At 37.3% G+C, this 288,358-nt stretch overlaps 17 protein-coding genes and 3 pseudogenes across 35 annotated transcripts; 12 read left to right on the top strand and 8 right to left on the bottom strand.

Moving 5' to 3' along the window:
• The first annotated feature begins 41,504 nt into the window (after positions 1–41,504).
• Positions 41,505–85,230, top strand: LOC306852547 (extracellular serine/threonine protein kinase FAM20C-like). Of its 3 annotated transcripts, XR_013782627.1 has the most exons (11): positions 41,505–42,752; positions 43,085–43,260; positions 44,396–44,474; positions 75,242–75,334; positions 78,495–78,610; positions 79,647–79,827; positions 81,116–81,225; positions 81,335–81,416; positions 81,569–81,628; positions 82,544–83,011; positions 83,532–85,230. XR_013782627.1 is itself a non-coding variant. In XM_079389455.1 (10 exons), exons 1-10 carry the CDS (start codon positions 42,235–42,237, stop codon positions 82,800–82,802), a joined length of 1,560 nt encoding a protein of 519 aa, XP_079245581.1. In that variant the 5' UTR covers positions 41,505–42,234; the 3' UTR covers positions 82,803–85,230. The 3 variants fall into 3 exon arrangements, 2 of the variants coding, with proteins under 2 accessions (XP_079245581.1, XP_079245580.1); XM_079389455.1 differs by having other exon boundaries at positions 82,658–85,230; XM_079389454.1 differs by having other exon boundaries at positions 82,544–85,230.
• A 2,693-nt stretch (positions 85,231–87,923) lies between these two features.
• LOC306852198 (forkhead box protein L3-like) lies at positions 87,924–89,647 on the top strand (the record flags this gene model as incomplete). Its single annotated transcript, XM_079388881.1, has 3 exons — positions 87,924–88,033; positions 88,819–88,987; positions 89,234–89,647. The coding sequence occupies 3 exons, from the start codon at positions 87,924–87,926 to the stop codon at positions 89,645–89,647; spliced, it is 693 nt and encodes a 230-aa protein (XP_079245007.1).
• Positions 89,648–101,411: 11,764 nt separating this feature from the next.
• On the bottom strand, positions 101,412–111,588 carry LOC306851895 (TOM1-like protein 2). 2 transcript variants are annotated; one of them, XM_079388387.1, is made up of 15 exons: positions 111,503–111,588; positions 110,826–110,910; positions 110,380–110,458; positions 110,119–110,268; positions 108,602–108,736; positions 108,275–108,442; positions 108,064–108,180; positions 107,788–107,921; positions 106,763–106,811; positions 104,572–104,737; positions 104,356–104,470; positions 103,544–103,616; positions 102,871–102,930; positions 102,395–102,428; positions 101,412–101,921 (listed from the first exon to the last, which is right to left on the bottom strand). In XM_079388387.1, the coding sequence occupies exons 1-15, from the start codon at positions 111,552–111,554 to the stop codon at positions 101,767–101,769; spliced, it is 1,572 nt and encodes a 523-aa protein (XP_079244513.1). In that variant the 5' UTR covers positions 111,555–111,588; the 3' UTR covers positions 101,412–101,766. The 2 variants fall into 2 exon arrangements, with proteins under 2 accessions (XP_079244513.1, XP_079244514.1); XM_079388388.1 differs by lacking the exons at positions 101,412–101,921; positions 102,395–102,428; positions 102,871–102,930 and adding an exon at positions 103,185–103,364.
• Positions 111,589–111,896: 308 nt separating this feature from the next.
• Positions 111,897–114,259, bottom strand: LOC306852780 (ATP synthase mitochondrial F1 complex assembly factor 2-like). The gene is made up of 8 exons (XM_079389855.1): positions 113,988–114,259; positions 113,854–113,898; positions 113,582–113,730; positions 113,133–113,230; positions 112,897–112,977; positions 112,652–112,764; positions 112,424–112,539; positions 111,897–112,329 (listed from the first exon to the last, which is right to left on the bottom strand). Exons 1-8 carry the CDS (start codon positions 114,121–114,123, stop codon positions 112,192–112,194), a joined length of 876 nt encoding a protein of 291 aa, XP_079245981.1. The 5' UTR covers positions 114,124–114,259; the 3' UTR covers positions 111,897–112,191.
• A 22,309-nt stretch (positions 114,260–136,568) lies between these two features.
• LOC306852200 (NADPH oxidase organizer 1-like) lies at positions 136,569–139,690 on the top strand (the record flags this gene model as incomplete). The annotated part of the gene is made up of 8 exons (XM_079388883.1): positions 136,569–136,634; positions 136,712–136,792; positions 136,878–136,950; positions 137,332–137,515; positions 137,686–137,894; positions 137,987–138,106; positions 138,193–138,310; positions 138,747–139,690. The coding sequence occupies 8 exons, from the start codon at positions 136,569–136,571 to the stop codon at positions 139,312–139,314; spliced, it is 1,419 nt and encodes a 472-aa protein (XP_079245009.1). The 3' UTR covers positions 139,315–139,690.
• Positions 139,691–140,101: 411 nt separating this feature from the next.
• Positions 140,102–150,084, top strand: LOC306852355 (RING finger protein 151-like; annotated as a pseudogene). Its single transcript has 6 exons — positions 140,102–140,107; positions 146,130–146,275; positions 146,869–146,965; positions 148,962–149,439; positions 149,865–149,938; positions 150,006–150,084. The product of its transcript is annotated as an RING finger protein 151-like (transcript).
• A 1,024-nt stretch (positions 150,085–151,108) lies between these two features.
• On the bottom strand, positions 151,109–163,140 carry LOC306852249 (testis-expressed protein 2-like; the record flags this gene model as incomplete). Its single annotated transcript, XM_079388960.1, has 11 exons — positions 151,109–151,273; positions 151,509–151,629; positions 152,738–152,950; positions 153,731–153,865; positions 154,447–154,579; positions 155,846–155,945; positions 156,125–156,265; positions 157,645–157,871; positions 160,275–160,563; positions 160,735–160,935; positions 161,845–163,140. 11 exons carry the CDS (start codon positions 163,138–163,140, stop codon positions 151,109–151,111), a joined length of 3,021 nt encoding a protein of 1,006 aa, XP_079245086.1.
• A 3,554-nt stretch (positions 163,141–166,694) lies between these two features.
• LOC306852441 (neuralized-like protein 2) lies at positions 166,695–168,913 on the top strand. The gene is made up of 3 exons (XM_079389253.1): positions 166,695–166,870; positions 166,980–167,703; positions 167,809–168,913. Exons 2-3 carry the CDS (start codon positions 166,992–166,994, stop codon positions 167,922–167,924), a joined length of 828 nt encoding a protein of 275 aa, XP_079245379.1. The 5' UTR covers positions 166,695–166,870; positions 166,980–166,991; the 3' UTR covers positions 167,925–168,913.
• A 304-nt stretch (positions 168,914–169,217) lies between these two features.
• On the top strand, positions 169,218–170,522 carry LOC306852440 (methionine-R-sulfoxide reductase B1-A-like; annotated as a pseudogene). Its single transcript, XR_013786045.1, has 4 exons — positions 169,218–169,355; positions 169,547–169,689; positions 169,768–169,882; positions 169,992–170,522. The product of XR_013786045.1 is annotated as a methionine-R-sulfoxide reductase B1-A-like (transcript).
• A 1,201-nt stretch (positions 170,523–171,723) lies between these two features.
• Positions 171,724–175,979, top strand: LOC306852681 (meiosis-specific with OB domain-containing protein-like). Its single transcript, XM_079389707.1, has 14 exons — positions 171,724–171,835; positions 172,093–172,166; positions 172,406–172,463; positions 172,579–172,710; positions 172,825–172,897; positions 172,994–173,189; positions 173,323–173,423; positions 173,534–173,586; positions 173,668–173,763; positions 173,887–173,985; positions 174,927–175,071; positions 175,153–175,339; positions 175,423–175,509; positions 175,591–175,979. Exons 2-14 carry the CDS (start codon positions 172,101–172,103, stop codon positions 175,696–175,698), a joined length of 1,401 nt encoding a protein of 466 aa, XP_079245833.1. The 5' UTR covers positions 171,724–171,835; positions 172,093–172,100; the 3' UTR covers positions 175,699–175,979.
• LOC306852682 (target of rapamycin complex subunit lst8-like) lies at positions 175,977–185,261 on the top strand. Of its 8 annotated transcripts, none has more exons than XR_013782661.1 (10): positions 175,999–176,120; positions 176,253–176,494; positions 177,274–177,325; positions 177,420–177,582; positions 177,656–177,731; positions 177,825–177,977; positions 178,105–178,229; positions 178,342–178,505; positions 181,898–182,082; positions 182,401–185,261. XR_013782661.1 is itself a non-coding variant. In XM_079389712.1 (9 exons), exons 4-9 carry the CDS (start codon positions 177,437–177,439, stop codon positions 182,014–182,016), a joined length of 783 nt encoding a protein of 260 aa, XP_079245838.1. In that variant the 5' UTR covers positions 175,977–176,120; positions 176,382–176,494; positions 177,274–177,325; positions 177,420–177,436; the 3' UTR covers positions 182,017–182,282. The 8 variants fall into 8 exon arrangements, 5 of the variants coding, with proteins under 5 accessions (XP_079245838.1, XP_079245837.1, XP_079245836.1 ...); XR_013782662.1 differs by having other exon boundaries at positions 176,005–176,120; positions 176,382–176,494; XR_013782663.1 differs by having other exon boundaries at positions 176,023–176,120; positions 176,348–176,494.
• LOC306852354 (BRICHOS domain-containing protein 5-like) lies at positions 182,640–186,857 on the bottom strand (the record flags this gene model as incomplete). The annotated part of the gene is made up of 6 exons (XM_079389099.1): positions 182,640–182,734; positions 183,889–184,042; positions 185,618–185,725; positions 185,802–185,948; positions 186,487–186,615; positions 186,804–186,857. The coding sequence occupies 6 exons, from the start codon at positions 186,855–186,857 to the stop codon at positions 182,640–182,642; spliced, it is 687 nt and encodes a 228-aa protein (XP_079245225.1).
• A 607-nt stretch (positions 186,858–187,464) lies between these two features.
• On the bottom strand, positions 187,465–189,225 carry LOC306852684 (glycerol-3-phosphate phosphatase-like). Its single transcript, XM_079389717.1, has 2 exons — positions 188,413–189,225; positions 187,465–188,319 (listed from the first exon to the last, which is right to left on the bottom strand). The coding sequence occupies exons 1-2, from the start codon at positions 189,005–189,007 to the stop codon at positions 187,994–187,996; spliced, it is 921 nt and encodes a 306-aa protein (XP_079245843.1). The 5' UTR covers positions 189,008–189,225; the 3' UTR covers positions 187,465–187,993.
• Positions 189,226–194,665: 5,440 nt separating this feature from the next.
• Positions 194,666–199,056, bottom strand: LOC306852224 (palmitoyltransferase ZDHHC4-like). 3 transcript variants are annotated; one of them, XM_079388927.1, is made up of 7 exons: positions 198,785–199,056; positions 198,413–198,545; positions 198,262–198,335; positions 197,590–197,768; positions 197,384–197,509; positions 196,220–196,464; positions 195,728–196,123 (listed from the first exon to the last, which is right to left on the bottom strand). In XM_079388927.1, exons 2-7 carry the CDS (start codon positions 198,533–198,535, stop codon positions 195,833–195,835), a joined length of 1,038 nt encoding a protein of 345 aa, XP_079245053.1. In that variant the 5' UTR covers positions 198,536–198,545; positions 198,785–199,056; the 3' UTR covers positions 195,728–195,832. The 3 variants fall into 3 exon arrangements, with proteins under 3 accessions (XP_079245051.1, XP_079245053.1, XP_079245052.1); XM_079388926.1 differs by having other exon boundaries at positions 195,733–196,123; positions 198,803–199,056; XM_079388925.1 differs by having other exon boundaries at positions 194,666–196,123; positions 198,413–199,056.
• A 1,770-nt stretch (positions 199,057–200,826) lies between these two features.
• LOC306851950 (delphilin) lies at positions 200,827–228,645 on the top strand (the record flags this gene model as incomplete). Of its 2 annotated transcripts, XM_079388490.1 has the most annotated exons (23): positions 200,827–200,911; positions 201,575–201,828; positions 203,268–203,600; positions 203,680–203,834; positions 210,347–210,616; positions 213,631–213,716; positions 214,509–214,578; positions 215,761–216,054; positions 217,684–217,835; positions 217,916–218,041; positions 219,096–219,178; positions 219,277–219,421; positions 220,425–220,738; positions 221,175–221,948; positions 222,039–222,126; positions 223,350–223,607; positions 223,796–223,992; positions 224,083–224,238; positions 224,371–224,457; positions 224,803–224,932; positions 225,365–225,483; positions 225,582–225,746; positions 225,828–228,645. In XM_079388490.1, the coding sequence occupies 23 exons, from the start codon at positions 200,827–200,829 to the stop codon at positions 225,897–225,899; spliced, it is 4,413 nt and encodes a 1,470-aa protein (XP_079244616.1). In that variant the 3' UTR covers positions 225,900–228,645. The 2 variants fall into 2 exon arrangements, with proteins under 2 accessions (XP_079244616.1, XP_079244617.1); XM_079388491.1 differs by lacking the exons at positions 200,827–200,911; positions 201,575–201,828; positions 203,268–203,600; positions 203,680–203,834 and having other exon boundaries at positions 210,336–210,616; positions 223,530–223,607.
• Positions 228,646–228,871: 226 nt separating this feature from the next.
• Positions 228,872–257,187, bottom strand: LOC306851969 (rho GTPase-activating protein 17-like). Of its 2 annotated transcripts, XM_079388517.1 has the most exons (20): positions 256,572–257,154; positions 246,966–247,005; positions 240,704–240,808; positions 240,514–240,590; positions 239,646–239,757; positions 239,392–239,468; positions 239,198–239,315; positions 238,108–238,176; positions 237,889–237,970; positions 236,520–236,647; positions 236,086–236,197; positions 235,918–235,999; positions 235,749–235,829; positions 234,726–234,839; positions 234,551–234,642; positions 234,299–234,455; positions 233,683–233,946; positions 232,294–232,421; positions 231,607–232,140; positions 228,872–230,266 (listed from the first exon to the last, which is right to left on the bottom strand). In XM_079388517.1, exons 1-20 carry the CDS (start codon positions 256,622–256,624, stop codon positions 230,151–230,153), a joined length of 2,541 nt encoding a protein of 846 aa, XP_079244643.1. In that variant the 5' UTR covers positions 256,625–257,154; the 3' UTR covers positions 228,872–230,150. The 2 variants fall into 2 exon arrangements, with proteins under 2 accessions (XP_079244643.1, XP_079244642.1); XM_079388516.1 differs by lacking the exon at positions 233,683–233,946 and having other exon boundaries at positions 256,572–257,187.
• A 575-nt stretch (positions 257,188–257,762) lies between these two features.
• LOC306851968 (leucine carboxyl methyltransferase 1-like) lies at positions 257,763–265,674 on the top strand. Of its 2 annotated transcripts, none has more exons than XM_079388515.1 (11): positions 257,763–257,803; positions 258,446–258,537; positions 258,631–258,752; positions 258,938–259,014; positions 262,403–262,464; positions 262,555–262,657; positions 263,920–264,040; positions 264,122–264,223; positions 264,956–265,047; positions 265,169–265,266; positions 265,359–265,538. In XM_079388515.1, coding segments are annotated over exons 1-11 (894 nt in total). In that variant the 5' UTR covers positions 257,763–257,801; the 3' UTR covers positions 265,382–265,538. The 2 variants fall into 2 exon arrangements, with proteins under 2 accessions (XP_079244641.1, XP_079244640.1); XM_079388514.1 differs by having other exon boundaries at positions 257,772–258,122; positions 265,359–265,674.
• A 2,572-nt stretch (positions 265,675–268,246) lies between these two features.
• LOC306852474 (aquaporin-8-like) lies at positions 268,247–274,034 on the top strand. The gene is made up of 5 exons (XM_079389337.1): positions 268,247–268,557; positions 269,677–269,803; positions 269,967–270,181; positions 273,391–273,525; positions 273,757–274,034. Exons 1-5 carry the CDS (start codon positions 268,295–268,297, stop codon positions 273,797–273,799), a joined length of 783 nt encoding a protein of 260 aa, XP_079245463.1. The 5' UTR covers positions 268,247–268,294; the 3' UTR covers positions 273,800–274,034.
• A 3,716-nt stretch (positions 274,035–277,750) lies between these two features.
• Positions 277,751–278,560, bottom strand: LOC306852353 (hemoglobin embryonic subunit alpha-like; the record flags this gene model as incomplete). The annotated part of the gene is made up of 4 exons (XM_079389098.1): positions 277,751–277,879; positions 277,997–278,204; positions 278,306–278,409; positions 278,546–278,560. 4 exons carry the CDS (start codon positions 278,558–278,560, stop codon positions 277,751–277,753), a joined length of 456 nt encoding a protein of 151 aa, XP_079245224.1.
• A 2,802-nt stretch (positions 278,561–281,362) lies between these two features.
• LOC306852179 (hemoglobin subunit beta-2-like) lies at positions 281,363–282,029 on the top strand (annotated as a pseudogene). Its single transcript has 3 exons — positions 281,363–281,454; positions 281,558–281,785; positions 281,901–282,029. The product of its transcript is annotated as a hemoglobin subunit beta-2-like (transcript).
• Positions 282,030–288,358: the final 6,329 nt, after the last annotated feature.

The raw sequence follows: 288,358 nt of genomic DNA, 5'->3' as shown, positions 1-288,358 counted from the left end.
TATTTGGCTGTCTTTATTACCTTTATTCAGTCTTTTCCATTATATTTATAGTTATTGTATTCATAATAAAATCATAACATAGCTATTTTGTGAACAATCTGTATAATCGGAATGCACATTATTAAAAACATTCTTCATGTCTGCATCCCTTTATTATTGTCAAGTTATACTGTAGAGTAAACACTAATGTGTTTATTTCTGTCAAATTTGTTTTTAGCTACCAAGTAGTGTAGTATTCTCAGTTTCATTTAACACATTTTCCTTTTTTTTTTAATTATTCATACCAATAACCCCCCCCCCCACACACACACCTGTGGTGAAAAAAAGCCATCTTGGCCTGCTTTAAATTTTTGCTGTATGAATTTAGTTTGATCTTCAATTCTTATATTGTTCAGAATGGCTGATCTTTTGTATGTTGTTTCCAAAAAAGTGATTTAATTTGGTTAAGCTATGATGAAATCCTGGTCTATTCTCTCTTAATGTTTTATGCTAAACACTGGAGCAGCTCTGGATGGGGCCAAATGGCTCTTTTCTGGCTTCCTGCTGTATCAGCAGCACAGCAGCGTGTCGTCACCCGACCGACTGACGCTTACGTATCCTGGGATTACAGTCTTAATGAAACATTCCCTGCACCATTTCTCTTTATGGCCTATAATGATTATTAAACAGGGCCGTGGCACTATCAGGAAAGAACAATAAAAGCTAATGATGTAGCCAATGCTTTAGCCAAGCTTCATCAAAATACCTGATATTTCCGCATTGGGGATCCCTGATTAAATATTTAATTACAGATTTCATACTCCAGTGCACTGAGGACTATTCATGTAGATTAGTTTTTCTTTGGGTGTTTGTACAAATTCTCTGGTGAGGTTATTTATAGTATTCCAGAGATCTATGGGGTCAGTGTAGATGGTTACATTCAGTGCTCAAATTGGGTATTTATTTTTCTATGTATGTAATTAAGTAAGTAAAATATTTCAAAGGCCTGCCTAGTTTTATCTGTATAAACAATTTTGTCGTGCAGAGAAATGATCCAAATGATAGAACAATGCACAGCTGTATTGTGTGTTCTGGTTGAATGTTGGTGTCTATGCATGAAGACTTCGATTTATCCTACTATTTAATTTCCATAAAACAAACATCACACTATATCATAGCAGCACTTGCTGATTTCTCCATATGCATAAACCATTAGCTTCCATTACAAGCAATGTGTTCAAGCTAATGAGCAAAGCATCTCTCCTCAGAGAGAAAAACAAACAACAAGAAAATCAACTAAATCTAGTTTACAAAGCAAATCCTCCTCTTCACATAGACCGGCTGCGTTTTACAAACTAGCAGACGTGGCTCTAGACTACCAACGTTTGTATGTAATGGGATCATGAGTTCAGCGGTCTCAGATGTGTCTTAGAGGCTTTTACATCTAAAAATACTATTTAAAAGCTTACTGTTCGATATTTGATACATGAATTTCTAAGGCCTCTAAATTACCAACATGATCAAAACTCAATCATCGTTGTATTATACTGTGTATGTTTTGTATCAGTGCTGGGTAGTAACTGATTACATGTAATCTGGATTACATAATCAGATTCCTTAAATGAAATGCTTGTAATTAGATTATATTACATTTACTAATTTACAGCATTTGAATATCTTCTTAAGACATATTTTTGGGAGACATACAGTAGAGTGACAACTGATATTTACACTCATTTTTTGTAAGTAGTCTGCTATACTGTAATAAAAATCTCATTGATTTACATTACAATCTACCAGAATTTAATCTTAGTCAATACAAATAACAACATTTGCACCAAACTGCATATTTCGATTTGAGCTCCAGATTCTCACTTTATCATATTATAAATCTGATGTATCAAATATTATAAATGCCATAAAACAAACTTAGTTTCTTGTAATATATTTTGCATAAGTGTTCACTAAAAAAAAAAAAAAAGAAAGATATTTCTATTATTTCATATGTAAGCTTTAAAGGGGTAATAATTTAGGCATCTTAATATAGTGTTTATACATTCTTAAACTGTGAAATTGATAGTAAAAAGTCCTCTGTTGTTACAAAACACAATGTCATATTAAATTCTGTATTTTTTTTTATAACCATTTGCCTTGTGATTGATTAGCGCATATTGATTAGCGCATTATGTTCAATAGCGCAGAGTGGACAATGGAGTATTCATGAATGCATAAAAAATTTGGCAAATCTTGTTCCTGTGCTCCGTTTGAATTGGAAAGTACGTCTGCTTCTATTTTCATCAGCAGGCTAATGTAATGTCATGACTAATATTATCCCCATTGACATGACAGACACAATTTATTTCTTAATACTCTCAGAGGGAAGCTAGCTCAGCGGTGCTTTTCCATCTCACTGATAGCCATCAAACTGCGGCCCTCATTTCAAACAGGGTTCAGCTGTCGCACTGCTATGAGAAAAGGAGGCCTTTCATTCACACTATTTCTCTCTTCTGTCTGTCCACCCAATCGCCTGGAGAAAAGTCAAACAATACCATTTAACTTTGTTGTCCATTACAGCAGCATGACATCTATTAAAAAGAAGGCAGATGCATCCCAAAGACAAATTCCAAATGTAATAGGATTCTGACTGATCATAATCCTTTGGCCAAGTGATTACTGCACATGTTCCAACACCTTGAGCCATACATCTCATTTAACAATCACATTTTTAAGACTTACAATGACCCCCCCCCATTGTTCTTATCATTCTTTGGAAATAAATAAATTCATACATTAGGAAAGAAATCTGTAGATTCAAATAGATTTTGTGTCTTTATTGCTTAAAAAAAGCTTTTCATTGACAGAGCTTTGGTAACAATTAATTACAGACATATACATTTACGCTGTTTTTCATTTGTTTTTAATTCATTCATTTTTTTTTTTCAGCCAAAATAATAGCAATGAGGAGAAAAAGGAGAAAAGACTTTAGTTTGGGAACTATTAACAAAAACTTTTGCCTCAATAAACTAGTTGTTAAGATAGTTGTTAAGTTTAGGTATGGGGTAGGATAAAATATTTTATGGTCATGAAGAATAACACAATAATATTAATAATATATAATTATTTCCTTCACATTATTATTATTATTATAGTAGTAGTATGGAGCCAAATGAATGAATACAATGGTGGAAAATATCCTTTTATTTTATATCATTTTCCCCTTATATGAAAGGGGAAGAAATTAAAACATACAGGTTTGGAACGACCTTGTCAGTGAATACTAACAATAAAAACTCAGTCCCACACTGCTCTTCTATGCTGAGCCAGACCCTTTGAAGAATGGTAGAGCTAAATGCTTAAGAGAGATAAAGAAGCCCCATGAAGTCTGCTGTGTTCTTTCACATGGGTTGTTCTGAAACTTCATTTCTTTAAGTGTGCTGTTCTAATGCTAATTAGCCGGTATAATTGCTTTCCATTTCTTCAGCTGTGATTACCCCAACCTGAGTTGTGTTCTGACTGATTTGTCTGAGCAAACAAAAGATTACGCCTGAAATTTGCCATTCGGTTTTCATCAACAAGCAAGTAATTCAAGTCCGTAATGGTGTTCTGTATTGTTTTGTCATAGGAATGAATGGAAAAACTCGCCAGTTGTTACCAGGCACAGAATGTAATTCTCGTCTAAGGACACTTGTCAATGCTTCCTTCAGTGTGGATGTTTTTTCATAGATGGGCAACAGCATGTAAATGTCTGCAGCGTCATGGTTAATGGACTAAATGCCCTTACTGTATCCTTCACTGTGGCTACTGTACCCTCACAAGTCCTGTTCCCTGTGGAGACAACATCCTATAATTTACACATTGATTGGAAAGCACACAGGGCAGGACCATACAGCACAGGAAAATCAGAGGCAAAGTGACGATTAATGTTGGATCCCAATTGTAAATTTAAACAAAAGTGCATGTGAAGGATCTGTTTATTTGAGCATAAGCCATTAATATTCATTATGATCCAGATATGCTCCTTCTCAGACACCACAATTTGAGCATATAATAAAATAAGAGGTGCAATATATATTAACCATAAACTATTCTATAGAAAAAAAAGTTAAAAATAAAGTTAAACAAAAGGCTGTCAGTCCTCTGTCGTGTGTCATGTGTTCCCACCTCTTGTTTCTTTATTTGGTTTGTTTCTTGTCCTCGTCTAGTGTGATCATTAGTTCATTCTTGTCCAGCCGTGTACGTCTAATTATCTATGATTATCCTGTGTATTTATAGTCCTGTCTGTTCAGTTTGATTTCATCTGGTCTACTCGTTACTCCCTGGTGTTCCTGTCTGTGCCAGCCTTGCCTTGCCTTGCCGTGATCGCTTCATTAAAGATTGTTATTTTGAGTTATATCCTCGTCTCCGTGTTCCTCGTTCCTCCCTGCTGTGTGCACTGTGACACTAACCTAGTTACGCTACAGCCTACATGGAAAAGGTACAGTATCTTGGTACATTTACACTACTTTTTTTTTTTTTTTCAATTGTGATATATTAATATATATATATAGCTTTTACTATAGTAGTATACAAAAATATATAGTAATATAGTATGCAGATTTTTTTTTAAATGGGATAGTAAAGTGTTCCTACTGTTTTATTAATACTATAAATCTTTTCACATACTGTTTTTTTTTATCTACTATATATGCAAATGCAGGGTACGACTTCACTGATTCAGACTGGTGGAAATAAACCGATTCAAAGTTATTTATTTGCGAAACTGACACCACTTTCTAAATGGCCAACAGAGGAAAAATTGAATAATTATCATGTTTAAAGGACCGTCAAGCTCTGACTTCAAAGAGCTTGATGATTTAAAGCTGCAGATGGCGTAATCACAGCGTACGCTCATAATAAACCGAATATTATTGTGAACTTGTGTGGATGCTGACATAGTTATCGTTATAGTAATTTTTCTTGATTTGAACAGGCCTTAATGGCTATGTAAATCTATTAGGCAAGAGGCAAGATACAAACTGTTTGGCTAAACACATTCATCAAGAAAGATAACGAAGCATATTTGTCTAATGTTCTAGATGTTGTACATCACACTGTGATCCTACCTGCTCATATATCCTACAGGATGTGCTCTTCACGTACTTCACAAAGGTCAGGCTTATTGTGACAAGGAGTGAAGATTAAGAGGAGAGATTGAAGCTCTTAATATGTACAGTATGCTCTTGCCTCAAAGGGTCAGAGCCATATAATCATCCGCAATAACATTCTTATCTACCTCGAACTGTAGTTACACTAGACACTGGGAACAATTGTCAAATTAATCAAGGTGTCAGGTTATGGTAGAACAAATAACCTTATTTGCCGTGTCTGTGATTGGTAGATCGTACCTGGACTCTATACTGTATCTATAATTAAAAGCAGTAATACAGTTGTCAATGTCAGTAAATCAATTCTCCCTCTCTGCGGGAAACAAGAGGAATGGCCTTGTCCCTGACTTTTAGTAGTAAACATATATTTTCATGCAGTCCTCATAGTAGATCTGCCCTTAACATAACCTGATCTAAAATGGCTGGAAAAATGTTTCTAATTGCTAAATATCCTGGTTTTTTTTTCGGTCATGCCAGCACATGTTTTGGCTGACCTTAGTTTAGCCTTGATGTTTGTGGCTAAAAACTCTCTCGTACTGTTGATTTTTATGCTCTATTTACTATACCGCAAAAGTTTAGCATTCACAGAGGCTGGTCTGTTTGCTGTATAATCTCATATAGAGCAAAAACCGAGATATCTGAAACTCTCCTCCCTGCAAATTTGGCAAAAAAAAAAATGATGTTAGCATCATTTTTGGATGCCTGAATTTGCCGAGGTAAGCCATGAATTTTCCATCTGCTTCTGCTGTTGCAGTGTCTCATTTAAATGAGCATACATGACACCCGGGCAATTGAGACAAATGAACAGCGTGAACGTTGAAAGTATGCAAGTCTGTTTGTGAAATGCACGAGTACAGATGGAGAGAGTTTCAGTACTGTTCTGCCCAGGTCTTCCGTGAGTGGGTGGTAAATTGACAGCCAGTAGTAATTACTGATCATGGCAGTGATAGCCCTGTAGATTAAATCCCAGATTGTTTTCAATCAGCTATTTGCGAATACGCCTTGTCTCATGGGATCTGGTAGCATGCCAGATAATTGGAATTAGAGCTTTGGAGGTGTGTTGCGCCATTAAACGGCAGCATCAATCATTGGGATTGGGACACTCGACTCCCACTTCAGTTGTTCACATGAGTCATGTTTCATGGATTAAAAATGAGAGCGGCTTTCATAACATCGTTGGCAAGAAAAAATATTTTTTGCGGTGCTTGGAAATGACTTCTTTACAGTGTTTTATATTGTCTGCTCGTTATCTCTTTTATTATATGGCTTGCTCATTATCTTTATCCTGTTTTATCACACAGCTTCATTACAGTCAGAAATCTCAGCTGGAAAGGTACTGAGCAGGGGTGCTCTGTTTGCTCATGCTGTCTTGGCCCCAGACATAGTTGTATCAGGTTAGTGTTAAACAGGAAGAGTGATGAGGTTTTACTGAGAGACAGCATCTCTATCACACCAAGAAAGTGTCATGGGCTCCCAGTCTACATCAGTGTCAGCGAGAAAAGGAGCACACCGTCAGGGAAACGGGATGCCTGACAGATGAGCCCTGACTACACCTAGCTCACATTAATGGGTCTGACTCTGTACTGCATTAACTGAGGTTAAGGAAACTGTTTTTCATTTAAGAAATAATTTTGATGTGTTAATGGTATTCAGTGTGGACACATTATGGAGGGGAAGAAACTCAAGAAGAGGTTTCTTTTATCTAGCATACATTTGCATAAATTACAACCACTCCAGTCAAATTATTAGGAAACAATGCAAACCTTTTTGATTTATTTTATTTGTTTGTTTATTGTTCATTCATACTTTCATTCATCCGTTCCCAAGTGAAAATATATTTGAAATGTATTTCATGATAAATATACTACAAATACATTTAAATATTTATGTACTTAATAAAAATACCCTGCAATTTAATGCACTTTAATTTTGCGGAAGTAGTGCTGAACTCCAACTAAAATTATACTGAAATATAGTTCAGACAGGACCACTCTGTTTGACTAAGAATATTGTAGAGGCCCGACTTTATATTTGGTGGCAGGCTTCACTCTAAAGGGTTCAGTTCTGATATATGACCTTGGTTTTGAACCCAACCCCCCTAAGCAATTGCCAGATATTTTATATGCAACAGTTGTATATTCCAAGTAGAGTAATACAGTACTGTAAATAAATTTGTACAATATAGCAATGAGCTGGACAGATTATATATCTCTGTGGCAAGCAGTTAAGTGATCATATCTGCATAAGGAGGAGTTGGGGATGGAGGAGGGTAAGTGCATGTCTGTACGACAGACTACTTTCTTCTTACAGAAGAATCCAATTGGAGTTATTAAATTATCCTGGCCCCTCCAGGATAATTTATTCAGGGCTCCAGAATAAAGGCCTCCTGTAATGAATCCATGCGTTTTTGTAAGATAAATATCCATATTTCAAATGTAGTAATTTTTTCTCTGCAAAAATGCATGGATTTGCTACAGGAGGCCTTTATTCACGTAGGGCCAGGTAGGTTTGTACAGCTTTTTTCCCTTATTAAATGAAATCATCATTTAAAATTAACTAAATTTTGCATTTACTTGCATTATCTTTGTGAAATATTAAATATTATTTTTTATGTTATTAAATTATTTGTTTGATCTGAATCTAAGTGACAAATATGCAAAAAAAAAAAAAACAGGAAGGGGGCAAAAATCTTTTCACGGCACTTTTCACGGCACTGCAAATTATAGAAAATTATAGGATTTACTACTGTCTTTAACTTTATTTATTTATTTTTTATTTATTTTTTTAAATGGGATTATATTATATTATTTAAGATACTATTAGAGTTATTGTCTTTAACAATGTTCTTTCAAACTGAAGCTGGCCAATGCCAATGGTATTCTCTGAAGATTGAAGCAGAGCCAAGAATGCATAATAACACCATAATAACAAACTTCTAAAAGTCTAAAGATGTAGAAGATGCGAATTAAAGGGAAAGTGATAAAACAAGATCATCAAACATAAAACTAGTTTGGTTACTTGAAGGTAATTCTATTGTGCTAGTGCTAATGCTAATGGCGTTCTAAAGACCAGCTTATCAATTGTGGTTTCTTATAATATTAACAATAAAACACTTTATTTCAAATGACTAATTTGATAATCATTGATAACACAATCAATAATCAATGATTTATTAGTTCCTTTCTAGTTGTTGTTGTAACAAATTTTAAAGAAATGTAGGCATGGTGAGGGCATTGAAAAGATTTAGCCGTGTAAAAAAAAAAAGTACAGTGCTTTGACATGCTGACCATGGTTATTAATACTTCAGTACGCATGTTGATAGAGTTGAGAGATTTTCAAATGAATTAGCTTTGCCTCAGTGCCCTGTAAATGTGCCTAATATTGTAATGAACTTGATTTTATAAAACACTTCACTGCACCGATCCCAAAGCCTGGGGCGCTAATTAAAACATTGAGCAATTAGCAAGAATTCAAAAAGCAAGTTAAAAACAGATGAAAGCTTATGCAGAGAGGTTTAATAAAACATGTTAGCTTAAGAAATGTTCAATTATGTTGAAGTGAGCTGTCAAAAATACTAAAGGGGCTACTGGGCGTGATATATGGTTTATATTTACAAAATGATTCAGTTGCAGTTTGGCTTTAGGCTGTAGAGAAACAATGACATGAAAGTGACTTTCACTATCAACTAAGGAACCAGTCTAATTGTGGTTGTCACACTTTAATGACAGTCTAATTGTCCGAAATAACAAACACTGATGCCTTTTGTGGGGAGTGTTATTAATTTTGTGTTTTTAATTTGTTTTCTCCATGTTCACAACTCATTTCCTACTTCAAAATCTTTGTATTTTGCAATACTTGTGTTGGAGAGGGGCTACAATATGTGAATCTAATAATACATCATCTCAAAGAGGAAATTAAAATGTGGTTAAAGAGTGACGTGACATATGGTCATGTGTACACTTGATACTTCTGAAACATAATTAGCAGACAAAATTATAATCTTGTGTATTAAATCTAAATATACTGTACTAGTTAGTACTGCTGTTGAACACGTGTAGTTTTCCATATGCTTACAGCTGTCCCATGTCAGCAGCACTTCATTAAAGGATACAATTTAATAAACTTTTAGCAACTACACATTTTAGGATATTTTGAGGATCAGAAAGGGGTCGCATGTCATTCTCCGAGCGTTGGCTAATCTGTTTGTGTACGTAAAATGGTGTTACTATGGGCTAATGGCCCAGCAGTCTAGTGCCAAATATCAGCTTTCATAGCTCTTATGAATTTTATATTTCGAAATGAGCTCCAGCAGTCATATGAGTGCTATCTATTTCATCTGTTTCACAAGCGGTATCCGTTTCATAGGAACGGCTCAGCATTCTTCTTTTGATGTCAGTTCCCAGCGGTTTTCTGATTACAATTTGATTATTTTCTGGTTTTCATTCGCTGTGTGGATGCTCCATTGTTTATTGATTAGGTGTTCATAAATTGTGAAAGTATATCGCAATGATGAAGTTGTTAAAAACATTTTTAAATCGATTACTGTTGGCAAGTGGGAAAGCGCTAAAGCGGCGAAGAACTTGAAAATGAGTGAGGGCTTACTGCAAACCCCAGAATCACACTGAGAGATTACAGGCAGAGCAGCGCTGGAGCAGTCAGGATTTATTTCCTGTCCCCTTCGGTTGCAATATTGTGTTTTTAAATTGAATATGGTTATGGTAATGTTTTTGATCAAGGATGGTGGGGCTACAGATAATTGAGTTGTTTCGATTAGAAAAAGCATTTCTCCACGCCATTACTGACATGACTGCCTGAACAGCTAGCACACGCCGTGGCTCGGTCGGCTGTTGCTAGCTGTATAGAAAATGTTTGAATTGAAATGCTGTTCCCGTGAGTCAGAGTCATTTGTCTTTGTTCTGTGCGCTTGTGTCTCGCTGTGTATCACAGGAAAGATGAATGCGGCTAATAGACTGTGACACAACCATTAACTACAGCTGTAATGAAAGTGTAATAGAATCAAACAGTCATTTCTCTGCAGAGCCCTATCAGATACAGGTAAACGTCTGAAGACCGGACACAAAGGCCTGCGCTTCCCCGCCACATTCCGCCCTTGAACTCCCATCAGCCTGAGCTGGAAACATCAAACACCTAGGAGGAAAAAAGTGGCTGACTGATCATCTTCTTTACATATTAAACAAATCCACTGACTGCATTATTCTTTCAGTCTTCAACAAAGGACTGAGGTGTTCTTTCATGTGTGATCTCCGCTTTATGAGCTACTGTCCTTGCTCTGTAGGATATATTGACTGTAGATGTTACGCTCGAGTGTCAAGATCATAAGGGACCATAATAAGCTCTTGTGGTTAAAGGCTGCTGGCCCTCTTCTTTGGACCTGCAATAATGGAGGCACGAGTTTGTCTGGTGAGCAATTGTCTTGTAAATAGGGAAATAATTCCCAGAACTAATTTAAAAAAAATTTTCATATCATTTACATAATATCAATATTTGTAATTACCCCTGGGTCATATCTATGTTTAATGAGTTAAAATAAAACAGCATAAACAGTGCCTTCTGTGTTAAACCGTAATAGTGAAGTGATTTTAACATTGACTGGACTGAGATACAAATGCTTATCAAATTAGTAAATTATTATTATTAACGTCTTAAAGTGATCCTCACACTTTAATCAAATACAAATCTGATAAGTAATTTATTAAAGATACTTCACCAGTTACGATTCAGCCTTCAGAGGTGTTGCAAGTCTATATCTAAACTACATTATATAATTTATAATATATTATTATATTACCTATTACAATTGCTTCTGATTGGTCAGTCGTGGCTGTCAGCAGTCTGACATTTCCTAATATTTACTTTCATCCAAAGCATGGAATATCTGGTGGACTGGGAGGGCTACGGCCCCCAGGGACCGCTCATGGGTCCTCAGGGATGATGTTCTGGATCCCGCTCTACTGGAGGAGTTTCATGCCACCCATCCAAACCATCCTGCTCTGCGAAACCGAGGTAGACCACCACGACGCCGGGGTCGGCCCTCAGGAGCAGGCCGTGGAGAGGGGGGTACTGTCACAGAACGGCCAGGCTCATCACAAAACCAATTACCACGATCCGCCTCACCTGAGTTCTGATCACCTTCACCTGCACCTCATCACCGCTACTATCACCACCCTCAATAAGAGCACCGTCCTCAGTTCACACAGTTGTCTGATCTTGTTGTGACTACAAGGAGAGACCGCTTACGAAGCTACTAGGCTGAGTATACTTCCTGTACTTCCCTACCTGTCGTACTTACCTTCTGCCTTGTTCCTCTTCATCCACCCCGCTCTCAGGAACCAGCTCCTCACCTGAGTTCTGATCACCTTCACCTGCACCTCATCACCAACTATATCATTAGCAATGGTGGCATTCGCATGGACAAGAGGAAGGTGGAAGCTATCTCATCCTGGCCACGTCCCACTACCATAAAGGAACTTCAACGGTTCCTAGGATTTTCCAATTTCTATCGCCGCTTCATTGCCAACTATAGTTCAATCACCAGTCCACTCACTGACCTTCTTCGGGGAAAAAACAAATCCCTTACCTGGGACCTCAACGCTACGGAGGCTTTCAATCACCTTAAGAAGGCCTTCTCTACCGCACCACTCCTCATCCATCCCAATCCAGACCTACCCTTCATTGTGGAAGTAGACGCTTCCACCACCGGAGTTGGTGCGGTACTTTCTCAGCAGCAGGGGAAGCCTCCCAAGCTCCATCCATGTGCCTTCTTTTCCAAAAAATTCAGCCCGGCGGAGAGAAATTACGACATCGGAGATCGCGAGTTGCTAGCTATCAAGCTCGTTGGAGGAATGGAGACACTGGTTGGAGGGGGCATCTCATCCTTTCTTGGTACTCACCGACCACAGAAACCTTGAATACCTGCGAGAGGCTAAACGGCTCAACCCTCGCCAGGCTCGATGGGCATTGTTCTTCGCAAGGTTTGATTTTAAGATCTCCTATCGCCCCGGCTCTCGCAATATCAAGGCGGATGCCCTATCACGCATGTATTCCTCCGAAGAAATACTCGAGGAACCCGAAGGGATTCTTCCTGCTGGCATTATCACAAGCCCCATCATTTGGACCTCTCCACCAGTCGTCTCCGAGGCACCTCCAGCGAATCCGCCGGGCTGTCCTCCCAATCACCAGTATGTTCCACGGACTCAGTGCACACCCCTCATCCACTCCACACACTCTTCACTTGGTACTGGCCACCCAGGGGCCAACGCCACTCTCTCGCTGCTAAAGGATCGCTTCTGGTGGCCCAACATGGCAAGGGACGTGAGAAGGTTCGTTCAGGGCTGCCCAGATTGCACCATTTCAAAAAGTTCCCGTCATCTTCCTTCAGGCAAACTGGTACCGTTACCCATACCCAACCGTCCTTGGTCACACCTGGGAGTCGACTTTATCACCGACCTGCCACCATCCGATAGCAATACCTGCATTCTAGTCATAGTCGACCGATTCTCTAAATTCTGCCGACTTCTTCCCTTACCAGGACTACCCACAGCCATGAGGACGGCTGAGTTACTCTTCAATCATGTGTTCCGATATTATGGAATCCCTGAAGACATTGTTTCCGATAGGGGACCTCAATTTATCTCTCGGGTTTGGAAAGCCTTCTTCACTCTCCTGGGTGTGACCATCAGTTTAACCTCCGGATATCATCCCCAATCAAACGGGCAGACTGAACGCAAAATCCAGGAAATAGGACGTTTCCTGAGAACCTTCTGCCACAGTCGCCAGAACTCCTGGAACCAGTTCATAGGCTGGGCCGAGTACGCCCAGAATTCTCTCCGGCAAGGATCCACTGGACTCACTCCCTTCCAGTGCGTACTCTGTTTCCAGCCTCCCCTCTTCCCTTGGTCAGGTGAGCCTTCCGACGTGCCCGCCGTAGATCACTGGTTCCGGGAGAGCGAGGGAGTCTGGGACTCGGCACACCACCATCTACAACAGGCAGTGCGCAGACAGAAGATCTCCGCTGACGCCCGTCGCTCTGCTACACCGACTTACCTACCTGGTCAAAAGGTATGGCTGTCAACACGGGACGTCAGGCTGCGCCTGCCTTGCCGCAAATTAAGTCCCAGATTCATTGGTCCCTTCACCATTCTGGAACAGGTCAACCCGGTCACTTACAAATTACAACTACCTTCACATTATAGGATACATCCCACATTCCACGTGTCACTTCTCAAACCTCATGTTCCTTCTGTTTCCCCAGAGCCTGGTCCGGTCGAGGAACCCCCTCTCCCTCTCATCATCGACGACGGCGCCATTTACAAGGTCAATGAGATCCTGAATTCCCGGCGCCGTGGTGGGAGTTTGGAATATCTGGTGGACTGGGAGGGCTACGGCCCCAAGGAACGCTCATGGGTCCTCAGGGATGATGTTCTGGATCCCGCTCTACTGGAGGAGTTTCATGCAAGTTAAGAAAGGGACGGTTAGAATCCTGACGATCGATCACCAAACTCACGGAGAATCACCACTCACCTGTTCTCACATCATCCACCGGTGCTGGGAAATCACCAAGACTGTTAATAAATATTATCACTTGAAATACTTACCTTTGTGTCCGACAGTTCCATATCAAAGCAATTGTGTATGAAACAGTCACAGAATTTTTGCTTCACTGACAACCATTCATATGTATACAAACATAGTGCATGCACTGAAATTTGCATGTTTTTGCGCTTGAAAGTTCAAGTTAGCTGAACTCTGACCTGCAAATTTGCATGATGTGAAGACGTATGACTAATACATGACCTTTTAGTGCAGTACAAATAACACCAACTTTAAACCTGCAGGTGTGTGGTTTTGCAGGGAATTGGAGTAGCCTAGATGGCTTCGTATTTTGAATGCAGTGTTATTTGTTGTATTCTTTATTAAAAACACAAGCCTTAGAGCATGACATCAGGCTTGTTTGAGATAAGTACAATTTTTTTTCTCTCGAGAGTGTGAATGGGATAGATTATTGTTGTCATATTTCAAAAAAATCTAAATTGCATGTTTTTATCCAACAAAAAATTGATGGAAAACACCTCTGGGGGGGGGTTAAATGAAATAACCAGGTGCCTTGTTCATATTTATTTTCATGCAAAAGCCACCAAATTTAAATATGTAAAATTTATTAGCAATAAAAGCACATGAGGGTGAATCATGCGATATCTGCTTTGGATCTCATAGGTACAGCACCTGTTCCTTTATGAGAAGTGAACTGTCCGTCTTGAGTGACTGTTCTTTTTTCATTCCTCCACCGACTACAGCGGTCTACTCTTTTATTTTCAGGCGACATGTCCGGCATCTTAAATGAGCCGTCTCTGTAGTTTTATACAAAGGCAATTGGCACCATCACAGTTATCGAGTGTATTGACAATGACCTGCTCTAAAGTTATCATCACATTTTAATCAAACAAAATCTAAATACTTACGTAATGTCTAATAATCTAATGATTTAAAAGATAAGATGATATGACTGGAATACATTTTTAAACTACTGTATATTATTATCTTGGATGAAAATAATGACTTGTCATATTTTCCATCTGATTGCATTTAATAATTGTAGAGGGGGGAAAAACATTTTCCTGCATGATCACCTTTCCAATGTTTTGGACTGCTCAGTTGACATGCATTCGTGTGACACATGCAAATGAAGACGCATGAGTCACGATTAGCATGAAAGAGGAGTGACTTGTCACTCATGAAGTCGTGATACACTCGAGTGGCTGTTAGAGAAAAGTGACATTTTTTTCTGGTGCTATGAGAGCATTAGACGGCAAATTACAAATATACAGCATATTAATGTCATGCAACACTCATTGAATTGCACTGAATCCTCATGACAGACAAGTTATAATAAACCTTCAAATGATTATCTCTCTGCTTGAACACACAAACAGGCAATTGGATAGATCCAGTAATATATCAAAGAGGGGTCTGGTGATGAAATTTCAGCTCGATGATGAATCTCTCATGGTTGTATGTCTGGGGAAATAATATAACCGAATTTAGTCTGCGGAAGAAGCTGGTTACACTCCACAATCTAATGATTTAATAACAAAGGAATTATAATGTGCAAACGCAAGTCTTAAAGCTCAGATTCATTTCCTTTGTTTAAAATGCTGGAGGATGCACCATTAAAACAAAACCACAGCAGGTGACTAATTAATCATGAAGCTTCATTACAACCGCATGAGAAATTCCACTGAGTGATATAGTCCTCATACTGTATGAATCAAGCATAACACATGAAAACAGAAAAGCCTGATAATACCCAAACCAAGTGTATCAGTTTTGTTGAAGCAAACCAAAATTGAAGTGAAGGACCATGTTTCACGTATCATTAAAAACATATGGTTCAGTCCAGTATGTAGCAATTTTCAGTTTATGGAGCTGTAAGATAAATGTGTCACATCTTTTCAAGTATTGTGGGGTCTGCTCGTCGATACCAAGCCAATGTGCCAAAAATGGCAGGATTAGAGAATCTTTCTCTGGTTCTTCAAAGGTATTCAAACAATTTTCAAGACCAGCAGCTTTAAAGTCTATAACAACTTATTTGTTTGGCATGGGAGCAGACCCATTTAGACTCTTTGGCGCGTGAAATCTTTGTGAGGAATGGGTGTATATATCAGAAACATGAAGAGATAGAAAGAAATAGAGTGTGGTTTGAGTTTAATATAGACATTGTTTGATGTACCGAATCACTGCGGTATAAAACAAAGAAAAGAAATACAACTCCACAGAGGTAGTAGACTGTCCTTCACCACGCTTATGAAATCCAGCAGCTGGGTTAATTATTAGAAGCCATTCTGGCGTGGAATGCACTTTTACTACATCTAAAATAAGATTTGGAAATGTTTTCATTAAAGTATGACTTTTTTAAAATAAGCATTTAAAAAAGACATCCCGAGGACACATGCTCGCTATTGTCGAACAAGTAGAAAAAAATGACACGTCAGGTTCTGCCATCCCTATGACCCGGAGCTCTGAATTCTCATTCCATCCATCAAGTTAAAAAACAAATAGAAAGAATGATGAAGAGATAGCATACCGCAAACAACTGAAGCTGAAAATATAATTATATTTTATTGTCTTGCTATTTATAACTGCTTTCAATTGTGAATGTAAAAAAACAAAACAATATTTTGATCACCGTGTCCTATAGGGTGTTGTTGAGGTGGCATTTACAGTATAAGAGGTTACACTGTGAATATATTTTTGCGATCTTAATCAGAGTGACAATATCAAATTTGAACCGGTACATTTATACTATATTTAAAAAAAATACATAACCAAGTTGAATCAGTGAAGCCTTTTTATGAATCTGTTAATTTCCATGAACCGTCTAAACAAACCACACATCTCATGAGAGGTCGCATGAGAAAACAGAATGGTCCCACTTTATATGTGATCCTGGACCACAAAAGCAGTCTTAAGTCGCTGGGCTATATTTGTAGCAATAGCCAAAAATACATTGTATGGGTCAAAATTATCCATTTTTCTTTTATGCCAAAAATCATTAGGATATTAAGTAAAGATCATGTTCCATGAAGATATTTTGTAAATATCTTACCGTAAATATATCAACTTAATTTTTGATTAGTAATATGCATTGCTAAGTAGTAAGAACTTCATTTGGACAACTTTAAACGTGATTTTCTCAATATTTCGATTTTTTTATTTTTTTTTATTTTTTTTGCAACCTCAGATTTCAGATTTTCAAATAGTGGTATCTCGGTCAAATATTGTCTGATCCTAACAAACCATACATCAATGGAAATCTTATTTATTCAGCTTTCAGATGTATAAATCTCAATTTGACTTAATTTTCGACTTAAGACTGGTTTTGTGGTGCAGGGTCACATATTAGGTGACCTTTTGTACTTACATTTAAATTAATAATTTGATACAATGCACTACTGTGTACATGTTTTTATATTTAAAAAAATACCTACATGTAATTACATCTATAATTCATTTCTGTAATTACATTTATAATTACACTGTTGACCTATCCTTACACCTTAACCCACCCTTAAACCTACCAAACCTGTCTCTAACCTTATCTGTATCCCATCTCAATAGCAGCAAAAGTGTTTTGTGATGCAATATGAACACAATAAGTACGTTGTACTTATTTATTACTATAGTAAATAATAGTTAAGGCTACCTAATATAAAGTGGGACAAATTTTTTGGCAAATTCATATAAATTTGTATGATTTGTATAAAACATGCAATTTTTGAGGGAAAAAAAGAAGCATAAGGGTCCACCCATAAATCTAACCCTCAGTGGGGCATAAGTAGATTATACAAAAAAAAAAAACATACAAGGGAGATCATATGAATTTGCCACCAGTTCGTAATATATAAAATAGTTATGAATTGCCATGAGAGTCTGTTGGAAAGAACCAATTCATTATGATTAGACTTTCCAATGAAATCGGACCTTCTAATCCTATAAGAGACAGGAAGGACCATTTAGAGTTCACTAAAAACATAATTTAGAGTTTGGTCATTCTACCACTAATTGTTGAATAAAGTAGCTTGTTACTGGAAAAGTTGAACTAAACTACTAGCTGAACTACTCTCATGTTACCAAAAAATTCTATAGCTGGAGCTGTCTGTTTCACAATATATATTTATCCGTCATAAAACATTAATACATACAACAAATAAGAATTTCCACTCAGGCAAGTTAATCAGCTATGAACATAGGAATAGCACGGTTGAATAGCATCAGTGCTCGGTGGGTTCTCAGACAAGCCAAATCTCTGAACGCTCCAGTGTGTTGTGGAGGTGGGGGTTGCCAAAGCGATTTGATGAATCACATGTCATCATTTTCCGTCTTTAATTTCAACCCATAAATCTTCTGATCTCTGTCATCAGTAATTGTTGCTTCATACCAGTGTCCCAAACCTCAGCCCCTGAACTAAAAACCCAATTACTCTTGCATGAAAGCCAGAGTAATTAGCCTTGACTGATAGGTTACCATAACATTATGCTCCTAATTAGGTCCCTATCAGACCCAATAATATATAATATTGTACTTCAGACTCTACATAATCAACCCAGATGACATAACTCAGCGCATAATCATCTGTCTGCGGTAGAGATAAAGCTGTTAACTGATGCTAATGTACTTTTTAAGCAGCTTGGTGTTGACAGGGATTTCCTGTACTGTAAAAAGGCAACAATTTACGGATATATTTGATGTGCGACTGACGTGCCAAAGCACCAAATATTGTTGCGCCTGTATCAAAGGGCAAAGAGGACAGTGGTGCGAGCAACCAGTTCTACACTTGCTAACAGCATTGTGTGCTTTGGGAGCACTTAGCAAAATGAGCCCAGGGTGATGTATCTCAAACGTACCCATCTGGGACACACAAAGTCACTGTCAGACAGATAGCTTTATTAGCACAAAATTGCAGAAAGGAGAAAATTGATTTAAATTAGGGTTAATAGAACTTGCAGAGAAATCTAAAGCAGTATCCATTAAGTGTCTTTAATTCTCCTTTCATTTTCTCTCTAATCCACCTCCTGGCCTCCAGCCTCTACCCACTGACATGGAGGATAATGAGTACTGGCAGGCGTTAAATGCACCGTCCATTTTACAAAAACCTCATCCTCCAGCCTTGACCATTAGCTCCTCTCTATGAGTGCGAGATAAGGCCTGACTGACTGCAGTTGGAGCTGACGACATGTTGGCCACGGAGAACACAGGATTCTGTCTTTCATGTATCCCTCAGGGTTTGTTTACATGGCAGATTTCAGGCTAATTAATATAATTACTGAGCCATTGACCATAAGTAAGACACAAGACTCCCCTCTGTTCATGAAATGCACATGCTGTGTGGATGTTGAGGAGTCGGACCCGGAGTGCTGACATTTTATCCTACCCGTCAGATTTTCCTACCAGAGCTTACTGTGCATGCGCACATCAATATTGTGTCCTTTTTCTCACGCTTAACAACAATATTTAATGTATCTCCATTACTGTATGGGTAGGTTTAGGGTTGGGGTAGGTGTAGACGTTAATAAAACAATCTAATAGGTAGAAAAAATTATTTATTGTTGGTTTCCGGTAGATGTATCCACAATTGCGAATATAACACATACTTACTGTATTTGCATTACTGTAAGGGTAGGTTTAGGGTTGTGGTAGGTGTAGACATTAATAAATAATAATTTATTGTGATTTATAAAATAAATGCAGGTAGCATTTTTCGTTGTCGAATTAAACAACATTTACTACCTACCGTTTTAATGGGAGGTAGCAAAATCTGACAGGGTAGCACAAATCGACAGAACACCGGGAACCCTGCTGCAGGAAGATGCTGCTGATGTGATTTTCTTTTTCTTTTTTTCCCACATGGCACAGCATTCTGTTTGGAGTGTTCTTAAACGTCATCACCATCTGTTTTCAAATGGAAAAGAGTTGAGTTGCAGATTATATGCTACCGTTCAAAAGTTTGTGGTCAGAAAGATGTGCCAAACTGTTTTCAACATTAATAATAATAATAATAATAATAATAAGAAATGTTTATTGAGCACCAAATCAGCATATTTGTTTGATTTATGAAGGATCGTGTGACACTAAAGACTGCAGTAAAGCTTTGCATTCACAGGAAAAAAATAGCACAGGAACAATAACACAATTCTCTCAAAGGTCTTGAGGAAGCTCTCCACCATCTGCTTCAACCATATGGCTGTACTATATAGATATTTGTTTCAAAAGCAACATCTCATTTGATGCTGTTTCTTAACTAATCCTATTTGGCTTTGCAGCTCTATACCATTACCACAGACTTTACACAGCGCAACACCAAAGTGGCTAATCTGGAAAGTCAAGACAATTCCCAGTGGCCCATGCATCACTTGGGCCAGTCGAAAGCGAAGGTGATGTAATGTGATAATCAGCTATGACAATACAATAAAAACTATTGTCAACAGTATACAATAAGTACAATATAACAAAAGAAAAAACTTGATTTTATTATTATATGAGCTTTGCCCAAATTGTTATAGTTATTGCTGTGCATGTTTTGCAGGAGTTTCTTGAAAAATTAAAAGTATTGTTTTAATAGACATTGTGTATATGATGAATGAATAAGAAATGGTTCTGTTTTTACTCTCAATTTTTTTTCCTGGTGTTTGCTTGTCTTCAGTATAGTTAATTTCCTCATTAAGTATATTTTTGCATACTTTATTTATGCTTCAAATAATTGTTTTTTTTATTGTGTTCGACATCGGAACAGGCCAACTTATTTTGCGAAGAAAATAATTTAATTAATGTATTGTCAAGTCAAGTCACCTTTATTTATATAGCGCTTTTTACAATGCAAATTGTGTCAAAGCAACTGCACAATATCAAAAAAGGAAAATAATGTGTCAATAAGTTTAAATAGTGTCTTTGCAATCAGGTCGACGATATCGCTGGAAATGAAGCGTCCCCAACTAAGCAAGCCAGAGGCGACAGTGGCAAGGAACGAAAACTCCATCGGTGACAGAATGGAGAAAAAACCTTGGGAGAAACCAGGCTCAGTCGGGGGGCCAATTCTCCTCTGGCCAAACAAACCAGCAGTTCAATTCCAAACTGCAGCAAGTCAGATTGTAAGGGCTCAGCTGGTTCCAGTGGTCTTTTCCGATGGCTGTCTAAGTGGCGGGGTCCTCAATGGGGATCTGTCTCTGGCGCTCATCCAGGTGTCTGGCCTCCGCCTACGATTAGGGCCACATACGTCATCTCCCGGCGCTGATCCTCCATCTCAGGTGTTCGGTCATCTCAGATCATGTAATGGTTGGATCCAGACTGAAGTTCTAGTATTAGAATGCCCATTTATCCAAAGCAACTCATATCTCATGCATGTATCAGTTTACACACTACAGTACGTAAAACTATGCTGCAATGCTGGACTGGGCAAATCTGGTCATTGAGAGATAGGGACAACTCTGTCCCTAAGATCCACTGTCCTGTTGAGTTTAGTTCTCAAACTCATTGGCCTATAGCTTTCTAGTAGACCTTGATTAGCTTGTTCAGATGAGATTGATCAGGGTTGGAGCTAGACTTTGCAGGAAAATGGATGAGTTGTTGAGCCCTGCTCTATGTTTGAGCCACAGGAAAACTGGTGGACTGGTGCGTCCCCATAGCCCCTGCTGGTAGATACTGTAACTACACTATTAAAACAGCAAAACACGTAAATAAATACAATTTGCAAGTATTTCTTTTTGGCTATAAGTTTTACATTTTTGGAGGCCTTGAAGCGTAAAATGGGCTTACATATTTCCCTGTATAATGCCATTTGTCATGTGATCAGTCACATGACAAATATTCCCGTAATGCAGTGCCCATAAGGAAAAATGGTAGCCTCCACAGTTCAAGAGAACCCTGTGCCAACTGACTTTCAGTGAGATGAATGACAATGCTTACAGATATTACTTTTTCTCCAGATATTATAGATCTCTTTGGTAATATTTCACCAGGAATTCTGAACAATTTTGCTCGTCAAAATGACTTGACTTCAAGTGTGATTACAGAATGTAAGATCATGTAAAAATCTTGTCAGGTCGAATGGTAGGTCTGATTTTAAGTTTACTTTTTATACATTTATTGTCTGTTTATACAATTTAGTCAAAAGGCCCTATTGTTTTGGAAATAAAATTAAAATCACTCTGGGATTTAGATAATGCTGCCAGCTGATTTAGCTGATTTAGACTTAAAGTAAATGTTCAATGAGGTAACACTTTATTTCTTTATTTTATTTCCACTTTAGACATTCTACTAACTATACTGTAACTTTGCAACTACATGTCAACTAACTCTCATTAGAGATAAGTGTCACAGACTGGTCAAGGAGGAAGACAGGAGGATAACGTTAACAAAGGATATTTATTAACAGTAACCAAGGTTGGGCTTCCAACAGAGGTGAGATAACAAAGGAGGCACTGGAAGCAGAATGCACAGATATCACTGAACGTAACCTGGCGATCCCACAGGCTGGGTGAGATCCTGGAAGGATGGGCAGACAGGGAACCGTTGACCAGCCTAGAGTAGCTTGCGACCTTGAGACCAGCCGACGAGTGACTGAGGTGAGTGAGCTTTTGAATAGTAGTGGGAAGTGGTTGCAGGTGTTCATGATTAGTACTCTGGTGATTGAGAACGGGTGTAGGAGACTGATTCAGCTGGTGAGGCAGGTGATTCCGTGACAATAAGACTGTTAGATTAGGGTTAGTAGAACAAGTTTACATGTTCTTGCAAAGTAACGTAAAGTTAGTAGAATGTCTAAACTATCAAAATAAAGTGTGACCCTTATTAAAAACTGAAGCCTATCAACAGTGATTAATGTTGGCTGAAACATTATGAAACTCCAGATCTTGGAGTCTGAAAGGAGTCATTGTGAAATATGTCAGATAAGAATATTTAGCACCTATCAGCCGTGTTGGACATCCTTCAAATGAGACTTCTTATCACGATGAGCTTCCCACTCAAATTTCTGTCCTCTGCTCAGTCTGTTAGATTGAAATTCATTTGCTGATGTGGCTTCTTTTGAATCTCATCTCGATTTGAATTTCATGTCTAAATCTTGCAGTCTTAATCAAAGCTGTGCTTTATAAGACACATCAGTGGTTTGAGAGAGCAGGAATCAGTGGCCGGCAGTTAATGTTCAAGTCTCTTCTGATCCCCTCAAAGGTCAGTCAAAATAACAAACCCCAGGCTTTCAAATCTTATAAAAGCAACCTGTTGTTTAATATTAAGATGAGAATGCATGCTGCCATTACTGACAGTGATTTTTAATAACCTCTAAATGATGGATATTTTGGTTGCAACATTTGGTTGTTTAGTGATTTGTCTCTCCTTTCTTGATCAAGAAATTGTGGATTACTTGTTTATACATTTATTGTTTTGACGTTCATATTGTATATCTCATCTCAATCATGGGTCCTTTATGACTAAAGTAAACATAGAAATTACTTCACTAGTCATCTAGGGACCCAAAAAGATGATATCAAAACAAACAAAGGACATTTCCTATTACGAGCGCATCATCTTTGACAGTAATCTATCCCCTTTTCCTTGGCTACTAAGAAACCAAGGCCCGCTGTGGCCTCATTGACAGTAGTGTAAATGAGTTATAGATCCATTTCCTCTCTCTACACAAGATCACTGCCAGTTAATTGGGAGGCCAGATCATAAAGAAAGAAAGAAAGAAAAATCATTGGCTCTTGCAAACCGGACAGCTCTGTCCCTTCCCCCCTCGTCTCTGAGAGTAATATAGATATTATTTCAGCCTCTGCCCCATTTTCCTTTCAATGAAATTATGATGTCCTCCACCCAGTGATACAGTGTAAAGGGGAGAATTGGATGCAGTATGAAAGCTTTATTGATGTAGATCATTACTGTTTGGGAGCTACTAGGTCAGGTGAAGAAGGGCTGGGGAGCGTCTTTGTGACTCAAAGCAACCTGGGACCAGGAGGGGAAAGATAAATATGGTATGTAATATCTGATGGATGCTCAACAGAGATATCTCCAAGGCCTATACACATCCTTTACAATAGTGTGTAACAGTACACAGCCATATTTTTAACAGGAATGGCAGCGTGTGTTTAAACAATGCTTGGGCGTTTCTTCTGTTATGGGCATTTTTGTCTCTGTGCACTTGTCAAGCATAAACTCTCTTAAAACACTATTTTCTTACTCTCACTAGTTTATTTGAACAGAATTCTGTTATTTTTATTCTTTTAAGTAATAAAAATCCCCTCCAAATTAATGTTTCCATGTCATAAGTGATTAAGATTACATTGGCCTTTTTTTCTCTTTTTTTTTTTTTACAAGAAAGTAAATCATACACTGTAAAATAAATTCCGTAAAATTTACGGTAAAAAAACTGGCAGCTGTGGTTACCAGAATTCTACCGTAAAAAATATGGTAGCAATGTTTTAGGTTTTACGGTTTTAACTTAAATTTACAGTTAAATACCGTAATTTCTTTAACTGATATAATCTTAATATACCAACCTATTAAAGTACTGAAATCTGTTTTGTTCCTTTGAAATACACTGATAACCACCAAATGCAGGTGATGATGAGAATATCACATGATGAGTCAAAGCCCATCACAAGCAACTTTTAAACAATAGAATATACAGAAGGTGCACAGTGTCATTCACACAAGCACTAAACACCATCATAGTGAGACTCATTAAACTGAAATATGCTATAAACATTAATTTAACAACATTAGATGTAACATACAACCCTAATAAACATAACTGATAAGAAACAACTAAGAAGAAACATAGTTATTTCAAAGAAAAAACGTCAAATTCAAACAGAATTTGAAATGGAACGCAGGGAATTCTGGGAACGTCAGTTTACGGTTTTTCCCTGTAAATTTTACAGGAACTTTCCGTTAACCATGTAACAGGTTTTTACCGTAGCATTTTCACAGTTTTTTACCGTTAAAATCACGATCATTTTTTACAGTGTACAATGTCCTTTTTCTTGAAAAGGCTCAATTCAGCATTTAATTACATTTATTTTTTTAATTCATTTATTTGCATTTTTTGACAAAAAATTCGCGAATGCGAATCTGCTCAAAAGTGATATTTTTTTATTTTCATATTTCATAATATCCGGGTTTTGTGATTCATTTTAAGCTCTTCACTGACACTGCTGGGTCGTTGGTAAACCAATATGAAAAAAAGCTTTATGAAGCAAAATTGTGTAGTGAAAATCATATTTAAAAAAATTACTATAAAGCATTTTTACACACAAAAAACTGAAATGGTATGTTTATTTCACTCCTAAAATACTAGAGATTAAGATTTATAGATCCTAAGATTTAAAATTTAAACATTTTAACTTAAACCATTTGAACAATTTAATTTAAACACAACAAATAAATTATATTTTTTAAAAGATAGATCTTCATATTTAAGATTGAACTGATAAAATCTATGCATAAAAGGCATTTAAACTGTAGCAATTTCAATTTTAAATGTGATTTTCATAGAACAAAAAAAACTTTATTCTGTTAGATTTAATCTAATTTTAGTAGTTTATTAGTAAGTGAAAACATTTAATGTTGTCATTACTCAAAACTATCCTTAAAATGCACACTAACCTCGAATGTGTTGATTAGCTTATACAAGATCATTCACATAAAATGCATTTTATGGAGGTGTGGAAAACGAAAATGTATGCTGGAAGCCATTATTCCGTGTTTTCATCTTACATATATTTCTCTGAAATGAGCTCCATGGCATTTGCCTGTGAACGTGTTGAAGGGCCCATGCTGCATTCTCTGATGGCTGATCTAATATTGTAAGGGGAAAGTGAGCCTGCAGGGCCAGAACTAACAGACGGAGGTTCAGCTCCCACGTGTAATGAGAAGAGACCAATGTGTGTGTGGGTATCTGTTACAACGCTCTAATTGGATGTTTGAAATACCGAGACCCCCTGACAAAGCACACCTCTGCAGGTGAAGAGCACAGGAGGTGCTGCAGCAACATGCTAGACTAAAGTTAAAGGTCTTGTTGAACAAAGCTGGAGATGTTGGACCATTTTTTTTTTTCTGGTTGCCACAAAATTCCGCTCTCAGATTGCTGCCTCAGTGTGACCTTAGTAAAATAATAGTAATATCCGATGTGAATACTAATACCGTAATTATACACTTAATTCCAAACCTCAAAAACGCAGACAGACTGTTAATGTAGTATTAGTTGTGGGGATTTTCCAGTGACCTTTCTGCAGGTTATATCATTTGAGTCATTAAATAATTTACTCAATTGATTTGTTCAGAACACTGAATCATTCAGGAGCGAATCACTGCTGCTTAAGGTGATGATACACAGGGAAACTTTTTTGAGCAATGTTGCTTGGGAACTTTCTCATTGAGAATGGGCAAAAAATTTCAATCTGGAGAATTTAGATCGGTCGTTGGCCCTGTGTCTCATCTGGTTGCCCAGCAACATTTGTGTTCCAAAGATGAATGAAGGTCTTACGGATTTGGAAAGACATGAGGATGAGTAATTAATGACAGAATTTTCATTTTTGGGTGAACTATCCCTTTAAGTGTTACACAAAATACATGCGCATCAATTTGAGGCTTTTGTAGTATTTAAAGAACATCATTAGAGTATTCAAATAATTCAGAATTGAAGGTCCAGGTATTTCAGATAAATAAAAATAAAATCTGAATTCTTCCTGCACAGCTAAATAAATAGATGAATCATCCTCTGTGTTAATGAGTGTTTAGAAAAATCAATGCTTAAAGGAATTGGTTATGCCAGCTGTACATAATGTTCTGACAAATCCTGATTTTTTGTATATTATCTGGATGGTATCTTCCAAACAGCAGGTTTCTAAAAAGTTATCACGCTTTGTTCACGAGAATCCTGCCAATTTTAAAGGAATAGTTTACATATATGACTTCTGTGGAACATTTTTAGGATGGTGCCAGTCATTTTTATTTATATTTTATATTTACATAATGTAAGATTTCATATTTATGTAATATTATATTTACTATTTAAAATACAGAACTTTTTTCTACTACAAATGCCTTTTATATCCATATGTCAGCAGCGACAAAGCAAAAGGACACAACATGACATTGGGTTTCTCGTGACACTTGATAAGGCAACGTGAGGACACAGAATCACAATCGCTCTTCAATAAAGCTTTTGTTCTGTTGGAGACTAGCAATGCTCGTGTTTACCCTCAGGGAAAGCCCCTCACACTCCACCAGAGAGGTCAATCTACGTTACACTGAAGGAAAGCTCAACCTTCACGAAATCTAGCTCTGTCCTCTATGTCATGACAGACTGGACCTACCCATTACAGTTAAGCATGTAACTCGCACGCATTTACATACTACTTTCATTGTGCCTTCAGCATGCTCAGATTTTTAGGCCCTGTCTCTTTTTGAGACTTATAAAAGATACGGCACTCACATTAGACTTCCAGCCCTCACAGTGCCAAAATTAGCATTTTGTCTTCAGACTTCTACAAGAAACTATTTTTAAGCTGCTAATTGACAAACGCACAAAACCACTTAAATACTTGTGAGACTATTAGGATCCTGTTTAGAACCTTATAACGTAGCTTCTCAAGCAAGACATTTCACACCCATTTAAACATAATAACAGACTCGCTATATATAGAGAGTTAAATAAATACACGGCTCTCATTTAGCAGAATCTTTTTTTCTGAAATGAAGTATGTGCTGTGAAATATGTTAAAAATAATGCTATAGCAAGGAAAAAGGTAATCAAGATCTGCCGAGCACAGCCGTTTAAGCATACGGCAGCTGCACGCTGAGGGTGTAAGTATTTCACTGGTTTTCTGTTGCTGTGTCTGCCACACCGTGATGTACTTCATGTAGTGATGTACTAAATAACTGAACTATGAGTTAAGTCACCATGACCTGATAGCTTCCTTGGCCTAGCTCAGGCAGAACAGCTCTGCCAATGCTCTGTAACCTCATGTTTATGCAGGTGTTTGAATCTCGCCTCCTAACAATACACTATGGTGACATTTTGCAGGGAGACAGCCCTGGCAATAAAGGTCTTAGCAAGCACTGCTACCTGCCACAGCCAAGTGTCTACTAACTTATAACTGCTAGAAGATAACCTGCCGAGTCAGCACTCACATAATCGCCATGTAGGGGAGCTGTGAGTGGTATGATTGTGGAGAAAAGGAAACAGTCAAGACAGCAGAGAGAAAGTTCGCCTTTTGGGAAGTTTGGGAAAAACTTTGAGTTCATACAGCTAATTATAATGGCAAAACATCAATACAGCTGTACATTCAAAGCCTATACAAATATTAATGAGAGGAGTCAGACATGCAAGTCGAGGGTTTGAAATTGTTGTGATGAATATTATACACCGCACTTTTTAAATGAATTATTTCTCAATAGCTTTGACTTCTAACAGTGAGATGACAGAAGAATTCATATTAATCCATATGAATAATATGGTTTGTGTTATTTTAGTATTATTTATATATGAGTACAATATTTATTGATATTTCAAATTAGCAATTATTTATTTAACTAAGTTTTTGTGTAACACTTTACGGTAAGGGTACACAAATTACCATGAATTCATGCATAAATTCATGCATGAATTATACATTACTTCATGCATTAATATCTCATGAATTATCAGGAACTAACAAGAATTCAAAGTATTTCTATCATGACTTCATCGATGAACAACACATTAATTAAGACATTAACTAAGATGGGTACATCACCATGATTTATGATTTATTACGCATGATCATGATGTTTTCTTTGTTCACAAAAAAAAAGGCCTTTACTACACTCTAAAAAGAGACAAGCATAGTGTGTGTGTAATGAACCATGCTGAATGCTGATAAGACTCTTGCCAGAGCTAGGCCACCTCGAACAGAAGATATGTGTTGTCTGTGTATGTGTGTGCCGGCATCTTTTCCTGAGTAAGTGGAAAAGTTCATCATTGGATGCTTTTTGTTCGTATCTCTGACTCCTGGTCTTCATTCAACACCTGGTCCTCAGGTTTTAACAGTCAATTCCCTTACAATGCATAGAAACATAGCATTATTTTGTGCATGTAAAACTACTTACCTCATGCATGCATGCATACAGGCTAGAACAGTATGTCAATTAATGTGAGAACTAATGTTTTTCATTAATTATGAGTTTTCAAGCATGTTCATGTCATCCTCATATAGCCTGCAGTAAATGGACAGACCCCAACATTGGCCAATCACAGCACATAGCTTGTAAATTCTGTTGACATCCAAATACAGTACACAGCTTCAGCTATCTTAAAGAAAAAAGATGATGGATCCTTACTGGATATTTACAAGTAGTTTGTATATGTTCTGTGTGCCATTTGTTTATTTTATTTTAGGTCAGCATTAAATATTTCATGAGGAGTCCACATTAGTATCTTGCTACATTAAAAGGTGGCTCCTTAACTTTTATAAAAGACCAAGCTGTTTGTGAAACCTTTTTTCAACTTTTTTTTATTTTTATTTTTGTAAATCCTTTAACAGCTTTATGGTTTTGTTAAGTGTTTTCAGATAACGGCACTAAAAGTTCATGGTATATATACTGAATTCGTTCTCAGCTCTTCCCAGGCACACTGTAAAAAAATTCAACTTGCAAATTGTTAACTCAGTTTAAAATTATAAGTTAGGTGGACAACGTTTTGAGCACAGTGTTGAGTTTACTTATAAAAAAGATTTAACCATGTTTACTACTATTTGTCTAATGAAAATAAACAATTAAGTAGGGAAAACGTAAGATTTTGATTTCTTCATTGGAGCGTTCACTTCCGTCATTGCGCATGCGCAGTCTGTTTCCGCGGGGTTTCCCGTCATCAACTGCATTTAGAAGAGGCTGACTGTTCTCTGCTTCAGGTAAGTGTTCTTATCGAAAATAACTTAAATAAATTACACAAATGCTTAACGTAAAATGTAACGTTGTGTTTTGGAAAGACTATTCTAAGGAATGCAATGATATTTTCCAACGAGCTCAGACAGTTATTTAGCCATCTTCATAACCATAACCATACGGAGCAGTCATACGCCTAATGCGAATTACAAATGCTGAATTGAGAATTATATATATATATATATATATATATATATATATATATATATATATATACTTTGCTTGATTTGCGTTAGAGGAAGACCAAACAGAATCAGTTTTGGCTAACATTAATGCAAAAAACATGATTATTGTTCATCCAGCCTCGCTCAGATTAATCTTCCTGAGTGAATAACGTTACACAAGCAACAAGGAAAGTCGTCACTATTGTAGGTTAGTAGTGTTTAAATAGAGGGGGAAAACAGCATTTTACATTTAAGTTATTCTTAACCTTGTTAACCATGTGGTTGTTTCTGATCTTAGACGTACTTCATAACGTGCTTTACATAACATCCAGTCTAAAACACCAAAAAAAAATATAATGTTGAATTATCAGCAAATGTCTAGTATTTCCGGAGCTTAGGTTTTTTTCTGTTTTATATATATATATATATATATATATATATATATATATATATATATATATATATATATATATATATATTGCCCTGCATATATATAAGCATAGCTCTTCTTAGCACCATTTAGTTAAATGTAATTTGCCATTATTATTTTGCATTGAATGTGATTCATCTAATATTCTCCTTTTTTTGTATGTAATATTTATGTTGTGTTTTAAACAATTAATGTCAATTTAGTTGGAATGTAACACTGCACATGTCAAACTGTTTTTATTTTTATTTTCATAGGTTTGGAATGCAGTGTAAGCTTTGCAAATTTTCCCACAGTAGCAGAGAGGTCAAGGGCGATCCTGGCAGCATCCTTGTATACTGACTGCGTCTGCACTTTTAAATCTGTAGGTGCGTTAAAAACACATTTGATAAGATCGCACACTTGAAAACAATTCTTCAAGAGAGGCTTGAAATCAAGGATGATTTTCTGATTCAGTTTGAGGATCCTGGATTTGGAAATGAACTCTGTAACTTGATCAATATAACAGAGCTTCCACCAGAAAGAGCAGTGCTGAAGATACTCCAGAAAGTACCTGAAGAATCAGAACCAGAGACCTCCATTTCTTCTTTAGACACTGCCAGTGTGTCCTCCCCATCTGATAGCTCAAACCAGCGTTTCCCCTTTGTGTCTGTGAGACAGCGTGAAAATTCTCAGTGGCCACCTCCTTTCCCGATTCCCAAGTTCTCTTATGATGTTGAGTTGCTGCTTGAGAAACGGAATTTTAAAGAAGATGGAACACTGCTCACAGTACCAAGAGAAATGAAAGTGGACATCCTGGATAGCATAGCTCAAGCAATTTTTTCATTCAAGGCTTAACCAAACAGTCAAGAGTTGGAGTCTGTGTCTGCTGCACTGATTGGAAAGTATCTATGTCTGAAGGACCCGGGCTCAGGAACAGGCTATCACAGCTGGACTATGAGCATCAAATATAAGGTTGGGAACTACCGTCAGAAACTATGAACGGCAGGTTGCTCTGAAGTCACTGTGAACCAAAAAAGCAAAGAGATGCGAGATGAACTTTCTCCCAGACAACCCAGTAGGGCAGACAGATCGTTCCTTACAGAAGGAAAAAGATGCACTACAGGAGGAAAGGAAGAAGAAACATTTCAACATGGCAATTGTTGACTCCAAAATGGAACTGACATTCTCTCTGAGAAGGAAGGAGATAGTTGATGAAGAACCTCTTGTGGCTGATGTCCTAAAACAATGGCCAGCATTGTTTTTGGAAGATCAGGTGAGTTTATGTATTTGAGATTATTTATTTATTTAAAGATTAATTAACTTGTGTAGTCTTAATTCTTACTGTTCGCTGTGTGTGTGTGTGTTTTAAGGTCTGTGCCGAGTTTTACAGAATTACACAATCCAACCTGAAGAGTGCTTTTTTTGTCTTCTTTGCATCAAAGATGATCATGTTGTACCGATCACGTGGTGGAGCCTATGGAGATGAAATGAAGACCCTCCTAGACCAACTTGATCAAGTAATTATTTAGCAACTTAAGTAATTACTTGGTGTCAAATCATGTAAACATATTGTAAAATGTGTAACCTGTGAATGAGCATAATAGCACAATTGGTTGAATATAACATGCATATAACTTTTTCTGTGTATTTCAGGCTTCTGATGTGCTTGCTCAAAGGAAAGCTACAGCTCTCAAAGGTCTACCTTTGTTTATGAGGGAAAAGTCTGGAAACTTCCTGAAGTCTTGCCTGGTAAGTGTGTGTTATCAGTCTGTTATCAGCATATGCTTTTGTCTGGTGTCCGAAACTAATCTGCTAACTGTTCTATAAGCCAAACGGCAGGGGAAAGAGTAGAATGAAGGAGACAAAGTGTTGGCAAAAAAGTATTTATTGAATAATCCTAGTCGCATCCTTCTGTGTGATGTGTCTGACAGCACAAATTAAAGTGTTATATCCAAGCAAACACAATGGAAAATTACGGCATGTGTGATTTTTGGGTGACCTATCTCAAACGATATAAAAAGCTCTTTGTGGTCCAGCAGAATTCAATCAATTAAAAAATGGGTTTTAATTCTGTCTTTATGCTGCTTTTTACTGCAGGACACAGACCCAGAAGACACTTGCACAAAAGGGATGAAGATGGGGGTCTTAACTGTCGTTGAAGATGACGTTGCCACCATCCATTCAAACCCAAATATAAGGTGCCTGTCTGTAGTTCTAGAGGAGCAAGTTGTGCTGGATAATGTGCAAGACCTCCCAACAGCTGTTGCTCTCATATTTGGCTTGATTTATGCCCTCAACATTAGCTATCCTAAAGAACTAAAATACACCTTTGAAACAATTCAGAAAGTGTTTATTGGCCTTGACCCCCAGTACTCTGCAAGAGTCCAGTCCTTCAAAAACAAATAGTTAAAGTTTAAGTAGCTGCAGTTCACATGGCTAATCAAAGGTGCAAGTACTGATTTGTTCCTGTTTGTTCAGTAGCTGTATAACAGTGCAACATATGCCAAAGAAAGTTTTGAGTTTTAATGTAAGGTTTTATGACTTTCAAGTTTTCTTTCAGTTGTAATACTTGATTGCCGTAGTGCATGTTGAAACTCTGAAGTCTTGTTTATTGCTGCAGCATTTTAAGATTGTTATTCTGGCACTTTGAGAACAATTTTGTTGCTCCAGCACTTTAAAGGCATTACAACATTTAAAGAATTAAGATTTTTGCCACTCTTTTTGCCTTTCATTTTATTTAAATTTTATTTTATATATATTTTTTGAATTATTATGATGAGTGGCGTAGAACTATATCTGAGTCCAATTTTTGCATTGCATGCTGACAGAAAATGTGTCGCTTGGCAGAATTGTCAAATAAATATTTTTCTGTGAAAGTGACAGTCTTTTTTTATTGTGTTTACAGTATGGTTTGCAATCTGTGTTTGATTTTTAAAATGAAGGCCATACAGGAAGAAGTTTGAATGCAAGATTTACAGCTGTAAACTAAAAGAAGAAAATTAAGTTGAACCAACTTAAAAAATTAAGGTGATTTGCTGCAAAGCTTTTTTTGAGTTTACTGAGCTTCAGGTCTGTAGTTCTCCCTACTCGTTTCTTAAAGTTCACTCAACCCCCTTTTTAACTTTAAACAAACTCATGATGACTAGTTAGATGTGCTTACTGAAGAAGGTATACCTAACTTAAACTAGCAGTTTCAATCAATGATTTGGCATAACTTTAACTACGGAAGTTGAGTAAACTCAAGATTGCGTTGCAGCAAATTACCTTCATTTTTTAAGTTAACTCAACTTTTTATTTTTTACAGTGCATTTCTGTTTATTTAACTGTGTTAAGAACTGGGTTGCTGTTCAAGAATAAAGCAGAAAGTTGAGATCAATGTATTTTTGTGTCCACAGTGCATTGTGTGCAAAAGCTTAAACTTTCATGTTCATATTCATGTCATTTCACAATTATGCCATCATTAATAACACACCATTTATCCATATTTAAAAGGACCAAGTCACCACTTTAGTTGAGGGGCCACACGCATGATGAATTCATGAGAAGTTAATGCTTAGTTAATGATGAGTACTGTATTTGGATGTCAACAGAATTTACAAGCTATGTGCTGTGATTGGCCAATGTTGGGGTCTGTCCATTTACTGCAGGCTATATGAGGATGACATGAACATGCTTGAAAACTCATAATTAATGAAAAACATTAGTTCTCACGTTAATTGACATACTGTTCTAGCCTGTATGCATGCATGAGGTAAGTAGTTTTACATGCACAAAATAATGCTATGTTTCTATGCATTGTAAGGGAATTGACAGTTAAAACCTGAGGACCAGGTGTTGAATGAAGACCAGGAGTCAGAGATGCAAACAAAATGCATCCAATGACGAACTTCTCCGCTTACTCAAGAAAAGATGCCGGCACACACATACACAGACAACACATATCTTCTGTTCGAGGTGGCCTAGCTCTGGCAAGAGTCTTATCAGCATTCAGCATGGTTCATTACACACACACTATGCTTGTCTCTTTTTAGAGTGTAAAAATACAGAATAACGCAGCATTATTTAATATCTATTATGCAAATACCAGTTAAATTGCTCAGTAAGCAATTAAACAATATCATAAAACAGCAGAACACAAATGTCACAGCTGTCCCAATCACTGTTGCTCATGTAGATGGGAGGTCACCCTGACCTAATCATGGCACTGTGACCCTATGAACAGAATAGACTTCAGTATGGAACCAAGTCAATCATCAAATAATCTAGGAGGTTAAATACTGATCAATAACTTGATTAATAAACACAAGAAATAATATTATTGTGAAGGGTATGGTAGATCGGCATCCACTCCTTCAGCATGAATTCATGATGATTCATGTACCAAAAGTATAGATTTATCCACAGTGGATAGTAAAGGCCTTTTTTTTTGTGAACAAAGAAAACATGATCATGCGTAATAAATCATAAATCATGGTGATGTACCCATCTTAGTTAATGTCTTAATTAATGTGTTGTTCATCCATGAAGTCATGATAGAAATACTTTGAATTCTTGTTCGTTCCTGATAATTCATGAGATATTAATGCATGAAGTAATGTATAATTCATGCATGAATTTATGCATGAATTCATGGTAATTTGTGTACCCTTACCGTAAAGTGTTACCAGTTTTTGTTAACAATAACAACAATAATCTCTGTATCCCTGCCTTAACAATTATCACGGTTTGAAATGCAGAATGACACACCTGCACAAAAACTGCCCACACCTCCCGGCTCTCTAACCATTGACCGGGCGCTCTGTCTGTCTCCAGCCGACGTAAGGAAGACCCTATCTAGGATTAACCCACGCAAGGCTGCGGGTCCTGCCAACATACCTGGCCGTGTTCTGAGAGACTGTGCTGCACAGCTGACAGATGTGCTTACAGATATCTTCAACACCTCGTTGAGCCAGGCAGTTGTCCCCATATGTCTCAAATCCACAACAATCATACCGGTACCAAAGAAATCACCTGTGTCCTGTCTCAATGACTACCGTCCCATAGCACTGACTCCAATCATGATGAAGTGCTTTGAGAGGCTAGTCACGCACAACATCAAAACCAGCCTCCCCAACACACTCGACCCGCTTCAGTTTGCATACCGTCCAAACCGCTCTACGGACGATGCAATTTCCTCCACCCTCCACCTGGCTCTTACCCACCTAGAAAATAAAGACTCCTATGTTAGAATGCTGTTCATTGACTTCAGCTCGGCATTCAACACAATAACCCCACAACAGCTCATAAATAAACTAAACCTGCTGGGCCGTAGCAATTCCCTGTGTAATTGGATCCTGGACTTTCTAACTGGAAGACCTCAGTCAGTCCGTGTCGGCCACAACACCTCGAGCACTACCACACTGAGCACAGGTGCCCCACAAGGCTGTGTGCTCTGCCCGCTGCTCTTCACACTGCTGACCCACGACTGCACTGCCAAGTTCAGCTCCAACCACATCATCAAGTTTGCTGATGACACAACAGTGGTAGGTCTCATCAGCAACAACGATGAAACGCACTGCAGAGAGGAAGTGGCACAGCTGGCTGAATGGTGTGGCACTAACAATCTGTCCCTCAATGTGAAGAAGACAAAGGAGGTTGTGATGGACTTCAGAAGAAACTCCGTTGACCACCCCCCACTGACCATCGACAGCTCGACTGTGGAGAGAGTCAGCAGCACTAAATTCCTGGGGGTTCACATCACCGAGGATCTTACCTGGACGACCAACACCATGTCACGCTCCAAAAAGGAACAACAGCGCCTACACTTTCTCCGCCGGCTGAAAAGAGCAAGTCTCCCTCCACCCATCCTCACCACATTCTACAGAGGCACCATTGAGAGTGTGCTGACCAGCTGCATCACTGTCTGGTACGGGAACTGCAGTGCTGCTGACCGCAAGACCCTCCAGCAGACAGTGAACACGGCTGCAAAGATCATCGGTGCCCCTCTCCCCTCCATCCTGGACATTTTCTTTACACGATGCTCCAGCAAAACCAACAGCATAGTGAAGGACTCCACCCATCCCTCCCACAGTCTCTTCCAGCTCCTACCATCAGGAAGACGGTACCGGAGCATCAGAGCCCGCTCCGCCAGACTGCTCAACAGCTTTTTCCTCCAGGCTGTGAGAGCCCTGAACTCAAATCACCCCGCCCTCTTCTGAAACCCCATGCAAACCCCTACCTCCTGAAACATGGACCACCCCCCACCCCAAACACCCAAATCGCCACCCCCCCCCCCCCCCAACCTTACCACACCAAAGAAAAAACCGTATGGAACTTTTTTGGGCAATTCAAAGTGTGCTACACACAGGTGAGTGGGCCTGTCCAAACCACCTGTAGTAACACACTCTCCTCCTCTATGTGCACTAGACACTTTACACACACTGCTGCGTGTACACAATCCCGCAAAAGACTCAGCAATATATGTAGGTTTACATGCTCAAATCATCCTGCACTGTTCCCCAGCCAGCTGCTTGACTCAAAATGTCTCTCTTTGCACATGCACAGTATTTGTGAAGCATTCGTATAGTTTGTATTAATAAAATAAAAAATATTTTCTCACTAATTGCTTATTAGCATACTCATTATTAACATATTGGCTGTTTATTAGTAATTATAAAGCACATATTCTGCACGACCATATTCTACATCCCTAATCCTGCCCAATACCTAAACTTAACAACTACTTTACAAACTATTAATAAGCAGCATATTAGGAGTTTGAGGCAAAAGTTGTAGTTAATGGATTGTAAATAGAGAATTGGACCTTAAAATAAAATGTCACCAATATTTTTAATGTTTTAATTAAATTAATGTTCATTCATTTATCTTTCATTTTCAAAATAAAATATAATTAATTTAAGAAATATTTGTATCTGTGAAAAAAAAAGCTAAAATAGACCAAATGATCATACAAATATTCTAAGTTTATTCATAACTACAAACCAGCATTTGGTCCCAAACTAGCAATTACCTATTGAGTGACAGTTTAATTTAGGCTATAAATTTGTAACCCCATTACTGTAATATTTTCTTCAGTTTCAGGCCCTGTTTTGTACCCTACTCTCAGAAAGTGCTGGCTGTAGACTTAAGGGAGCAACCTTCCGACCATTAGTGATTACTGATTCATCACAAGGTTAAAATAGCAGGTGGTGGCGGATAAAAAGGTGAATGGCCTACACGCTGCAGCCACATTCAGACAGGAAGCTCTGCACTCTAATCATCTGCACCGGAACATCAAATAATTCCATTGAATAGCCTAATATATATGAATCTTCAACAGAATGATTAGCTGAAGGTAAGGTAGATCTTACCAGTCCAACCTAAGCAGATGTGTGTGATCATGTTCAAGTAGGATTTGCTAATTTATGTGCTAATGACAACAACCCTCCTTCAAATTACCATGAGATATGCAAATTAATTCTCAGATGCAACGCTAATATTCTTAATCTCAGCTGTACAGTCGGATTCATGAGTGAATAAATCTTGCATTTATTCAAATCATCCAGCTGAGTTCCTTCGTTTAGCGATACTGGTCTATGACAACAGACCAAGAATCTTTGGCTGTCATTTGCAGCTTGAATATATATATATATTCATATATAGGGGGGGGGGGGGGGGTCAATGTGAGAGTGCAGGACAGGCAGATCTTTCATAATGTTACTGCTCTGGCTTATTTTAGTCTTGTGTGTTACCACATATCTGCTGGCACCAGAGTACAATCTCCTCAATTTGGACACTGTTTACCTCTTCTGCTATCATAAAAAATCACAGTATTTCTAGCTATCATAAGGCACTGTTTGTTTACTGTAGGTGACTGTACATATGAAGGTAAAAAAAAATGGATGTGTTTTTTGTCTTTTTTCTAATTTAACTGGAATGCTATTTCAGTAAATCAATCTGAAATCTAAAATAATATACTTAATGTTTAGAAATATAGTTCTTGTAATTCATTTAAATTACTAAAAAAACACAGCCTAAATTTGCACAAGTATTCATAGTCTGCACATTCCAAGGTGTTTAATTTACACATGTATTGTGTTTATTTCTTTATAGACAAGTTTTAATTCACACCTCTGTCTTAGTCACAACCTTGGTCGATATATATGAACTGCTTGTTTCCCCTTCTAAGCGATCCCAAGCCATTCTAATTAATATTTAATATATTTTTAATATTTAAAATATTTAAATATGATTTTATTTACTTTTTTCTTAACCAGTGCAGCCTCTTTGGAAACAAGTTGACTTTAATCAAAATTATTTCTACCATTAATATGGCATCAGAATTTGCAATTAAAACTGACTTTGAATTCTATGTCATTTGAGTCATCATAATATTTATGTTTTTTTGTTTACTTTTGAGATTTTTCCGTGTGTTTTTACCTGATGTATTTTCTGCATCAGTTCAGTTCTTGCTACCTCAGCTTCATGCATTCAGTCCTTTAAAAACAGACAAAATGTGGCAATGTGCATAAGTTATATGCATAAATTATACAGAGACAATTCTATGCGTGTCTTCAGCAAAAAGCAAAAATGTTAGAATTACTTAAAAAGTACTGTGATCCATCTCATAATTCATTATCAAGTTGTTCTTTTATAAATTAAGTATGCCTTTTGGATCTATGTAATACAGTAAGCCTCGTAATATGAATAATAAATGAATGCTGTGGAAACAATTATGCTTTTGGAGAGTTTTGTGAGGTCATGTGGAAAAGTGAGCACTTTCCTTACATTGAAATGTGTCTTATTTAATGCTAATGTAAAAATGAAATCAATCCCATTACACCTCCTCACTGTTCTCTTCTGATCACAAAGGTGTCACTTAAAAAAAAAGTAAAGTAAAGTAAAGTCGTGACGTATTGTCAAGTATGGTGACCCATACTCGAAATTGGTGCTCTGCGTTTAACCCATCCAAGTGCACACACACAGCAGTGAGTAGTGAACAAATGCACACACACACACACACACACACACACCGTGAACACACACCCGGAGCAGTGGGCAGCCATGCTGCGGCGCCCGGGGAGCAATTGGGGGTTCGGTGCCTTGCTCAAGGGCACCTCAGTCGTGGTATTGAGGGTGGAGAGAGCACTGTACATTCACTCCCCCCACCTACAATCCCTGCCGGCCGGGGACTCGAACCCGCAACCTTTCGATTACGAGTCCGACTCTCTAACATTAGGCCACGACTTCCCCCCCACTTAAAGCATATTGACTACTCTAAATTAATTTCAACTTCCATCAAACCCACGCTCTCACTCTCTACCGCCATCCGAGCAAATTGTAGCATAAATCTCTGACTAAATAATGAATAGACATGTCAGCCAATGCTTTCATGCCCTAGCCCTATCTGTATCTGTATCTATATCTTCAGCATAATCCCCTATCACTGTCCACAGAACTGTATCTAATGGTCCACCCTGATACCTTGCAGAGACATACAGGAGTGGTCATAAATCTATTCAGGCTTATTTACAGCCTCTGCTGTAGTCAGCGCTTTGAAAGGAACAAATCCTCGGAGTTGCCTTTGCCATCTGTAGAGCTCTCTAGCCAGTGCCATTCTGCTGGCCTCCTCGATAGTGAGAGATGTGACAGAGTTGGACACAGTGTTAACACGAGTTGTGCATTCTGGTTTAAATGGCTTGTATTGTCATTTTTGACACCCTTGCTTTAGATACGACACAGGCGAATGACACAGAGTTATTGTTATAGGGAGAGTTATATCTATAGGCCAGATGCAGGCGGTTAACTGTTATTTTTCCCAGAACGACAAAAGTTAGAGCTCGGGTTTGTATCATAGAAAATACAGTGATGTGACTAGAGGAAAGAGGCTCTCTCGCAGCGAAATCGAACCTTGTTTGAAATCAGTGATTATTAATTAGCTCTTTCCTCAGGCAAGTATCCAACCAACAGACAATGCTCTGTTTTTGGAGTATTGTCACCAAATACCGCCAGGAATTTAAGGAAAACTCCTTCCACAGACAATCAGCCTTTCATTGCTGTCTCTGATAGTTCTCTTGTCTGAAATGTGACATTTGACCTAATAAATTATAATTATGTAATTAGTGCTGTCTACATTTCATGCAACATACTGAACCTGCCCTTTGTATTAGGATACACATCTTCATTTCATGATCAGATCAAAGTGAATTTTAACGGCATATTTTTTTCATTACCTAGATTGCTCTGTTCTGTATTGTTCCATTATTATGTCGAGGTGTGTGTCTGCCTTACACATTATTTAAATAGCTATGTGGAGCTTTACAAATTGGAATTGTGGAATTCACTCTGTTTTTGGTCATTTGGACTAAAGATGTACAGTGGTTCTCAACCAGGGGGTTAGGGCCCACAAGGTGCCCCTAAACCTCAAAGGGGGCCTCATTATATGAGGGAATTTGAATTGCCAACATTTATAAAATACATTTTTAATTATAATTATTTTAGTTAATTATTTGAATATACTGCATCTTCTAATATATCTTTCAGGGCCCCCTGAATATATTTTTTGACAGTGGGTTGGCCTTGGAGTCAAAAATGTTGAGAACCACTGATTTAAAGGTAGAGGTCAAATTAGTTAATGTCCGATTATCTTTTTATAACTCACAGGGATGTCTTAAAGTGATAGACCCATGTCACCCACAAAAAAAAATGTCATCAGGACACAAAAACACAGCAAAAGTATCTGTAGCTCAAACGACTTATGCAATATATTCCAAGGCTTCTAAAGTTCCGCAGTCGCTTTGGATTAAAAAATAAATCAATAAAAGTCTTGACATCAATAAATCAGGTGATTCATTTCAGAAAGCACCCGTCTGAATGATTTGCTCACAAATTAGTCATCTTTCTCTTTTGTGTTTCACAGCAGTCGGGTTTGGATTGACAGAAGTGTAAACAATGATAAGACAATTTTCAATTTTAGGTGAACTATTCCTTCAACGAGTGATCTTTTTTTGTTTTTTTTAGCCTTTTTCTTAACCTATGTTAGTACAACATACACAATGATGAACCCTTTGACACTTTTTAAGCTATAATCTTACCTCATTTTATAGTGCAGTATGACTCTTTGTCAACTGTTCCATGACATGTGATATGGAGAAAGAGTCCAGAAATTTTCCACCAAAATAGGTGGTTAGGGCGTGCGTGTTAAGTACATCTTAAAAAGTCATTTCAGACAATAACGGGTAGCAGTGTGTGTTCAGACGCCCTCTTCTTGCACAATTTGACGCTACAGGAAGAAGCGAGCCTGGGCTGTCTGTCCTGCTGTTTTCAAGTTTAGCCAATCCTCTATGTGCGAGGGGCTTCAGCATCATGATATTTAACACACCTACCTTGAACATCCGACAGAGGTATTTCCTCAAGCGCCTGTCAACGGGCAAGCATCACCTTCACATGAGCTGGATGTTCAGCAAGAAACGCTGAAACTTTCTCCAAAGATCACGTTTGTCGACGGAAGGAGGGTGCGATGCCACACTTTCTCGAAACCTGCCAGGGCTGCCATGCGTCTCATCGCTTTCAACGACTGAACAGCCTCGATTTGTACCGGATAAGAAGAGCGAATGAACTTGTGCAGCTGTGAAAGCGATCTCGAGCGACAGATGTTTTCTCCGTACACGGAGATGGACCGCGGCATCGCGAACACGCACTTTTGTGGATAATTTATCTGAGGAGGCTTGACTTAATTATATCTCGCAAATATCTGCAGCTATTAAATCTTAAAATAGACTATGAGTGATTGTGTCGGAGATTGTTCTCGCGTCTGACTCCACGGGAGGAATTTAATCGCGAGCGCACGTAAATAACTGGATTATTGTTTCGCATGGATGTGGATGAGCGCTTTGCTAAATAAATCCTCCTTTCTGCCCTGAAACTGACAAACGCAAACGAAAACGTTCCATGTGTTCTTCTCATAAATTTGGGAGCCCGTGTTTTATGTACTGTTGGCGATGTAGTGCGCTTGCTCACTTTTATCCCTGCCGTTCCAAACAAGTCTTTTCCCGAACAGGAGACCCTGAAGATGATCCTCTTCAGAAAATTCCGCGTCTTGATTCTGATGGTGTTTCTTATAGCCTGCTCGATGCACATTATGATAGACTTGTTACCGAAGCTGGAGAGACGGAGCAGTAGCGCGTGCTCGTGCTCACACACACCCAGCGAAGAGCCGCAGAACTGGGCTAAGCATCGAGCCAAGCCGGGATCAGAGTCCGGCTGGCCTAATAAACACACGCTCAGAATACTTCAAGATTTCAGCAACGAGCCACACTCAAACCTGTCCTCTCACTCGCTGGAAAAGATCACCGCTGGGGAGAGATCCGAGGCTTTGAAAAGGTTTGAGCAGTTGACAGGTGACGAGAAGAGGCACGCGGCACAGCACTCTACCTTGAAGAACGCAGCTGTCAAGGGTTCGAGGCTCTCTGCGCTGTTTGAGCATCCTTTATACACCAGGCCGTTACCTCCTTTAACTGACGAAGACACTTTATTCAATGTCAACACTGATATAAGATTTGACCCTAAAGCTGCAGATAACCCAGAGTGGTAGGTTGAGAATCTCAGTTTTTTTTTCTTTCTCTCAAACATTATGTACCTGCAAGACTCCTAAATTCCTATATTTTAGATTTTTTTTTCTTCACATTTTACATCATGTTTTCCCCAAGTAATATTGATTTCCTAATGATGACGATGATCGTGATGAACAAAACTAATAAAGTGAAATAAAAGTTTAATAATATGAGTTATAATATTTGTTATTATTATTAATAATAAATATGAATTATTATTTTATTATTATTATCATGTATTTGTTCAGAACAACATATCAGTCATCTATGTAATGGCTTATGCTTTGGGGACATGGTGTCTTTCTGTAGGAATGCAGAAGGTAAAGATGGGGATTATGCTCCTACGGTCGAGATGTCCTCAGACTCCTACCCAAATTGGCTCCGCTTTCACATTGGGATCAACCGGTACGAGCTTTACTCCAGGCACAACCCGGTCATAGATGCAATGCTGAAAGATCTGGTGTCGCAGAGAATTACCAGTGTTGGTAAGACAATATTTAAGATTACACAATAGAGTTAAATGTTAAACGGGAAGGTGATTTTAGGATTGCATGCAGTATATGATGCCTGATTTGAGTGCAGCATCATCTTTTAGTGCTGCTCTTCCTAACAGATTTAAATAGATTCGTTGAATAAAGTTTCTCCAAGATAATGGCTAGACTCTTCCTGCACTCTGGCTGCGGATGCATCAATAAAATTGGACTGAGATTCACTGGTAGTGGATTCCAGCTGGGTAAATGAATGAGAAGAGCATGCAATTTAGACTTAATCAAACGCCATGCTGTGGAAAAGTATCTCTTGCCAAGCACGCATATTGTCAAGTAGACTTGTGCTTAATAAGCTGCATTCATGTGAAGCCCCTAGGTCAATATCTCATCTTATTACATGGCTCTCCTGAATACTTGATTCTGATTGGACGATCGCTGTATTCTGTGGCCAGAATATTTTTGTATAATGACCACTGAATATTTGACCAGTGTGGCCACCAATCTCTCTCACATCAACACTGAGCTCTGTGTCTTCTCAGATAATAAAGTAATTCCTCAAATCAATATTTAATGTCCTTTTATATACTTATTTACTAGTAAGTGAGATGATGTACAGAAACCCAGTCATTATCACAAAATAAACCTATTCAGCATGATCCAAGACCCCTACAGTTCACGTCGGGGTCTGGGTTTATTTTGATTTATGTTGACCAGCTGACTGTACATTTATTCCTTAATTTACTGTTTAGGGTTTCTAAGAACTCTAGAAGAAAGTTGCATGTTAATCTGCAGTGAAAGCAATCTTTCAAAAAACTAGTATGGAACAGCAAGTTTCTTAAGTGACTCGAGGCAGTGTCTCCTTGTTTTCTTTCATCTGTTTGTGATTGCCTGCAAATTCATTGCAACACGCTTTTTAAAAAAAGGTCTTATCAGCTTTCCTACAAGGACAGTGTTTATGTCCAAAATACACTTCTTGTCTTTTGTTTTTTCAACCGTTTCTAATCAAATGCAAGACTAGAACCATCTCCAATGATAGGAAAAATAATTTTCTAAATTGAATTTTCACATTGTTATTGCTACTTGCACAATTTCCTGATATGAAAGTTCAGCATCACTCTTTTTCTCTCTGTAGCAATGAAATCTGGAGGCACACAGCTGAAGCTCATCATGACATTCCAGAACTATGGCCAGGCGCTCTTCAAGCCCATGAAGTAAGTGATACAGTAATAGGAAAATCTTGATGCAATTGTTCATTTCCCCATGGTTAAAACTTTATGATTGTGTAAACATCTATAATCTCGGTATCGGTGATTTTTATGTCTTTATTGGTTACTGCTACTATCGTCCAGGTTTAGAATTTGTCTGATTGTCTCATGTGAATTTCTCCTGTTCTATATAGTTGTCTATACCCTGTTATTAAATCTTCTGACGGACACCATTGTGTGGTGCTTTTAGCTCAGCTGCTCAATTCTATTTGGGTACGTCTTATTATAATCGTGTGATAATATGCTCGGATCAGAGCTATTGAAAAAGGATTTATAGTCGTCGGCGTAGTGATCCACAATGGACGGATCATATCCCATTTGAAATGTGGTTACAAAGGGAGGGAGGTTGTTTTTATGGATCTGACAACCCCTCAGCGCAAATAATAGTTGCCTCCCTGTAATTTTCCAGATCTATAAATAGCAGAAAGTAAATCTTTGGTGTCATTGTCAGATTCAGAGCAGCTGCCCCTCCATCTGCATGCGCCTTAACTATCGGTTTCACAGACACTGCTTAATATGCTTTCTCTGGCAAATTAGCATTTAATGTCTTAGTGGTCTCATTGCTATCATTGAGATTCACTCTGTTTCCTCAATGGTTTTTCATAGCACCGGTTAAAGAGTAATGTATACAGGATGTGGGCCTTGGTGACTGAATCATTACTAATGTGCCGGTTAACCGTATATCCTGCCAGCTTAGTGCCTTTATTGGCCATGAAGCTGGTGTTCAGACTGCAGACATCCTGTATTCATAAAGACACGGTTTAGCATTTACAGACTCTATGATGAGATGCTTTTCTGTGTGTGAGTATGACATCGAAGAGTTGATCAGTACTCTTGAATTTTGAACGTGTGAAGTTCTTGGTTTGTTCTTGGGGGGTATTTAAGGAGAGATGAGAACAATGGGTCTTTGGTGACAAGAAGCTGATAAATGTTATTAGAGAGAGGAGGTGTGAGCTCAGTTATAATTAGCACAGACCAAAGACACAGTTATTTCTTCTAGCCACAAGCTGAACACTTAACGCCCATCTCGCTTTTGAGATCATCTTTTCTCTTGTGTTCTCCTTTTTCACTGATAGTTTGAAACCCAGGACTTACTCGACCTTCTTTGAGGACAAGCTCTCATATGTTTGCCAGCTAGCACATTTCTAACATAATCAAAGTCACAATGAAACTTCAAACATCTGTACTTATCTCTGCCTTTGCTTGTAATTAAATTTTGTACATATTGTTTTCACAAACTGATTTGTCTACGTGCTTTCCATGCCTTCTCTGTGGAGTCAGACAAGGATGTGTTCTTGCGACATGTGTGGTTTAGCAGAACAAGTTTCTTTCGTTTGATTCATGCCTGCGTGCTCAAATATGCCCACTCTCAGACCTCGCTTTATTACTGTACAGCCTGAGGAAATTGCCTAATCCGCTTTAATGCTCTTAATCATATTAGCCGAGAAATAAAAGACAATTCTATCATCATTTACTTATCTTCAAGTCATCCATTGAGCACAAAAGAAGATGTTTTCCACACAATGAAAGTGAAAGGTGGCCAGGGCTGTCAAACTCCAAAATTAAGAGGAAAAACACCATAAAATGGTGAAGGTGAAAAATGAGAGGTCATATGGTGATTATTTTTAAATCGTGGGCTTCACAGCCCATAGTTACCATTTGCTATTATTGTATGGAAAAGAGCAGCCTCAAAACCATGCCTAACCAACATCTTTATTTTTGATCTACAGAATAAAGAAAACCAGACAGGTATGGAACAATATTAAATGTTTCCTTCACCTTTTCATTTGTAGCGTGTGTTTTTGGCAGAGGAACAGTGGGCTCCTGAAAACTAGCTAGATTGTTAGATTATTCACTATGAACATTAATAGAAGCACTTTGATTGCTCTCAGGTAATTTGGTCTGGAATTCTTATGTGGTTTGTCAGCTTAAGCATCTACTTACACAGAATTACTTAGACTATTAAACAGAATTAATGAAACTCTGTGATGAATAGGTGCGTGAGTGGATTAGTGGGTGGACAGATCAGAGGGGATGATAGGTCTTTAAGAACTTCCACAGTAGGGCTCCTCAAGGTTTAATAAAGAAAAGATACAAGAACTCAGTGTAGGAGAGGCGAGTTCTTCTAAATGCATCATTGCTCAAGCAGTATTTAAAGATAAAGGAGATTTCAATAACAAACAGATGTGTCTTAAAGGCTGCTCTCTGAGGCATGAAATGCTCCAAAATGGATCTTCCTCTGTCCTGAGACATAGAGGCAAAGGGACAACAACACAGTTGTTCTCATCTGCTTGTTTTGAGCAGTGGTTCTTAGCTGCTTTTGCTTTAGGACCCAGATTTTTTTCATTCTGAAATCAAGTATTATTTCAAGTAACAAACTTGATTCTTGTAAGAACGATAGCAGAAATATCCTTAAAATCAAATATTAAAATGTATTAATATTACTATGGCCTGTTGAAAAAAACAGCAGATGCTGGTTAGGTATGTTTTGAAGCATGCTGCTGGTTTAAGCTGGTCCCTAGCTGGTCATGATCTGGTTTAAGCTGGTCCTTAGCTGGTCATGTGGTGGTCCTAAGTGACTAGCTCCTGCTCAGGACCATGCAGTTTAGGACCAGTTTAAGACCAGCACATGACCAGCTTATGACCAGCTCAACACCAGCTTAAACCGTCTCATGACCAGCTAGGGACCAGCTTAAACCAGCAGCATGCTTCAAAACATACCTAACCAGCATATGCTGTTTTTTTCAACAGGGTGAGCTGCATAGGTCCAACATTATGCAGAATTATTCTGTTTTATAGTTATCATTTTTTGATTGTCTCCCTGCTTTGACACAAAATTAATTATGGTGGACATAAAAAAAAGTGTACTATTAGTATAGTTTAGAACTTTTTTTACTTAGTGTAGTTTTGTTCTTGGCTTTTGGGGTCTATTTGGTATATTTATTTTGTTATGGTTAAGTGAATTTTATTATATTTTGTGGGGAAGTCGTGGCCTAATGGTTAGAGAGTCGGACTTGTAATCCAAAGGTTGCGGGTTCGAGTCTCCGGCCGGCAGGAATTGTAGGTGGGGGGAGTGAATGTACAGCGCTCTCTCCACCCTCAATACCACGACTGAGGTGCCCTTGAGCAAGGCACCGAACCCCAAACTGCTCCCCGGGCGCTGCAGCATAAAATGGCTGCCCACTGCTCCGGGTGTGTGTTCATGGTGTGTGTGTGTGTTCACTGCTGTGTGTGTGCACGTTGGATGGGTTAAATGTAGCAAAGAGCACGAATTCCGAGTACGGGTCACCATACTTGGCTGAATGTCACTTCACTTCATTTTGTTTTTTTCCTATTGTCCATGCCCACCAGCTGAGAACTACTGTAAGAACATCTCACACGGCTGTTTGACTTTGAGTTTTGGAAAGATTGAATGAAATGAATCAAATAAATGAGTGTTTGCCTGTTATCTCTCACTCATGAAACCACCATTAGTGTTGATCCACCATGTAGCTGACTGCAGCCCCGCTTCCTCAGAAACACTGACATGCCTCATCCATAATTAGCTCCTCCCTGGTCACAGTAGAAGGGATTTTTGGACAAACATGCTGTCATTGATTAAACTAATCTGATGAGTCATTCCAATGCTGCTCGCTTAGCTGTTTGACAGATGAGAGATGCTAATGTAAAATTTATACTAGAGGTATGAATTTCACCACAGACGGTATAAGGAGGAAGAGATGGACCACTCATGAAAAAAATGAAATCTCACTGCTAAATGGAAATACCATCCCTCAGTTACAAGAGCCAGCTTTTTGATAGTTGTTTACTCTGGAGCATCTGTGTGTAGTATGTATATGTGTGTCTAATATAATTATTTGTGACTGACAATTAATTAATTTTGCTAATTAAAGATTTTAATGCATATGAAATTCAATGTGAATTCAATAATACATTACATGAATTACATAAATTCAAAATGAAGAAAGTTGCATTGTTTACATCACTGGATATTTCTTTCTTTGTCTATCTTTTAACATTTTAACATTTTTCTTCATGTGACCATTAAAACTGTAGAATCACACTAGAATTCACATTTGGCTTCTGTGCACAGTAAAGCCTGCCTTTTTTATTTTTTATTTGATTGGCCATCTCAATCATTTTGGCATTGATGAGCACCACTTAAGAAATAAAACTTTCAAAATTGTTTTATCATCCTAACAACAGAGTGGTGCATAATGAAGTCCATATGTTATTGGAAATTGATCTTGAAAAACACTTTTTGGAGACTTTTCTATTTCAAGTAGACAGCTGTAGATAGAATACATGTATTATATGAAATATAGTTATGAAAGGATGATAACGAGATGGCTGCCAACTTGTCTTAAAGGGAATTTGACTCCACACAGGAGTAAAAATTATAAAAAGCCCGGTGGGTATCTGAAGTAAACATCAATCTAAAAGCTTTTATTTCATAATGGCTTGCTGGAATAAATCCAACAAGTATAAAAAATGCTCCTAGCCACCTACCTGATAAATCTTATGTTGTGCAAACTTTGGAAACTTTTTAAAGTGTTTGCTATAACATTAACTAGGTCTGGACCGGCACTGAAAATAACCAATGCTTGATTAAGTCCAATGCTGGCCTATCACAACCCAAAGCAAATAATCCCACACTAAATGTATCATTTATGCATATAATACAAACTACTGTCTGCTGTACTTTCTAGTTTGTATTGATTTTGTTCTGTGTGTGAAATGCTTACATTGAAAAGGCAGCGCAATTAAATTACACAACAAATGAAAAAAATCCATAAAGCTGAAGTGTGTAATTTTTTTATGTTCAAAAATGTTCTTCCATCCCAGATTTATATAAATAAGTAAATTATAGGCTGACTTCTGACAAATTTTAACACTTGTGTCCAGTAGCGGACTGGACAAAGTGACTCAACCTATATACAGTCAGGTCCATAAATATTGGGACATCGACACAATTCTAACATTTTTGGCTCTATACACCACCACAATGAATTTCAAATGAAACGAACAAAATGTGCTTTAACTGCAGACTGTCAGCTTTAATTTGAGGGTATTTACATCCAAATCAGGTGAACGGTGTAGGAATTACAACAGTTTGCATATGTGCCTCCCACTTGTTAAGGGACCAAAAGTAATGGGACAGAATAATAATCATAAATCAAACTTTCACTTTTTAATACTTGGTTGCAAATCCTTTGCGGTCAATTACAGCCTGAAGTCTGGAACGCATAGACATCACCAGACGCTGGGTTTCATCCCTGGTGATGCTCTGCCAGGCCTCTACTGCAACCGTCTTCAGTTCCTGCTTGTTCTTGGGGCATTTTCCCTTCAGTTTTGTCTTCAGCAAGTGAAATGCATGCTCAATCAGATTCAGGTCAGGTGATTGACTTGGCCATTGCATAACAGTCCACTTCTTTCCCTTCAAAAACTCTTTGGTTGCTTTTGCAGTATGCTTTGGGTCATTGTCCATCTGTACTGTGAAGCGCCGTCCAGTGAGTTCTGAAAATTCTTCACATGATGGAGAAGAAACCCCAGGAGCTAGACCGGACTAAGGATTGAGAGTAGCATTAATAATATTAAATAATCTTTGGACTAGAGCAGTTCTTATTAATAATATCTGACAGATATCTGCATTTTGCTTTTTTCACTGCTTTCTGATATTTAAATAGAGTGTCCTTTAAAATCTCAAAAGAAACATGAAGCCTGTCCTTTTTCCATTTCCGTTCTGCTCTTCTACAACATCGCCTAAGAGAACGAATGGAATCATCAATCCAGGGTTCAGAACGAGTTTTAGACTGAAAAGTCCTAAAAGGAGCCACAGCATTTAAAACGTTTGAACAGGTGAAATTAAACCTGGAGAGGAGCTCCTCAACACTAGCATCACAGGAAAAATCGACAATAGATGGCATCACTTCATGAAAAATTGATAAAAAAAGAGTCTTTAGTAGTGGGAGTAATACACCGAGAAAGGCGGCCACAGAATGGGACTGTAGGTGCAACAGCAGAACATGAGACGGTAAATATAACAGTCTTATGGTCAGAAAAGCCATTTTCACATATTTCTAGATCAGTGATGCTAAGTCCTTGCAGAAGTACCAAGTCAAGTATATGGCCACCCTTATGAGTGGGAGCATTAACTCCGATAGAAAAATCAGTGTGAAAAAAGTATGCTTAGGATCATGAGCAGTTCCTTTCCTTCTCCATACTCTTCTCTTCCCATCACTCTGGTACAAGTTGATCTTGGTCTCATCTGTCCATAGGATGTTGTTCCAGAACTGTGAAGGCTTTTTTAGATGTCGTTTGGCAAACTCTAATCTGGCCTTCCTGTTTTTGAGGCTCACCAATGGTTTACATCTTGTGGTGAACCCTCTGTATTCACTCTGGTGAAGTCTTCTCTTGATTGTTGACTTTGACACACATACACCTACCTCCTGGAGAGTGTTCTTGATCTGGCCAACTGTTGTGAAGGGTGTTTTCTTCACCAGGGAAAGAATTCTTCGGTCATCCACCACAGTTGTTTTCCGTGCTCTTCCGGGTCTTTTGGTGTTGCTGAGCTCACCGGTGCGTTCCTTCTTTTTAAGAATGTTCCAAACAGTTGTTTTGGCCACGCCTAATGTTTTTGCTATCTCTCTGATGGGTTTGTTTTGTTTTTTCAGCCTAATGATGGCTTGCTTCACTGATAGTGACAGCTCTTTCGATCTCATCTTGACAGTTGACAGCAACAGATTCCAAATGCAAATAGCACACTTGAAATGAACTCTGGACCTTTTATCTGCTCACTGTAATTGGGATAATGAGGGAATAACACACACCTAGCCATGGAACAGCTGAGAAGCCAATTGTCCCATTACTTTTGGTCCCTTAACAAGTGGGAGGCACATATGCAAACTGTTGTAATTCCTACACCGTTCACCTGATTTGGATGTAAATACCCTCAAATTAAAGCTGACAGTCTGCAGTTAAAGCACATCTTATTCGTTTCATTTGAAATCCATTGTGGTGGTGTATAGAGCCAAAAATGTTAGAATTGTGTCGATGTCCCAATATTTATGGACCTGACTGTATCTGAAAAAGCTCTGGTGTCATTAACATGTCTTTATGCATTTTGTTGATGCCGTTTAGTAACCACAGGATCTTGTTGAAAGCATTATTCATGTGGTTTATACTGATAGATTCACAGTCACAGAAGCATGTGCTTCAGGGGTGTCTGTCATAATTTATTACTGTCTGAATGTGGTTTTAATTTATTATTGTCTGAGGTTTTGTGTATCCACAAGGTTAATGATATCTACCCTTACAGTAAAGTTTCCACAGATATGTTCCTATCCAAGATATGACTCTCATGACAAAGTCTTACAGAGTACAGAGAAGAGCTCACTTCCATTTATAATGCTTCTGCTTAGTTCTTGCCCTGTCTTTGTCAAGGCCTTTGGCAAGACTCGTAAAAAAGGAATCATATCAGCTTAATGCACCATGAAATTCCAAAACTGCTTTAAATCATTTATTTTATTAGTTTTTAGTTGTGTTTATGGTGTTAATGTACTAGAGAGAGGTAATCAATTTGACCATTATTGATATTTTATGATATTTTTCTACTTAATTGATAATTGACTCTTGAGAGTCACACATTGATATTGAGAGTCACAGATAAATGGCATCATTTAGTGGATCTCTAAAGATTTGCACAAATCAATGGCACTGTGTTTAAAAGGATGTCTTCACGTGTGAAGTAACTTAATTTCTTACAACCATTAATTGTCAAGTGAAAAACATGTAACATTTTAAACTTGGCATTAAAATAAATATAAAGGCATAAATTGTTATTGTTTTGCAGTCTAAGTTGCAGTCTTTTTTTTTTTTTTTTTTTTTTTTTTTTAATTATGTCTAATGGCTAACGTCATTGCATAGGAAACAATATCAACACCCCCTCACTATTGCATGTGAGTGTTTTATCAACATGATCAAAAATAAATCTATTTCCAGACAAATCATTATGAAATCATTTACGGTTTTTGATGCAGCTGCAGTCAGATCTAGTACTGCTTCATCTTTCAACAAATGTTTCTTTGTGAATTCTCCATGCCTCGTTTACAAAACAGAATACTGTGATCAATCCTCTGACACGATCCGGGATGCCATTAAAAATAAACTATCCACTTGTTCCTTATGATCCTTCTGATACCTGTACAAAGATGTGAACAAGCTATTTAAACCAAACACATCAAAGCGAAGGTTCTTTCACTCTATTTGTCTGATTGACAGACTCAAGCGTGTGTACTGTGTCAGAAAGTGAATGCGCATCTCTGTACTGGATCCAGTGTAGACAAGATAGCAGCAGTGATTGTAATTTCTATTTGCTTTTGACATGATGTGACACTTGCATTCAGGGTAATGAAGTGTCAGCCGTTAAAGGGATAGTTCATTAACTACTCACCCTCATGTCATTCCAAACCCGTAAGACCTTTGTTCATCTTCAGAACACAAATTACATACGTAATAAAAATACATGCGTAAACAACGTATGTACGTGGATACGTTGTTAAGTTCAGATCAAGTGTAAACAACATAAACAGCGCATCCACGTACGGTGCTGCTGACACAGAACAGCATACGTTGTTTGCATATGTGATACTCTCCAAAATGGCGCTGTAGGGTTATTTATATCGTTATTTTTGTTTTCTTTGCACACAAAAAGTATTCTCGTAGCTTTGTAAAATTACGGTTGAACCACTGATGTCACATGGATTATTTATATAACGATCTCATTTCTATGTTTCTGAGCCTTGATCATGTAAGGATCCGTGCTGTCTATGGGAGGGCTCTCGGAATTATTCAAAAATATCTTAATTTGTGTTCCGAAGATGAATGAAGGTCTTACGAGTTTGGAACAACTTGAGGGTGAATAATTACTGACAGAATTTTCATTTTTTTCATCATCATCTCTTTATGCGACTGAACGCCAGTGGGCGGGGCCTATGGTGAGAAGATGTCTATTCATCATTGTCTTGCTCTGGAGACAGTGTTTACACAAATGTTTGTGCCCAGGTGACCTCAGCTTGCACCTCAGATCCAAAACGAGCCATTTTTGGAGCTTGATTAAATAAATGCTTTGTTTATAACCCTCTTTGCTCTTGATCTATCACTATGAAAGTCTATGGAAAGGAGCAGAGAGCTCCCAATGCAGAGGCTTAAGAGGTACAATGCACTGTGCTTTTCCTGGATATAGTGAAGCGCTTATCACCACACAAACAAGTATCTGCGCTAATCCTAAAAGAGGCAGGAGGAGAAATATAAAGAATGTGAAAGAATAAGCGAGAGAGACAGAGTAAGCGGCAGGGAGTCCGCCTGCTAACACAGATTATTTGTGGGCATTTGAATCCAAGGCCAGTTACATCATTTATTTTGATAAAGATAAAATCTTGCATGTAACGCCTGTGCTTTTATAATGAAGAGTGACAATCAAGAATTTTAACAAATGTGAACACAGTATTTTATCTTGTGCCTCATTATCAGCTAATTATTCCCCGAGGTATTCAACTGACAGTAACTACAGGTTATAAAATAGATCTGCTTGTGCTGTTGTGCTCTTGGTGGTCACTTATATGCTCCTCTGCTTTTAAAACTATACCAACAGACAGACACTAAATAACAGAGATTAACTGATAGAAAAAAAGCCAACTGAAAAAAGAAACGGTTAATTATAATAATTAATTCCAAAATCTTTAGACCAAAACAACAAAATAAATAACATGCATTACAAACAGTATTTATATGTTACTAAAATTATTTGTAGTAACATATTGTACAATTTGTCAAAAGATGAAGTGCACTAGGTCTGACTGCAGCTGCATCACAAACCGTAAGTAAATGATTTCATAATGCTTTGTCTGGAAATGTTGTCAAAACACTCACATGCAATACCGAGGGGGCGTTGATACTGTTTCCTATACAATGACGTTAGCCAATTATAACAGTGGCTGATTAATGACAAGCCTTAAGTGACTCACACCTTAAAACAGGTTGTTTTGAGAGGGTCAAAATGAGGGTTGAAAATAATTTTTCCACTTTTTTTGTCTTTTTTGTGCAAAAAAACTTTATTAACAATAAGTAAACCTCAAGGAACATATTAAAATAATTTTAAAAATCCATGTCTTGGCCCCTTAAATATATTGGAACTCAGTTTTTAATTACAGAATTCATTCATAGTTTTTTTTTTTTTTTTTTTTTTTTTTTTTTGTGACGTATTGTCAAGTATGGTGACCCATACTCGAAATTGGTGCTCTGCGTTTAACCCATCCAAGTGCACACACACAGCAGTGAGTAGTGAACAAATCCACACACACACACACACACACACACACACACACACACCGTGAACACACACCCGGAGCAGTGGGCAGCCATGCTGCAGCGCCCGGGGAGCAATTGGGGGTTCGGTGCCTTGCTCAAGGGCACCTCAGTCGTGGTATTGAGGGTGGAGAGAGCGCTGTACATTCACTCCCCCCGCCTACAATTCCTGCCGGCCGGGGGCTCGAACTCGCAACCTTTCGATTACGAGTCCGACTCTCTAACCATTAGGCCACGACTTCCCCAATAGTTTTCTTTTATCACGGTATCATGGTTAAGTGAACATGGGCTGAATATTTATTAATTTCACCACTTTGCTTTGTCCCTAGGTACACTCACTTCTTTACAGTTTATTAAGAAATATTTATTTAAAAAATCAAAAGTTGAAAAAACTTAAAAGTTTAAGGCAACTAGCTTCAGGAGATCTTTGAGTTTTCTCAACTAGTTGTATTCAGTTAATACAACAACAATCTGAGAAAACTCAAAGATCTCCTGAAGCTGGTTGTCTAAAATTTTTAAGTTTTCTCAATTTTTTTTTTTTTACAGTGTTAACAGTGAATAAGAAAAATTCTATCTAGAATATATATTCTAAAATAAGAAATATCTTATAAGATTTTTTATATTTTCGGGAAAGATATCTCTTAAGCTCACCAAAGCTTACTTGTTTGAACAAAAATGCAGTAAAAATAGTAATATTATAAAATACTATTACTATTAAAATAACTGTTTTCTTTAAACTGTTTTTTTCTTGTATTCCTGTGCTGGCAAAGCTGAATTTAGTTTTGAATCAGCAGCCATTAGTTCAGTCTTTAGTGTCACATGATCCTTGCTCAATAAACATTGCTATTCTTATCAATGTGGAAAACATTGTGGAAATTTGTGGAAATGGTGATACATTTTTTTTCAGGATTTTTGATGAATAAAAATAATGCATTTAAAAAATATGCCAAAATGAACTTGGCATGACACTGTCATCTAAGCTAAGCCTCAATCCCTCACTGAGCCATGGCTAACTTTAGCTCTTTATTTCTATCCTGACAGGTCCCATTCTGTTAATTTGATCGCCAACTCAAAATGAATAATATGTTAGTGGCTGAGCTTTACCAGAGCATATTCTTTAAATGTCTGCTATACGTTTTTATAGAAATACTTCCTTAAATTACAACTCAAATATATTGAATTCTAGAAGTCAAAAAGTTCAAACATTACTGCATAAAAGGAATGACCTAACAATGGATTAACATCTGTTAACTGAAGGAGTGACATTTGTCTGCGTTTTAACCCAAGGCGTAGTTCTAATGGGCTGTTAGACTGGGAGATGTAGGCTAATGACTAAACAGCACTAGTGCAAAACAGCTTGCAGAAACCCATTGATCTGTTTACTCAGGATTGCAGAAATAGGCAATAGACCTGAGAACACATGTGACCCCATTTTATGGTGCAGCATATGCAAATATGAGCTTTGGAATCTAATTTTTGGTTGATGCACAAGGTTTTGTGTCTAATCTCAAATCATGCAAAACAGTGTGCAGTCATTATATTTGGGCATTAGAATAATGCTTTTGCTCAGTTCAAGGATTCCGAAGAAATGGCTTTGTCGTGCAGAGGAGTTATTAACATTTAGACACACCTTCACATTGGCCAACACCCAAAAAGCTCTCATTGAGAAACTGTCTCAAAGTTCTCCATAATCCCTGTCTCCATAAACACAGTCCCTTCTAAAAAGCAGCCTAACCAACCCACATTATATAAGCCTAATGAATCATACCCAGAGTAAGATGTATGAAGTTCTTTGTCGGGTCAGAAAGTCAGTGAAAACACACACCGCAAGCTTATATCACAGACAAACAGTTTTCTGTATATATGCACATATATATAGAGAGGGAGATGCAGGATATTACTCTATTGTCTACCCTTCCTCTATAATCTATATAGCCTGTAATCTACTCGCTCTTCAGAAAGCCAAAATGCCACGTACTGAACTCCACCAGTTGGACTGCTGGGGATTTCAGGGCTTGCAGCCTAGCAAATGTGTTTTTGTGTTTTTTTTTTCTTTCTTTCTTTCCCCTGTCTTTTGTGTCTATGCTCTGGGAATTATGAAGGGAATTTCTACATAGCTGGAAAATATGAACTCTTCAAACCAAACCAGCATCAAAAGTGTAGTTAATCCAAGCTTTCTCTCACAAACCTGTTTTTTTTTCTCCCTCTATAAAGCATCTCAGACTATTCCCATAAATGTTTAATGATTTTGATTCTGGCACTGCTTTCCGCAGTGTGGCCGATATGTTTCCTATTGTGCTATGAGCTACTGGATTCCATGTTCCCACCACACGGTCAATAGCATGTGATTCAAAATGAATTTAAGGATATTTTGATCCTTAGACCAAAACTATATTTCATTGTGTGAGATCTCAGAAGGACAGAAGCCTTTGTCTCTTTTAGTCTGTTTTGATTTAATTACAGTTGTCTGTCTTTCTTCACAACTATAAAAGAATCAAATAAAACTGGAATTGTCCACATTCAAAGTTAAGTTCATTTGTTTGATTATTACAAAAAATGTTCAATTGTTCAATTTGTCACTCCTTTTCTTTAAAACAAGCCAGTCTGTAAATGTTCGAATACTCACAGTTTCAAAAGTATAGTTATAAGACGTAAAAAATATGTTAACATGATTTTAGTGTGAAAAAATCACTTTCTTATACCTTATGTAAGTTTTTTATGACAACATAGCACCTAAAACCCTAAAATGACTAAAATTAACTAGCACATCTTTACAACTCAAATAATACAAAATATCAATTAATGTAAGTGCTTTTATAAATAAGCTTCCAATTTCTTTTACATCCTCCAAAATCGGCCATATTCATTTCCATTTTAAGTGTCTCACTGTTTTGCTTTTTTTTTTTTAGAAAAAAAAGCGGTGAATCTAATATTACAAATACTGTTGAATGTTCTTAACTTGTATTGAACCAGGAATATTCATTTTAAAGCATTGACACTCCTGGAGAGGTCTTGTGTTTAAGTTAGGAGTGAAAGCTATGACTGCGAACACCAGTGTTTGTTTTACGTTAGACTGTTATAACCAGGGTTGGGTCTTTTCTTGCCCTTTAATTTATAGAGCTCTGCTTATCAACTCTCATTTTACTTTTCCACCCACTAATTTACCAAATTTCATGGTGGGATGCTTACCACAGACTCAGGGAGGTTTTTTTTCCTCCCTGTTCATTGCTTACGGCTGCATTTTACCTGGGCATGATGCTTGTTATGGGGGCTGGAAGGAATACTACAATATTACTCTGGATAAAAGAACTGCAATTGTGATGTGTTCACTTTTCAAACAGAGAGTAACCTAATGTGTGTTTGTAGAGAAGAGGTTTGCATTAGTGTCAATCAGGTAGTCTGGAGCTGTACTGCAAATTATTGTTTGATCTAAAAATATGCATCAAATTAAACATAATATTGCGTTCAACCACTTTTGCCAATTTAACCTATTAAGAAGTTACATTTTAATTGTCCTTCACTGATTAAAATGCAATAAAAATTACATTTAAAATGTCAAAATATGACTCCATTTCAGTACTTTGCAATGTGACTCATAACAAATTTGAATGCATTAATATGGTATTATAGGCTATTAAACACTCATGTAACAGGGTGTCTCCAGCTGTCCACTAAAGGGGATGGTGGTCTCATAAGTTTGAAGGCCCCTGGTCTACAGTAAATGATTTAAACCTACACAACAAAGTGATGCTGCTTTTGCAATTAAGAATGAGAAAATAAGACAACATGTCGGGCACAAGTCAGGCCTTGCCAGCGCTGTTGCCACCAACAGCCATACCAGACTGCAGCAGTATAATTACTCTAATTGTCTCTGCAATAAATCTGAAGCCAGACATGAAAAAATTCAAGGAACATCTTTAATTATACGCACTGGGGACCAAATAAGCACTTAGCAACTGAAAGATGTTTTATATAGAATTTATCTAGGGAACGTTTGATTTTAAAATATCGGGAGGAATGCTTCAGAAATGGTTCTCTTTAGTTTGTTGAAGTGCCAAAGCTTACTTCAAAAGACCTGTTAAAACACTGGCAAACAAGAAGAAAGTTTTCTCATGTCTTAATCATTTCCAAGCACTCGAAAGCTGATTGATTTTGTATTTGGAGCACTTCCTGTACAATATGTTGTTGTCATGAAGAATTTCAGTGCACGACATGTCAAACAGTAATTAAGTGGGGCATCAAGAAACAGATCTTAAGGGTTTTTTCGCCCGCAGCGGGAGAGAGGAGGCTCTCTGATGCAGGTGCAATGTGCTGCTGGCTATTGTCTGCCTTCTGATTGCCCCCCCCCCCCCCCCCGGGACTGGGGAATAAGTAGGTGGGGTGGGTCTAAGGAGTGAGTTTTGACTGCCCGCCTATGGGAAATGCACACTGTAGCAGAAAAAGGAGTCAGCGGGAGACAGCAGGGGTGGAGACTGTAGTTTCGTTTCAAAACCTAGTGAGCTGCCTTGCTGTCTACAAATAGGCACCTGAAGTGGAACCTCAAATTTGACAAATTTAGACTGCTTTACTTAAGGTGCTATCACATTAGTGAATTTTCTGCACAATTTTGCAGGCAAAAAAAGAGGTCCATTGTCTTTTGACAGTAGTGTAATGATGTAGTTTTCTTGATGGTCAGCGCAGCAAATTTGCATGTCAAACTTGAACCCGTTTCGAAATCTGGAAATTCCTGATTTGCATGGATTCCTATTGAAATGACAAAATTTTGCACACGAAAATTCAATGAACAGCAGTAAAGGTGACCACACCTTTTCACTACCACTTGGGGGTTTCATGTTTTTGAAAGATGTCTCTTTATGTTCCCCAAGGCTGCATTATTTAATCACAAAACAAACTGAAATAATCTAAATAATATTATTACACTTTAAAAGAACTGTTTTCTATTTTAATATATTTTCAAATGTAATATATTTGATGCATCCTTGCTGAAATAAAGTATAATTTTTGAACATTAGTGTACTTTAAGAAGCAAATAGGTGAGTCCCATTTTTCAGTCCCAGTTTCCAGTTTCCGTACATTGCAGAAAGAGAGGGGCTAACCATGCTTGTCAGTATTTACTGTAAAATAAGAGTATTTTTAAATCCACATTTTATTTGCCTTGTTAGATCCTGTTGGGAGCACAGCTATGATGTCCTAAAATGCTGCCTCCGTAGGCAGCTCGCTAGGTTTTGGAGCATAACACAATATGACATGTAATGGTGTGATTATGTTATATTGAGAGCAAAGAAGTTTTCTTGTCATAAACACTACAACCAAGGCCCCTTGTATGAGTCTTTCACAGCAGTGACAGTTTTACCGCTGCTGCCGGAGCACCAAGGACAGGAAACAATAGAACACCTTCTACAGGCAGATGTTTCTTCCATTTTCAGCGTGGCCTCAGTAAATCCCTCTGGGCAGAGTAGCCAAGCTGTTTACAAGGAAAATAGAGAACAGCATCCCAGCAGAAGAGGAAATGCCTTTTACTCACATTTGCTCTTCTGAATTATCTCTGCATAGCTGAAACTTAAGGTTGACACCTTCCTGACCTGAGCTCTTGAGCTCAAAACTCTTGAAATGTTGATAAATGTCAAGTGCTTGAACCGAAGCCCATTGACAGGGTGTTACAGAAGGAAAACGCATTTAAACATTCTGCTGATACAGTCATGAAACCTATTTCAAACAGCTTTCACTAACTTATATTTTTATTTTTCACTAACTTGTATTTTGAAAATTATGAAACATTAATGATTATTCTTTCATTCACTCTTACATTATTTCTTCCTCTGGCTTAAGCAGTAGTTTAAGCAAAATTAGTAATTAAATAAATCAATACATTTGAAAGTAATATTTGTCACTTGATTTCTTGTCATTGATGTTATCAATTTTAAAATCTTGTATTTTGAAAATACAGTAAGTGTAAAAATACTTCCAAAGTCAAAGATTAGAGTAAGAATAGGCTGTTCTTTCTTTAATTGCTGATTATTGATTGATGTTATTGATTTTATGATGAGAATTTGTCATAGGTTTTATGACCCTTCATTCCTGTAATAACAGAAAAAAATTAAATAAATAAAAAAGTCAAGTAGTCCTTTATGATTAGTCATAATGTCAAGATGTTAATAATTTCATGAATAGTACAGTATAAATAAGTTTGTTTTACATCGTATTAAAATATGTTCCTAAAAAATCGACACATTTTTGTTGTCGAGCTCTGCGTCCCAGCAAGAGGTCTGCTCTATGTATTTTCATGTTTTGTATCTGATGCCAAATCTGGCTCTTAACAGCATCCCTCTATTCTCCACACCCGCTCTCTCTCTCTTCCCGCCCAGAGGGATATCAGTGCCTTCAGAATGGCCATCCCCTCCGGAGAGGTTTTTTCTTCTCTTTCTCTTCCGCGTCCCACTCGTCCGTGTCTCACTTTCTTTCTGCCCTCACGCTGCGCTCTGGCCTCGGATCCTGTCCATTAAGCTGTTTCCAGCAGCTCTGTAATATGAAGGAATGGAGTGCCCTCGGCACTCTGACATTCTGACTGTGTCATCATTAACCTGCCCGTCTGTGTATCTGCCCTCCGTGGTGCTTGCATTTGCTGCATGGCTGAGGCGAGCGCTGGAATGGCACAAATTATGTGCTTTTTATTAGACGCTGGGGTTATCCTATTAAAGGGAAGGTAGAGTGGGCTGGGATATGTAATTCAGTGAAAAGCGCTGAAAAGCTCTCTGAATGCTGTCTAGAGATAATCCCTACCTTCTCAATGCAGACGTGTGCTTTTCGAAGCCATTTCCCCATGCACTTATACACACACTGATCCAAGAGCACCAAACTGCTCACTGAATGTACTGTAGATAAGGAATATAATTATTGACATTATATCAGCAAAGCGTTGTAGATTTTGTCAGCTCACATATTTTAATAATGATCTAAGACTTGATATACTGGAGTTTACACGGTTAAAGAAAAAAAGATATTGGGCTGCATAGGTTATTAAGAATTGTACGCAGTGGTAAACATGGTAAAAAATATAGCCAAAATATTTAATAAATAGTTGTGATTTATGAAGCTTTTTATTTAATTTGTTTTACCTGATATAGTAAATAAAGCATGTAATTATTATTAATAAATGTCATTTTTGTTTTAACACATTTAGTTCTCAGTTTTAGAAGATAATAATAATAAATCCTTATATATAATACATTTTTATTTTACTTTAACTTGTATCTAGGATCACTATTGTATTTTATTTTTCTTTATTTTATTTAAATAACTTTTATTTTAAGATTCATTTAGTTGTCATTTTTAGTGTATAATAATAATAATAATAATAATAAGTGTCCTGAGAGCATATATATATATATATATATATATATATATTACATTTACATTTGTGTTTTATTAGCTTTTTTACCTGACATTTTAAATCAGCATTTATATGCTACTTTTCTGTCCTGTTGTATTTCCTATTGAAACAAGAAGATGAGGTGGAACTACTGAAGTGCTCATCCTTCTAAAAATAAAAATATTTAATAAATGACACAGTGATGAGGATGCATACATATTTTCCATAATTCTTTTGGAAATTTTTCTGCAGATTTCTACAGGCACAGATTTCCTGTAAGCTTAGTTATAGTAAAATGTCTATTTGATTCATCTTGTGGTGTACATAATCGACCTTTAAATGCACACATACACACAACACACACACAGCAGCTTATGACCATTAGGCCGCTGGAATGCTAGACATTCCTGGTAATGCCCCTTAAGAGAGGAGTGGGAATATGAGATATAAATTATGTAAAGCCTTCTCACAAGATTCTCTGTCATATACCGCTGTTTCGCATTTGACTGGGTTACTGTATACTCTGTGTTGTTTTCCAGTCACAAGACAACACCTAATGCTGTGGACCGATATTCGCCTCAGTAAAAGGCTTTTCCCAGAGTTCCCTCCTACTGGAAGACAAACGCTGATGAGGCAGCTTGTTTGCAGCAATAAAGCAAACGTCCTCCTGTAAAGTAAAGAGTTGGCCATCCCCAGAGCAGTGACTCTGCTGTTCCCTGGGTTCGCATTAGCATTGTTTTCCTGCGGTTGAAGAACTGCCTTTGTGTTCTCGGCTGCAGGCTTTAGTCTGAGGAGAGACAATTAAGGTGTGCTACGTGCACTGAGAGCCAAATCCAAAATGGAGGACTCAGCCTGACTAATTAGTGGTAATTGCTGTATAGGCAAAGCAATTTTCTTGTTTTCTCTACAGTACTGTAAGTCATACATCTAAAGATGTGGCTTTCCTTTTAGGGCTTTGTGAAAGATACCAGGAGAATGATAACACTTAAGATTGTTTTACAGGCAACAGTGATTAATGGGCTTTTGTATTCATAGTCTGATCATTACATTTATGTTTTAGAAATAAGAAATTTTAGATAAAGCATGTAATTACCTTCTGTTTTTCTGTCCTGTGTTGCATTTCCTATTAAAACAATTAAGAAGATGTTGTAAGACCAATGAGGTACTTATCCCCCTTTTTTAAATGCAATGTCAATGCAATGTTACAACCATGAAAGATTTTATGTTTTATTCATATTTACAAATATTAAGATTAATTATTATATTGATCATTAAAGTTAAATATAGCTATCTTTAAATATCTACACAAAGGCCATAGTATTGAAATGACGTACATATGGATATTTTATGTATACTATCACACTTTGTTTGCTTCTGTTTTAGAGCACTTGATGATTATCTAATCAAAATTACAAAATATGTTAGTAATAGGCAAAAACGCAGGGCTGCATCTAAAACAACCCACTGGTATCACACACACTGGACACATCGTGTTCAACTCGAGCGGTGGTCTAAAACAGTTAATTTAATCACCAAACAGGCAAACGTTTACTTCAAGAATGAACAATGTGGCATATATGAGTTTGAAGTTTGGTGTTTAAAAAAACAGAGCAAAGGAAAGAAAAATCGTGATCTGTATTATAGCTCAATAAATGAAGCATACTTTATTTTAGCCACAGAAAGACAAACGTTTCGCTCTTGAACTGTATAATGACAGCAGACCCTTCTCAGCCGCTCCAGCGATGCATGTAACTGGAAAAACTATTGGCATGGATTTTTGCAGATAACCGATAGTTCCAGCAATCGACTATCGGTGCCGATTAATCAGCAAAACCGATACATATAGTTGCATAGGCAGGGGCATTTTTTAGGAGTACACTAGCATATAGATGAAAACTAAAAGTTATAAAATTTTAATTTTGCTATTTCATGGAGCCTGTCAAACTGTTTATGGAACGGTTTGGATTGAGCCTTTGACTATCAAAATACAAGAAAATAAAAAAAACGTGTATTTATACTTATACCTAAGTCAACCATTAAAGTGGCTTGAAAAATGTTAAGAAGAAAATTATATTTTTATTCATGTCTGTTTGATGGGAATCACAATAACCTAAGTGAAATCTCAGGTGATGCATTTAACATTGACCCTGTCAGGGCTTTGTTCTATTTATATAACCAACGAAAAGGACATGTTTGCCTAGAAAAGCATAGTTGAGCACCGGAAATCAATGAAAAATACTCACCGCCCCCTTGGGTCAGTTGCAATTATAAATTATAATGGCAGCTGCCTTTTCTTGCAGCTGGAAAGCAGTGGCTGAGATGGAGCAGTCAATTCCAATTAAGTGGAGGTGCTTGGAACTCTGGTATTGCACAAACTTGACTTGGGGCATGGTGCGCAAATGCCACCAAATAGAACAAAAACAATGCAGTATTGCATCACTGCAGTTTTTACAATATATTTACGATATATTTAAAAATGCTCTTAAAATATGTAGCAACTGACAGCAGAAGTTTGATGCTTAAAGTTTATTGGTCATGCTGACAGATGTATTAGCATTAGCAGTGTGATTCATAGATTTGATTCTCTTGTTGTCACCTGGTTTTATGACCGTTATTCTTGGTTAACGTTCACTGTCACGTTTGATTTTAGGTCGTTACAAATCATGTGCTCCATCTCACCATTTCATCATTAACCCACCCTGAGGTTTTTACGTCCAAGCAGAAAGTGATAAAGCTTGGTAACAGACTGACAGGGTCACAGCCTTGATCGTGGATACATGGCTCTATTACAAAGTGCATGCTACCAGAATTCAGCCCTTGCATCAAAGGCATCTGAGGGCGGCATTCATGGCCGAACCGTTAATAGACCTGATCTTAAATGATATACGTTTATGTTTAAATGGCCAAAATAAATGAATAAAGGAGTGAGGGTTTTGATTCAGTGAGGTCAGCCAGCCAATGAGAGAGGCAGTCCCGTCAGCGAGAGAGGAGACGAACAGATCTGCAGGGCAGAGATAGCAGCCATTTGTCTCTGAGAGACGCAATTCGTTCTGATCAACGAATTGCAGTACGCTGCCTCTCAAGGATGATGCTAGTGTATGAAATAGGAAATTGTATTTTCAAGCCCAGTTTTTGAATCAAAGACTTTAATTAACTGGGACATCTTAAATTTGAGAAATGAAATAAGAGGGAAATTAGAACTGTCAGAGAGTATCTGAGACAAACCAATAAAACATTTAGTGTTTTCAGAGGTTTGTGATCCAGTGAGGGTCAGTTTATTGCCACAGTATTGCCAGTAGAGCCTTGTGATAAAATAAATATATAATATATAAAAAACAGCAAAAAAAAAAGCACAGTAGTAAAGTCTTATCATGAATTATAATAATACACTACTGCTGTTCATTTTTTATATATTTTGACATGTATTTAATTCTTGATTATAGTGACGAAGTATTATTAATATTATTAATGTACATTTTTTTAATTAATTTTAACTTGTATCTAGGCTATCTTTATTTTAGTTTTGATGTTATTTTATTTATTTTGCTTTATTTTATTTATTTTAATGTGCATTTAGTTCTGATTTATAGTGAATAATAAAAATTAATAATAATAATTATTATTATTATTATAATCGTGTCAACATTTTAATTTTATTTAAACATATCTAGGTTCTTTTATTTTATTTTATATTGTTTTATTTTGCATGCTTTTAGGTTTTCTTAATATGACTCATGAAAGTATTGTTGTCATATATCACTATTCGTTAATCACTAAATGTATATTTTTAGTGGTAACCAGTGGGTTTTATTTAAAATTGTATCTAGGTTCTCTATTATTTTATTTTATTTTATTCTATTTTATTATTCTATTTTATTTAATCTATTATTTTATTTTAGGTTTTCTTAATATGACCCAAACAATTGTCATATGAAAATACAAATGCCTTATTGCAGTCAAATTAAACCACATATGTGACCCTGGACCACAAAACCAGTCTTAAGTCGCTGGGGTATATTTGTAGCAATAGCCAAAAGTACATTGTATGGGTCAAAATTATAATTTTTTCTTTTATGCCAAAAATCATTAGGATATTAAGTAAAGATCATGTTTTTGCACCCTCAGATTCCAGATTTTCAAATAGTTGTATCTCAGCCAAATATTGTTCTATCCAACATTTAAAAAAATTGACACTTAAGACTGGTTTTGTGGTCCAGGGTCACATATATCACAATGCATTAATCCAACCCCCCAAAACAATCAAACAAAAAAAAAGGACAATTTCAGCTGAGGGGACGGCAATGTCTGTGCATGCCACTGGTTGTAACCCACCTGTACCATACCATTCCTCCACTTTGCTTTGAGATGTGTGACAGCAAACGACTCTGCGTCTTCAAACCCCAGTTGTGTGTAATGGCAAAATCTCAACATCTGAAAGCCCAGATCAAACCACAACAAAGATGAGCGCACCCCTCCACACACTGCACACTTGAACCTGATAGCACAGCCATCGCCTCCACTTGTCAGAGAGACAATGCGCTGTGGGTTACTTGTATGTGTGTGTGCTCGTCGGCGGTGTTATCCCAAACGTGCATACAGGGAAGCCTGTCAGCCCGGGCCAGTAAATCTTTCAGAGATTATGTGCAGATGATGGATTCCTCTTTATGGCCTGTTGATCTGGCTGGAATATTTACACGATGCCATTACAGGGATGATGCGTATGAGAGGCTGATGCTGTGGTCTCGCTTATTTAGGCCTGCCTGTCTGTCAGCTTAGTGTGTGCTCTCTTTTATTTTTCTCTTCATCTACCCCCAGCTCTCCCTCTCTGAGTCCCTCCGTTTGTGTGTGTGTGTGTGTGTGTGTGTGTTTGTTTCCTGTGAGTGCCTAGGTTTTCTTTGCATTCAAGATTTGTTAGTCCATTGTCATCTCAGAAGTCTCATGTTCAGTGATTGTGAGAGCACTCAATGGTTATCTCAGAAACACAATACATTTGCAAAGGATCTTTCATTGTTTTCAGCCTAGCCAAGTTTCCCAAAGCAATTTTTTTGCTCTGTACAAAAAGCAGCCTGTTCCTGAGGGGTATTGTATTCTTTTTCTTGTGAGTTGTAGTCTTTTTTCACATTTGTGCTTGACTTAAAGCCATTTTTCACATTTGTGCTGGACTTAAAGAAAACAGCTGGCTCACAGATCTCGGTCTCATACCCTTGAGCACAGCTGTGAAGGTGTGAAAAAAGAGAGAGAGGTGAAATACAAATATTACACTTGATTTTAAAGGTAATGTGTATTTTTTTTCAATGGATTTTTTTGTTGTTGCTATTAACCCTGTAAAGCCCAACATATGAAATAATGTTTTTAAAGTTTTTAAAATGGAACAGTTTATTGAACCATTACACAGTATATATAGTTTGGAGCTCTTGAGAAGGAAAAAGCATCTTGTCTTATTCAGAGGCCCAAACTGAGCAAAGATATGCAATTTCATGCAGTTGCTGATATTTACAGGGCCAAATATTAAGATGAAATTATAATATTCTTAAATTCTCAATAAATGTCCATTTTGAAGTATTACTAACCATATAAAAGTTATTACATAATACAAATCAATAAAGATTTTACTGCAAAAAGACCTGTGTATAACATCTTGAAGGTGGACGTTATTAGAATTATAATAGGCCTATAAAAGCCATTTTATGTGCTAAAAAGTATGAACTATCAAACAGAAGGCATGTGGTAGATTGTGTATAACAGGTTTTATAGTAAAGTTTTGATAGCGTTGATAATTTAGAGACCTTGCAAGTTTGCAAATTAAATGTGACATAAGCTTTTTAGGATTAATTAATACACATTGACAGCTACAGTATGTACAACATTTGCAGGTTGACGCCACGAGTGTCAGTCCTCTGTTGTGTGTGTCTTGTGTTTCCACGTGCTCCCTGTGTTTTCATGCCCATATTTGGTTTGTTTCCTGTCCTTGTCTGATGTAATCATTAGTTCATTCTTGTCTAGCCATGTCCGTTAATTTACCTGTGTATTTATAGTCCTGTCTGTGTAGTGCCATTTCGTCTGGTCTACTCGTTACTCCCCGGTGTTTGATGGCTGTATACGTGTGCCTTGTTCCTCCCTGCTGTGTGCACCGTGACAACGAGAAGTTTAAACACTGTGACTCTGTGTCAGTATTAAAACTGTGGCTCTACTTGTTTAGGACATCCCAACACATCAACTTCTGGCTCCAACACTGGAGGAAATTTGGGGTGAGACTGTCTGTTTGGGCAGAGTTGTGCACCATTCAGAACTAATATCAACATAATGAACAAATTTTAGAATAGCAAATTCTGTCAAAGGTTTGAATTCACTATAAAACAGGAAGTAGTGTCAGATACTTTCCTCCATGTTGTGTGATGTAGAGTGTACTGAAAAATAAAAAAAAATAAGGTGGGACTTGGTTCTTTGCAGTGGTTGTTGATTGGATTTTAAAATGTGGGCATGGCACTCAAAAATGGAGGCGGATGAACATGATTGGAGAAGTCCTGCACACATCATCAATAAGAAGTCTGACGTTTTCACAAGAAGATCCAATTATGACATTTTGTTTAAAAGTCACAAGGTCAAATTACAAGGTCAAACATATACATAGATCATTTTTTCACAATAAGATTTAACATGTATTTAGAAAATATATTGGGTGAATTTTCATTTCATGCCAACTATAAAAAGCCTTGAAGTGTGAATGTTCATAGACTTTATGGACAGAAAGAATGACAAATTAGTTTTTGCGAACCTGGATGAAAGAACACGATTCCCAGAGTGCATCACTTGTGTTGAATTTCTTTGATTTATAGTTCTTTAAAATCCTATTTCCAATTCAAATTCTCATTCAACTTTCTGTGGGTTGTGGCCAATACAATTCAAATTCACATACAGTGGGGAGTCAGTTCTTCAGTTTTTCTGAATTTTGCCCAATCCTGCTGGCATTAATGAATAGATTGCAAAAATAATGCTGAAACTGGTATCACAAACACTCCCTGAAACCTCACTCATTATTTTTTTATCTCATACGTGCCAAAACACAACTTTTGTGGAAGAAGAAAAGTGTGGAAGTGACATGAATGATGAGAGTGAGTAAATGATGACAAAATGCTCATTTTGGGGTGAACTGGTCCCTTAACGCTCACATTCAAGCACATTACAGTATATATTGTAGACTTATGTTTGGCCAGACTTATTCCATGGCAGACCTGTATGCCTGCCTTGTGCGTAAGCAAATATAGGGCCGTACCTGAATAAGCTCGTCAGAGCCTTAAAATAAAACAGAGATGCAAAAGCAGCATCCAGAGGCAGAGAAATTTTTTTTACAGCAGGTCTGAATATCCCCTCACATAAAGCAGGCTCAAGGCCTACATCAGCCTCCTCTTTCACTCTCACTGCCCATCAACAACTCTACCGCTGCTGTCAGATGCAATACTAAATACTAGACATCACCGCTGACCTGCCAGCAGAACTTCTAGGCCAGGGAGGAAGAATGGTTTGGCCTTAGTCCTAACTCAGGAGAGGTCGCCCTTCAGAGATGGAAAAGCATTATTAACCTCTTACATTTTCAAACAAAGAAAAATTACACCGCTGTTTCCTATGACAAGTTTCTAGAAACAGACTTGGCCTTCTTTGTTTCATGTCACTGGTGCAGAACAATTAAAAAAAGGATGGAAAAGAGTGGAAAGTCAATATTTATTTTCCTGGCTAAATATATACCAGCATTTCTGCTCATTTGTGGCTTTTAAAACTCAAATGTTATGCAGTGCTGTGAGAAATAGCAATTGCTGAAGTTTGTAACGTGAGCCGCCTCTTGACATTACCTGTTACCCGTTATCACAAACAAGCCACAAAATGCAGCTTTATTCCAGTCCTAGTGTCTCCTCCTCTAATATTTGCTCCCATTGCCATGACATTCGCTCCAAAGGTCATTTTTGCAGGCTTCTGCAGTTTAAACAATGCTCCGTTTGATAATCATTCACAGTCAAAAAGTCACCGAGTGGCTCTTGTGGAAAACATCTTGTGAAGTTTATCAATTACTCCAACAGCTTTTCTTTTGACATGAAAATTCACTCAGAAATGATAATTCTGTCATAATTTACTTACTCTCATGTTGTTCCAAACCTGTATGGCGTTTTGATTTTGTGGAACGCAAAAGATACTTTGAAGAATGTCCAAGTTGTTCATTTCCATACACTAAAAGTGAATGGTGACCGTTGCTGGTATGAAAAAGAGCAGCTTGGACACTCTGCTAGACATATCATTTTGTGTTCTATGCTAGAAAAGAAGTCATTCAGGATTGATGTAAGATGTAAGGATCAGTAAATAATGACTAAGCATTTTTATTTTGGGATGAACTGTCTCTTTAAGGCTCTAGAAGCATGTTTTAAGTGTCTGCTTGAACATTGCTTTTGTCTCTTTTCGTCATCACAGTCTGACCAATACAGATGAATGCTAAGAATGCTAAGGATAAGCTTTTACAAGTGCTGCAGCCATCAAGCTTTGTGAGATGAATTTGCTTTCACAGCTATTGTGAGAGTTTTCTTGGTGTTTGTCCAGTGTAAAGCCAACAAAGGGATTTGGCAGAATAAAGTGTCCTAGATACCGTATCCTGTTTGATTCATTTGTTTGCCCGTGTGTTTTCTTAATAGATCCGATTTTTCTGTGGATATCTGTACCTTTTGCACTTTGTCCATCACAATTTTCTCATCTGCTGCTGTTTTATTGTTTGCAATGCCAGCTTTTACATATACTGTAGACATGGCCTGTGTACAGTAGTGAGAAACAGATATATCTCAACCACGACAATTGGTTGGCTGATATTTGGCATATTTTATGCCTTATTTGGGATAATTAACAGTGCCTAGTGTCAGCTCTAATATTTGGTTTGTTGCTCACCCTCATATTGTCCCAGGTGTATTTGAATGTCTGCCCGAAATTTTTAATTTCAGTGCATCCCTAATAAATATAAATTTTTTATTCCAATTTTGCCATTAATTTTGCCATTATATCAGTTAAGCACTTGCATATACCAGTGTCTTTGTGAGCCTGTTTGCATGCACCAATAATCTGTCGGTCTGGCAGGAGTAAACAGTGTGTTTACCTTGAAGTACAGGATCATGGAGAGCGCTCTCTCAGCGTATTTTGATCACTAGAGACATCCTGCTCTCAGCAGAGTTGGTTTTAAGATGTCTGCACACATCCCAGAGGCCCATCTTGAGGCACATTTAAGTGTACGTTAAGAGTGGCGACCGTTCACATGGCATCTTTTATGGTGAACCACATCCACCGAGCATGCGTTTGAAGAAAATAGAATGGAAAAAAAATCACCTTGAGCTTTCAATTTCCCACACACATTTGTTTTCTTTGTTTTTATATTTAGTGCCTCATAAACTCACTTTACTAATACAGAGGGAATTTTTCCTCTCTCCGAGGTGTCGTTTGTGTCGAGTGTAGGAAACTAAGCTTTACAGAATTCTTTGCAGGGATTGTTTTGACCCTTTGACAGGATGGCCTGTGTCTGGTTACCTTTGTTATAATTTTCTGGTCCAACAGCCAGTTGAGTGTTGTTTTCCTCGTGTCTCTCTGGGGTTTTACGGAAATAAATGAGAGCTCTCAAGCTCCAGCTTAACAAGGTTGTCTGGAGTGCCAGCGTGAGAGGAGGGGGTTTAGACTTCTCCTCCCACAGAACACTCTTCAGAGGGTTTTGCCATCAGCTGCTGTCTCAACGCCTTTTAAAAAGCTTGTGTTTTTTTTTTTTCTGTTGTGTTATGGAGTTGATGGTAAGCACTGAATTTACCTTGATGGAATCCTATTTGATGAAAAGCGTACTGTAGAACAGATGTGTGCAGATGCTAAGTGCTGTCACCGCAGCGGAGGCCTTGTCTGGGTCAAGTGCTTGGGCACAGTGGTGCTCAATAAGTGCTTAGAGACTCAATACTACATTGCAGTAAATGTGAGCTGTCATAATAACTGTGATAACTGGCTGATGCAGTATCCAGGGTACTGAAATTATGAGCTAAAGCAATGTGAAATTGTGGTACATTGCCACTAGTACACAGGTGTTTTCTTCAGACACTCTTATGCCTGATCATAATTTGTATTAAAACTAGCAGATATCAGTTCTATTTTTGTTTTATGTCTTGTATGCTTTTTTTTCTTCTTTAAAAATGCAGTAAAAATGTATAAATATACACTGCTGTTTAAAAGTTTGGGATCATTTAATGATTTCAAAGACATTCAAAGACTCCAGTCTGATTCTTCAAAAATCATTCTAATGCTGATTGGTGCCCAATGGGACATATCTTATTTTTATCAGAGTTGAAAACTTAATATTTTTGTGGAAACAGCACTACATATTTATTCAGGATTCTATAATAAATATAAAGTTAAAAAACAGCATTTATTTGAAGTAGAAATCTTCTGCAACTTCATCAATTTGATCAATGTAATGCATTTTTGCTGAATAAAAGTATTAAGATCATATTGACCCCAAGCTTTTGAATGATAGTATTTTTTTGTAATCTTAAAACATGACAATCCATTGTGAACATTTTTAAAATGATTAAAGCTTTTATTTAAACCATATTTATTGAGTGAAAATGTTATGATCTGCTGCAACTACACAAATTACAACCATGGCCCTGTTGATTGACATAATTTTTTATTGCAACCAGCAGTTTTCCACTTATTAAAGCTCTTTGTAATATTGGTGTACTTGTTTACCAAGGAGACAACAGAATCAGTGAAGAGCTTGAGATGAATTATGAGTCACTGTAATGTGTGAAGAAATAGCTCTTGTGAACAGAATATTTTTATTGTGCATTTTCCAGTCAGGCTGTAATATTGTGAAAATGTTTAGTATATATTAGAAGTATTTTGGGTAAATATTTATAAATTGTAAATACACTGCCAGTTATTGTTAGTGGACAAATTAGTGAGACTGAGAGTGATAAGTGTTTTAGAGGAGTTTATTTGCTTAAAGTCCACAGGGCCAAAAGAAACACCCGTACACACTTCTCTGCCAATTAAACATCTGAGTGTCTGGGGGCAAGGGTCCAATGAGTTCATCACAAGGACGCCTCTGGTTTCGTTGCAGAAGTAGGCCTGTTTCTTCCGGCAGAAACACAAATCCATTTTAATTTTGCCTGAAAAGAGGTTCTCAGTTGGTGAGTAGAGCGATCTTATCCGGGACTCCGAGGAGCGGACTGCAGAAGAATGTGAAGTTGGAGACTCTCGTTTGGCAGGTCCCATGCTGTGTTATTTAATGATCGATGAGTGTGTCAGCCTCGCAGCTGCGCCTTGAATGACTGCCACCAGCTGAGGATGATACTGAATACCTGATTTTGCCAAGATAAGGAACTGTTTCCATTACAGAGCTGGCACTCTTCATGCCAGCTACCTTGTCTTCGGTTCTGACTGGTTCGGTTTGCCACAAAGACGTTGGGATGTGACATGATTCACTTCCCAGAAAAGTTATTGTTTTAAACCGTCTACTTGCATGATTAAGACTGTTGAGAAAAGGAGAGATCCCAGCTGGATTTAATTGTTCTGACATTCGGACAGCATTCACGGACAGAGAGAGAGAGAGAGGAAGAGAGGAGAGAGAAATCTCAAGTATGTTTGAAATGGAGTCTGCTGAAAGCATTTCAGCGAGACTGTATGAAGTCGAGCTGTTGGTTAAAAATAGTTCCTCTGGCTCTTCTCTGTAGAGAAATGTTTGCCTGGAACTTGATATGTCCTCTATTGACCTACAAGTATTGATTAAACGATATTGTTTTCATATTGTTTGGTCTGTTATTAACTGCTCATGTACAATATCATAATTTTGGATGTTCTTAAAGACCTCATAGGAGTTTTGTGGATTTAAATCCAGAATCAGAATCAGAATGAGCTTTATTGGCCAAGTATGTTTACACATACAAGGAATTTGTTGTAGTGACAGAAGCTCCACAGTGCAACAGAAAGACAGCAACAGGACAGGACACAGATAGTACAAGAATAATATACAAATATCCAAATAGGCAATGTACAAAACAGCAAAAACACAATATATAATATAGACAACTATGTATGTACAGGTCAAGTATGTGCAAATTAGAAATGAGAAAATAAAAATAAAATAAGTGAGTGTGGTGAATGGATAATATATTATAGTTGTGTGTTCCACGTTTATTGTTGAGTGTTCATGAGATGGATTGCCTGAGGGAAGAAACTGTTCCTGTGTCTGGTCGTTCTGGTGCTCAGAGCTCTGTAGCGTCGACCAGATGGTAACAGTTCAAAAAGGGACTGTGCTGGATGTGAGGGGTCCAGAGTGATTTTACCAGCCCTTTTGCTCACTCTGGATAAGTACAGTTCTTGGAGAGTGGGGAGGGTTGTACCAATGATTCGCTCAGCAGTCCGGACTACCCTCTGAGGTCTTCTGAGGTCAGATTTGGTAGCTGAGCTGAACCAGACAGAGCCAGACAGTTATTGAAGTTCAGAGTATGGATTCGATGATGGCGGAGTAGAACTGTTTCAGTAAGTCCTGTGGCAGGTTGAACTTCCTCAGCTGGCGAAGAAAGTACAACCTCTGCTGGGCCCATGTCAGTTAGCTTTATGCTAGTGTAATCCTAAATACTAACAAAACTAACCGTCTGCACTTCACAGATTTTTTGCAACTTACTAGCAATATATAGCAACTAGCAGATCATGGTTCATTGATTTTGTTTAAAAGAAAATGACAAGCTATTTGACATGTTTCATCCAAACAACCTCATTCCATAGGAAATACATCGATACAGGAAGGAAAACTGTGTTCAAGTAATTTCATGGTCTAAAAAAGTCGTTAGCATTAGGGTATTAGCATTGCAGTATTTGTCACTCACATTGCTTTTCTGTTTTCTTGGTTCCTTCAGCTGCGATTATGGCTTTGTTGATGAAAGGGACTTACAGCAGATTAACCTTTGCCTTGCAGGCAGACACGGGAGCAGGAGACACCCCCAGACTTCTTCTACTTCTCCGATTTCGAGAGGCACAATGCTGAAATCGCAGCATATCATCTAGACAGGTAACGGGCCGTAAATGTCAGCCTCTGGCATGAATAGAGTGTGTGTGAGATGTTTGTCTCCTCCCTGAATATATGTGTATGTATACATCCACCACATACCACTTGTAAAAGTGTTTGCCTGCTTGTGTATATGAACCTGTGGGGCCGCATTTATTTGCGCAGGAATGTTTTGTGTGCGTGTGAACGTGTAACACTTGTGGTGTGTCCTGCATGTTTTCAGCACGTTTGAACTTGTGTTTATATGTATGTGTGAAAGTACAGCATGTGAATGTATCTCGGGGCAGTAAGCAGCCAGAAACCTGCAGTTTAACACTCATAAACACCAAATCCAGAGAGAACATAATGACTCACTCTGAATGAGCACAAACACATCCGTCAGTATTTGATCACCAATCGAGCTCCATCCAACAATGTCTCCTTATAGGTGATTACCCTTCTGATCAATGTCAGTGATTGAGAGGCTTTAATTTGTGTCAGCCGCAATAACCCGTGTACATCTGTCCTTGTCAGCTCATTTCAGCCGAGTTTATTGGTTGTTTGCTATACGAGTCAGATTTTCCCCGATTGTGATCTGAGACTCTGGGATTTATTGCCATTATTGTTTATGTCCATTCTCATCAATGTGATCGGACGGGGGTGGACAGCCAGAAACATTGTCCCAGGCCCTGTCAAAGAGAAGGTCCAATGGACAAAAATCACAAATTGCTTGAGAAAAAGTATATAATATATTATAATATTGTTTTAGGTATAATTAATACATTTTAAAAATACATTTTTTATCTTATTGTCTTATGCAAATTTGCTTCTCACATATTTATTTTATTTAAATATTATTTAACATTATTAATATATTATTTTTAAGAATAGTTTTAAAAACAAATTGATGATTTTTTGGAGTGTAATGTCCTCTGTAATATATTCTACTCATTGTGCCTAGGAAGAGGGGGCCCAGCCATAACAATTAGTGAATTTTAGTGATGGCCTTGGTCCACTTTATAGACATCCCTCCCTTGATTGGCGTGTTGTGTTGTCCTGTGCTGCTCTCTGTCAAGCACTCCACCTCTCCTCTCCAGCAGTGTACGCATGAGTCAGAATGAACCCATTGTGGGTCTTGGGCACAATATAATCATTCAGCTGGCCCGGCCCGGCCCAGACCGGCCTGCTCTGCCCCACTTCCATCTGCACATCTGGTCGGGAGTAAAATCTAGTTGGTACACACAGGCATGTGTGTGGGTAGAAAGCGCAAACCAAGAAAGTAAAAAAACACCAGCTATTCTAAATAAAGTTCATCTGGGTTAGACAAAAGTGCAGGTTGTTATTTCTATTTTAAAGCACCATCACCCAGTGGGCCTCTCTGTCCTCGCAAGCCTACCACGGCTATATCTGACAACATACCATTAATTATCTGATTTTAGTCGATGGGAAACACTCACAGTAGCGTGGCTTTGGGGAGGAAGTCAGGATTGAAGGAGACGAGTGGTTTGTAAAGACAACTTTCCATTTGCCCCACAGTTCCCTCTGAGTTGTACATCGGATAGTGAGAGAGGAGGAAAACGCTCCTGCACACAAACTCTCTCTGTCATCTTTGTCAGCATGACTGGGCAATTAGTAGCTTCAAGTGCTTTTATCCCATTAGTTGTTTTCAGGGTGATTTTTTCTAAGTTGCCCTGTCAGCAGTATACACTTGCACGCGGGGTGAATAGGTCTTAAAACATGGATGAGCAAACCAAGCTCGCTCTCATAACTGGTTCAGTCGGAAAGAAAGCCTATGCATTTGTTCAGCAATAAATTTCATTTTGTTCAATGCCAAAGATACAATCAATTATGAATAAAAATGTATTATTATTCAGTTATGAAATATGAAATATACAGTAATTAAAAGGTTTGCGATCAAATCAAAAACTCATCTCTTAACAAGGTGCTAATTTATTATTCAAAATCTATGTATTTTATGTAGAATAGTTTGCCCGCCCTCTACTGGTTAAAGTTAGTACCGATTTTGCATACTATATAGTTTCGTCCAACAATTTGCTGGTTGAATGTGGTCATTTGATTGCAAGTTAATTTAGTTAATTCAATTTAGTTTACTAATGTTATATGTAACATTATGTATATGTATGTTAATAACATCATGCATTATGTATAATGTATTTTATGTTAATAAATTTAGTAGAGCAAATAGTTATTTAAATTGTATATATATATATATATATATATATGAATGTGAGTGTGTGTGTGTGTGTGTGTGATCTGTACACAGTATGATAAATAAAAAAATAATTATAACTAGTTTATCTAACACATGATGTTTACACTAATTTGTGTCCTGTAACTCAGCAGTGAACCTAGTATGTGATGTATGATCTGTGTAATGTATTATGAAAACAAAAAAAGTTCTCACTGATTGATCCAGATTACTGTGAAGAGGTGAAGCAGACGCCACCTTATGACAGTGGCACACGCCTGCTGGACATCATAGACATGACCATTTTTGATGCCTCAGGAGCTGCTGAAACAGTTCTACTCTGCAATCATCGAGTCTGTCCTATGTTCTTCTATAACTGTTTGGTTTGGTTCAGCTACCAAAACAGACATCAGAAGACTACAACGGACAGTTAGGACTGCTGAGAGAATTATCGGCGCCCCTCTGCCCAGCCTCCAAGAACTTTACACCTCCAGAGTGAGGAAAAGGGCTAAGAAAGTCACTCTGGACCCCTCACACCCAGCTCACTCTCTCTTTGTACTGTTGCCCTCTGGCCGGCGCTACAGATCACTGAGCACCAGAACAGCCAGACACAAGAACAGTTTTTTCCCCCAGGCCGTATCCCACCTGAACAACACATAACACACCCCGGTACTGTACATCTGTAAATAACCCATCAAACCTTCATCTGTACATAGGACACATGCACATTCACAGTTCTGTCTATGGTCATGTCTCTTTTCTGTATATTTTTATTTTTATTACTATTGTTATCCTTAATTATTGTATATTCTCTTCATTAGTGTTCTTTATCACCTTAATTATATGTTGTCTGCACTATGTTTGTACTTTCTGTACTGGAAGCTCATAACACCAAGACAAATTCCTTGTGTGTGCAAACACACTTGGCAATAAAGCTCTTCTGATTCTGATTCTGATTCTGATTCTGATCAACAGTATCCTGGATTTCCGTCGAGTGCCGCCAGCGACTGGGCGACTGGTGAATATGACCAAAGAGATACGAGATGTGACCCGTGACAAAAAACTGTGGAGAACCTTTTTTATTTCACCAGGTACTGAACACCCAGCAGTCACTTCTATTCTGTTGCCATCAATTGATAAGCACTGAATAGGTTATCAGTTAGTGTTAAGGTGAAGTTAATGAACTTATTAAAATGAAGAGTTTTGACTCATACAACCCTAATTGAGGCAAGATCAAGTCTTTTTTTATTATTATCATAGTTTGCATATTTTTTCCTCTGTGCTGTTTAACCTTATAAGAGGAGACTGATTTTCTCTTACTATTGTAAACAACCAGTAGATGGCGCTGTTGGTAAATTAATTTTCAAGCGAGACCTCATTTGAAACCAACTTCAGATTTGTGCCATGATCCCCTTTATAGGCTGAAATTGAAAAATATACACTAGCCTTCTGAAGATTTACTAAATGTTTTGTAAAAAGTCTCTTATGCAGTAAAATATACAGTAATAACGATGTGAAATATTATTGATTTAAAGTAACATTTTTCTTTTGTAATATATTTTACAGTGTAATTTATAGTGTGATATAGCAGCCATTACTCCAGTCTGCATGATTAAAAATAATCATTTAAACTCAATATGTTGATCACAACCAATACAATAATGTGACGTTTCTAGGTGAAAACAGGGTGTTCAACAAAAATGTTTTTTGATTAATTTGTGAAAAAATGTTTGTCTTATTAGTCATCCTTTTAATTATAATTTTCTCTGAAATTGTTTAAAAGTGTGATTTTCCTTTTAGAGGAACCAGACAGTGTTGTAAAGTAGACAAAAACGTTTAATGCAATAAGTAAAAGTTAAAAATCTAATCTAATCTTTCTTCTTTTTTACTAAATGCTTAAGGAGGATTAATCATATTTGCTATATTAATTACTTTTGATTAATTATATTTACATACTAAGACACTTAATTTAATGAAATTATGCACATTAAGGGCAGAACATGCCTTACTGAAGTAAATTAGGTCATTTTTAATTTAATGTTGACTTTAAAATAATTATTATAAATATGAACTGTACGTGTCATCATTTTATGGGGTTTGTTTTATTACACCCTATCATCCCTCCAGCCAATAACATCTGTTTCTACGGTGAATGTTCGTACTACTGCTCCACTGAGCATGCTCTGTGTGGGAAGCCTGACCAGATCGAGGGCTCTTTAGCAGCATTTCTGCCCGACCTGGCCTTGGCCAAGCGCAGGACCTGGAGAAACCCCTGGAGACGATCCTACCATAAACGCAAGAAAGCAGAGTGAGGACCACACAGCACACTTACATAAATTCAATTCAAGTATATATATATATATACACACTGCTGCTCAAAGGTTTAGGATCAGTAAGATGTTTTGTTTTTTAAAGCGTTTTTTTCTGCTCATCAAGGCTGTATCTATTTGATCAAAAATACAGAAAAAAAACTATTTTGTGAAATATTTATACAATTTAAAATAACAGTTTTCTAATTTAATATACTTTAAAATATAATTTATTTCTGTGACACAGCGCTGAATTTTCAGCATCATTACTCCACTCTTCAGTGTCACATGATCCTTCAGAAATCATTCTAATATACTGATTTATAATCATTGTTGGAAACCATTGTGCTGCTTCATTTTTTTGGGGGGACCTGTGATATTTTTTTTAGGATTCTCTGATTAATAAAACGTTCAAAAGATCAGCATTTATTTAAAAAAGACATTTTGTGTTACAATATACAATGCTATTAAAAGTTTGGGATCAGTATAGTTTTTCTTTCTTTTTTTCAAGAAATGAATACTTTTATTCAGGAGGGATGTGTTAAATGAATAAAAAGTCATAGTAAAGACTTATATTGTTAGAAAAGATTTCTATTTTGATCAAATGCTGCTATTTTTAACTTCATATTCATCAAAGAATAAAAAAAAGTATCACGTTCCAAAATACAATATGAAGCAGCACAACAGTTTCAACTCTATAATAAATCAGGATATTAGAATGATTTCTGAAGGATCATGTGACACTGAAGACTGGAGTAATGATGCTGGAAATTCAGCGCTGTGTCACAGAAATAAATTCTATTTTAAAGTATATTAAAAAAGGAAACCAATATTAGAAATTGCAATAATATTTGACAGTATTACTCTTTTTTCTGTATTTTTGATTGAATAAATACAGCCTTGATGAGCAGAAGAGACTTCTGCTTAAAAATCTTACTGATCCCAAACTTTTGAGCAGCAGTGTATGTATGTGTGTGTGTGTGTGTGTGTTTGTATATTTAAATGTTAAAGATTATCTGTCTTAGCATGAAACACTTTCACACAGTGCTTAAATAATTGATTTAAAGGCTGAATTACAGGATATATCCTGAATATGAGGGTATTAAACATGCAACGTTTTATCTGCTCAGTTCTAATTATCCAGTTTCTCTTCAGATACCATGATAGCCTTCTAGTGTCTTATTACAATGACCTTCATCGTGTTGTGCTGTTTTTCATCGTACAGTGTGTGTGTGTTAGTGTAAGCTAATGAGGTGTGTGTGTGTGTGTGTGTGTGTGTGTTTGTAGGTGGGAGGTGGATCCAGATTACTGTGAAGAGGTGAAGCAGACGCCACCTTATGACAGTGGCACACGCCTGCTGGACATCATAGACATGACCATTTTTGATTTCCTCATGGGTAAGAGGATTTCCCAGAAGAGCATCATTTATTTCTGAATGCAGAATTGAAGCTGAAATTCAATCAAGCAATTTAAGCTATAAACAATAATGTTTATATATCTTCAAAGGAAATATGGATCGTCATCATTATGAGACATTTGAAAAATTTGGAAATGAAACTTTCATTATTCACCTCGATAATGGAAGAGGGTAAGACATTTTATCTTGATTTCTTTAACTCTCAACTTAACTTTTAACTTCTTTAACTTCCTCAATTCATTATTTTTAAATATTAGTTTTTTATGCTATGAAGTATTGTCATAAAAAATGTATTTCTGTCTGATTTGGCTTTTCATCTCCAGCTTTGGTAAACATTCTCATGATGAGCTCTCCATACTGGTGCCTTTGAGTCAGTGCTGCAGGTTAGTATTTGCTTTATTTATTACTTATTATTCAATATTTGTCCAATCACTTCAAAAAAAAATTCAGAAAGTTTGAATCAAGGCTGTCAAATTAAGCAGCATTTAACAGGCATTTCACTATTTGTATGGTAGAAATTATCAATAAAAGTTTACCTGTTTTATAAATGTCATTTAATTATTCTATTCTACTATTATGTGATTAATTGTAATAGAGTACAACATTCAGGTTCTTGATTTTAACAACGAACTTATAAACACCTGTTGTGGACTATGAGGTTGTTAATCGATGTTTTGCTAAAGCTATTATTTTAATTAATTTGTGGTAAAAACTACATTACCCATAATGCAGTATAGATAATTCCTCCAATCAGAGTCACTTTGTATATATGTATATTTTGCAATAAACTTCATAAAATACATTGTTGTCATATATATTATCAGCAACTTTAAATGAACAGTTTTAATTTAACCATCTTTTTAATTCAGTTATGTCATTCACAATGGAATTGTTATTGTAGTTATTTCCATCTGCTGTCAAAGCACACAGTCCTGTACCTTTGTCTTTTTGCCTGATTTTTAAATACATTTTTTGCTTCAAATCAAGGTTTTGTGATGTTGTGATTCAACTCATAGCTGGTTGGAGTGATTCCTGGCTTATAACGCTTTAACAAAGACTTTTTTTTTTTTTAAATGGAAAAAAATACTCCAGTTCTGCTGAAAAAGTGGGCAAACACTTATTAACACTCATTACACTCATTTCCTAATGTCCTAATTTCATCCTAATTCATTCACTAATATCCTGAAATGTCCTAATTTCATCCTAATTCATCTCATGACAAAATGCATTGATAAATTATTACATTAATGATTGGAAATGACTTGGTGGTTTTTGGTTGGTGATTCTGTTTGACTCAGGGTGAAGAAGTCCACTCATTTACGGCTTCAGCTGTTGGCTAAGGAGGAGTTCAAACTGAGTGCTCTGATGGAGGAAAGTCTGCAGACTGATACGTTGTCGCCCATCCTTATTAGGCCTCATCTGGAGGCCATGGACCGCCGGCTGAGCCTGGTGCTCCAGGTACTGGCCGACTGCATTGAGAAGGAGGGCTACAGTAACGTTGTAGAGGATGACCTGCTCATGGAGGGCTTGAACACGGGCACAGCCCCACAAAGGTAGTGGGCACAGACTGATCAGGTGCCCCCGGCGGTGCCTTTGAAGTCCCACTACAGACCATGAACGTCTTGCAAGAGATGCTCTTGTTGATAAACTTTTCTGAATTCAGTGAATTCCAAAGACTCATTCCTCAACTAATGGACCATGTGTTAAAATAAAGACACGCAGTAGACAGAGAAAGAGACAGTGTTCTGCAGTCCTACATCCAAAATGTAAGCTGATCTTCACATGTAACAGCCAGTATTGTAAAGCAGTGCTTCTCAACTGGTGGACTGTCACCTTAAAATGGGCTTGTCTGATGTAGACAGCAAAGAAAAATCAACTCTTAAATGCAAATAATAAAATAATTATAATTTAAAAAATTATTAATAGTATTATGATTGCAGCTTATAAAATACAATGCAAATAAAACAGAAATAATAATAAATATATATTGATGGATTATTAATAATACTTTTAGTTTATTAAAGAACAATAGTAAAAACAAATGATCCTATTCAGCTTTTGTTTGTATAATTTGGAATATTATTGGGCCCAAGTAATAATAATATTATTATTATTATCATTATTACTTGATAAAAATAATGGGTTTCTTTTTCTATTTAGCCTTTGGTTCTGTGTTACCACATATTGTCTCACGTGAGATGCAAAGCAAAACCAGTTGAGAACCACTGTTATAAAGGATCTAAATAAATAGCTAACAAAAATTCATATATTTCCATGTTTTTACAGAACACCATTTAACCAGTATTTGCTGTCCCTTTGGGAAACTATTTGAACTTTAAAGTTATAGCAACTATTTCGTTTTTTCAAGAAATAAGCAAAGGACATACAATGAATGTTTGGCTGATGTTTTTGCAGCTAAAGGAGGCAACATTTCAGCTGACATTTCAGTTCAAACTTATCAGGAACTACAGTTTCACAAACTCTCTCACCGCTGTACATGACGTGTGCACCTTTGTCTGAATATATATGGACTTTCAAGCCTTCAAATACAATTCTTTATACTCTCTCCATACCAAGGAGGAATGAGAGGAACTGTGCTTTCATATAGCAATGCATTTTTCTTGACCTTATTTAGGATAAAATGCTTTGAGTGAAATGTGCGTTTTCTCCCAAAAGTGTCCCGTCTGTCATGTTCTATCTGATCAGAGGTTATTTATTGAGTTCCATATTTATTATTCCAAACATGCCATTCATAAATTCTGTTACAAATCAAAGAGGTAGATTCATCTAGTACATTAAACCAGGTCCAGTATTTGTGCTAATGTGAGTAGATAAATAGCAATGTGCAGTATATGTTTGAAAAAAGTTGATGGTTTACTGGATTTCAGAGAAATGTCCTTAAAATTTAACAACTCACATCATTTCCAGCATATCAGATCTTTTTTCAGTCATATGTCAGGCAATATCAGAAACTGAACGTTTGAATATCAATAATCAATATTGTCGAGTGTGACTGCTATTGTCCACCCACGTGACCTAAAAATGTAGCCCTTAAATTGCACAAGGATACTGATTAATAATGTAAAATCTATGAATCACTGTAGAATTTTCATGCTATTAAAGTCAAATTTTAAAAAAACAGTTTTATTGTGGAGTATGTGAATGATGTTTTGCTTTTAGATCTATATGATGGTATGATGGTCACACATCTTTAGTCCTCTGTTTCTGAATTAGCACTGTATTGCAGAATTTTGACCATAGTAAAATAAAAATGAATAATTACATTAAATTGGGATTTTAAGAAATGTTTTTAGAAACTACTCAGCTCTTAAAGAAACAGTACATGACAGTTAACTGAAGCATTATTACCGCTTGGGTTTTAGTAGCCCAAAGTCATTGGCAGAAGCATAGAGGTCATGTTAGTTTTGCTGATGGAGCTATTTTCTTAGTATAATTTTGTATATATGATATGCTTCAGCGGATGTATAGCATGTACATTGCAACATTTAGTGTCTTTTTAGTTGAGGGTGGGAAGGATGTTGGTGTTTATGTTGAGCTCTCTACAGCCCTTGTACTACGAAACACGTTTACATTTACATTTATGCATTTAGCAGACACTTTTATCCAAAGCGACTTACATTGCATTCAACTTACAGTTTTGACATTTTTCTTGCTTTCCCTGGGAATCGAACCCATGACCTTGGCGTTGCTGGCGCCATGCTCTACTATTTGAGCTACAGGAAAGCGTACCCTATCTACACGTTTCTACTTACTGCTGAAAAAGTTGTGTAAATATGTGAATTCAGTGCCTGTGCAATTAGAGATATACTTGAATACTCGGTTGTGGAGATGACAGAGTAATCAGCAGAATAAATGTGGTTTATCATACCATGGCTACACCACAGTTCTATACGTTTTGTTGTTTTCTTTATATGTACAGTTAGTATTTTCACATTTTCAAAGAAATAAAGTATGTTTTGCTGTTGCTGTCATATTTTGTCTTTTATTGGGACTTTTGTTTCAGTTCTTCTCCTTGGTTATGGTGCAATAAACAAAGATTAAGCAAATGGTCTTATACAGATGTTCTTTTTTTAATATAAAGGACAGTCATAAGGGTACATTTTTCAAAATTGAGATTTATACATCATCTGAAAGCTGAATAAATAAGTTTCCATTGATGTATGGTTTGTTAGGATAGGACAATATTTGGCTGAGATACAACTATTTGAAAATCTGGATTCTGGGGGTGCAAAAAAATCCAAATATTGAGAAAATCACCTTTACAGTTGTCCAAATGAAGTTCTTAGCAATGCATATTACTAATCAAAAATTAAGTTTTGATATATTTACAGTAGAAAATTGACTAAATATATTAATGGAATATGATCTTTATTTAATATACAATGTATTTTTGGCTATTGCTACAAATATACCCGTGCTACTAAAGACTGATTTTGTGGTCCAGGGTCACATATATGTATAATAATTTAATTTGAAAAATTATATACTTTTGAATACATCACAGGCATTATATTAACACTGCTGGTGTTTATCCAGTATAATCCACACTGATTATATGAACGCCAGCAGTGTTAATTTAACATTGGGGATGTTATTTTTTATTTTTTTGTATAGACACTGCTTTTCACTGTTTTTTTTTTGTTGTTGTTGTTGTTGTTGTTGTTTGTTTGTTTTTCATGAAAAATTAGACATTATCACTAAAAAGCATTTAGGCTACAGAAAATATCTTTGCTAAATGTGATTTTGTAGCAATTAAATAAAAGCAAAGTGATAAAATGTAGACGTTTGTTTCAATAGTTCCAATTGATCAATCATCAAGACCAGCTAATGACCAGAGGCCACGTAGAAACATTTTACGCTATAGTGGTTACAATTAAAGTGATAGGAAATGTCTGAACTGTTTTATGACATGGTTCTTTATGTATTAGCTCATAATGGTATGATAATTAAAAGCTGTCCCACTGTACTTGAAGGCCACTGTCCCAATGTATTTAATACATTAAGCTAAAATGAGACTGTATTTAAAATAGAACCTAATAATAATTAGATGATATTTTCAATAACTGAAAAAAATATATATACTTTTTCAAAATGTGGTGCAAAAGCAATGCAAACATTAATAATGTTTTAAAGTAAATTATGGCAGAGTTATTATAAAGTGTTACATGTAGTTTTTTGTTTGGTGAGCATCTAAATAGTGCTGTAAAAAAAATATGATGAAATATTTTCAGAATATTAAATCAATTTTGTTTTTCTTTAAATAGGCTACTAATAAAATCAATAAGGCTTTAATCATAACAGTTATGACTTGGTATATTATTATAAAATCAATATTAATTGAACGAACCATTATTAAATAATGTATTGTGATATAATAAAGACATTTACATTACTGTATTTTAATGTAGTTTGTATTTTTAAAATATAAAGAAAGGAAGAAAGAAAGAAAAAGAAAAGCGTTAAAAGCTTATTCTGACATCTGCAGGTCACTTCACAGGAATACATCCTAGGCATGCAAGCTATTCCTAATGAAATATATTAGCCTAAATGTTACATTCGATACAAATGGAGAAACTACAGGGTCATTTTACCCCCTATCTTTCAACTAGCCTATCTGGGGCAGTTTTGCCTGAAGCCCTGGTTAATGTCTGCCCCTGGTGCATAGTGTTTTTCTGCTGGTGCAGTAATGGTCTTGTGTGGAGTGGTCTGGTCTGGGGGGACAGGGACTGCAGCAATCAGAGCAGCCGCAGACGGTCCAGCGGAGGAAACGGCGTCATGGGAACGGAGCGGGATTCCGCAGGGACCTTTATCAGATCGCACTCTCTGTGCACTCAGACAGGAAACGCCACATGAGCGCAAATATCTGTCTGATCACGCGTTTGTAAACTTCATTTTAAACGGACAAACGAACGAACGAACGCAAAACAACGGGACGTGAATCCTTGTTCAAGCCTCACCTGCTAGAATATCAAATCAATTGCATTTTTTTGACTTAGTGTATAATTTAAAAAGAAAAACGAATGAGTTCGGTCCCAGATGTCCGAGCAGCATGTGTCCAAACAAGGAAGCGAGATCAATCTGAGGCCACACACAGATATCTCGCACCGCGGGCTGTTTGCTCGTGTTTCTCGGTCCCTCATGCCACTTATTGCTCTTTTGAACACACATCCCCTTTTTAGTCACGGAAACACAATTTATGGCTATTATGCCGCATTATAGATTGCATCTACAGAAGCCAAGAGTTGTTGCCGAGAGATTCAAGGGGCCACAACACAACCTGAAAGAGTTCAGACTAAAGACACGAGAAACATGTTTGTTAATGTTTCATTCGTCATTCAATTACAGTTAAGAGGATCAGACTATAAAAAGAAACATGACAAAACAAAACATCCAATCTCGAGTAGGACCGGACCACCCAGAATCAAAGAGTGAATGAGTGACTAGAGTTTGTTGATCACGCCCCGGGTTCAGACGTTTACAGTAGTTCCAGTCATGTACGCCCATTATATGAGCATCTGAGCAGCAGCCGGTCACTTCCCCTACACACACACACACACACTCACAAACACTTCTCATGAGAGCTGCTTCATTTGTCTTGGCCAGCTAGAGCCTTTCTCATTACTAGAAACCATAAAGGCTTGCCACCCTGGACTTCTGATGATGTTTGACAGTTCGCAATATCCTTATAACTGTTTTAACTATGATGGAGAAGGATACCCCTCATGTGGCACTGATGAAGAGAAGAAAGTGTGTCGACCAGCTTACAGGTATTTCATTATTATCATTATTATTTTAATTGTTATTATATTATATTATATTATATTATATTATATTATATTATATTATATTATATTATATTATATTATATTGTCTTTGATATAAAAAGTAGTAATAGCCTTATTTACTTATTAATTTTGTATTAATTTAATAAATGCGCATTTTTATTGAGCACTTTTGCAATAATTTTGTAAATTGGGCTAAATTAAATACTAGTTAATATTATTATTGTTATGATATTTTTTATTTATTTTATATTTCAAAATGTATTTCTAAATTTGGTACATTAACGAAGTGTCAAGCAGTACAGAGGGTAATAACATTTATAAGTAATTAATGAAAGGTTCTTATATAAAATAATTTTTGTTATGAATATATATTATGTATATATGTGAATGTGTATATGTATATATGTATATATATATATATACACACATTATAATTACAGCAATATGTATTAATAATTATAATTATAGTAAGCAATTATAAAAAGTTGTCTGCTGTTGGCTTGATCAGAGCACACTTGCAATATGGAGTCTCTTACAACATTATCAATATTAATAGAGTTTCATTTAAAGTATATTAATTATATATTTTAAGTATATTTTTACATTTAAAGTATATCATATTCGTAATATTCTATCCATTATTTCTGTGTGTTTATGAATGATTACAAATAAGCTTGTTAACCCTAAATTATGGGATACCTCTTTGAAGGGACAAATCTTTTCTTACTCTTTCTCTGACATGGGTTTTCTGTCTCTCTCTCTATCAGTTACATTGCACTAATAGCGATGGCTATACAGCAGAGCCCAGAGAATAAAGTTACTCTATCAGGAATCTACGAGTTCATCATGAAGAGATTTCCTTATTACAGATCCAACCAGAGGGCTTGGCAAAACTCAATTCGTCATAACCTCTCTCTAAACAGCTGCTTTATAAAGGTATGATGTGTATGTTAAAACGTGAACTTGAAGTACCAAAATTAAAAAAAATCCAATATATAAACATAACCAGATTTTGTTACACTGTGCACCACAGGAAGTTCTGAAATCTGTACTCAGCTACAATAAATGTTTAAGAAATAGTAAAGAAAACCCATAGTTATAATTGTAAAGGCATTATTACTAATGGTTTTCCTAACTTTAGGGGTTTGGTGTAACTGGCTGCTGATTATTTGTTTTCCTCAGGTGCCCCGTACGGAAGGTAATGAGAAAGGAAAAGGTAATTACTGGACATTTGCCACAGGCTGCGAGTCCATGCTGGACCTCTTTGAAAATGGCAACTTTCGTCGCCGCCGCCGTAGACGCAACGTAAAAATGGGTCTGAAGGAGCCAGCCGAACCCTTTGCCATGGACACTCATCAGGGCATTGCATTAAGACCCACGGATTCAGATTCTTTCTGCCCTGTGAACACTAGTCACAGACCGGCCCAAAACAACCCGCCTCTCAGCAAACCTGAGCCCGAGATCAAATTCAGCATTGACTACATTCTCTCCACGCCGGACCCTCTGCCCGGGTTCAGAGCCCCTAACAGTGAAGCTGGAGCTGTGATCCACCACCTGGAGCCACAACATCTCAGTCTACACTTCTGGACCATGTAACAAAAACCATAGGATGCAGATCAGTAAATACCCTGATGTTGAAACAGTCAAAAAACTTCAAGGCTTCTACACTGTAAAAAAAAAAAAAAAAACAGTTATTCCAACTTAAAATAATTTGTTACCCCCGCTGCCTTAAAATTTTTAGTTTAGTCAACTAAAATATTCCAGTTGTCCCTTAAATCAACATTGAGTAACTAACTAAAAACGAAAAATTTTAAGTCAGCGGGATAACAACTTATTTTAAGTTGAAACAACTTTTAGTTTTTTTTACAGTGTATAGTGCGCAAACAGTCTTTCCCACAATGCAAATCGGCTTGTCAGTAGGCACATGCAGTTTATTGTGTGCTAGTGCTCCTGTCAGTAACCTGCTGTCGCTCATGTTAGCAATGCTGTTAAATAGAAATACATATAGTGATTTAGAAGTATAATAATATTTAATGATAATAATATATATAGAATAATGCTCTTTTTGAAAAGATCCACATATCATACATTTTTGAAGGCATACCCTAGTAAAGAGTAATATGATTAAAATACATTAATTTCATACTAAGTATAGTTCAAATCTATTGACATATTTACTAACATGCTGCTTAAGACTAAAAATTATAATTAAACTTTATTTGGAGTACTACTTGTGCACAATGCACGTTTCTTAATATTAAACCTAAAATGTGTTTTAATATCACTATTGATGAGGATTGTATGATCTTTGAATAATATCAGTCTTTAAAGGCAAGATATTTAAAGTGTACCTGAAGTATTGTAATAGTTCCACTTTAGCACAATTAAATATACTTCAGTATATCTTTAGTTGGACTTCAGCACTACTAAAGTGCATTAAGTACAAAGTTAGTTGTTCTAATTTATCAGTATATGTATACCAAAAGTACAACTGCAGGGTATTTTTATTAAGCACATAAATATGTAAATGTATGTGTAGTATACTTAGCATGAAATAAATGTATTTCAAATACATTTTAGTATATATATATTTTTTTTTTCACTAGGGTAGACAGTTGATTTTGATGAAATCAATCATACTTTTAATGTCAAACATACTGCAGGCAATACTTTACAATAAGTCTCCATTTGTTAACATTAAATATTAAAAAGAATAACATTATATTATAACATTTACTAATGCATTAATAAAATCAAAAGTTGTATCTGTTCATATTTAATGGACCAGAGTTCACATGAACATATACAAATATTTTAAAGATTGATAAATGCTATAATAAATGCATTGCTTATTATCAGTAATATTAGCTAATGCATTAACTAATGAGACCTTATTGTAAAGGGTGACCCAACCATAACTCACATTTTTCATTCCGCCCCTTTAATGTAAAAAGTAAAAACTCATGCTCACCTGAGGTGTGTTGGTGTTGCAGCCACGGGTTTGTAGTCAGTGAAGTGTTTGCAAACAAATGCGCTAACATAGCTATGGGGTTGGTGTAATCAGCATTTCCTGCTTACTGCACAACTGCTGAACAACTCTATTGTTTACATATGTTGTTTATAATGTGTATCATTGGCCCTTGACAGTCTGTGATCCGTATCAATCACTGATAGACTAAGCATATGCTCCCTCGGGCAAAACCAGAGCTTTCCGTCTCTAAAGCCCTCTCCGGGGTGTTTTTGTCATTTCGTTTGGGGATCTCTGTTTATTTGAAAGTATCTTTAAACTTTAGACAAACCGGGAGAAGTGAGATGTGCTGTTCTGCTGAATCGATCACAATGTATAATAGCCCTTGTTTTGGTTTGGTCATTAGTTTTTAGTCAAAATCAAACAAGCTTAGTGACCAAGTAGTATATGAAACAATAATCACAATAACTGTTAAATTTGTAGCGTTATAAGAGAAAGCAATGCTGGGATCTATGAAATATTGTTTGACTGCCAATATAAGGCAATAAAGCAGCAATCATTGAAAATATTACTTAAAGACTCTTTCTTCCCCCGTCTACAACATTCAGGATTTGAGAAAACATTCTCTATATGTTCTAAAAGAGATTAGATATTCGGCTATTAAAATCATAAAACTGTGAACTGAAAGCTAGAATATTTGAATAGACATAACTGAATATTAGTGAACTGTCAGACAAGCGCAGTCTAACCTTCTCCAAATCTCCCTAATCTTTCTGAATGACCTTTCCCATTTATATAAGGTCTGACTAAATGTGATCCAAACACTCTATTAGAATACATATCACTCATAAAGCTGGGAGTTTAGAGCGGAGGCCTGTTAACATTTATTTTCCTTCTAAGGTGTATCAATCATGGTTTGCTTTGTGTTCAGGAGGGGACATTTTTCAATTTAACCTTTATATTACAGAGTGACTGCATCAGAAAGGTTTCAACACACTTAACATGAGTGGCATTTAATATAGCATTACACTTGCAAGGTTAGCCGGAGATGTGACCTTATTCAAATCCTGCTGCCACTACAACACCTATCCTGATGCAATTATAATTAAACGCCTAATGCCGGCTTGCAAATCCTCTGATCGATCACTGATATTAAGGTAAATATTGCACTGCCCCCAGTAAACATCTAACTCCAAAACTGTTATGGATCAGCAGGTTTCTATTAACAGCGTTGTTGATGTTGTGCGCTCTTGTGTGGATATATTTGGGTAAATTAACTTAGCATAAAGTGCTTCAAGGCATGATCTTAAAAGGCCCGAGATCGGCCCCCCCCCCCCCTCTAAAAAAATAAATAAATAAATATTCAAAGCTCCGACAGCATTCTTGCTTTAAGATAACTCTCATTTTGTTCAAATGCAAAACCAGTTCATAGTTCACCCATTAATGTGTCTCTTCTGATCTAGGAATATTGTGATAGTGTTGTTCGCTTGTCTCATCTGTCGTTGTACAAATCTTAAGATAAAAATTGTAGTTTTCCCCTCTCGTATTTGTAAATAAACCCTCTTTTTGTTCATATATTTATTGCGTTATGCTGAAGCATTATCAGCGAGGTGAAATGAGAGGCTTAGGGCTAAGTAAACAGCACTGAATGAGGAAATTGGGAAATCAGTGATGTGCAACGATAATAGCACACATATAATAAACATAAACAGCTAATTTACTCAAAATGTTTAGCTTTCATTGCCTTTCCCCCTGTTTTAAAATTGGATTTTGGCCAGGAAAGTATTATAAAAACAAGATAGTGATGAAGCCTTTAAGAAATGCTTCTTAAAAAGGGGAAAAAAGCAATCTAATAATGCAATAATGAGTCCCTGATTAGCAATCGTGATTTCCTTAAGGTGTGATTTTTAGTGGATGCTAAGATGTAGTATTCATTGAATAACTCAATTGAATGAATAAGTACTGGATGTGTATGTACGCTACTGAACAATCATAGAATCTAAAGAGAGCTCTTTAAATAACTGCGGGTTATGAGGTTTTTAAAACATGAACGATGGTGCGATTTGGACTGACACCAGTTACTAGGATTATTTTTCAAATTGAATTCAATATCTAAATTCAAAATCTATAAATGCCTGAAAATTCACAGCAGACCCCAAACTGAACAGGCCATGTCATGAAAATGTTGTGCAGCTGTTCAAAACAAGCTTTTAAACCATCAAAACGTGTTTTCTATGCAATAATTAGCCATTGATTTGAAGTATGGAGGTTATTAAATTAATTCCAGAGCCCAAAATGTGAACACATTAAAAGGCCCTTTCACTATGATTAGGAAATAATTCATTTCCATTACACCCATGATGGAAGTGATTATGCACTTGTTATTGGTGTTTACTACAGCCTTTCGAACATAGGAGATTTTATTTTGAACCCTTAGGAATGTGCCATGCGAGCCTGATTCTCATTGGTGCTTGCATCATTTCCTCTAAATTGTCAAATTTGTGCACATGCAGAGGATTCGGTCTTCAAGGGTTTTCGAGAAACAACGTCACCTCTTCACTGGCAGACAGTCACGCAATTAAAACTAATGAAGTATCTTTAAGGTGGTTATGATAAGCTCTTGAGCAGCTCTTCCTGTTCTGTTTGAAAGATTTACTTTCATCCAGGCTTTACTTTTTTAGCAGTCTGAAATTGTGTTTTCTTCCTTCTCAAGAAACAGCTCCTTCAAATTGATCCTTGGACCTTTTCTTGGTTGCTTCATTTTGAAGTAAACAACTTTTCAAAAGTTTGAGATCAGATTTTATTTTTTTAATGTTTTTGAAAGAACCGTCTTATACTCACCAAGTCAGCACTTATTTGATCAAAGATATACATTTATTCCTGTGATGAAAAAATTCCATCACTCCAGTCTTCAGTGTCACACGATCCTTCAGAAATTATTTTAATATGCTGATTTGGTGCTTAAGAAACATTTCTTATTATCATCAATGTTGAAAACACTTAATATTTTTTGTGTGGAAACGTTGATATGATTTTTTTAGGATTACTTAATGAGTAGAAAATGTATTAAATAAACAGCATTTAAAATCTTTATAGAAGAAATAAATCTTTATATAAACATTACATATAAACATGCGGACTGTGCATTTTGATCAATTCGGAGCATACTTTCAAAATAAAAAAATAAACAAATGTAAATAAAATATAAAAAACGTACCGACCTCAAACATTTTAATGGTAGTGTGTGTAGGGTTAAGTAATAATACCTGACAACCCAACAAATGCTAGTGTAATAAATAAATAAATGAATAAACAATCTGGTGGATCAGGAGTCTCCAGCATTAACAGAGGGTCATACACTGAACGTCTTTAAAATTTGACTAGATTTCTGAGTGTATACGCACATCAGCGAACCTGCTTGGCTTGACTGTTTGAAAATCCAGAATGATAGATCTGGTATGCGATGCCTGTGAGACGTTCAAGGCCCGGTGTGCAACTGAAGCTCTCGTTCTCACTTTAGGCCTTTTTTATTAGATGTCAATGGAAGACATGAATTCAGCATACTGACATCTGTCAGGAAACAGCTGATCACTTTACTCATCTTCAAAGTGTTTACCATCAAACATTTATTTCTGAGTGAGCTACATTTGGAAATAAAGGCTGAGGAAGAGAAGTCAGAGAAAAGTTTGTCTGAAAATTCAGTCTTAAAACTGAATGCCATTATTATTATCCAGAATAAGATTTTATAATAATTTTGTAATATATTTCTGATTTTGTTTTGGTAAGTAGGTGTTCTGAATGGCTGGTAACTTAAACCATTAGTGCACAAATTTGTAAATTACAGGGTTTGAAATGTGTGTGTGTTAAAATAAAACTATCACAGTGAACTACATTTTACAATGATCTGTAATTCAGTTTGAGGCGCTGAATATATTCAATATGACATATCTACAATAGACAGTCTGGTAACATCACCATCTTGGTATATTTTATTGGAGTTCAACACATGCATGAATCAAACAATACAGAGAGCAGCTTGAGGTATAACAAGAGGTAAGCACACAGACCAACACCAGTACAATCTGTAAAACCAAGATTGACCGCAGAAATGATCACCGGAAAGAGAGTACAGCTTATTCCAGCCCTTCACTCACACACATTCACACACACACTTTCACTTTTCTTTATAGAGATGTGTCATTTTAGAAAGCTAGAGTCTCTCCTTTCCGTCCCTTGGTAAATACAGAACACTGTGTCTGCAGCAGACATCAGGATATCAGGAGCTGTTGTTCACACATGTACATAGACACACACACAACTCCAAATACATATCAAAGAGAAGAAAAGTGCCGTTCCTATAAAGAAATGCTCTCAATGATACAAAAGACATTGGCATAACCTGGCCATATCCTGGGGATCATTTTTGTCTGATTGCAATAAGTCAGTCAAATATTTTCATTCCAACTACACTGGAACAAAAGTGGAAACTCCAGATCTATGATTTTTATTAATATACAGTAACCAATACTGTCTTCTGAAGAAAAAAAAAAAAGAGATACTAAATAAAATGTTCTGCTTTCTCAAACTGTACATTACTGAGACTAATTTACAGCTAAAACCATTTCAAATAAATCAAACCGTAGTGCAGCATTAAGTGATGAAATTGCACAATTGCTGAAATATTCATTCAAGGTAGATACTGATAAACTGATAAATAACTTCAATTAAATTCATGTGTTTTTATCCAAGATGAACAGTTTCAGCGATAGTGTCAAAAACAATAACAACAGCATTTAAATGGGATGGTTTACATCCATGGGAGGTAAAAGTTTAGTGTAGTTTAGTGTACATATTAGTAATGTAGAAGGAGATACAGATCTCATGGAAGAAACTAGTCAATTGTGACTACAATCCATATTCTTCAAATCTCCCAGAGAAACTGAACAGAAATAGACAGTAGCCATACAATTTTAATATTAATGCTTGTGCATAATCGAGCTGCATCCCTGCTACAGCTATCCTTGAATTTCTTCTTAGCTCTTCTCAAAAATACCAAACTAACAGACTTACGATCACTGACACCTGATCCCTAAACTGTTTCCCTCACACTGTCCTAACAGCTCCAGTTCACAAACTCAGCATAATGAACTCCCAAGAATTCTGACAAAGGCGGCGATCCTCAAAATCCCAGTTTTCAAACTGAAATTATGAGTGCAAGAGGGCCAAAGTTTAGTTACTCGATAGATCTGGGGCTCATAATACATATTGTGTGTAGTGTGACAAATCATATAAAATAATTAGCCATGCAAAAGTGCACTGTCCCTTTGATTTGTGCTCACCTAAATGAACAAATAAAATCAAATACAAACAACTAAAAGTCCTCTGGACGTTAAAAGCAATAGGTCTTAAGTTAGTTGACTATGCTTAAATTATTTGCTAGGGTTAAACATTTGGTCCGTCAAAACAGTATGTACACAACAGCGAGACACAGCACTCAAACGAAGATATTACATCGGCACATTCACCTCACTAAATCAAATCTCTGATGTGCAAACATGAGAGTACCAAACGATAAATGACCATTAGTGGATTACACCTTAAACTACCCACAACCAGTTCTTTAAGGCAGATCTATTTCATTCCCAATAATAACATTAAGCTCGACACCACTTCTGCTGCGGTTGTGCAATGTAAAATCCAATTTAAACTGCCTCGCAGTCACCATCAGTTCTCTGGAAACTCCATTTGTTTTCGGCCTCGTAATAGACAGCGCTAAAATGAACGACAGCTTAAATTTTGTATTTGAACAAAAGCTCTTTTAACACAGCCGAAAGGCGAATAATTATTTCAGTGCAAATTAAATCGAAATACATACTTTTTGTTCCTATTAATCCTTTCTAATAGGCAATGGTTTTGCCAAGTAAAATAGCATTTAAAAGTATCCAGTGAAATATTAATAATATCATTTTCCAAGTAAAATAGCATTTAAAAGTATCCAATGAAATATTAATAATATCATTTTCCCTCTGATGTGACTTCTGTAGTTTAGAGATGTGGTACAAACACATCAATTCTGTCACTTTTAAGCAAAATGTGTTAAAACTTCTCTCTCTAATAGTCGTCTCATTTAATAACTGGTACTAATTTCTGATAATATGACACAAAAATCTTAAATTTGCCAGCTGAACTGCTACCATCAGCTTTCACCTTGTCAGAGGTATTAATTGGAAATTTTATAATAAATAATCCTATGTATAACATCCCTTTAAAGCAAATCACAGGGATTAAAGTGAAAAAAATTATTCTGACTGAAATTTTTTTTCAGGCGAAGTCATATTCCTTTAACCAACACTTTATTTAAATAGTCGAGACCAATAGCGTGGAAAATGTTTTAACTTCATGCAAATGTCAACCTTACCATGAAAAAATTACGTTTTTACCAAAAGAACAAAACCTTTAAGTTGTGTGTTTAGGTCTGTATTTTACTGCATTAACGTGCTTTAATAGAAATTTGAAGGAAATCGCTATGTGTATCCACCACATATGAGGGGTGGACCTATAGGCCTAGTAAAAATACATTTTCATTCGACTGTATTTCATATTTTGAAATGAGATATCAAAGACTGCCCATTTTTTAATTTATGTCAGCAGTAAGTATTTTGTAGAAAGATGGAGGCCTGTCTGAAAAGTAAATACACTCACTTTGTCTAAACAGCAATGATTTTTGGATTTATAAGGGCTAGATTTATGACGTCAGGACCCTTCAGCGCTGGGTCACGTCCGTAACGTTTTAAAGATTAGGTTTATTTCATATAGTAATTATTAATGCAATTAACTTGAAACTTTCTGTACAAAGCCAACTTATGGCCATGCTAATTATGATCAAAAGCTCATCTCTATTATTTGCTCTTATCAAACATAATAATGCGTTACGGACGTGTTACGGACGCTTCATATTAAATCAGATGCATACTGGCATGCATGTTTACCGTTGCTCATGACTGAAAGCCTGTGCATGGCTACACTGTTGTGAACTGTTTCAGGCTTTTCATATCATAACTTTTTAGAAATTAATTATATGCACAGGCGGACTGAAGGAAAAATCGCCAAAACTATTTTAAATGTCATATAATGTTCATTGTTAATATTATTATCTTATTTAAACTTTTCATGTGTTTCAAACAAACTTGTGTCGCTATCTGCGTTGCATTCATGCAGAGCAAGATTTTGCGTGTTCGGCACGCGCATGCTGAGTGAGACGCTCAAGAGATGTGGGCTACATCATTCTTATTTGTCTAAATATTTGTTTTTTTCTTCATTACAAATCTTGTTTGATTTTATTTTGTATCATTGCATGTTAAAAACAATTCACTATGTTATGCAGATGCAAAAATTGCTAGACTGCGAATAAGATTAGCTACAGTTTCACATTTTATAAATATTTGAACAATATATTCAGCATATTTAACAACTTGTTTTGTATCTTTCTTTAATGCATAAGCGATTTATTTATAAACAAGTTCATGAGGCTATGCTCTAGAGTCTAGACTATTATTCATATGCAAGTGTTTGTGCGGAAAAGAATGCGCATGCATGACAGGGAGGTGCTCGCGATCACTTTGCAGCCGACAAGGACTCAAACATTAGTATATTAAATAATTAAAATGTCTCATTTTTTTCAGAATCATTAGGCTATCGCCTGTGCTTTGTGGCAAACTTTATGCGTGTGCTTGAACACAAAAACGAAAATTAAAATAAAATGTATATTTTATGCTTTGTGAATGACCAACCCTTCTCCATTCGGCAGATATTGTTGCTTGGTTTGTGCATTGTAAATCTATTGTAGTCTACGGATGCTTCATAGCATACCGGCGCGCATGTTTACTTCGTTGCTGATGACTAATAAAGCTATACTGCTGTTTCAGGCTTACCGTATAACATTTTATAAAGAAATCCATTTTAATAACATTTTAGAAATCGCATTCTCTGCGAAAACTTCGCGAAGATAGCCTAAGCATTTGCATATAAATATGCACAGGCGGACTGTATAGCCGATGACAAATCGCCAAAACTATTATTTTTTTTAAATATCATATAGGCCTAATTTTCATTGTCAATATTATCTTATTTAAACATTTTATGTGTTTCAAATAACACTTGTTTGCTATCTGCGCTGCATTCATGCGCAAGATTGTGTGTGTTCGGTGAGCATGCTGCGGTTAGGCCTATATCTTTTTTTATTATTATTTATTTTATTTTATTGTCTAAATTTTTTTTTTTTCATTACATATCTTGTTTGGTTCAATTTCATATCATTGCATATTAAATTAATTCACTTTATGCAGATGCAAAACGTGAATCTGCAGTTTTATTCGCAGTCTATTTCATAAATATTTGTACAGCAGGCGGGCCTATTATACGTTCAGCATATTTTAATTAACCTGTATTTTATCTTAGTTATTTAATGCATAAGCAAGTCATTAAAAAAAAATTTTTTCAGCGGCATCCTTTTAATCTTGATCAACAACTGATCAACGAATTGGACCTGCGTTGGTCTGTTAGATCATTTTAAAATGTCAAATAGCCTTCTATTTGCAGGTTAGAACTGCATCTGTTTCAGATGTAGATTGGTGAAGATTTATTTTAATGTGATTCCAAACTCTAGCTTTAACCTATATAAATGTGCTACATTTTTGGCCCATATTTAAGTGTTTGTGCGGAATATCAATGAGCATGCATGACAGGGAGGCAGGCGCCCGTGCAATCACTTGCACTTTTTCCTGATAATGAAACAAATTAAAATCAGCTCGAAACTGATTTTATTTATGTAAATTCATAATGACAAAAAAAAAACAAAAAAAAACGTGATTTTGTAAAATAATGAAAACAAACAGGATATGCTTTTTGCGGTCTGTCACTGAACTGGAGCGCGTCTCAAAAAATAATACAAAACTCTCTCACATAGGCTACAAGAGAAACAGCTATAGCTTGAAATGTATACTCTTAAATGAATCAATTAAAAACTAAATGAAATACTCCCTGATTAGGCTATATAATCTGTATGAAGGATACATTTATCTCTAAGGCACGTCCAGTAGGCTACTGTGGAGACGAACACTGTGAATTTCATCTTGCAGCCGACAAGAAAACATTAGTTTATTGATAAATAATTTAAATGTCTCATTTTTCTATACATTAATAATCATTAATTTAATCTATTGCTTGTGGAAAACTGTACGCGTGTGCTTGAGCGGAATAGCCTATGGATTATAGGTCTATTGACTTAATATAAATGTGTGATTAGTTAAATAATGACTTAAACGAACGACTAGTTAACTAGAAAAATCCTTAGTGGGGGGCAGCCCTACTAAACACCCTCTAGAAGTTTCCGTTAAAGTTTTTAAAGCATTTTATACGCGTTTCCATAGTCGGAAATAAATTAATTCCATAAATTAAGTCCGTAATGGAGAGATGTCACGTCTGTAACATTGATTTTTCCTCTGACACGCAAAAACGAAAACTTAAACAAAATTGATATTTTAGGTTTTATAAATGGCCAACCCTTCTCCATTCTGCAGATATTGTTGCTTCTGGTTTGTGCATTGTAATTCACAGAAAGTCTAAAATATGTTGTCTCCCTGAAACTCGTGTCTTTTTTTGTCACGTCCGTAACGCATGTGTATTTCCCTCATTTAAAATATAAAACAGGTTTATAGACTGATACTTTTCTGATATCTGGACTAAATTTTAAGGGGTTTAGAAAAATATAAAGAGATGGTTCAATATATTGGTAAAGAATACAATTTATGAGAATTGGAATTGGAACTGGAATTGCTCAGTTCTACCTCAGCTGTAGCCTGACATGCAAAAAATAAACACATTAGAATAACTTTTAAAATGGATTGAACACACGGAGCACTTTTTCCGTGAGCGGGAAAAGAAAACCCGGAGTGGATCCAGAGCGGAGTGATTACAGAACGCTTCGAGAGGAACATGCTTTCACTCCACTCCAGGCTTTGATCACATCCCCCTCAGCAGGCTGAATACACCTCATCTTTCCTTAATTTAAGACCTATTCAAACTGAAATTAAGACATTTATTACACTATTTGAGAAATGTAAGCCTATTTACGGCCTTAAAATTGTGAAAAGTGAATTTAAGACATTAAGGACAGGCGGAACCCTGCAATTGACGGAAATCCGTCATAGACTCGTTGCAATTAACGGAAATCCGTCGTAGCGACGGAGATCTTTAATCCCTGAAATCATCAGGTAAATAAAACAAACAAAAAAAACAATTATTAGCTCCCTTTTCAGATAATTGAGGAAAGAGAAATTGGATTATCTAGCTGTTGCATGCAGGACCACAGTGAACACAAAGTTAGACATGGATAGATCTGGTAGTAGACTTTACAAGAACCTCCTTGCTTTACACCACAAATATCAATTAAAAAAAAGACATTGAACTCTCGAACCCACAAGGAACGGTAATGCTTTTAGAGGGAGTTATGAGTGGATCTTTACCAAGTTTTCATTCCATTGAAAATACTGTACGAGTATGAAAATGTCCATTATGAAAATATCTAGATCATGAAACAGTTTTGATTACTTCAGCTGTGGTAGTGTTGATTGTGCCGGAGAAGCAGGAAGCAGGAGAGAAAGAGGAGACACCGATAAAGCTGCAAAGCGACTGACCCATCACTGCCACATGAGCAGTGCTGGGCCGCCCCAGAGGATCTGACACTTATCTACAAGGCAAAGACAGAGTCCTCGGACCTGCCTGCCTTTTTACTCGCGTTTGCAGAAGCGCCGGCGGCAGCAGAAAGCTCGTCACTCGGGGGTGTCGGCAGCATGGGCACCATCTCTGCTGCTTTGGCTCTTTCCTCCAGAAACTTGTCAAACTCTGGAAGAAAGTTTTCATGGGGCATTTAATTGCTGGGACTATGAACAGATAGACACTACCGTTCAAAAGTTTGAGGTTGGTTTTTAATGCTTTTTTAAAGAAGGCTCTTATGTTTGCTAAGGCTGCATTTATTTTATTAAAAAAATACAGTAAAACGGTAACATTGTTTAATTACAATTTCAAATTTTTATATATTTTAAAATGTAATTCCTGTTATGTCAAAGCTGAATTTTCAGTGTTGTATCATCATACAGAAAACTATTTAATATGCTAATTTGCTGCTTAAGAAACGATTTTAAGAAACGAAATTAAAGAAAATATTTTTGTGAAAGCCATGATGGAAACCGAATTCGTCCATCAGTAGTCTTTACTGTCATCTAATTTCTTTAAAAACAAAAACAACAAAACCTACCAAAAAACAAACTTGACCTCAAACTTCTGAACAGTAGCATAAATCAAATAATTCTTCATACCTTCACTTGTCACACCCTCTTCTCCATCTCCTTTCTGAAGGGTAAAAGATTTCAGTGCATGAAGGCTTGCACAAAAAGGAACGCACCATTTTTTGCAACCACATCAAACATGATAATTTTTTCTCTTCAAATGACCTATTCTTGATTTAACTAAATGACATTACCCAAAACATCCAAAAGAGTAATTAGTATAGAAAATAAAAGCGTTAAAAGCATATCAAGCAAGAGTCTATTCACTACGCACTCAGGGTATATTTTAATAAATTAAAACAATTGTAAGAATATCCCAGAAAAGTAAGAAATGCAGCAAAACCATACAAGGAGAGTCGTTAGTGACCCCAAAAAGAGGATAAAGGGCAATCCGCCAAGAACAAAAAGGCAAACAAAAAGAAATATGTGGTAACAAGGGCATATTTCTTTTCAGAAAAATGGGTTATGAAAAAAATGAAATAAAAATAAACGAAAGGAAATCTCACCACATCAGTACAGAGCCACTGCTCAATGTCATCCATGACAGAGGATTGGTCAAGAGCTGCCTATGGGCCCAAACCATGGGCCGGAGCAAAGCAAATGATAAATAAAATAATAATCCCAAGAAAACAAACAAACAAACAAATGACAAAAAAAAACAAAAAAACAATAAGACTTCAACATAAAAGTCTTAATCAAACCAATATTAGCAATCTACCCCCATATGGAGACATAGTAATAAATCAAACACTCACAGAGCGTCACCGCACATTACTGCAATTCAAGACTCTTTTGAGCTGCACCCACTGAATAATATCAGTAACTAATATATAAAAATAAAAGTATAATCTGAACTCTTACTTCCAGAATTAGTTTCTTTTAACTCAAATGTATGCGTGTCACCTTCTGAGCAAAGTTTCAAAGTCACATCTTTCTCACTTACTACTTTGGAGTTTTTGGCACACTACGTACATTGCTGTGTATGTAATCTTGGTATCCTCTGAAAAAAAACCACAATTCATATGCCTTTTCAACCACTCCAAAATAAGTACCTCAATATCCAGCTCTATGATGCCTCTTTGACATTAAAGCAATGATTCCAAATGCACATATACTGATGAAAAAGGCAAGAAACTGTCCTAAAATAAAAATACACACAGAGAGTCAAAGAAAACTCACCCCAGTGTGTTGTTGTCTGACATCCAAAGTTGGGGCCACTCCACTTGAAGCCTTTGTGTCTTCGAATGGTGCGCTGATAGTACAAAATGAGCAAGCTAATATAATACAATATCATATCAATTAAATTGCATCATAATATTAGTGAATGATGCCTCTACTACACCTTTACTGCATAATAAATATCTGCAATTTTTTTGTTTCACATAGCTTGATTTAGTATTTTACATAAAAAGGGTAAATAAAATACTTTAAAAATTTAATGTAAAACAAACAAAAATAAATAAATGAATGAATGAATGAATGAATAAACGAATGACAGACACTAATTTGGCATAAAATCTAACCCTTTTTAAATTTCTAAATGGAAACATTTGTAAATGAAAGGAATAATCACAGAGTATCCCTTTAAGAACAGTGTGCAATAACTGATACAATTTTGTCCAGTTTGGAGATAGCTTTATGTATCTTACAATGCAAGAGTACAGGGACCTCCAAAATGGATGCTTCAAAAACCACACAAAGTGAAGACGACAGGATTCCACATGGTCAAAGTTTATAAATAAATGTCTTCCAGGTGGTAGAAGTCTGCCTTATGGGTTCTAACTATAGGTGTAAAAAAAAAAAAAAAAAAAAAAAAACTAATATTTATAACTTTTTAAGCTACAAAGCATCGCTTACGGCCAACTGTCATAAACTGATGATCTGTCGGAAGTGATGGTTTATAAAAAATAAAATAAAATTTATGACACAGTGAGGCATCTTACTCTATTATACATAAGCTATTAGTTACATGAAATAGATTGGTTTCATACTTCTTCCTCTCAGGTATGGTGCCAGTCCTGGTCTGGGCAAATGTGTCAAAGTCATCTTGGGGTTGACAGGTAGTCAAAGAGCTCAAAGTGCCACTCACACTGTCAGAACCGACATCTGAAAAGCAATGGTATTCTCTCATTAGTACAAACAAGAGAGCTTCCCACTTGATATCTAAAATGTAAAAAACATTGCGGGTTCTAATGTACCAGACTCACCCAAACCAGCCAGTCTGGAGGAGAGTGTGACTGGAGAGGCGGAGCGAATCGGAGCCACAGAGGGAGGCAAGCTGGACGGAGGAGTAGCACTGATCCTGGGGCTGACCACTGCTGGTGACCCTGGACCCAGATCAATCAGGTTATCTTCTGTCGCCTCATTCAGGACCTGTGGATACGCAACACCATTTCACATAGACGCACATTGATTATGAACACTTTAGGCGATAAGATTATTTATTTGCTATGTTAGCTTTACACCATGAACATTTTCAAACTGGTTTACATGCAGTACTTTTTTTTTTTTTACATACTTTAAAAAGAGAGACTCTGCAGTCAGTTATATAAGGTTAATAGGAGTTAAGATGAATGGTTGGGATGTGGTATACACATTGTTTTCACCGGTTTCACCAACTCTTTTGTATCTGTATCTCAGGGTACACTAGAATTGATGAAAAAGGTGAAGTTTTCAGACTGTACAGGAACATCGACTATTATAGTGGGCACAAGAGGAATGGCTAATGGATATTCTCAGGCTAATTGTTATTAAATGTGTGAATGTTTCTCATAGCATTTTTAAGTGGCAAAGAAACAAAAGGTTATGTTTCTGTACTCCCTCAGATTCTCATTCAAAAGCACATTAAAACATGCTGTCAAAAATAACTATTTGTTAATGTCTTGGCACAGTTACACACACTTATGTCAAGTAATATAAAAGGGTTCAAATTCAAAAAAGCACATCAATAATAATAATACACATTGTTAAAAATGTGTTTTGTCAGAAGGAATAACACAATGATAATACACGTGGATGACCTGGACTACATGTCCTTATCCTATTCCCCCCTCTTTCCACATAACTTTCAGTTCCTTCTATACCATCTTGTGTAGGGAGAAAATGAAGGAATTCAGATTCTGTGACAGTAAATTACAGTACACTAGATTTAAAATGTATTCACGGATCTCGCTGTTCATTGTACTTTACACCACATGAGTAAATTCTAATTTAATCTAACAGTTGTAATTGAACAGAAAAAGCACAAAATACATTACCACTCAATTTTGGAAGATTTTTAAAAATGTTTTTAAAAGAAAACCAAGGCTGCATTTATTTGATCAAAAATACAGTAAAGTTATTAGTACTGTTTTTTTATTTTAATATATTTTAAAAATGTAATTTATTCCTGTGATGGCAACCTGATTTTTTGCTGAATTTTCAGCAGCCATTACACAATTATCACATGATTCTTGAGACATCATTTTAATATTCTTGATTTATCAGTACTGAATATTAACAGTTATGCTGCTTATTTTTTATTTTTTTTTGATAAATATAAAATTCAAAACAACTGCATATTTTTTGGGTAATAGTTTAAAATTCTTTACTAACACTTTTGATCAATTTAATGCATCCTTGATGAAAAAAAAGTATTCAGTTCATTTCCTTCATTCATTCATTCATTCAAAAATCGTCCTGACCCCAAACTTTTGAATGGTAATGTATGTGTCTAATGCAGTCCTGGAAATTACTACAATAGCCTAAAAAATATAGCTGTATATGTGCTGATAAGATCATATATCAATTACATGAAATGCATTGTTACTACTGTAAATACCCATGTAGCCTATTTTATTTGAAGCAGTGCATGAACTAGTCCTAGTGCAAGCAGATGGAAAGGGTGCAGGCAAAAGTCACAGACTGTGGGACAGGCATTCTACATGCTAGTGGAGGTTCATTGTCAAGACATGCCGGATGCAACACAGGAAGATGTACCAGCCAATACTGACATAACATTCTTTAGCATTTGCATGTCAAAGTAAACAATGAGATTAGATTACTTTCATACTTGCCTCCCTCAGCTAGCAATACCAAAAAATAAAAATAGGAAAAACAAAATCACAAAACCGACCAAACCACACAATAATAACACCAACATGCAATCACATCAGTTGATAACCACACAATGAAGTTTGCATCTCAAAGCAAACGTACCACGCATTCTCAGAGCATATTTTAGAGCAAAAAGCAAGCAATGAGAGGAAGAGGAAATTATATGAGTGACTCCGAGATGTGCTGTTGGTATGAACAATTTACCTTACATGTGTTTGGGGGAAAATAAACCACACACCTTGATGATGAAATTGATGCTACGACAGATAAAAGAATAACTCTCTTAACGAAGACACAACCCACCCCATTGTTTACGCCTTGAGCAGTTCGGCCAGATCGGAATCTCTCGTATCTAAAAAAAAAAAAAAAAAAAGCATGAAAAGTAAGCAACCAGAATAAATACAACTTATTACACCTTACTCTCACTTAAAACAGCCATTTTTTTTTTAAACCAAGCATTAAAGGAATAGTTGTGGTCCGTATAGTGAGGAACATGAGAAGAAACATATTTTGCTTTAAACAGGTTGTTTTTTAAAATCGGTACATGAAATAAAGCTGCTCTTAATTTTTACTGATGACTGCAGCGTTAATAATTTTAATTATAGGCCTATAATTCATTGTATAAATTAACAGACCTGTTTAAAAAACCTTTTTAAAAACCTTTTCAATAAGGAGTAAGTTAATAGCCTAATCTTTTATTATCCTCACAGCACGTCAAATTAATTGTAATTTAATAATAAAAGTAAACTAATAATAATAATAGGCCTAATAATAAGAAGAATGTAACAGGTCTACATTAATTGGAAATACCAAATCCTCTTAATATTGCCAATTTTATGTTTTTGACAATATCTCTGGCTATCGTTGATATGTGATACAATGAAACTCAGCACGGGGAGGTTATCACAGGGCCCCCCCACAGTGTGTGCCTTGCGTGCCCGTCCGCTACGCCGTTATGCAAGCCATGTGGTAGAACAAACCTCATCGGTTCTCGTGTGCTTCCGATTACCATATTTAATATGCGCTATGTACGTGTGTTGATCATTGTTTAGATGTAAAGAAAAAGCATAAATTAAAACTGTTCAATTAATTTAACTGCACTATGCATATGGATTCAGTTTAAAATGCCATTATAACCTTTCGGGACTTCTTGGAAGTTTTGGGTATCTGGCTTTCCAATGGAAGGCCAGAAATCTCTCAGGTTTCATTAAAAATCATCTTAAATTGTGCTTCAAAGATTAACATTAGGGTAAGAAAATTTGAAAATTTTCTTTTTTGTGATGAATATCTCTTTAAAGAAAAGGTCAATTCATTGTTCTTGCTCACACCTATCATATCGTAGGAAGATGTTGTTGAGGTCGTCGTTGACGTGCAGGAGCTCCTCTGTGACTTCCTCATTGGACACACGTGAGATGAGCTCAACTATCCTCTGCTGCATGGCCCTGCACGTTCTGTTTAACTCCTTAAAAACAAAGGAAGCAAAATATGTAACGTTGAATAATAAAACTGGTCAACGTGATGCACCAACACTCCCTCTAGTGGCCTTCAGTAGCTCTTTCAAGCAAGTAAACAAAAAAAAAAAAAAAAAAATCTGAATGAGAAACCTGCATAAGCTCATGATCGGATGGATCCTCTTGACCGGGAACCATCTCAGTCAACATCTCCGACATCACCTTAGTGTTCCCACGCACAATGTCGAGCTCACTGCGCAGCTTGCAAATCTAATCAATGATATTGTATTAAATCATTATGCAATCTATGAAAAATGTTGATCTATCCCATTTAAAAGAATAAAGGAAGGAGGTTCTACAGTACCTGTTCAGGGGAAGGGTTGATAGGCCCAGACATGTGCAGATTGGGCATCTGTGGGGAAGTGTGGGTCACAGGGGCAGAGAAAGGAGGAGCGGAGGCAGGGTGAGGCTGTGGCTTGGGCTGGACTGGGGCGTTATATTTCTGCTGGTCCAACTCTGGAGCACTTTGCAGCTGTTATCAACAGAGCAAGACAATGAACGAAAGTGCAGTGATAAAGAGGGAAGGTAAAGCGATAAAGTTAACTAAATGATAAGGGGCATAATATTTTAATGGGAGCTGCCATAACCTGTGTAATAAACAAAGCATAACATATCTGACGTCAACACCTACCCGTTGTGGTGTGTGAATGGGGGACAAGGTCTCCAAGTCAGATTGAGGAAACTCTATACCCTTCCTCTTCATTTCTTCGTAGACGTGGACTACTCCAGTCAAATCTGGACTACTCCTGAAGGCATCTGCCCATGCCTGATGTATAGAGTACATGCAAACTTTACGTATGCTTTGAAATCTTGTAATTTAAGATGCATTAGAATAGCTATTAAAGCACACTGCAGTACAACCTCTTAGATCTCTACTTCAACATTTAAAACCTTGTTCAAGGGATAGTTCACCCAAAAATGAAAAATCTGTCATATTTATTAACACAAAAGATATTACTTTGAATAATATGGATTAAAAAATAAAGTATGGAAAAAAATAAAAAATAAAAAATAAAATCCTACCCACATAGGTTACCCACATTCTTTAACATGTAGCACAGGTATATTTGTAACAATAGTCAAAAATACATTGTATGGATCAAAATAATCGATTTTTCTTTTATGCCAAAAATCATTATGATAATAAGTAAAGATCATGTTCCATGAAGATATTTTGTAATTTCCTACTGTAAATATACCTAAACTTCATTTTTCATTAGTAATATGCATTGCTAAGGACTTCATTTAGACAGCTTTAAAGGCGATTTTCTCAATATTTAGATTTTTTTGCACCCTCAGATTTTCAAATAGTTGTATCTTGCCCAAATACTGGCCTATCCTAACAAACCATGCATCAATGGAAAGCTTACTTATTTAGCTTTTAGATGATTTATAAATCTCAATTTGGAAAAATTGACCCTTAGACTGGTTTTGTGGTTTGTAAAAATTTGTGAAATTCGTAGAGGCTCTGAACAACATTAGGGTTAGAGCAAGATTTTAAGATAATCTGAAAGACGTCTCTCACCAAAGCTGCATTTATTTAGTCAAAAATACAGTAAAACATTAATATTGTGGAGCATTATTACGATATAAAATAACTGTTTATACGTTCATATTTTAAAATGTAATTTCTTCCTGTGATGGCAAAGCTCTTTTTTAACAGCTATTACATAATGTATCATTCTAAAACACTGCTTTGACGCTCAAGACGCATTTTGACTTTTAAAAGATAGTGTTGGTACTACAATCAGGTGACTGTTTTAAATAATGTAGTTTGAATGTCAAACAAAAATGCAAAGCACAAACTCTACTTGCCTAGTTCTCTTTGGACAAGCCATTCTAGACATGTTATTAATTTCATAATGAGAAATTTCTAGCATCACATTAGATGCAAGGTCATCTGAGCCAAACCTAGTAACCTGAGCCACTAGACTGTAATGAGCACAACTTCAGTGCCAAAGTGAAACACCCAGATCTCCTTGACTACAGAGCATCAGGTAACCAGCCTCATGATGCACCTCCTAACTCTCTCTATCATGCCCTTCTTTTTGAAACGCATCGTGTCATAAATTTCCTTCTCCCATGTTGTGTTTAAACAACAAAACAACAATATTTTCTTAATAAACAATCAAAACATCCAGTTCATACCTGTATCAAAGCTAGTACTTTGTCCTGCACTATAGCAGGTGGGTTATTTTTAGGAGATATGATTTTCACCAAAACGCCATCAATGAAGTCCCGGGTTGTGATGAGCGCATGGAAGCGGTAACCACAGTTCTTTACACATGTCTCAAGAACCTGAACACATTATGGAAAATCAAAATGAAAAGGACAATCTAAAAAAAAAAAAGTAATTATTAGATGTTAGTAAGACTGCCAAGAGAATTGTTCCCATTGCACGTCTCTCACCGTCAGTGTAAGCATCACCTCCCTGTAGTTTTTATTCCCATTAAGCCTCTTCTTCACAGCTCTTATAGCATCCTTAGGCCTATAAATAAGATAAATAACTAAATAACACATCCATACAGCTAAAAAGCAATCTATTATGAAGTTACAATGACAACAAGCAAGCTTTGCCTGGTTCCATAAATAACACATTGTGATGACTATTCAATTTATGTAACGCCCTGGACTTGCAATGGATTTGAATGGCCACAGAATGACCGATGGCATGATCATTCAGCCATACAATTAAACATTATTAACATGAAAGCATGTGCAACTATAACAATGACAGCATCTTCTGGATTTGAACAATGTTTGTAGGTTTCCTAAGGTTGGTGTAATATATCAAAACAGAGGCTACTTAATTCAACCTGTTAAATGCAATAAATCATGCATCTTTCATGTCTCACCCATCTTCTGTTTCATTGATTATGTCACATATTTCCATATTCAAGGCCCAGTCTTCACTTTGTAGTGAGCCATCTGTGGCCCTTTCTGGGAAAGATAAAAAAAAAAAAAAAAACTGATAAGAAAGTCGATTACTGCCTTTCACTAATAAGAGAATCTGATATAACATCGGCACAGATGACGTTACACTGGACTGCAAACCGCTGCGCAGTATGTGCTTGCATGCTGGTTATCTTCCAAAGCAAGCCGTCAGTTTCCTTTTATAAGTCAGTGTCCATTTATAAGAGTTGAACAATAGTATGAATCATTTACACTCATTAACGTTACCTCAAGCTTTTGCTATGAAACTGGGTGTGAGAGATAAACGCAGTGTCCACTGGCTAGCAGGCTAATACCAGCTGGTAAATGAAAGTAGTATTTCAGCTTACTTAAAAGCGCTTCGCCTCCCTTTAATCGGTTATTTAATTCATTAAGTAAATTACTATTTTAAGACGCACATATTGAGAGGAAATGTTAACTGTAAGTTAGACCAGCTAGCATGAATGAGCATTAGCTGTTAGCTAGCTAACTGATAACTTTCCATATGTTGAGTTTCTACACAGCGGCTTAGCTAAATGCATCGCTTTAGGCGTTAACTTGTTAAAACATCATATAATTTCTACAAAAAAAAAAAACATACCAATGCACAGTCCCACCGGAGTACTATATGGGTTTCCCAGCAAGAACTCCATCTTGTCAACATAACCAACGACTAACAGTCAATGTGACAGTAAACACTCAAGCCCCGCCTATGGACGACTCCCATTGGTCGCGTGATTCAGGGCAGCAAAGCTATTGGCCGAACCTGCAGTCAGTTATTGAAATGACACGCCAACTAATTAAAGGGACAGCAGTGATTCCACTGACGTGACTTTGGTTTATATATAATATTACTAATGGTTATGTATCAGATTGCCCTTTCGTACTATGCACTTAAAAACATATGTTTTTTTAAAGTGTGACTTTGGCTTTAAGGGAACCGCTTGGAAAAACATGAGACTGGATTAGTACAAATAAATGAGATGACTCAGTCAGACGTGCACATGATTACAATTTAACAATCTTTTTTTCCCCCAACATATTAGCTAAACAGTTTCAAAGCTTTGACATTAAAATACTGGTATTTTGCATTTACGGTCTTTCCATTTGGCAGCTGTTGAAACTAATAATACATATCATGACCTTAGACATCTATATTATTGCTCAAAACATAACTAAAGAGCAACAGCATTGTAACTGGTATCACTGCAACTTGCTGTAAAAAGAAAAAAGGACAGAGATAACAAAAATTATAATTTTTCAGTCTCAAACAGTGCCCTTTTGGCCTTATCAGTCCTGTAAAATTTTTCTCTTGACAGTTGTGCTTTCAGAAGACAGATGCACAAACATTACACCAGCAGCTGTTCGTGCTCGCAACTCATACAAGTCATAATCATGGACCCATTCCACATTTCCCCATTGCTGGATCTAAAACAGAACAGAACATAAAGAACAGTCATTATTAATATGGGCAAAAAGCACTAAGTACTAAACAGCTGGAACAAACTAAAAGCTACCAAACCTGGTATTCTTCCTCAAGTCTGGACAGAAGAACCGCTTGTTCCACGCTTAGGTGTCTGTCAATCAACCCAAAAGACAAGACCAGTGATTTCAGCTGAGCGATCACATACTCAAGTCCTGCAGAAACAAAAAACCTGCACTGTTCAAACAGGCCTATTCTCATAAGATGCAAAATCTTATGTAAAAATGTCAATTTACATAAGATGCATAAGCACCACAGTATCTTTACCTGTCAGAGACCAAAAATTGTAGGAATTAAGGTGTTGATGAAATGTCTCCTTAGTCTCTTCTGGGATTTGAGGGCCCATTATACTGGTGGATGAGCCAATTACTACATTGTACCTAAAATTCACAAGATGTTCATATGCGTCATTAATTTTGATGGTTATATATTATGGCTGTTACATATTCTAGCTAAAAAGTGATATTATGTGATATCACTTATATTAAGTGAATTAATCTAGCCAAAAATACCTTTGTTCTATCCAGTTCATTACAGGGTCCCATTCATTTAGCTGAAGTTCTACAAGACCTGGAGGTTCTTCTACTCTGTAACTACAACAAAGGTGATTCAGTGATTTAATGAAAACACACTATAAACAAATGTACTTAGGAAATGTAATACCATTCACCTTTACTGCCATTACAAGATAATGTTATATAAATCTTGGTTTAATTAATTAAATGCCATTAAGTGAACCTCAAAATACCAGATTGTGTCAGTCTCCAAAAACTTTAGAGCCGCTGAGATCATTTGTTCCTTCGTCCTTTGCGTTGGGTTATCAAGCGCTGTGTTGCAAAGGGTGGTCTGTATAGACAGAAATAAGTCCTATTAGCATATGCACAATCTGAGTCAAATCATGTAATTTTTTATACATATAAGGCTTTACATAAAATCAGGATGCTAATGTTTATAATATCTTAATGCTTTATAGTCACATTAAGCAGAATAGAGCTGGATGATAATATAGTTCACATTTTGTGACTGTAGAAGCAATTAAACAGTAAAGATCTGAGATATGGTAGGCATCGCATGCTGCATGTATGCAGATAATGTTGGATGCATCTATGTAGAACTTTAAAAATGCTGCTGGGTGATAACACAGTTAATATACACACAATGTAAGAACTCTAACTTTATTTAATCGTAATGGCCTACAAAGTGCATGGTGTAAAACTTCAGCGTGTCCTTCTGAAAGTCCCACTCTGTTGCAACAGCTATGGCAAGAGCTTCATTGGGCACCGTGAACAGCTTTCCCCCTGGAGTCTTCAGCTTTCGCTTGTCAAGGTTTATTTCATACAACCCCCCTGTAGACAACACAAAAAACTATTTTCAAACAGACATAACTTTTTGTTTTGTTAAATACATGTTTCTTTTTGAAGTTGCAGATGTGTGTTGCTATATGGGTATCCACACTGAATGATGCTCACCTTCACCTTGAGATATCGAGACGTTCTCGTAGAACTTCTTTCTCTCTGCGAAATGTAATATAAAGATCAAGAGATCAAGCATCAATACATTAGATTTGTCCTTCTATAACGTTACTCTTCTGTAATGATCTTACCTGTTGTGGCACTGGCATATCTTGCCTTTTGAAGGTGTGTTGATAAAATAGGAACATGCTGCCCTTGAGGAAAAGAAAATGGCCAAATGACCTGACCAAACTGCCTGTGATACCTACAGATATTCCGTAACATCATATACTTAGAACGCTATGTATTCCTAATAATGTAAGAGTACTGAAGCATTTAGTCAAGGTAAGAAAGCGGGATCAGGTCAATTTAGATCAAATGCAGCTAACTCGACAAATCATCGTTCATATAACAGTAAGAATATGAAAACACAAGTATTAAGTATAAACAAGGTTAACTCAATTATTAAAGAGCAAATAAATACTCTGACAAGAGATGTCACAGCATGCAGCAACGTGAAACCAAAGCGTGAAGCTGATGACTGTGACCTACACACGGATCGTAAAAGACCATTCATAATAAAAGTCCTTACAGCTTCACCTGTAAACTACTGGAATTTCAAACGTAGGATTTTCAACGTTTGCCAACTTTCATACAAATACATATATATGCAAATATTTTGTCCCTTTCCATATAATCGAATTTAGTAACTTCTTATGTCATTATTTCTTTTGTTTATGTTTTCTTATTTGTTTCATTTTTATTGATTTGTAATATATTTTTATTTTTATTTTTTAGATTATCTTAGAATTTAAAAGACCGCCTTTTTAAAATATAAATTTATGATGTTAGGTTAGAAAAATGAAAAATAGAAAAATGAGTCACTGTTTCGAAGCGCTCGAAACACTACACGCTGGTGACCCCTGCTGGTCATAAATGCAACAAAAACTCATGCTGAACGTGCATAAAAACCGATTTCACAAACCCATTCCAAATGTTTTATTAACCTGTTAGCCAACACCCCCCCTTTTGGGCCTCACAGCTGAAAATTATCTACCTAAATTAAAATGGTAACAGTTCCTTACAATAATGTGCTACACACACAATTTTCTTTGGAAAGAAGACACTCTAGGTTTTACTATCCATCATCCAGAGTTGATAATGCTCAAAAAGATAAAAATTTATAGATACTGAAGTGCCTTGAAAAATGTTTTACCACACTGAATTTTTTTTTTTTATTATTTTTTTTAGAAAGTGAAAACCTGTCATGTTAGACAGATTTTAAAAAGCCAGGGATTTTTTTGCCCTTTACAGGAAAAAAAAAATAATATTTTAAAATATATAAAAATAGAAATCTGTTGTTTAAAATTGCAATAATATGTCACAATACTACTGTTTTTACTGCTTTTTTTTTTTAATCAAACGCAGCCTTGGTGAGCATAAGTGACTTCTTTCAAAAACAAAATGATTTCTCCAACCCAAAACTTTTGAACCGTAGTGTATACATATTTGACAAATAAAGACAATATAAAAAAAAATTCGTTTTAAGTAATAGTTTTAAAGTGATTTATTGTTCTGCTGAACTAGCCATATTTCAGCATGAGGTGTCCTATGTGAATACCAGAGGATCAAATGTTTGGCAGAGGACATTTAGAAAGTGAAAACCTGTCATGTTAGATTTTAAAAAGCCAACACACTCCCTTTACAGGAATATTCAACAATAACAACATTCTTCAGTGAGGATTATGAGATTTTCTGAGGCGAAAATAGGATACTGATGAAGATACTAATGGCACTGGCTTTATTCTTAGAATACAATACTTCATCTGATAGAAGATTAGGAGAAAAGAAATCAGGGCATGTTCGCAATTGCAAAAGATACATAAGTATTTAGGAATGTTTTCTTTGTTTGCAAAAGTAGGTCTGGATTAAGGTTCAAATCAATAAAGCATTGTATAACATTTCTGGAGCACGTCAAAATGAACCCACTTTGCAGTTTAGATAAGCAGGTTTCTCACTTTGCTGTAGGAGTGAGACGTGAGGTGCACACGGAAATGCATCCATCACAACAGCTATTTATGTCATTAGAAATTCCTGTAACATTCTCGTCAAACACTGTTGTCTTGTTCCTTGAACTAGACATCATACTTAATAGCCTGCGTTGTGTAATTTATGTTTGTGGTATTTATTTTTTAATTTTCTTGGTGGTGCCTGGATTCTACATTTACATTCAGAGATACACAGCACGTAGAAGTATCACAGTAGCTTTGAATTGTACTGGTTAGTTGGGTTAAAATGGAAATTTGTATATCCTAAATATGTTATATATGGAACACGTGTTAATTATTTATATACAAAGTGACATGAATTCAGGTGACCTCAATGCATTCTGGGGAGAGAGCAATGCAAACACAGACTGCTGGTATATGAGATGAACACTGAAAAACAATATCTGTAAAAATAGGGCACAATGTGTATTTATATAAAATAATTTTCCACATTGCTTTTTTATTTTACTTGTATTTTGAATTTGGCACTTTTACAGATTTGCATTGTGGATGATGATTTTTCCCTCAGTCTGAGTACACAGCCTGGCCAAAAACACTTTCAAATACTTACGATTCTATTTTTCTATTCTATTTTAAGTTTTATTTTTGTTATTTCTGACATTATAGGTTCTGTATAGTGCTTTATACAATACATATTCACATTAATCAACAGGAAAATAACAGTTTTAATGTTGCAAAATTCAACAATTGTGAAAACAAAGCTGCATACAAGGCATTCATGTTATTATTCAGCTCAAGTCAGTTCAATGTTGATTCGGTGTAGTTCAATAACAGTGTCAATGTTAGTCAAAGTTAGTTTCAATGTCCAGCTCAATTCAGTTCAAATTTTGTTTTCATCCTATAATGTCAGCACAGTTAAATCAATAATATTACTGAATATAAGGTATATTTGTCTTTTAAACTCAAACCGAGCAAGTCAGTTGACAGTTGTGAGCAACCAAAACTTCAGGTGATAGTATTAGAGAAAAGGCTTGATTCATGTTAATCCCGTGGCAGAAACAGAGAAACAAATAGAGACATAATTAGCGTAGCTGCTGTTCCATCTAAGCGAAAATGATTTGTTCAACCCAAGCTAAAGAATAATAGTAATGTACATTTGATCAGATATAACTGCAGTACAAGATAATAAGAAGCATTATGTGAATGCTTGGCTAAACAGAGAGAGTGTGACTGAACCCCGAACATTATCAGGAAGGCTATTCCAGAGTTTGGGAGCCAAATGTGAAAAAGCTCTACCTCCTTTAATGGACTTAGTGAGGCCTGAAACCTGACTGAGATTCTTCATAGAGATAATTTTTTGCAAGTAGGAACACAATTGAGCAGACACAACATTTTCTAAAATTGTAGACATAAACGGAAGATTTGAAATGGGTCTGTAATTTGCCAGTTCATTTGAATCTAGTTGTGGTTTCTTAATAAGAGGCTTAATAACCGCCAGCTTGAATGGTTTTGGGACGTGACCTAAAGATAACGATGAGTTAATAATATTAAGAAGCGGTTCTTCTGCTACAGGTAACAACACTTTCAGTAGTTTAGCGGGTACAGGATCTAATAAACATGTTGTTGGTTTAGATGCACTGATAAGTTTATTTAGCTCTTCCTGTCCTATAGTTGTAAAGCACTGCAGTTTTTCTTTGAGTGCGATGAATGAAGCTGAAATACTAGACACAGTAGAATCTACATTTGATATTGTATTTCTGATGTTATCTATTTTATCAGTAAAGAAATTCATAAAGTCATTACTATTAAACTGTGAGGAAATATTTAGATCGGGTGGCGTGTGTTTATTTGTTAATCTAGCCACTGTGCTAAATAAGAACCTTGGATTGTTTTGGTTATTATCTATGAGTTTGCGGATATGCTCTGCCCTGGCAGCTTTTAGAGCCTGTCTATAGCTGGACATACTGTTTTTCCACGCAATTCTAAAAACTTCTAAGTTAGTTTTTCTCCATTTGCGCTCAAGATTACGAGTTTCTTTCTTGAGAGAATGGGTATAACTGTTGTACCATGGCGCAGTACGTTTTTCTCGAACCTTTTTCAATTTGAGGGGGGCAACAGCTGCTAATGTATTAGAGAAGATAGTGTCCATGTTGCTAGTCATTTCGTCTAGTTCATGTGTATTTATGGGTACACAGAGCAGTTGAGATAAATCAGGCAGGTTATTTGTGAATCTGTCTTTGGTGGCTGGAACAATAGTTCTGCCCGGACGATAACACAGAGCCATATAATTAATATCCGTAATACGCAGCATGCACGATACAAGGAAATGATCAGTAACATCAACACTTTGAGGTACGATATCTATATCGGTAAGATCAATTCCATGCGATATAATTAAATCTAGCGTATGATTAAAATGATGAGTGGGCCCGGTGACGTTTTGCTTGAGTTTATTAGGTCAGTAAACGAGTCCTAACGCATCATTTGTATTATCAACTTGAATGTTAAAATCTCTGACAATTAGCACTTTATCAACATTGACGAATAGATCTGAGAGGAAATCCGCTAATTCTTTTAGAAAATCTGTATATGGCCCTGGCGGTCTATACACAGTAGCCAGAGCAAGAGACAGGAGATATTTCTTTTGCATATCTAACACATAAGCAGAACTTTGTTTTCTGTTTTCTGAGTAACATTGAGAATAATCACTATATATTGTTGCCACATCGCCACCATGGTCAGTCTGACGGGGCTCATGTTTATAACAGTAGCTTGGTGGAGTAGACTCATTTAGACCAAAATATTAATTTGGTTTAAGCCAGGCTGTTACAGAAGTAGGACAGAGGCAAGAGAGATGGTTACGTTAGTTTATTGAACAACAGTATGGAGGGTGCAGGAGATGGCAGGTGAGTGTGGAACCGGTGGTAGCAGACAGGTGTGACGGTGGCTGAACTTGAATCTTGTCTTTTGCAGGTGGAGCGGGAATCACAGGGAACCAGAGAAGGCACACACAGCCGACCAGGAGCGGACACTCGGGAAAAGGCTGTGGTAGCTTTTAGCAGTCCTCCTTCTTATGAACGAGACCAGACATCGAGTGTTTGACGGTGTGTGTCTTTATAGGGAGAGGTGACGAGGAGCGTGACGAGGAGCAGGTGAGTGTAATCAAAACACAGGTGAGAGTGATTGCTGTGATTGTGGTGGCAGAGCCTGGCAGATCTGTGACATTAGCTCCCCCTACCGGAAGGTGCGTCCCGCACTGTAATAACTACATCGGGGACGGAACGTCCTGAAGGCCGATGCAGGTCAGGGACACAGGGGAAGCCTCCAGACTGGATCCAGGGACTCGGGAAGTCGTGGCGGATCAGGAGGCTCGGGGAGCCGCGGCGGGACTGGAGACTCGGGGAGCTGCGGCGGGACTGGAGACTCGGGAGGCCATGGCGGGACTGGAGACTCGGGAGGCCATGGCGGGTCTGGAGACTCGGGAGGCCATGGCGGGACTGGAGACTCGGGAGGCCATGGCGGGACTGGAGACTCGGGGGGCCATGGCGGGACTGGAGACTCGGGAGGCCATGGCGGGACTGGAGACTCGGGGGGACTGGAGGGACTGGAGACTCGGGAAGCCATGGCGGGACTGGAGACTCGGATGGCCATGGTGGATCAGGGAGCTGGGATGACCCTGGCGGATCAGGGAGCTTGGATGGCCATGGCGGATCAGGGAGCTTGGATGGCCATGGCGGATCAGGGAGCTTGGATGGCCATGGCGGATCAGGGAGCTTGGATGGCCCTGGCGGATCAGGGAGCTTGGATGGCCATGCCGGATCAGGGAGATTGGATGGCCCTGGCGGATCAGAGAGCTTGGATGGCCTTGGCGGATCAGGGAGCTCTGTGGCCTTGGCCTCTGGAGGAGCGGGCTCTGTGGGGCGCTCTGGAGGAGCGGGCACTGGAGGGCGCTCTGGAGGAGCGAAGCTGGACCGGTCCAGCGGAGACACAGGAGGGCGCTCTTGAAGCGTGGACTCTTGGGGGCGCTCGGGCAGCGCGGACTCCCGGGGATCGGGAACGGCACTCCTGGCCGGGGTCTGAGAACTGGATTTTCGGGATTCGGGACCGGCACTCCTGGCAGTGGCTTGAGAACTGGACTCTCGGGGTTCGGGACTGGCACTCCCGACCCATGGGCTGAGAGCTGAACTCTCGGGATTCGGGACCGGCACCCCTGGCCGTGGCTTGAGAACTGAACTCTCGGGGTTCGGGATCGGCACTCCTGGCCGTGGTCTGAGAACTGGATTCTCGGGGTTCAGGATCGGCACTCCTGGCCGTGGCTTGAAAACTGGATTCGGGATCGGCACTCCTGGCCATGGCTTGAGAACTGGATTCTCGGGGTTCGGGACCGGCACTCCTGGCCGTGGCTCGAGAGCTGGATTCTCGGGATTCGGGATCGGCACTCCTGGTCGTGACTTGAGAACTGGATTCTCGGGGTTCGGGATCGGCACTCCTGGCCGTAGTCTGGGAACTGGATTCTCGGAATTCGGGGTCGGCACTCCTGGCCGTGGTCTGGGAACTGGATTCTCGGGATTCGGGATCGGCACTCCTGGCCTTGGCTTGAGAACTGGATTCTCGGGATTCGGGATCGGCACTCTTGGCCGTAGTCTGGGAACTGGATTCTCGGGATTCGGGGTCGGTACTCCTGGCCGTGGTCTGGGAACTGGATTCTCGGGATTCGGGACCGGCACTCCTGGCCATGGCTTGAGAACTGGATTCTCAGGATTTGGGATCGGCACTCCTGGCCGTGACTTGAGAACTGGATTCTCAGGGTTCGAGATCGGCACTCCTGGCCGTGGTCTGGGAATTGGATTCTCGGGATTCGGGACCGGCACTCCTGGCCGTGGTCTGGGAACTGGATTCTCGGGATTCGGGGTCGGCACTCCTGGCCGTGATCTGGGAACTGGATTTTTGGGATTCGGGATCAGCACTCCTGGCCGAGGAGCACAGAATGCAGGTAAGTAGATAGCAGGTAAGTACCCAAAGTGTAAGTGTTACTAAGGCTGTGGTAGCTTTTAGCAGTCCTCCTTCTCATGAACGAGACCAGACATCGAGTGTTTGACGGTGTGTGTCTTTATAGGGAGAGGTGACGAGGAGCGTGACGAGGAGCAGGTGAGTGTAATCAGAACACAGGTGAGAGTGATCGCTGTGATTGTGGTGAGAGAGCCTGGCAGATCTGTGACACAGGCAGAGTACATCAAAATTATTATCTGTGATCATTTCATTTACAATAACTGCTTTGGGTGCAAGTGATCTAATGTTTAGTAGCCCAAGCTTTAAAAATATTTTTTGTTCATTTATTTTGCGTTTTTCTGGTTTAATCACGATTAGATTTTTTCTAGATCCAGCATTAAATTTATATTTTTTCCTTTCTATTCGGGGAACAGACACAGTCTGTATAGATTGACAATGCAAATACTTCTATCTTTTAAATGGGTAGAACAAAAGTCAGCATAGCAGTTATTTGAGAATTGGCTTACTAGTCAGATGGAGCGTAGCGTCCTGGAGATGTTGTCCGACAGGAGTTCCCCTCCGACTCTGCTGGGGTGCAGGCCATCAGCACGGAAAAGCCTAGGACGCTCCCAGAAAATATTCCAATTGCTAACAAAGAGCAGTTTCTGTTCTTTACACCATGACAATAACCATTCATTTAAAGCAAAAAGTCTACTGAACCTTTCGTGTCCTCGTCGATACGTGGGAAGCGGTCCTGACACTATGATCATCGTCGCAGGCGATGTGCTGCGTACCGTCTCGATCAGGCTCCTGAAGTCCCTCTTCAGTGTCTCCGTCTGCCGCAGCTTGGTGTCGTTAACCCCCATGTGCAGCACGACAGCACCGATGCTCTCGTCACCCTTCAGGATCGCGGGTATCTGCGCAGAAACATCGAGAACACCAGCACCGGGGAAACAGTGAGTGTGCACTTTACCTTCAGCTAACGTAGCACGGACGTGCCGGACGATGGAGTCTTCGACGATCACCGCATCGCGTTCTGTTTCGCGGAGTGGAGTGAAGCGGTTCCGGGTGGAGACCGGAGGCGGCGGAGGGGGAGAGGTCGTCGCCCGGGGCCTGGCTCACGTCTTCCGCTGCTGGTGCACCCAGGGTCTGTGGCGTCCCGGCACCAGAGTGAAGGACATCTGGGAAGATCGTGTCCTGGGTGCACAGGGTCTGTGCAGAGAAACACACGGAGTAGAGATGGTGGGAGTGTTAGCAGTGTGCTGTATATTTACCCCGGACTTGTGAGCATCAGCCGGGATGTTTCCAGCACGGCTCTCCGCTCTCTCAGCTGGGCCTGCTTCTCTACCAGGTCGTGGATCTGCTTCTCCACAGCCTCCAGCTCCAGCTGCACCGAATGCAGCTCGAATGTGTCCTCGCCTGCACTCAAAGGTAGACACAAATCCGCCATTTAAGCAAGTAACAGTGAAACAATAGTAATGAGTGTGAATAGAGTATTAGCAATCTAAGCGAGATTAGCGGCAGCCACGCTGCCGATGCTAACGGGCTATAAGCTAATAGCAGACTCGAGAAATCAAAATCAAAAAGTGTAGTCCTTACAGAAACCAGGAAAGTTTCCTGGTATTTAGTTGGATGTTTTGTGTTAAACAAGAGACATGAAATCAATACTGTGAGTGAATGGAACATTCCTGTTAATTCACTGAATGCAAACAGGTTCTAACAGGTAGGTAATAAAACAAATGCATTATCCATTGTATAAGAAATTGTCTCAGTCGCAGTAAACTGTATAGTTGTAAGACATGCAGAGTTCACGCCACACAACATCATACCTCAGTTCAAATGCCTCCTGTCTTGTTCATGAGAATTTATGAGTCAAAATAACACGTCTGAATTGTGGAGTCTGATTATTTACTGCTGAGAAAGAACCAGGAAGAAGCTTTTCACAATTGTTTCTCTTATCTGAGGTACTACGTTGTAAGGATTACAGAATCTCAGACACTTTGAACTTCTGAGATGGACAACACACACACAGTGCATTAACATACAGACATCTGTCTCCACATCCCACTGAGAGAAAATGCGGGAAAATGCCTCCCTCGCATATGCATAAACTCCTTTTCATCCCTTCCTTTCCATCACCCATCCTTCCCTTCACTCAGAATGATCAATAGAAGAATGTAATATTCTACATTAATGCAAGTGTTATTTACAGTCATGTTTGGTATCATTTGAATTGTCTCAGGGCGACTGGCACAATGGTCTCATTCTTATAAGAAGTAAACTAAAAGGTAATACAAATCCTAAGAGTTCAGAGACATTTTGCATACTGTAGAGGGTGGAGCCCAACACCTAGTGGTTTTCATGCAAATTACCTTCTGTCCCAAAAGGTGCCAACTTGGCTTGATTAAATTGCAAATTACAATTGTTAGTTCCTGTCTCGAGTTTGGGGGATGTTTATTCTGGTCTGAAGTACTTAAGGAGAATGTGGCAAAAGGTCAGGCGCGATTCTGTAACCAGACGCCCGTAGTGTGGTATGTCTCAATGCTCACACTATGTATTACTATAAAGTCAGGTATGCATTCTTTACTCATAGATTTATCTTTGAGAATTCGATGTTTTGTATTGATATGATTTGATCTCTTTGAATTGCTGTGGAATTGACATAATACATACAATATTTACCTGACTGATAATAAATTGTTACATTTGACCTTATTCTGTTTTACTCTGTAATTATTGACTCTAGTAGATTACGTTGCATCCTTGTTAAAGACATGAGCAACCGAATGAACGAGTAAATATAAAGTCAAGAGTTAACTAGAATAATCAAATATCAGAATAATAAATTAGAAATGGACAAGCAATCAATTTGTATTTCAAGTTAAATACGAGGTCATAAAGAAATGGAGTCAGATTAAATGATAAAATGGAGTCAGATTAAAGTTTAATTAAAATTGAAGAACTGTGCACACTGGAAAGACCGAACACGCAGGAAACCTTCATCCACCATTTGGATACCTTCCTTGGGCCGGATGGGTGGAGCCTTACAACGTGCAAGCTGTCATTCTCCTGGGCAAGCATTGCTATTCCATCCATCCTTATACAGTCATTATTTATGGGAAATGTATCAACTGCCAGACAGTCGTGTTCTAACATTTCACTAACAACATTGCCTCTTGGGCGTATCTTTAAAGAAAGTGCAACTTGCATGAGTTTGGACAATGGCCTTTTGTGCATCCAGAGTATGCAACATTGTTTAAGTAAGTAAGTAGTAATAAGTAAGTAATTATTTATTTGTCACATACATAATCATACAGAGCTTAACCAGCAGTGAAATGTAGGTATTATAGGAAGAGATACAGCTTGACATGAGGAGAGGGGGGAGAAAAAAAATAATTCACAGACTATGCTCCTTGGAGTACAGTGTGAGAACAGGAAAAACACCCCAGCAACAAAAAGCACATAGTCAATCAACAACATAGTCACACGACTGCAACAGGAGAGTAGTTTTATTTAATATAAAATACTTCATTATCCAGCTTCCTTGTTAGGAAATGCTCAAACACTGTAATGCTTGGTGCCAAGATCACGTTTCATTCTATTAACAAAATTTCTGCGTTCTCTTTTAGAATCCATTTATTAAAAGTATAAAAGCAAAGAAACAAATAAAAGACACTTTAATTGAAATTGCCATCTTGAGTCTACTTGGTCATTAGTTTATGTCCTCATTAGTTTAGTCCTGTTAAAGCTAAATAAATGTTTACTTGTCAGTATGATTTATTATTCAGGATATTCTCTTTTGTCCATTATGTAAATGTAAGGGAAAGAACTGGAAAGTTTGCTTCGCTGTATTATTTGAGCAGCATTTCTTTGTATGGCTACAGTAATTGTGACAATGCAGTGAAAGCAGGCCACCTCAAGGACCCAAATGCAAGTTCTTATTATAAAATTACAGTATAACATGGCTATTCAGAAACTAATTCTTGAAGACACGTAATTCAAAAGAGGATTTTATTGATTAGCTATAAAACATCTGGGTGATTGCTTGAATATGTATTCGTCCATGTGCACACCATGTGCAGTATTGCATATTTACAAACAGACCTCTGTCTAATGTTTACCATTAGGGTGGGTTTTTGAAAAACAGGCCGTAAACACGGAGTCATTTCTTGGACATGACAAAAGCCCTTCCTGTAACAAGAAATATTATTTAGTCTTTTTCCTTGTTTGAATGCCATAAAGTTTACATCTCCAACTACTCATCAATCTGAGAAGCACTTCTTTTTATCTTTTATGACAGCAGTCATAAATATTCATAATACTCTTTTGTGGAAACAATTTATTTGTTTGCGCGTGCGAGTCTTGCATGTAACATGGGATTATTGCTGCAGTCATTCATGTACTCAAAAGAGTCACGTACTTTCTTACCATTACGTTTTCGTGTACATATGATACGCATCTACCCCACAACCCTAATCGTTTCCATCACGTAGCATATACACGCCAAAGTCCATTTTTGCGTATCAATACCACGAGTTTTCGTTTTATTTGGGGTACTATTTATACGTACTTTCATGAGATCGGGTACTTTTTTAGGTACGACGACTACAGGGGATGGAAGTGTGTGTATGACTCGTATTTTGGCCACAAGTGACAGTTTAACGTCAAATTGCCTTAATGATGGATTTGTTTCTTATTAAACACACAGCTTTTCACTTCGCAAGTCTTTAATTGGTGGACTGGAGTCATATAGATTACTTGTAGATTATTGTAATATTTTTATTAGCTTTTTGGACTCTCATTCTGATGGCACCTATTCACTGCAGAGGATCCACTGGTGAGCAAGTAACAAAATGATACATTTCTCCAAATCTGTTCAGATGAAGAAACAAACTCATCTACATCTTGGATGACCTGAGGGTTAGTACATTTTCAGTACCTTAAATTTTCTTTTTTTTGTGAATTATTTTTCTATCAAGCTTTTTCAACTTGTAATCCATAATGTGTTTTGTTGGTATATATTAATGTATTTACTTGATTGATTGATGTTTAATAATATTTTTGACTTGAATAAAATGCTAAAAACTTTTTTCCCCCAATTTAACTAGTGAGTATGTGAGCAAACTAGCAGAATTATGGTAAGGCCAACTCATGCCATGCAATAATAATGACCGATGTCAAGCTACAAGGGTTTGACTGAATGAACTGATTTGGCAGTAAGGTACCAAAAATAATGATGAAAGTTAGATGTGTAATTCCTGGCCATTATTAATGCCTTAGTTGCACAACTGTTTTTATCCTCTAATGATTAATTGTAGAAGGTGTCATGTAGCTGTCGATCAGTTTTATTTCCCTGGACGTTTACTTTCCTATGCATATCTGTTACAGGAAACAAAAAAAGAAACTAGTTTCAATGAATTCGTTAGTTATAACACTGACACTATATACACAGAAATGTTACCTGCTCCCCTCCCTAACACTTCCCAAACAGCTATTTTAAGAGTACAATTGGATTCACAGTGACATGTGTCGGCACAGCACCAAGACAGCAATCATTAAGATAATAAATGATACTTGCTTTAATTGTGATTCTGGCAAAATATCAGCGCTGGTACTACTAGATCTTAGTGCTGCGTTTGACACTGTCGATCATAACACTTCTAGAGAGACTGGAAAACTGTGTCGGGCTTTCTGGGATGGTACTCAAATGGTTCAGGTCATACTTAGAAGGGAGAGGTTATTATGTGAGTATAAGAGAGCATAAGTCTAAGTGGACGTCCATGACATGTGGAGTCCCACAAGGCTAAGTTTTTGCACCGCTCTTGTTTAGCCTGTATATGCTCCCACTAAGGCAAATAATGATAAATAACCAAATTGCCTCTCACAGCTATGCTGATGATACCCATAGCACCATTGACTCTTTCTGCCAATGCATTGATGAAATTAACAGTTGGATGTGCTGGAGAAAACTGAAGTCATTGCATTTGGAAACACAGATGACATTCTCAAGGTGAATGCCAAGGTAAAAATCAAGTTAAAAATCTTGGGGTGATTCTGGAGACAGACCTAATAGTTTCAGTAGTCATGTCAAAGCAGTAACTAAATCAGCATACTATCATCTCGAAAACATTGCAAGAATTAGATGTTTTGTTTCCGGTCAAGACTTGGAGAAGCTTGTTCATGCCTTTATCACAAGCAGGGTGGATTATTGTAATGGTCTACTCACCAAGACCATTAGACAGCTGCAGCTCATCCAAAATGCTGCTATTAAAATATTATTGCAATTATAGCTGTAATGACGTGAACAAGACGTGAGACGTGCGGATCCATGTGCAAACTTTTAATTATACAAACAGAGTCCAAAGGGGCAAGGCAGAGAGATAATCCAGGTACACGAGCAGTAGTCCAAAGGGGCAAAGCAAAAATTTAATCCAGGAAACACGGGCAGAAAACAGGAAACGAGACTAAACACAAAACAAACTAAACTTAGATTTGAAGGGTGAACAGCATACGCAGGACAAGACTCAGAGCTAGACATTACACACAGAAAGGCTAACAGAAAACACAGGACAACACACAGGCAGGATAAAACACTGGTAAACAGAAATGGCACATGCAAGACACAAGCGCGATCAAAACACAGAAGGGTGAACAGCATATGCAGGACAATACTCGACAGAGAGGAAGAGGAAGTCCATGGTTTAAGTAGTAGAGTGTGTGATAGTTCTCAGGTGTGAGCGTGATGCAGTCAGCTGTATATGTGTCGTCAGTGCAATGGATGATGGGAATTGTAGTTCAGTGTGCTGTGTGGTGTGACAGTCAATATGATGGAGAGGCGACCTCTGGTGGCTATCGGGCGGAATGCCACAGACCGGATTCGTGACAATAGCCTTTGAATGAATGAAAATTAACTAATAAAATAGAGAGTGTGGTGCTTCTGATGCTTGGATTTGTACTTTATAATGAGGTCCAAGTTTAAGAATAGGCTACTAGAATATTATTTATTTATTTTTATGTATTTCTCTCTCTCTCTCTCGCTCTCTCTCTATTTAACAGTATTACAATGAAAGATGTCTTCCCTCAGGTAGATTGAATGTTTTCCTGCCTTGCTAAATGTTGGTCTCATGATCAATAAGTTGTTTGCATTGGCCAAATCTGATTTGGCAGAGTCAAAACCTGGGGCTCGTTCTTCGTACATCGCTAACTCAGTTAGCTGGATTTGATTGTTGACGATTTGGCATGATCTTGGATTGTTTGGTTCTTCGACGCTCATCCTGGGGGCTGTTCCATAAACCAAGATTAGAGTATAAGCCAGGTTTATTTCGGTTAGTCAGGCTTATTTTTGGTAGATTCGGTTTCATAAATCAAACTTAAAAAAGTTCAAACTCAGTTACCCCGGCAACTTAAGCTGGCAAACTAACCTGGTCCGGAGCAGGCTAACTGTCAGGCTAAGCTGAGCTCCTCTAACACTGACCAATAGGAACGCATCAATATCACTGACTCTCTCACATACAGTCAGTTGAATTTATTATCGGTCCAAAAATAAAAGTATACAGAAAATACACCTTAAATAATCAAATAAATAAAAAATAGGCTACAACCAACTGTATTTAATGTATTGTGCCCAAAATGTAGGCGAATGACATTTTAACATAGTTGCTACTTGTGCATGCAGTTGATCAGAAGTTTCTAGCCATGCAGCCTTTCTATCTGAATTTATGACAGCTGTACCTTTTATGGTTATTAGAACATTAAAACATTACAATCTAAAATGTCTCTTTAAAGCATTAAAGCATAAAAACACAATCAAAAGTTAAAATCACTGAATTAAAAATGTAAATTTATAATAGAAATCAGAGTACATTTTAACTGATAAGAGGAACACACATTTAACTCATTTGAGCTAGTGATTAACAGCTGCTGCTATAATAAAAATACACTTATATGTAGGAAATTAAAATTCTGTGTGTCACATTTAATGTCCAACAACAAAAATTTTAGCAGAATGTATATTTTATTCAGATTTCTTGCGCTAGTATTCTATTCTGCTCTGTCTGTGTAGCGCGCATGCGCGCCGCAGCGCTCGTTCTCTCGCATAAGCCTCGCCCACTCCTGACAGCTAAATGGATATATTTGCATGGCTTTCTGACATTTACAGATGTAAAAAATATACCTGTGACGTATCAGTTATGCACTGAGGAAAACACAATGTTTCAAATGCGTTAAACAGCACAAATATTCTCTGTTTGCTATGGTGGATCGATTTGATCCATGATCGACATTAAGGGCTGCTTCAGAATAAGCGTGTACGTCACATTATCCTGACTCACTGAACCTGGATAGCATTAGTCAGATTGCGTGAACTTGAATTGTCGTTTATGGAACCGCTTTAGTCCCGATTGATTTGTTAGGTTATTTCAAGTCAGGTTTTGGACTTTAATCCCCGCTTTTCTTAGCGTCTTTTATGGAACAGCCCCCTGGACTTGCTGTCATAGCAACAGGTGCGCAAGCTTAAACCTGCTCGGGAGCAGGCTTATTTCATGTAAACAGGATTAGATCGCGGCTTTATAAGCGGAGGAGATAGGGAAGTCTGTCGCAGCCATGTCTTGTCCATTTTTACGACAGCAACCTGTTGCGGAAGGTGCAAGAATAATTCGCAGAGTTTTTCGAATTAATCGCGTATTGCGGGATAGACAGGATCCTTTGGCGCAGCGCGAAAGTGTAGTTGTTGAGAGATATGGTTTTTCTCGTGAGGGTGTTATTTACATCATTAATTTGTTGGAACCACACATTAAGTGTTCAACACGGAGGAGTCGGGCTTTGACAACTGCACAGACTGTGTGCATTGCCCTGAGATTCTTTGCGAGTGGCACTTTCCTTTACACTATTGGAGATACAGAGAACTTAGTGAAAAGTGCTGTCTGTCGTGCCATTCGCAAAGTTTACCTGGCACTCAAACAGTTTTTAAGGGTTTTTGTGGTATTTCCAAGCCACTTAAGACCCCAGGTGGTAAAGCAGAATTTTTTTGCTATTGCAGGTACATTTATAATTGTTAATGACATGCAATCATCATGACCATGCCAAAAAGTATGACTAACAGTATGTGTCCTTCAGGCTTCCCTAATGTGATTGGTGCCAAAGATTGCACACACATCCCCATCAAGGCCCCACCAGGCCCCAATGAAGGGGATTTTGTGAACAGAAAGGGGGTTCACAGTATAAATGTGCAGGTAAATTACTATTACAATTTATAATATTCCAGATTAGTAATATATTACATTAAAAAAAAAGAAATGGATCAAAAAGTATGCAGTTGACTGACTAAAATCTCTTAGATGGTGTGTGACGCTATGTTCCATATAACAAATGTGGAAGCGAAATGGCCAGGATCAGTGCATGACTCAAGAATTTTCAGAGTCACATTTATGCACATTATTTGAACGTGGTAAGGGAACATAAAATGTCAAGCTCACAGTATTACACACACTTATGCTGAGCCTAACAAAACTGCATTTTTTCATTATACAGGGGATTTTGACAGGATCCTGCTTGGAGACAGGGGCTATGCCTGCAGGCAGCATTTTATGACGCCCTTCCCTGACCCAAACCCGTTACAATGCAGCTCTAGCCAGGACAAGGGCATGCATTGAAATGACCTTTGGGCAACTAAAGGAAAGATTTCAGTGTCTGAAGGGTCTGAGGGTTGCACCTGACAGGGCCTGTGACATAATTGTTGCATGTGCCATCCTCCACAATATTGCCACCATCAGAAAGGAGAGGACCCCTGTGGTGGAGGTGCAGCCTGATGATGACCTCCAGCCAGTGCACTTGGACCAACCTAGTGGCAGAGCTGCACGGGACAGAATTGTGGAGCACCATTTTTGAATGTGTAAAATAAAAGACAAGACAAATATGCTTAGTTCCTGGAGTTTTATTTAAACAATTTTTTATAAAGAAAAGCCAGCAAGTCATCTTTTGCCTGCAATAAGAGATAGTTATGTAAAGTCAGCAATACTACTGTGTGTCAAATGGTGTATTAGCACTTACTCTGAAGGTCCTTTTGAAGCAACTATCTCTAGTGCAATTTTTCTCTTTTTCAAGTTGTCGAGTTCAATTTCTCCTCTTAATTTGTTTTTTTTAGGTCAAAATACTTGATTTTTTGTTGAAGATGCCGTTTATATAGGGAACAGATGTCACCCTGTGTCATTTTGTGAAAGAAAAAAAAAAAAAAAAAAAAGGGTCAAAACATGCCTCATGCAACAAAAGGAAAAAGTAAAACACTGTCCACCTCTGTATCAGTTCTTTGTGCAGACTCTTCTGTAGGCCTTTCTCTAGGTGTGGACTCCTGCAACTCATATTGCAGACAGAAAGAATAGGTACACAAGTATATACAAATTAGTGTAAAGTTATTTATGCACTTACAGGTTCTTCCTCCAAAGGACAGTCATCTGAGAGGGTTTCTTCACTGTCCTGTGCAGTGGAAATAAATGGGTATTCCAAAGTGTTGCACTCTCTTCCCTTTATGCAAGTTAGAAAAAGTACACAACTTACTGCATATGCTTCAGCCACCACTTGCTTGGGAACAGGTAAAAGTGTTGGTGTATTATGTAAAACTGCACAAAAGAGGGGGAAAAAAAAAATTGTCATTACAATTAACTACACTGTAAAAAATATAATGTGATCAATAACTCATGGCAACATTTTATATTAACTAAAAAAAAAAGTGTAGAAGTCTTCACTTTCACAAATGGTTGAAATGACTGTACCAGCCATTTGGATTATACTTCATTTAATGCAGCAACAAATAATTTTACAGTGTACTAAGAGAATTGAAAGCTCGTTTAGCCTACCAGTAATGAAGGTGTTGCTGCTACTGGTCCCTGGCTTTGGGTCTGAGGAAGAGCTGCCCCCAGGGATGCCCTCCACAATGGTTCGGTTTTCATTCAACCCAAGGGCCAGCTCCTCTGCTGGGGTATATTGTGGTGGTGCAGGACCACCACCTGTTTTTTTTTTTTCAGCCTTTTTCTTGGTGGCTGTTATAAACAGACAAACACATTATTTAACAGTGGCTTTTAAAAAGGAAAAAAGTGGCTTTTTAAAATAAAGACAGTATAACAATTAAAGGCTACCATTTTGTAGAATATTCTTGTACTTTTACTTGTCCCCATGTTCTAGTGGGTCCCGTGGTGGCTCTGACATAAAATAACAAAGTAAATATGAAATTATTAAAATGCAAAAACACACTGTAGAAAGTAATAGAAACATCTACCATGGACAGCACTTACGCATTTAATTTGTCTGCTACTTTTTGCCAGCCCTCTCTCCTGGCTTTTGCAGACTTTGAGGTGTTTCCTGTCGTTTTAATTAAAGACTCAAATTCGGCATAACCTTCCATTAAAAGCTCTTGTTCTGATTGGGAGAAAAACTGGGCACGTTCTTTGGCCATGCTGAACAGCCAATGACAGCGTTGCTAATCATTGTTTCTACTATCGATACATATCCCCTTTTAAACCAACGCATGGACGCGCACTTATCTCAGATAACTCAATCCAGCGATACTAATCATAAACAACAGGTGTGTTCGAAGAACCCAATTAGCCGGATCATGATTAGCACGATGAAATCATCTCGGATGTCTCATTTGATCTCGGATATTTTAAGCAACGTACGAAGAACGAGCCCCTGGACGGTGCAGGTTGCTGTTAATGCGAGTCCGGCACGCTGTAAAGCAGGAGCAGCCGGCAGAGGATTCCGCTTGGTCTTAAAGCCTTCCGCAAACGGCTACTTCACAAAACAATGATTTGAGCAAAAAGAATGATTAATATCAATTGAGAATTTGTTATTGATATGGTCTGGTGAAAATAATAATAAGGGCTGCAAGAATAATAGATAAAAAGAGTGGGGCTGCTATGAGTGCAGGTAGTCTAGGGACAGCATCCATATCAACCCAGTGGCATGACAACACCCTCGCGCCCAAAATAACAGACTGGCCCACCGGGAATCCTCTGTTGGCTGTGGAATCAAGACATTTGCAAATATGATTAAAAGATGAATATGAGACAAAACTGCAGAATGTCATATTTTATTATTGGGTGATTCAACACATAGATGTTTTACCAGCTAAGAAGTTCAGCACTTTTAGAGTTCATCCCTCTATCTGATGTGAGCATAAGTATTGGAACAGTTGCCTCACAGGTGTTTCTAAGTGATCAGCTGTGTCCTGTTGCATCGATTCTTCAGATATTAAAAGCAGGTAATGTGTCGTATCAGTTATATCCATTACTTCTGTATTCTGAATCTTGCATTCGATGATGACACACACAAACCAGGATGAAGATGAGGGAGCTGACTTTGAGACAAAAGCAAGCAATTTGGATGCTAAAAGAAAAGAGGAAGTCAATTATAGCTATAGCAAAAACAAAGGGCATGGAGAAATCAAGAGTTTGGAAATCACTAGCGACAACAGCAACCAACAACAACCTGATCGGCTGAGAAAACAATGTTAGTTGATGACAGACAAATCATAAAAGCTGTGAAAATGAACCCTAAAAGACGTGTCTGTAAAATCACCAACAACTTCCAGAAAGCTGGGGTGATGCTCTGACAATTTACTGTCCTCAGGAGACTTTGACACAGAATTACAGATGCTACACAGCAAGATGCAAACCTCTGACCAGCACCAAAAATAGAAAGGCAAGATTAGAGTTTGCAAAAAAGCACAAAGGTGAGCCAGAAGAGTTTTGGAACTGTGTATATGGACCGATGAGACAAAGATGAACCTTTATCTAAGTGATGGGAAAGCAAAAAGGTGGAGAAAAAAAGGGAACTGCAATGATCCCAAGCATACAGCCTCATCTGTAAAGCATGGTGGAGGTGGTGTCATGGCATGGGCATGCATGGCTGTCTCTGGAACAGGCCCTCTCAACTTTACTGATGACTTAATGTATGATGACAGTAGCCGAATGAATTTGGAAGGGTACAAAACCATTTTGCCTACCAATATTCAAGAAAATGCCACTCATTGGGAAGTGCTTCATATTGCATCAGGACAGTGACCCAAAACACCCTGCCAGTTCTGTCAAGGAATGTATAAGGGCAAAGAAATGGAAAGTCTTAGATCTTTCCAGGAACTGAGTTTGACACCCCTGCTTTAATGTTTCAGATCATCAAATCTGTTAAACTGTGGTTTATCACACCTGAGTTCAGTTTCTCTTGCCACACCCAGGCCTGATTACTGCCACACCTGTTCGCAATCAAGAAATCACTTAAATAGGACCTGCCTGACAAAGCGAAGCAGACCAAAAGATCCTCAAAAGCTACACATCATGTTGAGATCCAAAGAAATTCAGGAACAAATGAAAAAGTAATTGAGATCTATCAGTCTGGACAAGTTTATAAAGCCTTTCTAAAGCTTTGGGACTCCAGCGAACCACAGTGAGAGCCATTATCCACAAATGGCGAAAACAGTGTTGAACCTTCCCAGGAGTGCCAGCCGACCAAAATTACCCCAAGAGCGCAGCGACGACTCATCCAAGAGGTCACAAAAGACCCCACAACAACATCTAAAGAACTGCAGGCCTCACTTGCCTCAGTTAAGGTCAGTGTTCATGACTCCACCATAAGAAAGAGACTGGGCAAAAATGTTCCAAGAGTTCCAAGACAAAAACCACTGCTGAGCAAAAAGAACATAAAGGCTCGTCTCAGTTTTGCCAGAAAAAGAACATCATACCAACAGTAAAATATGGTGGTGGTAGTGTGATGGTCTGAGGCTGTTTTGCTGCTTCAGGACCTGGAAGACTTGCTGTGATAAATGGAACCATGAATTCAGCTGTCTACCAAAAAATCCTGGAGGACAATGTCCGGCCATCTGTTCGTGACCTCAAGCTGAAGCGAACTTGGGTTCTGCAGCAGGACAATGATCCAAAACACACCAGCAAATCCACCTCTGAATGGCTGAAGAAAAACAAAATTAAGACTTTGGAGTGGCCTAGTCAAAGTCCTGACCTGAATCCTACTGAGATGCTGTGGCATGACCTTAAAAAGGTGGTTCATGCTCGAAAACCCTCCAATGTGGCTGAATCACAACAGTTCTGCCAAGATGAGTGGGCCAAAATTCCTCCACAGCGCTGTAACAGACTCATTGCAAGTTATCGCAAACGCTTGATTGCAGTTGTTGCTGCTAAGGGTGGCCCAACCAGTTATTAGGTTTAGGGGCAAGCACTTTTTCACACAGGACCATGTGGGTTTGGATTTTGTTTTCCCTTCATTAGAAAAAACTTAATTCAAAAACTGCATGTTGTGTTTACTTGTGTTATCTTTGATTAATATTTAAATTTGTTTGATCTGAAACATTAAAGTGTGACAAACATGCAAAAAAAAAAAAAAAATCAGGAAGGGGGCCAACACTTTTTCACACCACTGTGTGTATATATATATATATATATATATATATAATTTACTTTTCTGGTATTTATGGAGGTTGGACATTTCTAGTAAAGAAGAAAAGCAATATTTAAAAAAATATTTTGAACATTTTTATAAGGGACTTTCTTTGGGGTATTTTCCAAGAGGTCATCATTTTGTTCATTACTGCAGCTGGCTCTAGATCAAGTCTGTGGGCAAATATTTTCTCATGGACTGTCCTGGTTGAGTGGGTGGTGCGTGAAAAGCACGTGTTTTGGGCCGTCACCTAGATAGCCAAAACATATGTCTGGGGTCCTTTCCCAGGTGATGATGTTGGCATGCAGGAGGCATGACAAACCCTCACTGTTGATGACCTTGAGCTGATTCTGCAGAGGAGTTTTGGCGGTTCTTCACAGGCCGCAGTGACGCCAGCAGCTTCAGATCAATGTTCTGCCCTCTCATCACCCTCAGTTTGAAGACACACCTGTGAGCCTCACTTAGCTTGTCCACCCCCATAAAACCACCAGGTCATCATGGAAAAATTATTAAAGGATGACAGCCATGAATGAACTGCTCATGTTAGTTATTTTGATGAAAAGTCATTATCCCTTACGGGAAAAGTCCCGGTTTAAACTCTTGGAGCTGGCCCTGACACAGCAAAATGTCAAAAAGCCATCCAGTTAGATAGATAGACAGACAGATAGAAAGTGTAGCTTGTCAGACTGTAGGTGATAGACACTAAATATATAATATTTAGATAATTAATGTCTATATTGCCAGGTACAGTAGTAGCCATTGACTGTTTAGTCACAGACAGACAGGCAGACAGATAGATAGATAATTACAGATACTGTACAGGCTAAATATACTATAATATTTTATATGGTGACAGACACTAAATAGCCTACCTAGCCTATATAATATATAGATAAATAATTAATGTCTATATTGCCAGGAACAGTAGTAGTCATTGGCTGTATAGTCTAGATAGATGGATAGTGTTGTTTGCATCTTAAACCGCTGTTGTACTACTATGGTTTGAAGACAACACTGATGTTTTGTCAGTGACATATTGTGTCATAACTTATCTCACCTTGGTTTGACGTTTCATTCCAGATAAATATGTACTGTGTAATAACATCTCCCTCCTGGAGCTCATTTCGCACGTGGGCGCAGCCGCCTATCCGATTTCTGTAAAGGTTCACGTGAGATAAACAGCACGCCCAGGTCTAGCTGGCTATAAATGAGGATGAGGATGCTGCTGATGCTGAGAGAGAACCAGGAAGAATAGAGTTCACACCGTGATCTCGTTCATCTGAAACCGCTTCAGCTATGAGTGACCCGCGCTTTCCTGTCGACGTCCGACTTATCGGAGTAATGAAGAAAGACAAGGACAAAGTATGAATATGTTTTATATTCGTAGGATAACATCAAGTATTGGTAAAATAATTTGTTTGTTTGCTTGTTTGTTACAGAAGTTCATGACATCAGTGCTATGGTCAGACCAGACTGAGTTAATTGTGTACAGATCCTTCCGTGACTTCAAAACGCTACATGTAGGTTTAACAGTCATTTATATAGCACAAATGGTTACTATAAGTGTAAAAGTCACCAGCTAACTAGATTTTCTTGTTTCAACAGAGGCAACTGAAAAAGACGTTTGCTGTGGAGAACCATTTTCGTAAAGAAGATAGAGTGCTTCCCAGATTTGGAGGTATGATTGGCAGTTTTTATGTGATTAAAATCTACATAATTTTGTAACATTTAAATATACAAATTTAACTAAGTCAAAAATAGCCTGTTATTGTAAATATGTTTTAAGCCTATGATAGCATGCATATGCATAAAGTAAAATTAATGCATTTACATACTTTGTGGTGATGCTCACATTGCAAGGGCTTTCAAATAATCATGAATGCTTATTATTGTTACATAATGCATTGTGTAATACATTTTTATTTTGGAAGAAAACATACAGCTGAACTTTAGTTACAATTCTGGCCATCAACCCTCTGGTGGGACCTGTTAATGGCGTTTTAGCCAAACTGTAGGCTAGTTGTTTTGTTGTTCAAATATCATTTTATGTTTTTTGCAGCCCAGTTCATGGTGACTTCATTTCAGCTGAAAGGCTTGGATAAGTCAATGTCTCGTCTAAGGTATCTGGAGAAATACTGTTCCGACCTGTTGCAGTGTAACACAACTGTGTCACATTCCACAGAAGTTATTCAATTCTTCTTGCCAATTGAGCAGGAGCTTCGGCCAGAATATACCCATAACAGGTATGTAGATTATTCCCCTGTAGCAGATAAGCAGACAGCTTCAGCTTGCCAAACACAGTAGTTCACTTCATATTTATGACTTGATCTGGTTGCCAGAGGCTATAATATGAACCACCTGGAAAGTGTTTGTGAAGTAAATGTCTGTTAAAGCTGCTCTCCTCTCCCTGCAGTGTGATGATTCTGCAATCAGACAACATCAACACTGTCAGGGGAGGACCTGACTTGACGAATAAACATCTGAGCAATGGCAACGTGACCCAGCCTTTTGTATCCAAGACATATCGATGTGTGGCTCCATATGAGACCAAAGATACAAAGAACAGGCGATTTAAAGTAGCTGTGGATGAAAGACTGGATGTGCTGATCAAAGACAAAGCAGGTGTGTCTCTTCTACTATAAACAAGTGAAACAAAAGTGAATAGTAAAGTTCTTTACAGTCATTTCATATTTTTGTGTGGGCGTTCTGAACAGGTTGGTGGCTTGTTGAGAATGAGGATAAACGTCTAGCTTGGTTTCCTGCTCCCTACTTGCAATTATGTGATGAGGAAGAGGAAGAGGATGAGGATGAATTTGATTCAGCAACCTTTGAAAGTAAGACACGTTTGTTACATAAACTTTCTGTTGTAATGAATCTCCAAAGATAACCTTGCTTACCAAACATTTTCTTGCTCCACTAGGTTCTCTGTACTACGCTACAAGAAGTTACACCTCACAAAAAGAGGATGAGCTCTCTCTGAGCATCGGCGCTGTAGTGGTTGTGTTACAGAGGTCTGATAATGGCTGGTGGCTTGTTAGGTAATTAAAGTGCTTTTCTGATGTGATATGTGAAAAGGAAGAAGAACGAGTTTGGCAAAAGATGGATCAATCCATCTTTTGAACTCGGGTCAATCGCACCAGAAAGCTTGCACTATGCACTTTACTATCTACGCCACTAGACCTGCCATTTGGCTGCCGTTTTGTATTGTTGTCTAGTGGGTGGAGTTAGTGTAAATAGCTTATAAATTTGATATTTATGTAAAAAAAAAAATATTACTGTATTTTTGATAACTTAAATTCTGCCTTGTCAGCATAAGAGACTTCTTGTAGTGTAGAAATGTAGTGTATTTCTACATATATATGAGGAAGAGAAAGTGAGAGGGAGGGAAGGAAAAAGTAATGATTACTTCTACATGTACATGGAGATTTCCCATACAAAACATACTGTAACCTAAATCTTTTATTCCTTCTACAGCTATAACAGAAAGGCAGGCTATGTGCCCTCCATGTACCTGAAGCTCTACAGCAGCCCCAGCTTTGGCCTTCAGACACTTCAGAAGAAACTTAACAGCTCCACTATCAACCTGTCTCCCAGCAAATTTTTCAAACTGGAGCCTCAGGTCCACTCACAAAACAGAATGAATAGTTTCCTTAAATCAAACTCTCTGGAAATGCTGTCAGAGCCAGTACAGCATGAGGAAGCTGGCAGCTTCAGCAATGATGGAACCGACTTCAGCTTCAGTTCCTCAGACACCACCTCCATGAGCCCAAGCATGTCCAGCTCAGAGGGGGAAGAGGGCCTGAGACAGCAGGATAGAGAGAGAGACAGCAATGATAGTAGTATGTCCAGTGGTCAGTCCAGCCCCACCGGCTCAGACACTGATCACCCAATGAAAGGAGTCGGAGCTCCCAGGGTGCCACCCAGACCTCAAACTCAGGAGATCCTACGTCGCTGCACGACCTACACCCGAAAAGTTGCTCTGGCGACCTCTGCGCACCTGCCCCCTGAAAGAGAAGTCATGATAGATGAAGGGAGAGCATGAAAGGGGTGCGTATGACAATGAGAGACTCTTTCCTTTTATACCTTCTTTTTGATCGCCTTCGAGTATGATACAACAATATTAATCTGGGTTCTTTGTAATCTCTGTAATCCTTGGTGGGGCTATATAAATAGTATAAATATTGAATTAATCAAATATATTATACGTAACCTGTTAAAGGTAGTTACAGTGTACATATCTAAAGTTTTTTTTTTTTTTTTTTCTTCTCAGTTATTTTTTCATTAATGTTGTATTCAGACTGTTATCTTTCATCCTGGAGCTAATGGTCTTCCATACTGGAAAATAAAAATATATATATTTGGACTTTGTATATACTGTATACCTGCATAAGTTTCAATAAATGTTTTAACTTCATTTTAATGCTTTTGATGTCATGACTTTTTTCATGGGAACTGGTCATTTAATATATACAGGCACATATTTGCACGCACACATAAAGCATATTAGCACACTGGTATATCAACATTTAGAATGATTTCTGAAGGACCATGTGATACTGAATTATTCCAAACATTTATACTTATGTATAACAATAATCTGTCGAAAAGATGAACCAAGTTCTTAAATAGGCTAACTAAATACAGAAGCAAGCACTCCAGATAACCCAGATAATGAAAAACTGAGACTGTCAGTGTAGACCACCTTATGCATAAAACAAACTAAATTATTCAACTCAGTGTTCCTATACTTTTGGGGTTATTTTAAGAATATGAGTTTTATCATTATCAAAGAATTGAGTTTGTTTTTGTGAAAGTTCCCCTGCGTAATTATGTCGGTAAGATGAAAACGTCAGCTACCGCTAATAATTTTTAAAAATTAACAGAAGGAGTGGCTGAGATTTATTTAAAGGAAGCTGCATTGCCTTATATGAAAAATAAAATCGGACATTCTCGGAAACAGTTTGTTTATTACTTGTTTGTTGATTATTAGTAGTCATTATTGAGTATTCTGCCTGTATTTGAGTATCCAAAGTCCTCACAAATTCCCCTTATGTCAACATCGCATAGGATAATACAGTATTGAATGCGAAAGACAAATAATTTTACTGCCTATCAACATTCGCTCACTTCATTGATTATTCCTCTTCCAGTTTTTCTTGTATTCTGGAAATTGCAGTGGTTTTGATTGTAAACCATGCAATTTCCTTCACCCTCCACCTGGCTTTTACCCACCTAGAAAATAAAGACTCCTATGTTAGAATGCTGTTCATTGACTTCAGCTCGGCATTCAACACAATAATCCCACAACAGTTCATAAATAAACTAAACCTGCTGGGCCTTAACAATTCCCTGTGTAATTGGATCCTGGACTTTCTAACCGGAAGACCTCAGTCAGTCCGTGTCGACCACAACACCTCGAGCACTACCACACTGAGCACAGGTGCCCCACAAGGCTGTGTGCTCAGCCCGCTGCTCTTCACACTGCTGACCCACGACTGCACTGCAAAGTTCAGCTCCAACCACATCATCAAGTTTGCTGATGACACAAGAGTGGTAGGTCTCATCAGCAACAACGATGAAACGCACTGCAGAGAGGAAGTGGCACAGCTGGCTGAATGGTGTGACACTAACAATCTGTCCCTCAATGTGGAGAAGACAAAGGAGGTTGTGATGGACTTCAGAAGAAACTCTGTTGACCACCCCCCACTGACCATCGACAGCTCGACTGTGGAGAGAGTCAGCAGCACTAAATTCCTGGGGGTTCACATCACAGAGGATCTCACCTGGACCACCAACACCATGTCACTCTCCAAAAAGGCACAACAGTGCCTACACTTTCTCTGCCGGCTGAAAAGTACAAGTCTCCCTCCACCCATCCTCACCACATTCTACAGAGGCACCATTGAGAGTGTGCTGACCAGCTGCATCACTGTCTGGTACGGGAACTGCAGTGCTGCTGACCGCAAGACCCTCCAGCAGACAGTGAGCACAGCTGCAAAGATCATCGGTGCCCCTCTCCCCTCCATCCTGGACATCTTCCTTACACGATGCTCCAGCAAAACCAACAGCATCGTGAAGGACTCCACCCATCCCTCCCACAGTCTCTTCCAGCTCCTACCATCAGGAAGACGGTACCGGAGCATCAGAGCCCGCTCCGCCAGACTGCTCAACAGCTTTTTCCTCCAGGCTGTGAGAGCTCTGAACTCAAATCACCCCGCACTCTTCTGAAACCCCATGCAAACCCCTACCTCCTGAAACATGGATCACCCCCCACCCCAAACACCACCACCCCGAACCTTACCACACCAAAGAAAAAACTGTATGGAACTTTTTTTTGTGCAATTCAAAGTGTGCTACACACAGGTGAGTGGGCCTGTACAAACCACCTGTAGTAACACACTCTCCTCCTCTATGTGCACTAGACACTTTACACACACTGCTGCGTGTACACAATCCCACAAAAGACTCAGAAATATATGTATGTTTGCATGCTCATGCACTACAAATCATCCTGCACTGTTCCCCAACCAGCTGCTTGACTCAAAATGTCTCTCTTTGCACATGCACAGTATTTTTGAAGCATTCGTATAGTTTGTATTTTTTATCTTCTATTTTTTAGTTTGTATAGGGTAAATATTTATGTGAAGCATTCGTATAGTTTGTATTTTTTATCCTTTATTCTTTTAGTTTGTATAGGGTAAATACTTATATATAGTACTTATAGTTAAAATCTGTCAGTAGGTTAGTTGTGTACAGTGTTGGGGGTAACGCATTACAAGTAATGCGAGTTACGTAATAATATTACTTTTTTCAAGTAACTAGCAAAGTAACGCATTACTTTTTAATTTACAAGAAAATATCTGAGTTACTTTTTCAAAAAAGTAACGGCAGTTACTTTTTTCCCATTTATTGACTGACAGTGCGCTGTGTGAACATGCTGTTACTGTAGTTCTAGACTAAATGTGAATGTGCATTAATTAATCCCACTCGCAAAAAACAGATTTAGTATTCATCAAAATGAATTAAAACAGTGAAATGCAAACTCAGAATGACACAAACCGGCAATACTTAAATATGTTAAACAACACAAATGTCTAATCCCATTTTATTAACCAATGTCTTTGCTGCTGACCTTTGATGATCCAGTTCAACCATAATAATAAGAAAAATGACTTTAGATAAACTAACAATTGTGCTTCATTGTTTTTTATTGCTGAAGAGTGTTGAACCATCTTCTCCTGCGTTCTACTTTACAGACATGAATTTACTTTTCCTTCAGCCTGAGGTTTGTTCATTACACTTTCTGGTGTGAAAGGGCTTTTACATTTGCTATAATTAGAACTTCTTGTATTAAAGACAATCAAGCCCTGCTCATATTTAAAAAGTAACGCAAAAGTAACGCAATGCATTACTTTCCATAAAAAGTAGCTAAGTAACGTAATTAGTTACTTTTTTAGGGAGTAACGCAATATTGTAATGCATTTTAAAAGTAACTTTCCCCAACACTGGTTGTGTATAGGTTTATAGTGTTTTTTTTTTTACTTCATTGTTGTATGTCTGTATTTATGTAGCACCGTGGTCCTGCGAGGCATGACATTTCGTTCCACTGTATGTCCCCACATGTAGCGGAATGACAATAAAGCTCAACTTGACTTGACTTGAAAGTTTCATCTAGATTCCTTTTTCTGAATTCTGTTATCCACATTAAAATTCCAGTATAATCACATATATGCTATCTGTAAACAAGCGAGTGCCAAAAATTACAATGAAAAACATAGACAATTGTGTACTATGTATTTTATCCATAAGAAGCACAGCTGACCAATCTTACCCCATTCTCCCCTGTACATATGAATGGTGACCAGTACAAACTGGAGTTTTCTTTATTGTTAAAAAAACCTTTTTAGCTTTTGCTAAAGTTTTTCAAATACCATAGTTATTTAGTTTAACTGTTAAAGTCTGGGACATATACTCAGTTAAAATGTATGACACTGTTTATTAACACACTTCTTTCACATATAATGATTTATGATATATGCTATTGTGCAGATAATGCTGCTGTGTGTTCATTGGCCATTCAGACCTGTGTGTTTAGAGAATAGGGCTTGTAGCCTCTAGAGCAGGCAGTCATTGAAGTTCACTGGTTTCCATAGCAATGCCTTTGTCTAATAAGTAAAACCTAGATGGTACCAAAATAGGGTCCCAGTGGTTAGTGGAAAAAAAATTGTCAGGTGATAACCACATTTGTGACTTGTGCTAGAATGGAAAAGAAGAGAAAATGGGACATCTGTAATGCATTTCTGAACGATCCAGGGTCAAGCGATCTCCTTTGGGATGTTTTGCTGTGTGTTGTTTTGTCTTTTTGCCTCTACAAATTAGTCAAGTCTGCTTTATTGTCAATTCTTCCACATGTACGGCGCATACATACAGAGAATTGAAATTGCGTTACTCTCAGACCCTTGGTGCATACAGTTAACATTAAACACGTTCAAATACAGATAATACAATTTAAACATATGTACATACAACTATACAGTTATACAAATGAGGACATTGTAGAAAAATAAAGAAATAGATAAAGTGGCATAAGGTGCATGGCAGAATAGATAGAGTGCAAATCAGTTAAATAAAAACAAAACTGTGCAGATATATTTGTAGTGCAAAAAGAGCTTATCAATCTGAGGACATTGTAGAAAAATAAAAAAAGAGAAAGTGGCATAAGGCACATGGCAGAATAGATAGAGTGCAAATCTGTTAAATAAAGCAAAACTGTGCAGATATATGTGTAGTGCAAGAAGAGCTTGTCAGTAGGGAGAACAGTCCTTATATCAGACTATCCGAAGAGGTAGTTTGCAGTCAATGCTGGATGAGGTAGTGATCAGTCCAATGTTGCACAAGTGACAGGTGTTGGTCACAGTTTTTAAGTTGGTGAGGGGGGGGGGGGGGCTCATAGTGTCAGAGTTCAGTGTTGCATGGGGTAAAAGAGGGGAGGGGGGCAAGGACGGGAGGGAGTTCAGCTTCCTGACAGCCTGATGTATGAAGCTGTCCTTTAGTCTGCTGGTCCTCGCCTGGAGACTCCGCAGTCTCCTCCCTGATGGCAGCAGACTGAAGAAGCTGTGTGTCGGGTGGGTGGAATCACCTGCAATGCGGAGGGCTTTGCGGGTGAGACGGGTGCTGTAAATGTCCTGGAGGGAGGGGAGAGAGACACCAACGATCTTCTCAGCTGCTCTCACTATGCGCTGAAGTGACTTCAGCGTTGCAAGCGCCATACCACACAGTGATGCAGCTGGTTAGGATGCTCTCGATGGTGCCTCTGTAGAAGGTGCACATGATGGGGGCAGGGGCTCTGGCTCTTCTCAGTTTGCGGAGGAAGTAGAGACGCTGCTGTGCTTTCTTGGCCAGTGCTACAGTGTTTTTAGTCCAGGAGAGGTCCTCTGTGATGTGCACACCCAGGAACTTGGTGCACATCACAGGTCAGGAAGTCCAACAGCCAGTTGCACAGAGAGGTGTTGAGACCCATCTGGACCAGTTTGTGAGTGAGCTGTTGAGGGATGATTGCGTTGAATGCTGAACTGAAGTCTATGAACAGCATCCTGACATATGAGTCTTTTTTGTCCAGATGTGTGAGGGCTGGGTGGAGGGCAGTGGCGATGGCATCATCGGTCGAGCGGTTGGACCTATATGCAAACTGGAAGGGGTCCAGGGAGGGGGGGAGGACAGACTTGATGTGGTGCATGACTAGCCGTTCGAAGCACTTCATGAGAATAGGAGTGAGTGCTATTGGACGGTAGTCATTGAAACAGGATGGAGATGACTTCTTCGGGACTGGAATGATGGTGGTAGCTTTGAAGCATGTGGGAACAACGGACTGATTTAGCGAGATGTTGAAGATGTCTGTGAAGACATCAGTGAGTTCCACTGCACAGTCTCTCATTACACGCCCAGGAATGTTGTTAGGACCCGGAGCTTTGCGTGGGTTGATCCTGCTGAGGGATCTCCTCACACTGTCCGGGGGCAGCATCATCACCTGGTCGCCGGGAGGAGGTGGAGTCTTCTGTGCAGTGGTGCTGTTTTGTGCCTCAAAGCGAGCAGGGTATTCAGCTCGTTCAGCAGGGGGGTGGTGTTGTCACAGGTCTGTGGTGGGGGCTTGTAGTCCGTGATGGTCTGTATCCCCTGCCACAGGCTCCGAGTGTCTCTGCTGTGGCTGAAACGATGGGCTATCCTCCTGGAGTACTGTCTCTTGGCCTCTCTGATGCCAAGGGAAAGGTTGGCCCTAGCTGTCTTCAGGCCCGCCTCATCTCCAGCTCTAAAGGCAGCGTTCCGAGCCTTCAGAAGTCTGTAAACCTCCCCTGTCATCCACGGCTTCTGGTTGGCCCTGACAATGATGGACTTTGTGACCGTTACATCATCAATGCACTTGGTGATGTAGGCAGTGACAGTCTCCGAGTACTCTTGGAGGTCTGTAGTGTTGTTGTGTGTTGCAGCCTGTTTAAACATATTCCAGTTGAAATTATGTTGAAATTATTCAACATATACGGCATCTGTATGAGCTGTGTCCTGGTATCATAAGTCAAAATGGTGAGTTTTTCCTTTTTTAATTACATTATATAAAAATAGATATTTGTGGAAAAAAAACACATACAGTATATATTTATATTTTCTTAAACTTACAGTATGTTACATAAAAAGTCTTATAATATGCAACATGAGTAATTTATAATTAAAAAGGGTTTGAAATAGTTTGATTTTATTTTAGTAAATTTAGTTATATTAATTACATCAGTTATATACTAGTATCTATATGACATTAAAATACAAATTAAATTATTTAATATAACTTTTTTATTTTGGTTTTAGACTGGAGGTTATGAAGTGGAGCAGTTTGTGGATACCCCAGATGATGATTTGATTTGTGTCATCTGTAAAGCAGTTCTACGCTGTCCTGTACGACTTAAATGCAACCATGTCTTCTGCAAGGAATGCATTTTACAGTGGATGAAAAGGTAGCAACTTAATATTTGATCAAATAATCCAGATTAAGGGGGAAATAAAGGGGCAAAAATGAGGTAGGAAAGTAACATTTCCTGTCTAAATTATAATTTGTGACTTAATTGGCATAACCGGTATCATCTGAATTGGGAGGTTCTCTTGTATCTTATATCTTAATTTGATGTATCATACATCCTGATGGGAAACCTTTCATCTGCATGTTTTTGAAAGAAGTCTCTTATGCTCCCCAAGGCTGCATTAATTTGATCAAATATACAGTAAAACCAGCAACATTGTGAAATATTACATATTACAAAAGGTTTCTTTTTTAATATATTTTTAAAAATCATTTATTCCTGTGATTTTTAAGCAGCCATTACTACAGTATTCAATATAACATGAGCTGATTCTAAAAACACTTGTTGTGCATATTTTTGAAGAAACCATGATCCCCCCCCCGGGATTCTTTGACAAACAGACTGCATTCATTTGAAATAGAATTTTTTGATTGCATTGTAAATGTTTTTACTGGCACTTTTGATCTTATTTCTGTTTTGAAGCAACTCACTGGATGTTTAAGCAAATGTTAAAGTCAGTGTTGTTTCAGACAGGTGAAATGCCCGTGTTGTAGGCAACCTATCGACCAGAACCAAATGCTGGTTTTGTTTAAGCTGAGTAAATCCATTGGCCGTTTATCAATCAAGGTGTCAGGGAACTGTTGTGTGTCTGTCATGTGTTCCTGCCCCTTTGGACTCTGTTTGCTCCCCGTTTGGATTATTGCTTCGACTCTGGATTAACCCTTCGCCTTGCCGTTTGGACTCGTTACTCCCCGGTGTTCCTGTCTGTGTTTTGGTCCTGCCTTGTCTTGCCCTGCCTTGATGTTCTTCAGTAAAGTATGTTATTTGAGTTTATATCCTCGTCTGCGTGTTCCTGGTTCCTCCCTCGTGTGTGCACCGTGACAGAAGACCAGACCACAACAGTAAGCGGCGCCCCTTCACCTCGTTTTGTTTTCCGTTTTTTTAAAAGTCTTGTTTTGTTCCTGTTTTGTTTGTCCCTCGCTGCATGGAAGTCGCCACTCGTCTTTCTGCCCTAGCCCACGACATGTCGGCGTGGGAGTTCGGCAGGATTGCCGCGAGTGCCACGAGTCCGCTGGCCGCGAGCCCTCAGGTCAAGCCCGCGGGATCGCCGCTGAGTCAAGCCCGCCGATCGCGGGAGATATCCGCCGCTGCCCGCGGCTATCCCAACCTCGCCGCTCACACCGAGCCCGCCGTTCGCGGGAGTTCACGCCGCCGTCCGCGGCACACCGAGCCCGCCGTTCGCGGGAGTTCACGCCGCCGTCCGCGGCACACCGAGCCCGCCGTTCGCGGGAGATCACGCCGCTATCTGCGGTTCACCCAAGTCCGCCGTCCGTGGGGAAAGCCAACCCACCGTCGGCGGCTTCACCGAGCCCGCCGTTCGCGGGAGATCAACGCTGCCGTCCGCGGGGAAAGCCAACCCGCCGTCGGCGGCTCCCCCTGTTCACGCCGCCGTCCGCGGCTCCCCTGTGCACGCCGCCGGTCCGCCTCTGACTCAATGCCCGCCGGTCCGCCTCTGACTCAATGCCCGCCGGTCCGCCGCTGACTCAAGCCCACCGGATTGCCGCTGACTCAAGCCCACCGGATTGCCGCTGACTCAAGCCTGCCGGTCGCCGATACCCTCTCCGTGGATCAAGTCCACATGTCACGGCCAGGAGAGCCGTGTTTGTGTTCGTCGTGCCCACAGGAACATTTTAAACTTACCTTGTCGTGTCATGTCTTGTCCATGGAGACTCGTCTGGGGCAGGCGGCTCCTTGAGTTGTGGCCATGGAGGCCAGTCGCAGCCGCTTGCCCCCCCTGTCGCAGAAGTGGAGGAGGTCGCTGAGGGACCCTGTGAGGGCCCCTGACTCCTCGTCATGCCCAGAGGAAGACTCCGCTTCCTAGCCAGCCCAGGAGGGCTTCTGGTTCCTGTGGGATGTCCTGTCGTGTTTGTCTGACCCTGGAGGGTTTCTGTCGTGTCTTGTCGTGTTTTGTCTGTCTAGCCCCGGAGGGCTCCTGATACCCCCTGGATTCCCCATGGAAATTTTGGGGGGGGGTAGTAGAGGTCTGGGTGGAGTGGGTGGGCCGAAGAAGGATGCCATGGCCACAGTTACCACCTGCCATGGCCTCCTGAGCTCCCTGCTCTGCCATGGGTCCTGTCTGTCTGTTCCGCTCTGGAGGTCCCCGTCCTGTGGTCCGTGTCTGTCCTGAGAGGCCTCCAGAGCGCCCACCCCCCCTCCCCGATGGAACTGTTAAGGCTCGGGACGAGCCTTTCGGGAGGGGGGAGTTATGTCAGGGAACTGTTGTGTGTCTGTCATGTGTTCCTGCCCCTTTGGACTCTGTTTGCTCCCCGTTTGGATTATTGCTTCGACTCTGGATTAACCCTTCGCCTTGCCGTTTGGACTCGTTACTCCCCGGTGTTCCTGTCTGTGTTTTGGTCCTGCCTTGTCTTGCCCTGCCTTGATGTTCTTCAGTAAAGTATGTTATTTGAGTTTATATCCTCGTCTGCGTGTTCCTGGTTCCTCCCTCGTGTGTGCACCGTGACACAAGGTAGGCAACTTTTTTTAAAACTCAAGTCTAAAATGCAGTATAGTTAAAGTTTTAATTAAACGGTGAATTTGAAACAACTTCATATTGTGTTCTTAGTGTCGAAATGCACAGCAGGGCTGCAGGGCCACTTTCTAACGAGTACCTCCACATCTCCAGCTGTCCGTATGAGTGGCAGCTCTGTCCCCATGAGGGCTGTGGGCAGCAGGTGCTGAGGAAGGACGTGCAGGCGCACGATCAGAGCTGCAGCCACTGGCGACAGCTGTGTCCCATGGGCTGCGGGACGCTGCTAATCCGAGAGAATCAGGTCCAGCATAACTGCTACCAAGACCTGCAGCAGCGCTATGTAGCTGAGAAGCAGAAGCAAAGGGCCATCGCAACCAACCTGCGCAGGAAGATGCAGTGCATGCAGAGCCGGATGGCACAAATAAGGAGGCAGTTAAACCTGATGTGTGAGAGCCTGGAGGTTGGAGATCTGCAAATTGAAGCAGGGGAGGGAACCAGTACTTGTACTGATGCTAATGCTGCCAGTCTGAGCATTAGCAGACGCCGTCACACCAACAGCAGCAGTTCAAGAGTCAGATTTATATAGCGTAAATACCTTCAGGATTCAAAGAATTCAAGTTAGTTTATGTGTGCGTGTTTTAATGTTACAGAAGTAGGACAGAGGCCAGAGAGATGGTTACGTTAGTGGGTTATTGCTGTCTCTAGGGAGAATCTCGGGAGGCTCTCCGACTCGGGATCGTAGACCCTCCAGACACCGGATGGCCGCTTCTTTCCAATTTAGATTGGAGGTGTCTGAGAGCTTCATGTGATGATGGAATGTGATCCCGAGTCGGAACAGGGTCTTGAGTTCGTGGTCCTCCAGGGAACTAGAGAGGGTGAGAGGCACGAACGCCCTTGTAAACTCCAGCGGCTCAGGATGCGAATGGGCCAGGGAAAGAAACTTGGTTCGGTCATTCATACTGTTGATCATCTGTATAGTCTGGTCTTCTGTTACAGAAGCAGGACAGAGGCAAGAGAGATGGTTACGTTAGTTTATTGAACAACAGTATGGCGGGTGCAGGAGATGGCAGGTGAGTGTGGAACCGGTAGAAGCAGACAGGTGTGACGGTGGCTGAACTTGAATCTTGTCTTTTGCAGGTGGAGCGGGAATCACGGGGAACCAGAGAAGGCACACACCGCCAACCAGGAGCGGACACTCGGGAATTGCTGGAGCTGAGAGTACTAGGATCCTAGGAGCACAGAATGCAGGTAAGTAGATTTAGCAGGTAAGTACACAAAGTGTAACCGTTACTAAGGCTGTGGTAGCTTTTAGCAGTCCTCCTTCTCATGAACGAGACCAGACATCGAGTGATCGCTGTGATTGTGGTGGCAGAGCCTGGCAGATCTGTGACAATTAAATGTGTCTTTCCACTTTTATAATCATCTTAAAGTTCCACAGACGAAAGAAAATCATGATTAAATGATGCCAAAAAGTTTTTCAACTATCCCTTTAAGGGCAGCACAACACACAATTTTACAGATTTACTGAGAAAAGAGAAAAGCATGATGATAAACAAAATAGTGAAGATTTTCTTTGCACATTCTTTCTACAGCTTTAATAGGTTAATAAAGTGAGACATTGATGCTAATGCATAAATATTAAAAAGAATAACAATTTCTGTAACATTCAAATGCCTGTTTAAGTTCAGATATTACAATCTTGAAGTGACACTTGACAAGAAAATGTGAAATCGTACAAAAACTGTCTTTGATATTATATAATAATTTATGATGTAAAAAGCAAACACTTCTGAAACATGTATGTAAGACTTTTTCAAAAAAAGAGTTGTATTTCATTCTAAATATTAATTTTTAAATAAATTCATTATTATTTGATATTTATTGATTATTACTAATGCTTATTTGGCTAAATTCAGCAAATAATCAGTTGTCCTCAGGGCATAAACACAATAAAGTAATAAAATGGTTTATTCACACTTTAAGCCACTGGTATGATAAGAATAACTGACTTGGATTTCCAGGATGATAGGAATTTTACCAACTATGCCTAGTAATGACTGTGTAAGGAGATGTCTGATACATTTAGAGAGAATATGTGTGAGAGCTACTGACATTTTGCTCTGTGCTGTGATGTTTAAATGAAGCTGAATGAATGAAGCTTACACTACTAGAAGTTTGTTGAAGTTAAATGAGCCAGTTCTGTTACTGGTGTATTGCCATGTCTGTACCACAAGGAGGCACTACTGTAGTTCTGCAGAATGTTCCAGATCACACCTGTCAGTGGAGGCCATAGAAGAATGCTGGGAGAGCTTTGCAGGGTATTGTGGGAAAGCTGGCGGGTTGTCCATCCCAGAGTGCATAAGCGGCAGGTAAATGTCATCCATGTTGGGCAAAACAAAAACTTTCTGGAAAAATAATTGGACAAGATTCGTTGTAGATCTGACAATCTGCTAATGTCGCTTATTCTAAATTCTGATGTTTTTTCATGTAAAACTCTTGATAACATTATAAGTGGACCTCAGAGAACAGTGCAAAATAATAAATAAAGGCAGTTTGTGAAATTAAATTAGCTGCCATATGCTTAACATGTTCACCAATTTATAGTGAAGCTCCAGACATCATAATATCATCAAAACAAACCTGAAACTCATCCTGCAGCTTTTTTTCAATCCATTCAGTTACATGACAGAAAGTCACTTCTCGCTCTCCCAGCTTGGGTCTGACTCTTAGATCAAGCTTCGGAGGTCCGCAGAAACTGTACCTGTGAGAGAACCAACAAAACACTTATAAATCTGGGGCATGTATCCAAAGACATGTCTGCAAACCTGAATGCACATAATAATTTATAGGCAATTTGTGGGCCGCTTTCCCACTCTTAAAGTGCACTTATTTTGATTTGTTGACAAACAAACTATAAAAGCACATGTAAAATATTTGTTTAGAATTTTATCTGTTTTGTGTTATTCAATATTACATTAAAGTTAATATATTTTAAATGCACAAAATTGCTTCATCAGTAAACTTTATCACTGCAAATGTGTAATTACAAATGTATCTAAATAAATAATATACAAGTTTCAAAAGAATGGTGATTAAAGTATGTTTTAGTTTGCCATAGATTCTTGTCAGTACATTGGGCAGTACACTTTCAAAGACAACAGAAGTAATTATTAAAATTACATAAAAAGATGTACTAAAGTCTTACTTAATAAGAACGGACTCAAAAGTGAATTGCATTTAATATACATTTAAACTATAATATCCGGTTTGCACTTAAGGATATTCTTTTAAAGTATACTATTTCCATAATAAATAGTATTTTGGTAACACTTTATTTTAAGAACCAATTTTCACTATTAACTAGTTGCTTATTATGCTTATTATTTGGCTGTTTATTAGTACTTAAATAGATATTAATGCCTTATTCTGCATGACCATGTTTTAGATCCCTTTAACCTAAACATAACACCTTGCTAACTATTAATAAGCAGCAAGTTAGGAGTTTATTGAGGGAAAACTCTTGGTTAATAGTGAATATATGTTCCCTAATCTAAAGTGTTAACAGTATTTTTATTATTTTACTATTAAATACTTATTTTTGCTCCACAATTCTGCTTCTCATAACTGCACCTGAAACATCAAATATCTTCTGTCTGGCTGCGACTGTGTTACACTTGTCTGTAATCCATAAAGCTCAAACTGAAATTTAATTACAACAAAGTAAAACCTTCAAGAGTGAATGACACCAAACTTTAAGAAGCATGATTGCTCTAGATAATCTCTGCAGACGCTGTGTAAATTTAGGCAACGCTTCAGTCCCTAATGCAACATTAACAGTGTGTGTTCAGCTGAGTGAGAATGGCTCATACCATATTCTGTCGGTGGGGGGAGGAGGAATGTTGACAGCAAGTGTTCCAGAGAGCTCTTGAACTTCCACTGCAAGCAGCAGAGGGGTGTTGGACATTTCTTCAATCTTTTTTTTAATGTACTCATTTTCTGTGGCCTTCTGGAAATACTTCGACTTGGCAATCTTGTCGACAAATCTCAAAATCCGCCTACTAGTGCTGCCTCCAGCTGCAGCCCTGTAGGAAGCAAAGTAAATTTTTCATCAGGTGGCCTTGATTTATTTTAAGCTTTGTCAAAGAACTCAAAGAGATGATGTTTCATAGGCATAATTCACCAAAAAAATCATGTCACTCCAAACCTGTATTATTTCTTGACTGGAAAACCAAGCAAGGTATTCAACAAAATCCCCAAGCTGCTCTTTTCCATACATTGAAAGTATGGATGTGTTTTTGCTTGGATATCTTTTTTAATATTTAACATTTAATAGTGAATGTGTGCTATGCATACTGCATTAGACTAACCAGGACTTGTCACAACTTGTTGTTTTGATTGCTTCTATTACCCTCATTTGTAAGCTGTTTTGGAAAACTGTAAATGTAATGTTCCTGGGGGCGTATTTGTCATGAAACAGGTGCATGGACTTTCATTCGCTCGCCACCAGAGTTCACTCTTCCTTCAAATCGACTCTCACACCACACAGACTGTCATATATTACCCTGGACTGCATTTCCCATCATTCATTGCACTAAGTACACACAGCTGTCTCAATCGCATGCTCACACCTGAGAATTATCACACACCCTACTTAAACCATGGACTTCCTGAACCACCTCTTTTAAGGACATAATAGATCGCCTCATGAGTAGTGTCAGCACATACATCTTGATGTTTAATTTACAAGAACAGCATTTCTGACATACTATCCAAATTATAAAGAGTTTCAACTCCCAAACTTTGAGATCTCAGAGAATAATAGTTTACTGAATAATATGAATGGTTCATTCGATAATAATTACCCCTCAACACCAGGTACAGCCTTTTCAGTCAGACTTTCTTGCGTGTCAGCAGATGAAGCTTCCTCCTCATCAGAGGATCCTGCACTTGAGGATTCCTCATCACTGTCAGCCAGCATGGAGAGCCTGGACCTGCTACTGCAGAACACATCCGGACAGGACCTCACCATAATGAGATATCATAATCATACACCCACAAACAGCACTAGGATGGAGTCTAAGGAACAACAATGCAGCACACAGTGGGCTCCAAAATCAATGAAAATGTTTTGATTTTAAAATTGCTTTTCTGAATAAATGCAAATTCAAAAAAAAAAAAGCATAAGATGCTAGAGTATAAAATGAATACACTGCTGTTCAAAAGTTTTGGATATTATTTTTTTTTTCACTCTTGTTCACGAAAGCTGTATTTATTTGACCAAAATACAGTAAAAACATTAACAATGTGTAATAGTTAAATAACTGTTTTCTATTTAAAATGTAGTTTAATCCTGTGATGGCATATCTCAATTTTCAGCAACAATAACTTGGTCACATGATGGTGATTTGGTGCTCAAAAAATATTTCTTATTATTATCAATGTTTTATCAGTATCTTTCACAAAACTGACTTTTGTATGGCAGTATAGGTTACATAATAGAGTTTGCAGAGTCTATGCTGTGTTGAGATATGATGACAGTTTTTTCTCAGAAAATTAATTTTATTTTCCAAAAACTCACAACACATTAATGGTTTCCAACTCTGTCTCTGCCTCGGGGACTCCCTCCTTCCCAAGTTTGGAGAGGTTGATTTTGGTCTCTAGAGTCATCTGTAGTGCTCCTGTGTACTCCACCTCCAAATGCAACCAAAGGCCTGACACACAAAGACAACGCAAGTTTCTATTTTTCTGTAATGTAACAATAGCATAGTTACCTGTTGTTGTTCCAACTGTTGTAATAAAAACTTTTACATTCAGTAATAACTGTTTATTTAAAGAAAATTATAATTTCTTGTGATAACTATAGATATAAGGTATATATATGTGACCCTGGACCATAAAATCAGTCTTAAGTCGCTGGGGTATATTTGTAGCAATAGCCAAAAATACATTGTATGGGTCAAAATTATAAATTTTTCTTTTATGCCAAAAATCATTAGGATATTAAGTAAAGATCATGTTCCATGAGGATATTTTTATAAATTTCTTACCGTAAATATATCAGAACTTCATTTTTGATTAGTAATATGCATTGCTAAGAACTTAATTTGGAAAATTTTAAAGGCGATTTTCTCAATATTTAGATTTTTTTGCACCCTCAGATTCCAGATTTTCAAATAGTTGTATCTCAGCTGAATATTGTCCAACCCTAACATACATAACCATACATCAATGTAAAGCTTATTTATTCAGCTTTCAGATGATTTTGAAAAATTTACCCTTAAGACTCGTTTTGTGATCAGAGAGAAAAAGACTCATGCTGTGCCCCACACAATAATAACTTTACTCCTCATGGGGATAATACATCCCGCATATGCTTCGCAGTGAGCATTTGACCATACAGACGAGTGCGTAAACAGACACGTGCACATGCTCGCAGACATGCTCGCAGACATGCTGCTATTCGCTGAGGAGAATGATGTAATGTTATGTGCTTCTTTGATCCCTGATATTACAGGGGAAGTCGTGGCCTAATGGTTAGAGAGTCGGACTCGTAATCCAAAGGTAGTGGGTTCGAGTCTCGGGCCGGCAGGGATTGTAGGTGGGGGGAGTGAATGTCCAGCGCTCTCTCCACCCTCAATACCACGACTGAGGTGCCCTTGAGCAAGGCACCGAACCCCCAACTGCTCCCCGGGCGCCGCAGCATAAATGGCTGCCCACTGCTCCGGGTGTGTGTTCACGGTGTGTGTGTGTTCACTGCTGTGTGTGTGCACGATGGATAGGTTAAATGCAGAGCACGAATTCCGAGTATGGGTCACCATACTTGGCAGTATGTCACTTCACTCACTTCACTTATATTACAGAGGGATAATAACATTTCATCTACTGCTCAGTGCAGGAACATAATAACATATATGCTCAAACAGTCCTGATGGATGAATTACCTAATCGGCTCTTTTATAAGAGATATAATTTTATACCTCTGCTGTTGACCTGTGGCAGAGATGTGCCTGTTATCTGGGGCATGCTGGAGCCCATGGCCAGTTCGGTGAGGGTCAATTCATCCATGAAGTAAGGCAACTGTGGAAAAAATGGTAAACTCACACAGAAGCACACGCACACAGGGTAGAAACATTAATATCACAAGCTATTTAGTCCACTTTTTCGAAACCATGCTTGAGGAAGATTTAAAAACAGAGCATTACCTCCTCACATTTTATCCAGTTAAAGAACATCCAGTAATTCCTGTGTTCACTTACCCGAATTTTGCTCAGCTTTCGCTGAATCTTCTGTTGGACTTTATCAGTCCAGTACTTCTCATGGAGAAAGTCCCAAAAGATCCGACCAATAAGTGCATTCAACCAGTCAGGTTTTGTTTCATCCTCATGGCAACAAAAGGTCTGCTCCAAAAGGAGTAATGGAAGAAAAAACATTGGAGTAATATATTGAATATACACTGTGCCACTTTTCAAATAAACTGTCCTCTAAGCAAGGAGAAATTAGATATGAGAGGTAAAATATTACTATATTTCTATTAACTGAACTGAATTGCACCATTTAAAGGTTAAACTGTGTCATGTCAAGAGGTATATTATTGGAGAACGTGACATATTTGCATTAAATTATTGTAAATTATTTTATTTTTGATGAAATCCAAGAGCTTTCTGACCTTGACAGCAATGCAACTGACACATTCAAGGCCCAGAATGGTAATAAGGACATTATTAAAGTAGTCCATGTGAAATCAGTAGGAATGTGACGAGATCTCATGGCACGAGATCTCGCGAGATCACATGTGTAAAATATAACGTGAAAATATCCTCGCAAAACATTTTGCAGTGTTTACATTAGAGCTGCACCATTAATCATTAAAAATTTTTGATCTTGCTTCAAACTTGCTGAATGACAACGATTCAGCTATGTCTATTACCACTGTTTAACATCGCGAGTGTCAGTGGAGTGTAAGAAGCTCGTTTTTTGCTGCCCATGTTAATGAATCAGAGGGTTGGAAATCAGTGGTTCAACCTTAATTTTACAAAGCTACGGGAATACTCTTTGTGCGCAAAGAAAACAAAAATAACAACTATATTCAACAATTTCTTCTTTGTGTCAGTTTTCGCCATGCTTTCATGAGAGTACCACAACACATGCGTGTGATGCTACTGACGCAGGAGACGGGTAAGTAATTAATGACAGAATTTTCATTTTTGGGTGAATTATCCCTTTAAATTTTTGCAACATCAATGAAAAATAATCAGATTTATTAATCACATTCCTAACTTTGATGTTTGATGTTAAACATCAATGTTTAACATAAATGTTTTAATTACATTATGAAAATGTGCCACAAAATAAAGTTTTGGAATGGGGTTAATAAATTTGCTTATTTCTCTACTATCCAGGAAAAGCTTAATGTTTTAGAAAATTGAAAAGCAGTAAAATATTTATCAAAAAGTATTTCCTGCATTTGGAGGCTAAGCCCTCTGTCATTTTTAGCCGCTGTCTCTAAGGATCTGACATACTTATCACACCCCAGAGGAAAAAGCAGCATTTAATAATTCATGGCTGATCTTAAGCCAAATATTTTACCTAGTTTTACACATTAGCAATTCACCAACATGTAAAGTCACCCTTGATAAATGCGCTTTGACATACCTGCCATGTAGAAGATTTATTCTGGCATTTTTAGCATTAAAAAACACTTTCATCTGCATATGACAGGCCTTTTTACATGGCCATGTGACAAGAATGACACAAAGCCTCTTTGTTTGAAGCTCACCTGCTCTTTTTCAGTAGGACTGCCCTGGGTGCTGCTTTGGCAGTGGCTTTGCAGAGGACTGGCATGTGCTGAGAAGATGAGACTGGTCATGTAAGAAGTATAGTCCGGTAAAATGTTCTCTTTTACTCTGCCAACCAGATCACTATGGAACACATCTTCACTGCTGTCCTTGACTGCGCTTTCACCACTTTGTGATACACCCAAAGGGTTCTCCTCATGCAATTTATCTACAGAGCAAAAGAAAATTCAGAAATAATGTTATTATAAGTTAATGTTAGCAACACATTCATCAAATGCTCTTTTCATAGCTGAGACACCTTTTTTTCTTTATCCTTACAAGACTGTACAAAGCGGCGTGGCTTGTGTATCAATACACTTATTGGTATTATTGGTATATTAAATGGATAGTTCACCCAAAAATGAAAATTATGTCATTAATTACTCACCCTCATGTCATTCCAAACCTGTAAGACCTTCAGTCATCTTCAGAATACAAATTAAGATATTTTTGATGCAATCTGAGAGCTCTCTGACCCTCCCAATCAAGGCTCAGAAATGCAGCACGGAGATCGTTAAAATAATGGTTCAACTGTAATGTTATAAAGCTATATACTAGAATACTTTTGTGTGTGCAAAGAAAACAAAAATAATGACTTAATTCAACAATTCGTCTCCTCCGAGTCACCCTATAGCGCCATTTTGGAGAGTATCACATATGCAAACAACGTATGCTGTTGGGTGTCAGCAGCACCGTATGCAGATATGCTGTTTACGTTGTTTAATCTTTGATCTGAACCTAATCAACATATCCGTGTACATACGTTGTATACATTGCATAACAATCTCCTTTTTCTGCTACGTTTCTGAGCCTCGATCGTGTAAGAATCCTTGCTGTCTATGGGAGGGTCAGAGAGCTCTCGGAATGCATCAAAAATATCTTAATTTGTGTTCCGAAGATGAACGAAGCTCTTACAGGTTTGGAACGACATAAGGGTGAGTAATTAATGACAGAATTTTCATTTTTGGGTGAACTATCCTTTAAATAAATAATTGGTATATTAAGTATTATTAATATAAAATAATATTATAAACTGTATTAAATAATATCAAATTAACATGTTAAATATTTGGCATATATTATAGATGACATATATTCATTCTTGATTTTGACTACTACAAAATTAATGTTGTGATGCATAAATTATCATAAAAGCCTGATATTTCAAATATGATACATTAAAAAGCACATATGCAAAAACATTTTTGACACATTCTGTTAAATTGTGTTTGACACAGTTTATGTATGCTCAATTCACTTAAGTCCTTAAGCATTACTTAAAGTGAGTTCACCCAAAAATTACAGTTCTGTCATTAATGACTTATTAATTTAGAGATTTCTGGCCAACAACTCACACGTTCAAGGCCCAGAAAGGCAGTAAGGACATCATTAAAATAGTCCATGTGACATCAGTAGTTCAACTGTAATGTTATGAAACTACGAGAATACATTTTGTGTGCAAATAAAAAAAATTATGACTTTATTTAGCAATTTCTTCTCTTCTGTGTCAGTCTTCAACGCTCTTTCATGACAGTACCACAATGCATGCATGTGCATTCCTCTGTTTTGTAAACAAGGTGCAGCGCATCCGGGTTATACATCAGAAAGCCGGCTCCTGCGTCAGCAGCACCACACACATGCGTCATGGTACTCTAGTGAATACACGAGAAGACTGACAACGAAGAGAAGAAACTGTTGAATAAAGTCATTATTTTTGTTTTCTTTGCGCACAAAAATTATTCTCGTAGCTTTGTTTGAACCACTGATGTCACATGGACTATTTTAACGATGTCCTTACTACGTTTCTGGTAGAGATGATTACGGTAGTTCTTGAACGATTCGTTCATTTTGAACAAATATTTAATGTGACATGGGACGAACGATTCGTCTCGGGGAGTGATTCGTTCAGTCACGCATGTGCAACATCCTATAGGTTCTGTACTCGAATTAGTTCACCTGTTTCGAGTCTTCGGGTTTTCGAGTCGTTCGTTCATCACGTGAACTCAAAAAGTGAACCAATCAATTCTCTTTCTGGCTCAGACTGCACAGGTTAAGTTTATGGGGCTGTCATGTGATGAACGAATGACTCAAACTTGTCAGATAAGTGGTGAGGTAAGCTAATAATATACCAAAGATCCAGGTAAACAATGAATTCATCTTTTCTGTTTCTTATAGCATTATAGTTTTGTCTTGTTTGTAGTGTGATTAATGTTTGCATAAGTAGTAGATGTGTTAGGGAAGTACCACGTAACATTTTAATTATATTTTGCTAAAATGAACGAAATGACATGAAATAAGATTAGTTTATTTTGCTGAATGAGACTCAAAGGTCCGAGTCGGTAAAATGATCCAAACTTCCCATCACTAGTTTCCGGGCCTTGAATGTGTGAGTTGTGTTGCTGTCTATGGAGGGTCAGAAAGCTATTGGATTTCATCAAAAATATCTTAATTTGTGTTCTGAAGATGAATGACGGTCTTACGGGTTTGGAACGACACAAGGGTGAGTAATTAATGACAGAATTTTCATTTTTGGGTGAACTTTCCTTTTAAGTTCAACTAATTTCAACTTTACCACCAGATATAGATTCAAAATGGTCTTCTTCATTGTGAATGGATGCGGAAAACAGTCGATGGAACCATTCCTCTTTCTCCCATCCTGTTCGTCCAAAGAGGAATAGTGTGACAGGTTGGGAAACATTCGTCGTAGGGTCAGGGTGTTTCTCTACTTTCTGAGCCTCCCCCTGACCTTCTCCCATCTCGTCTTCCTCCACAGGTCTTTCTTCTTCAGCCAAACTTATGCAGATCGGATATTTCCTGTTCCACACTCTCTTGTGTGCCAAAGCCAGTGGCAGAAGAAATACCTGTTACCAAGGCAACGACTTCATTATAATTACGTGACATCTATGCAACATTCTGCAACATTAAAATTCGAGACATTTGGGTTCAGAGACCATAAGTACAACTGCGTAACACTACCACTGAAGGGCAATGCACTTCTTTCTACTAAGGTGTTAAATCAGTGGTACACTAACCTTGCTGCCAGTGAGTCGAAATATCCGTGAGTAGGTGAAATGCTTTTCGTAACAGGGCTCGTCAAAAGTAGCCCAGCGAGGAATGTTGTTACGTGGGTAGTCAAGCCGCAAACAGGGTCCGTCCAATGTGACATACACAGTGTGCATGAGGGATGGATGGTAGGTCTCTGGTTCATATGAGTACATTTCATTCATCCAGCCCTAGAATGCAAAAACATTTCACTTCAACTCAACTGTAAGCTCTGATTTCTCACCACAAAGTTTTAGGACAGAGACAGACAAACTAAAGAAGTGGGGCATCGGGATAAGCTCTGTAGCTGTCTGTGACAAGCAGTGGGTGTGTGTTATTCTGCATCAGACACTGAATAGCAGAATTAATCACAGAAGTGAGTGGTAAAGAGGGTTTTGCCCAGTCTTTGGAGAAAAGCAAGTTTAAGGCTTACTTTAGACACTGTCACATTCACTGCAGTGTGTTAAAAAAAAAAACTGATTCCCGAAGGACATGACCTTTGACACACTGAAGTGCAGGTTTTGGTTTAATAGCAGTTACTTGCAGTGCTGTTCTATTGCTTTTCTTAGCATTTAAGCCTGTAATGGAAACCCAATTACATCTCTTCTGCACCCTGGTGGACAATCCATGCTCTTTAGGAAGTAGAATAAATTGGATGCATCCAAGATTGCATACTCTCATAAATAGGTACTTGTTTTGAATAAGTAATCACTTTACTATCACTAAAAAGTAAGTTATATTTAGTTATAATGTGTTTAGTATGAATTTAATCTGGATGTACAACATTTGCCATGTTGTCATTATCACGTGATCTACCGGGGTCAGTTTAGTCACTTCACTGCCATTCACAAATCCTCTCCTGTGTCCTCATGGGATAGCAGTGTCCATTGTATGCACACAGAATCACAGTAGGTCATCCAGGTATTTTTGCCTACTCTTTCATGAGCATTGAGAATTCAGACATAGTTCATTTATCATATTCTTTTTCGCCTAGTATATAGTAGGGAAGTATGCAATGCAATACAGTAAATTGCAAGTACAGATTATCACACCAATTCTTTTTTACAAAATATATATATTTTAAAACGCATCAAACTCACCTTGAGAGACGGTACATTGCTCTGTAGGGCTGCAAAGAGAATATTATTATAGGAGGTCCCATGTAGTCTGTGTTGGTGACAGGTGGGCAAGTTATTCATGGAGCCCCATCGGATCAGCACAAGCCCCAAAATTAATCCAAACACTAAACCATGGAACAGGCCAGACCAATACGCTGACAAAGGAAAGATAAAGTAGCAGTATGACAGAAATGCTACATAGGCAAGACCCACTCCTGGCACTGGAGAGGAGCACTGTTCTGTCACATCTTCTGCCAAACCATCTTGATCAGTTCTATTCATATCTGTGCTCTGGGATGCACTGCCATGAGTGCTGGATTTCGTCACAGGCCCAGTGTCTACCTGTCTGCTATGGTGCTCATGGGAAAGCGAGGATTTCTGCAAATACCGTTTGCGATGTCTCACAGGCCAGTTGCACTCCGGTAGAATCTCACTTTCTGCTTTCCTAGCACTTTTAGGAGATTCAGATACAGTCAGTTCAGTGGTCATTTTCCCAATTCCAAAGCCTTTGTAGCTTGGAGAGTCTACTGATCCTGTGCTCCTTTGGTGCTTGGGGCTTCCAACACTATCTTCACGCATGATCTTACTGAACATGCTCAAAGGTTCCTGCATGGCCTCCGAGAGCTTGCGTCGGGTGTCCTCTAGCTCCATTTTGAAGAAGCTGGCTTTGGGCTTTGTGGGGGACAAGTTGACTGGAGATGGAGGGGCGGTGCGGGAGTCACCGTTGCGGCTTTTGTGCTGGGTGAATTGTGACAACAGATGCAAATTGAGCTTGGAATCAGACCTGGATTGAGACACCTCTGGCTCACTGCGAGAAAGCTCGGTGGAAATTGACTTCACGAGGCTGAGGAGTGGTCTGGGCTTTAGAGAAGACTCTTTCACTTCCAGTTCTGTAGATAATGACTTCACTAAGCTGGCCAGGGGCCGGTGAGGTGGCGAGAGGAAGCCAGACCCCGGGGGAAAAGAGTTTCCCAAGGAGCCCGGAGAAGATGGAGAGAAAGGAACGTTGAATGCAGGTGAGCTGAGACCCCATTCCCCCTCTGTCTGAATGTCGACCGAAAATGGTGTTTGGTTTCGGAGGGAGCTGAGTGACTTTTTGCCATCACAGTCCAAGGTGTATATGAGGTCAGTGTCATCAAGATTGTCCCATTCTCCCTCGGTGTCTGTCAGTTGGATTACTATGCCTCTCTGGTCTGTGTCCTGCTTCAGCTGTAAACCTGGCCTCTGGGACCCACTGGCCAATTTGTGAGTTCCTTCATTTCCTGTCATCCCTGCCATGATTTACATGAAGTAAAAATCTTTGAGTCAGCAAAAAAGACAATTAAACTATTTTGCCTCAAGATATATGGACAACACAGTCATTTTGCTTTAACTTCCATCAGCAGTTTTTAGAGCATTACAGAGTATTATAATGATGAGGAAGCTCATTTTGGACAAAAGATTGACTGGATCAGTTTCGTGGTACAACAAAGTAACCTTCTCCCTCAGCAGTGGTTCTTAACAAGGTTTCTGAAAGGAGGCCCTATATATGACGGTTCAAAATAATTTAAATTAATTGTAATAAGATAATAAATCTTAATTAAATGTTTTAAAAACAAACAAAATCATATTTATTTCCCCCCTTCCATAGATTTTTTTTATTTTTTTTATTCAAGAATGTATACAATTCTTGAAATTTCTGGATTCACAAAATGAATCATGTTTAATTCATTTATTTAACAGTCACAGATTTTATTAATAAAAAAGTTTGAAAACACCAGAAAATATCTTAGCCTATGAAGGAGCCTTCAAACATTCCGTTGGGCCTTTGAGTCAAAATCTCTATAGGTAACCCCCCTTGAATAATGTATAGAGTCTATAAATGTTACATAATGCATAAGTAGGATTTGGGAAATCTACCTATTCTGAAATTCTATCAAAAATTGAAGCTCCAATTGTTATATAATGATTTAAGAAAGATTTAAGACAGTTTAAGACATGAACTTTCTGCCTGATAATATCCTCTAAGTATAAGAGGCAAAGTAACAGAGCAAGAACAATTATGCTGAACATTTTCTCTGTTAATGTTATTTCAGCATGTATTTTGGTCCCTAAAGTGCTGAAAATACACTTTGCCCATAAGATTTATTGTTTCTTTCTGTGCTTGATACAAAAAAAACAAAAAACAAAGCCAATGGGGACTTTCAGGATAATGATCATTTTTCTTACTCATTGATCATTAGTTCTACTTAAAAGAGGTTATGCAACACTTAAATCCACAATACACAAACACATTTATAGAATATAATAGAACCGATATTCGTTTTGTTTTGCCCATTAATTGTAATTAGTTTCCCTATAGGCTGCAGCATTCTAAAATACTACTTAGTACATTAAGGGAACCACAGTGAGGGACTAAGCACTATCTTTCTAGGCCAAATAAGGCATTTAAAAGTAAGTTAAAGGCTGCGTTCTGTAGTTATGTAACCCTGTGACACCAATTCTCCAGCAACTGGCAAACTCTCTTTAATCCCTTCTTCATTCAAAATGGACTGATGAAATAATAAACCAACAGACTGTTCAAGGGCACAGCTACACTATGTGGTATGTCAGACCTCTCTCATGCTGTTAGAGAGGTCTGTCCTTCTGAACAATCAACAATGCTGTATAGGCTATAAGTGTATAAAAAATGTGCATAAACCATAATCCGGTGTGGTATAATAAAATATGATTGGGTTTCTCTAAAATTCTGCTTCAAATTTCAGCTATGATTTACAACAAGGTAAAAAAACACTATGTATTGTGAAACATTCACCCCCAATAAATAGTTATTTATAATTAATTTAAGCTTAGGCAGCCTTGGACACACAATGCCGTTAATCATCTCATCTGAGCTACTGTGTTTGGATGAATGGTAGTAAAAAAAAACGTTGATGGACAGCCTACTGGAAGGCGACCATCTGGACTAAACTATGATAGACAGTAAATAGACATGTAACTTCCATAAAATTTGTTATTAGTAAATAGGAAAAATGCATGCAAACATGTTTAGAGTACGTCATATTAGCCTATGCATAAAATACTCTAAAATCCTTAAAATTCTGTCTGACACACACACACACACACACACACACACAAATAGCTCAACAGATTAATAGCACTGCTAATGTCAGATGAACTGGGTTTAAACTCAAGCAAATGTTTCAGATGGATTAAATTAATTAATAATTCTCAGAGAAGAGTGCCAATGATGAATACCTATACTGAGCAGTATGATAAACTTGAATTTGTTGCAATGAACAGGCAACACAGCAGGTGATTCAAGACAGATGGTGTATTGCTTTGTAGGATTCATGCAGTATATAAAATATGTAGGATACTCGTATTAAAGCAACTTTGTGACATGTTAGAAGTACTGGCAATAGCATTTTCTGTGAGTATGGAGAAAATTTCAAAAGAATGAACTCACCCAATTTCTGCACCATCGCCTGATCTCCAAAGAAAAAGAAAAAAACAGCTTTTGCGTTCTGTCAATAACAGTGAGTCGCAGCTCCGTGAATCATTCCCAGAGAAGAGACAAGATGACACTTTCTTAAACCGTATTGCATGAATCATGAGTCTGCACACAGCTTGACATCAGACTTTAAGTAAGCTACAGTTAAAGAGGGCTGTACGCTTATATCGTTCATTATAGCCGCAGGCCTGTGCAGATGTGCATGTGTCGCTCGGCAAATCTGGACTGCACAGAGCGCAGATGCTCCGGAGTTTTGAATTATTATTACACTTATGCAGTGCATCGCTGTTATATTACTGTGAAGCTGTATATCCCCATAGAAACTAACTCCTCCCCCTCACAGGCTCCATCCAGATGTGATTTTGCGAGCAGCAGCTCCTCAATCTGATTATAGGAAGCATGGCTGGAGTCCACTTTAATCCCGATTAAAAATAAATAAATAAATTAAAAAACTCTGCCCCAACATCCATACGATTATAAAGACACAAGACACGCCGATGACCTTAAAAACTCGACATTTGTCCTGAATTTGTAACAGTGACCACGTTTACATGCACAGCACTTTCAGAATTCATTTATTCTGATTATTCTTATGTAATGTAATATTCTGCATAATGCAAATAATAAACTACCATTGTCTGAAAATACTGGAAATGCTCACCGTTACAGTTTATTATGATGCATTTTAGTAATTTTGGGCAACAATTTAATTTTTTTATTTTTCCTTTTAATCCACAAGTCATAATATTGGGTCTTCACTTCAAACATATTTCTTATATATCACTATAAATTAATATTTAGCTTATTTAATTTGTTTACTGGGGCGCACATTAATGAACATGACTGTAAATTTGCCAGAATTAGCCGAAAGCTTATTTTGCATATATTGACCCTATTCTTGAGTATATAAACTAGATCAAAGAATCTGACATTAAAATAGCAAAATAACAATAAAAAAGAAACTACATTTTTATTTTTTATTTGATACCAAAAAAAAAAAAGAGAAAAGGTATTGCATTCCCACAATGTAGACTGTCATATTTCACTGTCTCGGACTGTGCTATAGGGAGTTGGGGTAAAAGAGGACAATTACTTTGGCCTAGATAAAGCTTTGCAGAGCACAGATCTCTGTACTAACAAGATAAATGTTACTTAGAAAACTAGACAAAACAAGCCCTCTCTGTTCCTTATGAGGACCATTCAGTATTTTTTTTTTATTATTTGTTTAAATGAACACCATGATCTATAAGTAAGAGTAGATAGTGAATTGTCAATGAGCAGTTCTGATCTGAAGGCTAAAACTCCTCCCAGTCATTATTCTTCACTCACCATATCTGTCAGCTATTTAAAGCCACAAACCACACATGCAGGAGGTCAAAAATAGTCAGCCCTTCAGAACTAGACTCTTCTCAAGCCATGGTAGAGGTATCGTTTAAAAAGATCATGCTTTTAACAAGAACTATCTCCAGAGAAGAGGACAGTAAACACTGAGGATAATATAAATATTCTGCTTGAGTGAGTGAGTTTTTAGTTTTTATCCTTTGTCCGTTTGTTTTACAGGCTACCAAAACATTCAAGCTTGAGTTATTACAAAGTTATGTCTCTTATTTTATTTAACTTGTAGAAAACTGTCAAAATGGCAGCGGTTTTGGATCAGTTTATGGAATTCCATTCAGTTCATGGGACAAATTTAAGACTGGACCCCTCGAGGACTCGAGCCACCCGAGTAGAAAGTTTTGCAAATGGCGTCTGCTTCAGTAAAGACCCTTTAAGACCTGGAGAGATCTTCCTAGTGGAGATTGAAGAGAAAGAACTGGGTTGGTGTGGTCATTTAAGGATTGGACTTACTGCCCACGACCCTCGAACACTGCAAACTGTGCCAGAATACTCTCTGCCTGATCTAGTGGATATGGGAGACAGCTGGGTATTTGCAATAACAAGAAATCATAATAAAGTCATTGAAGAAGAAGTAGAAGGTGGTGAACAGCCAAATGTTGGTGATGAGGCAGAAAATAAGCCTAAAACATTTTTCACAGACACTCACCTGTATATAGAAAACATGGGCATACCCAGAGACAAGTTGGTGGGACGCAGTCGACCCGGGAGATTCAGTCACATCCTGGATGATCTGTACAAGACCAACGCTCTACCCCCCACTGCTCGTCGCAGTCGGATAGGGGTTGTCTATGTACCTAAGGGACAAGGGTATGCCGACATGCACATTATTGTCAATGGTGAAGACATGGGAGCCTCTGCCAAGAGGATCCCCACCAATAAGCCGCTGTATGCTGTTGTGGATGTATTTGCAGCTACTAAAAGTGTTCGGATTGTCCAGGTGGAATATGGCTGTAAGTTTCAGTTTATAACTTGCTAATATGATTCGATATGATTATATGACTCACATTGTAACAGACAGACTGTAATGATCCCTCTCTTTTGCTCCTGTGTTTTAGTTGCCTCACTGCAGACACTCTGCCGAAAGACAATTCAGAAACACATCATTCACAGAATGGCTTTAGACTGGTTGGAACTTCCGGAGTTACTTAAACACTATTGCAAATATGAGTGAGCATAACCTATTAAACATCTGAGAAGCAAAGATCTTTAAGACTAAAAGTGGCTGGAATGTTTTTTTTTTTTTTTTCTTCTCCCACCTTTTCAACCAAAAAAAAAAAAAAAAATTTCAAAATGTTCTTCAAGGTTTGTAGCACTTACAATGTTGCTAAAACTTGCTAATACTCATTTTCAATAATAATTTAGTGGATCGTGAATCTTATATTCTGATACTATAATATAAATATAAATGCATATTAGCCCTGTAAAGCCTGGAATATTAAATAATAGTCAAAATAAATGTGTATTACAGTTTAGAACCTTAGATTGAATCTTTAAAAAAAGTAAAAAAAAACTTTAAAAGTTTGTGTTTTATGTTTTATATTTGTATTTGATACATCAGGCTTTTATGGCATATACTGATATATTAAGAAAATGGAGCTCATACTCATGGAGGACAAAAAAAAACTATTTTATTCAGAAGCCCAATCTGAGTAAAATATTCAGTTTTCTGCAGATACTGTTACTTAAAATTCAAAAAAGTTAGATGCAAATTCTGATAGCTTTTAATGTAAATCACATATAAATATCAGTTGTCATTCTATCTATATCTCCCAATACGGGCCTATGTCTTATTAAGATAATTATTCGAAATATTATTTAGAAATATTAGTTTTATGATAAAGCTCTGTGGTTTTATTGTGGGGGGTAAAACATAATGCAATGCAATACAGTGATAACTGATAAATGTACAAATAGGCCTAAATGTTCCTCAAAAGCCTGATGTGTAATAATTGATACACACATGATTTTTATATTTTTTTCTAATTTTTATCATGATGATAGCTTAGAGGCCTCTTGTGTATCAAACATGATGCAGTAGATTTTATAGGGTTAAATGTCAACCTGCCAGCCTTGACATTTCTTTTACGTTTGTAAATTTTTAATTCAAAAAGTCTTTTCTTTGCCATTTGTAAATCTGTAAATAAACGTACTTGAATTTTCACATGTGGTCTTTGATTTTTGAACCCCACTATTTTTTAAAAGGTTGCGATTTCTTATAAACATTATTGAAACATATCATAGCATTCATTATTTAGCCTGCTATTAAATAAATGTATTCTTAATGTATGTAATAAATCTTTTAAACGAATCTATTTCATTAAAGCACCTGAAATAATTTAAAAATAATAATTAATTAGGCCATATCAAGCGGACATGCGTGTTGGGTTGATCTGCACTGACACCTAATGGTCGTTCAGAGGAAGTTCAACTATGCAGTTTTGTAATAGTCACGTGACCGGAACATCATAGTCCTTTAGTTTCTCAGCTTGTCCTCGCGCTTGATCTGCACTTACACTGTTTGTTTTATCTACTTATCTTTGGAAAACAATGTCATTTTGTTCTTTTTTCGGGAAGGAGTATTATAAAGATCAGTTTAAACCAGGCAAGTAATGTTTTTATTTGCTCTCCACAACCTGCTCCCTTCCCTTTACCTTGAAGGAAGATTATGATGTAACTGTTTATAAAACTGGTGTAGCGAAATTTGCTTAAATATTACTAAAGCTAAGAAAGCAAAGTGTCTGTTTTTCAGACTTGTCGAAAAGGACAGTTAACTGATTTATTGTTTCTCTGCAGGTATATATGTTTGCTCCCAGTGTGGGCATCCTCTCTTTTCAAGCAGATCCAAATATGAGCATTCCTCCCCCTGGCCTGCCTTCACAGAGACCATCCGAGAGGACAGTGTAACAAAACACATGGAGACGTTAACAGCCTATAAGGTCAGAATCAGATTTTTTAATATTTACAGACACCACAAATATGTTTCTGTGTGTTTACATATGTTTTCCTATATGCAGGTTCTGTGTGGCAAGTGTGGTAATGGACTAGGCCATGAGTTTCTGAATGATGGGCCGGAGGAGGGCTTATCACGTTTTTGAATATTCAGTCACTCGCTTAAGTTTGTCCCAAAAGGCAAGTCACCACATGCAGTTTTCTGTTTAATTTTAACAGTGTCAAATGACTGTTCGTATTTACATTAAGTAACCATTTTAATTCATACTCCAACTTTTTTTCCAATCAGATAAGGTTGATAAACAATAAGCGAGGTGAATCCATGTACGCACGCTGGGAACGGGAGTTCAGCTCATGAAGTGGACAAGAAAAAGCCCCAAGTGGAGATCCTGTTCACAGATATATTTTGACCATCCTGGATGCCACAGAGACTAAAGTAGTTGCTCTATTTTTTATACTAGTCTGCATAAGCTGATATGAACATGTGCAAGATGAATGAATGAAATTACTTCATTCACTTGGAATATTGCTAATTTAAAATGGTAATTGTGAACCTTCAGTAATTTCCTAAAGCAATTTACAGCATGGGTCACTATCATGATGATGATTATTATTATTATTATTATGAACAAAATAATTTTAACACTAAAATAGCATGTTATTAATTTTTTGTTCAACCAAAATTTTTGTCATTGAATCCTATTTGAATCTGGTTTCTTTATAATTGTATCTGCCATAAAGACATAATATTTTGAAATTCAGGTTTCTGTTGCACGGAAAGTGTCTTTTTGTTTTGTTTTCCACTATTAAAGTATGAATCAAATAAATTCTGTTTGTTTCCTTTATTGTTATTATTATTTTTACCCTCAAGCATCCTTTGGGACAAATTTGGGCAAAATCTTTTTTCTGTTTGTGAATAGTTTATTTAATCTGAGCGATACAAGGCTTGGCTACTTTTCATAAACTTGCCACCTGAACACATACAAAATGGACTTGATTCAACAAAGTGGTTGAAAAATAAAAAATCCTTAATTTGTCCTTTGAGGATAAAAGTGGGCTCCCATAGGAAATGAATGGGAAATACTAAGATTCAGAGCATATTTTTTTATTTGTCCAATAAAAATCAATAAATCCAACACAATGCAGTTCATACATACACCCACATACATGAAGGAGTGAGCCTATACAACAATTCTCATTCTCACACACCCATATACAAAGCATTTTTTATTTTGTTGAATAAAAACAGTCACACATACAAAACCAAATAATTTAATGAGCCAACGACTTGCGCGTGCACACACACACACACACACACTTCAAAGTCAGATTAGAGTCCTACTGCAAGATTTGTTGATGAACAAAGAATGTCTGGAATATGCTACTTAATTTTTTATTCTTATCTGTTTGGCACAATTTGATACCATTTTACTTTTCTGAGTTATTAAAATTTGATGTTTTTTAGAAATAAATGTCTCCTACTTTGTCTTTTCCTTATAAGCATGGTCAGATTTGCCTGTAAGCATATTTTGGCATCATTGTATAGTCTCACCCAACACAATTTATTATTATTATTTTTTTAAATCTACAATTTTAACTTATGATAAAATCTAAAAGTTAAAAGGTTAAGTTCGTTATAACAATGATTTATAGATATTAGCTGCCTATACGCAGCCACTGAGTACTACTACAGCCATATAGTAGTGGCTATTGATATTTTGACATTTTTATACCTTACTATGTCACCAAAGTCACCAAAATCTTAGGGTTTGGCTGTCGGAATTTACTGGAATGATTTTTTTTATTTTTTTTACTGAAGTATAAGAAATATTAAATATATAACATAAAAATAAGGATATTTTACATGAAAATATGGTACTTTTAGTACCATAAATGTAAATATATATAAAAAAAATCACACAAAATTGTATAAACTGATCTTTTTCATTATTTTATCGAAGAAAAAAAAATGGGATTACCAAAATTTGTCCAGGGATACTTGCAGTGACGTAAAGCCTTGAACCGCCAAAATGACGCCACTAGTGAGTAACCGTTACATTTCAAATCTGGAGACCCGCCAATGGCTTCATCTGCTGCCTTTGACTGTGTAGGGAGCAAACCAGCTTTCCCAAGGTGATTAGTAGTAGCTGTTAAGCTTAACGAATAATAACACTTTGTTTAATTAATTTATAATGAGTTTATATAGAGTGCAGAAAAAGTAACAATTAGCAACGAAACCGTTTTACCTCAGCATTAGCTCTTCAGGTTGAAATTAAAGTTACTTCAGCTTTTTTGACGGCTCTCCTTTGCTGGTTTAGCACTTCATAAAGTTGCAATAATATGAATAATCTTGTCGTAAGCGTTTTTCTGTTGTAACACTGTTCTTTCAGCTGTGAAAATGATGTACGGTCCAATTGGAAACTACGTGCCAATAAGTGACCTAAACATAAACATCACACACTCGGTGAGAACCTGAGGAGGCAAATATCAGAAGATGTAGTTTTGAGTGCCTGCTTATGCTGGTTTCTTAATTTGAATAAATCATTAGCAGTAGGAGAATTGCTCATTGTATCATTAATATCTAGGCTTAGTGACGACAAGTTGCTCTTAAAAAAACTGGCCTTGTAATAGAATGCCTGCAATGAATATATTTTCAATTTTTTTTAATTTAATAAAAATAAATAAGGCCTTTTTATTTTCCAGAAGGTGGTTGGAGTGATAATTGGAAAAACTGATTCAAGAGGATTTCCAGACCGGAAAAGTTGGTTAACGTACCATTAACGTTATATAACGTTAGATGTTCATGCATTCTATTTCCATTATGTCTTTCTTTCTTTATATAGTCTATAATATGCAGTCTTTTATTTTTATTTCAGATGCTGGCTCTGAAAGGTTTACGTTCAGCTTTACCATCAAAGATTCACCAGAGGATTTTATCAACGTGTCTGCATGGGGAAATGAGGAATACATACAAGGACTGAGCAGTCGCTTTCAGATTGGGGATTGTGGTGAGGTTTTAAGTAGTAATAAGTCATTTAGAATACAATTACTCTTGTTAACAAATACACTTCTAATACTTCTAATGCACTGAATTGACACTATAAGCCAATCTTCTGTTCTAGTTGTAATTGAAAATCCCCTCGTTGTGACCAAAGACTATGAGAAAGAAGAACGATTTTGCCCTTCAACACCCAGGTAAAAAAGCAATAAAATGAAAAAATCACATCCAACTAAGAAACATAACTCTGTCATTATACTGCAAGTTTGTAAGAGATACATATTTTATTTCAGTACCTACAGGCTGTTGCTAACAGAGACTCACTCAAGCATTAGGATATGCTCAGATTTAGAAACAGAGGCCAGGATTCTGCCACTATTCCACATGCCAATTAAAGACTCAAGGGACTTCTATTCGTTGGGAGACATTACTGCAAATGGACAGAGTCTGGATGGACACATTATTAACATTCTAGCAGCTGTGCAATCGGTTAGATGCCAACAATATACAGCTAGCCCTCCTCATTGTCAGGGAAATTGACACAACCTGGCATTAGTGGCTGGTGGGCAAAAGTACAGATGTGTTTTTTATCCTTTTCAATGATTGGGATTTTATTATTTAGATTGGAGAGGAGAAATTCTTTACAAAATCTGATGGACGCAAAGGACAGAGGCTAGAAATAAAGCTCTTTGATGACACTGGGAAATCATTTGCTTTTGTGTGGTGAGTATAATTAGATTCAGTATGATTAAAAAAATATATACATAATTCAACAACAACAAATATCCACTCCAAACACTAAATGGAGTGATTTCATTACTTTTTTCATCCAGCTGGGATAAAGAGACTATGAGGCTGGTACAAACACTGACACAAAGAGAAACAGGTATAATAATGCTTATTTGTCAGTTTATTTGCAATTTCTAATATGTGATGATTGAAATTCATTTGATCTATTTTCTCTCAGTGCTGTTTATTGCAGATGCCCGCATCACTTTTGACAGCTTTCGCAACTGTATGATAGCAACAGCCACCTCAAAGACAATCATTACCCTCAACCCTGGTAGCGATGTGATATGCTAGATTAAAGATTCTATCTAAATACTTACTATTGTAATATTTTTATTATCGTTATATTTTAACAATTATCATTAAAATCCTAAAATTGTTTTCAATTACATTTTAGATACAGCTGAAGCCAACCAGCTGTACACATGTATAAGGGAACTGCTAGAAGCAGGAGGACTGGATGACCAAGACATCCTCTCAGGTGACGATGTGCAATGTAAGTCATGTGGTGTATCTGGACCTCTGCATTAACAATGAAGCAGTGCAGTACAAACAGAAACATTTTACAATAAGGTCCCATTATTAACATTAGTTATTGCATTAAAGGAATAGTTTGTCCAAAAATGAAAATATACCAAGCTTCAGCCCGTCCAAGAAGTACTGTAGATTTGGCTAAATTTAGCATTACATTACTTGTTCACCAAATGGATCCTCTGCAGTGAAAGGGTGCCATCAGAATGAGAGTGATAAAAACAAAACTATAATCTACAAGTAATCTTGTGAAGCAAAACGCTGTGTTTTAAGAAACATTTATCATTTTTAACTTCAAACCATTGCTACTGGCTAAGATACGATTCCTCTATCCATAATACTGATTTCTCCAGTGAAAAATACTTCTTGTCTGAATCAGAAGAGAAATGTGAACAGATCAAATCAAATACTGTTTACATGTGAAACAAATATGCTGGTGGATTTTGATATGAGAGGACAACATGGGGTGGAATTTTCACTGGAATCATTAGTATGGACTCATTTTGTGGCTTGAGGTTACAGTTTAAAGTTTAGATTTCTCCAAATGTATTCCGATGAAGGAAGAGACTCGTATACATTTTAGACGTCCTGAGTGTTTTTCAGCCAATTTTAATTTCGGGGTGAACTATTCCTAACCTAACATTGACTAACAATGAGCAATTTGTTACAGTATTTGATAAACTTTGTTAATATTAGTTAACAAAAACACAATTCTTTATTGTTAGTTCATATTAACCCAGGTCTGTTAAATAATACAACTTTTGATTTTATTAATGTATTAATAAATGCTGAAATTAACATTAAGATTAAGTATTTTTCTTATTATCTAATGTAGTTAACTAATGTTAAAATATGACATTTTATTGTAAAGTGTTATCAGTAAAACTGTATCCTTCTATTTCTCAGTGGATTCCATTAGTGATGTTCTGACTGTGGAAAAGCTTAAAGCCAGAAGTCAAGAACATGCTGAGGTCTTTCATTGCATAATATTTGGATTCATCACAAGTCTGGAACTAAATTCCTCCATCTCAAAGGTCATACGCAAGAGATGGTAAGTGTGCATGCTTTGACAGTTTTATGCAATGGCCTACTATTCACAAGCCTGAGTTTTGACAAATAACTTCTCCACCAGTGTCAAATGCAAATTTCGAATCAATGAGGAGAGTCAGACATGTTCCAATGATGCCTGTCCAAATCAAGGACAACAGCTCCAGGCCACTGAAGGCTTTGATCTGCTGGTGGACATCAGCGATCACACTGGGACTGTGCAATCGTGCAACCTGGCTGGCACAGTGGCTGAGAAAACCCTGGGCTGTAAAGTGAGCTAAGTCAAGACTGTCTGTATGTGTCCTAATGCCTGTATGTCCTGCAAAGAGTAAACATAAAATATTTATGTTGACAGACAGAAGAGTTTTTGTGTCTGTCGGAGTCTCAAAGGACGACTCTGAAGTGGAAGTTTCTTCTGGAGAGATGCAAAATCTATCTAAAGGTTATTCATGTTTACAATTTGCAACTTATTTTGAAAATTTAATATTTAAGGATGCAACTCACTCTGCATTTTAAATCGTAGGTTTTTCCATCTGCTAGAAGCAGAAGTGGAATGAGGGCAAGAATTTTGTCATGTGCACTCACTGACCCCGTTGAAGTGAAGCAAAACTTTGCCTCCTTTGTGGTTTGATGCTGTTTTGCAACACAGCCACCAAACAGCATGGTTCCTCATGTGAAAACAAATAAAATGTGGGTCTACTTGTGCTTTAAGTTCAGTTTGGTTAATGCATATGTTGTGAACAATTATATATACTGTATTTTTTGACATTGTGTTCCAATATCCCATTTGATTTCATTGTGTTGTAATTGATCTCTGTAAACGAATTAATTTTGGTGTATCCATGCATGTTTATTACAAACTGATTTTACTTAACTGCTTTAACAAATAAAAATATCGAACACGGAACCTTTTATTCAGAATTGTTTCTATGCGGACGGTTTTGGAAGGAGCACCGCTTGTTTTTACGTCTATGTAAATAATGCCCAATTCGTTGTTGAGATCATAGTTTTACATTTATCTAATCGGATTTCTAGTGCAATCTTCACCATCAGGTATGAACATTGATTTAAGTTAAATCATTTTTATCAAGCTTATCCAATTTTATTTTTTAGGGAAGCATTTTAGCACGCTAAAACATTAATGCCATGCTATCACATCTTATTGCCAACATAAACGATTTACAGAAGCACGCACATAAACGCATCAAGGTACATTCATGAAGTTATCAACAGCCTCTGCTAAAACGAGTCTGGAAATCCAACTGTGAAGCTGTCATTAGGTCTGCTTTGAGTTCATTATGAATGTGAATCAAGGCACCGTCGGCAGTGATCCGGTGATTCTCGCCACCGCTGGATATGATCATACCGTCAGATTCTGGCAGGCTCACAGTGGCATCTGCACGAGAACCGTCCAGCACCAGGACTCTGTATCCTTCATGAGCAAGAGCTGTGCCTCGCAGATACATAGGACCTTTAACCCTTGTGAAAAAGAAGAATCTACACTTGTATTTCAAATCTTAAAAGTATTTTTAAAACGTACTTGCAGATAATGTATTACAGAAATGAAAAGCAATTCAAGTATACTTTCAATATTTTCATGTTTCTTAAACAATTACACTTCCAAAAAGTGTACACTTTGTAATAATGCCAGTTTAGACGTTTTGGTAACACTTCATTTTAGTTTAAGGTCGTTTTAAATCATTATGTAATAATTTAATTATCTTTTGTCATGCTTTAAAGAAGTACACGTATTTTGATGTTATGACTAAGATACTTATAATTTTAACTGACCTTTAAATATAAAGCACTTTAATTACTGCAAATGTGTAATTACACATATATTTAAATGCATGACACCGATTTTAGTAGAAATTACATTAAAATATATATTTGTTATCATAAATGGTTGTTAATATGTTTAGCAATACACTTAAACCATATTTCAATAAGTAATTATGAAATTACATTTAAAAGTGGGTTAAAAAGCACACGCAAGTTTAACTAATTGCATTTCATTTACATTAAATTAAACATTTTCATTTAATTGCAAACATTTTTTTTTAAAGTAAATTACTTCCATAATAAGGAGTCTTTTTCTGAAGTGTACTTCTTTTTCACAAGGAACTGCTGGTACATCCTGTACAGTAGGATTAGTGAGTTTATTTAGGTGCAAGAATACTTTAAAGATGCTTAACTCAAACACCAGCAGGTAAATTCCCTTGAAGTAACACCTGATAGGATCTTGATTGCTGCTGCTGGTAAGTATAAAGCTGTATATTATGCAAACACTATTTCTCTTTCATCTCTGCCTGTATAGTTTCCACACTGTACTTTTTTTTTCTTGCATTTTAGGTTATCAACACATACGCATGTATGACTTAAACTCAAATAATCCAAACCCTGTGATCAATTACGACGGTGTCAGCAAGAACATCACATCTGTTGGCTTTCACGAGGATGGGCGGTGGATGTACACAGGTGGAGAAGACTGCATGGCTCGCATCTGGGACTTGAGGTAACAAATGCTATCTGATGTGTCTATAAAGGCTGTTTAGAAATGTGTTTCTTAAAGTACTGTTTTCATTCAGGTCAAGGAATCTACAGTGCCAAAGAATATTTCAAGTCAATGCACCTATTAATTGTGTGTGTCTTCATCCCAATCAGGTCAGTTGGGTAATATTTTATTATCTGCTACTGCTACTACTCACAAGAAAACTAATCAAAAGTACATTTTCTTTCTGAATGTATTTGCTTTAGGCTGAATTAATTGTTGGGGACCAAAGTGGTGTTATCCATATCTGGGATTTGAAAACGGACAACAATGAACAGCTCATTCCAGAGCCAGATGTGTCCGTCAATTCAGTCCATATTGATCCTGATGCCAGTTATATGGCTGCAGTCAACAGCTCGGTCAGTAACCAATAACAATCATATGTTATTCAATATGTCACACCACTAATGAGGTTGTGCTAATGTGTACTACATATATTCATACATGTATCAGTATCAGGTTTGGTTTATTTGTTTTTGATTGCAGGGCAACTGTTATGTGTGGAATTTGGCTGGAGGAATCGGCGATGAGGTGACACAACTGATACCCAAGACCAAGATCCCTGCTCACAAACGCTACTCATTACGCTGCAAATTCAGCCCAGACTCCACGTAAGTGTCTTGCAAAAAAGCTAAACTAAGGAACAGTGAGATATTAGTGATTTTTTTTTTTTTTACAATCATTATATAAATCAGTGCATCAATGTTTTCAACTCTTTGCTAGATTGTTGGCCACATGCTCTGCTGACCAGACCTGTAAAATATGGAGAACCTCCAACTTCTCTCTGATGACAGAGTTGAGTATAAAGAGTAACAACCCAGGAGAGACGTCCCGAGGATGGATGTGGGATTGTGCCTTCTCTGGAGATTCACAATACATAGTTACAGGTGAACATACACAACATACACAGTTCAAATGTTTTACTAATACAAGAAGATCAGAAGTTTAACATGACCATTGCAGAATCTTTGGTCCCACTTTATATGAGGTGTCTTCTATAGCATATTTCACCTGAAAGTGAAAATTCTGTAATTATTTACTCACCCTCAAGATGTTCCAATCCTGTATGAGTTTCTTTCTTCTGTTGACTGCAAAAAGATATTTTCAAGAATATTGGTAACCAAAGAGTTGTCGATAGCCATTGGCTTCCATAATATATATATATATATATATATATATATATATATATATATATATTAAAAAAATACTATGGAAGTCAATGGCTTACCAATATTTTCAAATTAGCTTCTTTCGTGTTCAACAGAGGAAAGAAACTCATACAGATTTGGAACTAGTGGAGGGTGAGTAAATGTTGACAATTTTAATTTATGGGCTAGCTATCCCTTTGTACTTGCATCAAAAAATAATAATTATTGTTTGGTACAATGTACTTATTGGGTTCATGTTGTATTACAAAACACCTTTGCTGCTATTGAGGTAGGATACATGTAACTTTTACAGTCGTGATCTGCATGTACACACTACTGCACATTGTTGTAATTACAATAACTGGGTAATAATGAGGTAGTAACCCTGGCCTGAATCTACCCCTAAACCTAACCTTAACCCATGTTGTAGTTACTTGTATTACTCAGTACTGTCTTGGAGATGTACACTGTACAGTAAGTACACATACGGTAAAACAAAGTTTTGTGGTATGGTTAGGTTTAAAGGCGGCTTAACGCCTTTGTAATTACAGATGTTTCTACTAGTGCTGTCAAATCGATTAATCGCCTCCAAAACAAAAGTTTGTGTTTGCATAATATATGTCTGTGTGCTGTGTGTATTTATATGTATATTGTGGCCAGCCTAAGGCACACCTGTGCAATAATCATGCTGTCTAATCAGCAACTTGATATGCCACACCTGTGAGGTGGATGGATTATCTCGGCAAAGGAGAAGTGCTCACTAACACAGATTTAGACAGATTTGTGAACAATATTTGAGCGAAATAGGCCTTTTGTGTACATAGAAAAAGTCTTAGATATTTGAGTTCAGCTCATGAAAAATGGGGGCAAAAACAAAAGTGTTGCGTTTATAATTTTGGTCGGTGTATATATAATTGCACATACATGTGTATATATATAAGAAATATCTAATATATAATTTTATTTATAATGTAAATCATATATAAATGATTATATGCGTACGTGTAAATATTTCTTAAATATATTATTTATATCCATTAGGGGTGTAACAATATCACAAACCGAACCGAAAGATCGCGATGCACCACCCACGATACGAATCGCGGAACTCTCGTTGCGTACCACGGTACTCTCACGCCCCCTGCTGCCCATTGTTGAGGTTAATGGCACTTATCTCTAACTAACTATTAATTTAAACTAATTTTTCTTTGCTTACATTTGATTGTATTAGTAACGACTAATAAGAGCTTTTTAAATTTTGTTCTAAATATTATATTCTAAAGTTACTGTTTTCCAAGTGCATGTCATTTCACGTGACTTGGGAGTGAGCGTCACACTCGGTTGCTAGTATATGCAGGATGGCTGCTTCACATAGTACTGAAATTGCAGATCCCCCGGACACATTTAAGTCTCCTGTGTGGGAACACTTTGGTTTTCCAGTGGAGTACAGGAATGGAATTCGTGTCGTAGACAAAGCGCACACAATCTGTCGTAACTGTTTCACAAAACTCTCTTATACGACAGGAAACACATCTCATGGTGCGTTCACACCAGACGCGAATGAAGCTTTAAGCGCGAGTGATTTACATGTTAAGTCAATGCAAAGACGCGATTAGACATCCTGTGGCACGATTCGCGCGAATGAGGCGACCGAATTTCAGTCAGAATGTGCTGCATGATGGTGTTTTTGAAAAAGAACTTAAAACTTAATTGAACTTCCAAATGTTTCTTAGAGTGGACAAGCCAGTGTTTATTTTTGACGAGTACATTGGAGTTTATTTCATTTTAGTTTACTTCAGGTAAGCTGACTTCACTAAAGAGACAAATGTTTTATTCTGACTAGTCTACATTGGAGGTATTTATTTCATTTTTGTTTACTCCGGTATGCTGACTGCACTAAAAATGTGAAGCCAAAGTTAATAAAGAAAAAGTTAAGTCAAGTTATTGTTATTATTGAGTTAAGTGAATCTATTGTTCCTTAGCATTACTGGTAAGATGACATGAACCCTACCCCCACAGCAAACCGAACCGAACCGTGTCTCTAAAACCGTGAACCGAACCGAACCGTGCCACTGGTGTATCGTTACACCCCTAATATCCATGTATATGTACATGTGTGTTTTTATATCTACATAGAAATATAAACAGCACACACATGTATTATATAAAAAAACTTTTATTTTGGATGCAATTGATCGATTTGACAGCGCTAGTTTCTACAGATATTACAGATTTAGTTACTCGTAGGTATTTTTCAAATATAAGTACAATGTGATTGTATCAAATTATTCATTTAAATGTTAGTAGATAGTAGTAAAAGACAGATGTAAAATGGGTCTGAATCTTATAGATGTTTAATATTTATAACAATAAGAGATTTGTTTTCATATTCCGCAATATAAAGTAATAATTTTTCTTAATATCGTGTATTGTCTCTTGGAGCATCAATAGCATCCTTTTGTAATGGCTGACTGGAGTATCGGGGTATGGAGCGAATTTTGTGCCAATATTCATCAAAAGTTTTTTTAGGGAAAGACTGCCTAGTTAAATGTTTAGCCATGTCACTTCTGATTTTTGAACTAATCAATAATGTTAGCACTTGTTGTGACTTTCACTGACACTGTAGTAGGGTCACTTTGTGAAAACATCTAAATGGTTAATTATAGAGATAGTAAGACAGAAACTCACCTGTACCCACTTTTATTGGTCTGTTTCGGGTCTCGGGAGAATAGCGTAAATTGACAGACAGCGCCATCTGCTGTTTTTGGAAAAGAAAGTTGCTCAATTGCACGTGTGAGAAAATCAGCCTGCACGCATTTGTGAGAAAATCAAGCCAAGTTTCCTCATAAAAAGGCAAATAAGACTCACATTTGTAACGCACAATACATATATTTGTCCATGTCGCTGCGTTTTCACTCAAATAGAGTTTTGTATTTGCAAATCACTTTGCGTTTGTTCGAAAGTCGAGTTTTTCTTTGCAAAGCAGATTGTGTTTATTTGCAAAACACTGGATTTGTTTGATGAATATTGGCACAAAATTCGCTCCAGGAGTTTGCAGACTGAATGTTGCTGTCAGTAGACTCTTGTGAGGAATTTGTGTTTATATGTTTATTTTGTATGTAATTTTTTAGCCTCCTCAGATAACCTTGCACGTCTGTGGTGTGTGGAGACCGGAGAGATCAAAAGGGAGTACAGTGGCCATCAGAAGGCCGTGGTGTGTTTGGCCTTCAATGACAGTGTGCTTGGATAGTATGCAAAAGAAGCTCATTCTGCTGGTCATAACACCTGACATCCGCATCTCATAACCATCCTCATGGTATTCAATGGTCTGCATACAAGTGTTAAAATCCAAGTTTTTGTTGCATTAATGAAAACCCTTAAATATGATGACTGATCTAAAAACTTTCTAAATGTTGTATCCTTATCGTAGCAAATTCAAATGTATTTTAGGATGCATGTACTCAGTTGTATGCACCTACAAGTTGTGTCAATAAATATATTTAGCTTTTGATTATTATCCAGACATCGCTGAATTTATTCCCTTTCTAGAATTAAATACTCATTCAAATATCTATGAATGTTTGAACACAATGGTGCTTTATTGTAGGCCAACAGTGTTTTCCATCTGCATCAGGTTACAAGATACAAGCTGGAATGAGCCTTAGAGCCGAGTCATGTTCAAACGCCACTGGAAAATGGGGCTAAATACTAGAGAAGATGAAGATAAGGATTTAGCAGACAACTTGACAAGATGGTTCCGCCTTCGTTGCCAGACTTGCATTAAATATGGCATTTGTGTAGCCTCCAGTTGCTCTCATAGACGTGAACGCATTTTCTTTCCCTGGCGTGTGCTGGTACACCATCAGTGGAACGTCACTCTGGCAAGTAGTAGAAGCACACAGAAACACAAATGTTGCTGGGGAAGCAGATGTCGATGCAGAAGTAAATAAGCCTTTGTTTCCCGGGACCTTCAGGAAAAAAGGAAAAATCTCAAGGTCTTATTTCTATGGATGTGCCGATGACAATCATAATCAATGTCCTGTTCCTCATTCATGCTCTGCTGGTTGCAACTCTAAAAAAGGTCACAACTCCATCTCACTGCACTACTGGATTAGGTTTCTGTCACACTGTGCTCTTTAAAGAGCTACTCGCCATGTTCTTGGCTTCTCTTATACATTCCCTTGACACAAAAATCAGTTCATCCAATGTTTAAACAAGGAATATATTCTGGCTACAATTTTAGCTCAATAGAGCATTTTGATTAACACCAAACATTTTTTCTTTAAAAACTTACAATAGAAGTGAATGGGGCCAATTTGTAAATGTTAAATTATTCACTGTTTCAGTAGTATAGCAACAAGATACAGTATAAACTATATGCGTTTTAACATGATTTCAGTGTAAATAATAATATCCTTTCTAGCTTTTCTATGTGAAGTTATATCCAAATGTGCAACTTAATTGCAATTTCATAGACAAGGCTTAAGCCTACTCCCAGACTAAAATGCATGTCTGAGCTGTTTTAATTTAAATCTTAAAATATCAGTGCCATCGTTTTGTCTCAAGATGCACACCAGTAATATTTTTTCTAAGGCACATTTATAAAAGATACTTAAATGTCCTAGTTGAACTATGGCCTAATCCTGGTTTAACCTAAACCCTGTCTGTGAAAACAGGCCTTAATCTTTGAATATAATCATAACGCAACTACTTTACAAATGATTTAAACTACTTTACCCATTAAATAATATAAAAGTTTTAATAAGTATTAATTGGTGCCTTTTCACATCTATTGTAAGTGCCTGTCATTGTCAAGTGCCTGTCAACCTTGTCTTTTGTGGTAATCGACATTATGTATGGTTGATTGATCATAACTCCTTCAAATGTTTGGGGTCAGCAAGTCTTTTTTTTATGTTTTTGAAAGAAGTCTCTTTGGCATTTATTTTATACTGATCTTAAGTGTCACATGATTCTGCAGAATTGAAATTGAAAATTTTGCTGCCTAATACTTTAGTGAAAGCATTTCAATTTCATCTTTTGTAACATTATAAATGTCTTGATTTTCACTTTTGATAAGTTTAGTGTAACAGAATGTAATATTGTAGCATTGACTTACTCTTACCCTCAGATCTTCTAGTCCAGTACACAGAGGCCTGCTGACAGAGGGACTGAAGAGGTTCTTGAAGGGTGGAGGCTTCTACACGACTGTCAGACAGCACTCCCAAAAACTCGGTGTGTTTTTCAGTCTGATTTCCCACCACCCAGACCTGACGAACCTGTGAGAATCATCACATATCTCACTGTATATCACTGCAGAGTAAATTATCCTCTAATAGTGTGATACAGGATCACTATATTGTTCCTGTCTGAACGCATATGCTGTATAACTCCCGATCGTATAATTAGTGTCTTGAGGGGTTTAAGTGTTTCCTCTAGTACAAAAGGCATTTGTAATTACACCACTTACTCCTCTGAGAGATCAGATAGACACTTGCTAAAAGCAGGGTAATGCTTGAGTGAGCCTGCGACAGGCAGTTTATGCTTCTCAATAGCTCATTGTGCAGCAAAAATTGGAAATCTTGTTCAAAAGGCTGTTGACCATGGATTGAGTTTCCAAAACGTTTTCTAATGGCTTTAATCAAGCGCAATGATGCAAAAATCTCAACTGAGACCAAGATTTTAAGTGGTCAGCGATCCTTATCAGTTCGCCAACCCATCCTGTTCTGCACAGACCATAACCCAGCGCATGAATCACCTTGTTAAGTGCTGAGAGAAGTGTGTCCAACACAGGTCTCTGCTCTGTTTGCGGAAGGGAGCTCTGTCTTTCCAGTAGTGACTTATAAGAGGAAAAAGCCAACAGAGTGGCCATTGTGCACCCTGTGGTCCCATCCTGTAATGCGATCCAGCCAAGGTGGATCAGATGGTCTGTGGAATTCGGACTCGGCTACACTAAAGCCCTCCTGAGCTGGTGCGGTCCATTACTCCCTTTCTGGAGTCACAGAGGAGAAAGCAGCCAAAAGAGCTCTCTAATCTACCCAAGAGCACTGGGGTGGTGCCGCGTTCAAGTGTCAGTCAATTTGCCAGCCACCTTTACGTTTAGGTACATATGGTGCGTCCGAAATAACAAGATCTAGTTAAATATAGCAAAGCATTTCACACTCAAATTCTCGTTCATATGATAAAAATAGGAGACTTGGCCATTTATTTCTGTGATGGCAAAAGTGAATTTTCATTTTTCAGTGTCACATGATCTTCCAGGAATCATTCTAATATGTAATATTTCTTTTCATTATCAATATTAAATATTATTAATATTTTTGTGAAATCCATTATACTGTTTTCCCCCCTATTTTTTGATAAATAGGAAATTTAAAAACAGCATTTATTTGAAAAAGAACTCTTGTTACATTATAAAATACTGTCATTTTTTGGTTCATTTATTGCCTATATGCTGTCTAACAATTGCTTTAAAAAAAAATAAAAATCTAACTGACCCAAACTTATGAATAGTACACTTTCAAAAATAAAGGTTCTTTATTGGCACCTAGGGTTCCATGAAGAACCTTTGACATCCATGGAACCTTTTCCACTCGACAAAAGGTTCTTTATAATGGAAAAGATGTTTAGATACTTAAAATGTTCTTCACGCTAAAAAAAAAAAGGTTCTTTTAAGAACTCTCCACTGAAAACCCAAGATGGGTCTTCCATGGCATAGCTGCATGCAATTTTGTTTATTTTTTAAGAAACCAGTGTATATATTTTATGTAATATTTTAAGATTAGTTTGCCATAATCACACAATCTTCTGGTCCATTACAAAAATAGGAGACTCAACAAGCAAAAATCTTTTACCTGTTGCTCTGACTTGTTTAGTTGAGATTGCACAGTCTCATAATCCAAATTTTCCATCCGGCGAAGAAAGCAGCTGTCCTGGTTGTCAGGTTTATAGCATACCAACCCCTGAGGAAGAGCGATAGGGAAATGTTACTGAGCTTTAGAGGAAAAGCCTAATCCATAGAGAAAGAAAGGGCCTTACGTGTCTCATGTCAAAAATCACTGTGGAGGTGTGGTTGACATGGGAAGTCACAGAGTAGGTCACTATGTTGTTGTGCTTGTCAATCAGAGCCGACTGATTGATCAAGTCACCCATGTGATCGGGAATTCTGCCAACCTGCAATGAAGACTGTGAGGAAAAGTTTCATTTTCAGTGCTAACATTTAAGGCAAGACATCACAGGTGATATCATATATTTTCCTTGTTGATTAAACACAGTACATCAAAACAAGTGTTTTGCATTTGCATTCAAAAGTTTTTTTGAAATGTTACATTTAAATATGCAAATAAGGAATTGTGTAATTAAATAGGCACTACTTTGAATAAAGTGAGAGAAACCTGAACGTTGGATAAAGCCAGATTCAAAATTCTTGTTTCATTTTGATATATTAAAGGTTCTTACAGAGGGGATTTTGGATATTTGTGACTCCATAAATCAGAAAATACTGTCAAAATACAAATACATTTTGTCATGTTTTTAGATGTAAAATGGTATATAAATCAGGCGATGATATATGAACCATAAGAAAAAATGTGGTTATTTTCTTTCCACTAGTATGAAAGAAAACAATTTATATAAGTAAAAAATGTTTCCAATGCATGGGGAAAAAACAAACAATGGTTTACTGGTGTCTTGCCTTAAAAATAGGAAATGCCTGAACTCTTACTTGTGTCTTGTGCTGTAGCCCTAGATGTGCGGTCACACCGAGAGCAATGATAACAATGAGCAGCATGGCAGCAATACTCCCCCAGAGAACTTTGTGAGGAACCCTGAAGGACCTCATGGGACCACAGTGCTAGAAAATCCAAGCACACAATCATCTCCCTCCATGCTACATTTAAAGCACATTCACATTAAAGGATATTTATGGTTTGTACACATAAGCAAGCCATAAAACACAGCTAAGCAAAACACAAACTGACATATTTGTGCTATAATCTGAAGTATGTGTACTGCTAATGGAAAACAGCAATGAACTCTCACCATATTCTGAGGGTCCTCCAGACTGGCTTCTGAATTCTTCCAGCACCTCACCATTCTGCCCTGTTTTGCTTCTCCTCACGGTACCTGTCTTACTTCTTTCTGTATAAAGCTATGTTCATGACTGAGACTGACCAGCGGTGCCTGCAGTATAAGTGTCTAACTCCTTTCTGCCATCCTCTGCCCCCCACCTCTTACCTCACACCAGGTAGTCCAACCCACTGGCTGACTACCCCTATGCCAGACAATAGACAATGGGGACAGGTAGATCGGCACTGTGGACAGGGCTTTTCGTCACAGATCCAGTTAAGGCATCGACTGGCCATGCCCTTAGGCTGCCGACTGACCAAGGTGACTTTAATAACTTCAGAGGTGGTTATAGTGAGATAATTGAAGTACAGTCTCATTACAGGGAACCCAAAAATTAAAACAGTGTCATCATTTACTTACTCTCATGTTGTTCCAAAACCGTGTGACATTTCTTCTGGGGAACACGAAATAAGACATTTAGATGAATATCGATAACCATACAGTTTTCAAAATATAATTTCTTAAAACATTGTCTTTTATGTACCTCAGAAAAAAGTAAGCTTGGATTTATGTAAGGGTGAGTGGTGAATTTTCATCCATTTAAGTGCAACATTAAGGAAAATAGAACACTTTTCATTAACAATTCTTATTTATTTGATCCGTCAAGCAAAATGAACACTTTGTTCAGACCATGGTGAGAAGTAAAATCCTACCAGGTTTATAGGTTAGTGAGTGACAGAGCTGTCAAGTGCAAAATATAATAATTAAAAATATTCATAATATTCTCTCACTCAAGTACAGTGAATTAACGGTACAGAATTAAACAAGTACTTCTGATAAAATAAAAATAAACGGCACAATTTAGAGGGTCACTTGTTTTGTAGCACCCGAGTGTTACTAACCAGAAAATACATATTACAATTTTTTAGACAAAACAAACATTAACACTAAAATAAAAACGTATTGCCCTTATATTAGCGTAAAACAAAAACAGTGGGATATTTAAAAAAGAGGTAGGCCTGTTTGAAATGAAGCCTTGATCACATAGTAAATCATACTGCATATATTTGTAGAGACAAACAATTTTGTAATATTAAAATATCAATACCCATATATTGATAAATATTCTCTATTAAAGTGGGTAAATCCCAAGCAAACGCTGACTATGCTTGTAGTGCAGGTAAAATGTCAGCAATGCTCTCTATATAGTAGTCAGGCACCATTTTCTGCCGTAGTGGACATTCGCTCTTCTGGTTTGCCTCAGCGTCTGCTACAGTAGAAACTCCTGTGAGGGTCAGCAGGGTCTTCAGGCCACAGTTTGAGCCTAGCATGATGTCCGTGTCCAGTCTATCTCCGACCATCAGACACCTCTCAGGGTCCAGACCGAACTGGCCGACCACACACTCGAACATGAAGTTGCTGGGCTTTCCAACCACTTGAGCTTGGCGCTGCGCTGCGGTCTCTACCGCCCTTAGGAGGCACCCTGTTCCTGCAGACAAGCGGAAGACAAGGTTGTTGTGATAACACGACACGACATGATTCAAGGTAATGGATTTTTGTTATGTCATTCATATCTGCTTACCTGGGACCGCTTTGCCTCCCTCCAGAGGCAGCCTCGTGTCCGTGTTAGTTCCCACGAACTGACAGTCGGGGTTGCACAGGTACTGCAGAGCTCTGTTGAGCTTCATGTAACTGAAATGCTCATCAAAGCCGACCAGTACAGCTCGGACCTCATTATCGAGAGGAACATTCGCCCATTCTTTCTGAACTCCTGAGATGGGGTCAGGCCCCACACCGATCGGCCGGATCCCCACGTCCTCGAGCTCCTGCCTCATCGCATTGCTCCCAATTAAATAGACTTTCCCGTCGAGTTTACACACATTTTTGAGGTACATCGCCGAGCAGTACGCCGTCCCGAACACCTCGTCCGCGGAGGCATCGAACCCGAGCTTGCCTAATTTTTCTGCGTACATTTGTCGGGTTTTCGTGCTGTTGTTTGTGACAAAAAACACCCGTTTTCCGTTTTTCTTCAATGAATTGATAACCTCGGGGGCTCCGGGGATGGCTTGGTCCCCTCTCCATATTACTCCATCACAGTCAAACAGCACACTGTCCACCGAGTCCAGTAACTGTCTGCTCAGAGCTCCAGTCAGTCGAGTACACTTAGATGTAGCCATTCCTCAAGTCACTCTCGATCTTCTTTCTTGTCCTCGGTCCGTCCTAAAATAACATTTGATCTTCAACTATCTACGAATAGTCCTCTGACTAGACGGAAATCAGCTTACGTCAGATGATAGAGAATGACAGCGAACTGGAAATTACTAGTTGCTGCAACCGAGCGGCACTCTGCCTTGTGCAAATGATTCATCGCTTGACATTGTACGTGACGCTTTATACTAGTAAAGCACTTCCGCACCGGTTTAAAGGGCCAGTGTCCCTGATAAAATGCTATGAAAATAGGTTTTGGTTTGGCGCCATTTTAATATTTCAATGAAAACGAGGCTGTGAGGAAAACATGTACAGTATTTTATTCTCTTATCCACCTTATTCCTCAACGCGGAAGTAAGCCGTTTTCTGTGAATGTGCCAGACTTCCGGTTCATTAGCCGCTGTAGAGACATAAAGACAAAATATTAACAGTGTTTGCACTACAAATTAGTGTGTTCATAATTATGTATAATACACTAAAATAATTAAGTCCAATTTGCAATATCAAGCAGCAAAACCAGCTGTTTTGTACAGCTAAAAATAGCTGGAAGGAAGCCAGACACATTACATTTACCAATGGCCTCTTCCAGGAAAATAAGGTGGATAGACAGGGGTGCACATAAGTGTTTCTGCCTGGTTCTCATAAGAGCACCTGGAGATATGGTTTGGTCCTCACACTGGATACTATAAACAAAAAAATAATAATAATAGTGATAATAATATTATTGCACTTTTTATTTATTTAATAAAATAATAAACAAAATAATAAAGTGTGAAAATAGGCTACCTGTATTCTGAAATAAAAAGGGAGTATTAAACAAAAATACAATTATTTTATAGTAAACCTAAAAATAAAATGCTAATATTTACTAATATTTTTCATATTAATAATATTTACTATCATAATTTTCAAACTTAAAATCTGCAAGCTTTTATTTTGGTGGGTTGCTGGCAGGTAAGTATATGAAGAGGGTCAGTGAATTAAATGTCACAGTTTTGCATTGTGCTTTGAAAACGGCAGATTTTGCTTATTAGATTTATGCTTTCAGTTCAAATAGAGATCTTATACAGTATTACATTTTGTCGATCTAAAATGGTAATTGTGCATTAACAGCTGTCAACCATGTTGGTATGCAAATGAGCAGTCTGAACTTATCAACATAGCGCGCGTTCTTTATTTTGGTCGCGCATGCGCACATGCGTACCACTTATGTACACCCCTGGTTATAGAGCAGGGCTGTCCAAACTCAGTCCTGGAGGGCCGGTGTCCTGCAGTGTTTAGCTCCAACTTGCCTCAACACACCTGCATGGAAGTTTCTAGTATACCTAGTAAGAGCTTGATTAGCTGCTTCAGGTGTGTTTAATTAGGGTTGGAGCTAAACTCAGCAGGACACCGGCCCTCGTTTGGACACCCCTGTTATAGAGTATTTTGTAGACCAAAACCAGAAAACATTGTCTGAGCATTTTCACATTTTTTAGCATTCTCAATGGGTTTTTTGTTAAATGCTTCTAACAAGGTCTGTGGTTAACACAAACTTAAGATATTTTCAAGTTTTATTCTATGACATAAAATACACCTGTATTTGCAATTTTTTTAAAAGCTTTCACTTGTCTTGAAAAAGCCGGTTGCTAACACACGGCTAAATAGGACCGGACTAAATTAAACCTCATGTACTCACTACTCTGCTTGTTGACTTGTTGCAGTCACACTCTTGCCAACTATTCAGACTTTCTAACTTTTTTTTTTTTTTAATAAAGACAAAGAGTTGTCTCTGTTTGTGATGGTGACGTTAAAGTCATGCGACCATAGTGTAGTTTGTTTATATCATACGTTTAGCTTTTTACTTCTGGCAATTGTATTTAGGCTTCAAAATTCATAAAAGTTGTGTTCATTTTTGAAGATTATCATGATAAACTAAACAGAGCTTTTGTTAGTCACAGAGCTAATTTTCCTACAATTAAAATGCCAATGAAAAAATCCTGTTTTGTTGAGGGAACCAGGGTGTTATGCAAATTTTTTCATTTTTATGGGATAAAAACTGAAGGATAACGTTAACGATCAGGTTGCTACCCCTGTCGGTTTTGCTGGGATAGATTTTTGGAAAATTCTGTATTCTTCAGGAGGGAGCACGTCCTCTAAGGTGAACGTGATACTTTGACTCAAATTCTTCTGAAAGATAGGTCAAATATTTCAGAAACATAAAACCTTTATCTCCTTAAAATCATTTTATGTACCAGCTGGGGAGTGGATAAAGAGCTTTGGATGTATCAAGGTATCAAGACCTGATCCTTAATTTTAACATGTTTTTTCCCCATAATAGAAATGTTGCAGCATCTTCCCTAAATAGCAGTGCACTCCTAAATGCATAATGAAAATTGACACGCAATGTAAAAATAGCATTTTCTTTTCAATGGCTATTTTAACTTTTTGATTTAGATTTCCAGGCATCCTCTCAAGTTCATTTTATTTTTCCTAAGTCCAACACAATCTGGCAGTTCGTTACTACTTTGTTTTACTGAATTAGTGGCTATTTTGTATAAATTTGTACAATCTCATTTATACATTTTCATACAATCTGCTTATGCCCCGTTGATGGTTAATATTAGTGGGTTATGCTTTCTTTTTTACTAAAAATCATGTATGTGATTTAATATGAAATCATATTAATTCATACAAAATCACAACCTAGTAAAACACACATTTGATAATGAGATTGGGTTGTGCAGTCCACAACTGACCTTGACTAGATATTGAAATAACACCTCGGGAAGATATTGTTCAAAAAGTGAAAGTAATGCAATGATACAATGTGGAAATTATGGCGCAGCAATGACAGTAAACTTTGCAGAAACACCTGGGGCGGCCGTGGCAGGAACAGCTTTCATATGGAGCATGGAGGGATGGCCACTCATGTTAGATCACTAGCTGACTCTTGAACTGTGGCAGTAAATAATGTAAATAAAGTTTCCATTTCATTTGCACGATTTACATTTTCCTTCTGTCTTCATGTATATTTGATTACCTGATATGAAATAAAAGTACTCAGCATTATTGTCGGATTATTAGCTAAACTTTACATCTGTTGTCTTTTGTAGGATTTGACCATTTCAAACTGTACAGTCAGAAAATCAAGAAAAATTCCTTCTCCATAAAGCTTTATTTTATAAAGCCACTTAACTTGGGTGTTACTCTTCTCGCCTTTTTTTATTTGTTCTGTTTTTTATGATTTAGAACAGGGGATTCAATCCTGCTTCTGAAGGGCCAATGTGCTGCAGAATTTAGCTCCAACTCCAATTAAACACACCTGAACCAAAACAACAAAGGTCTTTCTTTAGTATTGCTAGAATCTTTCAGGTAGGTATGTTAGGACAAGCTGGAGCTAAACTCTGCAGGATGTTGGCCCTCCAGGAACAAGACTGAATTGGTCTTCTTTGTTGTGATGAATGCCATCTCATCCTTTGACAAAGCAGGCTCCCACCAGATGTCATCATTTATCATCTGCTTGTCTCTGAGTTTTGGAAAGCGCCCACACACTAGTCTTAATAAGAGCACTCCTGGTGTTCCTGAAAGAAAGCGATCTCTGCAAAGTGCAAAAAAACTTATCTGGTGTTATTTGAGATATGGTTTATAGGATACAGTTTAACTTATCACTATAATTTAAATCCTAAAGGTTTATGGCAGAATACCACAGAATCTATTGCAGCCAGATTCTTGCAGGAGATCCCCGCATCTGAGGTCAATCAGTTTGGCATTAAGAGTTTGTGTTGATCAGAAGATTCTCCAGCTTAATGTCACGGTGGAACACTCCATGGCGACAGCAGATGTCAGCGGCTGCTGTTGCCTTTGCCACGACAAACCATGCTATATGTCCTCAACAAGTGAGCCTTCTGACCCTCTAACTCTTCTACACCCAACATACATATACCACGAACCTATATCACCACCTACTGGCCAATATGCACCAAAGAACACAACATGCATCTAATGGAAGGCGTTCGAGATGACCAGGCTAGAAGAAAGATCATTGTTAGATGGCGGTTCTTTCCCAAATAAGGATTTTTGTGCAGTCTATTTTTGTGGCATCTATAGCAAAGAACCTTTAACATCCGAGGGACCTTTTAATTGGACAAAAGGTTCTCTATAATGGAAGAATATTCTTCAGAGTTTTAAAATGTTCTTCAAGCTAAGAAAAAATAAATGGAACTGAATTGAAAAAACTGAAAAGGTTCTTTGTGGAACCAAAAATGGCTCTTCTGTGGCACTACTGTGATAGCAACCTTTTGTACACTTTATTTTTAAAAGTGTAAACCAGGGGTCCTCAACTCTGGACCTCGAGATCCACTTTCCTGCAGAATTTAGCTCCAACCCTAATCAAACACAGCTGAAGCAATTAATTAAGGCCATTATGATTACTACAAAGTTGCAGGTGTGTTTAATCCAGGTTGGAACTAAACTCTGCAGGAAAGTGGATCTCGAGGTTCAGAGTTGATAGCCCCCCTGCAGAGTTTAGATAAGGGGCGCCCAACCCTGTTTCTGGCGATCGACTGCGTGTTAAAGGCGGGTGTGTTTGATTAGAGTTGGAGCTAAACTTTGCAGGACAGTCAATCGCCAGGAACAGGGTTGGGCATCCCTGGTTTAGATGCAACCCTAATTAAACACACCTGATCCAGCTAATCATGTCATTTAGGCTTATTTGAAAACTACATGGTTTGTGTGTTGGAGCAGGGTTGGAACTAAACTCTGCAGGGCTGCAGCCTTCCCTGGTGTAAACCATTGGTCTCAAACTTTAGGCTACGTCCACACGAAGCCAGATTTCTCCCTATCCGATCTTTTTTTTTTTTGCCTCAAATTCCGTAAACACGGAGTCGTCTCAGGAAATATCTGCGTACACACGGAATCACTGAAACCGACTGAAAACGATGTAGTACACATGCCAGACCAATATGTGGCGCTGTAATTCGGTCACAAAGATACACAAAAAACAAAGAAGAAGACTTGGACCATGTGCGTAAACCTTGCGCGCTGAATACAAACTAACACACAAAGCAGAAGATTTTGCTTTAATAAAGTTAATGAGCTCGGGGGGGTTATTATTTGAACAATATCAATTTACAAACTCAAATAGGGAACAATAAAATGCCTATTACAAAAGATATATTTTTCCAATCATATCACCATAAATGTCCATGTGTATATCTCTGCATACAATAACAACAAACAAAACAAAACCTTTAAAGTTGTCCAAATGAAGTTCTTAGCATATTGCTAATCAGAAATGAAGTTTTGATATATTTATGGTAAGAAATTTACCAAATATCTTCATGGAGCATGATCTTTACTTTAATATTCTAATGATTTGTGGCATAAAAGAAAAATCGATAATTTTGACCCATACAATGTATTTTTGGCTATTTCTACAAATATATCCCAGCGACTTAAGCCTGGTTCTGTGGTCCAAGGTCACATATTGTATTGTAACACTTCATCTTAGAGCACAGAAAAATTGCCCTAATTTAGATTAGGTTTCCAATAATGGATACTCATAGCTAGCTGAAATATTATGTATATTTTATGATTCAAAGAGATTTAGTAAAAAAAAAAAGGTACTCTTTTTTTTTTTTTTTTTTTCAAATGGTCATTTGATTTACCCTTAGGGCTTAGGGTTTCCAAAGTCCTGAACAATTTGGCCCCTCAGAGTGTCTAATTTGCTCTATTTCCGTTTTTAGGTCTCCTTTAAACATAGATATTCACTCAAACCGTCAATGTTCTCTGACCACTGGTTTGATCACAGTTTTACGATTGTTTTATTTCTGTATTTCTTGTTTTATTTGTGTACAGCACTTTGTTTAACCTTGGTTGTTTTTAAATGTGTGTGAATAAATATTGTAGGTTACACTGCCTTATACATTACACAAACTGTGCATTTTCATTCATGAAACTTATTCAGAAAATATTAAGTTGTCTATTTTTGCTTTAATGCTTTTATTATATTTAAAAAAAATATATATGTTTAATAAAAAGTCCCACTTTAACCTTTCACTTCAAAATAAAAATATTTTTACTCTAAATCTGTAAATGACTTACTGTGTCCACAAAAAAAAAAATGGAATTCAACAAAAAATAAATTCACAGACCACTATTATCCAATGACAGAAAAACAATAGAATATTTAAACTCAAAATTATTTAGGTTGTATCAATTCAGATCATGAAGAATCACAATAAGAGAAGAACCTTTTTAAAAAAATGTGGGGAATGAATTTAAACCCTATAATATGCATGTATAAAATATATTTGGTTAATGTCTTTAAATTTTAGTCGTTTTTTTATTCATGTTGAAATGTATTTTTTATAAAATGTTGAAATCTAACGCTCTCATCCTAAATAACAGTAATAATTTGCTCATGTTGCCATGTAAGTTTTCTGCAACTCTACTTGATAACATGACCATATTATTAAGTGTCACTCCTCAAGTCCTTTAGAAATACAGATTTCAAAAACTTGTGCCAAAACTATGAAATGTATGAAGTAAAAACTGTGACGTTATATTGTATGTGACTTTAAGCCAGCTATTGAATGGACTGTATGGCTATCCTTGACAGCCTCATTTTCATTCACTGCAAATTTGTGTAAAACAAATGGAAATTACATAAAAATAAGTCAGAGAAAATAAAAAAAAGTGAAAATGTACCAATAATAAGACTAAGAAAATATTTATTAAAAAACCCATTTACCAAAATAAAATACGGAGAATACAAATAGACAGTTAAAAACAAGAACAATAATGCACTTTCTCTAGTTTTCTTTTTTCTGAACAGGACATAAGGGCCAAAAGATTTCCCCAATGTTTTTGAGGATTCCCCTGTGATAGAAACCTCTAAATGGATTGTATGAGTTCCGGCAGTTATGTGCAGAGTATGGATGGCAATGCTGGCAGTTGTGACCTTTTCCTTTAAACCACTCATTGGAGGTTTGATTTATCAGAGACAAATACATGTGAAACATGGAATAGCCCGCCAAGAGGAAAAAGACAAATACCAAGAAGCCCAGCATGAAGACGATCCTTGGAAATGTCAGAAAGAGATGCTGTAACAAGAAATGCAATGGAAAATAATTATTAGAGAGACAATTCAAGTACCACAGCACAATTACTAGACCGTTTTTGTGGTAAGTCATTATTACCTGGATGATAAAGAGCGGTCCAGCGGGCTGTTGCTCACCCTGTTCATCAATGTAGAGAGCATGCAGGAGTCCAGTTCGTAGAACAGCTTGTAGAAGCATGTCTGCTGTAAGCACTGCAATATCGCCTGCCATGGCGCACACACTCAGGAGGTACAGAAGGAAGTATCTGGTGTTCTGGGCACCGATGCAGTTATTCACCCACACACAATGATGGTCGAATCTCTGGACACATCGATTGCAAATCCCTGTACAAATTAGATCAATAGCATTTGTTGCATAATGTGGGGAAAATAAATAAATGCCACTTACACTAATGGTGCAATGGGCCATTATTAATAATTATAATAATAATAGCTTGTTTTGCTCATAGTATTGTTTCTTGTTTGTTTTTAAACTAAGGGACAAAGGAAATTAGTTTGTGATTAACAACATAATGCCACTTAACAGAATGCGGAAAATTATTTAGTTTATGTGATATAAAATGGGTTTAGTAAGAGCTGGTTCACAGCTGAGGTAATTAGTAGCTAAACGTTTATATTAGGATAGCTTGAATACAAGGACACAGTTACAAAAAAATTAAATGTATGGGTTAAAAAATATGGTAGCAATGTTTTAAGCTTTACAGATTTAACTGAAATTTACAGTAAAAATATTGAATTAAATCATCATATGTTTATATCATCATACAAAAATTAGTTTTGTACCTTATATAATATAAAAGAATTTCAAGAATTTCACTCACGAAGGCACACGTGCTGTGGTGATGTGACAATAAAAGTGATTTGATTTGAAAAAAGTGGTAGAGAGAAAGACTTTATTGCAAGTAGCTTTTCCACAAAGTAAGAAATAACAATACCAGGTGCATAATGTCATACACACAAATACAAAGTAACACGCAACACTAAAATAATGAAATAAACATTCATTTAACAACATACATTGTAAAATAAAATGCTTATGTACATAGCTGATTTAAAAACTGAGAAGAAACAGCTGATAAAATTGAAAACCATAGGGAATTCAATACAAGTCAATGTATGGGTTTTAGATTATACAATGACTTGTTCTTTTTCACTTCTAGATATTGTATATTCAACAGTATTTTACTGTAAAGTTACATGAAATGTAATCTGATGTTTAAAGGAAGGATAAACCTATACTTACTACAATGTTTGGATCGTGCAGGTTTGACCAGATGACAGGTTGAACACTTGACTCCCTGCTGGAACAGTTTTTCATCATACTGGTAGACCTTCAGTTGTGCAGTATGGTTTGCCTTTGTTAATGTGCCTTTAAAAGAAAACTCAAATTAAATGTACAGATATTTGATTTATTTTTAATGGAAATGGGACAATTGTTCATTTGCGAACCTGGATCTCTGCTACAACACAGGTAGAACAGATAAGACTTCACTGCAAGGAGAACGTAAGGAATGCACAAACTGATTGAGCTTGTGCCCATGTCCAAACAGAAGCCAAAGACCTCATAGGAGAATTCTCCATACACAACCACTTCAAGTAACAGGTGCAAGTAAAAGAAGAAGTTGCTCCTGTTTGAAAAATGAACAGACATAGGATTAGAGGAAATATACTTGACAGTTTGATGTTCAGGGAACACATATAAAATGTATACCTTGAATACACTGCATAGTCTAAACAGATGCAAGTCACTTCAGATCAAAATTTCTGTCAAATGCATGCATGTAAAAATCCCTTAAATGTGTCATGTAGATATGTATCAGATATTTTTATTTTATGTTTATTTAACAAGGACAGTGCACATAAACATTACAAGATAAAGTAATAGAGTCAATTATGCAGTCTTCTAAATTATGTTTAATATACACTACCATTCAAAGGTTTGGGGTCAGTAAGGGGTTAATGGGGTTTGCGGGATTCCTTTTTTGGGGGGTTTTGGGGTTATTTTTAAAATAAATTAATACTTTTATTCAGCAACGATGCATTAAATTGATAAAAAGTTAATTAAAGAGCTACAAAATTAAATAAATGCTATTCTAATGAGCTTTCTATTTATCAAAGTACCTTTGATGGAACAGCCTGTGTATAGTTCTGTAGCAAATGCTTTGGAGACATTGTGGGATCCATAGAGAGAGAAACTAAAAGAAAACATGATATAAGTTCTATTTTAAACAACAAAAGAAATCATTTTTCAAGTTTGCAGGACTTTGCTTACCCCTGTGAACTTGTCCAAAAGCAGACCGAGAGGAGTCTGCTGGTGTCCTGAATACTTACAAACCAGAGCAATGCAGGTGAGCACCACCGCCACATATACACCAAACAGAGTGAGGAAGTCCATTTGCCACTACCTGAACAACACAGCACTGTGTGTGACTGAGTCATTCATTTCACTTTTCACAGAAATGTTTATATACGACGAGAAAGAGCGCTTAAATCAAAACCAAACGTAGTAACTTGTAAGATAACTAGCAGCTATTTATTTAATACACTATACTGTGCTTAAGAGTTTTATTTTTTAAAACAATGCTGGACATACATTTGAGCTAACTAATGTACACAGAAAGAGGCAAGCGAAGGAGTTTATTACGCTTTATTCCATTCTCACAGAATATTTTCCCGAGCAGACCGTGCTGTGGTGAAGTAGACGTGAACACGGAACACTGTTGCCAGATCTCCTCACAAAACAAAATGTTCTGTCAAAACATACAGACTTGCCTTATCAAATAAGTATAAGGAGGTATGTAATTTTACATACAGTTATTTAACAGTTTTTACACTACTAACTGCAATCTGGAAATAAACTACCAGCAGCTACGTATACGTATAAGCGACTTTTTCAGTTGTAAACAATTCCAAAGCGGATATGGCAACACTGATACGGAAAGTACAGCTGTGCTGTCAAAGTAAAAGTCCTCCCCTTTTGTTTCCTGGTTCGCTATTTTGAAGTCATCTGTCAATATAGTTTGTAAATTACTTATTCCTATTTTAAATAAACTCGTCTCTAGGATTTTTTGGGGGAAAATGTAGCCTAGGTTATAATATTAATATTTGGAAAATAATTTAATAATATCGTTTATTAAGATGCAGCATGAAATATTGGTCCGCTACCATACCAACTTTATGATTACAATACAGCCTATATATTTTATTCTGAACAGGTGGTTGATAATGTTAAGTGCACTTGTTTTCAGTTCAGGTTTGCCATAGCCTTCTAACTGTTGACCCTTACAGTTATCATGTTACAGACCTGCACATTCACTACAGTGGTGATGCCTCAAATGAAAGGGATACCACTAAAGCCCTTCGAGAATACTCCACCGAGCAAAGGAAGCAGGTATTCTCTTTTAAAGTATGTGTGAACAATATCTTCATGAATACAAAGAAAGTTTTCTATGTGTTTTTAAAGTTGGTCTTAATTGCACTTTTGGTTGTACATCATTGGAGCTAACACAAATCATGAAGGATGCACACTGCTATTATTTTTGGATGTTTAAATTTCAGTTACCAAACCTCATTTTTAATGTTTATGGATTGTACTCTAATAGCTAAGTTATTATGTTTTGTAATATGTTAAATTATGTCTAATTTATTTCTGCATTTACAAAAGACAGAGGTCTTTATTATTTCAAAATAATAAAAAAGAGCATAGAGTCCTTACACAAAAAAAATACTGTTTTATTGCAATAGAGTAATATTTTTCCACATACACAACCACTTTTATGTTGTATTGGTAAATTGAGATGTTGATTGAGGAACAGTGTGTTTGGAGATACAAGCATTGGCTCTAAATAATTCAGTTAGCCTTGTATAGCTTGTCTTTGCTTCAGTCCTTTACATAATACCTCTAATATGTTTTGGTATTAGATTGTTGCCTTGAAAGTGAAACCGTGCTACACTTTGTCATGTGTTTATACTGTGGCATGTTCATATTTATTATCTGGCTGGGCCAGTACTCAAAAAAAAAAAAAAAAAAAAAATGGTTTGGAAGCCCCCGCTTGCACCTGAGCTGCATGTCAGCTCACTCAGTAAATCAATCCTTCCTCCCAAATTCCCCCCGGATGCATGACAGCATGTGTCCTTCCATGTGGCACGAGAGATCTCGAGATGCAGCATTTAATCTGTCTAATCCAGAGCAAGAGCTTTAATAGCACTGCTCCTGTTCAAAGATGTGTGACTGTGCTCTTCAGTGCATTCAGATGTTCTAATTATCCACCATCGTCCTGACGGATCCCCAAGCTGATACTGGGCTACTTTTTGTCCCTTGGAGATATTTATATAAAGGAGGTATTTATAGAGAAATGGGGCCTCACTTTACCCTTTTTGGAGAGAGAATCATTAAGGATCTGTGCTAGGTGTCCCAGTTTCTTGATTTGAGCTCTGCAGGCAGGACTAGCAAGACTCGCCAGAGATGCAGAGTCAACTCATCGACAACATCACTCTGGCACTCGATGCAGTGTCACCCTTTTTTTAAGTGGCAGTGCTCTGCATGCCACACTATGATGGAGGGCATTCAAAAGACGTTTCCCTTGAAGCGTGGTGCAGTGCAGTAAGAGGATCTCGTACAGCTTGGAAGACGTGGACCAGGCGTTTTGCTCTCCGAGTTTTTGATACCTGTTGAATTACGACAAAATGAAGAAATTCCTCCAGAATAAGAAAGGGAGATACTCCTTACGGCAGAACAAGTCAGGTCCTCGATATCCACCCAAAGATATTTGTAAGTGTTTAGCGTTCAAGAATTTATTTGTAGGATGATGACGATGATTTGCAGCAGCACATTTAAAGTCCGTTAAGGTGTGTATGGAGGCTAATGTTTTGATGAATGAACTTCTGTCAATTTACAGGCTCAGGCTTTGCATGGACAGCCCACAAACACAATATTTTACCAGCCATTTAATTGGGAATGTTGATGTGTGAATGTTCTGGTTTTACTAGAAAGGACTTGCTATGCTACAAACGTGAGTCTCATGCTGCTGATGCTGTGTTCAGGCACATCTGTGCTCTGATATTGGATGATTTGGGAGCCTCTGTTCCTTTTTCAATGAGGTCAATGTTACTGGGAGGTCTAATGTGTCAGCTGAGACTCTGTATTTAGTGAAGGTTGTATGGCTCCCTTTATGTGAGACTGCATTACTTTTCAGGATAGGCAAAATCTAACTTAACTTGACATATTTTAGCATCTAGGTGTATATATTTTAGGTGCTTGATATATTTTAGTGTCTGTTCAAGCATGTGATGTCCAGCAAATTCCATTTTTCTCAGGAGGCTTGATCATTTTGCTGTGTGTATGTAGGTCTTGTTTATAACTGGCTGATTAAACATTTGAGCCTAGTTGCTCATTAGAGACCACATACCCTCTTATTTGCCATCTTTCTTACAGTCCTCACCATGCCAGCGTCCAACCAGGGCTGGCCAGAGGAGTTTGGCTTTCAGATAGGGGGGAATGGGCCCAGCTACATCCTGACTGTGGAGGAGGGAAGCAGTGCTCATCTGTCTGGACTGCAACCTGGAGACCAGGTCTTGGAGATCGAGGGCCAGAACGTTTCCGGTCTTAGTGCTCAAGAGGTCATTGCCCTTGCCCAATCACAACGAAACATCCCACCCAGTATTGGAGTAGTTTCACGCATCCAGCAGGTGGGTCAATGACATGACACTCACATTGTCTGAATGTATTCATTTATTCATTGTAACATCAGGGTTATTATCATTAACTAAAAATATTTTGGTTAATTAAAATAAAACTAGATGAAAACAAAATAAAATTAAATGAAATTAAAGTGAAACCTGAGAAAATAAAAGCTAATTTTAAAAAATCTAAATGTCAATCCGAACTATAATATACAATTTATATATACATTTATTTAAATACACCTATTTTATGAAAAAACAATTTTTTGAGGGCATAAGGTGATATAATGATATCAATAAAGATTTTTTTTTTTAAAAAGCCTAATTAAAATAATGAAATTCTTAAAACAATTCACACACACATACATATATTTATATATTTTATATTTCTTTTTCTTTCTTTTCTTTTTCTTTTTCTTTTTTTTTACAAAGCAAGGTTAGTTCAGGTTGTAAAATGCACTAAAGTTACGAACTAGAAATAAATGAAAAGTACAACTGAACTGAACTGAATTAAAACTAAAATAAAACTAAAACTAAAAATAAATTAAGCCTAAATAGTAATATTAAAACATCTAAAAAAATGACAAAATCACAAAGCAAAATGACTAAAAATCTACCTACAATTAAAATGAAACCTGGGAAAATAAAAACTCATTTAAAAAAAAAACACAAAATGTCAATAAAAACTATAATATAACAATTCATACATACATTGATTTAAATACACCTGTTCTATGAAAAAAAATATATTTTTGAGGGCATAAAGTGATATGATATCAATGAAAATCATTAAAAAAATTAAATTCCTAAAAAACAATACACACGCACACACACACACGTTGGTTTTTGTGGTTTATGGGGACTCTCCATAGGCGTAATGGTTTTTATACTGAACAAACTGTGTGTGCTATTGCCCTACACCTAAACTTAGCCCTCACAGGAGACTTTGTGCATTTTTAGATTTTCAAAAAAAACACCATTTAGTATGTTTTTTAAGCCTTTTGAATTACGGGGACATAGGCAGTGTCCTCATAAACCACCTTCATATTGTAATACCTCTGTCATACCCATGTCATTATACAAATTTGTGTCCTCATAAACCACATAAACATGCACACACACACACACATATAAATGTGTGTTATATATAGGTTAGTTCAGACTGTAACCCAACTAACCTTAGTTCAAAGTTAGTTCTGTAAAATGGCATGATGTGTGACTCTCCAAAAATCTAAATGTTATTCATGAATTAATAATTCAACATAAATATATATATAAAATCATTCTCTTGAAAATGTACCAGTACTTCCCTTGAAAGATATATAAAAATCTATTTATAAAAGTTTTTTAAAAAACCTTCAGAAACCAACATGAATACAAACTATTAGTTCAGTTCTGTCTATTACAATATTTACAATCTGTTGCATTTCGATAACTGTCTACAGATGGATATCACTCCAGGCCCTGATGGTCGCTTCGGTTTCACTATCGTGGGAGATTGCCCCCTGCTGGTGGAGGATTGCTCCCCCTGCTCCCCAGCGGGTCGTAGTGGTCTCAGAGCTGGAGATTATGTCATGGAGGTGAATGGGATCCCAGTGAAGCACCATGAGATGGCAGCCGCTTTGATAAAGGCCTCTCAGGGGCGCACGCTGCGTCTTGGGGTGCTGTGCATGGGCAGTCGCCAGAAACGCAGCAGCGGGAGTCTAGAGGGCTCTCATAAAGACACATATGGTATGCGTCAGGACCGCAAATACAAGGCTCTGGAGTTTAATAGGAGGGTGAGTTTATCTGGCAGACTTATGTTTTTTCAATTTATCAAATGAAAGAGGTGCCAAATCAGAATCATTCCTGTTTCAGGTTGATGAGATTTTGAGGAATGAACCAGAGGTGAAAGAGAAACTGTTTGCTGTACTGAAACAGTTTGCTACTGAGAGAAAAGTGGACTGGCTTGCTTCCGTTCTTCCTGACATCTTGACAACTGAAGAACAGCAACAGCTCATCTCAAACATCAGGTACCATGACAACCTCATCTGCCACCTACAGCGCTCATTAATTTTTAACCTCCATCTCAGGGCCACTCTGACCCAGATGTTTTCAGCTACTGTATTTAGTCATACAGAACAGTTTGAAGGCCACCAGAGGGCATCGGTTTAATTTAGGTTTTGCTGAATATATGAATAGAATTTTAGTATTGTACATTCTTTGATGTTCTGGAAGGTGACACTATGATGCACATATTTGCAGTAAACATAAACACGCTTTCATTACTATGTGTTTGGTATAGAAGTGTGGCCAGTGTAGCTTTTAGTATAAACTGGTATGACCTAATAAGGCCACTGATAGATGTGTCTCCATCTGGTGCTGCTATGTAAACTGATAATCTTCAATCCCTCTGATGTGTGCTGTAACAGTTAATAGTGAAATTTCTTTTCCAGTCCAGCCTATGCCTTAATGCCAACTGGGTCACTGGCACTAGACAGAGAATTCTAGTGTTGATCCATTTGTCTGCTTCTCTTTGGGCACTGTCAAGCTGTGAAACATTTTTTTAGGATTGTTTGATAAATTGTTCAAAACAACAGCATTTATTTAAAATAGAAATATTTTGTAACACTATAAATTGTTTACTCACTATAATATATGATGAATTTAATGCACTTTTGTTGAATAAAAGTATTAACGGTAACACTTTAGCATAGGGAACTTATTTAGTGTAGTTGACTATTAGCATGCCTGTTATTAACATATTGACTGTTTTTTAGTACTTATAAATCACATATTCTGCATGACTGCATCCCTAATCCTACCCAGTAGCTAAACTTAACAATTACCTTACTAACTATTAATAAGCAGCAAATTAGGAGTTTATTGAGGCTAAAGTTGTAGTTAGTGGTTTGTTAATGGTGAGAATTGGACCTTAAAATAAAGTGTGACCAAAAAAACTTTTGAATTGCAGTTATTAAAAAAATATTATTATAATAGGTTTTGTCTGATGAAGGTGTTTAATGCACAAGAGAAATATACTGTATGTTACATGTTCACTTGAATTTTGCAAGGCAGCTTTCCTCAGTTTATCAGAGAAAGAACATCATTAAGGTTATATATAGTGTTCAATATTGTGTTTGCTAAATGGAGACAAGCTATTCCCTCCGCGCAGTAAGTGTTGTTCCCTTGTATTATGAGATAATAACCTTTGTCACTGTATAATCCTCTTTAGAGAGATATCTGGTGAAGGGTGGTGAACGGGGATGTCACCATGTGTTCAGCAGCGTGGGGATCTTAAGTTCCTGGGATGTACTTTGCAATCCTAAATATGCTGTAGTTGGACTAGAATATAAGAATATGACACTTGGAACTTGTCGAAGGAAATTAACCACATTGAACTGTTGGTACTTAGTATAGTCAATCTTTTTTGATCTAGTACATTTGAATCTTATCTAGGACAGATTTGAAGCCGGTCTGGGTAGATTCAGTTTGTATTAGCCTACTGGGACATTAGCCAGTTTCCAATTCAATTGAGATATGCTCTTTTAGTTGGCACTAAAGATGTATCTGGGCACAATCATCATCATTTCTAGAAATCCTTTATTTAGGTTACATGGCAAGCCATGGCTGTTCAGTTGAAGATGTGACGGTCTATTTTGCCATCTTAGAGAAGTAATCACAAGTTTGTTGTTCTTATTCATTATTCATCAAGAAACTGAATGCTGTAGAGAGAAAAATATTTCAAACAAAATTTTAAAACGACACACTAACGTTCAAAAGTTTGGGGTCTGTTTTTTTTTATTTTTAATGTTTAAGATTTTTAAAATGTTTTTGAAGTTTCTTATGCTCACCAAAGTAGCACTTAAAACCATAATATTGTGAAATATTGTTATAATTTAAAATAACTGTTTTATTTTTGAATATTTTTAAAACGTATTTTATTCCTGTGATGGTAAAGCTGAATTTCAGTGTCAGTGTCACCTGATCCTTCTGAAATCACTCTAATATGCCGGTTTGGTGCTAACATTTCTATTGTCAACATTGAAAACAGTTTTGCTGAAATATTATTATAATTTGTGAAATCTTTTGTAACATTGATTTGAATGATTTTACTGTCACTTTTTATTAATTTAGAGCATCCTTACTGATTAAAAGTGGGGTTTTTTTTTTATTTCTTCAAATTTTTGAACGGTGGTGTAAGCCTAATGCAATTTTCCTGTACATTTAATATACAAATATACAGGTGCATCTCAAAAAATTTGAATATCATGAAAAGGTAAAAAAATTTTTTGTAACTTATTTCAAAATGAAACTTTCATATATTCTAGATTCATTACATGCTAAGTAAAACATTTCAAAAGTTTTTTTTTTGTTTTAATTTTGATGGTTAGAGCTTACAGTAAAATACAGTATCTCAAAATATTAGAATATTTACATTTGAGTTTCATTAAATGACCATCTCTACAGTATAAATTCCAGGTATCTTTTGTTCTTTGAAACCACAATAATGGAGAAGACTGCTGACTTTGCAATGGTCCAGTAGACAATCATTGACCCCCTCCACAAAGAGGGTAAGTCACAGAGGGTCATTACTGAAAGGGATGGCTGTTTACAGAGTGCTGTATCAAAGCATATTAAATGCAAAGTTGACTGGAAGGAAGAAATTGGGTAGGAAAAGCCGCACAAGCAACAGGGATGACCGCAAGCTTGAGAATACTGTTAAGCAAAGCCGATTCAAACACTTGTGAGAGCTTCACAAGGAGTGGACTGAAGCTGGAGTCAGTGCATCAAGAGTCACCACGCTCAGACGTCTTCAGGAAAAAGGCTACCAAGCCACTTCTGAACCAGAGACAACGTCAGAAGCGTCTTACCTGGGCTACGGAGAAAAAGAACTGGACTGTTGCTCAGTGGTCCAAAGTCCTTTTTTCAGATAAAAGTCAATTTTGCATTTCATTTAGAAATCAAGGTCTGGAGTCTGGAGGAAGACTGGAGAGGCACAGAATCCAAGCTGCTTGAAGTCCAGTGTGAAGTTTCCACAGTCAGAGATGATTTGGGGTGCCGTGACGTCTGCTGGTGTTTGTCCATTGTGTTTTATCAAGTCCAAAGTCAGTGCAGCCGTCTCCAAGGAGATTTTGGAGCACTTTATGCTTCCTTCTACTGACAAGCTTTATAGAGATGCTGATTTCCTTTTCCAGCAGGACTTTAGCACCTGCCCACAGTGCCAAAACCACTTCCAAGTGGTTTGCTGACCATGATATTACTGTGCTTGATTGGCCAGCCAACTCGCCTGACCTGAACACCATAGAGAATCTATGGGGTATTGTCAAGGGGAAGATAAGTAACATCCGACCAAACAATACAGACGAGCTGAAGGAGCAACCTAGGCAACCTAGGCTTCAATAACGCTTCAGCAGTGCCACAGGCTGACCTCCATGCCATGCCGCACTGAAGCAGTAATTCGTGCAAAAGGAGCCCCAACCAAGTATTGAGTGCATAATTAAACCTACTTTGGAGATCTTGAACATTTCTGTTTTGTAAATCTTTTTTTGATTGATCTTTGAGAAAATATTCTAAATTTTTGATACTGAATTTTTCATTTTCCTAAGCTGTAAGTCGTAACCATCAGAATTAAAACAAAAAAACTCTTGCAATATTTCAGTTTGTTTGCAATGAACCTAGAATATAAGAAGGTTTGCTTTTTTGAATTAAATTGCAAAAAATAAAGACCTTTTCCATGATATTCTATTTTTTTTTTAGATGCACCTGTATATATTTACAGCATAAAGTAGTTTGTATCCTATAACCTGTCCTGCCCAATTAAACACATGAAATAACATCACTGGTTTCATTTAATTCTCACTATATAAATTAATCAGCCTTGTCTCACTATATTAGGTGGGTGTCTCAGTTTCTGCCAACACATAATCTCACTCTTTGTGAATCTCATGGATTTTCTGCTCATTATTCGGGGCTGATCTTCTGCAGGTCAGTGTGAGAGGCAGCGGTCTCTGGACAGTTGTAGTCAATGGCTCTTGATGGCTCAGAGGCTGTTAAATTACATACCAGCGTAAATTACGTAGCAGACTGTTTGTGTTCATTGCTGCTAAATCAGGCATGTTGTGTCAGTTAGACAATGATGTTTTAGAGATAAACATCTGTTCAAAATTTGGGAGTCAGTAGGATTTTAAAAATGTTTTTGAGTCTTATATGCTCACAAAGGTTGCATTTATTTCTCAAAAATGAAGTAAAACCACTATTATTGTGAAATATTATTACAATTTAAAATAACTATTTTAAACCATTTTAAAATGTAATTTATTCCTGTGCTGGCAAAGCTGAATTTTCAGCTGCATTAATCTAGTTTTAACATGATATTTCAGTTAAACAATCAATTAAACAATTAAGTTGTTTTAATAATAATAATAAAACTTACTAATCCTAAGCTTTTGAATGTTAGATTCCATGGCGTATTTCTTTTTTTGGCTTATCTTCACTAGTTTGGTGATTCATATTTTTCCTTTTTTTCTGTCCACATGCAAATAAAGAGCTATATAAATAATTTTGAATTAAATATTACGGTGAACTAGAAAATAATTAATAATAACTTGTTTTGCAATGGTACAGCCCGAAGTCTGTAATTAAAATATCAAAACAGAGAAACTCATATGAACCCTTACTCAATTTCCCATTCAAGAGTTTTTTAGTTTGTTTTTTTTTCTCAAAAACAAATAGGCAAAGCATGGTACCATCTGACCTCCTCAAATGAATTTCACATTACAAATGCAAATATAGTCTGGCAATGGTAGTTCCATCCACATTTTCTGAAAAGCACAATAAATGTTAATGTGCTGTGGTGTATGCTGTCATTTATAATACTGGCAGTAGCTCTAGATAAGCTAAGGTTTGTACTCTAGTGGCCTCTTAGGGCGCTTAATTCTTTATTTTATTCTTGTCTGCTGTCTGGAACTGCTACCATTAATGCAGCGTTTGGCCACTCAGTTAAGTCACTGTGTCTTATTATAGAGGCACAGACAGTGTCTCTGTCTGTGCCTCTAAAATAATGTGAACCCGAGGCAACTCTGCACTCTAGAATTGTCTAATGGTGTGGTCTTGTCAATACTGTCATCCAGGCAATGGGGAGAGAAAAATAATATTGTGAAACGGTATAATTTTAAATCATATTTCCAGGTTACGATCATATAGTATCTGTGTGCTGGGTGTTTGTGTCCTTCAGAATGTTAGAGACTGAAATCAAGAAACAAATGTGTATGTTTTACTTACTTTTGGGATAGTTCACCCAAAAACGATATTTGTGTCATTGTTTACTCAGCCTTGTGTCTTTCCAAACCTATATTTAAAAAAAATGTCTCTTGTGTTTGATACGGTGAGTAAATGATGACAGAAAAGCACTGAAGATAGTCCCCTTTCTGTGCCTATCTTTAGTATTAAAATAATGTCTGATCTATGGAAAAGAAAATTAGTTACTTTCAGTTTGTGTTCATAATCCATTAGCCTGATTACAGTCTGTCAGTGACAATAAGAGACTTACAAATATCAGGAGAATTAATGCCGTAACTCAGAAAATTAATGTGCTTTTTATTTGATAAACACATAGAATTATTTTAAATGCTAATGTTGGTACATCACCTTCAGAGTACAAAGCAGACAGAATTGCGTTGACGTTACACTTGTCGAGGTTACTAAGGTTACATTTGCTGAGGTTTTTCAACTGGGGTCTTTTTCTGGTTCCCTGGTGGGCGGCATAACAGGCTTTTCCATATCTGCCAACGTTGCATAAATGTGACAAACATGGCCTTATTTCTATTCATAATCCCATAAAGGTGAAGCTATCAGAGTTAAAATTATATTTGTCTCTTCTCTGCCAAATGTTCTCTCAAATGTTTTTGTCTAGCCATTTTTCCCACTTCAGATCTCACTGAATTCATTATGCGCTGGATCTTTTCAATTATATTTTGCTTGTCATGCTACAAGTTTTGATTTTGCTCTGTTGCATATGAGATTTGATGCTGTTCCCAGAGAGCATGGAACATCAGGAACAGGAAAAAGAGAATGAGGAAAGAGAGCGGGAGAGAGTGAGTGAAAGAGAGAGAGAGGCGGTAGTGTGATGTACTCCCACACCTTTGCTATTGCTGGATTCTGGTATCTGTACCAGAGCTTCTGGAGTGGGAGTTTCAGATGGAGACAGCACTCAGAGAGGCTGCTACATGTTGGAGTTCCTCACAGCTTCCATGAAATATCGGGATTGCCTTCATTACTTGGCTTTCTTTGAGTTTTTTGTTTTTTTATCTCTGCCATCCTTTCCTGTTTTCATGGATTTTGAAGTCTCACAGTGATCCTGAATGAACGCAGTGGACTCGAGATCTGAAGCTCCTTCACTTTGGGTCGTGATAGAAACCATTAGACTGGCAAACTGACTGGCTGAGCTGAACTAGCAATCTTTAAAAAGTCTTTATGATAATGTCTCCTCGTAGCTGATTTAGACCTTTTTTCTCTGTTGCCTTGCTGTGACCATGTTTGCCAGGATCTTCATTCCCAAGAAGCATCGGCAGCGCTTTGACGAGGCCGTTTCTCAGAGTATCCTCAACCGCAATTGCCGTAGCAAGAGCCTGGGTGAGCCCCAAAACAGGCTCCGCCGAAGCCGAAGTCAAGACCACCATGAGCGTCCGCAAGGCTCGAAACGGGCCAGTTCTGTGCCCAGAGATATCGGTGATGACCTGGCCCAACCTGAGCGTGGCCTTAGGAAGAGCACCACCATGATTCCCAGCCACAGTGTCACTGGAGCCAACCAGAGGTACCTCCATGTCCTATTATTTATGATAAAATTAGATTTTTTAATCTTCCATACTGGTTTGAAAGGACAATTTTATCCCAAAACACGGCAGGTAGCTTCCTCAAATGCTTAGAACACTGTGATATGTGGGAGACTTTGTGTGTGGGTGGGTGAGAGAAGCACTATTGAGTTGTGTTTGTTTCTGTGCCTCATGCTTTCCCTACTTACACACACACACACACACTCATGCATGTACTGTCCACATCACAAGCATTTTTTCATATTGTGATCTACTAATTGGTTGTTTTAGAATTCAGAATATATAATCAGCTTATATTTTAATCATTAAAATCATGACTTAACCTAAAAGGAAGATTGGCATCATATCATATTCAAGCCATGAAGCTTCTTATCAGAATTTGAGCCAGAACAGAAGCAGATCCTCTTGTCGTCTGGTTTAAATTAGTATTGCTTTCTATATGATGTCATTACAATCTATAAATGTTTTTTATTTGTGAATTGAAAGTGATATCTAAAATATTACCAGAGAAGTATCACCCAGAGTGTTTAGGTTATTAAATATTACAGTAAGAGTGGATATGATGTAGATATGATACCCTGTAGACTGTATTCCTCATCTCATAAGCTGCTGCTCTTCAATAAGTAATGCTTCCTTGGCTCAGTACTTATGTAATCTCCATTCAGAGTTTTTATGTCTTTGTTTATCTGTCATCTCCTTTCTAATCCGCCATCAGTCTTTGGTTTAGCGGCCCTCCTTATATAAAATGGCACTGCGACAAGAAGCAAATGTTTCTACTGCTTTCCCTTGTCTGTTTACTCAACGGTTCCAGTGTCGCCTTGAGGTGTTGCCACAGCAACCACTAAGGCTAACTATACACTAATGATATGTCATAGGTTTTCTCTAAGAAGCAGGGAAATCTTAAATCCTCTTAAATGGCTCTTTGAGTGGTCCTTCAGTATACTTGTTTGGTTTAGGAGGAATCATAAGTTGGGATAAATGAATATTTGGATGTTCGGCCTTTGAAATGCATTGGTCATATAGTGTAAAAATATAGGATCATATTTTATTCATTGAGGAGAGGTGTACTATTATTGTTTACATATTTTTTGACTGGTGCATTATAAAACTCTTGAAATATCCCATAAAGGCTTATTGGAAGGACTTGGTGAGCCATTTCAAAGGACATGAATATATCAGAGACTCGGGCCACTAGCAACCAACCAGGACACTCTAGAAATGCCCTAACAACGATTTAGTACACCATAGGAACTGCTCTTTTGACTTAAGCCATTAAACAACCACTTAGCAACCACCCAGAACACCCTAGAAACTGCAAAGCAACACCATGACAACTGTTTTGACCTGGGTCAGTAGGTAACCACTAGGGGTGAAACGGTTCAAGTTACTCACAGTTTGATTTGTATCACGGTTTTAGAGTCATCGTTTCAGTACGGTTTGGTATGTGCTTGTTTAGGTAAAAGGACTATTCTGTCAAATAAAAATAAAGAAAATAAGAACAAATAATCTAATTACAAGCAACAGCACAAATAAATATAATAGCGCAAAGATACAAAATTATTTTCAGGATTTTTTTTAGGTAGGTCTAGCATTAGTTTTTAGATACAGAAATTGAATAAAATAATCAAATGTAAAATAAAATTGCATATTTGTCTGTATAAATTAAAGATGAATCCTTATTAAGTTACACAAGCTATTCGGTCAAGAGCAGTGAGTGATTTGTCTTTTGTTTTTTGATTAACATTAAAAAGTGCTGTCACTTTAAGACAATGCACAGATCCTATACACTGAAACTGTACTTTCAACCAATTTTGTCTGCTGCTAGGATACTTACCAAGATGGGCATGTTGACATAATTTTTGTGTGAATTTGTCCATTTAAGCACACAACTTTAAAACGAACTCAATATTTGGGCATTCTGAAACATGGGTTCACACACTTTGGATGAGCGCACACAGATCTTCTCACTGCACGTGAGTTCTCCTTCGTGTCTTCTGGCTCTTTAATATTTAAACTGCCAAGATTTAAATGAGTTTAGATAGCAACGCGTGCTGTTCTGGTCTCACCTGGTCTCACCTTTAAGCACACGGGTGTTGACGGCATAAATGGCTGTTCAACTTCGAGCATACAGCACTCACATTGAACAAAGAGCGACTGGTTTGTCCACGTTTTTTTTCATTGCAGTTGTTGTAATGTATTGGGAAGCCAGAATGCATATCCATCGACAACCATGCATTAGCTGGACCCTGTCTGTTTTATGTTATTATTATTATAATTATTATTATTATTTAAATATTTATTTTTGGCATTTTTGCCTTTATTATGATAGGACAGATCAGAAGTGACAGGAAGGAAAGTGAAGGGGGGGGGGGGGGGGGGGGCACTGTATGTCAGTGTGCTAACAAGTATTATTTTAAACAAACCATATTACAAATGCGTTGTCAGATTTAAGTTTTAAATCTAAACCGCAAGATCATACCAATCTAAAATCTAAATAAAATTTAACCGCATTGCAAGTGCGTGCCGAACCGTGGGTGGAGAACAGTACGGTTTGATTTTTTACCAAGAACCGCTACACTTCTACTAGCAGCTGCCTAGAACACCCCAGCAAAGCCCTACAGCAGCAACCACCCAGAACAAACTGCAAAGTAACACCATGACAACTTTTTAACCTGGGCCACTATGTAAACACCCCAGCAAAGCCCTAGCAACCACCGAGAACACCCTAGAAACTGCAATGCAACACCTTGGCAACTGCTATTTTGATATGGGCCAGTAAGCAACCACACAGAACATTTTAGCTACATGCAAAAAATCACTCAGAACACCTTAGCAGTAGCATAGATTACACGGTGGCAGTAAGTTTTGTGCAGACAAGTCATTTGCGTAAAGAAAAAATCTTAAAAAAAACATGAGTATTGAATATTATATGAGTATTTAACATACCTACAGTCAGTCAGTACAGTGAGTAATGCCTCTCTTGCTTCCTCTGCAGAACCATCCGTGTGTACAGGGGTAAGAAGAGTTTTGGGTTTACTCTGAGAGGTCATGCTCCTGTGTGGATCGACTCAGTAATGCCAGGTGCGTATGAATGATCGTGACGTCTACCCATAAGCACTTGCAACCATTCATTATTAATCAGAGTGAAAAAAACACTGACTCTCAGGTGAGTCAGGCTTTTCTTTTAATCTGAGGGTTTCTGATCTGACCCAGAATTATATATCCTGCCACCTAGCATACAGATGAATTTTTACCGTCATATTTTTGCCACCAGCCATTGATCAAGTAAAGATGCTTTTCTTACCTAAATCACCATCTTCCAGGACACGGCTGTGTTTTGTTACTCAGAATTTGTGCTACGTTGAGGATCATATCGCTGTGAAAAGGCACATGAAAAGCACAGCTGGTGTCAGTGGTTTGTTTTTAAGGGGAATGGAGTGTTTTTTTTTGGTACATTGTGAAAAAGGAAGGAGTGGGCTGTTGTACTAATGAGCAAGCTTTGGGTACATTTGTATTGAAGACTGCACGATTGTACGTTCTGAGTGGAGAGAGGGCGGTAAGTGTGTCTATATGACGATATTCGCCCACTGCAGGCCTGTGCTGAGGCTAATTAACACTGACTCAGCCGCCCGTGTGAGGCAGCTTATAAAAACAAGTAGGAGTCTAGCATCATGATGAAAAAACAGATTACATTCCCTTTCAGACTTACGATGTAGTAACTTGTGGTGTTTTAATTACAACCGATCACAAAGGACAGCAATACCACACATCGACACGGTTCACTGAAAGATTTTCTGTTGCTTTGGGTGTATTATTCACCGCAAGTGTCTGAGGTTTCATTCTCAGTCCCAAACCCATGTTTTCCTATTACAGGTAGTCCAGCCGAGGCATGTGGTCTTAAACCAGGAGACCGCATATTGTTCCTCAATGGCCTAGACATGAGGTGTGTTTATTTTTGTTATGCTGTGATGATGCTTTAAAAGTTGCATATCAGTGAAGTCATATTACAATAGATACTGTGGTAAACATATCTAGAATACACAATTAATGAGAATACACAATTAATGTTTTTTTAAATAATTGTGTGAAAAAGTGATTTTTTTTAGAAATATGTAACCAAGTTAACCTAATGTGTAGCAATTTCACCTAACCTAAACATTTTATTTGCACTACCATTCAAAAGCTTGGGGTCATACGATTTTTTAAGTTTTAAGTCAGCTTTTATTCAGTAAGAACACATTGAAATGATCAACAGTGACAGTAATAACATTTATCTTTTTTTTTTAAATTATATTTAAAAAGAAAATATTATATTAAAATGTATTATATATTATTATTATATATTATTATATAATTAATTTAAATATTTCACAATATTAAATTTTTTCCTGTATTTTTGATTAAATAAATGCAGCCTTGGTGAACATAAGAGACTTCTTTCAAAAACAATAAAAATCCTACTGACCCTAAACTTTTGAATTACAGTGTGACTGCTTGCAAGTAGATTGAACTCAAATGTCACTTAAATAGTGTTTTAACTAAATAATTTCAATTGATTTGGCTTAAACACAAGTTAAACATTACTGAGGCTATGGGGTTTTCAGCTTCCAGCATACTTTATGTGCTACTGGATGGGAAGATTTTTTATTTATTTATTCATATGTATTTTTCAATTAGTTGTGTTTTATTTGGGAAAGACCTAAAAGTGACTTTTTAGTACTTTTTTGTGCCTGTTCTATGATGATTTGACGTGAGTTATTATGAGAGTTGACAATGTGGTGATGAGTTCAAATGGTAATTAGGATGGAAGCAAGCTTTTTTTAGTTTCACTATATTTATATAATGCATTTATAATATTTTGCTACTCCTTTGTTTGTTTAGGCCTAAATGTAAATCAGTTGCCTGCGGCCAACGATTTCGCTTTCTTGGCTGCGTAGTTAATCTCAAGAGCACAGCAATTTACTTCATACCGCCTCCGGGGAACTGACAAGCATAGAATTATGTCAATACAAAATTTCCACCAACTGTACATTTATTTATAAGTGTTATTTAAGAGAACATGCTATTTGAACCCCATTTTGTCCTATATTATATTACACATGAATTCTATTCTATGTACATTTAGGAACTGCTCTCATGAGAAGGTGGTGTCCATGCTGCAGGGCAGTGGTGCCATGCCCTCTCTAGTGGTGGAAGAGGGCCCTATAGATTATCCGCTCTCGGATTCAGAGCCGGAGGAGACCCCCACCATCCCGCGCTCGCGCTCCCCGGCCCTCAGCTCCCTGCAGTGGGTGGCCGAGATCCTGCCTCCCAGCATCCGCGTGCACGGCCGTACCTTCAGCCAACAACTTGAACACCTCCTCACCCTGCAAGAAAGATATACCATTTGCAAAGCTCTGGAGACCTTCTTCCAGCACAGGTCAGGTCAAAATTCATCATGGCTGAGTGGGAGCAGACACATGACTTAGTGTTATATTACTTGAGGTTGGCAGCACTGAGATTAAATACTGTCTTATCAAAACAAAAATGCATTGTGTATGTTGCTCCAAGCATGCTTGTGATTAGTGATTAGATTTGGTGGTCTGATTTGATTGGGTCTCAACTTTAACTGTAACAACATACACAAAGTACATATGCAGGTCAAGAGTTTGGAATAATTCAGTTATATAATTTATATAGAGATTCTTTTAATATGTTGTTGAATGCTCTTTTGCTCGCGAAGGCTGCATTTATTTGATGTAAAATATATATATACTGTATATGGCATCAATGAATATTTAGCATTCATCATCAGTCAGTCTTCAGTGTTTTGCTGCTCCAGAAACATTTCTTCCTATAACAGTTTTTGCTGCTTAATATTTTTGTGTAAGAAGTGATACACTACCATTCAAAAGTTTAGGGTAAATAAGAATAAAAAAAAGAAAGCAATACTTTTAGGCCACAAGGAAAATGTTTAAATTGATCAAAAGTGACAGTAAAGACATTTATACAGTTACAAATAATTTCTATAATCTTCAAATAAATGCTGTTCTTTTCATCTTTCTATTCATCAAAGAATCTTGAAAAAATGGATCATGATTTCCACAAAAATATTAAGCAGCAAAACTGTTTTTGGTAATAATAAGAATCATTGTCGATAATTGAGTACCAATAATAATAATTAAACACCAAAATCAGCATATTAGAATAATTTCTGAAGGATCGTGTGACACTGAAGACTGAAGTAATGTGGCTGCTGAAAATTCAGCTTTGTCATCACATTACATTTGAAAATATATTCAAATAGAAAATAGTTATGTTAAATTGTGAAGATATTTCACAATATTACAATTTTTCTGTATTTTTAATCAAATGAATGCAACCTTGGTGAGCATAAGAGACATATTTCAAAAGCATTAAAACATTGTTATTATTCCAAAGTGTATTTCTTTTCATTAAAGATATACAGTCAGGTCAAGTGAGAAATAACTGAAATAACAAGTGGGAGGCACATATGCAAACTGTTGTAATTCCTACACCGTTCACCTGATTTGGATGTAAATACCCTCAAATTAAAGCTGACAGTCTGCAGTTAAAGCACATCTTGTTCGTTTCATTTGAAATCCATTGTGGTGGTGTATAGAGCCAAAAATGTTAGAATTGTGTCGATGTCCCAATATTTATGGACCTGACTATAATTGTATTTTATAGTCATGACTTAAGTGACCAATACAGTGTTTAACAAAACATACAAGTTAGAAATGTGTTAGCCAATTATAGGCAACAGAGGCAATTTCACACATATAGACTGTAACCATCTTGCCATATGATTACAAATATCATAGGATACTGTTCCCACAGCAAGGGATTTTCTGTCGCTTGGCAGCAGCAAGGCAAATGTGAAAAGCATTCAAAAATAGCTTCAGCCTCGAGCATAAATAGATACTCACAATCAAGAACAATCTGTGGGTTTTTCCAAATTTAATAAATAATACTCACTGGTGCGACTGCTTGCTGAGAGAGCAGCTCAGTTATTTCTAAAATGGCTCCCTCTGTTGCATGTAAACAGGAATGTGGACACACTCATTGTAGATGTGTTTCCTGTGCTGGACACTCCAGCCAAGCAGCTGATTTGGCAGTTCATTTACCAACTGCTGACCTACGAGGAACAGGAACACTGCAAGAGCAAGATCGCCCGCTTCCTGGGCTTCAAGAGTGCAGGTTAGCTGTGGGTTTGCTATGTGAATGTCAGTGGTTTTCTGTCCTGATTGCATTCTGACTGTGCATATTTATTACTTCAGAACTAGAGATAGGTCCAGAAACCCACAGACGGAGCAGCTCCATGCGAGTGTCAGGTACCTCTCACAAAAACACTGTGAGAGAGAGAAGCTCAGACGACTGCATTATTGGCACTCACCTGGGAATGGGTATGACATTTTCCCCCATCAGTGTTTTGGATTTAGACTAAAAAGCAGGGTCCAAAATGAACTTTTTCCACACTGAACATATAAATACATGAAAATTGTATAATATGATGTAATATAATATAATATACATTTTCATTTAATATATTTATATATATACTATAAACTTAGAATAGATTTAAAATAGATTTTTTTATATTTTTGCATTTGCTTGATCAAAAACAGTAAAAATCATAATATTGAGAAATATGATTACAATATAACTCATTTATATTTTAATAAATCTTTTAAAAGTTATTAATTCTTGTTATGGCAAATATGCATTTTTAACAGCCATTTCTCTAGTCTTCAGTGTCACATAGAAATTATTGTAATATACTGATATTTTGTGATCATTTTAGTGATTGTTTTTTTTTTGGGATTCTTTGGACGATAGAAAGTTCAAAAGAATGTTTAATTTGAAATTACCTTTATGTTCATTTTAAAAAAATAATTTCAAAAATCTTTTGTAACATTATAAATATCTTTATTGTCACTTTTGGATAATTTAATGCATCTTAACGTTAGTGTAATATAAATATGTATTATAATATAATATAATGTAATGCAATATAATATAATATATATATATATATATATATATATAATATATTTATTTATTTTACTTGCCAAAATCAATTTGTTACTTTTATTTGATGCTTCATACTTGTTAATTTTGGATCCTTCTCGTAGAACTGATATAGGTCAATAAGTTCATACGGAATACTGTTTATGCCATGCATTCCTCCATTGTAACACTGTTTCAGATAGCCATGCCATTCTGTCACTCTTTGGGGTAAACAAGCAGTCAGAACTGTTCTCAGTCATGTTTATAATTCACCAGCATCTATTAGGCTAAAGCTATAAACTGCTTGCAATCACTGTGCGCCTCACAGCCAGCTGCCGCCCAGACCCGCTGCTGAAGCTGACTGCCCTCAGTCTCTTTTTAGCTCCTGAAGGGCAGGCAGCTTTCTGTGCACATGCTCTGTTTCTGGACCGCACTCTCTCTGTGTCTCAGGAACATTCACTGACCCTGTGACTCCAGAGGAAAGACAGTGTGGGGATGGGACTTCCTTCCCAGAGTCCCCAGATCTCAGTCACGTGGGTACCATTTACTGCTCATCCGCAATTCATTGCACTCTCATCACTGCTATTATGAAATCATGCATAGTCTCATCTAACCATGCCCCCACCCGTAGATGTCAGGAGTGTACACGGAGCTTGAGAACATGTTTCCCGGGAAGAGCAACCAGTCTCTCCAGAGTCACTCCTCACCCAGGGCTGTCGGCATGGGCCACGCTGAGAACAATACAAACACTCAGTCTTTCACACACAGTAACGCAGGTATTCTGAGCTTATTCTGACATCCACAATTGACCCATGGTGTCTCCAAAAGAAAAAAAAAAAGGCTGTGCGGGACCTGTGTAACAATTTGACACTAAATGTGCTTGCTTATGTAGATAATTTAAGATATACAATAAAACAGGGGTTTTCAAACTGGGGTCCAGGGAGCTACACTAACTGAAGATATTAATTAAATCTGTTTTATACATAATTTTGACAACACTTTATAATAAGGTTCCATTTATTAACATTAGTTCACTACATTACATGACCAATGAAAAATACTACATTTATTAATCTTAGTTACAGCAAAATCTAAATAAAAAATCTGTTAACATTAGTTAATGAACCTAAGCTGACATGAACTAACTAGTTGTATTTTTATTAACTAACATTAAAAAGATGAATAAATACTGTAATATATGTATGTTTCATTGCTAGTTAATGTTAGGTAATGTGTTAACTAACACTGTATAGTTAAGCGTTACCATAATTTCTTTAACATTATTACTGTTATTAACTGTAATTATATTATTATTATTACTACTTATTTATTTATATATTGACAATAATAGCTTTTAAGAGTAAGAAATAAAAAGAAATCGAATTTGGATATAAGTTGACAGAAAAAAAATATTTGGATAAATATTTATTGTGCAAATGATTATACAAAAAATGTATTAAATTGTGAATGTTTCTCTTTAGATTTGGATGATAATTTAAAGTTTAATAGTGGGTGTACTCTCCAATTAAATTTTAATATTTTACAAATAATATTGAAATGGTTTGTTTTGCAATGACAATATAAAAGCCAATTATTTTTATGGCCTTACAAGTAGGGCCATGGCATCAACAAGTTTGAAAATCTCTAGTTTAATGTATTAGCATGTTATAGTTCTTTATCTTGACCAATTGAAAACTTTTTAGAACATTTAGAATAATAGTCTCTGATAAGTATTCCTATATAGCACAAATGTTCCTCATGATTTTGTTCATTTTGCAGGGAACCGTAAGTCAGGCCTCTCTATTTCATGGACTGAATCCTTTCCTGGCCCTCAGTTTGAGCCTTACCAGCAGACTGTTCCTTCTCCAGACAGTGTGGACTCTAATCCTTATGTCAGTTTAGACAGCCCCCCTGTTTCCCCTCTGCCTTCTGATGAACCCAGTCCTCTGCCCCAGCGCAGGAAGCTCTTCACCTTCTCACGTCCACCTCGCAGCCGAGACACTGACAAGTTCCTGGATGCTCTGAGCGAGCAGTTGGGACACCGTGTCAATATCGTAGATGACTTTAAGGGAGGGGAGAATGACTATGAGGAGGTTTGTGTCAGACACAGAAAGAGGTTACTTTATCCTATTAAATATCACAAAAAATATAATAAAATATTCACACAACTTTTAAATGTGTTGTATCCATATGTTTTCCAAATCTCTTGTCCTCTAAGGTCACATTGTTTATTTTATTTTATTTTATTTTTTCTTCCATCATTTTTCAAAACCTCTTGTCCTATGCAAGGTCAAATGTATTTATTTATTTATTTAATTTTGTTGATCTATAAATTCTTTAAATGCTTCCCATATGTGAGGTCGCATTTATTTATTTATTTACTTATTTATTTATTTAATATTTACCATCTCTCCAGTCTTTAAACAGATATGTAACATTTTATTTTATTTTTTAGGAAGAGCATTAGGTACATTTTTGGTACAAAATACTGTTGTTTTTTAAAATCATAATTGTTTTTGACACTGGCAGATGAGTTTCCAGGATGACCAGGAAGTGAACATGCTGCCTCATGAGTTAAGCAGTGCCAGCAGTGAAGACCACAGCAGCAGCGATGACTCCACCTCAGTCTCCTACTCCTCAGGCTCTGACCACATCCCTCCTCCCCCTCAGAGTCCTCCGCCTCCGCCACCTCCCATCCAGTTCACCGACCCGCCCTCACCCCTTCCCCTCACCCCAGAGCACTTGCCCCAGCCTCCCCCAGCCTTCCAGCACCACCCCATCATAGCTCCGCCCCCACCTCCACCTCGCCCCTTCCTCACTAACCGCCCCTTATTTCACAAGGTGCTCCCCACCAATAAGGAGCTCAGGGTCCAGCACACCCATATCCGACGCTTCTCTCCCCAGCCCAGCGCTCCACCCGTGCTCCAGCTGCACCAACCGAAGGCTCACCCCATCTTACAGTCATCCCCGCGCACCTCCCCTCAACTCCCACACACAACCACACAGCACACTCACCTACGACATCCCACCCAGTCCATCTACCAGAGCCAGCAGACCTCTGCTCACAGAACCTCCCCTAACCTGACCAAACAAAAGAGCCTCCATTCCCAGCCTTCCCAACAAAGTTATGATGGTACGCTCTCAACCAAGGTTCCCCCACCACCGCCACCTCCTTTACCCCCACCTTGTGATCCTCCACCTTTGCCCAAAGCCAGCCCGAAAGCCTCTGACAACAACCACATGAGCGTGAAGAGACTGCGCTGGGAGCAGGTGGAGAACTCTGAAGGAACTATCTGGGGACAGGTTGGTTAGTGATACATAACAAGCACAGTGTGTATCAGAACCGTGTTGAAGTGATGAGATGTTATTAAGTACAGATGATCTGTTTTGTAGCTTGGAGATGATCCTGATTATCATAAACTCAGTGACATGGTCAAGTACCTGGATCTGGATCTGTACTTCGGCACACAGAGGAATTCCAGTAAGTTCTCTATTTTATTATAGCTGCTTCAGTGTAGTATTGCATGTATACATCATCCCCTTTTCATACAGTGCTGTGAAAGAGTGCTTTTTGCCCTGTCTGATTTTCTGTTTTTACACTAAATGTCTTTAGATCATCAACCAATACTAGGAATTTTAAATCAAAACCCTTTATGAACAAAAAAACATATATCTTTCATATAAGTAAATGCTTCCTGTATTTATTTTCCGAATATAAGAAATTAATTGTCATTATTTAATGCAATGTTACTTTATATTTATTATATATTTATTTATTAATGTATTTGTTTATTTTGTAATTTATTAAAATAATATAATTTATTACACTACCGTTCAAAAGTTTGGTGGTAAGATTTTTATTTTTTTTTAAATGTTTTTGAAAAAGTCTCTTTTTAAATTAACTAAATTTAAAAGAACTCTTTTCTATTTTAATATGTTATTTAATCCTGTGATGGCCAAGCTGAAATTTCACACCTTCAGAAATCATTCTAATGTGCTGATTTGGTGCTCAAATTTTTTTGTTATTATTAAAAATGTATAAAACAGTGGTGTTTCTTAATATATTTCTTTGTAACATTACACATATCTTTACTTTCAGCTTTTATTTAATGCATCCTTGCTGAAAAAATTGTATATTAGTATAATAATTAGTATAATAAGTATTCATTTCTTAAATAAAAATGGATAACACTTTAGTATAGGGACCAATTCTTACTATTAACTACTTGCTTATTAGCATGCCTAACATATAGGCTGTTTATTAGTACTTATAAAGCATATTCTCCATAACTATATTCCACATCCCTAACCCTACCCAATATCTAAACTTAACAACCTTACTAATTGTTAATAAGCAGCAAATTAGGAGCTTACTGAGGCAAAAGTCATATTTAATGGTTTGTTAATAGCGAGAATTTGACCTTAAAATAAAGTGTGACCAAAAAGTCAGACCCCAAACTTTAAATGGTAGTATACTGTATTTTTTTATATATATATATATATATATATATATATATATATATATGTATGCAATGACATATCATTGGAACTAGAAATCCAGACGGAGGCAAAGACTTTTAGGGACATTTGACATTTATCTCAACATTGTCTGTATATTGCTGTCTTCATCCACATGTGGCATCCGCTTGTTATTTTAATGGTGAAAATGAACGCAATTACCTTGTCTATTTTTGTACTTTTCAGCTCATCTCTCATGGAGAGCGACTGTATGTCTGTCTCCAATCCCATCATTCTCATCCAGTTATTGGCATCTTTCAGCCTCTTTTCAGTCTCATAACCCTCCATACAGTTTATTGTCTCCACTACTGGTGCGAGGAGAGCTCATCCTTACACTGTTATTAAATGTGTCAGTCTCTCTTCCAGAGCCCACTTTCTTGCCCGAGAACTTTAAAAAGAAAGACGTGGTCGAGATTCTCTCCCATAAAAAGGCCTACAACGCCTGTGAGTATGAGTAGGGTTGGGTTGAAGTGCTCTGGGTTGAGTCAGGTTTGTCGTCTTGTGTGACGTAGATGTGTAGGAGTAGGTTAAAGAGGTGCTGTAGGTATTTGGTGCTGTAGCAACTGTGTGGGAATTTTCCTAATGAGAAGGTTAAGAATCCATGTCTCATCACATCTGGCTGCCCTATTCAGCTATCCTCATAGCGCATCTGAAGCTGTCCCCGAAGGAGCTGCGAGAAATCCTCATGACCTTGAGCACTGAGCGTCTGGAACCTGCACACATTAAACAACTGTTGCTTTACGCTCCTGATGACGAGGAGGTCAAACAGTTTCAGCATTACAACCAGGACCCCGCCAAACTTAGTGAGCCGGACCAATTTGTCCTACAGGTGCTGCTTTACTTGAGTTCCAGCTGTTTTATCAGAGTTCTGTTATAATTCATGTAAATATTAATGGATTCTTGTGGGCTTGTTCTACAGATGCTACTAGTTCCTGAGTATAAAACCAGACTGAGGAGTCTTCTATTTAAGACCACTGTGCAGGAGAAAACAGAAGAAATGAGAGGCGCATATGAATGCATATACAAAGCATCATTAGAGCTTAAAAACAGCAAGAGGTTGGCCAAGATCCTGGAGGTAAAACACTTAATTCAGCAGATATGACTGAATTATAAATACTATATCCTTTAGAAATCTTCTGCAGAGGAGTTGGTGTTTTTAAATATTTGCTCATTATTCTTACGGTATGTACACTTTTTGTGGTTTTAGTTTGTTTTAGCAATGGGGAATTATCTGAATAATGGTCAACCCAAGACGAATAAAACAACAGGATTCAAAATTAATTTTCTTACTGAGGTATGTGTGCAATAATTACACACAAAACATTGCAATGTTTTGGTAACACTTCAGTATAGAGACCAATTCTCACTATTAACTAGTTGCTTATTGGCATGCCTATTATTAAAGCATATATTCTGCATGACCATATTCTACATCCTTAATCCTAACCAATACCTAAACTCAACAACAACCTTACTAACTCTTAATAAGCAGCAAATTAGGAGTTTATTGAGGCAAAAGTCATACTTAATGGTCTGTTAATAGTGAGAACTGGACCTTAAAATAAAGTGTGACCAATGTATTTATTAAACGCTCATAATTTTTATGTTTCTCCTAATAATGGATTAAAATACTCCTCAGCTGAACACAACAAAAACAGTTGATGGAAAATCGACTTTCCTCCATATTCTTGCCAAATCATTATGCCAACACTTCCCAGAACTCCTCGATTTCTCCAGGGACCTCATAACAGTGCCACTAGCTGCCAAAGGTAAGGTATCAGAACAACTTCCTGTTAGATATTTGTATATACACCTCTGTTCAGAAGTTTGGGGACGGTAAGAATAAATAAAATGAGTCACTTATGCACACCAAGGCTGCATTTAGTTGATCAAAAAATACAGTAAAACAATAATATTGTGTAATATTCTAAAGAAACATTTCTTACTATTATCAATGTTGAAAAAAATTGTGCAACGATGCTTAATATTTTTGTGAAAACCACAGTACATTTTTTCAGGATTGTTTAAAGAATTATAACATTATAAATGTCATTATTGTTACTTTTGATCAAATTACTGACCTCAAACATTAAATTTTTTGCTGTTGGTTTAAATAGGAACGCAGACATACAATTTGCACCTATGTCAATTCAATGTATTGATGAATGATTGATGTTCCTGTATTTTCACTGTAAATGCAGTCAATCAGAGGACCGTTACTGCTGAGCTCAGTGACCTTCACTCCACCATCCAGGACATAAGAACCACCTGTGTGAAAATCCCAGCTACTGCAGAGGATCGCTTCGCATTGGTTATGAGTGTATCCACCAGTCTACAGCCTTTTTTGAATGAGTTTGATATCCTGTGAGAATATATGTATGTTGAACTTCCGTTATCAGCCCTTAACTCTGATATTAGAGCTTTCTGGAAAACTGTCATCCAGCTGTGCAGTCCCTAGACTCCTTGCAGCAAAGAGCAATGGATGAGTTTCATAAAGTGGCCTCCTACTTTGGAGAAGACAGTAAGGCCACGACCACAGAAACCTTCTTTGGCATCTTCGCTGAATTTATCTCCAAATTTGAGGTGAGTTTCTTAAATGCTGCCATTTTCACAGATGTAGTTACACTAAAGCTATGAAGTAAGAGCCGATTTTGTATTCAACAGAGAGCACTGAGTGAGACACAAGGAACAGAAAACCCCAGAAGCCCCCGAATAGCCTCGCCGCTGGCATGGTGAAACCAGCAGCATCTGCTGTTTCTAACCCAGAATGCCCATGTGCCAATAAAAACAGGGAACTTGATAGCGTCAAGGGAAATTAACCTTACTTTAAACGTCTTAGATGAATTAAAAATATCTTTAGAATAAAAATATATATTTTATACAAAACTTCAGTGTGTTTACTGAGAAAGTATATTAATATAGCCTAATATTAATAATTTTGTTTTGATATTTCCAGCTGCTAGAGAATGTAACAGGAACATGCACACTTCAGGTGAAGAGGATTGATGGTATTTTTGATGGTATATTTTGGTACCGAGGTGAATGTATGTTTTCACAATGAACTTACTCATCCTCAAGCCAAATGTATTTCAACACACATACAAAAAAATTTCAGATGAGTTTTAAATTCTTCACAGTATTAGTGTTTTATTGTTGTACTCCGTTGTGATACGCCGATACTATAGCAGAACAAGAGTGCACCCTTCATAAGTGAAGATAAAACTGTTTTCCAAATCAATGATGAATTGATCTGTGATTTTATCCCACATGAGAATCTGTGGTAGGTTTTATATCACGAAGTTGGTTTTCAACTATGAAAAGATGCAAATGCTTCACATTATTAAATGGCAGAAGGGTCCACATATCATCTGTGTTCTTTTAAAATGAGTATGTAGCTTGTTGGGACTTTTTTTAGGTACTATTGTTTAAGATAACCCAATGCATTTCTTCCTGACATCCTCTGTTCTTGAACAAATGCATGATCTTCCTTATTGCCTGTTTTTGTCATTTTTGTGTATTTTTCTAAGTTTCTTGTCAGAATCAATCAACGAGGGGAAAACCTACAATTTGCATTTGCATGTAGCAGAGTATTTCTATTTACAGTCAGGTCCATAAATATTGGGACATCGACACAATTCTAACATTTTTGGCTCTATACACCACCACAGTGGATTTCAAATGAGACGAACAAGATGTGCTTTAACTGCAGACTGTCAGCTTTAATTTGAGGGTATTTACATCCAAATCAGGTGAACGGTGTAGGAATTACAACAGTTTGCATATGTGCCTCCCACTTGTTAAGGGACCAAAAGTAATGGGACAATTGGCTTCTCAGCTGTTCCATGGCTAGGTGTGTGTTATTCCCTCATTATCCCAATTACAGTGAGCAGATAAAAGGTCCAGGGGTTCATTTCAAGTGTGCTATTTGCATTTGGAATCTGTTGCTGTCAACTGTCAAGATGAGATCCAAAGAGCTGTCACTATCAGTGAAGCAAGCCATCATTAGGCTGAAAAAACAAAACAAACCCATCAGAGAGATAGCAAAAACATTAGGCGTGGCCAAAACAACTGTTTGGAACATTCTTAAAAAGAAGGAACACAGCGGTGAGCTCAGCAACACCAAAAGACCCGGAAGACCACGGAAAACAACTGTGGTGGATGACCGAAGAATTCTTTCCCTGGTGAAGAAAACACCCTTCACAACAGTTGGCCAGATCAAGAACACTCTCCAGGAGGTAGGTGTATGTGTGTCAAAGTCAACAATCAAGAGAAGACTTCACCAGAGTGAATACAGAGGGTTCATCACAAGATGTAAACCATTGGTGAGCCTCAAAAACAGGAAGGCCAGATTAGAGTTTGCCAAACGACATCTAAAAAATCCTTCACAGTTCTGGAACAACATCCTATGGACAGATGAGACCAAGATCAACTTGTACCAGAGTGATGGGAAGAGAAGAGTATGGAGAAGGAAAGGAACTGCTCATGATCCTAAGCATACCACCTCATCAGTGAAGCATGGTGGTGGTAGTGTCATGGCGTGGGCATGTATGGCTGCCAGTGGAACTGGTTCTCTTGTATTTATTGATGATGTGACTGCTGACAAAAGCAGCAGGATGAATTCTGAAGTGTTTCGGGCAATATTATCTGCTCATATTCAGCCAAATGCTTCAGAACTCACTGGACGGCGCTTCACAGTGCAGATGGACAATGACCCAAAGCATACTGCAAAAGCAACCAAAGAGTTTTTGAAGGGAAAGAAGTGGACTGTTATGCAATGGCCAAGTCAATCACCTGACCTGAATCCGATTGAGCATGCATTTCACTTGCTGAAGACAAAACGGAAGGGAAAATGCCCCAAGAACAAGCAGGAACTGAAGACGGTTGCAGTAGAGGCCTGGCAGAGCATCACCAGGGATGAAACCCAGCGTCTGGTGATGTCTATGCGTTCCAGACTTCAGGCTGTAATTGACTGCAAAGGATTTGCAACCAAGTATTAAAAAGTGAAAGTTTGATTTATGATTATTATTCTGTCCCATTACTTTTGGTCCCTTAACAAGTGGGAGGCACATATGCAAACTGTTGTAATTCCTACACCGTTCACCTGATTTGGATGTAAATACCCTCAAATTAAAGCTGACAGTCTGCAGTTAAAGCACATCTTGTTCGTTTAATTTGAAATCCATTGTGGTGGTGTATAGAGCCAAAAATGTTAGAATTGTGTCGATGTCCCAATATTTATGGACCTGACTGTATGTAATGTATTCCTGTTTTGATTGTTTCTGTATCGATTTGTTATATTGAATATGTTTTACCAAATTAATTAGTTGTAAATTAATATTTGTGTACAAATTGTTGGCGTGACTAACCTAGTGTTTTCCTGAGCAGTTCTATATCGGCTTCAATAACGAAGGGCCACATATTGCTGCGTTTTAATCAATGTCTAATTCGTTTTGCCTGAATAAATACGCTTTTGCGGAAGTTTAATCTCTGTGGAGTTATTTTGTACTGTAACTATCCACTTATAGAGGTCTTATTTAAGAGGTTCCCTTATGGAACTGTGTGTAAAACCATTAATGGACTGTAATTAGAGGCATTGGTGGCGTTCATTTATAGCATAGGTGGTCACAATTAACTTAAAATGCATCCAAAACTACTGGTGAAGAAATACATTTCCAAAAATAAATTGGAGAAGAAAACTACTACACAATGAACTGTTGAAACACCCGTTCTTGTTTCACTTTTTTATTTCACTTTGAAGCAGTAATACAAAGCATTTTTTTGTCTTTTTCCAAATTCAATAAAGATGTAGTCATCAAGACGTGAAGCCTCTGAACTTCAAATTCACCGTCAACTTTTGGTTTCATAAGTGTGAAGTCAGTTTACTTTCCAAACCTTGGTAAAATAGCTCTTGTAAGTGTACTTAGGTAAGGCAGCATGGTAAAGGCAAGGAAAATGTATAAAGAAAAGCTAACAGTGAGCATGATCGCCTACATTTTTCCCCTCATGCGTGAATCGATCAGAATCATATTCCAAATGTTTTGTTTTTGAAAGAGTTTATGGAAATGAGACAAGGAGGGAAAAATTTAAGCCATTATGTCTGCTCTTAGCTATTATACAGTAAGACTAACATCTGCGTGGCACATTTTTCCCCACTTTGGTACCATATCAGGGGTAAAAGTAGGGAAATACAAAGCTATCCTTGTCAAGGCCTGGTAAACATACAAACAAAGCCATAAAGTTTCCATACCAGAATATCACTAAAGCACATATTTTGACCTTTTCCGTTACATAAACTGACAGCTGAATACTTAATTTCTAATTTTAGCAATCAAATGTCCAATAACAAATGGCTTTTTTCACATATGATCCAATCAGGATTACTTTTACACATAGCCGAGTAGTGCTCCACCACATATGTTTAGGTCCAGTCATTTTAATGCCCCAAAATTATAAAATCATCAGCTGTCAAAGGCAGAAAACGAATCATTTGCATACCTTAAATCAAAGTATTGCATGCAACTAGTTTCCAGCCTAGAAAAGTAAGGCTTGCAAAAAAAAAAAAAAAAAAGGAATGTACTGTATTTGTACTGTATCAGATGACTGGAGACCTGCAGTCACAAGCTACACATAAAGCCACAGTTTTCCACCTTTTAAATTGAGGAATTGCTTTGTTTAGCTAAGGCCACTTAAGACTCACCTCCAAGTACCTCATTCACCAAATTCACCCCATCACCGTTCAGACCCAGTTCCTCATGCAATACAGGTCATTTTTTTTGCTGCCATCACAATGAAAAGGCATGTTTAAATAAATAAACATGCAATATCTCGGGGGCATCTGTTTCCCTGGTGCCACTGGGATTGTTGATTGTCTTAAGTGTAGGGTATTCGAGAAATACAGCCAAGATGATAAACACTTTGGTAATGGTGAGAAGAGCAGCCCTTTAGCAAACCTTAAGGGTAAAAGGTGTTTGGGGGTCAAGGCCATTTTTACAGGACGGTGCTCTCTGTGTCAAGGTCTGTGTCCTTGAGTTGGGTAACAGGCTTCTCAATGGCGATATCAGGAACAAGAGCTCGAGCCAGTGGTTTAAATGTCATCGCCGAATCTGTAAGACACCAGATTAGGGAGTCAGACCATGCTAGAGTTAATAATGGATGACTAATCGATTGTTAATAATCAAAATACAAAATTAAGCTTAACAGTGCTTAAATTAGACCACCACCACCCAATGTAAGGGTTTTGCCACAGCTGCCCTAAACTAACAGTATTGGTGATTACCAAAATAATTTTTTATGTTTCTGTAATGGTTAATCCACCAATATGTGTAAGCTCTTTAGTCACAGTAGTGTTTCTAATGATAAAATATAATTGTTATCATCCATGAATTTTTGAATGAACTTAATTACAAGAAATTCAGAAAAAAAATAGTAAAGCCCTTTATTCATTTTTTATTCAGATGCCCAATTACGGTCAATAACAACAGAGACTGTGGACTAATGCAAAAATGCAAGCTATTATATCAAGGCCAAAGGCGGTCATACAAAATAATATGTTTTTGGTTATTATGTGTGAATAAAGACTATTTATTGTTTAAGTTCGTTATTTGCCAAATAAATGACAATAACATTTTTCGGTTTAAACAAGTTTTTGACAAATTCTGAAAATATTTCTGACATGTGATCTAATAAATTTGTTAAGCACATACAGTGCTTAAATTTGTAAGACTATATTTATTGACTGTAATTGGGCATCTGAATAAAAATTAATAAAGTGCATTATTTTTTCTGCCTTTTTGTTGTAAAACAGTAAATTAAAAAAATTTATGGATTAGCTTTAAAATGAGGATTTACAGTTTATTTTAGAATGAGGTTATAAAGGGAAAAACTCACCCTACATACTATATAGTTTTCAGTTTTTAACAGTTTTTTTATGGAAGGAACCTAGTCCATGACTATAATAATAATTATAATAAATGAATAAATAAATAAATAATAATTATAACAATTAAACAAACCAATAAAGAACTATTACTATAGTAGTAATACTACCGTGCTGTAAAATAAAATTGTGAAGTATATAATATTTATAATAATAATGCAAATGTTATTTTACAGAACAACAAAAAGTTACAATACTAATATTCATACTGTCTTCATTTCAAAAACTTGTTACATTCAAACTTCTTGTCAAACAGCGACAAGCTTACATCCCTGCTTTCACTAAAATGCTGCACGTCAACCATTTTTGAAAAACCTAAGCAGTGTTATTACAACTGAATCCACTTTTTTATTGACTACATGTAGCTTGTTGCCTTCCTACATTGAAATTCTATTCAGCTTTAAGACACAATCTTCATTTGTCCTGAAACCTTATGCAACTCACAGAAGCGCAAACAATCAGGCAGTTAAACAGAAGCTTAGAGTGACGGAAATAAAAGAGCTTCACCCATTGTTTTGAAAGCAGCACTGCAAATTCCATTGCTGTCGCTTCCTGTGGCTGGAGGCTGGGGCGGAGGGGGAACAGTAGGTCTGTTGCGTGGTTTAGGCACAGGCCTCGGGCGAGGAAGCGATCCTGACTGGAACACTGGGGGAGCGGTGGGATTGGGACTGTCGTGAAACACTGCCATGGGCGGAGGGGTGCTCGGTGGAGTGGGAGTGCTGGGAGGGGAGGGGTCTTCTCCGGGGTCAGCTGGAGTGCTGGGCTGGGGAGGGGGCGTGGCCTGCGTGGGAGGCTGCGGGGGCGGATGGTTGGGTGCCTGAATGGGAGGCTGGTTGCTGGAGTGGCGACGAGGGGTCGTGTTGGTTTGAGCCTGTAGTTGTGTGGGACTCAGATTGGTCGGAGAGTGACTAGAAAGCGGTCTAGGGGAGGGGCTGAGGGACTGAGGGGTGCCTGAAGAGGCTTGCTGTGCTGACTGATTGGCTGGTTGGCCTGGTGGTGGGTTGGCTGGTTTAGGAGGAGCTGGGGCCGGCTTCTTGGTACCTATAAATAAAAAGAGAATTTAAAACAAGTTCTGTCTGGTGTTCTGAGCTGTTCTCATACAACACCCTGTCTACACCGGAGGGTGGCCATTGTTGCATTACACAGCGCAGCGGCTGTTTTCGTTTATTTACATTCTGAGTCAACTCTACTGACCTCTGCGTGCCATGTGAGGACTGGGTCCTGTAGATCCAACCACAGGGGTCCCCACATTCAGCTGTCCTGATCCTCCAGTGCCATTTCTCTGAGCTGGAGGAGTGGACGCAGGGTCTCGGGTCTTTGAACTGTTAAGCAAACAGAGGAAAAAAAAATATATAAAATCAGTAATATTTATTAAATAATATTTATTTGACATTCTGCAACATGCAAACTCCACAAATACAAACTTATGCCTTATTGTGATGGAATATTTTAATATTAAGTTTTATAATATTAAATATATATTTTAATAAATATATACATTATATTTTAATACTAAAAAATTTTTTCTTTAAATGTGGATTTTTTTTTCTCAACATAAAAATGATTGAAAAAATATTTTTGTATTTCAGAAAAAAATTAGCAAAAAGTAAGCTTAAGATTGTCAATGAGGCAGCAGGTAGACATATGTATCATATCTACACCTAAAGCAGTGGTTCTCAAACTTTTTGACTCAAAGTATCATCCTAAATATCCATATATATATTTAAAGGTTAAAAAATTATATTCAAAGCTCCCCCCGCCCCATATTTTATATATATAGCATGGGTATATTTGTAGCAATAGCCACAAACACATTGTATCGGTCAAAATTGTAGATTTTTCTTTTATACCAAAAATCATTAGGATATTAAATAAAGATCATGTTCCATTAAGATATTTTGTAAATTTCTTACCGCAAATATATCAAAACTTAATTTTTGATTAGTAATATGCATTTAAAGGCGATTTTCTCAATATTTAGATTTTTTTGCTCCCTCAGATTTTCAAATAGTTGTATATCAGTTGTAACCGTACATCAATGGAAAGCTTATTTATTCGGCTTTTTATTTTAGGGTCTCTTAACTAGTTGCTTATTATCATGCATATTACTAGAATATTAGCCATTTATTAGTAGTAATTAAGCACATATTAATGCCTTATTCTACATCACTAATCCTACCCAATACCTAAACTTAACAACTAACATAGGTCCATGTTTTGAGGGTACTATACCTGTGATTTCGCACATTTTACCTTTCAATGTAAGCCAATAAAAGTAGTTTTGTTTTAAATGGAGGAGGAGCATGAGCAGTCAAATACTACTCTCTTTATCTTATTAAACTCCCCTTCACTCACAAAATACATTTCTCAATCATAGCTACTTGCCATCTGTTGCTGAAAAGCCATATCAGTACAACTAATTTAATTTTTGGGTTGTTATAGATCACAACAATGTAAACCACTGGAAAAAAGGGAATTGAAAGATCCGTTTTGTCCCTCCACCGCTATTCCATGTGCATGCAGGGCTGATTCATTCATGCACTGCACTGGTCTGGCACAGTCTGGAACATGCTGGAGTCTTACCTGATCTCCTCAGTATGCTGAGCTAGAAGCTGCTGTGCTGCTGCCAGGGCGGCAATCCCCAGCGCCAGCCCGGGCTGACAGCTCTCTAAGCCCAGGCCCACCTGCGAAGGCTGCTGGAGCAGGAGTTCAGCCATAGGCTGACCCCCTGCACTACCTGCAGCCTCCACCGGGGGCAGCGGGGGCTGGAAGGCAGGCGAAGCATGCTGCTTTCTAGGTACAGTATTGCCTCTACGAGGATTGTGGTCCATTAATTTATTAGCCGAGCTACAGAAAGAGGAGACAGCAGAGACACCACTAGTGCTAATAAGTTCCCAGGAGAGCGACACCACAGAAACCAAGAAGGTAATCTGCATTGGTAGAAATCCCACTTACACCACACACGGCAGGGTTAAGAGGGAAAAGCAAGAGATTTATCAATAGAACGGACAACATCGGAGTGGTTAATGGTGAGTGTAATCTGATCCGCTATTTTAATTGCTCGATTAAAGTGAATTGATCAATTAAATTGCATTCTAAATAAACTTAACTGTAGATCTTAATTCCAGCAAGAGGAAATAACTAGTGTGATTGATTCAGGGAATTAAACTGTTAATAAAGATTTTGTGTGAAGTTTTACCCGTCTCTCCGGGGCAATTCACCATCTGGGCCCACCATGCTGCCAGGTCTCTTCCTCTCTATGGTGCCCGAGTCATAATCTGGCGGGGTCAGGTGGTTGACGTTGTTTGGCAGGGGCGCAGGCATAGAAAACATGCCGGATACATTAAAATCCACATCTGAAGGAATAACAAGAAACAGGTTCATCTTAAAACTGACAGCATTACTTTTTTCATTGGTAAATACTATATACTTAAAGCTTTATAGCCCCTACCCTCAGGGAAAAACCAATCTGCATGCTGAATAATGGGTTCAATTATAGTAACCACGTGCACAGAGGTGGCAGCAGCCATTTCTGCTAGGCTCCTGTAGGTAAAGAGAAAAAAAGTTTAAACAAGCAACAATTAAATATTTTAACTTGTTTGCTGGATATTTCAAAATATTCTGACCCCTCGGTTTTGCCCCACAGTAGATTGGGTCCAAGGACAATGGCAATGTTGCTGGGGGTCATCTTGTTAACGTCACTTTCCTGTGCAAGCTTAGCAAGGAACTTAATAAGGTATCTGTAAAACAAAAAAATGTCTAAATGAGAAGATAGAAATTTAGAAACAATATTTTTTAATCACCATCTGAAACGGCTTTTTACTGTAGTCATAGTCCTGATGTATAAACAAGTTCTTTCGGTGATCTACTGATATCAGAAAATTAGTTGTTGTTTTTTTAACTACAAATTAAAATAAAAAAAAAGAAGAAAAAAGCATTAGGAGAGGTTTATTCTTAAAACAAGAAAAAAAAAAAAATCACATTTAAAGGATAAATAGCATGCTTATATTCAAGACACATTCTTGAATATTAAATCTTAATGTCTTCAGTATTTTTTAGGGTATTTAAAAAAAAAAAGTCATATTTTTATAATTTTATTTACTATTATTTATTTGGAGCAGTCGTGGCCTAATGGATAGAGAGTCGGACTTGTAACCCGAAGGTCATGGGTTCGAGTCTCAGGCCCGGCAGGAATTCTTGGTGGGGGGAGTGAATGTCCAGCGCTCTCTCCACCCTCAATACCACGACTGAGGTGAGACCCTTGAGCAAGGCACCGAACCCCCAACTGCTCCCCGGGCGCCGCAGCATTAATGGCTGTCCACTGGTCACGGTGTGTGTGTGTTCACCGCTGTGTGTGTGTGTGTGCACTTGGATGGGTTAAATGCAGAGCACAAATTCAGAGTATGGGTCACTTCACTTATTTATTATTTTATTTATTTTTATCAGCATAAATTGCATTTAAATGCTCTATTTCTCTAGTTTCTAATACTGCACATGAATAATCTGCAGATGATTTACAATACAGTTTCAATAAATCTGAATCCTCTCTGCATACACATAAGTTTACAATTTGTGCCATTTCACACATGGAGGCCCAGAACTTTGCAGAAACTGATTACACTTCACATTAAAATTCAGTTGAAACCCACCTGAAGTTTGCCTTGTTGTTTTTTGGTAACTGATCGCAGGTTACCCACAAAGCTTGTAACCGTTTGTCTGGATCAGGGACACTTGACAAAATAAAAGCCCAGTAATTAACACCACAAACATTACAAGATTCCTTTAAACCTTTATGTAAAGTAGTACAAGATGTCTTACTTGGATGCCTGTATCCACTCATCATACAACTGGTAAGTCATCAAAGGTTCAGGCAGCTCTCTGAGATACGACTTCAATGCCCCTTAAATCAGGAGAATGTGGTTTTCAATTAACATTCATTAAGTGTGAATGACATATAACTGATACACACAACAAAACAGGACTTACCAGCAACGGCATGCGGGTCGGAGTAAAACTCCTCCAGCTGTGAGGTGGAGCAATCCAGAGCTGCCTTTAGCTTCTTCAGCTTAGAGGCCCCTGCAGCTATTCTGAAAAGACCCTGGACAACGATGAATTTAAAGATGGATTTAAGTTGAAAGCCAAGACCCAAATTCATCCTTTTTAAATGTTTTGTTGGATAGCTGCAGCAGCAGTTTTAGAGATGTGTCGATACAATGTGGACACTGTTAAAGGTTGAACAATACTTGTATTGTGGTTCGATAACTGAAAACATTTGCTGATCTGTATGATTATGTATGTGACAAATAAAATTACTTGCTGTCTTGAACAGATTGGAAAATATTACTGTGGCAGATCAACAATACAGTATTTGATGTGTATGATTGATGTATTGTTTAAACACTGTAGTGGTCTTGCCGTACCTCCTCTTTCATTCCAGTCTCCAGCAGCATCATGACGCAGGCCTCTATAGGCAGAGCGATCTCTCTGCTACAGCGCTTCAGGTGCTCATCCAGAGCCGTTCCAAACGCTGGCTTCTCAGTCCACGAATCTACCAGGAAAACAGAAATACCATTATTTAAAAAAATGTTTACTAGCAGCATCATTTGAAAGCATCACACTCTTAAAATTAAAGATGTGAATTACAGAATGAGCATTCATCTGTGATTCATCAAGACAAACTACTGTAAACACTACATCCTGCTGTCGAGCCCCCTTCAAGCTGTCTTTTTCCATCTTACCGTTTCTGAAAAAGGCGGACTTCCAGGCACAAACGAGAATGAAAACAATTAAGAGTCTCTAAGGACTGCACAGAAAATCACTGAAACACACCATCAGGCTAAATTCACTTCATTTTCGTTTGATTTATCTACATTAGTCACTAGGGATGGTCACAATGGTGCAGTACTCAATCAACAACCAGCTACTGTAGCTGACTAATCTGGTTGATAGTTCATGTAGTTTGTTTTTAATTTTGTATATTTTCCCAGAAGTGATTTAACTAGTATCAAAAAAAATAATAATAATAATAAAAAAAATAGTCTCTATAGATGGACGTCTTTATCTGAAAACAGATAAATATAAGGTTTCCTTAAATGCATAGTTGACACAAAAATGAATTATTTCATGTCATTCTACACCTGTACGACTTCCTTTGGTCAGCAGAACATGTCAGCAGAGCAAGAATATATTTATCAGTGGTTTTTTCCACATAATAAAAATCAATTGATGTTGATTTTGAACTCCACTGACTTTCATTGTATGGACAAACACGGTTGAAACATTTTTCAAAATATCTTGTTTTATGTTCCACAGAAGAAACTTTCTGAAAAACATTCTGTTTCGAATAGTGCTGTCAAAATAAAAGTTTGTTAACATAATGTGTGTGTGTGTGTGTGTGTGTGTGTGTGTATGTGTGTGTGTGTGTGTGTATGTATGTATGTATGTATATATATATATATTTTTTTTTTTTTTCATATATTTATATGTAATAAATCATATATAAATATTACATTTATTATATATATAATTGTATGTGTGTATTTATATACATATAAATATACACAGTACACACACATATATTATGTAAACACAAACTTTTATTTTGGATGCAATTAATCACGATTAATCGATTTGACTGCACAAGTTGAGTGAACTATGCCTTTAAGACCAACTAGTCAACTTTGATCCTCAAAATATGTAGTTTTAACGATGCCTATTAGCCACTAGAGGCAAATTAGGTTTCACTGGTAGTTATTTCAGATACACAGCAATAAGAAACTGTGCCGTCACCTTGTTGAGCTTGAATGGTTGGCAGGACGCTTTCGAGCAAGGTGAGAGATTTTCGATGATAATCCGCTTGTGCCTCTAATAACTGAGAACAGAGCAGACATTGAGGAAGGAGAGACACAGCAGTATGAACAATGGCCATTACAAACATGGAACCGAACAGGAACAAACATAGCAACTGAGTTATTGAACAAATGGATGACAAACAACAAAGCTTCTTACCATTACATAGTAGCGGGCATAGTCTGCCTCCTTTGAGAAGAAATTATACATGTCTGCTGAAAGTTGATCCTGGAAGAAAAAAAAAAAAAAAACATGATTGAAACTATTGGTTTTCATTATGCATCGGCGGATGATTTTATCCAAATTGACTTATACTCATTGCTATACATTTTATCAGTAATATGTTACTGGCAATCAAACCCATGCCGAACAGGAACACCCATGCTGAACCTTAATTGCTCAAGTGGTGACGTAGGTTCAAGACCTTATTTCACATCTCCATTTACCAAAAATGACTATTCAGTCAAAAAGAAAAAAATTGCCTGTAATTACGACACTGATTACACATCAGATTTTTGCACTTATAACAACCGCTGCATCATAAATCAGTCACCATATGGCTGACTAGCAGCTCAATGGTTCTGCCACAGGGTAGATGAACTTTGAATTAAGCAGACTGATGTCTAGATTTATTTGAGACTGACTTGTGATTAGAAAAATCCTATTTTGTTATTTAAACAAGAACAACATTGTAGAATAAGAGCCACGATTTATATTGAACAGATAATATAAAGACTGAAAAGGATATTAATTTATACAATACACTCACCTACAATACAATTCAAAAGTTTGGGGCTGGTAAAAATACAGTTTGGGGTTTGATAAAAAATATAGTAAAAAATATATATATATATATATATATATATATATAAATATATCACATTGAGCCAAGCATATTGGAACTCAATATATAATGTTTATAAAGGGTGTACAGAGTTTCAGATTTCTATAAGTAACTTACCCTTTACACCTCTGCACACCTTTTATAAACATTATATATTGAGTTCCAATATGCTTGGCTGAATGTTCTAGCAGTAATCCTCCTGTGACTAGCACCCACTTACCTTACCTCAGCAAATCATTTATGAAAACTAAGCAAATGTTATGTCATCTAACTGATATTCATCGACCAAGCTGATGAGGTGCATGATGCCATCGTTCTTGCACGTTGCTATAATATGTTGCTGTAAATCCATAACTAAGCAACTCATAAGGGTAAGGCAGGTTTAGGTATGTTGCACATCAGTACCTTACACAGCTCCATTTTGTTCATAGCTTCATCGACTTCTTCTTTAAGTGAGTCTGCTTTGGCTGTCAGTGCTTGTGTGTTTGTTCCTGAGATTATGGACTTGGTCGCCTGCAACCACCTGTGAAGAGACCGTTTCAGTTATAAACTAGGCAAAACATGATATAATGAAACCTGATGCATGACAGAAACCTCACCTTGCTCGGGCAGAGTCATAGTCCAGCACCAGCTTGGCTAACTGCCGCCTCTGTTTCAGGATGTTAGGAATATCCACCTGAAAAAAACAATGAGATTACGTAAGGATTGTTATTAACATTCTGGCCTATATCAATCATTTTTGCCATATTATGTAAGGTAATCGTGACTAATAAGTGGCTGCTATTAAAATTTAGCAAATCTAAATGTTAAATTGGGGAAATGAGCATGCATATTCTTTTATGTTTGTCTGTACCTCTGCTAGCTGATTGAGGGGGTCTAAGATTTCCTTTTCAATGTTCATCTCGTGCTGCATTAGTTCAGAGGCCAGTCTGTTCTCGGCATCTCCACACATCTCCATCATTTTCCTGCACAGAAGATATGGAATATAAATTACTGTTCAAAAATTTGAGGTCTCTTATGCTCACCAAGAAAAAAAAATTTTGGTGATTTGGTGCTCAAGAAACATTTCTTATTATTGCTGAAATCTGTTGTGCTGTTCAATATTTTTGAGGAAATCGTGATACATTTTTTTTTTAGAATTCACTTAGCATTTTTTAGCAATTTTAGCATTTATTTCAAATATAATTTTGTAACCGTATAACTGTCTTTGCTCTTATTTTGACCAATTTATTTAATCTTAGCTCAAGAAAAGTAATTTCAGTAACATTTTAGTATAGAGACCAATTCTCACTATTAACTAGTTGCTTATTAGCATGCCTATTATTAACATATTGGCTGTTTATTAGTATTTATAAAGTACACATTGTGCATGACCATATTCTACATCGTTAATCCTACCCAATACCTAAACTTAATTACCTTACTATTAATAAGCAGCAAATTAGGAGTTTGAGGCATAAGTCATAGTTAATTGTTTAATAGCGAGAATTGAACCTTAAAATAAAGTGTGACCTTAATTTCCTTGTTGAACAAAACCTCTAATATTTTAGTTTTATACTGTTTTTTTAAATGCATGACACGAGTTCATTTATACGCTGCGCTTTATTGCACCATTGTCTAATTTAAACGATACAATGCACTAATCCATTACCAATCTAAACAATAAAGAACCACATTTAAGCAGAAATTGATTAAAATCTATTTAAATGTCATCCAATTACCCAATCAGAGACTCCTCCCCCAACTGGTTTCCACCATCCTGCATGGCCTGTGACAGCCCTGTCAGTGGAAGCTTTTTCTGTGCCAGAAAACCAGGGAGTTTTTGTAAAACATTACATGCAAATTCAGGCAGACAAAATATGTGGTGATGACTGACATTTTGTGCAGTCATAAGTACTGTTATGCCCTTACATGTCTCTTCTCAGCATCAGTGCCTATCTGCCCCTGCAAACACGCAACCATTCTTTTGTGCGTGTTGTGCGAAACGACTCGCACCAACTCCATACGGCGATCAATCTGTGCAGAATAAAACAAAACATCAATAACAACCCACAACCCATATTGAGCTGCGGCTACCACTCAATGCAAAGCCTGTATGCATCGTGTTGAAAGAAAACAGCCTGTAAAAAAATGCCTAAGGCATGTTATATAATATCGCATGGGAAGCTTCTGTGATATGAAACAGATTTCATAAATTCAGCATTCCATCTTAGCTTTAGAATAGACATTATAGCCTGAGTGTTTGTGTCAATTAACAGGTGTTGCTGTTAGAAAGGAATAAAACACTTTTCATAGTCTTGAGGGTGGGGTAAGGTCAAACATGATTTAATTAAAAACAATTACATTATACATGTATACATAATACAAATACAAATACAAATACAAACACACACACACACACACACACACACACACACACACAGTGCCCTCCATAAGTATTGGAACAGTAAAAACAAAATTGCTCTGTTGGCTGTGGAGTCAAGACATTTACCAATATGATTAAAAGATGAATATGAGACAAACTACAGAATGTCACATTTTATTATTAGCCGTTTCAACACATACATGTTTTACCAAATAAAAAGAACAGCACTTTTAGAGTTCATCCCACTCATTGATGTGAGCATAAGTATTGGGACAGTTGAACATAAGGCAGATATAAAAGATTAAAAGCTATTATTTAGTTGCAGATCCCTTGCGCACAATCACAGCAGTGAGTCTGTGACCCATAGACATCACCAGACTCTTGGTCTCATCCTTTGAAATGCTTTTCCCAGCCTTTAATGCAGCCAATTCCAATTGTTGCTTGTTTTGGGGAGTTTCTGCCTTTACTCTCCTCTCCAGCTGGTGAAATTCACGTTCAATCGGATTTAAATGTGGAGATTGACTTGGGCAATCTAAGACTTTCCAATTTTTTGCTCTTATAAATTCCTTGACTGAACTGGCAGGGTGTTTTGGGTCACTGTCCTGATGCAATATGAAGCACTTCCCAATGAATCTGGTGGCATTTTCTTGAATATTGGTAGGCAAAATGGTTTTGTACCCTTCCAAATTCATTCTGCTACTGTCATCATACATTAAGTCATCAGTAAAGTTGAGAGGGCCTGTTCCAGAGACAGCCATGCATGCCCATGCCATGACACCACCTCCACCATGCTTTACAGATGAGGCTGTATGCTTGGGATCATTTGCAGTTCCCTTTTTTTCTCCACATTTTTGCTTTCCCATCACTTAGATAAAGGTTCATCTTTGTCTCATCGGTCCATAAACACAGTTCCAAAACTCTTCTGGCTCACCTTTGTGCTTTTTTGCAAACTCTAATCTTGCCTTTCTATTTTTGGTGCTGGTCAGAGGTTTGCATCTTGCTGTGTAGCATCTGTAATTCTGTGTCAAAGTCTCCTGAGGACAGTAGATTGTCAGAGCATCACCCCAGCTTTCTGGAAGTTGTTGGTGATTTTATAGACATGTCTTTTAGGATTCATTTTCACAGCTTTTATGATTTTTCTGTCATCAACTACTGTTGCTTTCTCAGCCGATCAGGTAGTTGTTGGTTGCTGGTGGTTTCCAAACTCTTGATTTCTCCATGCCCTTTGTTTTTTGCTTTAACTCTTTTCTTTTAGCATCCAAATTGCTTGCTTTTCTCTCAAAGTCAGCTCCCTTATCTTCATCCTGGTTTGTGTGTGTCATCATCGAATGCAAGATTCAGAATACAGAAGTAATGGATATAACTGATACGACACATTACCTGCTTTTAATATCTGAAGAATTAATGCAACAGGACACAGCTGATCACTTAGAATGTGTATATTATATTATATTAATATATATATATATATAATCATTGGGACTTTCATTAGTTGTCAGTTATAATCATAAAAATTAAAGGAAATAAACATTTGAAATATATCAGTCTGTGTGTAATGAATGAATCTAATATACAAGTTTCACTTTTTGAATGGTATTATTGAAATAAATCAACTTTTTCATGATTTTTATGAAATTTTATGACCAGCACCTGTATATACAGTCAGGTCCATAAATATTGGGACATCGACACAATTCTAACATTTTTGGCTCTATACACCACCACAATGGATTTCGAACAAGATGTGCTTTAACTGCAGACTGTCAGCTTTAATTTGAGGGTATTTACATCCAAATCAGGTGAACGGTGTAGGAATTACAACAGTTTGCATATGTGCCTTCCACTTGTTAAGGGACCAAACGTAATGGGACAGAATAATAATCATAAATCAAACTTTTACTTTTTAATACTTGGTTGCAAATCCTTTGCAGTCAATTACAGCCTGAAGTCTGGAACGCATAGACATCACCAGACGCTGGGTTTCATCCCTGGTGATGCTCTGCCAGGCCTCTACTGCAACCGTCTTCAGTTCCTGCTTGCTCTTGGGGCATTTTCCCATCAGTTTTGTCTTCAGCAAGTGAAATGCATGCTCAATCGGATTCAGGTCAGGTGATTGACTTGGCCATTGCATAACAGTCCACTTCTTTCCCTTCAAAAACTCTTTGGTTGCTTTTGCAGTATGCTTTGGGTCATTGTCCATCTGCACTGTGAAGCGCCGTCCAGTGAGTTCTGAAGCATTTGGCTGAATATGAGCAGATAATATTGCCCGAAACACTTCAGAATTCATCCTGCTGCTTTTGTCAGCAGTCACATCATCAATAAATACAAGAGAACCAGTTCCACTGGCAGCCATACATGCCCACGCCATGACACTACCACCACCATGCTTCACTGATGAGGTGGTATGCTTAGGATCATGAGCAGTTCCTTTCCTTCTCCATACTCTTCTCTTCCCATCACTCTGGTACAAGTTGATCTTGGTCTCATCTGTCCATAGGATGTTGTTCCAGAACTGTGAAGGCTTTTTTAGATGTCGTTTGGCAAACTCTAATCTGGCCTTCCTGTTTTTGAGGCTCACCAATGGTTTACATCTTGTGGTGAACCCTCTGTATTCACTCTGGTGAAGTCTTCTCTTGATTGTTGACTTTGACACACGTACACCTACCTCCTAGAGAGTGTTCTTGATCTGGCCAACTGTTGTGAAGGGTGTTTTCTTCACCAGGGAAATAATTCTTCGGTCATCCACCACAGTTGTTTTCCGTGGTCTTCTGGGTCTTTTGGTGTTGCTGAGCTCACCGCTGTGTTCCTTCTTTTTAAGAATGTTCCAAACAGTTGTTTTGGCCACGCCTAATGTTTTTGCTATCTCTCTGATGGGTTTGTTTTGTTTTTTCAGCCTAATGATGGCTTGCTTCACTGATAGTGACAGCTCTTTGGATGCATGTGTATATATATATATATATATATATATATATATATATATATATATATATATATATATATATATATATATATATATATATATATACATACAGTTCCAACATTTATAATCTGATCATATTAATAATATCTAACTCTAGAGGACCTAGCAAAATGCGAAATTAAGTTCTGTTGCATTAATTTTTTATTTGACTGGTATTTACTTTCTCATTTATTATTAGGCCTCTTATTTCACCAGCAACATGCTTAGAAAAAATATAGGGTGTCATGTGGTATTGTTTTGTCGGAACAGAGATCCACTGTCTAAGACTTTGAAAACTACCGTCGTGACAGACAAGTCAGCAGGGCGGGCCTGCTCGAACACATGTCAGCCCTAAAAACAACCATGAAACGAATGTCACTTCAGAACTGTGAGAGCGGTATGACTGAACAAACACTGAGGAGGAGAAAAGAGATCCGAATGAGAGGAGGAGAAAAAAAAAAAAAAAAAAAAAAACTGACTCATGTTCCAAAAACAGCCCAGATCAGGAATTCCACTGGCTGGGAGAGGAGATAACCACCTCCTCACACTTCTCTGCCTCTTTTACGTCATAACATTCCCTCACAGCTGTCCCAGTGCAGCTGGGTCAAGCGTACATTCCGCTCAGGCGTCTCCAGCATGAGAACGCACAGAGGCCCGACACCTGGCAAGGGAACAAGGGGAAATCACTGACTGTTGTTGTCGGTGCTTTTCTGCTGAGGGAGATCCTGTTCTAGGGAAGTTGTTTGGATTATCTGGTGTGAGAGGTCTTTAAATGTTTGCCTGTTACCAACACAGACTAAAAACTGGTGAGACGACGACAGACTAAACATGCAGAAACAATGAGCTATAGTTTTTTGTAACGGAACATATTATGCTATGTTCAGAAATTTGGGAAACACCACTATAATACTGAATAGTCACTGGCAAAATGTCAGCCACAGGAATGTCCTGTCCGGACAAGCGTTTAGGGAAAACTGGATGCAATTCAAAATGGGAGGATGCCACTATCTAGATCAGGGGTGGGCAAACTTTTTGACTCGAGGGCCACATCAAGTTTTCCACATTAAGTGGGGGGCCGCATAATATGTTCATGACAAATGAAGCTTCGATTTTTTTTTTTAATTCTAAATTGACACTCACTTACTACTGTACTATGCATACTTGTACATACATGGCAGTTCTTTTCTTGTACCATCTCTACCTATTTTTATGAGCACTTTTATGACACACAGATTATGACACACGGAAATATAAGTAAAAAACAAACACAAATTATAGTGGCATTCACTATAAACATATTATAAATGCCCAGTCTAAATATTTAAAGCGAAACTGAAACTAACGGCGTGGTTGCTGGAAAATGTACAATACAAACTCAAAACAAACTCACTTGCCTTTTCTCATTCATCACAAATCCTAATGTGCGCGCTTTGTGCTTGACCTTGATTGCTTTATACAAGTCGCCTTGGAAATCGCAGCACATTTCAGATGAAAAAAAACACAATTTATAATCCAGAAAACAGTACTATATCCATTTTCATAAAAATGTGTGTGGAAAACAGAAGAAGAAATCACATCTTTGCGAGATAAAACGACAAATTATTTCCATGTTTTCCCTACAAAATGACAGCACCTGTGAGCAGGAGGATAACACTGGCATTTGTTCTGGTACTGGAAAGTCTTTTAAGCATTTTTAAAACAGTTCCAATACAAGGCATTTTTCAAAACAAATGAACACTTTCACATTTTTAAAACATGTAACTACTTATTTACTCTTGTGCCAGTTTTGTAGTGTATATAGCTATTTTGACTTTTTATTTTGTATTTGCTGTGCGGCTTGAATGCGGCGTCTTTCAAAAATAGACTAGGCGCCTCTCTTTAGCGAAGCCACACGGAGAGCCGCTTCTGAAACGTGCCGCGGATCGACTGGAGCGGGCGCGATCAGCTCCAGTGGCCGCGTCGGAGTGGTAGGACAGTGTAAATCAGGGGTTATATACTGCACTACAGGCTACAGCGCCATGCCATCTATTGGATTTTACTGATATTGCATATTGGAACAACTGCCTCACGGGCTGGATGAAAACGCCCGTAGTTTGCCCACCTCTGCAGATTCGTATCATGTTTTTAAAAATCCATCGCGGGCCGCCACAGGAGTGATAGCGGGCCGCAGATGGCCTGCGGGCCGTAGTTTGGACACCCCTGATCTAGATGATCAAGAATGTTAAAAGTGTCCCCTGAATGCATCTGTGAGTGGCACGAGCATAGCAGCCCTGAGGTAACACGGGTGTCCAGACAGCTGAGAATGGGGTGATGGGATACCGCTGTGATCATCCCTGAGCACCATACAGAACCCAGAATAAAAACCAAGTCCCTCTGAGTGCCACGGGGGGATGTCAGCATAATTCTTGCTTGATGTGTCCAAACATCTCAGAGATCATTTTAGACGCAGCCGGCCAAGAGGAATAAACAAGCTGTCATAAACAGAATATTGGTGGAAGTTCAAATATTTGATGGCTCTATTTCATGGAGTCAAGTTCCTGCATTTCTAGGAGGTAATTTTGGCACTATTTCCATGGCAACCAAACTTTTTGACAATTTCACTGGGGACAGTTTCACATAAGGAGAGCAAAAGCGCCGTGACGCAATCCATTCGCTCATTTTTCAGAAGAGAACATTCTTTCTAATGTGACAAAAATAAATTGAATGGAATGTATTTGCTTGACATCAATGACCTCACCTTTCTCTACCCAATGACTCACTAGTTTCCCAACCATTTGATATAAAATGGATTACAGCCAAAGAACAGAACGGCTTCACAGCAGACAGAGATGGAAATAAAAAGCAGTCACCTGTAACAGGTCATCACTAAGGACCTCTGTTTTCTCCGCTCTGTAAAAGAAGACAACAGATCATTAGAAACGAAACCTATACCCATTTAAACTGCTCAAAACAACAAATTTAAAGTAATAGGGCTGTATGATTTAAGGGAAAAATCCAATTGAGATTTTTCTGATAAAAATTGTGATTGTTATTTAAAAAAAAAATAAAAATTGCTGCAGAATTTACAAATAATTTCAAAATAACTATAATAATAATAATAATAATATAAAAAATACTTTTACAAAAATGGATTACTATTAATATATTATAATAATATTTCGCTGTAAAACAAAAAAATTAAGATTTAAGAAAAATAAAACGATAAAATAAAATTTTACAGCACAACTGTAATATTACAATACTAATATTTAAGCGAAACAAACTCAGAGCAGATGCTGAGATGAGTTTGTGTGGTGCAGCATTTAACGTGATTCAAACCACCCTGAGATACTACTGTAGACTTTCAACACAGTAATACTCAGTAAATTCCTGTAAAATTACTGGAATGACTGGAATTTGCAGGTAAATACAAAAATGGGCTGTTCACACAGGCAATGACGTTCTGTCTTTTTACCGGTAAAGCACCATTCACACATCAGTTTCAAAATACCAGTAAATTCTGTCACATCATTAACCAGAAATGACCTTTTAATAGCTGCACCTCCCGGTGTTGTGTTTCTAAACATGGAGGGGTACACGTGGTCAGTGTTTTTGTTGATGTATTAATTTTTGTGTCAAATGTTCACATTTATGCATCATACATCCTATTAGACTACTTCAGACATTTCTTTGACTTCCGTAAACAGCGCAGCCACAGAGTAAATCCGTCATCTGTGTCAGAATGCTATGATTGGCTCAGAGTAGACATCTTATGACAGCAAATTCTGAACTCATACATGCTCATCATACCAGTAATCTCGTTCTGCGTTCACACAGAGCACATTACCGGTAATTTACTGAATGTACTATTAATGAAACATTTCATGTTATTTTTAATGTTAAAAACAGTTGTGATTCTTGTGAAATATTTGTTTGGAAACTATCATACACTTTCAAAATTCAAAATAACAGCATTTTTTTTCAAATGGAAATCGTTTGAAATATTGATTATAGTAATGAATGCTCATTCCCAAAGTTAATGAGTTGTATATCTTTTTTATGATTATTAATGTCATTTTATGCATTTCAACCATAAGGCTCCAGATGTAAAAGCATGTCTTTATCTTTTATATATTTACTGACACATCTGTCACCAAAGCTGGCTTGACAGCGGATTATGGTAATATTAAGACCTTGTGTATTCTTTTTAAAACAATTATTGCCATTGTAGTTATTGAGGAACAATCAAGCAGACATGATCGCCATTAGCTTCTAATGAAGCTCGACTAATGTGGTTAAAGCAGAATACAAGGTCTGAATAACTGAAAAATTATCTGTCAAAGCTAAAAGAGTCTGACTCTGTACCATTTCATGTCTACCTTTAGTCTGCCATGTTACCCACAAATCTCAGCCCCAGTTCCTCCTTCTGTCAAAACTCCACAGTTGTAACCTCGTGACAGAAGAGAACAGCTGCTTTCAATTAACACAAGAGGACAAGAAAAAGAGCCTACAAGACTGAAACCAATCCAGATTGAACTCCAAACATCTTGAAAGTGTGTCTGAATCAAGCTCTTGATGTCTCACATAAAGATCTGAAAATAAACTGTTTCCAGAGCTTTCTCCAGACACTGTCAGGCTAGCAATTGATCAAAAATACAGTAAAAAAAATGGTACACCAAAATAAAGAATATAAAAAAGGGACATTAAAACATTTTAAATAACTGTTGTTCTATTATAAAATCTAAAATTAAAATGTAATTTATTTCTCTGAAATCAAAGTAGAATTTTCAGCAGCCATTCAGTCTTCAGTGTCATGTGGTCTTTCAGAAACCAGTCTAATATGCTGGTTTGTTGCTCAGGAAACATTTCATATAATCACAGTCTAAAATCCTAGAGACTCCAGTAGTGTACTTGCCCTCCCAACATCTTCACTGGTTCTCAAAGTACTCACACTCATTAGGCCCATTCTTACCACTGATCCCTGCTTTCAAATTTTGTGAATTGGCTGACAGCAACAACTAATCATTATCCTTATCTGTACATTATATTCAGTGAAGTGGCAAATGCATGACCTGAAGCATATTGTCCATTCACGGTTTGAGCTGAGCATTATTACACACTGATATCAACAGTATTTGATAAAGAAGCTGATTAAGAGCAGATAGCAACCGTAAAAACCTTTGCACTGACTGCTGATTTCTGTAACAGTCTATTAAAACATCCATGCTTTTACTTTAATTAGTACAATCTTACTTTTCCTCTCTGCTGAACGAACAAACACAACACCTGAGGCCAGTGAAAAGCCTGAGCTGACAATAAATCTGCATCATCAGCAAACTGACAGGTGGTTCTAGTCTTCTGATAAATTGTGAGGTAGCGTGGCACTAATGCACCTTGGGATGGTGTTATGCACAAGCGTGCCATTTAGATCGTCGGGTAGAATCTTATATCACACGGTTTAAACCCCAGATCATCGCTTGATCTGCCTCAGAGTTGATTCTTTGATTTCATTTGACTTCCTGTTTAAAAAAGAATAAGGAGAGATTTCCTCTGAGGGGTTGTATGCCGAACACAGAGTACTGCCTCCTCACAATCACAGGAACCATGGGACCAGCTGAGTCCTGCACCCAGCCACCTCGACACCCCTCTTACGTCCGTCCGACCCTCAACCGCTTCAAGTCTGCTTTCTGCATCACACTGAAGTGATTTATTGTTTGTAAAATAAATTCAGGAAGAGATGAGAATTCCAGCTGAATCGCTTTTATCCACATGTTTGTGTTTACAAGGCAATATTTAACGACCGGCTTTGATGTTTTCATGTTATTTAGCAAATGACTGTTTACAAAAATGTTAATGAGAAACAAAAGTAAAAAAAATTTTTTAAATAAATAAATAAATAAATAAATATATATATATATACACTTTTCAAACTGCAGTCAAAAATGTGTTACACTGTGATTAAAATGTTTTTTTTTGAGCAGGCTTCATTTATTTAATTAAAGGGGTCATATGACAATGCTAAAAATAACATTATTTTGTGTATTTGGTGTAATGCAATGTTTTTTTTTAAGGTAAAAAAAACACATTACTTTCCATATACCGTACATTATTGTTGCTTCTCTCTGCCCCGACTTTCTGAAATGCGACAATTTTTACAAAGCTAATCGTTCTGAAAAGCGAGGTGTGCTCTGATTGGCCAGCTATCCAGTGCATTGTGATTGGCCGAATACCTCAAGCGTGTGACTGAAATGTTACGCCCCTTACCATATTTGGAAACAGACAGATAATACTACAGCGAGAATAAAAGTCACCTTCTTTCTTTAGGTAGACATTTGGCCGGTGTTATGCAAATCTTCCAACACAGTGATGTATATATGTGGGGGCGTATTTAAATGAGGCGTTTTAGAAAGGCATTGACGAGTCTTAACTTTTATAAAGAATATCTCTTTGAGTTTGAGACTTTAGTCTTTGCAACGTTACGGATCTTATACATGCATGAACAGCTTGTAACCCTCCAAAGACAAAGGAAAACTTGAAATCGCATTATATGACCCCTTTAAATATACAGTAAAAAAAAAAAAAACATTAAGAAAAATATTATTACTATTTAAAATTACTGTTTTCTATTTTAATACATTTTAAAATGTTCTTAATCCCTGTGATGGCTAAGATGAATTTTCAACAGCCTCCAGTCTTCAATGCTGCATAATCATTTTAATATGTTAACTAGGGCTGGGACTCGATTAAAAAAATTTATCTAATTAATTAGAGGCTTTGTAATTAATTAATCGAAATTAATCGCATTTTAATCGCATATAAATATTTGACCTGAGAACAGTGAGAAGTAAGTTTTTTTATATGGATTTTTAAATTTCCCATCCACAGGGCCAACCAAAGCGGTCTCATCAGCTTCTTTGTCCATGTTCACTGTGGTTTGTTTTTGGCTGTTTCTCAATATGCGTTCTTCAGCGATCTTGCATCCTTGTGTTCTCGTTCTACGTCATCATTAACCGTCGAAGTTCAGTTCCAATTCTCAAGAACGCAAGTACAGAGGATGCATGAAAGTGCCCGGATATGTTCTTGAAACTGAGGATGCATCGAGTGCAGACTTGAGAGAATCGAGCCGTTAGAAATCCCAGAAAACGCTGTGGGCGGCCGGTGTACGGAAGCCTGTAAGCTTTAAAGTCGCTCTCACAAATACTTAACGGCTCTTCAAGTTGAAAGTAAACATTTATCGTTTTGTTTTGGTTAATTTTAATAAAGTTATAAGACCCGGAGAAAGTCTGCATTTTTATTGGCATATTAAAATGAATCTTAACAGTAAAACATATAACGCTGTAAAATAAAACAATACAATTATATGAAAGTAATATCTATAATAGTATGAAATGTTTTAATAAGTTATGACATTTTGTAATATTTATTGTTCATTGGTCGCTGCTTATGCTGAGACTATGCAGTCAGTTAAGCAGGAATGCAGTACATCTCAGTTCTCATAAGTGTGCGTTCTGTGTTCTCGCGTCCTTCCGAGTTCGTTCTTCCAAGGAAGCTTGGAAAGACCGGTCTCCACGAGAACGCAAGTCCGTTCTTTGGAGATACCAAAGAACGGAACAGAAAAAAAGAAAACAGCCTTTAGGCTGTGTCCAAATTCAGGGTCTGCATCCTTCGGAGTGGGAGAGGAGTTTCTCTGACAAAACAAGCTAAAGTTTATGCTTCGGCTCAATGAATTTGTAGGAGAAATTAGTAGAATACTTAAAAACAAATAAAAATAGGCTATAATGGCTTACCTGGATGTGACTGTCTTGTAGTCTGATATAAAAAACTCTCCGACAACGAGCAAAGAAAGTATTTAATTTATTTAATTGCTTTATTTCTTCCAAAATAATTAAAATGAGGAGAATAACTCTTTGCTTGTCCATTTTCCCGCTTCTTGCTTGGCGCTGTCACGGTTGCTAGGCGACAGGATATGAGCAACGGGTAAGGGAGGGAACTGAAAGAAGGGTAGGCTGTCCAAATTCACAAACACCGACTTCCGGGTTTTGCGGACGTCGGAGGATCCCTCCTCCTTCAACCTGGTAGGAAGGATCCTAAGGAGGATGCAGACCCTGAATTTGGACACAGCCTTAGTCTGAACGCTAGTTGGTGCTCCAGTATAATCGGTCCGCCGAAAATCATCCAGTGAGAAACGTTCCGCGGTGCAAAAATAAGTGCGATTAAAATGCGTTAAAAAAAATTTAACGCGTTATTTTTGTGTAATTAATTAATCTAAATTAACGCGTTAAAGTCCCGGCCCTAATGTTAACATTTAGTGCTCAAGAAACATTTCTTATTATTATCAATGTTAAAACTGCTTAATATATTTGTGGAAAGAGTGATACATTTTTCTGCATCCTTTTTTTCCAAGTAAGTTCAAAAGAACAGCATGCATTAAAAATAAACATCTTTTGTAGCAAAATTTATTTACTGCATCCTTGCTGAATAAAAGAAAACTATGTCTACCTTTGCCATTTTTTTCCCATATATTATACACTGACTAAAAGAAGGCAGCAGGTCATAGGTCAGCTCACATCGACCTTGTCAGATCATAAACAGTTCAGCAGTGTGATTTAATAACAATCACTACAGAGCTTCATACTTCACTAACAGCTCAGTAAACTCATGGGCATATGTAAATTAATATTTGAGGCACGGCATCCAGGGTCATGAATATTACTCATTCACTGTGCCTGACACTTGATATTTGAAATTAAATTACTTTAAAAACAAACGATGCTTTGTAAGTTCATTACTATACGTACTGTAGATCTTCATTTAGAAGTATAATTTGACACCTCACATATTGTGAAAATACACTGTCTGGGCTGTCTAATGGCGGTGGATGTACCGCCCTCTTTATAGCAGACAGTCATTTTCTGAGGCCTAGAAAGATTGAGGGGGCTGTAAAGTTCCTGGTATTCCAAACTTTGCAACAAAATTATAAATCACCTCGGGTTATTTTCTTTTAAACTGAACAGGGATGACCTTGCCCCAGTTGGGCTCAGTGTGAACACTAGTAAACTGTTACCTACTGCCATTTCTCATGGTCATCAGGCTAGCCAAATGTCTCTGGTGGCTGATCGAATTGCACACGTTTAAAGGGAATGAGGCTGCAGACATGGATGCTAAAGGTCGGGTTAACCGCCAGTTAAATGAGCATAGCTGATAGGCAGGTGCATCCCTCCTTGTATGATTGGTTAGAAAACTAAAGTGAAAGGCATGTTATCTCTGATACATCTATTCAAGCAAGAAAGTAATTCTCTGCTAGAAATGTTACAGTTCATTTAGTTATGTGGCCTGTTCAAAAAAGTTAGTATGATTGATACAAACTTAATTTAAAGTCTCTATTAAGCCTACTCAAAAGGCTTAAAGTGAACAAAATATTGTTTGACGTGAGGAAGAAGAAAAACAGCATTTATAGCTTTAACACCTCCCTGAAAGACCTGTGCCCTGTATGTTGAGAATTTACAGGCCCATTTACCCTCAAGCAGCTTGTGCAGAAAGAAGAATGCAGTTTGAGGCTTTATCAACAGTCAGAGGAGTCAGAAGTGATGACCATGCACATGCCATTTCAATGTAGGATACAAAGTATGAGCTCAAAGGACACGTTGGCTGACAAACAAACATTAGAAAATACAATAACACACGTAACATCCAAGAACTGAACTAAGAACAGCCAGGATGTTCTTAAGTGTACCTATGAAGGAGGAATGTGTGTGGTAGCAATGGAAGGCAGACTTATTCATAATGTCTGATCCCTGACATCCCCAACATGATGTATTACAGTACATATACTGAAATGTTCTAAAACAACATGTTGTCACATAGCTGTTTATTATTGAACCGCTGATTCAAAAGTGAATCGTTCAGTCGATTTGTGAACAAATAGTTGAAATGAATTATCGTTTGAACAGATCTGACCAAATTTCAAATTCCCAAGAATGATTCGTTCATGAATTAGACAAGGCTAGTCTTAAGGTGCATTAACTGCTTAGACTAGTCTTAAAAGGAAGTCATCTTTCTTTCTTTTTTTCTTTAAGACTGGTCCAAGTGCTAGTTTGTCAAACTAGGTATTTGTCTTAACATAAGTGGTTATGTTTATGCAACTGGCAACAAGTAGGATATCAGAAACTTTATTTTAGAGGCACAGCATACAGGTTCTGGTCATAAAATTAGAATATCATGAAAAAGTTGATTTATTTCAGTAATACCATTCAAAAAGTGAAACTTGTATATTAGATTCATTCATTACACACAGACTGATATATTTCAAATGTTTATTTCCTTTAATTTTGACGATTATAACTGACAACTAATGAAAGTCCCAAATTCAGTATCTCAGAAAATTAGAATATTGTGAAAATGTTCAATATTGAAGACCCCTGGTGCCACACTCTAATCAGCTAATTAACTCAAAACACCTGCAAAAGCCTTTAAATGGTCTCTCAGTCTAGTTCTGTAGGCTACACAATCATGGGGAAGACTGCTGACTTGACAGTTGTCCAAAAGATGACCATTGACACCTTGCACAAGGAGGGCAAGACACAAGAGGTCATTGCTAAAGAGGCTGGCTGTTCACAGAGCTCTGTGTCCAAGCATATTAATAGAGAGGCGAAGGGAAGGACAAGATGTGGTAGAAAAAAAGTGTACAAGCAATAGGGATAACCGCACTCTGGAGAGGATTGTGAAACAAACCCCATTCAAAAATGTGAAGGAGATTCACAAAGAGTGGACTGCAGCTGGAGTCAGTGCTTCAAGAACCACCACGCACAGACGTATGCAAGACATGGGTTTCAGCTGTCGCATTCCTTGTGTCAAGCAACTCTTGAACAAGAGTCAGCGTCAGAAGCGTCTCGACTGGACTGCTGCTGAGTGGTACAAAGTTATGTTCTCTGATGAAAGTAAATTTTGCATTTCCTTTGGAAATCAAGGTCCCAGAGTCTGGAGGAAGAGAGGAGAGGCACATAATCCACGTTGCTTGAGGTCCAGTGTAAAGTTTCCACAGTCATTGATGGTTTGGGGTGCCATGTCATCTGCTGGTGTTGGTCCATTGTGTTTTCTGAAGTCCAAGGTCAACGCAGCCGTCTACCAGGAAGTTTTAGAGCACTTCATGCTTCCTGCTGCTGACCAACTTTATGGAGATGCAGATTTCATTTTCCAACAGGACTTGGCACCTGCACACACTGCCAAAGCTACCAGTACCTGGTTTAAGGACCATGGTATCCCTGTTCTTGATTGGCCAGCAAACTCGCCTGACCTTAACCCCATAGAAAACCTATAGGGTATTGTGAAGAGGAAGATGCAATACGCCAGACCCAACAATTCAGAAGAGCTGAAGCCCACTATCAGAACAACACGGGCTCTCATAACACCTGAGCAGTGCCACAGACTGATCGACTCCATGCCACGCCGCATTGCTGCAGTAATGCAGGCCAAAGGAGCCCCAGCTAAATATTGAGTGCTGTACATGCTCATACTTTTCATGTTCATACTTTTCAGTTGGCCAACATTTCTAAAAATATTTTTTTTTTTGCATTGGTCTTAATTGATATTCTAATTTTCTGAGATACTGAATTTGGGACTTTCATTAGTTGTCAGTTATAATCATCAAAATTAAGGAAATAAACATTTGAAATATATCAGTCTGTGTGTAATGAATGAATCTAATATACAAGTTTCACTTTTTGAATGGCATTACTGAAATAAATCAACTTTTTCATGATATTCTAATTTTATGACCAGCACCTGTATATAAGGCAGCAACGAATCCTACTAACAATAATCAATTAATGCCACTCTAAAGTATTTATGTCCAAAAAGTTATGCATCTAAAAATAATCTGTGGTCAAAGAACTGCATAATCGTATAAAAATATATACCATTTAAATACTTGCTGTTATACTAACTGGTAAATTGCTCACACTGACTTTAAATAATTTTAAATAGTAATAATATTTTTCTTAATGTTTTTTTTTTTACTGTATATTTAAAGGGGACAAATAATGCGATCGATTCATTGTTTTTGAACAGATCCGACTCATTAATTGCAAAGATCCGATTCAATAGAAAGATTCATTTACAAATCAGACATCTCTAATCTTCAGTAGTTTATCAGATAGCTTATCTTAAACCACAACCCATTAAGATTTAGTATTACATAGTATCCGCAACAAATCTAACAGTTAATAATCAAATCAAAAGTAGCAAAAAGTTGAGTTTGTAGTCAAAATTACGTACTCTAAATAACGCATATAATGTAAAGCAACGAAGAAAGTTTACTCTTTAGCTAACTGCTGTTATTCTAAGCTGTAACGTTACATCGAACAGATGTAAGGCAGCAACCGCCTTGACAACATGACAACATACCAAACCATGACAGAGCTACCCGTGCCCATCCATGAGAGGGCAAAACCGAATAAACACTTTAAATCTGTACTCACCTGCCAACTGTTTGATTGGCGAGCTGTCTCATCCGATTGAACTGTTTCTTCATTTTAGTGGCGTCGGCCTCAAAACCCAGTTTTTAAGACGAGGAGAGCGTGTTCGTCGATGCCTCATTAGCCGAAAGATCCTTGAGCACGATGGTGTGGATAATTACATTAAAACAGCCCGGTGTACGGTTAGCTCCAGCAGCTAGAAAACTAGCCGATCGGGAGAGAAAAAACAGTAGTGTGGAAAAAGTTAGCTCCGGTGGTGAATAGCGGTGCTCGTTTCATGTCATTCCGTGCTGCAACTGTTCTCGTGAGCGGCGTCAGCCCGTGACATCTACGGGAGCGAGTGGAAGTGCATGGCAGCGGGAGGATCACTGCATCGGTGTCGGTACTGAGTGTGTTTCACAGCTCGGATCAGCGCTGATCGTGATGGCATTAATGTGGACACAGAGGCTGTCTCGAAACCCTGTGCGCTGACTTTACAGACAGCGTTATTGAGCGTCTGTGATTTCCAAAAATGCTGTCTGTATAGGCAGCTCCGAAGGATTTGAGACGCAGCCTACGTAGAGTTCATTGTCCAATATTAGCACACACTCCCTGTATGGACTGCAGGAATTTTACATCTGAAGGATTCTCTTCGTGTTTGGCCAAAACTGTATTTTTTTTCTGTTTACCGCGTAAATAATTATATATTCATTTTTCATTTATATTACGTGATTTTTTATAAGATATTTTGTCCCTCATGTTACTTGTTTGCGATTGTATTGTCTATTTTAATACTTTAAGTACTGTATATGTTCTGGAAATGTTGTAAAAGCTGAAAATAGTGCTAATAAAATAAAATAAAAATTAGTTTCTGTATTTCTATTTATAATTTGCACTCATTGACAGCTGAAGCTATCCAAATCTACAATAACGCGGTTAAAACGTTATCTGATTTGTTTGTTTTATAGTTTGTTAGTTTAATGTGTGGCATTCGTCTAATGGAAGCACTAAGTGATATGTTTTTATAGTCCTAATATTTATAAACCATCTGTATCTAACGCGACATTTTCCCGTTATCATTTGATGCAGGGTTTTAACATTGTTGTGAACAATAATATAAAACGACGGAGTATTTATGAAACGATTTGCAAAATCATAAGCGTAAACATCTACACATAAATGTGAATTAAATGCACTGGCATGCGCAGTAATGCCACGAGATGCATTATGGGAAAGATTCCTCAGCGGAAGTAGATGTAAATGTGTTTTGGTCCAGTTTTGCGCCTGTGAAAATCAGTATGCTTGATTTAAATAAATGTGCTTGAAAAAACATTTAAAGAATGTGTTGATAACCTTGGCGATGAAGAATTGAATCCGCGGCGTTTTTCGAAAGTCTATCAGTTTGGCTAACATTTAGCATTTGTGTTTATACAAATACAGCATGTATATGTAACGCAGTGTTTATCAGTATTGCTTCAAATAAGTGTCCATGGCATCCAAACAGCCATTTACAGATTCTGACATTACTGATGAAGCAATCAGAGCAACTTGCGACGATGCATCGATATGCAAAAGGTAGCACGCCACGGCGTACAGTGATCAATAATAAAATTATTAAACATGATTTGCTGTGTTTTTAAATACTGTGCTTCTCTCTTGACATTCAACTGCAGTGTTATTGAGCATCCTGTGTATCATCAAAATGGGGCAAATATATTTCAGCCGTGGTCATGCATAATGTCACTGATATAAATAGCTGTATATAATACTTAAAAATTAGTTCATCATTTACAGATTATAAAATATGTTTATGGTCAAGAGCAAAGCTGTAATACTATTTGTTATCAACTTACAATAATTATTTAATATTTCCCATAACTTTTTATTTTGTTTTATAGGTTTGCTACCAGTAAAGGTTACTGGACTGACCTCTACGTCCAGTATTTTGTGAGACAAATAGGTGAACGTAAAGCACCTGAGATCAACAGAGGTAAGGCAGATTGTTTAAATATCTCCCCCTGCTGGTTAATATTTGCAGCTGCGTTTAATCAAATGCGCTATTGTTTTATTAATTGTGCTGTAGGTTATTATGGTCGTGTCAGAGGGATGAATCTTCTTATTGATGCTTTTCTTAAGAACACGCAATGTGATTGCCAGGTGGTGAATCTTGGGGCAGGACTGGATACTACTTTTTGGAGATTAAAGGTTGTTTTTTGTCATATTTAGCTACTTCAAGATTCAAAAGGAAAGCAATAATAATACATATATTAGTTATATATATATCTTTTTTAATAAGGAATAAGATATATTCTTGTACAGACTGTATATTTTTGATAAACAATCAAAGTATTATATGTTTGCCAAAGTGCATGTACTATCTACATTTTTAGGATGAAAACATTATGCCAAAAAAGTTCTTCGAAGTTGACTTCCCAACGATTGTTGCCAGAAAAATACACCACATCAAGTAAGGCGTTTTTACTGTTATAATATGATTAGTGTTATTATTTTCAGTAAATTGCTTTTTAAAGATAACGTGAATGATTTTGGATGTTCTTTTAGTCATATTCCTGTAGAGGGAGCAGTTTCTAGGACCCTCTGTCTAAAGCACTGGTCTCAAACTCAATTCCTGGAGGGCCACAGCTCTGCACAGTTTAGCTCCAACCCTAATCAAACACACCTGATCCAGCTAATCAAGCTCTTCAGGATCACTAGAAACTTCCAAGGAGGTATGATTTGAAGCTGGTTGGAGCTAAACTGTGCAGAGCTCCAGGAATTGAGTTTGAGACCAATGGTCTAAAGTATATCCACCCTCCAAAGCATGTTTGGATCGTATATCTGTCATCTATTTTGTGGTGTATAAAATTTTATCAGTTCTTTGGAGCACTTTATCATTTTAAAGTACCCCACCTTTGAAATAATACTGTTCAATACCTGTTATGCATATGACTTGTGGAGGAGGATGTTTTGTCATGGGTTGGCGTTAATTTTTTAAATGCTACATAACAACAGTCAGTGGAAATTGCGGTAGGTGTGGCTGTGCAACATACACAAGACTGCATTTACATTTAGCAGTGCATTTGCATTCAAACGCTTTTTATTCAAAGTGACTTACAATAGAGGAACATAAGCAATTTGTCAGCGAGCCAACAATATTCATAGTCTACAATGCCAGGTTTATTAGAAAGCTAGACTAGGAAACTATGGAATTATTTCTGTGTCTTTATTATTTAAACAAAAATTCTGTATTTGAGAGCAAAACGAATTATTTTGTAATTAAAAAATAAAAGTTTGCAAAAAAAGTCTTCTTAAGGTTCAAAATTAAAGTAATTGAAAACAAAATAATTTGCAGTGCGTGTAAATCTTTAAAAAATATATATTTTTCTTTGTGCACTTCAAAAACTTTTCATCACTAATCCACAAATGTTGCTCTCTTTCCTGCCTTCTTTTTTTGCGGGTCTAAAACTTTTGTTTGCGAGTTGAAAAGTTTTGCTTGCGAGTGAAGCTGTGTGTCAGTGGGCGGTCTCTACGCACCAGGATGAAAGGCCCTTTTCTATTGGCCACTCTCGACTGAAGTGACAGGTTGACCACGCCCACTACGCTTTCCCGCCACTGACAGAAGAGTCAGAAATTAAGTCATTGCAAATTATTTTGTTTTCAATTACTTTAATTTTGAACCTTAAGAAGACTTTTTTTTGCTAATTTTATTTTTTAATTACAAAATAATTAGTTTTGCTCTCAAATACAGATTTTTGTTTGAATATTAAAGACACAAAAATAATTCCATAGGAAACAATCTAGAGCGGACGTGAAATGCAAATAAAAGGAAGATTTTTGTATGAGTTTAAGTGCTTCGGTTTAAGAGTGTGTATGTAAGTGACAGAATAGAAATACATACACTGTGTCCAGAGGGAATTACGCAATACAATACTATCCAACCCTCAGTGCATTAGATAACAGAATACCAAAGTGTCATCTGCAAACAAATGGTACTAGACCTTTCTCACAACCTTTTTTTGCAGTTGACTTTGCGTTGTATAAAGTCAGTTTCTCTCAAGTTCTCACAAAAAGTGTCCATGTTTTTTTGAGTAATATATTTACAGTTGTGGTCAGAATTATTGGCACCCTTGGTAAATATGACCAAAGAAGGCTCTGAAAATAAACCTGCATTATTAATCCTTTTGATGTTTTATTTAAAAAAAATCACAAAATTCTAACCTTTCATTGAACTAAAACAATTGAAAATGGGGAAAAACTCATTATGAAATAAATGTTTTTCTCAAATACACATTGGACACAATTATTGTTACCCCTAAACATTCTTATGAGTAAAATATCTCTGAAGTATTTTCCCATTCATATCCACAATTTTGAGCACTACAGGGTGATTATGAACATGAAATTATCCAGACATGGCTTCCTGTTTCACAGAAATATAAATAGGAGGGAAAACAAAGCCCAAATTCCCTCAATCATCCATCACAATGAGAAAAACCAAAAGAATATATTTCTGATGTGCAGCAAATGATAATTGAGCTTCACAAATTATTAAAGGGACTTTAAGAAAAGAGCTAGAGCAGTGAAAATCCCCATTTCCACCATCAGGGCAATAATTAAGGATTTCCAATCAACAGAAAATGTTACGAAATTGCCTGGAAGAGGACGTCTATATCGTCCTAATGCACGGTGAGATGGAGAGTTTAAGTGGCTAAATACTCTCCAAGGACCACAGCTGGAGAATTGCAGAAAATAGTTGAGTCTCGGGGTCAGAAAACCTTTAAAAAAATTGTCAAACAGCACCTACATCACCACATGTTCTTTGGGAGGGTTTCGAGAAAAAGTCTCCTAGCTCATCCAAAAGCAAACTCCAGCATATTCAGTTGTCAGACACGACTGGAACTTCAAATGGGACTGGCTTCTATGGTCAGATGAAACTAAAAAATTAGCTTAAACACTCAAACACTCAAGATGGGTTTGGTGAACACAGGGATAAAAAGTACCCCATGTGTACAATGAAATATACTGCTGTATTTTTGATGTTGTGGGCCTATATTTCTGTTGGAGGTCCTGGACATGACTCTGTTAGGAATCTTATAATGGGCCATGTTTGGATCTTCCAACCGGACAATAATCCAAACAAAAACCTCAAAAACAACACAAAAATGGGTCAAAACCAAGCTTCTGCTATGGCCATTCCAGTCCTCTGACCTGAACCCTGTAGAAAATGAGTGAGGTGAACTGAAGAGAAGAAGCACCGTCATGGAGCTGGGAATCTAAAGGGTCTGGAGTGATTCTGGATGAAGGAATGGTCTCTGATCTCTTGTCAGGTGTTCTCTAACCTCATCAGGCATTATAGGAGAAAATTAATGGGTGATTAATGAAAATTAATGAATAAAAGGGTGCCGTTAATTGTGGCCAATGTGTATTAGAGAAAAACATTAATTTCATAATGATATTTCCCCCCAAATATAATGATATTTCCCCCCATATTATCCAATGAAAGGTTAGATTTTTGTGATTTTTTTTAAATAAAAGATGAAAAGGATTAACAATGCAGATTAATTTTCACAGCCTTCTTTGATCATATTTACCAAGGGTGCCAATAATTCTGACCATGACTGTATTATGTAAGTATATTTTTGAGATTGCTATACAATTTAGTACAGAGGGGTGTTATAAAATTCAGGGGTCAGACGTGTACTTACAAGTTGTGTGATGATAACACATGAATGCCTTCGAAGATTGAAATCTGATAACTGATAATGATCATGAGATAAAAAATTATATTTTCCATAAAACAATTGAGTAAATGATTAACTTACTATCTATCTGTCTATCTATCTTATCTATTACAGGACGAAACCTCCACTATCAAAACCTTTGATTGAGTCCCACTCCACTGATTCACTCCTTCTGGGTATTGAAATCAAATTATAATGTATAGCATTTTACTTTGCTGTTGTGTAGTGATCTTTTTCACTTATTCAACTGTGTGTCTCTTTGACAGATGGTCACAGCCTGGACTCGGACAGATATTGTATCATCAGTGCTGATCTAAGAGACCTTCCTGCTTTAGAGGAGAAACTAAAAAAGTTCCAGATAAATCCAGAGTAAGTACTGTAACATCACAACCTTGGTTGAGTTGAATATAAATTCAGCATTTTTTCAGTTTTTCTATTGCACTGCTTTTTTGTGATGTTTTATCTACATGGATTATGTAGTAAGTGCAGTTGTCTTCTGAAAGGTTTGTGTTTAATTTGTCACCTCAGTTACACAAGTCAGTGACACAAAATCTTGGTTGAGTATCAGAACAATAGGTTGATTTGATTTACTAGAAGGTTAACTTCACGATTCTGTGCATCCTAGATAGGGTTGATCCATCCTGTTTGGCATCCCAATAGGAGTTGCACGCATCTGTTGTTTTGTTTTCGTGCATCTCTGCTGATGCCCCTGACGACAATAGTACACTCGGGAGCATTTAGAGTTTCCTCAGATGCGTCAATAAGTGCACGTTTTCTTTGATGTGAACTGATGAGACCAGAAGGAAGCTACCGTTCTAGAAGGTGTATGACATCAATGGCATCATTTCCAAGGCCTCTCACCTTGAGTTTTTTTTTTTTTTTTTTTTTTTTTTTTTAGCAACTTCCTGTTCAGTCCACCCAAACGTGGCGTCTTGATGTTTGCCAGCTTGTCTGCAAATCCCATTAGTGTCTCAGATGCTGAGTAAAAAATCTGGAAAATCTATTGTCATAGCACGCAAACCACTCTTCCAAAAACATGATTTCCTGCTATGTACTTTTAGATATTACCATAATGATTTGTTTTCAGGAACAAACTTCTTGTTTTGCTTTAATGCGCGAGTTGAACAAACTGTGATGTTCTCACAAGGAAAAAAAAAACTGATTCCGAAAAGAACTTAAACTTTTTTTTTAATACACGAAACATGTTTTTGGTAACAAGATTCGATTTAGTTAATGCATTAGGAATAATAAGCTAACAATGAACATATTCCCACAATAAATACAATAACATTTAAGAGTTTTCTGATGTTTTTGAAAGAAGTCTCTTATGCTTACCAAGGTTGCATTTATTTGATAAACACAGTAAAAACCATAATATTATGAAATATTATAACAATTTAAAATAATACAATTGTAATAAACTTTTAAAATGTAATTTATTTCTCTGATGACAAAGCTGAATTAAGAAGCCATTACTCCAATCTTAAAGGTCACATGATCCTTCAGAAATCATTCTTATATGCTGATTCTGTGCCCAAGAAACATTTCTCATTATTATCAATGTTGAAAACAGCTGTGCTGCTTAATACTTTCAAGGAAACTGTGAAAGTTTCCCGCTTCTCTCCTCCCAGGTTGCCCACTCTGTTTCTGTCTGAGTGTGTACTGGTGTACATGACCCCTGAGCAGTCCTCCAAACTGGTGCACTGGGTCGCAGACACCTTCTCCACGGCCATGTTCATTAACTATGAACAGGTGAGTTCATTACATTAAACAGCTTCATTACTACAGTCATGCTCTTGCTGTCTGCACCTCTAACTGTCCAGATCTTTTCAGGCGAACATGAATGATCGCTTCGGGCAGATCATGATTGAGAATCTGCAGAGACGGCAGTGCAATCTGGCTGGAGTGGATGTGTGTCAGTCTCTGGACTCTCAAGTATGACATCTTACATTTAGGACTAGCAACTTTAATTATAAGGTCATACTGTATGATTGTTGATTGTTCTACTCCATATAGTAAGACAGTGTCTTTCTATGTGCAATCAAAACATTAGACTGGGTTGTGCTTGGAATTCAAAGTTGTTTTCCTGCTCAAAATACAATGGGTGATCAAGACTCAGGAAAACAGAGCAGTTAAGCACAAGTCATTGTTTACTGCGACCACCACCAACACTTAAGTCTCACAAGCAGTATCAGTGCAAGTCTCTCAAGGTTAACACCAGCATAGTGACATTCTGTAGACACCCTAGAATATCAACATTACTTGATATTTGTGTTTAGATTGAAAATGTTGAAGTGTTTATTATGATAGCGTGTCATTTTAGTTGAATTAAAATACTAATGTAAATGTATTAAAATTTTGAATTAGTTTAGAACTATTCTAATATTTTCTGTTTTCATTTTAATTTAAAGTTTTAGTATTTTGTTGTGTTTTTGTCTTTTTTTATATATATTTCTATAGAATTTTTATTTACGTTTTCAGTTATTTTAATACTTACAGAGTTACTCTGAACAATAATTATAAATGTCGCCTTGGCAATTAGCTAAAATAAAGTATTTTTTTATATTAGATTTTATTTCAGATAACGTGTTTGAAGTAAAGAAAATCAAATGTTTTAATGGTTATAGTTTTAGTTAATGATAATCACCCTGATGTGTGTTTCCACAGAAGGAGCGCTTTCTGTCAGCAGGCTGGGAAAGTGTAAACGCACTGGACATGATAACGGTCTACAGCATGCTTCCTCAGGAAGATGTAGCTAGGTAGACAAGCCGACACTCAAGTACAGTTGTAATCAAGCGTATATTTATAACTTTCCAACCTGCGCCAGGAAAGTCTGAGATCAGAATCTCTACAATGACATTCTTTGTTTTACATTCACAGAATTGAGCGTCTAGAGTTTTTAGATGAAAGGGAACTTCTCGAACAGCTTCTCCAACACTACTGCATCTGCTGGGCTGTAAAAGATAAGTTCAATCTAGGTGAGGCTTCCATTTTAACCACTTAACTGCATTCTAGAGTTTCACGGATCATTGGACGTCACCTGTAACTAATAGCGGACTTCTCTTTTCAGGCCTCTCGCAAATTGGGTTTTAAACGTCAATAGGGACCTGGTTGTAAAAGTTTCATTTGAAACGACATCACCAAGAGTGGACGGGACGCTCTTCTTGACGCTTTTCAGAGGACAGAAAGGGGAAGTCATTTATATCTTCATTTCCATTTTGAAGCACAATAAAAATGGAGACTACTGGCATCAGCGTCTTTTCTTCTGTTTTACTTGTCTCCTTCTGTCTCCCATGTGACTGACGTGTCTCACTAAAGTGCCATATTAATTCTGGCATGTTGTACAAATGTATAGCATAGCTGTTATTAAACAATCTTGAAACATTCATAAGATGAACTATTTTGTTAGCTATGTGAATAGTAATGGGTTTTTATAAAACCACTGAATGGGGCATGATTTTATTGTTGCACTTAAGAATACCTTTTATTTGAAAGTATTTTACACAGTCTACATTGTGAAAAATGACAGAATCAAAATCCTTGGGAGAGAGATGCCTTTATCAAACCACTTAAATTTGTCATAAGCAGCTCTCAATTAAATATGTCACGATTATGATGAATTTAAGTTGGTTGATAATTATAGGTATTGAATTAAAAAACAACAAACTCATAAGTCATAATTTTGTGTCATACATTTCTTTTTGACTATACAGTAGCATTCAACACTTTGGGGGTCTTTTTTTTCATAGTACCATTTAACAGTTTTTTTTTTTGTTAGTTTGTTTGTTTTTTTAAGGACATTACCGTTTTTCTCGATTGCTAAAACACGTTAACCAGGCTTTTGAACTAAAATTTCAAAACCATAACACCATTTTTCAAAAAGCACATCAATTTTGCTGAACTGTAATCACTATTCCCCTGCTTTAACACACGAGTCAGATTTGGTGAACTGTTACTGCGAAACTCTACACCCAAATCCCTACATTTGTCAGTGCTTACACCATGTGCTCATTTAGAAAGCACTAGCATTCAATATTGTTCACTCAAATCTGCACAGTTTGAGGTCAATTAGCACATATTTACCCAAGTGGAAACACAGCAATCAGAACCTTCGATGGATAAAGGGCCAAAGTCACCTTACAGTTTTTCTCAGTGGCTTTGGTGCATTTCTCGAATCAGAAATGAAATTCTCAAAATGTATTTTATAGTTCTCTGTGCTATAGTCTTACACCTCAAAACCTCAAGTCATTAGTTCAATTTAGGCCAATTTAGCCTGTGATGTTGAAGAGGTTCTTTGGCCTGTCCCAGGCCAAAGATGGGTATACTGGGGCAGTTATTTTTGTTGTTGTTTGTTGTATTGTACTGTACTCTACAGTACATTAAATTGAGGAATAAAACATTTGGGGAGTACCACACTTATTACCCGGTTTTGTAGTATTGTTTTGAATTGATCTCATCAGTGTGTAAAACTGTTGTAGTGTGTGTCATGTCTGAGAGCTAAGTTTGGTTTTTCAGCACGATTGAGTTGTATTTTTACGTGGAGAGCTTCATTTTGACCTGAATATAGGAAGTTTGGGGGAATTGAGTTAGAAGTTATGGATTTGTGTTTAGAGTTTCGCAAAAAATGGCAGTAAAGACATTCATAATGTCATAATGATTTCTATTTTAAATACATGCTGTTATATTGAACTTTCATCAAAGAATCCTCATTGAGAATATTAAGCAGGACAATTGTTTTCAACATTGATAATAATAGGAGAAATGTTTTTTAAACAAAAAAATATATTTTCTGAATGATCATGTGACACTGAAGTGAAGTGACATTCAGCCAAGTATGGTGACCCATACTCGGAATTCGTGCTCTGCATTTAACCCATCCAACGTGCACACACACAGCAGTGAACACACACACACACACACCGTGAACACACACCCGGAGCAGTGGGCAGCCATTTATGCTGCGGCGCCCGGGGAGCAGTTGGGGGTTCGGTGCCTTGCTCAAGGGCACCTCAGTCGTGGTATTGAGGGTGGAGAGAGCGCTGGACATTCACTCCCCCCACCTACAATCCCTGCCGGCCGGGGACTTTGGATTACGAGTCCAACTCTCTAACCATTAGGCCACGACTTCCCCAAAGACTGGAGTAATGGCTGCTAAACTTCAGCCATCACAGGAATAAATTACATTTTAAAATAAAATATTAAAATACAAAAAAAAAAGGTTTTTAAATGGTAATAATATTCCACACTTGTACTGTATTTTTGATATAAATGCAGCTTTGGTGAGCATAGGAGACTTCTTTCAAAAACATTAAAAAGCTTACGATCCTAAACTTTTGAACTGTAGACTAAGTGTTTTTTCAACGTCACAAATAATCACAAGGAAGTAGTTTTAGAAAACAAAAGGCGATTAAAAGACACACAAAAAGGAAACGTTTCCTCTTTAGCCATCAACGCCAGGCATCCTGCAGTCTTTCTCTGTATTCATTTTTGTCAGCGACTCCCTGAAGAAAAACATTAACCCAAACCGACCTTGTGCTGTTATTTACTGCCACAGGAACCTCTATTTAATGCATGAGAGTGAGAGCAAACGCGGTACCGCGATAAATGCAGATGACGTGCTGCAGGCCATGCTGAACTGCAGAGTGATCTATAATATGCCATTAAATTAGTAACCTTTGAGATACTGCATTAACTCTGATCAATTCAGTTGCATAAGACAGGCGAGCAGACCTTGAGTGACATGAGAGTTGGTTATGCACGTTTTTATTGTCCTCAGTTGTATAATAGCAGCCTGGTGGATGATAAGCAGTATCCTGAAGCCGTCAGCCCCCAAACAATGCTCTCTACTGCTGTAATTGTAAAGTGTTTTTCCCAAGCCACCAAGAGTGATGACGGGGGAGACTGTTGGCCCGCCTTACCACCACTCCACCCCATCCTCTGTCCACCTTTATCAGTACAAAGCCACAGTATGTGAGCACAGATCACCTGAAATTTCACACAGGCAAGATGACCTCAGCGGAGTCCAAGTCAGAGCTCTTCACAGTAGCCACTGGCGATGGAGGGGATGCCCATCAGAATCAACCTAAGAAGTTGTCCTTCTATGAGCATTACATTCAGCCGTGCCTGGCGGAGGTCCTTGGCTCCACTCTCTTCATGTTTGTGGGCTGTGTGTCGGTCATGGGTAACGTGGGCATCAGTGGGAGCATCCAGCCTGCCCTGGCACATGGACTAGCACTGGCTATAGTAATTGCCATTTTTGGAGAAATCAGGTAACCGCTTTATGTTCTGTGTGCTTGATTTAGCAAATGACTAGACATCGAAATAGAGAATAAAAATGAAAAATAATATATTTAAGTATTAAACAATGTTTAGAATATTTATATTAGGTTAAATATATTTATAATATTAAAAATATAACATCAAACATGTATTTTGCATTTACTTAAAATATCTGATTACTCTGCAAAAATCATATATTTTTAATTTCATGATTTTATAAATAATAAATCTATTAATAAATTATAATTTCATATTTTTGTTTGGTTTTGTCTTTCATTTAAAAATTATTTTAAAAATTATTAAAACTTATTTTTTATTTAAATGAAAACATTTTTACATTTAAAAGTATTTAATATTTTCTTGTAGGATTTTATTTTAGATTTTATTTTATCTTTTTTTTTTTAAGTGTATTAAAGTTTTTAACCTGTTTTATTTGGAGAAAATAACATGTAGCCATTCATGCCGAAGCAAAACTGTATAATTTATGCTTGATTGCTTACATTTGATTTAGAGATCAGAGATTCCTTTATTTGTCATTTTTATGCTTCACATAAAAATGAAATTATGTTTCACACGCCCACACCTCAGTAATTCAGTGCCAAAAAAAAGATATTATACAAATATCTAATAAATAAGAATACTAATAAATAAACTAAAATTAATTAAAATAGAATTTAAAAAGTACAGTCTTTTAAGTGTAGTTCAAATTCTCAAGTTAAGCAGTCTGATAGCTGTAGGGAAAAAGCTGTTTAACAGCCTAGAAGTCCTAGATCTGATACTTCTGTATCTTTTACCAGACTGCAGGAGTGTGAACATGCCTTGAAAGAAATGAGTCGAGTCCTTATAATTTCATATTTTTGTCTTTCATTTAAAAATGTAACTTATTTTTTATTTAAATGAAAACATTTTTACATTTAAAAGTATTTAATATTTTCTTGTAGGATTTTATTTTAGATTTTATTTTATTTATCTTTTTTTTTTAATGTATTAAAGTTTTTAACCTGTTTTATTAGGAGAAAATAACATGTAGCCATTCATGCCGAAGCAAAACTGTATAATTTGTGCTTGATTGCTTACATTTGATTTCCCTATCTGATCTTGTTTTCCAGTGGTGGTCACTTCAATCCAGCTGTGTCTGTGTGTGTTTACCTCATCGGAGGAATGGAATTGATGCTCCTGGTGCCGTATGTGCTGTCACAAATGTTAGGTGGAGTGATTGCTGCCGGCCTTGCCAAAGTATGTGTCTAATCTTCTCTATTAATATTTGTGACTTAACATGGCTTGACCTTGATGCGTAAATTACTGAAAGTTCAATCATTAACACTGATAACACTGACGGTAAAAATGTCCCTTTCCATGATTCAAGAGTTTTATTATTTATATATATTTTTTTATTTAGGCTGTCACTACGAATGAAGCGTTTGCAAATGCAACAGGAGCAGCGTTTAATGCCGTTCAGTCCTCTCATGGCACTGGTTCTGCGACTGTGGCAGAGATGATTATGACGCTCTTCTTGACTATGGTTGTGAGCATGGGTGCCGTGAACGGAAGGACCCGAAGTCAACTGGCTCCTTTCTGCATTGGACTCACTGTGACTGCAAATATTTTGGCTGGGTAGGAAGCTAATATTTCACGCAAACTACAAAAATAAATGATATAGCCTATTGTACAGAATACTGTGCTACATTATATTTTAAATAAAAAAAGTTAGTCTTCTGTTTTGCAGCCATAAAGAGCATGTGTGTTGAATATTAAAAATATATTAAATATAGGAATGACTGGAAACCACTGTTAGACATCGTTTAAACATCGGTATCTCGATTTTTTTGAGTCTCCAAATTTGACAGAGGTGTCAAGTAACGAAGTACAAATACTTCGTTACCTTACTTAAGTAGAAATTTTGGGTATTTATACTTTACTGGAGTAATTATTTTTCAGCCGACTTTTTACTTCTACTTACATTTTCACGCAATTATCTGTACTTTCTACTCCTTACATTTTAAAAATAGCCTCGTTACTCCTATTTCATTTCTGCTCGTTTTCATTCCGGCTTGTCATCGTCATGGGCGTTGCTAGGCCATTTTTAGGGGGGCTTTAGCACCCCTAAATTTCCCCCTAAAAATATTGCGATTCTTCCCCTTTAAATTTGAAACGGCAGCAGACTTCGGCTCCTCCCCATCTTTCTGCGCGTTCTTCAATCCACAGACTGCGGTCACGGTGGTGCAGAGGAGAGGACAAGGTGTGTGTTTATCGATAGATTGTTATAATATCTACATCTGTGCAGTTCTTTGTCTTAAATACAGTTTACAAAAAGTCATGGGAGAGCAATCGGTTTCCAATCTTCTATAAAGTTTTCGCTGCATTCACCACTCATCACACCACAGCTGTTTCCTTCAGCGAAAGCCCTTAACACATTATACGCGTACTTTATAAAACGATCACGTTATTGCTATTTTCATTTGAAAATTTAGCTTTCAATATAGAACTTAATATTACAGTGCATGTGGCATTAACTACCATACAGTTATGCATAGAAGTGATTAAAGACAGTGACAGACAGCACTCAGTCAGTGCACTCATTTTAATTGCATATCAGAGTGATTGACAGAGATTGAAACATTGTGTGTCCTTCTCACAGACTGCTTCAGTTTTGCTGTTTTTTTTTTTTTTTTACTTTTAAAAGTTAATCACAGCACCCACATAGTTTAATCCATTGTCCAGCCTTATAGCTGTGTTGTTTATATTGCTAATATGGATAGTCAGTATAAGTTTAAAGTGATATGATGTTTTATGTTTACAATTTTCTGTTTGTACTCGAGCATAGAAAAAGATTTGTACTAGTAATGCAAACAGTAACATTTTTGGTTTGTACAGTAAACAGGTGTGTGTGTGTGTGTGTGTGAGATCAGACTTGTATTTGGCTTGTACTCGGATGTTATACCCATCTATGCAATACAGTGGAATACTGCAATAAGTTTAGTATACCATCCTACCCTATTAATAATTTTTTTTGTAAATATTTATTTATTTTTTATTATTATACCATCATTGGGGGCTGAGCCCCCCTAAAATGAAAATCCTAGCATCGTCCTTGCTCATCGCTAAAAAAAAAAAATAAAAAAAATAAAAACCTATCCAGATAATTCGCGCCATCCGGATAGAGTGAATTGTGGTTGGATGAGAATATAAACCTACACTGTAAAAAAAATCTGTCAAATTTACGGTAAAAAACTGGCAGCTGTGGTTGCCAGAATTCTACCGTAAAAATACGGTAGCAACATTTTAGGTTTTACGGTTTTAACTTATATTTACAGTTAAATACCGTAATTTCTTTAACTGATATAATCTTAATATACCAACCTATTAAAGTACTGAAATCTGTTTTCTTCCTTTGAAATACACTGATAACCACCAAATGCAGATGATGATGAGAGTCATATGATGAGCCAAAGCCCATCACAAGCAACTTTTAAACAATAGCATATACAGAAGGTGCACAGTGTCATTCACACAAGCACTAAACACCATCATGGTGAGACTCCTTAAACTGAAATTAGATGTAACAACATTAGATGTAACATACAACCCTAATAAACATAACTGATAAGAAAAAAACTAAGAAGAAACATAGTTATTTCAAAGAAAAAACGTCAAATTCAAACAGAATTTGAAATGGAACGCAGGGAATTCTGGGAACGTCAGTTTACGGTTTTTCCCGTAATGCTTGGATGTACATTTACATTCCAATAAAGGTTATTGATGACATGCCTCTGAAGTTTGACTTTTTGCACCATTACAATACTTACAGGCAACTAGTCATCATATCTTCCGCTCCATGAACCACGTTAATGCTCAGTAGTACACATATATGGTTTTTTAATGTATTTGCATTGTACTAAAATGTGTTCATTTTCAGTGGGCACATATCCGGCTGAAACAGGTAGCCTAGAGCATCGCACATTTTTCAACATTAACATTTTAATATAACATTATAGTCATTATGGCCTTTAGAAAAATGTTTTTTTGAGGAGGTGGGGTAGTGCACAATAGGCCCCTGTGCCGCGGCCTAAGCTTTTGTCCTTAATTGCATTTTTTTCCCTTCCATTACTTTTACTTTTATACTTTAAGTAGTTTTGAAACCAGTACTTTTACACTTTTACTTGAGTAAAAAACTTGAGTTGATACTTCAACTTCTACAGAAGTCTTTTTAAACCCTAGTATCTATACTTCTACTTGAGTAATGAATGTGAATACTTTTGACACCAGTGAAATTTGATATACAGTAACTCTGATAATGAAATGAAACAAGTTCAGAAATCTTCTACTTGAACTATATAGATTGGTGTGAACTACAAGTTCACTACTGTAACAACTGTGAACATGGATGTTTTAATTTGAATTAAAAATGCTAATTTAATTATTATACAGGAAACTTTTGAATCCAAAACAGCTAATAAAAGTTGAAAAAATAGAACAAATACTTTTATATATAATTTATACATTCAAACGTATAAAACAATAGAAATATAAAAACATAAATCTGTAAATATGGCTGAGATCTTTCCTCATTTTCTCACTTGTTTTAATGTGGAGACAGAGGTGTCTTTAATGAACATGGCAACCAAATGAACTGAAAATCACAGGATATGTTACAGGAAACAAAGACATTAAACAGCCTTAGAACAATAATGCAATAGGAAATAATGATTCCTAACAATAAAATGTGCTAATGTGCTGTATTTGGGTCACTTTTTCAAGCCACTTTTTCTTCCAAACTCTCAGTTTTCAGTGATTTGACTGATTTTGTCTTCCATGTTGAACAGGGGTGGAATATCAGGAGCATGTATGAATCCAGCACGGGCCTTTGGGCCAGCAATAGTGTCCGGTCACTGGGAATACCACTGGATATATTGGGTGGGACCTTTAACTGGCGCTATGGTCACTGTCAGTCTTGTGAGGTATCCTTGCTGCTCACTTTTACCTTCCACAATGAATGATTTTCTTCATTTAGGAAGAGTGTGAAGTCATTGAGTATATAAAGATAACTGACTTTGAGGCTGATCGGATTGAAATAAGAATTAAAAGTTCATTTGGGTTTACAGTTTTTGTGTTTGAAACTTTCGATCCTGATATGTTATATTCGAGTATGAGTATCTGAAATATCTGAACAATTGCATTATTTGTTTTAGGTTGGTAGTGGGAGACAAGAAGATCCGTGTTATTTTCAAGTGATGGAGAGGGGCTCTCACAGGACCTCATGTCGCACACTTTTAAAGTCAAGATAACTTGTAAAGCATTGTATGATATTGTCAAACATTTATATTAGTGCAGTATATAGACCTAGACCTTTCTGTAATCTGATGCTTTGTTGTCTCTTTGCCAAATGTATTTCTTGTTTTAGTTTTTATAACCTACCATAATGTATTCTGATGTTTTCTGTTAATAAACTCTCTTTTGTTAGAAATTGCCTGCTTGTATTTCTTCACTTTGTATATCATTCATAAAGTGAACCTAAAATACTTAATTACTTTATCTATTTATTTTATTTGTTTTTATTCATAGACTATATATAATTACTACTCTTAACATTCCTATTATTAATATAATATTTTTTATTTAGAAATCAAAACATGATCTCTCATATACAATTACTACTATTAATATTCTTATTAATATATATTTTAAACCAAATCATGATCTCTCTCCTGAGAGAAGATTTAGAAATTGCCTGCATGTATTTCTTTACTTTGCACATAATTCATAAAGTGAATCTAAATCTCTTATTTATTTACTTTATTTAATTAATTACTTTATTTATTTATTTTTATTCATGGAGTATATATGATTACTACTATTAACATTCTTATTAATATAATACTATTTTTTATTTAGAAAAAAAATCCACATATATTTATATATATATATGTGTGTGTGTGTGTATATATATATATATATATATATATATATATGGATTGCTTTGCTTTTTTTTAATAAGTTTTAATTATTCATGTGCCAAAATATTTTTTATTTATATATATTTAAAAAAAAATTTTTTTTACTGTAATAATCAAAGGATGTGTAAGTTTTAATTGATTGTTATTTAGCCGATGCTTTACAGTACATTTACATTCAGTTGCATTATATTCAAGGATTGTCAGGAAACCAAATTGTGGGTTTGTTAATTGATTTCTGAGTACTCAAAGTGATTTTCTGACTCCACTTCTGATACGAGTTATATGATATCGGAGCACCTCAACGTGTCAAAACCTCTCAATTGTTTTGACACGTTGATGGGGAAGTCGTGGCCTAATGGTTAGAGAGTCGGACTCATAATCCAAAGGTCGCGGGTTCGAGTCTCGGGCCGGCAGGGATTGTAGGTGGGGGGAGTGAATGTCCAGCGCTCTCTCCACCCTCAATACCACGACTGAGGTGCCCTTGAGCAAGGCACCGGACCCCAACTGCTCCCCGGGCGCCGCAGCATAAATGGCTGCCCACTGCTCCGGGTGTGTGTTCACGGTGTGTGTGTGTTCACTGCTGTGTGTGTGTGCACGTTGGATGGGTTAAATGCAGAGCACGAATTCCGAGTATGGGTCACCATACTTGGCCGTATGTCACTTCACTCAAAATTCAATTCATGATGCCATCATTAGCCTACTTTTAAACAGTCCAAATATTTCACCAGCCTAACATTGCAATTAAAACTGTGAATTAGTGTGCTTGACTTGTATAAAACATGACCAACCCTTTTCTTGTTTTCCAGTAGATGTCAGTAAATTGTCTTTTGACAAGGTTTTACATAAAAGAGTATGTTTTGCCTCAGTCTATGGTTTACTCTATTTCATATATATTACCAGTGTGTTAGTATTGCGACTTTCTACAATACAGAACAAAGAAAGACATTTTAACCCAAATCAAACAAATGTCAATTTTGGGCAGACACCACACAAATGTAATCCTCTACAGTATATAATTTATCCACTATATCAGGGCAGGGGTATTCAACCCCGTTCCTGGAGATCCACCTAAAGAGTTGCAACCCTGATCAAACACACCTGTATTTAGCCCAGTGGCGGACTGGCCATCTGGAGCACCGGGCGTTTTCAGCATCATTACTCCAGACTTCAGTGTCCCTTCAGAAATCATTCTAATGCTGCCTAATTTGTTGCTTTGCCAAATTATCATTTATTATTTGTGATCAATTATTAATAATGGTTTTACTATTGGTATAACGATTCTCAGTTAAAGAACAGCATTTATTTGAAATATAAGTACTTTGTAATGTGTAAATATCTTTACTGTCACTTAAATCAATTTAATCAAAGTCCCTTTTTGTATTCTATAATCTTTGATTAATGCAACATTGTTGAAGAAAATATTAATTAATATTTTTTAATCTTACCCAAGACTGAATGGTAATAGTACACAAATATGAAGCAGCAGGACCGTTTTCAGCATTGATAATAATCAGAAATTTTTCTTGAGCAGCAAATCAGACACTATGACACTAAAGACTGGAGTAATGATGCTGAAAATTCAGTTTCGATCACAGAAATAAATGACTGTTTACTATAGTCGCATAGAAGACAGCTGTTTTAAATTGTAACACTATATTTCACAGTACTGTTTACTGTATTTTTCATCATCAAAATAATTTGTATACTCTTTTCCACAATTGGAGCACTATTCCTTAAAATGATAGATGTCAAGCTCCTGCAAAATGACAAGTACTGTTTATGACCAATAGAAAGGTACATTAACAGTCCACATTCTGCACTATTCAAGTCTTCTAGATGATACCAGAGCATTGTGTCATATGGACTGATAATATTAGTATTTAACTTTCGTGATATTAATCCGTCCCTTGTAAAAATTCTTTAAAATTATTTGCTATTTGCCATATACACCAGAAAAGACTAATTATAATGTTAAGAATATGCCACTCATTTATGGTGTGGTGCGGACTGGGTTTGGTGGGCCGATCTTTGCACAAAAAGTCCAGGGCCACTTTTTGGCCCCAGTCCACCTCTGATTTAGCCTATAAGTATCAAGTGCTCCTGAAGATCTTAATTAATTGCTTCAGATGTGTTAAAACTTTGCAGGAAGGTAGATCTCCAGGAACAGGATTGGGCACCCCTGAAATATGGTCACACTTTATTTTAAGGTCCCATTCTCACTATTAGCCTAACTATGATGTGCACCTGAGTAAACTCACAATTAGCTTATTAATAGTTAGTAAGGTGGTTGTTAATTTTAGGTATAGGGTAAGAGTAAGTGAGCTTGCATGGTAATGCAGAATAAGGCATTATTATGTGCTACAGCCAATATTCTAGTAGGCCTAATAACCATGCTAAAGTCTTAAGTTGTCACAAAGGCTCAATGGCGGCTATGTTTAATTATTTCAGTAAAATGTTAACTCTTTTTTTCCAAGACAAGATATTGTTGGTACTTACTACCATATGTGCAATAATTTGTAGCCTATAATGCCCATCTGCTTTTCTTGATGTTTGTGCATGAGGCTCCCTGATAAAGTGTTTTTTCTCTCCAGACAATCAAGATATCAGCTTTGAATGACCGTAAATGCCCTATGCAAGACTCACGTGATTCAAAGCTGCAGGTGCGTCTCACTCAGTTGAACTTGTTCATGTTAGTTAACGAGTATTTTTATTTATTTATAAATAGCCTGTATCAGTATATAAAAGTATAAAATAAAAGCATCTTTGATATATTAAATCTAATTGCAATATCCTTCCTGTAGTCTCAAAATAAACCTTGACCGTCTACTTATATAAAAAGGTGCACAAATATTTTAGAAGCTTAAAGAAACAGAATTTATAAGGGTATCTTAACTCGAGTATATCCTAATGTGCCAAAATTAGGCTATTTAATGTTTTTTTTTTTTGTCAAGCAACAGGCTTAATTTTAATTCACAATTAAAAATGAACTTAATAACTGTAAATACTCTGAGTTTAGTGATTTAAAGCAGTTTGCACAATTCTATCGGAATTCATATGATCCCATAGATTTGCGTTTTAGATTTGCATGTATTGCAAATTAATTTATATTTTGTTCTGTGTCAGGGAAATACAATGCACAGGATAAGTGTCTCCAGATTTGTTTTTATTGACATGCTGCTGACTAAATCGACGAAACAACATTCAATCTGCTTAACAAATATCAAACTGATTAACGATATTTGTCAGACAAAGCCAGGGCCAGTCTTGCAAGGAACTTATCCATGGCCAGGTGGGCTTCAGGTGTGAAGTCATCAGGGAAGAGCATGGCACACACCACAAGAATATTGTGGGACAGGATCTGTTAAATTAAGATTTACAGACTTACAAATTGAGTAAGACAACTTCATAATGAAAACTGTGAAAGTATGGCTAAATTATAAACAAATTAGCATCAGACACACAGCAGTATATTTACTTTGAAGTTAGCAGGATCGACTCTCAGCTGAAAGGCATGCAGCTCGCTAAGAGTGAGCAGGCCACCGTAAAGGTCGTCGATTTTCTCCACAGCCAAACCGATTCCACCGACGACCTTCTTTCCATGCTTCCTCACAGGAGCAGATCCGGGGGTCAGGTCGCTCCAGTGAGAGAAATAGGTTTTAGTCTGAGGGTAGACATAGAGCATTCTGCAAAATGGCGGGAGATGTAAAAGCTGAATTAGTCTTAGAACTGCAAAATTTGCATTAGACATATAGGCTAGTCTATAGAAAAAACTGATTTGACTCACCTGGACAATGCCTCATTGCCGATATTCTCAGCCTTTGAGGAGATCTTTGCCCAGAGGGCCTTCACAGTTGCTTTGTCTTTAGCAGAGAGACTTTGAATCGATGTCTGAAATGAGAAGTCGTGCTAGGGTCAAATGACTTGCCCACCTAAACGCTGGTCCTCTTTTTAAGCGTTTGTAGTTGAGTGGGCACACCCAAGATATAGCCTAATTGCGTGTCAGATTGAACTCCTGCCAGTTAACATTGAAAGTTGACATGATGCCCATTTTCCTCCCTCTTCGTTTTAGGGAGAACGTGATGATATGTGCGTGCACACTTGAGTCACAAGAGATAAACAGCTATGGGCAGATCCTAATCAAACCACGTCAGCATCTTCAGTTCAAGTCACCCCACAACATGATTTGAATTAATTAATAAAGTTAATACGTTAGTTGGTTTAGATCTTTGTAGGATATCATAGACTGAATCAGACCATTTTTAAGATGCATTGGAACATTGAAACCTGAGGAGCTGGAATGCAGAGAGGCCTTAAGGAACAGGACGTCATAAATCTAGTTTGGGGCAAGCAACTCCCAACTAGCAAGCCTTTTTCACCAAACAACTTACAACACTGAGGAAAAAAGAAACACTTATTGATAATTCCAATTCAAGAAGGAGACTGTCAAATTGGTTGCAAGTAATCAAGACTGATGTTCACACGTAAACCTGTGATAGAAAATCATTAGCTACAGACTCTTTCGGGCGTGTCTCCACACATAAAAGACCTTCCAAACCAACATTCCTTCTCTAAAGAACATGCCTCGTTCTCCATAGAACCACATAAAGACTTTCATTTTCAATTTTAATGAAACTAATAATTTCTATGCATAACTGCATATTGTGTATGTAACCCATTTGAATATCCTTGTTTTAATAACTCAATCTGTCTTGCTTTTAATGAGTATTGAATGGCTCGAGCCTTAAAGAGACCTATTGCATGTTTAGTATCTATGAGTTTGAGAATTCACGCTTGAAATGTTTCTTCCTGTCAATTCTTTGTCAAATGCATCATAGTCTTATTATGAAATCATGTTCAATAAGGTATACTTGGCCATAGCTTGTAAAATTCGGACCATGTGACTGATAACAAGCTGATTTATGATTTGAAGAACACACCCTAGCTAAGCAAGGACAGTGTCTAATTGGTCAAGGCGTCCAGATAGGACGGTCCAGAAGCTGAGTTTAAAACCTCAGGACATCCTCCATTCTCTCTCTCTTACTCTTATCTCTCTTGCCTTTTACTCTCTCCAACTCTCGTCCCTCTCACCGCGTGCGTGCTGCTCTTTGAGCATGCTCTGGCCCACGTGCCATAATGAGAAGGAAAACAACTTAGTCTCATTACATCATTTTATTCTTTTACTTTAGTTTATTTTCTTTCCGTGGAGTTTCGTGTTAATGTAAGCTTGACATAAAGCCCAGCTTCGACTGCACTTCTTCAAACGTCCAGCAAGCCAACGCCAAGAGACATCACTTCAAAGACTACTGAACTCCCAGCCAATCAGACACTTCGGGAAACCCCCTGTCTGCAACGAGGACACAACCCCGTTACACAGGCAAAACCAGCAAACACACCTCCAGATTCTAACAGGTTCTAATTGGTGTATTTAATATAAATTTTAGCCTCATTGAGAAACTCAAAGCGAGGGTTAAATAAGTGATTGATGGTTGTTCAGGTCTATGCAATTGCTGTAAACTTGGGATTTAATGTTTCCATTCTCTTAAACTCATCCTTTCCTCACTCTCTCTCTTTCTGCAACGTGTGAATGTGTGAATGCTTGTGTTCATGTGTTAGATTAGTTTATGTCTTAGGTTTATATAAATAAAATCTGATTTATATTTTAAAAGAGAAGTATCTTGTGTTTTCTGCTCACAAGTTAATGCCTTAATCTGTCGATTTCGTTACTGTGCTATTTAATAGTGTTTTCACTATATTTGGGATTTTAATATCCAGTGCAGAGTTTGTTATACGGCTCGTTCAGTGAATCGCCGTAACGCTGATTCTGTTCAAATCCCTATAAAATCATAAATGATTCCCTTTGAGCTAAATTAAACTATTTGTTTAAATTACGTATTAATATTAATATTATAATGTAATTAACCTTACATCTTAGTAGGCCTATATGCAAGATATGACCTGTTATGACCATATATGCTTCCTGCAGCCAATATCTGTGATATATATTAGTTATTAAATACTAAAAAATATTCTTATTCTTTTTATTAATATTTTACTACTATTGTTATATTTTAATAAAAGTCTATTTCATAAACTATCATTATTAATATTATTAAACATGTACATTGTTTACTTACAAGGCACTTACTGTTAATAAAAATTACCAAAAAGGGAACTGAGGGCACGGATCTTGATTATTCTGATTTTGTTTTTTGTTTTATTCTGAATTGATTTATAAATCATTTATTTCATTTTTTGGCTGTGAAATAGTGCATGCCTGGTGAATCGATAAAATGGCCACACCCTTTTAATTTGGTACTTGATGAGACTGGATTTTTTTTAACACACAGGGGTTTCATTTTGAGATCTACGTGAGTGGAGAGTCTGTGACTAGAGATAAGGCAGAGTCGTTTTGAATGTGTGTATGTGCGTGCGATAACCAGCAGCTGAGATCACAAGAATAATTCATAGTTTTTGAAAGTCACATTTCCCAAGGATTTAGCTAAACAGTTAAATAAAGATGTACTCTACAATCCTATATGTTTTTATCTGCAAAGACATTATATCATTGCCATACTGTTGCTGCTTAAGTGTCATACTACGGGGGGTTTTTTTTTATTCTATTCACAAAAAGATGAATGTTGTATGTTATGCAACAACTTTTTTGCCACTTGCATTAAAATGCAAAATCACCCCATCTTTAGCGTCCTGCCCATGAGAAGTTCCAACCAATCAGATGAGCCCTCTTGTATCGGTGATGCAACCCGATGACATAAATAGTGTCGACACGAGTGGAAATGTATGATTCTTATTCCTATCGGAGAAAAAATCATAAACTGACAAAATGGTTGTGTGGACCGACCAAGAGCGTACCTGCATCCAGGACATTTTCAGCAAGCTGAAGTATGAGGACGCTGGCCCCAAAGCTTTGCAAAGGTACGGTACCCATGTTATTGTGCTTATGATTATCATAATTTTTGCAAGTTTATAAAACACAAAACTCACTTTTATCTCACTTTTTGTATGTTGTGTATTGCAGGACCTTGATTGTGTATCCCTGGACTCAGAGGTACTTCACAAGTTTTGGAAACCTGTACAATGCAGAGGCCATCATGTCCAATGCAAAGGTTGCAGCCCACGGAACTGTTGTTCTCCACAGGCTTGACAGAGCCATGAAGAACATGGATGATATCAAGAACATCTATGCCGAACTGAGCGTGCTGCACTCTGAGAAACTGCACGTGGATCCATTCCTGACAACTTCAGGGTATGCAAACACATCAACATATAAAACTCATACAGATGCGGTCAGACACTATTATCTAGTGACTCACCTGCCACATGAATCTTCTGGTTTTTTTTTTGTTTTTTTTCCATCTCAGCTGCTGGCCGACTGCCTGACCATCGTGATTGCTGCGACTATGGGTACCTCTTTCACAGCTGATGTGCAGGCTGCCTGGCAGAAGTTCCTCGCTGTTGTCGTTTCTGCTCTGTGCAGACAGTATCATTAATACCTCTAACATATGGGGGGAAAGCATTGTTATTGTAAGAGGAATCGATACACACCGGGGCCATGTGTTTAAACTGTTCATTGTGCGAGTAGCAGGTATCATTAAACAGATAATTAACCCAAAACTGAAAACTCTGCATCATTCTGACAAAGACTCCAAGACATTTATCACAAAGTTGCAATTTGAAACAAACAAAATAAACAAACAAACCACAAGACAGAAAACGCTTATTTATAGCAGGTCTGCCAAATCATGGGTAATTGCTTTAATAAAGCTTGTCTATTGAATTAGACTTAAATGAACAAATAAAGATTTCTCTGCTGGGCAGTGGGGAGCCATTACAATGTCTCTGAAATATCTAGAGGCATAAACTAAACAACACAAAAAAATAGCACTGAGATTTTCCATTTAAACAGTAGCCTAGAGTATTATAATATAAATATAGCCTATAAATGAACATATTTTAAACGAAAGTAAACGAGCTAAATCTGGCAGTTGAATATGTGTAACGTACAATTTTACATGTCTTGTTTGAGGTCTTCATCAGACAGGCTAATCAAAAGATTTATTGTTTCAGGACACAGATGATATAGGTTGGGTGTTTCCATTGCAAATCCTGCTTTTAATGCCATATTAATTAACTTGTCATTTTTGTATAGCCTAGGTCTGGTGGTATTACAGCACAGGCTAGGGAGGAGCAATGAACTGGAGCTAAATTTGACAGAAAACATGGGTGTATTAAAAGGGGATGTCTGCTCGACTAAAGTAACACTCTCAGAAAAAAAGCTAAAAGTATATACATATGTATATATATATAGTTCAGAGGACCTGATGGGGGGATGACAATGATACACAGACTCCCCAAACAGACCTCAATTTCAACCGAGGGGACGCAATGATATACACTTTACAAGACAGGAAACCTGATGCTTATGGTATAATAAGGCCTGCTTCCCTATTTTTGTTATAAAGACAATTAATGAAAAAGTTATCATTAATTGTCTTTATTAACTTTTAACTTGATATAAAGTTATCAAGTTAAAAGTTAATAAAAGTACAGACAAAGGAATATTATTTATGTGACGAAAAGAAGATCTTTATCAGCCTACGTCAAGTGACACATCAAATAAGGAAATGCTCAAAGGTAGTTCACAAAAACTTCATCATGAAAAACCTAAATAAACATTGTGGCTATTTCTAGGTCAGTGACAAATGTTGACACCCATTTTCACAGAGTGGAATTGTTGAAGCTAAAGATAATGCATCTATTGATACCAATGGACAAGAAATCAAACTAACAGGAGTGTGGAGATGTTGACAGAAAATAAAAATGTGACAAAAATTGTACCTTTAGGAGTACAACAGCTTGTCACTGGGCCAGTACCCTCAAAGCGACACCTTTGAACCTTTACCTCTAAAGGGTGCATATATCTTGGAGTAGTAATATGCACTTACGTACCTTACTGTAGTAATAGTATTTGTATGGTACTGCTATTATGAATTATTAGGTATCACTTTATGAGTACAGAAGATACAAAGGTGTCCCTTTGAGCGTACTGCCTCAGTGACAAGCTGTTTTACCCTTAAGGTAAAACAAAATTCTGAGAGTGTATATAAAAGACTCTACTTCCATTATTTAATGGCTTCCATCATTATACCACCTCATTTCAAGCTTTGTGATGAAGCAAACCTACACCAATCATGAGTCTCTCTGCCATAGACAGGGCCTTAATGGTTGAATTGTTTCCTTCCTGATGACATTGGAAATAAGGCACTCTATTTAAATCACATAACACAATGTAGTTGGATCGATTTGCTTCAATAAACAAACTGTTCTTTTTACCTTAACGGGATGTTGACTGGTACACCCTTAGACACCCTCATCTCTCTTCCCCAGTCTGTGAAATATTGTTAACAGAGTGTCTATTTACACTAAGTGCAAATAGCCCATCTTGTTGGCAAAGTCTATTTACACAAACTCCGCCCACTAACGTGTGATTGGGTTAGTCAACAATAAAAAAAGAAGCCAGCTCAATATCAGTTTCAGTGGCGTAGATGGTAAGACGCATACTGTATGACGCGATTGACCCGAGTTCGAGCCCACCTCTTGCCAAACATTTTTTCTCCCTTTTCAAATCTCATATCGCACCAGAAAGGCATTTATTTTCAATAAAAATTAAGGAAATAATCAAAAAGTTGAAAATAAAGTATCGGGTAGGGTTAGGGTAGGTGTAGGGAGGGCTTTATTGTCCCACTAAGATGGCATAAATTTGAATTAAAATTATAATTTACACTCAGTACGTTATTATTGCGTACTGTTTTATAATGTACTACAATACTGAGGTGCAGATAATTGCCACTATTTGCAATAAGTAGTATAAATAGCAGAACATCTTGCTATTTTAACAGTGTAAATAGAATCTATAGCTATTTGCACTTAGTGTAAATAACATATCGTTAAAAAATACTGCTATTTACACTGAGTGTAAATAGCATCTATTGCTACTTGCACTTAGTGTAAATAGCATCTAATTGCTATTTACACTGAGTGTAGCATCTATTGCTATTTATTTGCACTTAGTGTAAATAGCGTCTATCGCTATTTACACTTAGTGCAAATAGCCGCTGCCTATTGTTAAACTTTGTTTGTTCCACTGATTTTGAGAAATAAAGATGAGCAGTTCATCAAATATAACTGTTCCCTTAATGTTTTAATAGCATTGTGGTTTGATCTCACTCATTGAATGAGAGTTTGATATCTAAGCAGAATTTACGCCTTTTGTGACCATGTTAAATTTGAGTTCTGCCAAGGTGAAAATAATAACAAAAACAACGTTAGGCTATATGTCATGCCTGATATAAGTGGTAGGATACTAGGCTGTTATATAGCCTTAATTATTCAACCCGATCTCATGAAAGTGCGTACGCCAAATAAAAACAAATACTTTTTTTTTTTTTTTTTTATTGACAAAAACAACAAACTCTCGTAGGGGAAAGAGAATACACATACCAATATACAAATGTTGTCACTATACAAACAGTACTAACCAAGCAGAAAACGACAAAAAACAAAAGAACAAGGGGGAGCTACTTCAAAATAGACAAGTCACAGGCAAAAAGGCTAAAGAAAAGAGAATTACCATTTGGAGCTGCACACACACACACACACACACACACACACACACCCACACACAAGGGGAGATTAATCAAAACAGTAGTTTCCTAGATATGTCACTACACATTTTCCTTGCAATTTTAGTAGATTTGATCTTTTTCAGTGAGGTAAAAAACAATTTAAAATCATTTATAAACCAAACAAAGGAAGGCTTAGAACATCTCCACTTACTGCAATGAATATGATATTTACCCATAAGAATAATCATATTGACTAAATCTGATACTGATGAATCTACATTATCCATATAAAAGAGAATGTGTGACAAGGTGAGGTTAGGGATATTATCAATCTTAAGTGACAGCCAATTATGTAACTCGGACCAAAAACTATTGACCACGGGGCAAAAGAAGAACATGTGTTCCAGAGTCTCATCAGCCATCTCACAAAAAACACAGCTAGGGGTCTACAACAAATTTGAATCTTTTTCTAAGAAAATCAGCAACCGGATATATCTTATAAATTATTTTAAAGTGAGTTTCTTTGACTTTTGGGGAAATGGGCCATTTGATGAATTTAAAATGTGTTTTTTTTGCTATGGACAATGCAACCATATTCGGAACCTGTACACACAATCCTCTGTTATAATCAAAAAACAATTTAGATTTCAAAACACCATTAATATATTTATTTTTACATTTATAGTCAACTAAACTACAATCATTAATAACTAAATTTGGTAAAGTTGGTAAGGGTCTTACTATTGAATATAACAATGTGCTTTGAATTAACTGTAATAATGGTACAGGTATTGCTTTACAGATCTTGCTGTATTCTCTATTCGTACAGTTTAAATTATATTTGTCTAAGAAAGCTTTATATTCAAAGAAGTTACCATTATCATCTATAATATCATTCACAAGCACAACGCCATTTTCATACCAATCATACCTAAACAATGATTTTCTGTTGATAATAATGACCCTATTGTTCCATAATGTGGATCCATGTGGAGAAAAGTTATGGGTGAATATCATTTTCCAATATTGGAGAATTTGTTTGTGGAAGTTTGATAATTTAACAGGAATTTTGGTCACCTCAAAATCACATTGCAAAAGAAAATCAAGCCCTACTACTTTTTTAAATAGATGTCTAGGAATGTGAACCCACATAGAATCTGATTGTGATATATATGTTCTCAACCAGTTAATCTTAAAGGTCCCAAACATTGATTCAAAGTCCAAAGCTTTGATACCACCCATATCATACTCTTTAACGAGCTGAGATTTCCTTATATAATGGGTTTTATTTTTCCACAGGAATTGGAAAATAGTTGAGTTGACTTTCTTTATAATACCGGAAGAAACATACAGGGAGTGACACGGATAAATTACTTTGGAAATACCTTCTGCTTTAGATAGAGTAACTCTACCAAAGATAGTGAGGTCTCTGGTAAGCCATCGACTCAAAGATTTCTTCATATCTATTAATCGGTCAGAAAAATTAACATCTTCCCTTCTGATAGCATTTTTAGATAAAACTATTCCTAGATATTTCACTTCAGATTTAACCTCGATTGAAGAGATGATGGAATCCGATGACGAGTGAATGGGAAGTAGCTCACATTTTTTAACATTGAGAGTTAATCCTGACGCTTTAGAGAACATCGAGACTGAATCAAGGGCAACATCAACCATGAATTTATTCCTTAAAAGGATTGCTGTGTCATCTGCAAATTGACTAATTTTAAATTCCTTGTCAAATATAGAGATCCCATGCAAATCGGGGTTGTGATTAATGAACATGATAAGTGATTGGGTGGCTAGAATAAACAGTTTGGGAGAAATCGGTCACCCTTGTCTAATACCGCGGAGCACCTCAAACCTAGGAGTCATACCAGGATTCAGGGACACAGAATTATATATAGTTATATATATATATATGTCAATATAAAACATCTTAATTATTTTACAAAAATTGTTCCCAAAACCTAAAAAACCTAAGACTTCAAATAAAAAGGCATGTTCAACAGTGTCAAATGCCTTGTAAAAATCGAGAAATAAAATAAAGGCATCTGTATCAATGACATCTCGATAAGCAAGCATGTCAAGAAGCAATCTGGTATGATTATGTATATTTCCACCCCTCATGAAAGCTGATTGGCACTCATCAATAATATGTGATAATCCCTCATTCAGACGATTAGCATAGACAAGTGCCAATAATTTATAATCATTACATAACAAGGTAATTGGTCTCCAATTATCCAATAACAGATTATCTTTGTTGGGTTTGGGAATTAGAGTGATGAGACCATGTTTCATAGTGGGAGAAAGATTACCTTTTGAGATACAATCTAAATAGGCATTATAGAGCATTTCCCTGATATCACTCCAAAAGAAAAGTAAAAACTCCACGGTTATCCCATCTATTCCAGGTGATTTCCCCTTAGACATCTGTCGAACTGCCAAGTCTAGTTCCTCAATTCTTAGCTCATCTTCCATAGACTGTTTAAAATTATCATCCATTGTCTTTTTAAACCCCTGAATCCTATTTATGAAAAAACAACAATCTTCTTTAGAAAAAAGGGATTTATACAAATTACTATAAAAAGCTTTGAGTTTTTCGTTTACTTGTTCTTGATTTTCAACAATAACATCATTTATATTTAACTTCCAAATTTTTTTCTTCGTCTGTCTTTGTTTTTCCAGACTAAAAAAATAGGAAGAGTTTTTTTCCCCTTCTTCGATCCAATGAGCCCTTGAACGAATAAATGCTCCCCTGGCCTTTTCCAAATATATATTATCAAGATGGGACTGTAAATTGTTTAATTCAGTCTGCTCTTCCAGTGTCAAATCATCTTTACAGCACAACCTATTAATGTGACTAATGATGTCCATTTGTCTTATCTTTTTAAGTGTTGACAATTGCTTACTTTTCTTAATAGCTATCTGCTTAACTTTAAACTTGAACCATTCCCATTCACTCAGAAAACACACTTCCAATTCACCTACTTCTTTAACCAGTTGTCTAACTTCATAACAAAACTCAGTATCTTCCAAGAGGGTATTATTAAATGTCCATATGGGGTTTATGCTATTCTCTCTTCCACCTGTGGAAAGTGTCAGAAATATTACACAATGATCAGTTAGGGGTGATGCTGAAATTTCACATCTATTTACCTCATTAATTAAATTGTCTGAGATTAACCAAT

Source organism: Barbus barbus (assembly GCF_936440315.1).
Source record: "Barbus barbus genome assembly, chromosome: 32".
In the NCBI taxonomy this organism is placed as follows: Eukaryota; Metazoa; Chordata; class Actinopteri; order Cypriniformes; family Cyprinidae; genus Barbus; species Barbus barbus.
The sequence above is the reverse complement of the archived record's forward strand: the minus strand, read 5'-3'. Positions and strand labels throughout refer to the sequence as shown.

Bases quoted from the DNA above. Each gene is read 5' to 3' on its own strand.
- LOC306852682 (XM_079389711.1), top strand. From the start codon at position 176,366: ATGAATGTGAATCAAGGCACCGTCGGCAGTGATCCGGTGATTCTCGCC. The intron at 177,583-177,655 runs GTAACAAATGCT...GTTTTCATTCAG, and splicing joins GCTCGCATCTGGGACTTGAG to GTCAAGGAATCTACAGTGCC. The intron at 177,732-177,824 runs GTCAGTTGGGTA...TATTTGCTTTAG, and splicing joins TGTGTCTTCATCCCAATCAG to GCTGAATTAATTGTTGGGGA.
- LOC306852474 (XM_079389337.1), top strand. From the start codon at position 268,295: ATGACCTCAGCGGAGTCCAAGTCAGAGCTCTTCACAGTAGCCACTGGC. The intron at 268,558-269,676 runs GTAACCGCTTTA...CTTGTTTTCCAG, and splicing joins GCCATTTTTGGAGAAATCAG to TGGTGGTCACTTCAATCCAG. The intron at 273,526-273,756 runs GTATCCTTGCTG...TATTTGTTTTAG, and splicing joins GTCACTGTCAGTCTTGTGAG to GTTGGTAGTGGGAGACAAGA.
- LOC306851895 (XM_079388387.1), bottom strand. From the start codon at position 111,554: ATGGAGTTCTTGCTGGGAAACCCATATAGTACTCCGGTGGGACTGTGC. The intron at 107,922-108,063 runs GTTTCTCATTCA...TTTGTTTTTAAG, and splicing joins CCGATCATGAGCTTATGCAG to GAGTTAAACAGAACGTGCAG. The intron at 103,617-104,355 runs GTATGAAACCAA...TTGTACTATCAG, and splicing joins ACCATACCTGAGAGGAAGAA to CGCACCATTCGAAGACACAA.
- LOC306851969 (XM_079388517.1), bottom strand. From the start codon at position 256,624: ATGAAGAAACAGTTCAATCGGATGAGACAGCTCGCCAATCAAACAGTT. The intron at 239,758-240,513 runs GTAATTGGATGA...TCTTCTGTGCAG, and splicing joins GGGGAGGAGTCTCTGATTGG to GAAAATGATGGAGATGTGTG. The intron at 235,830-235,917 runs GTAAGACATCTT...TATTTTGTCAAG, and splicing joins GAGTGGATACAGGCATCCAA to TGTCCCTGATCCAGACAAAC.
- LOC306852780 (XM_079389855.1), bottom strand. From the start codon at position 114,123: ATGATGTTACGGAATATCTGTAGGTATCACAGGCAGTTTGGTCAGGTC. The intron at 113,731-113,853 runs GTGAGCATCATT...TGTTGTCTACAG, and splicing joins CTCGATATCTCAAGGTGAAG to GGGGGTTGTATGAAATAAAC. The intron at 112,978-113,132 runs GTATTTTGAGGT...CCTTTGTTGTAG, and splicing joins TTGGAGACTGACACAATCTG to TTACAGAGTAGAAGAACCTC.
- LOC306852681 (XM_079389707.1), top strand. From the start codon at position 172,101: ATGATGTACGGTCCAATTGGAAACTACGTGCCAATAAGTGACCTAAAC. The intron at 172,167-172,405 runs GTGAGAACCTGA...TTTATTTTCCAG, and splicing joins ACATAAACATCACACACTCG to AAGGTGGTTGGAGTGATAAT. The intron at 172,898-172,993 runs GTAAAAAAGCAA...ATTTTATTTCAG, and splicing joins TTTTGCCCTTCAACACCCAG to TACCTACAGGCTGTTGCTAA.
- LOC306852684 (XM_079389717.1), bottom strand. From the start codon at position 189,007: ATGGCTACATCTAAGTGTACTCGACTGACTGGAGCTCTGAGCAGACAG. The intron at 188,320-188,412 runs GTAAGCAGATAT...GCTTGTCTGCAG, and splicing joins GGGAGGCAAAGCGGTCCCAG to GAACAGGGTGCCTCCTAAGG.
- LOC306852441 (XM_079389253.1), top strand. From the start codon at position 166,992: ATGGCAGCGGTTTTGGATCAGTTTATGGAATTCCATTCAGTTCATGGG. The intron at 167,704-167,808 runs GTAAGTTTCAGT...CCTGTGTTTTAG, and splicing joins TGTCCAGGTGGAATATGGCT to TTGCCTCACTGCAGACACTC.
- LOC306851968 (XM_079388514.1), top strand. From the start codon at position 258,037: ATGGCATCCAAACAGCCATTTACAGATTCTGACATTACTGATGAAGCA. The intron at 262,658-263,919 runs GTAAGTACTGTA...CTCTCCTCCCAG, and splicing joins AAGTTCCAGATAAATCCAGA to GTTGCCCACTCTGTTTCTGT. The intron at 264,041-264,121 runs GTGAGTTCATTA...AGATCTTTTCAG, and splicing joins TGTTCATTAACTATGAACAG to GCGAACATGAATGATCGCTT.
- LOC306852224 (XM_079388925.1), bottom strand. From the start codon at position 198,535: ATGGACTTCCTCACTCTGTTTGGTGTATATGTGGCGGTGGTGCTCACC. The intron at 198,336-198,412 runs GTAAGCAAAGTC...GTTTTCTTTTAG, and splicing joins TTTTGGACAAGTTCACAGGG to TTTCTCTCTCTATGGATCCC. The intron at 196,465-197,383 runs GTAAGTATAGGT...TAATTTGTACAG, and splicing joins TGCACGATCCAAACATTGTA to GGATTTGCAATCGATGTGTC.
- LOC306852547 (XM_079389454.1), top strand. From the start codon at position 42,235: ATGATCCTCTTCAGAAAATTCCGCGTCTTGATTCTGATGGTGTTTCTT. The intron at 44,475-75,241 runs GTAAGTGATACA...TTTGCCTTGCAG, and splicing joins GCGCTCTTCAAGCCCATGAA to GCAGACACGGGAGCAGGAGA. The intron at 81,629-82,543 runs GTTAGTATTTGC...TGTTTGACTCAG, and splicing joins CCTTTGAGTCAGTGCTGCAG to GGTGAAGAAGTCCACTCATT.